Raw genomic sequence first — 288,358 nt, 5'->3', positions numbered from 1 at the left:
ATATATGATACCATAAGCTATACCCCATATTGGTAAGCTTCTATACCAGCAACTTTACCTGAAATTTCCTATTCCTAAAAAATTCTAAAGAATAGAATCTTAATGCTCCCCAGTGGCACGTAACCAGTCACTCTGTTTGGAATTAACTTAAATAGAGAAGGAGGGGAAGAGTCAGACTAAAGAGTAACTATAATTTTTTAGTCTAAGGTCAACCCCTCATAAATAGCATGAATAACATCTGCAAGCTTATTATTATGCAATGCAGTATATGTTGTGGTAAAAATGAGCTTAAAAACCGCATGTAAAATGGTAGATTTCAAGACATGGACACTGAAGGCCTTTCACGGCTTCCCAGGCATCAGGGAATGTTCATTGGGCAACATGGCCAGCTCCTCTAGCCAAATTTGGCTCCGTGGTGAGGGAAGGTGACCTCATTAATAAATAATGTAAATTACCTGACATAAGTGCCACCTAAAAGTTCAGGTGAGTTTTATACCAATATATATAATACTATGGAATAAATGAAGCCAGGTTAAAGGTAACTGGACATTTTTGGCCTCTTGCAGAAATGTTTTAACCAAATTGTATCCTATTTTACAATCAGCTTGTTAAAAGAAATAATTACGTGAAACTCCCCATTATAGCTGATACAGATATCTTTTAGGTGAAGTGCTTTTTATTGTATGAAAAGTGAAAGTGAAGTCACTGAATCATGTCCGACTCTTTGCGACCCCATGGACTATAGCCTACAGGCTCCTCTGTCCATGGGATTCTCCAGGCAAGCATACTGGAGTGGGTTGCCATTTCCTCCTCCAGGGGATCTTCCCGACCCAGGGATCGAAGCCCAGTCTCCCACATTGCAGGCAGATGCTTTACTATCTAAGCCACCAGGGAAGCCCTATGTTATAAGAGAAGAATACTTGTTCAGTACCCTGGTGTGGATTGAGGGGGTCCTGGTCCCCTTGTTAGCCCTAAGGACTGAAGGGTCACTGTCTCTGCACCCCACAATGGGCCAGGAGGAGGCTGACTTAGAGGCAGTAACCCACTGCATCTTACGAGGCTGTCTCTTAGGAGGACCCATAGGAGAAAATTTGTCCCAGAATTCAGTTCTTCCCTGGTTTTTTTTTTTTTTTTTTATATGAACAATGAAAATCTTACAGTATGCTGTTGTCATGGTTTCCAGACTTTGTTCCACAAGAGCATTACCTGAACAGCCAAGGTCTCTTTCCTTTTACAATCCAATTAGAATGTCTAAGGTGGGATCCAGGTAATCCGTAATCCCCGGTGGTTTCCCATGTTTGGGAACCCCTGAAATACCCAATGTAGTGCCCTCCAAGCTTTAGCTGTTTTGAAAGGTTAGAGTTAATGTGCATCTCACCTGTAGCAACTAAAGAAGACTGATCACACTCATTCATTATTTTATCGTCCATTTTTTGCTCTTCCTTGACTTCCTCAAATGTTTTTATGTTTTCTTATAATTTTAGATCATGTTTATTTTCAATAGTATTATTTAAGTAGAATTTATGTATGATTAAATAAATCCATTTTAAATGTACAATTCAGTACTTTTTTAAAGCAAATTTATAGTTGCGCAGTTATCCCCACAATCTCATTTTAAAATATTCCCATCACCCCAGGAAACTTCTTTGTGCTTATTTGCAGTCAGTCTTGCTCCCACCCGTAGCCCAGACAACCAGTGATCTGCTAGTTCTGTAGATTAGCCTTTTCTGCAAATATCATATGAGTAGAATTATACAGTATGTGGTCTCTTATGTCTGGCTTACTTTGCTTACAGTGTTTATGGAATTCAGCCATGGGGTAATTTATTCCTTTTTATTGCTAACTGGTATTCCATTGTATGGATATACTATTTCGTCCATCTGTTTGCCAGTTGATGGACATTTGAATTATTTTCACCTTGGAGCTATTATGTACGATACTGCTATGAACATTCACATATGAATCAGTCCAGACATATGTTTTCATTTATCTTGAGTGTAAACTTAGGAGTGAAAGTTAGGAGTGTGGGTCATTTGGTAAGTTTATACTTAGCTTTGTTTTTATCTTTTTTTATTGATGTATAGTTGATTTACAATGATGTGTTAATTTCTGCTGTACAACAAAGTGACTCAATTATATATATATATATATACATTCTTTTTTATATTCTTTTCCATTATGGCTTATCACAAGATATTGAATATATCAATAGTTTCCTATGCTGTATGGTAGGACCTTGTTATTTATCCATTCTGTATGTAATAGTTTATATTTAGCTTTTTAAGGAACTGGAGAACTGGTTTTCAAAGTAGCTATACTATTTTATATTCACAGCAGCAAACTATGAGAGTTTAGGTTTCTTCACATCCTCACAAACACTTGGTATAGTCAGTCTTTTTGAATATAGCCATCCTGGTAGATGTGTGGGCTTCCTAGGTGGCTCAGTGGTGAAGTATCCACTTGCCAAGCAGGAGATGCAGGTTTGATCCCTGGGTCAGGAAGATCCCTGGAGAAGGAAATGGCAACCCACCCCTGTTTTCTTGCCTGGGAAATCCCATGGACAGAGGAGCTTGGTGGACTATAGTCCATGGGGGTCACAAAGAGTTAGACATGACTTAGCTACTAAATAACAACAATAAAATAGGTATGTGGTATTATCTCAGTGTAGTTTTAATTTGTTGCTGCTGCTGCTGCTAAGTTGCATCAGTCATGTCTGACTCTGTGCGACCCCATAGACAGCAGCCCACCAGGCTCCCCCATCCCTGGGATTCTCCAGGCAAGAACACTGGAGTGGGTTGCCATTTCCTTCTCCAATGCATGAAGGTGAAAAGTGAAAGGGAAGTCGCTCAGTCGTGTCCAACTCTTTGCGACCCCATGGACTGCAGCCTACCAGCCTCCTCCACCCATGGGATTTTCCAGGCAAGAGTACTACTTGATATTAAATGTGTTCTTATGTTTATTAGCCATATGCTTTGTTTTCTTTGGTGAAGTACCTCTTTTTCTTTTCGGTTCGGTTCAGTTCAGTCGCTCAGTTGTGTCCAGCTCTGCAACCCCATGGACTGCAGCACACCAGGCCTCCCCTGTCCATCACCAGCTCCTGGAGTTTACTCAAACTCATGTCCATTGAGTCGGTGATGCCATCCAACCATCTCATCCTCTGTTGTCCCCTTCTCTTCCCGCCTTCAATCTTTCCCAGCATCAGGGTCTCTTCCAGGGAGTCAGTTCTTCACATCAGGTGGCCAAAGTATTGGAGTTTCAGCTTCAGCATCAGTCCTTCCAATGAATATTCAGGACTGATTTCCTTTAGGATGGACTGGTTGGATCTCCTTGCAGTCCAAGGGACTCTCAAGAGTCTTCTCCAACACCACAGGTCAAAAGCATCAATTCTTCAGTGCTCAGCTTTCTTTATAGTCCAACTCTCACATCCATACATGACTACTAGAAGAACCATAGCCTTGACTAGGTGGACATTTGTTGGCAAAGGGTTGCCCTTTGTTGGCAAATTGTTGACCTCTGCTTTTTAACATGCTGTCTAGGTTGGTCATAACTTTTCTTCCAAGGAGCAAGCGTCTTTTAATTTCATGGCTGCAGTCATTATCTGCAGTGATTTTGGAGCCCCCCAAATTAAAATCTGTCACTGTTTCCACTGTTTCCCCATCTATTTGCCATGAAATGATGGGACCTTTTGCCTAATTTTGAATCTGATGTTTGTCATCTTATTCAAGGAGCTCTTTATATATTCTGGCAACAAGTCTCTTATCAGATGTGTGATTTACAAATATTTTATCCCCAGCTGCAGTTTATCTCTTCCTTCTAAATGGTATCTTTTGAAGAGCAGAAGTTTTTATGAGTTCAAAATTTGATGATTTATAATTCCTTTTCTTTTATGGGTTGTGGTTTTGGCATCATATCTAAAAAATCTTTGCCAAACTCAAGGTTACAAAGATTATTTCCTTTTTTGTTGCAGAAGTTTTATAGCTTTAGCTCTAACATTTAGGTATGATTCATTTTCAGTTGATTTTTGTGTATGGTATATAGTAAGGATCTAAGTTGATTTTTTGACATGTGGACATCTGATTTTCCCACCACCATTTGCTAAAAAAACAACTATCTTTTCCCCATTTGAATTGCCTTGGACTTTCTAAAAAATCATCTAACTGAAGACTTATTAATAGATTTTATATTTTGTTCCATTGATCTTTATATCTGTTTTTCATACCAGTACCATGATGTTTTGATTACTGTAGCTTTATAGTAAATTTTGAAATTAGGTAGTTTAAGTTCTTTGTTCTTTATTTAGATCATCTGTAATTTCTCTTAGCAGTGTTTTTTAGTGTTTTTATGCTTCTTTGTAAAATATACTCTTAATTTTTCATTCTTTTTGATTCTATCATAGACTTCTTTTCTTAGTTTCATTTTCAAATTGTTCCTAGTATAAAGAACTAAAATTGATTTTTGCATATTGATTTTATATCCTCGGGATTCCCTGGTGGCTCAGACAGTAAAGTGTCTGCCCGTGATGCGGGAGACCCAGGTTCAATGCCTGGGTCAGGAAGATCCCCTGGAGAAGGAAATGGCAACCCACTCCAGTACTCTTGCCTAGAAAATTCCATGGATGGAGGAGCCTGGTGGGCTACAGTCCCTGGGATTGCAAAGAATCATACATGACTGAGCAACTTCACTTTACATCCTGTGACCTTACTCAAATGTGTTTATTAGTTTATTAACAAATTTTTCTGGTAGAATGTTTATGATTTCCTCCATATAGGACCAAGTCATCTATGAATAAAGACAATATATATCTTCCTTTCCAATATGCATGCCTTTCATTTCGTTTCTTGCCTGCTGCACTGGCTACAATGTTCTGTGCGATACTGAATAGGAGTAATGACAGCAACTCTAGATTCTGATTTTTTTTCCCTTCAGGGTTATTTTTACTGCTGCAATTTTTAAACATTCCTATTTTCATTTTAGTCTGGCTTCCTAGAGGTCACCCCTTTGCCTGCATAGTGTAATCGTCAGAGTTTGCACAGTCGTCCCAAGACACTAAGGCTCTGGGTGAATCTATGTGTAAGCTGAAGAATGTATTAAAAATTCTTGTAGTTTTCAAGTCCACCTCAATCTTTTATTTTCTCCTGGACTTTCCTGAGATTTCTGTCTGTTCCAGCACTTATACTCCCAGACAAGACAGATGTATGGGGATTCTTCTAGGCTCTCAGTGGCCTTCTCACTTCCAGGATCTCCCTATTAAAGATCTGACTAACCCACTGGTCTGCAGATCACCCCAAGTAAGATCCCAGCCTCTATTGAGAAGGGTCATGGGCTTTTATGGTCAGTGTCCCACTGCTGCTGCTGCTGCTTAGGTCGCTTCAGTTGTGTCCGACCCTGTGCGACCCTATAGATGGCAGCCCACCAGGCTCCTGCATCCCTGGGATTCTCCAGGCAAGAACACTGGAGTGGGTTGCCATTTCCTTCTCCAATGTATGAAAGTGAAAAGTGAAAGTGAAGTCGCTTAGTCGTGTCCGACTTGTAGAGACCCGATGGACTGCAGCCTACCAGGCTCCTCTGCCCATGGGGTTTTCCAGGCAAGAGTACTGGAGTGGGGTGCCATTGCCTTCTCCAAGTGTCCCGCTGGGTTTGCTTTATTTGCTTGGTAACACCCTTAGCCATGGGTTTTTCTCCTACTTCTTGTCAAGTCAGCCCTCTCTTTTCATAACCAGTTTCCATCCTGGAAGCTCCACCATGCTGCCGCTGACACAGATTGCCTGTTCTTACCTGTCGTTTAGCAGTGTGTCATGAATAAACACTTCTCAAGTTGTTGTTTGCCTTTGGTTGATTTCTGGAGTGCTGAAATGGTTGCACTTGACAATTTTGTCGACTTTCCTGGTTGTATTTAGGGAGAAGATTTGCCAGTCTCTTAGCTTGCCATCGCTGGAAGTCCTGCCTGAGTTTCTTTTTGTAAGCCGCAAACCCCTTTTGGAACAAGATGAAACATTAACTATGTAAATACAGAATCAGATAAAATAGGAAAGCGAGCAAGGGTAAAGGAAATATAAGATGGGAAAATAAATTCCTCATGGAGCAACTATGATTTTTAACTCTGGCAGTAGATTTTCCCAGTGCCTAGAAATGGAGATTTTCTTGATCTTTTGATAGAAATTCACTTCTATCCAAAAATACAAAAATTTTCATTGTCATTGAGATGTAAAATAAGTGGGAGAAAAAGGTATGTATCTGACCAAAAAAATAGAACAAGCTGAATCAAAATGCTACCCTGGGATCCTTTAGGTTTCATTTTATTTTGTTTTCTCCCAAAGGTCAGATCCCCAAACTTGTACAACTTTAGACTCTAGGAATACGTTACAAAATGTGCGGTGATAAAACCGCCAGATTGAAGGTTTCTTAAGTGCTACTGTCCAAAATCACTAGGCAAGCTTGTAACTAGTAATTCTTGTCAGAATATACACTCTCAGTGTGTGACTTTTATCTGCAGGTGGCAAAGCATATGTTTTAGCACCAAAAAATGTAAGGTGGCGGAGAGAGGATATTTAATGTGTTTTAACCTATTTTTATTTTTAATGTTTTCTCTCATAGCTGCTTAGTTCTGGTCAAAAGCAGGCTAACTAAAACATCTTCAGATCTTAAGAGCTATATTTAGATTAGGAAAAAAAAATGGTTCCAAATATAATGGTGTCATTTGTTTTTATTTAACAAATGAATCAAGGTTATTGGACCAGTATCTCTCATATAAGAAAAATACAGTGGTATTGTGTGCCTAAAATCCAGAGAAAGGGTTCTTCTCTCTAAATAGATTTTCCACTAAATTATAATTAACCCTTTAAATACTACAGTCAGTCTTGTTTTTATCCTTATTATAATAATCCATTTTCCTACTGTAGGAAATAACTACTAGGTATAGCTAGCAGTTATGTATAACAAACAAACATCAGTATTTTCTAACTAATGTGTTTCTTACTACATGAATCAAAGTTATCATTCTATGCATTAATCATAATTAAGACCTTAGCTAAAGGACAGGAGTTACAAACTCAAACCCCGACTAATGGGTGACGTTCAGGAATGCAAGCCCATTGTTGTCAGGTTCTTCTCATTTTCCCAAAGAAGCCAGAAGTCTGCATAGTTGTTTGAAATCTCTCTAATTTTAAGTGTTGCAGCTAATTTAAGGTTTTGAAACTGTTACATAGGTCCAGTAAAATAGCTACCATTCAGATCAGGCCCATAGGCAGCCACTTGACAACGTCTGGAAGGCAAGAATAGTTTGACCCTCTTCTGCGGATGGCCACTGCCTGATTTCCTGGCGTGCATCTCTTGCTCAGAAAAGAACGTGTCACGTGCTCCCCAAACGATTGTCTTCATTATTTTACTGTAGAATTCTGAGGTAATGTGTTTTAACAGAAAATGACCGAAACTGGCTTTGAAAAACCTTGATTCTGAGGTTAATAATATTTTGAAGCCCTTCCTTATCAACCAGGCCCTAGTCTAAGTACTTCAAATCTATTAACTCATCTAATTCTGGTTTTGGTTTTGCTTTAAAATTTTTTTTTAATATCAGTCATTTAACTTCTGTAGATTTGTTTCCTCAACTTGAAAAATTATAGGATTATATTTATGTATGACTAAACTAGAAAAGCTGTAAGAACTCTTTCAGCAGGAAAATTCTTTTATCTGGAGAATATGAGGGTTGGATTCAGTGACACAAAAATAAATTGGCAACCAAACTATGGTACCAATTTATTTGAGTGTATAGCACTTCTGTATAATTGAGTAAAATATACATAATCTTCAGTGCAGTCACATTGCTCTACAAGTATCATGCTAGAGTATTTTAGTTGAGAAAGAAATTTAATATCCATTCACCATGAGGTTGTAAAGACCTGCGCCCTATCTTGAAGGAGATTATCATCTCATTGAAGCAATGTGTCTTGCAACTAAAATTTAAATTAAAACAGAAAAACCTGGGTGAGAGGGGAGATTGCAGAAGGGTAGATAGATACATGTATATGTGTGACTGAGTGCCTTCACTATTCAGCTGAAGCTATCACAACATTGTTAATTTACCCCAATACAAAATAAAAAGTTTTAAAATAAATAAAGCAGAAAACAAGTACCCAGATGAGGGTTATACGCATCAAGGCTTTATTCCCAGGTTAACAGAATGGATGTATGGATATGTGTGTCATGTCTATGGAAAATGTGACTTGGAAAGGGGAAAGATTTGAATTGAAAGGTGCAGAGGACCATTTAACATGGAAAAATACCTCTAAGTCAGAAATCAGAATGTTATCATACCAAAAAAAAACAAAAAACAAAAAAACCAGAAGGCACATTGCCTCAGAGTGCATGTAGAATAATGACAAGTTTTACAGAAAAGTCAAGATAATTATAATGTACTTTCTAACTTACTTTTATGAGGGTGACTGACTATAAAGTATGTATTCCAATGCAACTCTTATGACATGGACAGAAAACAAATACTTGCAGTAGTAAAGTTGGTAAAAAAAAAAATCATTTTGTTTGCAGTTAACCCTCAAATGGTTCAGGGGGCAAAATGTATGTGCTAGCAAAGAAGCGCATATGACAAAGTGTTAATAGTTATTGAATCTAGGAGAAAAATATATGCATAATCATTGTGCTGTTACAACTCTTAAAGTTGAAATCTTTTTATAATAAATACTGGGAAGGAAGTAAAAGAGTAGAAAAAGAAAAAGTCCTCCAAATAACTTATAGATCAAAGAATAAATCTAGAAAATATTTAGAATTGAGCCGTAATGAAGCCATAAAAGTTTTTGGTATAGCTTGATTTCTAAACAAAAAAATGTATACCCTTAAATTATATTTTAAAAAAGAATAAATGCTAAAAATTAGTGAATTTTTAAATTAAAAAAGTAAATATAAAATTTTTAAAAATGTAAAAATTAAGTTGAATATAGTGACCATGGTGTAGGTATGTAATTAGGTGCTTAACGAATATTTGGTAAGTTTACTTCATTACAAATTTCCCAAATTTTACCGAGTGGATCTTGCCTTGTATCCTGTAGACAGGAAAAAAACAAAAACAAACCTCACTGCTTTTGCACATACAAGAAGGGTAAATATAAAGCAATAAATCCTTCATCTTTTGACAGTTAAATCCCTACTTTTGGTAAGATTTGTTCATTTATCTAAAGCAGAGTTGCTTAGCTTCCAGTGAATTTTGGGTAAAGTAAATTTGTCCCCCTCTTTGTCTTTGTCACGTTTTACTAGAATTATAAATATATACCTATGATAATATTCTTAACTATCCAGGTGACTGAATTATTTCCCACTTCAGTAAGGCTCAGCCTAATCAAACAGAAATTTTATGAGTTTTAAAAAAAAACTATGATAATATGCAATTTTTAATTTCATTAGGAATTTGTTTCACTAATATCTTTATCCACCAGAATTATAACAAAGTAAAAAAGAATTTTGACTACATTTTAAAAATTGAAGTAAAACATAACATTTTTTATTTTCACTATTATAACCAGTTTAAAGTGTACATTTCAATGACTTATAACACCTTCACAATTTTGTGCAACATCACTACTATCAAATTCCAGAATATTTTCATCACTCCAAAATAAGGAAACTTCTACCCATTAAACAGTTACTACCCATTCACTCTTCCTCCAAGCCCCTGACAGCCACTAATCTTCTTTGTGTCTTTATGAATTTGCCTATTCCTGACATTTCGTATAAATAGAATTATACAATATGTGGCTTCTTGTGTCTGGCTTATTTCATTTAGCCACAGGTTTTCAAGGTTCATGTTGTAGCATGTATCAGTTCTTCATTCTTTTCTATTGCTGAATAATTTTCTGTTGTATGACTATACACTACATTTTATTTATCCTATTAGTCAGTTAATGGACACTTAAGTGTTTTTTTTTTTTTTTCACTTTTTAACTGTTATGAATAGCACTGATATGAACATTTATGTACATGTTTTTCTTTGAATGCCTTATTCACTTTCTTGGTTATAAACCTAGGAGTCAGACTGCTGATTCACATAACTTCTTGTTCAGTTGCTAAATCGTGTCAGACTCTTTGCACCCCGTGGACTGCAACATTCCGGGCTTCCCTGTCCTTCACTATCTCCCAGAGTTTGCTCAAACTCATGTCCATAGAGTCAGTATTGCTATCTAACCATCTCATTCTTTGTCACCCCCTTCTCCTGCCCTGAATCTTTCCCAGAATCAAGGTGTTTTCCAGTGAGTCAGCTCTTTGCATCAGGCTGCCAAAGCATTAGAGCTTCAGCATCAGTCTTTCCAGTGAATATTCAGGGTGGATTTCCTTTAGGATTGACTGGTTTGATCTCCTGGATGTCCAAGGGACTCTCGAGAATCTTCTCCAGCATCACAATTAGAAACTATCAATCTTTTGACACTCAGTTTTCTTTATAGTCCAACTCTCACATCTGTACACTGTAGCTTTGACTATACGGACCTTTGTCGACAAAGTGATGTCTTTGCTTTTTATCACACTGTCTAGGTTTGTCATAGCTTTTCTTTCAAGGAGCAAACATCTTTTAATTTTGTGGCTACAGTCACTGTCCGCAGTGATTTTGGAGCCCAAGAAGATAAAATCTGCCACCATTTCCACTTTTTCCCCATAAGGTTTTAAGGCCAGATTGTTGACTCTCTCTCAACTGCAGAGTCTTAAGTCTCTGAGCTCAAGTCTCTCTGTTGTCATTACTAAGCATTTCTTTGCCAGCTTTGTTGAGTTTGCACTGAATAGCTTTTATTCTGTGCTCTCTGACCAGTGGTTGCTTAATTGAAGAATATGTGGATGAGGGGTTGCTAGAGTAAGAAGCCTTTGAAATACTGTTTTTCCAGTTTTTATCTTCAGTTAAAGAGGACAAATGCTTTACCCTACAATTTAGAGGCATGATATCTGGAAGTTTCAGACCCTAATCTGATGTGCCTTAAAATAGTATAAATTAGGGTGATGTCTTCCAAGTGCTCACTGACTGTTTTAAATTTTCTAGTGTGTCCCTGAAAAAAGATCAACAAATCTCCATTAGAATCCATGCCAAAATATTTCTCAACAACTGCTAGCCCTCTATATTTAAAATGTTTGCATTATTTAAATTTCTGAGAAGTTTGAGAATTTCTTAAGAAATTAAAATATTGGACCTTTTAAAATACTAAATGGTTTATATATATGCTTTGAGGTTTTGGCCTATGGTTAACTTCCCCCATGAAGCTGAAATATTTTGTACTTGGAGTTAAGCCAAATCTTCTGACTTGCATGCATTCAACTTATGGTGCATGCATCCAAGTCCTGGCATTTGAATGGTCTTTTTCCTTCATCTGAATACTTTCTAACTTGAAGAAAAAAATAACACTTTCCATTTAAAACTTGCCTCTCTCCTCTCTTTCCCTTCTTCACCCATGAGCAAATATCTCCATACTACATACCTGCAATGCTCTGAGAAGAGAGAACATCTTGATATTTTCCAACTCAGAGAGATTAATTTGAATACCCTCAGGTTGGGATATCCACGGCAGAGCTCCACTCCAGGGGGTTCCAAAAACCCTTTAAATTCTGTGTTGAATTGAAATTATAGGGAGAGAATGATAGCCTTTTATCATATTCTCAAAGTGGCATGTGGTCCCCCCAAAAGTGAAGATCTGGTGGTTTTCACAGTGATTCGGAGAGCAAAAGGGACGCACTTGCTGTGGTGCAGGGATGGTGTGTGACGGAGTCGTGAGCGTGTTTCACTCGGGCTTTCAACAGCAGTGTCGTAGTAATACCAACGCTTATTTTTGAGGATTAGATCAAGAGTTGATGCTTATGAAACTGAAGGTAGTTTCTAGGAATGGATTAAGGAGGGTCGGGATGTTAGGGCACTGACCACTTACAAAGGTGGAGTAGCAGAGGTAACAGCAAGTGGGAGAGAGTGCTCGAAATGTAGTGTCACCTTCTGCCTGGAGGCCCCTGGTCCTTGTATAGAGTATCTTCTCCAGCCATCAGAGTCTTTCTTTTGCCTGGTCAATTGTATCATTTATATCTTCGAAACAGCCCCGCCCTGCATCAGCCTCATGGCTTCCCAGGAAGCCAACCACCTGTGGTCTCACACAAATATCTAAACTAAAACTTTTTCAGTTTTCGTTCCTGCTCTTCAGTCTTTATAAGGAAATTCTAATTCTGTGAGCTTACTCACAGAAGTAAGAGTCTTAAGGAATTAAAAAATAGTACTAAAAAGCAGGAAGCTTTGTTAGCCTTTTTTTTTTTCTTACTGATGTGAGAGAAGAAGGGAGCCAAATGTGACGGCACAGGTGCCGTGAGCCGTTCCCTCTGTGTGTATCGTCCTGTTTACTCCTCATGGTCTCGTGGTTCATCTTTGCAGTGAGTGTTATGAGCTTTTTTACAGAACAAACCAAGGTTCGCGGGATGTTAACCCAGATCTTGTGGCTCTAAACCTCTGCATCCGCTAGACCTACCAGAGAGCAGCAGCAGCAGGCAGTTCTCGAAGGTGTGTGGTGGCAGTGACCCGGTGGAAGAGGGCCAGTGGGACTTGTTTTTGAACTGCATTGTTTTATATTTGCAAATGTAGTGTGTATGTGTTTACGGTAACTTGTTGTTGTTGCTCACTAGCTTCAGTCGAGTCCAGCTCTTTGTGACCCTATGGACTGTAGCCCGGGCTTCTCTGTCCATGGGATTTCCTAGACAAGAATACTGGAGTGGGTTGCCATTCCTTTCTCCAGGGGATCTGCCCAACCCAGGAATCGAATCCAGGTCTCCTGCATGGCAGGTAGATTCTTTACAGTCTGAACTGCCACAGCCCCAGGGTAGAGTAATTTGGGAGAAAGCTAACAGACTTCCTGAAGAAGCTGAAGTCCCTTGCACACTTGCAAGTTACTTATTGGTGCTTCCCCTGAAGGATTATGAGAGAGTGATTAGAGTAGAAGTGAAACAGGCAGCTTATGGGTAAGTTTTGATTTCCATTTTTTTGCTTAAACTATTGATGTTTTTCTTTATTCCAATGAAGGGTCACAAATAAAAATATAGAGAACGTATTACAATTTCAACATAGAAGATAGAGCAAACAAATAGAGAAAAAATACAGGGAAGAATAAATAATTGAATAGTGAAGAGGTTAAAATTAATTTGAAAATATTCTTGCACTCTGACAGGACTCTACAGTATAGTATGGTTGCTCATTCCTTTGTGCACACTCAGTCGGCCCGACTCTTTTATGACCCCATGGACTGTAGTCCACCAGGCTCTTCTGTTGATGGGATTCTCCAGGCAAGAATACTGGAGTGGGTTGCCATTTCCTTCTCCAGGGGATCTTCCCGACCCAGAGATCAAACTAGCATCTCTTTGCGTCTCCCGCGTTGGCAGGCAGATTCTTTACCACTGTACAATTGATAGGAGTCCGAATCCCCTCTGATACTTATATCCAGAAATCCAGAGCAGTAAAAGGAACATATTAAGAATGAAACTTCAGAGCAGCATGAGAGTCGAGAGAACCAAGTCCTTTCCCCATTTCAACTCTACCCAGCGCAACTCTGTTCCATTAGCATTTCTGGTGCCTGCCTGCCTTCATTCAGAAAACATTCCCTGAGTCCTCCTTTATGTCAGACACTTATTACGGATGCTAGGGATTTGGCAGTGAGAAGAATAAACAAAATTCCTGTTGCATAGAGCTTCAATTTCAAAAGAGAAAATAGATAATAAATAGACAAATTTTATATATATATAACATATAAATAGACTATATATATATATATATATAGGTTAAAGCAATGGGAGAGTGCCTTGTAAGAGTTCAGTTCAGTTCAGTCGCTCAGTTGTATCCGACTCTTTGCGACCCCATGAATCACAGCACGCCAGGCCTCCCTGTCTATTGCCAACTCCCAGAGTTCACCCAAACTCATGTGCATCGAGTCGGTGATGCGATCCAGCCGTCTCATCCTCTGTCGTCCCCTTCTCCTCCTGCCCCCAATCCCTCCCAGCATCAGAGTCTTTCCCAATGAGTCAACTCTTCACATGAGGTGGCCAAAGTATTGGAGTTTCAGCTCAGCACCAGTCCTTCCAATGAACACCCAGGACTGATCTCCTTCAGAATGGACTGGTTGGATCTCCTTGCAGTCCAGTGGACTCTCAAGAGTCTTCTCCAACACCACAGTTCAAAAGCATCAATTCTTCAGTGCTCAGCTTTCTTCACAGTCCAACTCTCACATCCATACATGATCACTGGAAGAAACCATAGCCTTGACTAGACCTTTGTTGGCAATGTAATATCTCTGCTTTTTAATATACTATCTAGGTTGGTCATAACATTGCTTCCAAGGAGTAAATGTCTTTTAATTTCATGGCTGCAGTCACCATCTGCAGTGATTTTGGAGCCCCCAAAAATAAAGTCTGACACTGTTTCCACTGTTTCCCCATCTATTTGCCATGAAGTGATGGGACCAGATGTCATGATCTTCGTTTTCTGAATGTTGAGATTTAAGCCAACTTTTTCACTCTCCTCTTTCACTTTCATCAAGAGGCTTTTTAGTTCCTCTTCACTTTCTGCCATAAGGGTGGTGTCATCTGCATATCTGAGGTTGTTGATATTTCTATCGGCAGTCTTGATTCCAGCTTGTGCTTCTTCTAGCCAGTAGTATGTTTTAAATAAGGTGATCAGCAAAGACCCTGGACAAGCTCCTTGGATTGTATTATCACTGGGGGCCTCAGCCCAGCCTCTTCATATATAAAATGGGAGCATTTTTGGATGATCACTAACAGCTTCAAAATTCTGTGCTTTCTTTAGGAGACGCATCTTTGGGTCACATAATCTTTTGTATGTGTAAGTCATGGTCTTTATTGTCCATTGATCTCAAAATGTACTGAGAATGTTCATTGATTTCCAAGGTTAATTCCATTCTACATTCAAGGAATTTAAGAGTTAAATGCCTTCCCAAAGATTTCCTAATGGTTAAAGAAGGATTAGAGCTCTCGATTTCTGCCATTTCAGTCTGAAAATTCTGCCTCACTGTGTGATATAGTAATAAGTGGAATTGAAACATCAGAGCAGTTCAAAGTACATTTAAGATGTGTAGGCTATGATAGACTAAAATATTTACAAATAAGGAATTGGATAAGTATATCCCACTGCCATCATTTATAGCAGGCATGAAGCCATGTGACATGCTTTAAACCAGTAAAATAGCAAGCCCCCTCCAAGAAAATCTATAATTTTAATCAAAAGTTTGTTTCAGTCATTGAAATTCTGTTATTACTGCTTACAAACATTAAAGTCAATCAAAATATCAGTAGCTTTGCAAGATCAATATTTTTAATATGTTTGCATTGAAGTACTGCAGATTTTTGGCTAATGGATCACACCCATATTGATTTCCATGGGAAATGTTAGTCTGATACTGAAATAATTAAAAAAACACACACAGGGATTATTGGTTTGGAATTTTGAAGGAGATAGAAGTATAAAAATTGGTTATTGACCAAATTGCTTGGGGTGAGTGAACCTTGGGCACTTGCAATAAACTTGTAGCACTCAGTCATTACTGAATACTACCTTAGTCCCTTAAACTGAAAATCAATCAATAACCTATTATAACAATGCAAATTGTGGTGAAATAACATACTAGACATGTAAGAGTCACATTTTATCAAGAGAGACACATAAGCGTGCATATAAGTATGTTGAAAATGTCTGCTGAAACATGGTGACTGATTTTGACTGATTCCTGCTGAAGATGGTTTGAGCAGCATTTTTTGAAGAGGGAAACTTCTGCAATATAACAGTAAGAGGAAGCATACAATTATTCTATGAACAATCATGAAAGTGCAAACACTACAGCATGTCAAATGACAGATTCTGTTATTTTGATTCAGAGCAAGATTACAATTGTTACTCTGTTCTCAAAGCATTGGAGTAATGTATGCAAGCATTAGATTGGATCCAGACACATTCCCCACAATATGAATCTAATGCGCATTACATTTCTCTTGCTTTGTGGCCTTTCATTAGGAGAGCTATGTTTTCCTCTAGAAACTTTACTCTGTTTTCATTTGGTTACCATTATAAATTTATGAACTCTTTATCTCTCAAAGGCAATCTAGTGTTCTAGAGAGACAAAATATTTTTTTTTTAATGCACAGTGTACGTTCAGACCAGTATAATAGTACTTAGAATAGTACTTAGTACAAGTTATACATTTTTGGGGTATATTTCTATTTACTTAATTTTTTTAGTTGTGTTATTTACATATTATGGAAACATGTATTTGCTTTGAAAGGAAAAGTGAAAGTAAAAGTCGCTCAGTCGTGTCTGACTCTTTGTGACCCCATGGACTATACAGTACTATATTCTCCAGGCCAGAATACTGGAGTGGGAAGCCTTTCCCTTCTCCAGGGGATCTCTCCAATCCAGGGATCAAACCCAGGTTTCCCACATTGCAGACCGATTCTTCACCAGCTGAGCCACAAGGGAAGCCCAAGAATACTGAAGTGGGTAGCCTATCCCTTCTCCAGCAGATCTTCCCGACCCAGGAATCGAACCAGGGCCTCCTGCATTGCAGGCAGATTCTTTACCAACTGAGCTACCAGGGAAGCATTGTGCATACCTGAAAATAACTGAGTTGAACAGCAACAATGTTTGCATGTGAGCTGTATAAATATTCATACTGCTGCTGCTGCTGCTAAGTCACTTCAGTCGTGTCCAACTCTGCGCGACCCCATAGACGGCAGCCCACCAGGCTCCCCCGTCCCTGGGATTCTCCAGGAAGAACACTGGAGTGGGTTGCTATTTCCTTCTCCAACACGTGAAAGTGAAAAGTGAAAGTGAAGTCGTTCAGTCGTGTCCGACCCTCAGCGACCCCATGGACTGCAGCCTACCAGTCTCCTCCGTCCATGGGATTTTCCAGGCAAGAGTACTGGAGTGGGGTGCCATTGCCTTCTCCGAAATATTCATACAGTTTTTACTAAATCACTCAATGACTTTCTGCTATAGATATTATTAGAAAAATATCCGTGGTCTTAAAAATGATAGGATTCTAATTCCCTTACCTGCCATTTCCACATTTTCATATAAAACAGCTCTTCCTGTGGTTTATGTCTTTCTAAGAACCCCAACTGGAATTTGTGTCACTTACCATTGTCAGAGAATGTTATTTCTTCAACAGATAGAATTTGTGCAATCCCAAGTTAGAATTTCCAGTTGTCTAACTAGTCAAGGAGCGGCGCATGATGAAAATGGGAAATCGTCAGCTCTTAGAATTCCAGCCAAGCGAATAAGCAGTTCTGCACGTCTCCACAGCCCACCCCACACCCACATGTGCCTTTGCTCTGCACTCACGGATGTTTTATCCAGGTCAGCAGTGCAGTTTCTACTCACGATGGTTATCTGAGTCTGACAGCTCTGGTAGCCTGGAAGAAGTCGCGTAATCTGTGATTTGGTCCAGAGCATCCCTGATGTTCTTGCCAACTCTAAGCAAGATCCAAGCCAACTTATATCTGTGAAGTTAGTATCTGAGAGCAGGACTGAGGCTCTCAAGGACAGATTTTTTTTAATGAATTTATGGACCTAGGACATTGAACAAAATCTGTTGCACTCAGGAGCACTCAAAAGAGGTGGTTCTGTATTTATTGAGAACTGTCAGAATACAGGGAAGAGAGGATTCCAAGGCTTGCTCGTGGTACAGACTTTTTATGTTATCGGCCCCATGAATACCAATGTCACAAACTCATACCACAGTCTGAGCAAAATTATTTGATTTTAATTCTTAGACAAAACCAACTCTCTGCACTCTAGATCATGCCAATAAAAACTCGTTCCAGAATCAAACTGTTCAGACAGTCCATACCAAGCCTCCCATATAAACAGCTAGAACACACTCAAAGATCTTTGTTCGTTAACAAATTATTACACAGGCATACTGCCCAGATTGTATGTAAGACAGTAGTTAAGACACAGACTCTGGAGCTATCCTGCTTGAGTACTTAGCCTGTCTCTGCCATTTTCTGTCCCTAATCCTGTGGGAAGTGGAAAGGAGCTGTATGTGAGACACTTATTAAAAAATATGAAGGCTCTGTGTGGCGCATGAGGTGAGATTTTCATTCAGTTCACTGTGTGTAGTTTTTAGCCACTTAAACAATGATGGTGTCATAAGTAAGGTTGTGTTAATACGAAAAAAAGTTTTAAATAAAAGATTTTAAAAGGATAAGTGGTTACTTGGATGGCTGCAGGAGACCAATGCATATACCAAAACAAGGTAATTCTCAAGTGTTCATCAAGGCAAGAAATATGCACAAAGTATCAAAACCCAAAGGGAAAAGCAAAGAGATCAGAGAACCAGTAATTAGGACAGATGAGACGGAGCCAGCTCATGGTATAAGATTCAAAGAGAGAATAAGTATAAAGATGAAGAAGAAAGAAATAAATGTGAAAATAGACAGGTTATCCTTTTTCTCAACGTGACAGGAAGAGCTAACCAAACTTGCTTTTTAAATGAGAAAAAGGAACATGAGAAGTGAGTTATCTGCATGGTAGGTGCATACTAGTATTTTTTATTCATTTTTTCCCCCACAAAAAAAATCTCTCCTTTCTCTCACCACTGCATTCCTCATATTGGTCTCTCTATGACCAGTAGTAAATTTAAATGATATCTACCATGAGTAACATATCTACAAATCATAACATCCCCACACATGCAACAGTAATTATTGAGCATTTACTATGTGCAGAATAGTCTACTTTTCATAAAATAAAGTAGGAAAGAGATAAAAATTTATAAATTGAGTAATTCAAGGAGAAAGGAATAAGGACCACAAGGCAAATATTGATTTAGGTCCTAGAGAAATATGGAAGAAGGTGTAATTCTATCTGATTATAAGAGCCAACAAGATATTTGGGGATTGAGGAAGGGAGGTCCATTAAACTGAAGCTGGAAAGATAGATAGGATTTGGAGATTCGTAAAAGGGAAAAAAGAATATTCGAGCTAAGATTATCAGCAAGAGCTAGAAAGTAGAGAGTATGTTGTATGAGCATTGAAAGTAGCAAGGAGGGAGTCTGGTAGATGGATCATGAATGTGAGCGGGGAATACAGGAAATAAAGTTATAAATTAGTTGGGAATGAGATGACAGAGCACATTAAATGATAGACTAAGGGGGGTTGCATTCTTTTCTTCAAACTTTTAGGAAGCAAAGGTGTTTTAAGTTTAATTAAAGAAGTGAACTACCAGAGCTATACTTCAGAAAGATTGCTCTAGCAGCTACAAGTAAAATATATTGAGAAGGAAAGTCCACAAGTAGGGAAAGTGCCGTTTAAAGGTCATTATGATGGTCCCTGCAAAAGGTCTAAACGCCAATGATGAGAGTGAAAATGAAGAGAGGGAAAGGGATCCAAGTACAGGACTAGAATCCATGTGACTGGGCCGTGAGAGTCATCTTGAGTTTTTTCTTCAAACGGGTCAATCAGCTATTCAGGGAAATCACTGACCAAAGAGGAGACAAGGAAGTTTTCGTGGAGGTTCAGGAAAGATTTCATATAGGAATGGCTTCAAGTCAAGATAATGCAGCGGTAGACTAAGGACAGCTTTGAGACACTGGGTGTTTGAGAGGTAGACAGAGAAGAAAGCATGGAAATTGAGACTTGAAGTGAAACTTCTTGCATTCAAACTTTATATGTTTTGTCTCAGGATTCAGATAAGCTTGCCCTCTTCTAAGATGACCAAGCCTTTAGGATTGATTCTGTAAAGGCAGTTATCCCAGAGCTGTAGCACAGAAGGGGTGACATAGGTTGAGAGATGGTTCAATGAGGGTAACCCAGTTTTGATGGGAGGGTGTATGGGATAGATACCAGACCGGGTCTTGACAGTTTCTTCTGATTGGGTACCACAGTGACTCCATTCCAACTATGTCCATTTATTAATAAGTGCTGCCCGTTGCAGTCAGTACATCACTACAAAATCAGAAGTGCATTCTGATATGTCCACACTTTTGACTCCATGTACCATTCCAATTTGTCTTTCTTAGGAGGTTAAGTATAATTTAGTCCGCTTGTTGTTTCCACAGTAGTTTTGTGTCTTTTTCCACTCAAGAAGTAAACACATCGAAGGTAGGCAGGCTTTTGAATAGCCTTCTCAAACATTTTTATGATGATTTGGAAATTTAGAGAAAAAAAAAAACATAAGGTCAGGAAAAAAGTAAAGCTGCTACATTGGTTTTGGGGAGGCATTGTTCTTTAATAGCCCAAATCACTTCCAAGTAACGCTTATAATGTCTTCAAAACATTGTGCAAAGCTCGGGGTTGTATCGGTTTTAGTGTTCTGGTGATCTGTTTCTGTGTAATAAATCATCTAAAAATGTTTGGCCTAAAACAACAACCTCTTATTATCTGTCATGGTACTGTGGATTGACTGAGCTCAGCTGGAAAGTTCTTGTCTGGGATCTCTCATATGGTTGGAGTCAGATTCTCATTGGAATTCCCCAAGCTGGACACCCAAAGTAGTTCATTCACAAGGCTGGCAGTTAATGCTAGCTCTTGGCTGGGGATTCAGCCAGGGCTATCTACCAGAGCAGTATGTATGACCTCTCCATGTATCTTGGGCTTCCTGGACCATGTGCTGGGTTCCAAGAGGGAGCATTCAAAGAGCAAGTACTCTAAGAGTCCCAGACAGTAGCTGCAAAACTTATGACCTAGCCTCAAGAGTCACACAGCATCCCTTTTATCATATTTTGTGTTCAAAGAGGCCAGCTCACCTTCAGGGAGAAGGGGCTGTACAAGAGCATTACATGGTTCGTGGTAGGGATGGATAAGGTGGAGAAGAGGAAGTACCTGTCTGGTGGAGCTAGCTGTTTCCTATGCACATTTAAACAACATAGCAGGACTACCAGGAGAAACAGACCAGTATCCAGTAGTTATGGTATTCCTGGACAGTATTTCTGCTGCTTGTGGAACTGATGGTCCTCGTTTACTCCCTTGCTTTTGGAGAACTTACCAGTGTTTCATTCTCTCCTGATCTCAGATTCTAGATCTCTTTTACTGGCTCCATTTCTTTAAGCATCCTCAGATCCTTTATCACTTAGACCTAACCATCTCCAAAGACGTCCCGACATGGTAACATGTGAAATATTTGTTGTATGGTATAATTTCTTCTCTCTCTGCCGCTGGTCCTTCCACTGGACTGAGCATAGGCCCAGAACCATTTTATCTTCAAGGTGTATCCAGCTAGCATTAATTTAAGTACTGTTTGCTTGCCACAGGAGACACAAAGAAGCATAAGTGAGTTTCTACTGTTAAGGGACAAACAAGCCAGAAGATGAAAAATGTCTGTATTAGTTAGATAAAGCTAAGCAGCTCTAACAATAAGACCGCAAATATATAAAGCAGATAGAAGTTTCTTTCTTTCACATATAACAGTCCCAGGTGGGCATTCCAGATGAGCAGACGGCTCCAACCCACACAGCCCGGTTCAGAGACCAGGTACTTTCTGTCCTGTTTCTTGACCGTGTCATCTGCATGGCCACATCTGGGTTGCAGGTTCATCAGCATTCTAGACCACAGGAAGGAGGAAATAAGAACACGGAGGAGTCATACCCAGTTCCTGAAGGCATTGGCCAGAAGTGACACAAATCAATTCCGCGCTTGTTGCATTGGAAAGTGAAGTGAAGTTGCTCAGTCACGTCCAACTCTTTGCGACCCCATGGGCTGCAGCCTACCATGTTCCTCTGTCCATGGAATTTTCCAGGCAAGAGTACTGGAGTGGGTTGCCATTTCCTTCTACAGAGGATCTTCCCAACCCAGGGATCAAACCTGGATCTCCTGCATTGTAGGCAGACGCTTTACCGTCTGAGCCACCAGGGAAATCCTTCATTTGGAAAGGATTCCCTGCATTGGAAAGGAAGGAGTCATGTGGCCACACCTGACAAGCAAAGCTGGAAAATGTACTGTTGGGTATCCACGTGCTTTGTTTCAGTTGCTTTAGCAAAGGTCTTCATGAGTGCTTCGCCGTCTCTACAACAGCATGTAAATAAATCATTAAAAGCAGTGTGATGTGTTTCACTGGAAAACCATGTGAAGGGCTCTGAATGCACAGCAGGAAGTCACGGGCTTAGCCTGACTGTTTAGGGAGGATTTTCACCAGAAGTAAAATATTAACTGTTCCCAGAAGTAATGACTAGAGAAAAATAGGGCATTCTGCAAAGAAAAATAAGATCTTATGCCCAAGTACGGAATATAGACTCACGTGAGCATTTCGAGGAATGGCAGAAATTTAGTATGGCTGAGCACAAGGGCCCCTGGGATGAGGCATTATGGTAAATAAAGTCTATAAGATAGAGGGGATTCTGCTAAGGAGTAGCTTAGACTTTTCCTCTAGAGATAGTGGGGACCCCTCAGAATTTTTTAAGTCTAGGACTAGCATGATCAGATTGATGGTGGTGACGTGAGGATAGACTGAACGAGAAGAGAATAAACGAGACCAGTGAGGAGTATATTCAGGGAGGTTATGATGAGAATTAAAGTGCTGATCATGGAGACAGGAGAGGAAGGAGTTCATTGCTAGGCAACAAAGACTACCACTTGCTACTTAAATGGGAAGGTTGTGAAAGAAAGATGAGTGCTTCCTGTGTGTCCAAGGTGGGTGATCAGTGACGTCATTAGCCAATGCAAGCCCGAGAGGGGAAGTTTCTTAGGGCAAGATTTTTCATCTGTTTTAGACACAAGTTTTTGCTGTCTACCAGCCATCTCCACTTCTGACCCATTTTTGCTGGCCATGATGATAAGGAAAAGAAGAGAGGAAAATTCAAAGGACTGAATTATGTGATCAGACATCTGGGAGAATACTGTACCTTAGCAGTATGAAAAAGCAATTTGATCTAGTTTAGTCTGTGACCGTGAGACTTCTAATGATTAGAAGCAATTGGACCCCTGTATTCAAGTCCAGAAAAAGTAAAAATAGGCAAAGAAACAAGAAGGTTTTTAGATTTTAGATAGAAGGACAAACTGGTTCGTTTTCTTTCCTTTACCTTGACACATTTTCTCATTTGACTCTGAGCCACACCCCGAGACCAGAAGTAAATCCTGGGTGTGTCCCAGGATTCTGCCTTTTTAACAAGCACTCCTGATTAGTACGCATGAACATTTGAGAACCACTGGCTTCAGCTTTTAGGACCTGCAGTTCTTTTTTCAGGACACTTGTGGGAGATAGTGTGATAAAGAAGATCAGGGTTTATGGATATTTTATGGTTGTTTTTTAAATTTTCAATCTGAAGAATACAGTGAAAGCAAAAGAATTACACGAAGAATGTACACAGTAAAAAGAGGAATTTAAGATTAACTCTTGTCTGAGTCTTCGTCCCTTCTTTTCTTCACCCAGTTAAAATAAATATTCACTATTCATCTTATCTTAATAAAAAGTGACTAAACTCTCTGCTACTGAAGTTCATGTTCATTTTTGTAAATTAAAAAAAAATTACTATAAACCTTAAATAACAATGCCACTCTATAGCCTGACAGCATCTTTCCACAGGGAAGCTCAAAACAAATTAGAAAACTTACCAGTACTATTTAATACAAAACATTTCTGATGAGAGATATGATGAATATAAAATCTAAAACGATTTAAGCCACTGACAAAATAAGTATCTCAGAGCCAGGCAACCTGACCCTTACTTTTGTTGTCCACTCACAATGAGGCAGTTCACAGAAATATAACTCTTTAGTTACTATTTACATAATTGTTACTGAGGTTTTAAGTTAGAAAGTATAGAAGTAATGATTCTCACTATGACACTTCCAATGTATAGCAACATTGCAAGAAGTATAAATGGTGCAAACTGGATTTAAGATAATGTTAAATATTATGAGAATTCTAACATTTACCTATTCCATAATCTATGTTCATTTGTTTTCAAATTTTACCTTATATGACTTGGTTGCTAAATAAGATTTTTTTAGTAGCAATGATACAAACCTCTGTGCTAGGCACTACCAGAAGTTCAAAAAGGAAATAGAAAAAACATCTATTCCCCGAAGGACTAGAGAGTGACTAGGACTTTATGACGACATCTCCAAGCAGCAGGTTCCAATAAGAGTAATTTGGTGACACTAACTTTCAGAGTCTTTTTTTTTTTTTCCTTCTATTTGTCTGAACCTTGCCTAGAAGTGTGCTGAGGGTAGACAGACTCACTTAAGTTTGCAGATACAGCTGCACTTCACTGATTCATTCCTCACTTAACACACAGTTTACTGAGCATGTGCTGCATGTTTGGAACCGGAGATGATGGCAAATGAGATTAATGAAGAAGATAATGTCGGTGTTATGATGATACTAGCAGCTAATGTATTGGGTGTTCCTCATGCACACTGTTTATGTGGGTTAGTCCTCACAATAACTGTATGAAGCAGATTCTATTACTGCTGCATTTCGCAGGTGAGGAATTAAGTTTGGAGAGGTCTCACAGCTATGAAATAGTGCAACCAAAATTCAAACACTACAAGTATGAATTCAGGGGCCAGATCTTTAACTAGCAGTCTATCAAATATATTCCTTTTCCTCATGGAGCATGTATTCTAGCAGTTCATTTATTTAACAAGTACTTACTGAGTATCTCTTATGTGCCAGGTATAGCCCTAGGCCCCAAGGTAGAGTGGTGAAGAGATCAACAGGATCATTGCTGTCATGATGTGTACCTTTCAAATCCTCTAATAATGGTTTTAAGAAGGAAGAAAGTATATACATACTAAAGTAACAGACATGACTAATCACATTTATCAGAATTACCAAACTATTGAATATAACGCAATGTATAAAGAAATAAATACTGTATATTCTGATATTCAGGAAGGGTGATGTTATTTATATACTTCGTTTATTTTCATCTGTGGTTAAAGATAATATACTTTACTTTTAAACAAAGCCCTTTTTTCTTAATCAAAACATTCAAAAACTATTTCTTTCAGTTGCTAAAAGAAGAGAATCTTTATATCTAAAAATAAGAACTTTTCAGAAGGTGGAAATTCACTAAGGCCTTGTGTCACCTGAAGTTAAATGTTATCCAAATTTCAGAATAATTTACAGTCGCAGTGATAAATGTTACTGGGCAACATTCATTTTTTTAATTGACAAGACTAAATTGATTATGAAGAATGTTAAAAAAAGTTATACTACAGTCTAAAATTAAGAGACTGTTAATTTTGCAGTTTCACTAAAGCAGTTTATTAATTATAATAGATAACCTTTTAAAATATTTGTTACTGGAACACCCTCCTTCTTATTTAAAATTTCTTCATTGGGATAGAGGTGTCTTTTGGAATTAAAACTCTTCTTTTATGTATAATGACCTGAAACTATTCAAGAATATTTAAGAAAATATTGAATATAGAGTTTCAATATTAAATACCTCAATTATATTATACATTTAGGATATGTCAACAGTCAAGGTTGAAAACTCTTGCCTGAGCAGTCACCATTTGACATTGGGGAAATGTGGTTAATGTAAACCACTATGTATTTAGTTTGTAAGTGAACATTTGAATGCTCGCATGTTCCATCGTATTCTACTCTTTGCAACCACATGGACTGCAGCCTGCCAGGCTTCTCTCTCCATGGGATTCTCCGGGCGAGAATACTGGAGTGGGTTGCCATTCCCTTCTCCAGGGGATCTTCCCAACCCAGGGATCGAACCCACATCTCCTACATTGGAAGGTGGATTAGGCTCCTGGTTTACGTGCTTCTCTTTCCTGTGGTTTTTACTTTGTCACCAACAGTCTCACCATTCCCCTCCCTTAAAATCATGCTAGGTATAAGAGAATGTACTGAACTGTGGCAGGCAAGAGCCTCTGCCTGACCCCAGGGAGCTTACACTGTGTTAGCCAAGAGAGGTCTGAGATCTGCACCGAAAAGAGAACTGCCACTAAAAGGGAAGAGCATAGAAAGCGGTTCAGGTAAGAAGGTCAGAAGTTGCGCAGTGTGTTCCTTTATTGAGACAACAGAGGCTGAATGATTTTTATCAGAGAAGTCATCAGTAATTTTATGAACCAGGAAAGCTATCTAGATAAAGGAAAGTAGTGGGATCCCAGACAGAAAGAGCTAGGTAAATTCAGTGACATTTTGGCTGGAGTCTGGAAATTTAAGGAAATTGTGAGAAATTAAGTGAAGAGGAATGTACAAGCAGCAGCTAAAGGAGCTGAGGGGTATGAACTTCAATTTATATGCCACAGAGAATCACTGAAAGATTATGAACAGAGAAATACAATGAAAGCAACATTTTAGGAGGATTAACTAGCCAGTGCGTGCGTAGGATGGGTTGAGTTGGGACTAGTGTTACTCAAACTATGCTTATTAGAATACTAATCCTGAGATATAGAGATAGTAACAAAAGCTCCTCTGGGGGGCATTTTTTTTTTTTAATGAAAAAAAGGAAACATTGCATATTAAATTTTCCTCTTGGAGTTACAATGAACATTTACACATTAAAGGCCTATGCCAAAGAAACCCATAATTTCACAAACGTATTTGCACATAAAAGGCTTTGTTCATTGCATATCTATTCATAAACATATCACTGTATTCCATTGAAATCACTTTCAATATTTAGAAATTTTGGTCTTATCAACTACTTACTTATTAAGAAGTCCATCAAAGAAATAAGAATAGAGGGGAAAAATTGAAATTCAAATTGTTTTAGAAAAGGACTTAGACATCATGTAGTTTAATCTTACTGATCAGAAACCAAATGGCACCTTGGACTTAATGACTTTCTAGTCAAATCAAGTACTGCCTTTAATGATACTTGTTTACCAGTCCTCTCTCCTTCACTCAACCATAAGATTAACCCCTGTCTTATCTTTGTAATATATACATCTGGCTCATAGTAGGTAGTGGGAAAATGTTTGCCGAGTTGAAAGTGATGCGAAAACTAGAGGATGTGACTTCTCTGTGATCATACTGATGGTGGTAGGATACATTGAAAACAAATGAATTCAGGAATTATGTATACAATTTTAGCTATGGGACTGATAAGCCTGAAGACAAAAGACCTGGTATATTCAAGATATGTCTACAACTAGCTAGAAGCATAATCTTGATCAAGTTATTCAACCTTTCTTGGCTTCTATGTGCTTCTATATCCGAACTCCAACGTATTAGATCTTCATCTTTACTATAAACAATCAGAAATTAACTGGATCTTGTGATCTTTTACATTGGAAATATATTCTTATAAGGGACCATGTTTAAATACAAAAGACTCTTTAAATAGTCTTTATATCTTTGATTCTATAATATTCCTGAACTTCACAACTTTCTTTCTCTATTTTCTTATTTTCCCCTTCTTTCCAGGTTTATCAAAAGATGATGGAATCTTTAAAAGCGTACCAATGTGTGTGCTTATGTAATATTAGGACTGAAAATTTTAAATCTTAAAATGTGAAAGCTCCAGTTGTCAGAAGATCATAAAGTCTTTACTTTTAAGGACTGTTAAAAATCACCTTCTGTGAGATCTCAGCTTTGGGATTTTTCTGACATTTCAAGACTTAAATTTGAAAGTGTAGAATCTCTATAAATACAGCATTACCACAAGCCCAAAAAAGTCAAGAAATGCAAAAGGTTAGATTCTTACTAACTCCTCTCCCACATTATGCTCTAAATTGAGTTTTGCATTTTAGAGTTAAATACGTAATCAGGAATACTTGATGTGGAATACAGTTTCAATTATGACATATTAAGCTTTTCTCTTTGGATTTTGGGGAATAAAATTGTGTATGTAAATCATACAAAAATCACATTTTTTGTATGTGCCCTTAAGGCTTTTTTATGTTTTCTTCACATAGTCCCCTCATTTACAACTTTATCTTGCTGTGGACTAACCATATGGGAAATCCACTATTTTAAACTTAAGCTATTTTTGTGGTGTTACTGCATAAGAAAATGCCTTTAGAGTAGAAAAATTATTATGTATATATTTTTTTTACCAGATTTAAACAAATAAAAATTAATTTTTTCTAGTGGTCATTTCTTGTATCAATTCAAAGTGTATAATATTTTATCCCTAATGTTCTCTAGAAAGTCTCCATTACCATGGCCAAGTAAAAATGGGAGATAATAAAATAGAAGTGCCATGAGACCTGGCCATTTTCAACGTGTTGAAGATTTAAAATTATGTGTAATTTACATGAGACATATAAATGAAAGGATAGACTTCAGTAGGATTTTTTTTGCTTTAAAAATAGGGTATTTCTCTCCTGCAGCAGCATCTCACATCTCATACATATGTGCATATTTAGTTTCAGTGTAGCATTCGGTCCCAAGAACACTAATTATAATTTTAAATTATCAATAATATATAGGCTTAAAGTACAGTAGATGTTAAATTTCATATCTCTTATAAGATTTCCTATCTAAAAGCAACTACTTTTTGCCTTTTTTTTTATTTCTTAAAAATTCGTGTGAACTTTATAGTCACTTGTATTTTTCCCGTTAAAAGTTAAAAGCACTCTGAGTGTGTAGTGTGCAAATATATTGCTTCTATGTCTAAGAAAGATATTATTGACGGTAATTATCAGCATATCAGAAGTGTAAGTGAAGAACCAACACATGGCCCTCAGTTCACATTGAACCACCTCAAAGTGTTTCTCTGAAGCCCCTACACAGTTCTCACAAAGTGGTATGCCCCTGATCTCTTGATACGCCCGGTCTATGGTTTACCAAGAAGCCTTGGCTATATTGCATTTAGATTTTTGCTTGCTTATTTGTTGTCTTTGTAGTAGCTGCTCCATCCACCTTGATTAAGGTCATTCCAGCAGAAGTCTGCCAAACAGGCATCCCCTAGGAGTCCTGCTATTGTCTCTGAAATCTCCACCCAGATTTTCACATTTTTCTTCTATCGAGAGGCTAATTATATTCTATAATTTCATTGTCTTTTATATTTAGTGTAGCACAGACAATCATGTTGAAACTTCTCAGGAAATAAAATATAATTTCTATAGCCGATTCAGCTTTGAGAACCATACAAACGTTAACACTTCTCTATAGGGTATCACTGTCTGGGTTTGGTGCCACATTAGAGCCATCCATATCAGCCAGCTTCCCAAAGAATATTCTGTTCTTTTTGCATAATGGGATTATTTCCGGAAATGACTCTCTTGGCCCAAGATATGCCACCCTCTCAAATCATATTTGGGTCCTTTAAGCACTTGCAGTGTGCTTTGCAATCGTTTTCATTCATTATCCACTCAGTTGTTCCATCATTACTCTGATACACATAGACATTCGGCTACACAGTGGGTATTAGGTAGAGGTAGAACTGAAAACCCCAGGACAGGGGGCAAGGCCCAGTGTGGTCTCTCCTTGGCCAAATTCCATTTTGGACAGCTCTCATTGTTTTTCTTCAATGTGTGAGGTTTAAGTGCTTATCTCTAAGCATAAGGCTCAATTGGTGGGAGTTTGTGTGAGGAGAACCATTTGCCCTTTCCTGAATTAAAAAAAAAAACAACTGAGCATCATTAACAATTTATTTTCCCTAGCAAACCACACTGTAAATGTGGTATAAAAAGTATTGGTTTTGACTGCACGGTTTTGCCCAGGCTAGTCCCTGATTTATGTCATGACCTCACAAAAGCCTCTCGTGCCCGCCTGGCCACAAAGCTTGATTATTTTGTAATTCGATCTTAGTGGGGATTCCAGCCGTGCTTCCCTGCTCGTGGGCAGCAGAATGTGGCAGCCTGCCTGCTCACTTGCCTGAGCTGCTATGATCAGATTATGCCTTCTCAGCGTTTCTTACACTGGCTGCCTGCATTGAAGTTCAGAGAAGCTTGAAGTCAGCCCACTTGAGTTTTACAGCCCTTAAGAGAAACAGAATAGGAGCTACTAGAGCGCTCATGGAATCTTGGCCTCACACGTGCCTACTGGTAAGAGAGTCAGAAAGTCACTCCACACTGATTATCCCTTGACTGTTGATAAAATTTTCATTTCATCATGCAATTTCCAGAAACCATGTCTCCAACTTTAGTGTTATTTTTAGGGCTGTCATTGGGGTTTTAACTTTCAGCATTTAAACATTCCCACAACATGTGAAGGATCTTCATAAAAGATAGAATACTTCGGCTTTTTTTTTTTGGGGAGGGGGGCTCTTTGTTGCTAATAACATACCATTACAGGGCATCATAATTAGCAAAGCACTCTTCTCTCTGTATTATTCTTTATGCCAAGTATTTACAGGATGATGATATTTGTCAACGTCTTTATAGAAAACATGACTGCATCCTGTTTAGGTTATGGAGGAGAACAGAGTGTCCAACCTGGCCCTGTGACATGACATGGAAAATTCAGAACCCATACTGCTTCCATTTCCTTCATCCAAAATGTTAATTGGGCACCAAGAATGTGTAGGCCCACCGTGACGCACCGGAGATACAGTGCTGAGCTGCATACAACAGCCCCTGCCCTCCTGAGTTGACAATTTCCAATTTGAAATTAAAGCTCTTACATAGTACATGCATTTAGAAGCTTTGAAAAAAATCATATATAGTAGTTCCAAATTTTGTAAAATATGAGCCAGAGAGACTGAATGTTGGAATGGACCTCAGAGAGAATCTCATAGAGCCTCCTTTCTCATTCAGTGCAAAAATCCCCTCCGTGGGGTTTGTGCATAGGAGTGAACAAAATACGCAATTCCTGTTTCATTGTTCAGAAATAAAGAGATCGTGATTGTGGGTTAAGATATAATCTACACTCCAACCAAAGCTCGATTAAAACAGTTTTGTTTTCTGACATTACCATTCATACGTTCGGCAGACCAGCAAGAAAGCTGGGAAAATGAAGCATAAACAATGTGGTGCCAGTTTGCTTTAAAATCCCTAATATATGTTTTGTAAACAAAGCTTATAAAACTTAGTACTCTACTAATTAAATAACAAGAAAGATTTTATGAATACATGAAAAGCCAGAATTTAAAATGCCTTCAGGGGAACAGGTGCTGTAATGACATCACTGTGGGTCACATAGCCACCCCCCCCCAACCCTTGATACTTACATTTGGTCATAATGGAAAGAAATTGATTCCAAATGTGTTTTCTTGACCTCCTTCTCCATTCATGTTAGTGCCTAACCTTAAATGATGTTTCTACAATCTCGGTTGTATTTACAGTAATTATATGCATAATGTAGCATATTATTGTCCGGACTTCCTGTTTAATCAGTACAGAGCTTCTTACAAGTGCAGCTGAAAAGGGCAAACAAAATTAAAGCTTTATATACCAAAACAAGTTTGATTTGCTAAGCTCCCAGCATTCCAAAGTACACAAATTTGTTCCACTAAGTTTTCCGATGGCTTGCAGATGGGCAATGATTAATCAGAGAGCTAACTGTGAAGTAGTTTGCAATTAAACTGGAAAGCTCTGAAGCATGCTAATTGAATCAGAAAATTAGAGACACTGAACAGTAATTGGCTATTTCTCATGCAGCAGGTGCCAGGCCACTCATCTGTGGAACAAGGTATTTAAGGCACATTAGCACTAGTAAAAATACTTCTTGATATGGAACAGTTAGATTTTCTGCTCATTTTCACCATGGATGTCAAAACATACAGCTGTGCTATCTGGTACTTGCAATTCGTGTTTGAAGAATTCAAGTTAGGTAAACATATGGGAAAGAAGTGCTGGGCATCCTCTAAGTGCACAAGAAACATTTTAGAAGTGAAACCGAAAATGAGGGGCTGAGGCTCTGTTTTTTCCAGCTCAATCACTTTTGCTTTCTTATCATACAGATTTAGAAGTTGAAATTTTCTGTGTAGTGTTAGTTTAAAGCAACAACGGTATAAATCTAGCACTGCTGTGAGCTTAGTAGATACATAAAGCCGATTCATATCATGTCTCAGCATGAGTTTATCTCTTCTAATTAGTACCGCCATTTTATAGAGTGCGCGCATGCTATGAAAGTTTGTTTGCCATGCCAACAGGGACCAGGACGGATAGTTTTTCTTTAGTGGAACGAACTGCCGTAGGATCGTGAACCCCTGTAACCTAACCAGTGGGTAACCAGGCCAGAAGGGGACTTAATAATTTCAATTGTAGATTTTTTTTAATAATAATTATTTTCAGATCATCAAGGGTGGGGCTTATGCTTATGTTTCCCATTACTTTAATTAGAGTTCAGTATTGTTATAAGAAAGTGAAAGTACGAAAGAAAATTAAAATGTACTAAATTATACTGTGTTGGGAAGCAGAATATTACAATATTCGCATGCTAATCTTATTACTTAGCAGATGACTGCAGAAAATAGTGAGTTTGAACCAAGAGACATAAATTATACATTATAAATTGTAAACAGTGCATAGGGGATATGTTATAACTGTGTCTCATTTAAATTGAGGCAGGGAGTTTTTTTTTACGAATAATGTTCCTTCATTAAGTTTTAAAGTCTCTTTTATAATGTTTTATTAAGAACATTTGGCAACATGTTACCAAAAAAAGGTTTTAAGTGGAACACACAGGTTTTCTAAAAGTATAGCACACTACAGACATAACCTTTATGTCCCTAAGCTATAGATTTTTTTTTTAGTTAAAGCAAAAGCTGCTGCTTTGGTAGGCCTCCTTCCCCACCCCCCATAAGCCATGTACATTTTGCATTCTTCAGTTTGGAAAGCAGTTCTGAAGCATTTACATGATCAATGTCTTTTGCTTGAGGGATAAAGTTTGCTCTTCCATGGACAAGTGAGAACATATTGATCATTTTATTCTATTTGCTATTTCTAAATTCAATATACCTCTTGAGTCGATAAGCGAGATCGAGAGCATATTCTTTTTTTGTGTGTGCCTGGTTGTAGCTTGTTCTCAAGATTCAAGATACATTTTTGATTAATCACGAATGCTCTGAGGTCATGGAGAGCAAATGTGTTTGTGGAGTGTCAGCTGATGCTGTCAGATAAATGTCTTAAGCTTAGCCAGGGTTCATGCCCCAGCTTTAGGCTGTGCCAAATGTCTCCCCTTGTTGAGGAAGATAACAGCTACACTAGAGGCGACTGAGCTGTTTGTTCACTGAAAGGGCTGACCTTGCCATATGGGGCTACAGTCAGGTGAAAGAAAGAGTGTAGATGTTTTAATTGAAACTTTACAAATGTAAACTTTTCATTTGATTCAGATGATCTTGGTATCCACTAATTTACATTCTGGGCCTCATATTTAGTCTGATTCTAACTCCATTTCTTCAGTGTTTCCGATCAGTCTCCCTGGGATGAAAAATTTCTCCAATATTGTTCTCATGTGTTCTGAGAGTATTTTGGCACCAGCAGTGGGTTATTAAAACACTGCAAAAGCATGAAAATGCTTATTAGGATAAAAGAGATCTATTTCTCTCTAGATATACATAGTAGAAATTCTTCTCTTCTTGCTTTGTAGGGTTGTTTATGGTTTGTTTTTGTGTTTTGTTTTGTTTTTGTTTTTGTTTTACCAAATTGGCAAAATAAAAATATGGTCTGGGTAGAGAGGTCACTTGTGTTAATGACCCTTGTCCATGTACCCTCTTATCTTCAGAGGACTCATTTAATCACGTTTACCCCCACTTACAGTAATTTGTCTTCCTTTACTAGACAGAGTCTATAAATAGGAATAATGACAAACCTAAACTAACACCTGGAGAATGCTTTGCTTTGTACCAAGGCTTTCGCTGTTTGAGACTAAAGGTGGTCTGATTCATCATATGGTGATGCGTAAATAAATGAACTCTCTGTGGGCCGTTTGTGGGCATTTGCTGCAGAATACCTTGCAAAAAAATAAATAAGTGCCTCTCTCCCATCTTATCCCAGTTTGTTCTTTTCTCTAAAGAAGCTGGTCTACTTTTCTTTCCTCTCAATAACTTCCTACTGCCATGGGTAACTCAGCAGTGCTAATTAGACAAAATAATGCTGCTAAAAAAAAAAAAGAAGAAGAAATAACACATCTGTCATGAACTCCCACCAGATCTTTTGGAAATGAGACATTTTAAATATTTTATGCTGAACACAAAATATCTTGAGGAAATAGTTTTCTATTCCGTATCCCAAAACAAAACCATCAGTGTGCTGCTTAAAAACATTCCACTTTATTTAAAATTTCCTCACACTTGAAATGTAGGTCCTACTGGCTGCACAGGAAATCCAGATTGTAAAGTAGAAGAAACTTAATGGAACTAGAATAAAATGAAAGATACAATTTTATTTTTGAAAACCTTGCCTTTATCCAGTGATACTAGAAAAATGTTCCATTTCAGTATCTAGAGACAACTGTGTTTCGTGTGTGTTTGTATAACTGAGTAAAATGAAGTTTGGTTTCCTTTGGGTTTTGCAATGGCTAAAATGACTGACAGACCATGTAGAAATGAAGGAGACTGAGATAACGTCTGTAGTCACACATTAAGCTTCTGATAGCGCGATTACATAAGCAACTTCCTTTCACTTTTCACTTTCATGCATTGGAGAAGGAAATGGCAACCCACTCCAGTGTTCTTGCCTGGAGAATCCCAGGGACGGGGAGCCTGGTGGGCTGCCATCTATGGGGTCGCACAGAGTCAGACACGACTGAAGCGACTTAGCAGCAGCAGCAGCAGCAGCAGCAGCAGCGTGATTACAACTGAAGCAACTTAGCACACACGCAGTGTGATTAAAAAAGGCAAATCTGAGTGTGATTTTCTATAGTTTTCTAAATTATTTAAAGATTAGTAGTAGCTAATGCCCAACCTCATACTTGCAAATCATAGTTCACACGTAAATAAGGAGATTTTTTTTTACATTCTCTTTTCTTCACATTTAAGCACAGTTTAGTTCTGGACTAAAGTTTGTAGTTATTAGTGTCTTTAAGTTTTCCTTAGCCACCATCCTTTTTCTGTCTTCTTTCCTTTATTAATAAATGCTTTATGTGTACTAGAACATCAGTGATGCAGGCCATATTTTTGTCACACCTTTTTCCAAAACTGCTGTGCAAATGTGGTTAACCCTTTAGGTCATATCGTTCTTAGGTCCGTCACTTTAAAAATACTGAACACAGTCTTGCCCAAGCCAGATCCTTCAAGAGATTTGGAACTGTTTTATTTTTCATATGTAAATATATTCATAATTTAGAACCAATAATTGATTATGAAGTAATACAATACTTCCTAAAGAGTTGGAGATAATTCTCAGCCCAACTCAGACCCACAGGGAATGGTACACCGCTCATCAGCAAGACTCACTCGCCTCTTCCTCAAAGCTACTGTCTCCTTAGACAGTACTTAGTACTGTGCCCACACACTTACCCATCCTTTCCACTGAAGTAAAAAAGCATTAGTGCATCTCTAACAGTTCTACTTTTCTTCACACTGCCTTCTACCTTGAGCCTTTTCTAAACTAGTTCTTTTCTTCCCATTTAAAGTTTGAATGATCATTTATTTTACTACCAATCAGTCTAAAAATAAAAGTCAGCTCATGAAAATGGTATTCTCCCTGAGCTTTGAGTCTCTTACTCAGTTTAACACCTTATTTGAAAAATTACTGGAAAATTCTGGAAAAAATAAGTTACAAATCCTTTTTTTTTCTACAAACCAAATTTTGCTTTTTTTTTAATAACGTCTAAAGACTGATGGTATTTTCAGTTTCTAGTTATAGCTGTAATTCCCACTTTTTACTAATCAGATTTGGGGGATGGTTTTAATTATACATAAAGGTCTTTAAGAAGTTCAATCTTCAGCTTTTATTATTTGCCATTTAGAAGAAACTCTCAAGTAACACAGTAATTCTACTTTAGCTTACTTTATCAGCCAAAATTACTTTTTTACACTTGGATTTTTGTCTTTATTCTTACTTCACATAGCAAAAACTGAATGTTGGGCTTTTGTCTCTCTATTACAATTCTTATATTCCAAACTTTTTAGTTGTTTAAAAAGCTAATAGTAAAATTGTTATTGACCATTATTTCCCAGTAACAATTGATATAACACTAATAATGACAGTATGAATCCATTTTGTTAGACTAATTTGGCTTCTTCAAGATTCTGGAGGATTTGAAATTACTAGTCCTATCAGAGAAAGTCTATGCAAAATGTCTTATTTTAAGGGTTTATAATGCTTCCCATACTAATGAGGAAAACAATTCATCATTTTCAAGTGTGTAATCAGTGTCAGTATTTTGTACATCACAGTGAAAGTCCTGAAACAGTGGCATTCTGGATGCTCCTGTGAGGAGCAAAAAGAAAATTTCTTTCCTCTTGTAAAGCACTTTTTCAAGAATTCAAATAAGAAAAAAATATATAGTACAGTTACTTTAAATAGCAGAGTCGTGAATGAAAGTAGTGTGGATCTTTTCAGCATTGTAAAGTACTCAATCACCGTTGCATTTTTTATATAAACAGAAGACTGGGTATAATTCTTGAGAAAATCTTGCCCTTTCTAAACTTATAATTTTTGCATATTTAGAAATGTACATGTTTATAATCTTCCATTATGCATTATACATAACTAAGTACAACAAATATGAAACTGTCTTTAAATTGTTTCTGCAGAAATATTCATTTTGTAGGAATTAAAACAGTCTGCTGGTTTTGGGTTTGTTTTTTTTTTAAATGACACTGAGAGCATTTCTAAGTGGAACTCACAAGTCTTGATCGTGATAAGTATATTTCCTTCACCTTCAGAAAAAGGCTCCTTAAATTACTTCAGCCTTGAAAATCCATAGATTTACTCTCCACAGACCAAGGAAACAGAAAGGAACAGAAAGAAGGCAAGTGATGCCAAAGCAGGTAGAACAAGGAGAAGATAAAGGCAAAGGCCAGACTGTTTGGGGACCTCTAAACCCAGAAACCACCCTTCTGTTTTGCTCTGAGGCCAGTGAGATGCCACTGGAGGACCTCAAATTACAGAGTGATGGTATCTGATCACAGAGAGAAGGTAGACTGGTTGGGAAGCAAAAATGTAAGGAGCTGGCCACTTAGGAAGCTATTGCAGTAGCCTGGGCAGGAGACGACAGTGGCTTAAACAATAGCAGCGGTGGAGATAGCAAGGAGCGACCAACATGTCTGAATCACTTAGATGTGGGAGGTGCCTGCAAGTGAAGGGACGAAGGGTGATTCTCCATTTCTGGCTTGAACATCTGGGTGAGGTCAGTTACTGAGCTGGGGAAGTCTGGGAGACGAAGAGATTTGGGAATGATAATTGCAAGTAAAATGTTGACATTTGACCATACTCTATTTTTTAATCTTTAAACATTTATTGAAGAAAACATTCTGGAGATCAGAGATGGGTTACAGGGCAAAAAAGAAAAATAGCAAATGCATGACATTAAAGGTTTTCTTTCATCAGCATAGGAGACTTCTAACTATAAGTGAACTAGAAGCTATTCAGCTAGACGGTGCGGATCTAACAGTGTTTGATGAATATTTAAAACTCACCACTGACTAACATTAACATTAGGGCTTCCCTGGTGGCTCAGAGGGTGAAGAGTCTGCCTGCAATGCGGGAGACCTGGGTTCGATCCCTGGGTTGGGAAGATCCCCTGGAGAAGGAAATGGCAACCCACTCCAGTACTTTTGCCTGGAAAATCCAATGGACAGAGAAGCCTGGTAGGCTACAGTCCATGGGGTTGCAGAGAATTGGACATGACTGAGGGACTTTCACTTCACTATTGACTAACATAGGCTATTCAGTTCAATTCATTTCAGTCACTCAGTTATGTCCGACTCTGCAACCCCATGGCCTGCAGCACACCAGGCCTCCCTGTCCATCACCAACTCCTGGAGTTTACTCAAACTTACGCCCATTGAGTCAGTGATGCCATCCAACCATCTCATCCTCTATCATCCCTTTCTCCTCCCACCTTCAATCTTTCCCAGCATCAGGGTGTTTTCCCAGCTCTTCATATCAGGTGGCCAAAGTATTGGAGTTTCAGCTTCAACATCAGACCTTCCAATGAATATTCAGGACTGATTTCCTTTAGGATGGACTGGTTGGATCTCCTTGCAGTCCAAGGGACTCTCGAGGCTTCTCCAACACCACAGTTCAAAAGCATCAATTCTTCAGCGCTCAGCTTTCTTTACAGTCTATAGGCTGTACCCATCCTCAAATTTAGCCGCTTCTCACTTGTGCAGATTTCATGCAAGTTGTTCACATCAGCTGTTTGCCACTGTGATGGAGACAGTTTTTCAGTAGCCCCAACATAACTATAAGCACATAACTTTAAAAGCAAGTTCTCATTCAAACTTACAGTTGCCAGGGGGGAAGATTGGTAGAAGGGATAGCTGGGGAATTGGGGATGGACATGTGCTGTATTTGAAACAGATAACCAGCATGGACCTACTCTATAGCACGTGGAACTCTGCTCGATGTTACGTGGCAGCCTGGATGAGAGAGTGTTTTAGGGGAGAATGGATACATGTATATGAACGGCTGAGTCCCATCACCGTTCACCTGAAACTGTCACAACATTCTTTGTTAATCGGTTATACCCTAATACAAAATAAAAAGTTCAAAAGTTTGTGATTACTAAAAATAGAGATATTTCAGAGATTAGAAAATAAAAAGCAAGTTCTCTTTCTCTGGATTTCTTTTTTAAAGAATTTTAATGACATTTTAGTAAGAAACCACAGCTTAATGTTACCTTACAAATTTAGGAATTCTGTTTTATGCAGTTTATTTTTTCCCCCAGTGGCTAGTAATCCTTTGCCAAAAGAGTAACCCAGTCAAACTTGGGGGAAAAAAGAGTCTCTTATACCTTTTGTCACTTAAGTATGAAGAAAAGATGTTCCCAGATGCTACCTAATTCTTCCCACTTCCGTGATAGCGGTTTTACCATTTTAGTGTTGTGGTACAAATGTTTGAAAACCATATCCTTCGACTGTTGAGCATCATAACCTTTTTAAAAGGTAACATTTGTATGTTTGGTGTATTGTTCATACACTTTGGCAGACTGGTTTGTTTTTATTTTCATTTTTTATGTGGTGGGGAATACAGCAGTAATAAGGAAAACCTAATTGGGAAGGGACAGATTTGGTATTTTACTTCAAACATACAAAGCGTTTACATAAAAAGGTTGTGATCACCATTTGCACCAGCATGGGTGGACCTAGAGACTGTCCTATCGAGTGAAATCAGACAGAGAAAGACAAGCGTCCCATGGTATTACTTACATGTAGCATCTTAAAAAATGGCACAAATGAACTTATATCCAAAGCAGAAAGAGTCATGGATGGAGAAAACATGGTTATGGGGGGAAAGGGGAGGGGAGGGAGAAATTGGGAGATTTGGATTGACATAGCACTATGTATAAAATGAAAAACTACCCAGGACCTACTATATAGCAGAGGGGACTCTGCTCAATATTGTAATGGCCTATATGGGAAAAGAATTTTAAAAAGTGGATATATGTATAACTGATCACTTTGCTGTATAGCCAAAACTAACACACCACTATAAATAAACTATACTTCAGTAAAAAAATTTTAAAAACATCAGCTTAGTTTAGATACTTAAATATTTAGAGAATATGTAAATATCTTATTTAGAGAATACCAGTGTTATCCAAAGTCATTTACTCAAACATTGCAAACATTTTTATGTAATTATCAGCTTGTTTTTGTGAACATCAAATTACAGGCCCATCCAGTTTCCCCCATGGCAGATTGACAGACCTGGTAGATGGAGTAGATGCGTTGTACACTGATGCTAGTGAAGCTATCCATTGTCTCATTCATGGCCTGATGATCTACAATAAGGAGGAAACACGATGAATGATGAGATTAAGAGAGAAGACTTTGATAAGAAGCGGGCCTTACCAAGTGTGATGATAGAGGAGAACAAAATACCGAGTGAGGTGAAGTTGGGAAATAGCCCCAGGTGTATAGACTTAGGTCCCCTGCTCCTAAAACTCAAAAAAAGAAAAAAAAAAAACACACACACACAGTTAAATAACATCTTACATGTATTGAATTAAGTGGATTCAAATTTTCATTTTCTTCTGTCTAGCTGTCTGTTGGTATTTGGGGAAGTTCTTGATTTTCTCCCCACCATGTTGCTTTTTAAAAGCCCTGTCAACCAAAATCCTATTTCCGTTCCTTTGTTATCCTTGTACAATGGGAACAGGCATCTGCTCTGCTTTTGAAGATTCTAGTCCTTTAAGCCCTACAAAGAAAATACCATTGACTCAACATAGTCTTAATATTTCTATATCATTTTTCAAATTAAGGTAACTTTATCTTATTAAAAAAAGAATAAATCCCCCCAAAATTAAACTAATTAAAAAAAAAACTAATATACAAAGAAATTAGTGTACAGTCATGAGTATCTAATGTAGTCTTTCTTTGTTCCTCCTTTACCATCTAAACTTTATCTCTTTGAGGTCATTGCATCTGGTCCCATCACTTCATGGGAAATAGATGGGGAAACAGTGGCTGACTTTATTTTTCTGGGCTCCAGAAACACTGCAGATGGTGATTGCAGCCATGAAATTAAAAGATGCTTACTCCTTAGAAGGAAAGTTATGACCAACCTATACAGCATATTAAAAAGCAGAGACATTACTTTGCCAACAAAGGTCCATCTAGTCAAGGCTATGGTTTTTCCAGTAGTCATGTATGGATGTGAGAGTTGGACTATAAAGAAAGCTGAGCGCCAAAGAATTGATGCTTTTGAACTGTGGTGTAGGAGAAGACTCTTGAGAGTCCCTTGGACTGCAAGGAGATCCAACCAGTACATCCTAAAGGAAATCAGTCCTGAATATTCACTGGAAGGACTGATGCTGAAGCTGAAACTCCAATACTTTGGCCACCTCACACAAAGAGCTGATTCATTTGAAAAGACCCTGATGCTGGGGAAAATTGAGGGCAGGAAGAGAAGGGGACGACAGAGGATGAGATGGTTGGATGGCATCACCAACTCGATAGACATGAGTTTGGGTGGACTCTGGGAGTTGGTAATGGACAGGCAGGCCTGGCGTGCTGCGGTTCATGGTGTCACAAAGAGTTGGACATGACTGAGTGACTGAACTGAACTGAACTGAGGTCATCAAAAGTGACATTTGAGTCTGTCGTAGCTCAGTTCAGTTCAGTTGCTCAGTCGTGTCCAACTCTTTGCAACCCCATGGACTGCAGCACACCAGGCTTCCCTGTCCATTATCAATTCCCAGAGCTTACTCAAACTCATGTCCATTGAGTCAGTGATGCCATCCAACCATCTCATCCTCTCCCTTCTCCTCCTGCCTTCAATCTTTCCCAGCATCAGAGTCTTTTCCAATAAGTCAGTTCTTGGCAGGTGGCCAAAGTATTGGAGTTTCAGCTTCAACATCAGTCCTTCCAGTGAATATTCAGGACTGATTTCCTTTAGGATGGACTGGTTGGATCTCCTTGCAGTCCAAGGGACTCTCAAGAGTCTTCTGGATACCATGATCTTAGTTTTTTGAATGTTGAGTTTTAAGCCAGCTTTTTCACTTTCCTCTTTCAGTTTCATCAAGAGGCTCTTTAGTTCCTCTTTGCTTTCTGCCAGAAGTGTGGTATCATCTGCATATCTGAGGTTACTGATATTTCTCCTGGCAATCTTAATTCCAGTTTGTGCTTCATCCAGCCCAGCATTTCACATGATGTACTTGCATTTAAGTTAAAGAAGCAGGGTGACAATATATAGTCTTGACGCACTCCTTTCCCAATTTGGAACCAGTCCGTTGTTCCATGACACTGTCATATCTTGTCATTATGAAACTCACCTCTGTATGCAAGTGTTTCATGAGTTTACTTATAAATTGACTCAATAAGTCAATGAATACCAATAACTAAATTATGGCTTTACTTTCAGAAATGTGTTGTTAAGAGTCCTAAGTTGTTAGCATCTCTCAAGAATATTTTTTTTTCTTTTTTGGTACCCTTTTACCAGCCTTTCCCTCTTTCCCCCACCATCCCCCAGCCCCTGGCAACTCAACGTTTGTTTTCTTTTTTGTTTTTAAGACTCAACATATAAGTGATACCTTGCAGTATTTGTCTTCCTCTGCCTGGTCTGTTTCACACAGCATAATGTCGTCCAGGTTCATCCATGTTGTCACAAATGACAGAGTTTCCTTCTCTTAAGGCTGAGTAGTATTTCATTGTGTGTGTATATCTGTGTTGATGGGCACCTAGGTGGTTCCTGCGCCTTGGCTATTGTGAGTAATGCTGCAGTGAACATTAAAGTAGAGATATCTCATCCGCACAGTGGTTTCCAGTTTTCCCAGCAGCATTACTGAAAAGATATTTCCCTTATTGTATATTCTTCACTCCTCTGCCAAAAATTAATTGACCATATATATACATGGGTTTATTTCTGGACTCTGTTGCACTGATCTATCTCTTTTTATGCCAACGCTGTACTATTTTGATTATTATATGTTTGTAATATATTTGAAGGGGCTTCCCAGATGGCGCTAGTGGTAATGCAGGTGATGTAAGAGACCTGAGTTTGATCCCTGGGTGTGGAATCTAGGAGGGCATAGCAACCCACTCCAGTATTCTTGCCTAGAGAATCCCATGAACAGAGGAGCCTGGCGGGCTACAGTCCATAGAGTCACAAAGGGTTGGACACGAGTGACGTGACTTAGCACGCACGTATCTAGCATCATATCATATGAAAATCAGGACAGTTTTGCTTCTTCCTTTCCAGGTTGGAGAGCTTTTGTTTCTTTTCTTTGCCCAATAGCTCTGAATGGGACTTCCAGTACTCTGTCGACTACAAGTGGCAAGAATGAAAACCCTTGTCTTGTTTCTGATCTTAGAAAAAAAAATTTCAACATTTCACCATTGAGTATGATGTTAGATGTGGGCTTGTCATATGTGTTTATTATGTTGGAATACATTCCATCTATACATAGTTTGTTGAGAGTTCTCAAAAGTATGCTGAATGACTTAACACTACCTGAGGCACTATAGGAGATTCTAGATATATAGAAATGGTAGGTATAATTCTTATCCATTACGAGCTTTCAGTTTAAGGAAAATTCTAACGTTTACTTCAAGAAGTACTAAACTGTCAGAAGGTAGGGAAATGAATAGGTTATCAAGAAGAGAGAGAGGGCAAAATAGAGCTTCAGCCTAAAGGGAGGAATACAGGAGAAGAGAGGAAAGGAAAGCAGTTGAAAGGGTTAAAAAACTAACTTTGCAAAAGATAAAGAGAAACAAGTAATGTCAAAAACCTATTCACTGCCAGTTTTATAGATACAGCTCATGACCATGAACTGATATAACAATGGAATAACTCTTTATGTTGGGTGTTGTCTCAGAGCATGGATTGCGATATGAAGTTTACAGACACATTTCTGGACTCTAAAAGGCTAAAAATTCAAAGTTTCCTTTTATGAAACACAAGTTATACCACATTTCTTGTATTTACAGCTCATGAATAAAGTTTATTTTAAAGATTTTTGGTCTGTTGTCCATTGATAATTCATGTACGTGGTTAGCAGCATTTACTGATGGTCTGCTGTATCTAACCGCCACACCATGACTGGAGCCTTAAGTTAAAAGCTCCTAAACTGACAGCTTTGAACCAAATTTGAAGAAAGTCAGGTATATGCATTGTTGAGTAGGAAGGTAAGCATTCCAGGAAACAGACGGAATATGGCAAGCACAGAACTGTAGAAGTGGTAACAAGGGAATAAAAATGAATTTTATTGATTTAGTTAGTACCTGTCATTTGTTAGAAGCTTACATAATCTTCTTTGGAATGGCCTATTAACACGGATTTAATGATAAATCTCCATTCCTCTATTAAATGAGCCAGAACAAGTAGTATTCAGTACATGTCCCTGTAAGAAAGGCTATAGCAACGTGGTGATAGTTTTATGAATTTCTACAAGCTGACCTAAGCACCAAGGGGTTTGGGTTAGAGAAAAATACACTGTCTGCATATTTTTTCCTTTACAAGTTTCATAGTATGAAATGTGTATCCAGTTTTTCATGAACAAGCTTTTTTTTAATCATCTTGACTGATTTATTTCTAATTATCAAAGCGGGCAATATGCCCTCCATATGTCATCCGTGTGAAATGACGGCGTGTACCCCGTATAAGATCTGGATGCAGAGGATCTATGAGTCTTACATTTATTCAGATGAAGACCGAAGTCTTTTAAGATACCCACCCGGGTATCTGGTGTAATCTTCTATCAGGATTGTATCTCTGTTGCGATTTGTATGACACTACCTGTTTGGAATAGGATAAAGACTCAATGGTGACTGTCAGCGCTGCTTTCAAACTAAATATTCATCTAGTCCTTTATGGCTACCATTTTTATCATGCATTCAGAACAGCTTCCCTTTGCTGATCTGCCATTTTCCTGCAAATCACTGTTTCCCTTGTATGATTTCTAGTGAGACAAGCTTAGACCTGGCTGCCTTTCTCTCAGTAATAGAGAAAAGAAATGTCTCTGGTGCCCATGCTGCAAAGAACGTTGATTCATGTGTAAATTCTCATTTGGCCTTTGTATGCTTGGCCTGTGGAGAGTACACAGGCAGATAAAGACTCTGCGGGTCAGGGCTCAGGACGGACAGGTTTCTCCCATGGCTACAGCTGTTGTCACAGATTATCAGACATGCTATGATCTCTTATCATTATTTATTTGCGGTTTTCCATGTAAAATAAATGCTAACACAGGAAATGCTTCTGTATACGATACCATGTACCTGTCCCGATTTTGTTCTGTCAGCTCATGTTTTAACTACTGAGGAGTGCTTTCTGTTTTCTTGAAGTTGGAATTGGTATCTTTCTGTTTCTGCCATCAGTGCTTCAGCTCCAGTGTATCTCTTTCACTTGATTCTACTAGTGTTGTTGTTTTTTCAAACTTGGTTGTTGTCCAGGTTTGTTGGGAACTGTAGATAATATCTCCATAACATACCCTATTAATCAAAGTAGATGTAAATTGCTGTGTGGGGTATGTATAGTGGCTTATAGACACTATGCAGAAATCAGATAGTTATATAAATCTATTTTATATAGCTGTTATCTGTGACTCAGTTGGTTTTTTTTTAAGTAAAATTACTTAACATGCACTCATTATTGTCCACATTACTAAAAGAGATAAGCATGTCAAGATAAGATTCATGTCAATGTATGCCAAAACCAATACAGTATTGTAAAGTTAAAAATTAAAAAAAAAAAGATAACAGGAAAAAAAAAAGAGATGAGCAAATCTGAATTTATAAGGTAAATCTCTGTATATATACTGTCCATTAAGGTAAATCTCTCTATATATACAGTCCATTAAGAAATGTATTAATAAATCCCACAATGATATAATGCCTTCAGTCTACTTTATTGTGAAGGTTTTATAATATGTGTCATAAGGGTATACCTGGCGTACCTATTTCTGCAACTTTTATTTATTTGTGTAATTCATATTATGTGTATATATTTTCACATTATGATCCATGTTACTTTTTTTAAAGCACGTTAGAAACCAAGAGAGTATAACACCTACCTTACTGGACTGATATTTATCAGAACGCTTGATTCATGAACCCTTCAGTAGTAGGCTTTCCTCTTATTATAGTAAAATTAAGTGTTTTAAATAATACAGTTAGTATTTTAAAATCTTCCTTCATTTCTTTCAAAACGATTTCTTCGCTGGTGAAAACATTCTGTCCAGAAACAAATTTCTTTCACTTGGGCAAAAAGGTATGATTTCCCAGTGCAACTTTTGATATTGCAGTGGGAAAACAACCCACTGTTTGTTTTGTATGTGTTCTTGTAATTAAGCACAATTTATTGTCCCCAAAGCCTGAACTTTCCCTCCCCGTCCGCTTCCCCCTGCTGAAGCTCCGCTGTGGTCTGGCAGGAGGCAGCCCTGGTCTGTTGTCACGAATGCCCTTGGACCAGTGTTTCCCTAACCAGCCCATCGCACAGCCTCCTTGGCATGGAGCAGGAGGGGAACGGGTGTGTATATATTCAACCTACTTCTTTTTTCCCCTGACTAATTAAAATCACTTTACTCATTTTCTCCTATTTTTTTTTTCTTATCTCCTCTTGGCTGAAGTAATTCACTGAGTTTAGCCTAACTGGAAAACGAAAAACAAGAGGAAACTTCTAGATTTCTTTTTGGGGACAGGCACCACTAGCTCAGCTACCTTGCATGCCTGTGTGCTAAGTCGCTTCAGTCATGTCCAACTCTTTGTGACCCCATGAATGTAGCTCACCGGACTCCTCTGTCCATGGGATTCTCCAGGCAAGAACACTGGAGTGGGTTGCCACGCCCTCTTCCAGGGCATCTTCCTGACCCAGCGATCGAACCTGGGTCTTCTGCATTACTGGCAGATTCTTTACCGCTGAGCCACCAGGGAAGCCCTCAGGTATCTTCCTCAGCCCTAAATAGTAACTGTGTCAAAAAGTTCCTATTTTGAGCCTGTGTAAACTGTTCAGTCCAGATAATCTAACCGTTCTATCACTTGATTGACTACGGTTGTCCATAGTATGGTTTCAACCAGGAGAGGGACTAGGGAAAGCCCAGCTGAGGAATACAGAGATTGGCTGACACAGTAAGAAGACAGCCGTGGGTGAGACTCGAAGGTGAAGTTGTCGAGAGCAGTCTTGCTTAATCCCGTCTCTCTACTCAGTGATGTACTGGGTGGCTGTCGGGGGCCGGGGGGTGGAAACAGTGATTATATTGGAGATTTTCCTCTCAGTGTTCCTATAACGCATGCAGAATTACGAGGAAGTCACATGCTTTTGTTTGCACAGTTGTATAATTGATGTCTACTAAGGACATTAGTTGGGATTCCCAGATGGTGCCGTGGTAAGAAGCATCTGCTTGCCAATGCAGGAGACAGAGGAGGCGCGGGTTCAATCCCTGGGTCGGGAAGATGTGCTGGAGGAGGAAATGACACCCCCCTCCAGTATTCTTGCCTGGAAAAATCCCATGGACAGAGGTGCCTGGTGAGCTACAGTGTATCAGGTCACAAAGAGTTGCAGATGTCTGAGCAGCCGAGCACTCATGCATTCAAGGACATTAGTTAGGTGTGTATAAATATATTTCATGTACATGGCATCCCGCATATAAATACAACACTTGAGTATAAGTATCAACAGTTGTGGCAATTTTCCTAAGAATATATCATATGCATCTGTGTTGAGAAAGGCATGCTATAATTATGACAATTAAAGACATTTAAAGGTAGCAAACAGATTTGTTTTTCTATATACTAATTTATTTACCCTGGTAGCTGAACTCAATACAGCATCTCCTTTTTAGTTTATCCATGAGGGGATATAGTGTGTTTCAATTTAAGCCCTTTTGTCTACAAGCAATAGAGACCCACTCAGCTCATTTGGATTGAATTTGTAGTTTGTCTCCTAAAGAAGATTTTTATAGGAAACTTCTAAGAACTGAACTCTATCTGAAAATTTAGTTTAAGCTATTTAGACTTTATAATGTTGCTGTAATATGAAATGAATCCAGCAAGTGTGATTGTGAGGGTAATCACTGTCTGTGATCGGAAAGTCATTGACAATTAATATTCCTGTGTGAAATAGCCACTCTTGCCCGTTGTCTCCCAGGAGACATTTTCCCTAGTCAAGTCTCATTTCTCTCTCTTAATTCTTCTGTTCACTATGTATTGACCAACTTCTTCCTCTTACTTGGGGCTTCCCTGGTGGCTCAGTGGTAAATAATCCCCCTACCAACGCAGGAGACCCAGGTTCGAGCCCTGGGTCAGGAAGATCCCCTGGAGAAGGAAATGGCAACCCACTCTTGTCTGCAGAGTCTCATGGACAAAGGTGCTTACTCTCCCCGCCCACTAAGAACCTTGGCAAATGCATGGTCTTTAGGTCTCTCTAGTTCTCACTCCAGCTGCAGTCCTCCAACAGTCTGTTTCTTCCATTTAAATTCTTCAGGAAAAAAAAAAATTTTTTTTTCATCTCTTTGCTTCAGATTAGAGATGATGGTCCTTTGAGTTGGCTGCATCAGTGTCCATCCCTGGCCCAACAAGGTGCAGACAGGAGGCACAGGGTCATGTGATAGAGAAGATGGCCCCTGCTGTCCCTGGAAACAGGTCTATAAGTAATGCAGTTTCACTAAAAGGGGTGGTTGATGAGCACATGTTATGATTGGCACCTCTGGTATATAAGCTTTCTTCAAATGGAACATCAAACTACTAACAAGGCCTATTGCTTAAATGTCGCTTCCTCGGGGAAGCCCCAGACTAGATTGCATACGCGCTCCTAGTATTTGCTCTCCTAATACTCTGCATTTAATCATTATCATACTAAAACTCAACCATCGTTATTGTAATTCTTTATTCAGTGCCTCTCCTCTCGCATAAACTCTAGTTTAGTGTGTGAAAACAGGGCCATATCTTTCTTGCTCACTGTTCTGTCTTGTACCTGCCCAGTTTCTGGCTCATAACAACACCCAAATGTATGTTGTTTGAGAAATAAGTGCCTCAAACCTATAGGAATCAAGTGTTTCAAATCAGAAATTAAGTCATCTTCCAAAAACCAGCTTTCCTTCCTTCCTTCCTAAATGTCCGCATTTCTGGCAGTGATGTTCTCAGTGTGTGTCACACAGATGCCGACTCACCCCCTCTTCATCCTTGCGTCGGTCATGTCGGCCGGCTCGCTCTTTCATCTGTCACTTCTGTGTTCCTGCTGCCTTAGTCCAGGTCTTCGTCACCTCCACCTAACTGGTTGTGTGGTTCCTAGAATCTCGCCCTTTATCATATCCTGCACAGCTTCCTAAAAAGCGGCTTTTCACACCTCTTTCTCTATGAAAAAAAAAAAAAAAAACAACTTTGTTGGCTCCCCTTGAATGTAAAGAATGAAATCCAAACTCTTTCAGTTCTTTGCTCTCTTGTTCCTGCTAAATCTCCACTTAGGCTTGCTCCTACCATCCTATATGAGCTGTTTCATGCTATCCAAAAGGTCTAACTCTGACCTCGGAATACCTTATTAGCATTTCTGTCCATTTTTTTGTTCTCTTAACCTCTTGTGTAACCCTCTTTCAAAACCCACTTCAATTTACCCTTTCTTCATGAAGCTTTCCCTCCTGCCCAGACCTCAGCAACCACTTCTTACTCTAAAGTTAGAGGACTTATGACCTCTGCCGTTCAGCTGGCCGTTAACATATGCCTCCTTATAATAACGTTTCTCTTTTTTGCATGTGCATAAATATTTTGCATGTGCATAACGTTTCTTTTTTTGCATGTGGATAGTGAAGAGGGTGAAATGCAGTCAGGCTTCCTTGGCTCAAATCCTGCCTCTGCAAGTTACTATCTGAGTAACTAAGCAAGTTAGTTAACCTCCATAAACTTTAGCTGTGTCATCTCTAAGATGGAGACAGTAACAGTGCCTCCAACATGAGGGAATTCAGTGTAGCAATGCATCTAAAGCATAATAAGTGCTCAATTGAATTTTCTATAAAATTATTTGCACATTATTGATTAATTGGCCGTTTTCTGATACCTGTCATGTGCTACACACTGTGCTAAATAGGCTCAGTATAAAGGGGTTAACCCCTTTATAAAGGGGTAAAACCTCTGCTCGCAAGGAAGTTGCCTCTGTTTTATCTCCCCAGGGACCAGAAGCCCCTTGCCGTCTCATTCATAAAATTCATACATATTTACTGAATATCTGCTATCTTCAGAAGCCCCATGCCAAGCTTTAGGAGTTAAGCGGAGGCATAATATAAAGTCCATGACCTTCAAGACCTTCACAACTAAAGCCCCTGCCATTGTACTTTGCACACAGTGAGAGCTTAGTAAGTGTTTATTGGCATCAGTGAGCATGGCAGTGATGATGAGGACTCCAGAGCACCACAATTTCTAGCCTCTCTTTAGAGCTGTTAACTTTATTTGGCTTCTTCATGTCTTCATTTTCCAGTGAATGAATGCCAGGAAGTCTTTTTCAATTTTTTTTTTCTCTCCAATCAAGACTTAGATAATGTCTGCTTCTTTTGGTAGCTAAATATCCCCCAAACTCAAGCTTCTTGCTTCAGTGAGAAGATATTATGGTATTGCCAATGGAAACCACTTCACATTTGGGCAACATCATGATGTCTAGGTGGCTCAGATTCAAGTTTCAGTAGAGATTCTGGTTCCTGCACATTTGCTGTCAAAAACCACTTTATAGGAGCCAAACTGTGGAATCCTTCCAAGTGTTAGGCACTATTAGAAGTACCATTAAAGTATTGCAGAGTTTCAAAAGATTATGAAATTCTGCTTTTTTAATATAAAATGTACTATGGTACTTCCATAAAATTTAATCAATCCCTTATTTCTGTCATGGGGCTAAAGGCAATTAATATCTCTTTTTTTTTTTAATTTCTGGCATCACAGTTTTAGAGACAACTCCAGTTGAAACTTCTAAAATAATTTTATACTGATTTATAGAACAGTGGATATATAGAACAATTCTGAGAATAAAACCTAAAGAAGACGTGATTATTTCTGTGTATGACTTGTAGCTTAGTCCCCTCCCCATACTCTGTCCCTCTCTATTTCCTTGGTCACCTTGCAGGAAATAAGACACATTGACTTTTAACAGTTAAAATAAAGGTTTGTATAAGTTCAGAAGCTGTTTTAATTTATCATGAAATTTTACTCTAGTCAAGTCTAAAAAGGAAATAGTAACTAACTATATCTTCCTCACTTGAAAAGCAAAAGCACACATCTGAATAGCCATCTGAAAAGATATTTACCTTGTAATAAATACCGAAGAAATCATCACATAGTATTTATTTGTAAACAAGCCATTATTTGTAAAGTTACTTGTTTGGTGTCTATTTCCATATTATACTGTATACTCCTAGAAGTCATTGAGCACATGTCTTGTTAACCATCACATCCTCACTCCTGGAAAAAAATGTTGGTTGAAGTTAAAATAAAATGAAATTACATGGATTCTTATCCAAGGAGCACTGACTAACATTATAGGCCACCTATTCCATGAAAATATTATACAGAAATACAGTTAGCATTTCCATTTTTTTTGCTTTATTGAGGTATAATTGACAAATCAAATGGTAAGATATTTAAGGTGTACAATGTGATGATTTAATTTAATATACATAGTGAAAGAATTCCTCCTACCTAGTTAATTAACATATCCATCACCATAAATATCTTTTTCCTCTTTCTTTATGAGAGTATTTGTTACACTCTCTTGGCAAATGTCAATTACACAACTCAGTGTTATCAGCTATTATAGTCACCATGTTATATTAATACATCCTACCTGTTCATCCTAAAAGTCTGTACCCTTTTACCAACCTCTCTCTATTTCTTCTATCCCCCAGCCCCTGGCAAGCGCTTTTCTTCTGTTTTTATGAGGTGACTCTTTTAGATTCCACATGTAAGTGATACCAGGCAGTATTTGTCTTTCCCTGTCTGGCTCATTTCAGTTAGCATACTGCCCTAAAGGTCCATCCATGTTGTCACAGATGGTAGGATCTCCTTCTCTCTCATGGCTGAAGTAGTATTCCAATATAGGTGCCACATCTCCTTCCTTCATTCATTGATGGGCACAGGTCAGTCCCATGTCTTGGTTATTGTGAACAGTGCTGCAGTGTTCACGGAAGCGCAGACGATCTTCAGTGCCCGGTTTCCTTTTCTGTGGCTATGTTTGGATTTTTAGGACTCTATGAAATGGCTGTTCTGACAGGTGTGGAGATGATATCTCATTGTGAGTTTGATTTGCATCTCCTTGATTATATTGAGTACCTTTTCGTGTATCTGTCTACTTTGGGGAAATGTCTATTATGTTCCTCTGCCCATTTTTAATTAGTTTTTTTTGGGGGGGGTTAGCTTTATGAGTTCTTTATGTATTTTAAATGTTAACCCTTTATGAGATATGTGACTTACTAACATTTTCTCCCATTTCGTAGGTTGCTTTTTCATTTTGTTGGTGGTTTCCTTTGCTGTGAAGATGCTTTTTAGTCTGATGGAGTTAGTCCCCCTTGTTGATTGCTTTTGCTACTTTCACTTCTGGTATCAATCCGGAACAATCACTGCCAAGACCAGTGTCAAGGAGCTTACCCCCTGTGTTTTCTTGCAGTTTTAGGTCTTACATTCAAGTGCTTAATCCATTTGAACTGATTTTTGTGTATGGTATAAAACAGAGGCTCAGTCTCATTCATTTCCTTGTGTCCGTTCAGTTTCCCAACCCATTTATTGAGGAGACTGTCCTTTCCCCATTGTATATTCTTGGCTCCTCTGTCAAAAAGAAATTTTTATTGTATATGCATGGATTTGTTTCTGGAGTCTCTCTTCTGCTGATTTATTTTCCCATTATTACGCTAATATCATACTCCTTTGATTTCTGTGTGTTTGCAAGATATTTCTGAATCAGGAAGTATGATGGCTCCAACTTTGTTCTTCTTTCTTAGGATTGCTTTGCCTATTCAGAGTCTTTTGTGGTTCTGTACACATCTTAGGATTGTTTGTTCTGTTTCTGTGAAAAGTGCCATTGAAATTTTGGTAGTGATTTCATTGAATTCATGGATTGCTCTGAGTGGTATGGACATTTTAGCAATATTAATTCTTCCAATCTATGAGCGCAGAATATCTTTCCATTTATTTGTGTATTCTTCAGTTTATTTCATCAGTGTCTACAGTTTTAAATGTATAAATCTTTTACCTTGTTGTTAAATTTACTGCTAAGTCTTTTATCCTTTTCTGATGAAATCATAAACGAGATTATTTTCTTAGTTTCTTTTTTTGATATTAACTTTTTTATTGATGATTAATCAAGGCCTATAAACAGGGAAAACAGACAAGAAATATAATACAATAAAAATAAAACTCTAAGGTAACATTAAATCATGGCTCAATGATGAGATTTCGATAGGAGATAACATTAATTTTTACCATGACTTACTGTAACTTTACTATAACCAAAGATGGAAAGATCTGGAAAATGGATAATTTAAATGTGCCCTAAACATATCTCTTAAATAGCATTTGTCTCAAACACAGTTTTGACAGGAGTTGAACGTTGGAGTATCCAAAGGTAAAACCAGTGATGGGAGCCTTAGGTGATCGTTTTTGTGTTCCTTACTAAAACAAATGCCAGACAAGCTAGAGTACAGTTGGTACTCTACTAGAAACAGGAAGAAACATAACTGAAAATTGGATAGAAAGTCATTCAACCTTCACAGAGAATAGACTGGAGTCTCATACTAGCCTAGTATAGATAATAGCCATTCATTTAATAAAACTCTGTGAAAAATGAGAGACATTGTTTTAAAGAAAATAGGACACATTATGTAGCAAATGTAATTACTATTGTTTTTAGCAGAAAACTCCCTACATTAGTTTGCTTTTCTAGAGGTGTAGTAGGAGTAGTCTCTCAGTTCAGTGGGGAAGTTTGTGATGCTCTCTCGTTTGCATTATAGGCAGAATTGATGTGTCTAAATATGACTTCTCATATAACATTGAAATTTCATGTTAATACCATTTATCATAAAGTACAGTTTGGAATAAGGCAAGTATGTCTTAGATTCCTTTCAAGGGGTCATTGGAACTGTAATCTCAAGGATAAACCCTGTGTCTTGTTTTTCTTTATACGCCCACTGCCCATGTGTCCAGTGTATACAAGGCACTTAGAAAATGTTTGGAGCTCTTTTAAGGTTATTATCCTTCAGCCTGTTTCTTCAAGACAACATTGTACTTAGGCTACAAGGTACTAAATTTTTTTTCAATTTAACATCTCTGTACTGTGAGGTAATCATCATTTTCATTTGTATTACATTATTTTCTATTGATTGCTGACAAAATATAAGACATGTCATGGAAAATCATGACACCTCTAGAAGATAAGCAGGAAAGCCCAAGGGAACTTACTCTCCAGCTTTCTTCGTAGATGTTCAGTAGCTCAATGCAACATTGATCTTGCCTACCATAACTATGTCCCCATCTTCCCACTTCTAGCACGTTCTTTCAGAGGACTGTAGCAGCCTCCCAACAAGTTCAGAAGGATACAAATTGGTTGGGAATTGGTACTATTAACTGTGATCTGAGAAAGGCCACAGTTGCTGTGGTATCAATATTCCATTTATCTTATCTCAGATCTACAGATATTGGAGAGTGTTAACTTACTCCTGTATCAAATTCTCAGTCTTCTCTCTGACATATGGAAGTCACACCTTTTACAGAAGCTCATCTTCCGTATCCGCAGTTCACACTTACTGAGGCATGACATACGCAAACAGTCAGCAGCTAACCCCTGGCTAGGAGAGGGGATAGTGTACAAAAATGAAAACATACCTGCATGGTCCCTGACCTTACATAGAGCCCTGCTAAACCTTACTGAAACACAGGACTCTCCCGAACTTAAAGATTTTTTTCTACCGTATAAGTGATTATACAGGGGCCTAAAGCTGCCTCCCTGAACGAATTTCAAAGAATCCGCTGTATAGTATTACAGATAGTTTTGGTCCTTCTTTCTGGGTGAGAAACAAAAGAAAAATGTGTAGAGTGTTCTGTTTGTGTTTGTTTCTATTTAAATGTGAAAATACGATGAAAATCAAAATAGTGAACAGTGTCTTATTTCTTGTTTTTACCGTACTTTTGCAAAATGAATGTGAATTGTACATGAGTCCTTAAAATTATTTCTGTGGAATAGAAATAGCTCTTTTTAGTGAGAACCCTGTTAATACAGAAGCTATAAAGTGGTATTGAATTCCATTTTTAACCAAATACACAGTGAAAATTATGTTTCTTATACTTTCAGAAGCTTTTAACAATCATATTTTTTATGATCATTTTACTGGAATGATTGGGTTACTGAGACTAACAGGCTTATCAGCAGGTTAGAAGCAAAACCTGCATTATCTTGTCATTTTTAGTATTTGGAACTTTGCATCTACATTTTTCAAAAAACATTTAAAGAATTTTTTATTTTTTTATTTTTTCATAATAGTATATTTCTTTCTCTGGAAAAGAAAACATTTGAAGTTAAGTACTTAGCTCAGAAAATAGCTGTATCTCATTTTTTAAAATTCACCATTACTGAATTCCCACTATTCAGAAGACTCTACCAGTCAGTCATTCACTCAGCAGATGTTCATTGCACTTCTGAGGTGTGCCGGACACTGTTCTAGGCACTGGGATGGATACAGCAGGACACACGGCAAAGCCTCTGCCTTGAAGAAGCTTGCGTTCTGCCTTGAAGGAGCTTGTGTATCACTCAAGGAAGATGGACAGTTAATGTAAAAGCCAAAAAACAAGCTAGTAAGTAAAGAAAAAACTAAGTATTATTTCAGATGTTGCTAAGTGTTGTGGTATACATTTAACAGGGTAGAAGATTGGGAGTGACTGGGCAGGAACTAAAGGAGCAGAGATGCTCCTTTAGCTAATTTTTTTTTCATGCTTCGAGCCTGCCCAGTCCTGCTGCTGCTACTGCCCTTCATTAACCTTTTTGGAAACAACACGTTCTCTTTGGGCGTGTGCGCATGCTAAGTCGTTTCAGTCATGTCCGGCTCTGCGGCCCTGTGGACTGTAGCACGGCAGGCTCCACTGTCCATGAGATTCTCCAGGCAAGAATACTGGGGTGGGTTGTCATGCCCTCCTCTAAGGGATCTTCCCGAGCCTGGGATTGAACCCACCTCTCTTATGTCTCCTGCATTGGCAAGAGGGTTCTTTGCCATTAGTGCCCACACTGGGACGCCCCATTCTCTTTGTACCACAAAGTAGTGTGACATCACTGACTGAGTCGTTTTCTCCAGAAGTGATGAAAACACACTCGTCCAACCACGTTTCCTGCACCTTCCCTCGTACGCTGGTAACTGGTTGAGAAAGATACTTCACACCTATACCCCCTCACTGCTTACACACTGTGGTTTTCCCTAAGGCGCAGAAGAAGAACCAGATGCTGGGCTGCAAAAAAAAAAAAAAGCTATCTCCAGTGTCCACTATAGATATCAAGTTGAGAATATTTGAAGAGGATACCAGATTTAAAGACTCAAACACTTAGAATGATTAGAGTCACTGAACATAGTAAGAAAAGTGAGGGAAACGGATTGGATATGAGGCAAAGCATTAAGTTTTCCATTGCTAATATATTCTAACTGTAAATCTGTCCTATAAATTGGCTCAAGCCAGTCTCCACTTATATATATACGTAGTCATTTATATGCAAATGATAATATAATTGAAAAGTAAGCTCTTAGAGGGAATGTATCTAGAGAGTAAAGAACACAAATATCTCATCTTATCTGAAACTGGCAGATAATATTTCTGTTTGGATCTTACTTTAAAATGTATAAAATGCTTTCACATATAACATCTCATAGAGCCATCAAGAACAATTCTGTGAAATAGGTATCGTGATTATCTGCATTTTATACATGAACAAACCGAGGCTCAGCAAGGTGATCCACACAGAATCGTAAAGCTAGAATGTTAGAATTAGACATTTCACCCAGGGGTTATATCTACAAGCCTGTTATGGTCTCCAGAACACTACAGTTACAAATAGATATTTTCAGGAGGAAGCAGACACAAAAGGAAGGAGTCAGCGAGAAGATAGGATTGAGTCTGAAGCTATGGCTCTCAGGTCAGTGAGAAAGTAATCAACGGTGTCTTTTAGCAACAGAAAACCAGAACAGAAAAAAATGGATCTCACGTTTTAGAACAGAAAAAATGGCTCTCACATTCAGTTAGAAAACTAATCAGTGATTTTTGAAAGGAAAGTTTCCAAACAGCAAAGTGATGGTGATAAAAGTTTTGCAGTTATCAAGGAGGGATTTGATTTAAAAAAAAAAAAAAATGGAGGGTTCTTATGCTGAGGGTGTGTTCAAGTAATTCTATGAGCAAACAGGTATTAAGAATCAATGTATAGCTAAGATAAGGAATAAAGTTCGGGAAGCATGAGCATGCCAAAAGGAATGAGGATAATGTAATAGAAACATAAAGACATCAAAGAGAGGAAAAATACATTTTCGTGTGATTGTCTCGCAACTAAGCATTCTAAAGTACAAAATGCATTTCTGTGATCTGTTGTGGAAGGAAGAATAGGCACAAAGAAAGGAAGATATTTCAAGCTGGAGTTATAGAAACCATAGCAAGTACTTCCTCAGCATTCTCCATTAGCGTGCGGTAGAATACTATGAAGAGGCATAGAGAGGACCACAGGCTGCATCACAGGGGAAGCTCTCCAGATTTTCTGTCTTACACAAAGCCCTTTCTAGGGTCACCAAAACTCTCTTCCAGTGGCCTCTGGGGAAGTAAATGCCAAGCAGCATTCAAGGTCATTACACAGAAAACTACTCAGAATCACCAATTTTCTTTTTTCCTCCCTGTGTTTGCTTTTTTTTTTTTTTTCTGAATACAACTAAATGATAAGCTCTTCAAGGACAAAGACCAAAGACTTAGCACAGTGTATATAGCATTATAGGAGCAACTCAATCCATGTTTACTAAACTGAACTGAATTATTTTAAAATGTAAAATCAGAGTCACTCATTGATCAGATACTCAGCATACTGACACTAAAGTCAGAAACACAAGTTTGAGTCCAGACACTGCCCGCTTGCCAGCTTTGTGACTTTGGGCAGTTCATAATATTACCTCTCTGGGCCTCAGTTTTCATTTCTGTGACTTAGGAATGTTGACTTCTCTATTACTAAGCTCACTAGATTGTTATAAGGACAGAATCTGATAATGCATATGAAGATAAAGCAGAAGTTATCAAGTGCTATACCAAAAAATGGCATTTTCCTATGGAACCAGTAGTGTCAAGATGCTCCTGTGGTTGACAGGTTTCTTCGTCAAATCTAAAGGCTGAGTTCAATAAAGGTAAGCAGGCTTATTATGAGCAGATGTTCTTAGAATCTTTCAGTTGCAAATAAACTTTGTGAAAGTATGAGAATGGGTGAGAATGAATGTCTTTTTAAGACCGAAAGAAAGACTTTTGGTCCCAGTGGGAGAGGGAAAGGATGGGAAGCCTTGAGAGAGTAGTGCTGGAATATGTATATTACCATGTGACAACTTAGAGGCATGGGGTAGGGAGGGAGGTTTAAGAGAGAGGGGACATGTATATGCCTGTGGTTGATGCATGTTGATGTATGGCAGAAACCATCACTATGCTGTATAGTAATTCTCCTCCAATTAAAAATTAAGAAAAAAAAAAGCATCCAGTTCATGTGAAGTGAAAGTCGCTCAGTCGTGTCCGACTCTTTGCGACCCCAAGGACTATACAGTCCATGAAATTCTCCAGGCCAGAATACCGGAGTGGGCAGCCTTTCCCTTCTCCAGGGGATTTTCCCAATCCAAGGATCGAACCCCGGTTTCCCACCTTGCGGGCAGATTCTCTACCACCTGAGCCACAAGGGAAGCCCAGTTCATGTGAGTCACATCAAAACACTCAGTAACAGTTGGTCTTATTTTTCAAGGAGCGTCATGTGCCGGGCACTGTCCTTGCATTTTATGTACATGTACCTAAGTTCCCATCACAGACTGCAGTGAATGTGTTGTTGTTACTTAGTCCCATTTTTACGGATTAAAAAAGAAAGAGGAATTAAAGAACCTGCTCAGGATTACAGCTGGCAAATAGCATTTTTACATTTAAGGAAACTAGCACTAAGATAAGTGACTTAAGCAATATTTGCTCTTTCTTTTATTCTCTTTTTTCACCCTGCTACAACTCTAGTTCATATCTATATTTCCTCAAAGTATTCCAAAGTGTGTTCTGTGAAATAAAATCCACGCAACTCTGCTCAGAGAAGCACATTGGTCAGATATGTTTGGGAGATGGTACACCCTGAAATCCTCCTTTTCTGTGTCACAGGGCACATTAATCCCTCAGAAAATCTGCTCTAAGGAGCCTTCCAAAACTGTTAACAGAACCTTAAATCAGCAGCCCTGTTGCTGTCCCGCAAAGTCAGAGGTTGACGGAACGAACTTTTAGAAAGGTTGAGTGTTGTTAATTAGTAAATGCAATAATCATAATGCTAGTTTGTACCAAAAGACGTGGAGCACCATCTTCACCATAAAACATGTAAAGTTGTAAACGCACAGTTGATCTGATAATTTTCCTAAATGAGTTCGACCAATTTCCTAAAGATTTTTCCATGTAATGTTTTCTTAACTTTGACCACAGTTGGGGCTATAACAAAAGATAACAGAAATTCAGATCATTTCTTCAAGTGAGAAACTATACCCTAGTAGACGGTTGGATTTATTCTGTGTTACTGAGAAGTATTACCTTGATTATTAAAAACAAGTATAAGTCAGTGATTTTAATCTAATGGAGTAAACATTTCAACTTGGAGGAAAAGACAATGACAGAACTATTTCTTCCTCTTCTAAAACCAAGAGGAGAATAAAGAATGTTAATTCATTTAGCTCTGTCAGACCAAGATCCTCAATTACTTGAGTCATTTAAAACTTCTTTTGAGTAAGAATAGCTTGGTACCCAAATTCATTTGAACGTCAAATACTTGTGGATCAACTCGAATAAAACATACTGTTTTGTCTCTTTTTCTCCTTGGAAAACATAATATGCATTGCCTGTTTTCATTACTTCGTTGTCGTGTATTTTGTTAAAGTGGCATAGAGTTTAAATTATTATTATATGCCCATTAGTTCTGCTGCCTTGGGATGTAATGGCTCATATTAGTAGTGTATGTAATGAAAAGGGTTGGTGAATTTTTACGGAACTGTCCTTTTGGGACTATAATTTTTAACATTCTCTGGAAGCTTTGCAGATGCTTTAATGATAAAGTGCTCTTACTCTGTCTTTATCATCGACAAGTTCATAAAGACCAGAACTGCTTCCTGCAAATGCTGAACCCAACACCCTGTTGATATGATAAGTTCCATGCGTAAAGAGTCACCAAGAATACATAATTAAAACGTTGCCATCCTAAGGCAGATAAGGTGATTCTGTAATCTTGTTAGCAGTAACACTTGACTGAGGTCTCTACAATTTATTAGATGTGTTTATCTATTTGAGGTAGTTACAAACACCATGTAATTATTATAGACATATTCTTGTCCTAAACTTTAAATCATTTAGGACTGTAGAAGAAGAACAAAACTGATATAGACTAATTAGCTCAGTTGCTAGTATGTGTTCAGTCGTGTCTGACTCTTTGTGACCCCATTTACTGTAGCCCACCACGCTCCTCTGTCCAGGGAATTTTTCAGGCAAGAATGCTAGAGTGCAGTGCCATTTCCTACTCCAGGGGGTCTTCCCAGCCCAGGGATCAAACCCATGTCTCTTGTGTCTCCTGCATTGGGATGCCCATTTTAATTTATATTTCCACAGATTTTTTTTTAACCTGTTCCAAATTTCATATGGGCTTCCCTTGTGGCTCAGATGATAAAGAATCTGCCTGCAATGCAAGAGACCTGGATTCAATCCCTGGGTCTGGACAATCCCTTGGAGAAGGGCATGGCTACCCACTCCAGTATTCTTGCCTGGAGAATTCCATGGACAGAGGAGCCTGGCAGGCTAAAGTCCATGGAATCACAAAGAATCAGACACGACTGAGGGACTAAAAAAAAAAAACCTCCTATAAATGGCATATAGGGCATCTGTTCTTTGGTGTTTGACCTTTTTCACCTAACATGTTCTTTTTGAGATTCCTCCACGTTGTCACATTTATCACTGGCTCTTTCTTTTTAATTACTAAGTATTCATTTTATGAATATTATCAAAACTTGTATATCCATTTATTTCACCTTAATTTTTATGAGGCATATTTTGATTGGAAGGTGAGTTCTGGGTTGGTGAGGGTGTCCTTTTCCCCTTGTTTTGTTTGTTTTTAATAATTATTTTATTGTCATCTAGCCCCATTGTTTCTGACGAGAAGGTGGCTGTCATCCGTATCATTGTTCAACTACATGTATCATGTCCCTTTTCCCCTGGCTACTGTCAGGTTTTTTCTTTGTCTTTGGGTTTTAGTGATCTTACTACGATGCGCCTAATGTGACATCCTTTGCATTCATCCTGTTCAGGATCTGCTGGACTTTGATACATAAGTTGGTGTTTTTACAAAATTTGGGGTTCATGGATATTACTTATTTTTGCTGCCCTATTCTCTCTTTTTTCTTCTCTGGGACTCCAATTACATATAAATTAAATGGTTTTATATTGTCTCACAAGTCACTTAAGCTATGTTCATATTTTTCCCCGTCTTTCTATTTTTTTTTTTTAGCTCTGTTGATTCCACTTGATCAGTTTTCAGGTTTCCTGGAGCTTTCTTCTGCTTCAATTAAGTATATCCAGTGACTTTTCCTTACAGCTATTATAATTTACAGTTCTAATTTTTCCACTTGGTCCTTTTTTAAGGTTTCAGTTTGTCTGCTAAAACACTGTTATCTTTCACTTAATTCGTCCATCTCTTTAAGTCCGTGTGTGTGTGTGTGTGTGTGCGCGCACATGGGTGTGTGTATGTGTGCACGCGTGTGCGCGTGCACTTAGTCCCTCAGTCATGTCTAACTCTTTGCAACCCCATGGACTGTAGCCCACCAGGGTCCTCTCCCCATGGGATTCTCTAGGCAAGAATACTGAAGCTGCCATTTCCTACTCCAGGGAATCTTCCCAACCCAGGGATCTGCGTTGGCAGGCAGATTCTTTACCGCTGTGCCACCTGGCTTCTTGGATGTATTTATAGTCTTAGTTTGCTGCTTCTGATGTCCAGATCATCTTTCTGTTTCTATTGTTTTCCTTTTTTCTCTTTCTTTGGTTCACATCTTGCTATTTCTTTGTGTACCTAGTAAGTTTTTATTACATGTTACATATTGTGGAAGATGAATTGTTGTCTCTTGGGATTCTGTCTTATTCTTTTGGCTTTTTTTGTAGTGGGCATGTAAATTATGTATGGATGGTGGATGACCCTGAACTTATACAGACTTGGTTTTGTACTTTGTTATGGTGAATTTTGCCCTTATTTTTAGAATGAACCCTTAGACATGGGACGTCACCTTTACTCCTAAGGAATAATCCTTCTGGGTTTCAATGGAAAAGCCCACAGTATTTATCCAGCCTCTATAATTTGATAGGATTCAAACTCTAAACTGTCTCTCCTGTGGTGGACAGCTGCTTAAATCTCTGCTCAGCTGTTTCAGCTTTCTGTCCATAGCCTTCTTCTGATTCCTTGGAGTCTTCTTCATGCAAACATTGTTCAAAATTCATCTAAAAACTTGAAAGGAATTTATACATATTTGGAACTTTCCCCCTCTGTGGTTGGCTACTTTTTTCAGGACTTTTCCTTCCTAGTTTCCAGCTGTTCTGGCATCCTAGAATTCCATCTTCTTGACACTTTGAGCCAATAATTACAGTCTTTTGCTTGGATTCTAGCCACCTGGCACTGTGTAGAAAGGAGAATTCTCTCAAGTTAAGAGCCACCCAGTGCAGATCCCTGCTTTGAAGGGTTTAATCTTCTCCAGTTTATACCTGCTTCTGGTTGCTTTCCAGAGCCATCAAATACTTTTATGTTATGTTTTGTCCAGAGTTGATTGTTGCTACCAGTGGAAGGGTTACCTGATGATCAGAACAAGAATTTTCAGTATAGTATTTTTAAATGTAATTGCATCAAACTGTGGTTAATTTATCTGTTATTAAAGTATTGCATTTTTGTAAACAAAAAAGTATGTTTTTCATAGGGAAAACAGCATCTGAAAAAATAGATTTCAGGTTATTTCTGAATGGTGAAATTATTAATGATTTTAATTTTTTTCCTTTTTCTTATCTGTGTTTTCTTCTTTTTCTCTCTAGCAACCATAGGTTGAACGTTATATTCTTTCTTTGTTGTCCTAAGCAAATTTTTTGTTTATGATGCCTGTTTATAATAATACTTGTGCTTCTTCAATGCATTTCATATTCTGACTTCACTAGGTTAACTGTCTGATAAAATCCTAGTAATATATCTATATGGTAAACAATACTCCTTCTGCTTTTAGGAATAGATAAATTGAGACAAATCAAAGTTAAACAGCTTATCCAGAATTTCATGCATATTGATAGACTAGTCAGAAATAGATTTAAAATTTTAAGTCCCTCAGTTCATCTGTGTAAACTATTTCTAAGCCATCAGCAACAATGTATGCAGTTAATTCTACATTCTCTAATGGGTATGGAAGAAAATTATCATAGTTAAATATAAGCCTCAAATATTTTAGAAACTTCACTTTTGTCACTGATTTCAATCGCCTCTTCATCAAATCTTTTACTGGAGCTTCCAGCAAGTTGAGAATTTGACTGATTTTAATTCTAATTCAGATTACCTTCCAAGGTCTAACAAGAAAATGACGGGAAGGCAGGCATTGAGATAGGAGTTTTCTTTCCTGGATTGCAAACTTCTTTTAAAAATACAACCAAATGAGTATCTGTTATTTACTGAGAGATACGTAAGCTTAAACTGGAATGTTCCAGTCATTTTCTTCTGTTTTACTAGTTACTGGTAGTTTACTAGAAATGTCATAGAACTTAGTGCTGAAATTCGTGTTGTCATTCTGAAGTTTCAACCTTGAAAGTGTCGGTCGCTCAGTTGTGTCCATCTCTTTGCCACTCGTGGACTGTAGTCTGCCAGGGTCCTTTGTCCATGGGATTCTCCAGGCCAGAACACTGGAGTGGGTTGCCATTTCCTCCTCCAGACGATCTTCCCCACCCAGAGATCAAGCCTGGGTCTCCCGCATTGCAGGCAAGCTTCTTTACCTTATAAAACTACCTTGTAAAAGATACAAAATAAAGTTATCTTGTAAACATCTACAAAAATGTATGAAAACAAGAATTAATAATTACTAAATCTTAATAGGTTTCCCTATGTGATCCTAGATTGAAATTTTTGTAATGTTTTATTTTTTTGGCCACGCCACACAGTACTGTGGGATCTTAGTTCCCTGACGAGGAGCAGAACCTGTGCCCCTGCATGGCAGGAGCAGAATCTGAAGCACTGGGCCACGAGGGAAGTCCCTGGATTGGATTTTGTATTAGAAAGTAAAAATGCCATAAGGATAGCTGGCAAAATCAGCATACAAACGGGAAGATAAAAGAGTATCGTACAAGTGTAAACTCACTGTAATTTACATAAGAGGATTTCTTCATTGTTAGGAAATATATTCTAAAGGGTATGACATTTGTAACCCACCCAGATAATTAAGAAAAAATAATGTGTATACACAAATATGAGTGTTCACAGAAGTGCACAGAGTAAAAGAGTAAAGGCTAAAGCAAGCATAACGGTTATTCTAAAGTTTGAGTATAAAATATTCTTTTGAAATATATAATATGCACTGTACCGTCGCTGAGGCAGTTTTCTGCTCTGTGTGCCATGAGAAAATAGCATCAAGCCCAGAGCTATGTCTCAGTTTCTTAAGAAACTCACTTTCTAATGAAATTCTTTTTTCAGGAACTGCTTCCTTCAACTATAATTTTAGTTTGTAAAAAATTCACTTTTCTAAATCAGGTATTTCCTCTCTGGTGATAAATCTTGAACTGCTATATTTTGGTCAAATGCAATTCTTAAATAAAGTGTGAAATATCATCAGTGATAAAGCACATGTAATGTTCTGACTTACATATATAAAACGTAAGTTTAAAATTCAGGCAAAGATTATTTCCAAAATTTCAAAACATGTTCTCTAATAATTGCATTAGATACTGCATGGCAGTGTCTTAGGCTTGCATCATCCCAGGCTCTCAGCATTTCCTCTATTTCACTTTTAAAGAGGAAGGAGAGCTTTACAGTTCCATATTTCACTGAGACCCATGCTGTCCCTCATCTTTTTGGCTGTTCTTTTGCGTCAGGAAGAGATGTGAGTTATATAAAATTGAAAATGTTGCTTTCTGTGTGAAAGTCTACAAAAAGCTTATTGTGCTGTGTTGGGGGAAAATAATTCTTCTTTTTAAAAATATTGGATCTAGAATGCTTACAAAGAAACCTGATGTTTAGGAAATGACCTATTGATTGGCTATCTAAAGTTCGTTTGGCTTATGGAAAATTGGTATCTTTCGTCAGCTGAGAACAAATACTGATCTTCCCACACTCAAGACACATTCAAGGTGCTGTTTTAACAAAAATAATGATAATAATAATATGGAAATGAAAAGGAAAATGCAGATTTTGTAGAAGTATCATGCTAACTTATGACAGTAATAGTCTTTTTCTGTATCCCATTAACTGTGTCCATATCAGATCACTGTGGCATGGGTCATTTTATTTGGGGACACGACTACTGTGCAAAACTTCTGTATTTAATGCCCATCTTAGGAAACATAACCAGGAAATGTTTATCTTACAGCAGGTTTTTATCTGGCTTTAAAAGATAAACTTAATGAGGGAATGAAGAGAGAAGGAAAAGCCTACAAAAACTAAATAGAAAAATGCATTTAATGTTTGTATTCTTTCTTGCCTGCAGTATACTGGTTACCGATCAGGAAGAAAAATGCTTTCCAGTTTGGGCAGTTTTTTTTGTTGTTGGACCATTCATGTGTTTAAATCTCATTCCCCTTTGATCAGTTCAGTTCAGTCGCTCAGTCATGTCTGACTCATTGCGACCCCACGGACTGCAGCACACCAGGCTTCCCTGTCCATCACCAACCCCCAGAGCTTGCTCAAACTCATGTCCATTGAGTCGGTGATGCCATCCAACCATCTCACCCTCTGTCATCCCCTTCTCCTCCCGCCTTCTATCTTTCCCAGCATCAGGGTCTTTTCCAGTGAGTCGGCTCTTCACATCAGGTAACCAGAGTATTGGAGTTTCAGCTTCAGCATTAGTCCTTCCAGTCAATATTAGGACTGATTTCCTTTAGGATAGACTGGTTTGATCTCCTTGCAATCCAAGGGACTCTCAAAGAGTCTTATCCAGTACCACAGTTCTAAAGTAGTTGTCTGAATAATATAATAATATAATTGTCTTCAAAAAATATGATTCTCCAAAGAATATATAGGTCATCCCTTCCTTTAGAAGTGTATAATTTTCTCTCTTGAGCACCTGACTGTCAGGTCACCTAAAATTCATTATGCTGATGTCCACCTAGTTTCACTTCTCCCAGGTTGCTCTTTAGTAGTGTGCCATAAGTCTGCATTAAGGATGTAGTTATTAAAAACAATTGTTCTGCACAACTGGTTTGCTTTTACCACCTCGATGCAGTGAATTATCATCAACTGTGTTGCCTTCTTTGTATTTGTCAATAGAAAGCTCAGTCAAATTTTCTACCATCATCTGGCAATTACACAGGCTTACATATTAGTCATCCTTATGACTTAATCTTACCCTGTCCCTGCCTCTATGCTATTTCTCTACTGGTTTTCACTTATTTCTCTTTTGTGCTACTATAATGTATATATAAGTCATCTTAAATGCTTTTTCAATGAAATGTATGAATAAATATTAAATAAGTAAAAGTAACTACTATACTTTTGCTTAATATAATATTATTAAAGTTTTCACTGTAGAGATACAATTTTAGCCCCATTTTTTATATTTTGTAAATATATTTTTTTCTAGTCAATGGGTTATAGCATTCTTTATTAGAGATTCCTGAAGTACTTTTGTCTTGATGATATGGGTCTTCCTTTATTTTTGTAGGAAAGTTTTTAACGACTCCTGATTCTACTAGTACTTGTACATTGTTGTGCCCCCAAACACTGAAATCTGACTAACTGAAGACGTCTTATTGTCAGTAACCAATGTCTTCATGTCTCACTGTACAGATTTATCCTCCACCGTAGTTAACCTTCTCAGTGGATTCACAAGCTTTCCCATCAATGTGACTTTTTAAATTTTCTCTGTGGAAGAGAAATAAGATAATAGATGCCATTCACATTCAGTGATGCCCAAAGGATACAGTTGAGATTCTTTGGGTGGTAATTCCCATCCATTGCCACTTTAACAAGATCCAAGTAATAATTGTAACTGATTTTAAAATATTTGGGGGGAAAAGAGACCTTTATGACTCTATAATTAACTTTAAAATGTTGCTTAAAAACAGGGTACAAAGCAAAGAGGTAGAAACAATATGTACTTGTCAAATTTTGTAACACATGTAAAATCTACTTTACATCCATTGCAATATCTCATACCCCAGGACTGCAACTGTTTACAAACCCAAAAGTAAATTTAATTCCAGAGAGGAAAATTTAATTTCTTGAGCAATAATGAAAGATTTCCCCCTGTAAGTCTTCTGGACAGTTGCAGAAAAGCCTATATGGACAGTCCAATTAGAATTTTGAAATGTCTTTTTAGGATAAAGTTTAGTACAGATGCAGTAAGGATTATAATTATAAATAATTTTCATAACCCTTCCTAATAATTATTTAGCTGTATCTATTTCTATTCGGTTTTTAATCATAACTCAGTCCTTAGTGGAACTTAAGGACTGATACTCTAAAATATTATCTGGCATTGAAGTAACCAGTCCTATCTAATATATGCCCACATCATTTTCTAAACTAGGAATAATAGAATTTACTGTGTTTACATGACATATTTGAGAATATATATTTCATTTAAAATCAATGCATTTTTATCTTAATGGGAGATATTATTCTATATGTATTGATGGTATTGTGTAAATAAGTTCAGGATCCTTTAAGGATTCTTCTCATGTAGAAGGCAGTTGGATTATGTGATTTTTATTGTTTAAGAAAAGGACATTCCGAGAAGAAATGCCTTAGGGGACAGAACTGAGAATAAAATTAAAGTAGTATCAGACAGGTGAGGCCAAATTCTAGACTTAAATTGAAAAGACATCCCAGTGTTAGGAGCATAAGTGATCCTCCAGAAGCTGTATGTCATAAGGTGACCAGGAACTTTCATGACCAGTAGTGAGCAACTAGATGACATTACGTGACAAAACCTTTTCTTTCTTTTAAAGTGCATCATCACAAAATCAATCAGAATAGACAATGTAATAATTTTATGCCAGATTTATATTATTCACAATAATTTGTTTCATGTGAGTTTTCATTTTCTCCATTAGTTAATGTTCTGAGTACATTTGGAGGCTATTTTGCTTATAGTTCACAGTTTCCTTAAGTTTATTACTAGAAGAAATGAAAGCTCTAAGAATTACAAAAGAAAAAGCTGAAATTATTCAGATATGATTGTTTATGTAGACAATTCAAAATCTACAGATAAATTTTTAGGATGACAAGGGTAATTTAGGAAATTTGCTAGATACAAAATAATTATAGAAAAACCAATTGCATTTCTATATACCAACAATAAGCAGTTTAAAGATCTGTTTATAGTAGCATCAAAAACATGTCATACTAAAAAAAAAACAAAGTTAAGGGACATAGCATGTTCATAAATTCACTCAACACAGTAAACTTGTCTTTTTTCTCCAGATTGATAACAGAAGTTTAAGGTAATTCTTATCAAAATCCCAGCAAGATTTTTTTGTAGATACAACCCTTTGAGGTTTCCAAGACGACCCTCACTTCTGACACCAACCACAAGTAGGCGTCACTAAGCCATCCTCAGGTCTCATCATTTGCCAGAGCACACACAGTGCTCACTGCAGGCTGTTATAAATCTAGTACAGCAGAGGGGTGTAGATTAAAATTAGCCAGGGAAAAGCACATAGGGCAGAGTCCAGGAAAGCTCCAAGGATGAATTTCCATTTGTCCTCTTCCAGTCGAGTCTTGGCTAGGGTTATCTTTTCCCAGCAACAGTGTGTAAGAATACACATAGAATAGTGCAGACTGGGGAAACTCACTTGAACCATGGTGTCCAGAGTTTTTATTGGGACTCAGCTCATATTGACATGGTTGGCCACCTGCATTGCTGACTTTAATCTCCAGATACTTCAGAGGTCCAGCTGAAACCTTTTGAGGCAAGGTCAAATAAATCATTACTGTAACAGTAGACATACATAACTTTATTCTAAAATTTACATAAAAGGGGAAAGGAACTAGAATACTCCTAACAACTTTGAAAAAGAAGAATAAAGTGGGGAGAATCAGACTCTCTGATTTTAATACATCACTGGCAAAGATACAAAGAAAACTAGATCGCTCACACGTTGCTGGAAGGACTGTAAAATTGTGTGATGACTGTGGAAAACAGCGAGGGAGTTTCTTGCAAAACAAAACATGCAAGTAATATACAGCCCAGCAGTTGTACTCTTGGGCATTTATCCCAGAGAAATGAAGATTATGTCACAGAAAAACTCATACATGAATATTTAGAGCAGCTTTATTTATAATAGCCAAAAAACTGAAAACAACCCAGATATCCTTTGAGATGGGAATGGTTAAACTGTGGTACATCCATATCATGGAACACTTCTCAGTAATAAAAAAGAACAAACTTGATTCATATAACAACCTGGATAAATCTCCAGGGAATTAAGCTGAATGATAAAAGCCAGTCCCATGAGATTATGTACTGCATGATTCTATTTATATAATATTCTTCAAATGACCAAATTCTAGAAATGAACAGATTAGTGGTTGCCAGAGGTAAAAATACACACAGAATAGTGCAGACTGGGGAAACTCACTTGAACCATGGTGTCCAGAGTTTTGGCTGGAAGGAAGGTGGATGTGGCTATAAAGTGAAACATGAGTGATCTTTGTGGTGATGGAAAGTTCTGTAGCTTAACTGTAGCATGTTAATATCCTAGTTGTCATATTAAACTATGGTTTTATAAGGTGTTCCTGTAACAGGAATCATAAACATTTGTGTTATTTCTTACAACTGCATATGAATCTATAATTATCTAAAAATAAAAAGTGTAATTATAAATGAATGAATCAAAAAAAATGAGGTGCAAATCCTCTGTGGAGAAACTGATAAACCTTCATTAAGAGACATTAAAGATGATCTAAATAAATCGCAAGATGTATCACAGTCACTGATTACAGGATTCAACATTGTAGGTATATCAGTTCTCCCTAAATTAGTGTATATAGGCTTACTACAGTTCCAAATCATTAAGTGACTGGGGCAGTCTATAATCTCTATCTTACCACCTTGTCTTTCCTTCACTTCCTCTTCCTATTGGCTGCACAGCAGAGGTCTGTGCTTTTGAGAGTCTGACAAAACAATGTAAAATGATGCTGTAGATACCAAGGTTCGTCTGATTCACGTATGTATTCAGAATACCACTAGCACTTTGCTCTGTAAAGTCACTAGTTTTAATTGCTGTGATCTTCCATATGCTTCCATTTCCTTTATTTCAAAATAAGACCCATCATCAAAATAGTGCAAAAACCATAGAAAACATCTATGAATTTATGTTTTATTATATCTTAATAGCATCAGGTTTCTGGTGAATTCTGTTCTAGACAGTTTTTTTTATACAACATATATCTATTAAGCCTCAGCTGTGATTTCTGGAATAAAAAGTTTTGAGGCATTACCCTCAAAGGATTTGGAGATAAAACAAGATATTTTCATACATGAAATGACTAGTTAAGCAAAGTAAGTATATGAGAATATAGTATATGCTATATATACTGAAACATGAAGAAAGGAAGTGGTTGGTGTGGGGTAAGGAATCAAGGAAATCTTATTAGAGGAAGTAAATATTGAACTGAATCTGAAAGTAATAAGACAGATCTTCTGAAAATGTTTTATTATAATGCATAGTCAATTTATAAATATTAACTATATTTAAGCAAAGTGTCGGTATAGCTATGGCCTGTCGCAGCTGCTCTGGACTTTCGATTTCTCACTTGTGAAATGGAGCTGTTAGATGAAATTTTATCTTGGGTTCTTTCCACGTCTTTACTATCTCATATTTGCTATGTTTCTGTCTGCATCTAAATTTGAACCAAGCCCACTACATCTTGGGAATGCAAGCTCTTGAACAGTTAAAGTTTGACTCTTTGCAAGTTCTCAGTTCTGAAACTGTCCTAAACGTCATTTGATGCTAGTAAATTGTATTTACTAGAGAAGGACAGCATTTTAGCTAAGTAGAACTACAAGATGCTCTATACTTATCAGCTAGTTACTAACGGGCTGTGGATCACCTGCACCTACCTCATCAGTTTGTTGGAGAAAGCAAGAAAAACACTCTACTCCTTCAGTTTTGGTTATAGAGTATCCAACCGCTATTACATTCCAATTTTAGAGGATTTTATTTCTAGACTCTAAAAGCTGGTATACACTTCAGTATAGGGTACATTGATCCATCTGTGTTGAAGATGAGTAAAGTTTGAGCACTACCTTCAAAAACTTCACCATGGTAATCAATCTCTTCTCTGACTGGAGTTCAGAATCACAGATGCCCAGACCCTGAGATTTTAAAAAGGTTTAAAAATTGTCAGTTGACCTGGGCCTGGGAGAATGGGGGATATTTATAGAAAAACAGTTGATGGATTAAACCCAGAAAAGACTCAATCCAGGGAATGGAGGGCTTTAAACCACATGGAGGAATTTCTACTTAATTTGAAAGATTATGAAGAAAATTAGATATGTTTGACAGACAAAGAGGTCTGTGACACAAAGGATACTTTAGAATTTTTCATCTGGTAGCAGGGTACAAGATAGAAGAGGGTGAAGGCAGTGAAGTTTAAGTTAGGAGGAAGTTTCTGGAGGCTAAATAAGAGGTCATTAAATCCAGACTGGTAACGGGAATGGAAAGGAAAAAAAAAGAGAGACTGGAAAAACTTTGGTGAGGTATAACTGTCAGGATTTGGTAACTGATTAAACCAGGAGTCAGCGAACAAGCAAAAACAAAATCAAAGGCGACTGAGAGGCTTGTCTGTTCATAGAAGCGAAGCAAGTGGGAAAGCCTGCCTGGAGAGGAAGTCCACAGTCACTTCTGGGCGGCCTGCAGAAATAGAACACGGTGAGAGCACATTCCCAGCCTTGTACCTTCCCACCACACACACCAGCCCGGAGGGTCAAGAACCCAGACGCATCAGCGGAGAAGAGCACAGTTGTTAGGAAAATGCTGTTTCTAATCCAGCTAGTGCTTTGAAATATTTTATTAGGCTGCCTTTCAACTCGTAACTGCATATGACTGTTGCCTACTACTGTAACTCACTTTACAGGAACCAGCAGTAGGTGTGTTTTATACTCTGAAGTATGCGGGAGGAGAATGATCTAGATGTGGGAGGAGTTGATAAGTACAATCAGGGAGGGTTAAATCCATCATTCCAGCTCCCCCATAATCCATTCAGTCTTTACCAAAAAAAAAAAAGGTACTCTTTTTAAGTACAAATTATATTTCTCCTTTGATGAAACTCTGCGGCTTGTACTTGGAATAAAATTAAACTAATTCCATTGTACTTGAAATAAAATCAAAACCTTGCACTGTGGCCTGTGAAGCTTCACATGGCTAGGAGGCTGCCCACCTCTCTGAATCGTCTTCCACTTTCCCCTCACCCTCCATGCTCCGGGCACGGACTCTTCAGTTCCTTGACTGTGACTTGCTCATCCCCTGCTCAGATCCACCGCCCCCCCTCCCCAGACCTGCATCTGGCTCCCTCTTTCCATTCTGGTCTCGGGTCAGAAGTCTTTTCCATCAAGTGTAAATGGATGACCACCTCTCCTCCTCTTTGTTCTCTTCACCTCCACCATTGTGTGTGTGTGTGTGTGTGTGTGTGTGTGTGTGTGTGTGTGTGTTTCCCCCACAGTGCTTCTGACTCTGAAATTATCAGGTTCATTGGTATACCTGGTCATCACTTGTCATCCCCACCAGCACATATGCTCCAAGAGCAGAGTCTTTGTATATCACTCACAGGACCCATGGAAAAAACTTCCCACAAAATATATCCTCTAGAATAGAATCCACAGTTGAGGGAAGAGGACCACAAAAGACTCAGATATTTGAACTAGTAAATGATATTCTTTTGCGTAGAAATAAAGTATTTTGCAGTCCATTCAATCTCTCCCTGCTTTCTCTCTTTCTCATTCTCTCTCTCCCTCCCCCTTACTTCCCTTCTCTTACTTTCTCTCCCTTTCTTCCTCCCTCTCTCTTACTTACATAGACACACACACACAAAGTCAGACTGGCAGCCATAAGCCGTGGGTAGCTAGCGAGGACCACAGAGAAGCTGGAAGAAAAGGGAAGCCTGACAAGATACCCAGAAAGCTGCACTAGCCCTCGTGATCAGAAGCAGGCCCAGAAAGCTCTTTGCTGCTTGTGTTGGAAATAATATGATCAAATACCTATGGAAACAGCTATTTCATGATTCTTTGCATTCCTTATTTAGAGCTCTGTGCTCGCTCGTACGATCCTCTGGTAAGTTCAGTTCATTTCAGTCATGTCCGACTCTTTGTGACCCCAAGGACTGCAGCATGCCAGGCCTCCCTGTTTATCACCAACTCGCAGAGTTTACCCAAACTCATGTCCATTTAATCAGTGATCCCATCCAACCATCTCACCCTCTATTGTCCCCTTCTCCTGGCTTCTGTCTTTCCCAGTATCAGGGTCTTTTCTAGTGAGTCAGTTCTTCGCGTCAGGTAGCCAAAGTATTGGAGTTTCAGCTTCAGCATCAGTCCTTCCAGTGAATATTCAGGACTGATTTCCTTTAGGATGGACTGGTTGGATCTACTTGCAGTCCAAGGGACTCTCAGGAGTCTTCAACACCACAGTTCAAAAGCATCAATTCTTCAGCACCCAACTTTCTTTATGGTTCAACTCTCACATCCATATGTGACTATTGGAAAACCCATAGCTTTGACTGGATGGGCCTTTGTCAGCAGAGTAATGTCTCTGCTTTTTAATATGCTGTCTAGGTTGGTCATAGCTTTTCTTCCAAGAAACAAGTGTCTTTTAATTTCATGGCTGCAATCACCATCTGCAGTGATTTTGGAGTCCAAGAAAATAAAGTCTCTCACAGTTTCTATTGTTTCCCCATCTATTTGCCATGAAGTGATGGGACCAGATGCCATAATCTTCGTTTTCTGAATGTTGAGTTTTAAGCCAGCTTTTTCACTCTCCTCTTTCACTTTCATCAAGAGGCTCTTCAGTTCCTTGTCACTTTCTGGCATAAGGGTGGTGTCATATGCATATTTGAGATTATTGATATTTCTCCCAGTAATCTTGATTCTAGCTTGTGCTTCATCCAGCTTGGCATTTCGCATAATGTATTTCTGCATACACATTAAATAAACAGGGTAACAATATACAGCCTTGACATACTCCTTTCTTGATTTGGAACCAGTCTGTTGTTCCTTGTTGGGTTCTAACTGTTGCTTCTTGACCTACATACAGATTTCTCAGGAAGCAGGTCAGGTGGTCTGGTATTCCCATCTCTTTCAGAATTTTCCACAGTTTGTTGTGATCTACACAGTAGATCACAGAGCTGGTAAAATTACTTTTGAAAATGACAAGGGGAACCTAGAAAAAGAGAACTTTTGCCCATACCTGGGCTCAGATTTGACAGGGAAACAGTATTCCTGGAGGCCAGGCCTTGTGCCAACACCAAGAGTAGCACATGAGACAAGAACGAAAACCAAAGAATGGATTTCCACACCACCTATCTGGGTTTGATGAGCAATTAAAGCAACTAAAATGTGTCCACTTTCTATTGGTTAGGAGAGTGGTACTAGAGAGTTCTGCCAGGCTTAGTGTTGGAGACCCATGGCTACTGCAGGCTCTCTACTCTGCCTGAGAAGTTTGCTTCCCAAAGTTGTCTCCTTGAATCTTAAGCTGCCCAGTGCCCAAACCACCACCCACTCCCCTTCCATAGATGAGATAGAAAAGATGCCGGAGGAAAGGACAGGCTTTCCCAGAAGCTGCAAATGACCCAGAAGTTTCTACCACTGATTTTTTTGCCTTTGTTTCAGCCTGTTATCCCTAGTCAAGCTTGAAGACTTGCCTTTAGGGTCTCAACACAATCTCAGCCTTAATGGGTTTGCAGCATTGTTAGCAATCGAAGACTTGCCTGTCTCTTCTTCCACCAGTAATTTAAGCAGGCCATGTGACACATTCAGTGAGCTGTGCTTGGCATTTTCCTCACACAGTCTCAGTGATCACCCCACTTTGTTTGCCCCCGCCCCCACTCCCACGTGACTGAGTCTCACACTTGTGCCTTCTAACTTGGAGAGTCACTATCAGGAGCCCTTCTGTGTTCAAATATTGGTAGATTTATTCTTTTAAATGATGTTCTCCTTGGAAGCTCTAGAATTCATTTTGCAATGAATTTTAGTAGTAATAGGTTTTCTTTCTTTTTAGAAGGCACATTATTTTTCCATGCTCTAGTATTTCTCTAATTCTTTATAGCTTTCTAAAAATAACCACTGGTGAGCTCATAAATTCATTAGTTAATCCCACTGGGACTCAATAATGCATATTACAGACCTCCTGATTTTTATATATTAGATTTTCTCAAGAATTCCCTTACCTGTTATTATCAACATAGCTATATTGACAGGGTCTTCATTACTTCCTAATTGCTCATATTTCTTTTTCTTGTTAAAGATCAATTTTTAAAATCAAGCCTTGTCAGTTTGAAAGTATCATAGATATGTTATCCTGTTAATGTGTTTCATATCTTTCTGGTTTTTTTCCTTTCCCCCTTTATCGTAAGAAGCATATAAAATTTATTCATTATCTTTTTCTTTAAAAACAAATTATTTTGCAGGGGAGGGGGATGTCAGGGAGAGGGTAGGGAAACATAGTTGTTTTTCCTCCTGAAATAAAGATATTAAAAAGGATATTTCATATTCAGAGGTGACTTTGCAAACAGTGATATTCCCTATTCTAAACCAGACCCTAAAATGTAAATTATGCATAAATTGTTGAAATTATTCCATGACCTTCTGGCTTCAGACCATGTAAAATAAGGTGACTAACAATAACTAGAATAGTGAATGGCTGCCCAAGAAATTCTTCTAAATTATCTTTTCAGTGAGACCTTACTCATACTGTCCATCATATTATAGTAGTAAACCTCGCCTCTGGAAAATCTGTGTGTGTGCACGAGTGTGTGCGTGTGTGCACGTGCATGCGCATGTGTGATGTCAGTTGAAGACTGATTATTTGCTTTCACAGAGAATTCTTCACTTTATTAAAAGATTCACTGAAGAAGTAGATAACCTGTTTCTTCCTTTAAAAATATTCTATGTACAGAAATTATATTTACATATAACTTTTTAAGACATCTACTGCATAAAATGAGGTACAGCTTCAGAGTAGTCTACATCTACCAAAGTAAACATCAGGATTTTGGCGGCTAACTCAGGAGCATATTTTGGCGTAGTTTTTGCCAAAAAAAAAAAAAAACCTTTAAGCACTAACATCAAGTGAAGAGGAGTCTGGACAAGGCAGATTTGCAAGAAACACTTGAATTAAAGTCATCATAGGAAGAAGTAAGGGGCATTAGACAAGGCAAAAGACAGCAATGTTTTCTTCTCTCATGCTATTCTTTGGGCATTCCACTGACAGTGCTATTTCCAGCTGTTTCTTGTTTAATTTCTAAATGCTGATACATAGCCTTCTTTCTCGGTTCCATTACAAGACACTGTAATGTGTGGTGTATGTGTAATGTATTTGTATGCATAAAAAGACACATATAGTCTTTTGGGAAAAGGTGACACATGTTAGCAATTTGATCTTCCTCATATGACTTAAATAGTCTCATCCTTTATACTTAAAGTTTCTAACCTTTTTGACCATTTGTGCTATCTCTACCTCCTTGAAATTTGCTATAGTTCATTTTTTAAACAATTGAGAGATAAAGAATATTCAGTGTAGTATTTTAATTGGAAGATCCCCTGTCTACTACCTTTTGGTTATTTCACAATGAATAATGTCACTGACAAACAGTATTTGTGGAAGAAACATTAAGTAAGAGAAGTAAAAGGCACTTTCTACCCTGTGTAAGGATAAAAGAGCTAGCTGTAGGCAGGGTTCAGGTTATAGTAAAATTAATCTCTAGTGTAATGAAAAAGAATTAACTTCATTTTTATTTAAGCTGACCCTTGATCATCTAAAAACACACTATTTTAACAAATATTTCATCGTGCTTTTAACTATCCTTAAATATAGAGATAACATAATTCACCTACTTACAAGATTGCTAAATTATTATATTTCCCTAGTTAACATGTGAAGGAAATGAAAAATAACCCATAATAATATGCATATCACTATTTAAAGGGCTCAAGAAAGCCTGCATGGGTCCTGTGCATCGGATCACCAGGAATTCTACATCTACAAATACAGGCCAGTTGCAAGAACTGTGAGCAGTGAGGCCAGTGATGAGATATTTCTCATATAGTAATCCATTCTTGGTAATATTCTGAACAACACAAAGCACAAAATTCCTTTACTTTTCCTTCACATGGTATCTGATTCCTGGAAAATTCTGTTATATTAAAAAATCATGCCAGAATACTTTGTTAAACAAATCTAAATTCTAAGCCCATAATCATAAACAGGTTTTTCAACTACATGAATAGCTGGTGTAATATTTGAAAACCATGTACAGTGCAGAACAATTCTTCTTGCTGTAATGCCCTGCTAACTGAAGGATGTCCATCTCCCTGGCCTTCTCCCAATAAATGCCAAAAGCTGCTCCCAATTGTCTTGACCTCCAAAAAATTTTCCTACAGATTTCCAAAATGCCCCAGAGGCCACTACCATGTCCATTAAGAACCACTGATTATGACTGAGCAAGGGCACTTTTTTGTAATAAAGAACTGAGATCCTGCACATTTATTTTGGTACTGAATTGATTTTATGGACTAGGAAATTGAATTTGCCCCAAAGGTAAGAGAAAGCCTGCCAGTCTAAAAGGATACCAAAATCAACCTGGGAAAACCCTTTATCTCCTCACTGTGGGAACAACTTAGGAAAATGGGGAGTTTGAAAAGGAAAAAGATGTTCACAGCCCCTAAAAAGAGGAGTTTTTGCTAAGGGTAAAGTTGTGGTAAAGCAAAGACCAGGCCTGACTCTAAAACCATGTTTATCTCCTTCAAGTAACATACATTAGTGCTGACTGGACTAGTTTCCATGTTACCTACACATCACTGCAGTTTATTAATAAATGGCTGCTTTTTTAGTTAGCATAAACTTTCCCCCTTTATTTGCTCTTATGAACAGATGATATAATGGCCTTGTGTTCCCATCCTGACAGAAGAAGTTCCCCTAAAGTGGTGTATTTTTTAATTACTAGAAAACTGCTGTCCGATGTTTCCATTCTGTTAGTATTGCTATGGGTGGATATTCATACTAATTTGTGAATATTTTGATTGACCTTTGGCCTTGAATTTTCAAAAATGGTCTCCAAACATGTTTTTGAAATGTGTATACACAGCCCCAGATGGACATGCAACTACCTAACTTCCAAATGATATTTTTAAATGATTAAAAACCTACTTTCAGTAATTTAGAAAAGAAAGCCATTTTTATATAAGATATTTATGTTACCACTCCTTAGTTCAGGGAGAATTCTCCCTCCCCCACTTCATTCTCCATAATTCAGTTTCTAACCCACCTTCCTTATTACTTTACTCCTAGCAATTTCCCTTCCTCTGACAGAGCACACATTCTCATTATTTATTCTCTTAAATTGCAAGGGTAAATATTGAGAGCTAGTGCAGGTCTTCAGTTATCTCAGGGACTTTGGTCTTTTCAGCCCAAGACTAATCAAGCAGAGAGTCATCATAAGCTAAAACTAAAAAGCCTTTTAGTGACTTTATCACCAGGGAAATTTGTTCATCCTTCAGAAAGACTGTCACCAGGAAAGAAAAAAAAATAAAGGAGTTAAAATTGCTTCAGACCATTGACTCTTTAGGTCCCTCTAGATTCATACATTGAATTGGTTTTCAAGAGGTGGGAGGAATTATGAGAGGAGTTCCCTAAGAAAGCTTACAAATTCATCATAGCCTTGATAACATTAGTAACTCTAAGTGTGATCACTATGGAGGAAATGCCAGATGAGCCTGGAAGCATGGGAAATGAAAAGGAAAAGAGACAATTAACACCTTTTTTTTTCCCTATTGTGTTTGGGGATGGGTGCTTCCATGTAGTATGCATCGGAGAATAGTCAATACAATTGACTTAAAAATGTTTTTTCATTATAATTGCTACTAATAATTATTATTGAAATGAAACTGGACTTACAAGACTCTACAAACAGGGTTGGTCGTTTCATAAACCGGCCCATAAACTGGGCCCCCTTCTAAACATACCCATGAAATATTATTTAAAGTACGTATGTCTGAGCTTATCTAGAACTGCTCACAAACTTCTTTTGTATTTGCAGAATATAGATGACTCCAAATTCAAAGGAAGTCGTTCAGACTGTTAGCTGAATAAATCAGTTTAAGTTATATACTGACAATAAATATTGGGAAGTTAAATATATTCTAAAGAACTTGAAATTTTACACACTTATTGATGCAGGCACGCATATATATAATTTTTTCCCCAAGAATTCTACTAAGACATCAAAATCCAGTCAGGCACTTTAGGATTTGCCAGGATAAACCTACACCTATCTTCTTTCTCCCCCTGACTAACATTGAATTTTGCCCAAAATGAGTAAGCAAATGGAAAGATGACCTCATTTTTCAATCTGAACCCAGCAGTGTTGGGGGATATTTCTCAAGGATATGACTTCAGTACTAGATCTTAGTTCCAAATGCAGGTTCATTAGGCCAATCTGTAGCGGACAGGAGGGTAGAGAGCATCCTTCTGAGGACACCTATTAAAAGAAGGACTCTCGAGGAAGGCTAGCTCCCACAGCTAAGTCACAGGCACAGAATATAGCTTCCTGCTCTCTGGTCGAGGCAGCCATAGCATCCTTATTGTTGTAACTCCCAGATTGTGATACTGTCACAAAACTGTTGCTAGGCAACAAATGTGGTTACCAGGACTCGGCGAATAGCTGAAGGGGAAAGCAAAGTGTTGCACCATTGTAGAGTAACCATAGCAATGACCTACTATTACAGACTAAAGAATTATCATTAACAATGTTAAAGTATCAGACAGAGGGCCCCGAATCCAGAGACTTCCAGGCAGTGTCCCTCTGCATAATTGAGTGATCTAGGAAGAGATTTCAACCGTTTCAAAGCTATTCACTCATTATTTCTAGGGGGACAGTCTTTGTTGCTGTCATTTTGTTTTTAATTTAAAAAGTGTTCCGTTTTTAAAGCTATTAGTAAAATGATGTGAGCTATCCCAAAGAGTCAAAAACAGGTTAACGGCCTCGTCTCTTCTAATGTCTACATCAGTGTTATTTTTATTTATTTTTTTGGTCTGTCTCAAACTGAAGATTTTATTTTAAAAAATTACATTAGCATGAAACTGAAGCCCACAGAAAAGAAGCTGTAGTAAAATAAAAGAGCTCCATAAACTAGACCACTTAACCTTCATTTGGTGAGTTGCATTCCTCCTGACAACATAGGGGGGCCTAGAGGCCGTTTTACCAGTGACTGCCTTGAAACACTGGAGGGTTTTGTTTAGCTTCTGTAAAACTGTCCCCTAAGATCTGTTAAAAAAAAAAAAAAAAAAAACGTAAACTGCTGGGACACTAAACTCGGACGTGTTTCCTTCTCTCGGGAAGCAAAGAACCGTGAGTGCTCCGCGGTGGGTGCGGCAGCGGCCGGGACGCCGAGCCGCGCCGGGGAGACCAATCCCCGCGCGCGCCGAGCCTGGGGGCGGTGGGTGGTTTTCCCCGGCGGGAGAGGGAGTGGCCCTTCCCCGCCCCGCGCCTCGATTGGCCCGCAGGGGGCTGAGGCCGCGCCTCGGGCGACCGCTGGGAGACTAACGGGCCGCGGCCGCGCATCAGGGTGGGGGGGGTGGACGTGCCGGGGGCCTCCGGCCCGCGACGGCGGAGTCCCGGGGTCGCGGGCCCGGGAGCCGCGGAGTCGGCCTGCGAGCCTCCCCCCGGGGCGGGGGGTGCCAGGTGAGCCCTCAGGTACAGGGGTGGTCCCCAGGGGTCGGCCCCAGGGGGTCGCAGGCCGCGGAGGGGCGGCGGGGGGGCGGTGCCGGGGAGGCCGCGGCCCCGGCGACCGACGATCGGCGGCCCCGTGTCCCCCCGCCCCTCCTCCCGCGCCGGCGGCGCGCGAGGCCACCGCGTAACCCCCCTACCCCTTCCCCTGTCTGCGTTTTTTCAGGCACCGACCGCCACGAGCTCACTTCCTGGAAGAGCTTCCCGTCTATTTTCAAATTCTTCACCGAAGCCTCCGAGGCCAAGAGCAGCTCCCCCAAGCCGGCTCTGACGCGGCGCTCGCACCGAATAAAGCACGAAGAGCTGTAAGAGGAGAGCGAGAGCGAGGACGCGGAGGGGGGCGGGGGGGCGAGGAAGCGCCCCCGGAGCCGGCGCCCCCGGAGGCGGCGTCCCCCGCCTCACCCCTCCGCACACAGACCGACACACACCCCCCGCCGGGCCCGGCGAGCCGACCCCAGCCCCTCATTAGATTGTTTTCCCCCTCGGGCCACAGGGCCGTGATATATATAGAGAGACACAGCTAAACGGCGTTCGGCATTATTTCTAGATGAGTGCAACTGTCAAAGCAATCCGGGTGCACCGGTCGCGCCGGCGCTTCCTGTGGGCCGAGCCCGCGGCTCCGCGCCGACCGAGGCTGACGGCGCCCTGCCCGGCGCGGCCCGCGCGCCCCAGACGGTCCCGACGGAGCCCGCGCTGGCGCTGCGGGACGAGCGGCGTCCGCGCGGTCCTACCGCCCGCCGTCTCCGCGCCGCTCCCACGGCCCCCGCCCCCCACCTCCGCCACACATACACTTTACCCAGAATCGTGTCCATTTTTCTCTCTCCGAACCCAAGCAAACTTTTTATTCTAGACTTAAAACTCCCATTTTCAATAGAATCTTCTTTTTTCTCTCTCCGAACCCAAGCAAACTTTTTATTCTAGACTTAAAAACTCCCATTTTCAATAGAATTTTCCCTAAGGACTTCTTAAGTCTTTTTTTTTGTTTTTTAAAGAAGTTATACAGTTCCCTATCCAAAACCAAACTCAAACCCCCAAAGCCAAGTTCAAATTCAGAACATGCATGCGGTGATGTACTGTGTAGTTTGGGGAGGGCAACTTGTGCGCTCCCTAACTATCCTATTTTTGAGGCCAGAAGTGCACACACACACACCCTAAAAAACAAAAGGATAAAGTACCGAATCCACGTTATGGCGGAAAATCCTTGCCAGTTGAATATGAGACTTTACACAGGTCTCTGATTGCAGAAGAGAGTGTTTAAACCAGTGCATAACGATGAGCAAATCGTTTAAGTATATGGGTGAAAGGTTTCATTTTCAGTGCAATTTCCAACTTCATCATTAGAATTTACTTTCTAAAATACACTGTGTATTGGGTAGCATTGTAATTTAGATAGCATAGTTAAGTCTTGTTTAAATCTTAATGTAGAGGAAGTTTGTTGTTAATCCTAACTGGATTATGTTCTGAGCTTTGGGGGTGGGGGGTTGTTAGGCCTTTTTAGGGAGATAATTTTTTTATCCTCATCAGGAAAATGAACTTGTGTGCTCTTCAACCTTTTCCTTCTGAAAGACTTAGTGGAGCTAAGATGATTCTTTTTAGTTTTCTGCTCCAACAGTATGAAAGACTTTTCTCCTCCCAACCTAATGGTATAATTCGTAGTAGTCCTGCTCTGTAAGGTTTTGCCCTACAGTTTCAACAGTTAAGTTTTTTAGTCCAGCTAAGATCTGGCCAACAACACTGTGAAGTATAAGGTAAAAAAAAAAAAAGTTAAGACTTTGCTGACTTTTAAATTCACATGTTAAATCTTAACATTATCAATTTTTTAATTGCTTGTAGAATTTAATTACCTAGAGAAGATTCTGTTTCAAATAAGTGAGGATCTGAATTTAATATTTTTCCATCCTTTTTTAAAGATATGCAACAATATGCCTGCCTTATTTGAGGACATGATAAAATGTACCCAAAATGACTTAGGACTGTCTGACTCCTCAGAAGAATAACTTAAAAAAAAACTCATTGTTTTTATATTATGAATCGATTTCAGCAAGTTTTAAAACTGATAGTATCTGTGTTTGGTACACAAGTGCTTTAATTAGTTCTCATAATTGTAACGATGCTAAGTTAAGGTGATCTTTCTTCAGTAGTCTTATATGAATATCTTTTGATGTTATTTTAGCAGAAACAACATAAGTGGAAAACTCAAAACATCATTTTATCCAAGTCCTTGAGATGTATAACTCCAACAATGTCAAACATGTTGGTCTGCAATCTTTTCTGTTTTGGAAGTAATGGTGAACTGTGTTAATTAATGGTACCTTCCACAGACAGGCTTTGAGAATTGATACGGATTGTATGTATTTTTCAAAGTGTTACAAATTGTGTGGTGTTTTCAGTATCTGAAAATGTTCACAGGGAACTAATTTTATCGTTTGTTTGTTTTTTTTAATCAGCACTTGTACAGTAGTCAGTTTGTGAAGCTTCTCCAACTGAATTAGAGCAAATACGCTCGGGTTATAAACCAAATTACTCCTATTCCTTCTCTTCAGTTTTCTCACCTCTCTCTTTAAAAACCTTTACTGGTAACTGGAGTAAATCACTGTTTAAATTGCCTTTGAAACTACTGTGTTGTTAAGCCTTATTTAACTATCTATAGAGAGCTATTTGCAAACTTAAGTTGTGTAAATACAGTTTCTACTTGTGGATCTAAGCTGTTGCCACCGGGAGAGAGCTAAGCAACCCACCCTAGACCTCCAGCTGATTATTGGTAAGATTCCTTGTAATGTGGAATTTTTTATAACCTGTTGATTATAGGTTTCTTAGTATGAATATAATACTATTATATTCACCTCAATTTTCCCAGAATAACAACAGTTAGTTGGTAGTAGCCCGGCTGCTTGAACGAGATAAGGGTTAACAAAGTTTCTGCTCTGATCTCCCATTCTGATTTCTTTAGACAAGTTTTCAGCAGAGTAGAGATTTAAAGTTTGGAAGTGGGCTTTTATCTTTCTTTTTTTAATTGTATAGTGAGTTCTTAGAGGAAGTGTAATGGGAAGCAAGGAGTTGCTGATAAATCTAAGGTTCAGAATAGTCCTGTTAAAACTTAAAAGCCAGATCCTGGCTTTGGAGCTTTCTAAAGGTACAGAACCATATAGCCATTAAAGGTTTTCATGGATATTTGAATGGGGAAGGAGGAGATGTACTTGTAATAATTGTTCTTTTCTCAAGTTTCTACCTTGTGCTTCAACTTGGATTACATTATTGTTTATACCAAAAGAAAACTAAAGCACAGGAGTTTCCTATATATGATATATTTCTGTTTACTATTTTAAAATAAAAAACAATTTTCCCAATATTCAGTGATGTGTTATTCTTGTTCAGAAGTTCATTTTGTCACACATAGAGGTCAATAAAAGCAGAAATTTAAAAAGAATGATGGGACAGCATTTATCAATATTTTAAACCTTATAGCTGCTTATTATTACTATTATTGCTGTAAAGTAATATCCTAATTTCAGTTGAGTCACTCTAGGTTGGAACTTTCACAAAGCTAATGTTTTTAAGACCTGAAATATCTCCTTAGCTACAAGGAAATTAGAACCTGTTGTTAAACTATCATTTTATAAAATATACTTTACTATATATGGTAAACAAATGTGTTTTCCAGAAGGAGTCTGCTGAGATTAAATTGCTCCCAAATCCCTATATAGATCCTGGATGTATTACCTCTAATCTAAAAATATCTTGTTTACATGTATTTCACAGCTTTTCCTTCTTTAAAACCTGTAACTCCTTTGAGGGAGTGTGGATAACAAAATAATGTTTCCTGTATTATCAGTGCTAATAAATTAGAATGTTTCATTTTTCTCTGGATTACCTGGGTGGGGGGGGGGGGTTCCAATCCAGACACGTGTGTCTCCCCTTGAAATCATAGATTGTAACTGTAAACTGACAGGTTCCTTACGGTGTCTAATCTTACTTCATTTCAGAAAGATTACTATTACAGAAAGTCTAAAATTTTCTCAAAAACTTTGCCTATGCCTCTATAGAGAAAAAATTAAAAGTCTTTACATAAATGTAAGATAGTATCATTTTTGAAATATGGGTGGCAAAAAAGGATAATAGTGGTGGTTATTTCATGATTACTTATTAGGAGGTATAATAATATAAAATAAAAGACTCCAGGAGGTACCCCCTTTCAAAAATTGAATACTTTCCTTCCTTCCTTGTATAGTGTGACTGAGTGGGAGTCTCTTGAATTGTTCATCTTCCTTTTATCTAATATTCTATTAATCTCCAAAAAGATCAGTTTGAGTCTGGGAAAGGGTTTTTAATCAACACTTCACAGAGCTTAAAGCTGCCCTACCTAAAGCGTCAGCTTTGTTAGGCGGTTTTAGATTTAGAGCACTGCAACTGTCACGCACTGTACTAAAAGTAAAGAGTGTACACCAAGTGGAAGATGTTGAAAAGAGGAAAATAGCACAAAGTCGATTAACAGAGATTCGAGAATAGAAGTAACCATCAAAGCATTCCAGCGTTTATCTCAAAATCTATGTAGGGTTAAAAAAAAAAGGCAACAATGATAGTTTTAAACCTCACACTTAGGAGGGATGAATGTTGATTTAATTGATTCATTTGGATCGATGTTTTTAAAGTTTCACACCACTGATCTTTCATGTAGTGATGTCTTTAGCAGTCAGTGGTCTGACATGAGCCTTCTCAGATTTCATCAGTGGAGCTCTCTGTGACATCTGAAATTATGCAACAGCCTGCGCAATGGTAACTCTGGAATTGGGAGACCTTGATGCCAAAGAGCATGGTTACATTCAAGAACTCTTGTTAATTCTTAGCACAAAGGTTTTAGAGGAGTAGTAATTATAAATGAACCTTAAAGGTTAAAGTCACCAAATATTATGTAGTGGGCTTTAATTGCTAGATAGGAGAAAATCGTCCTGAAAGTTTGACCATTAAGTGGATATCATGCAGTGACCAGCCTTTTCCCTTTGAATGGAAAAAAGCTTGAAAATGGAAATTTGACTTAATCCATGAGGCCTTCCAGGCAACTTTTCCCAGTCCTTTGCCTTGAGATTTGTTTAAAAAAAAAGAAAAAAACCTTTCACTATATTCTTTGTACTGTTGAGTTCTGTTTGAAACAGACATGAAACATGTTTCTAGAGAGAAATCTAGAGAGGCCCTGCGTTTTTCTTTCCAGATCATTCCACTTTTTCTTCCTTGGCTAATGCATCGGGCAATATGGGAGACTGTCATAGGTAAAATAATGTTGAACTGTACTTTGTAGCCAGCCTGCAGTACCAATACAAAGAATCTGAAATGAAAGACAACCAACACCCCCACGAATGATATGTCTCTTTTTAAAGTTTACAATTTGAATAATGAACTTGGATAGAAACTTGGCAGGAAAACAAACCATGGCACCATCACATCACCAACCATTTTCACTTTTCTGTCCAATTTCAGAGTGCATGTGTTTGTGAGTATTTCACTAGATCAGTGACAGCTCTTTATTTGCATAATTATATGCTCTGGTCTGAAGAGAAAACTAACCCCCAAATTTCATGGGTCACCAAACTGCAACAATCAATGTTTTATCACGTATGCTAAGCAAAATCTAAGAAGCTATATGAAGTTTCTTGGGGAGTTTTTACTCCTCAGAAAATTAAAGAGTTTTCCCCTCCTGAATAGATTCAAAATCTTTCCAAGTTCTTTGTAACTGAATTCTGTTTGAAGGCAAAACTAGAGATTAACATGTAGATCTGGATCTTAAACTGACTAGCGTTACTTCAAAGTGGCTTAAGAAGAGCAGCATTTTTGGAACACTAAACTTTTAAATTCTAAGTATTGCCCTTCATGCTATCAGGTAAAAATTATTGGTCAAATTATGATGAGCCAAATTGAAGTCCAAATTAACTGCAATTGAACATAAAGTTCATTTCCTTTTTTGAAATACTCAGGGTCTTTTTAAGACCTAACAGAAAAATATGTATATATGCATATATGTCTGTGTGTATGTGTACACACATACATGTACATATCCATCCATGGGGTATATATGGCCATTCCACCAGGACAGACAACATATACAGTATGTGTATGTCTCTTCAGTGCAAGTAACCTAGTAGGTATTCCATATATGTTGGTCACGAGGATTGTTTGTAAATTTACTTTCACTTAAATAAATTTTTCATGTTGAAATTCTGCAAGACATTGTAATAAACATTTTTGAATACCTCAAGTTCATTTGCATCTGTAAATTGTAAGTGTTTAAGGTTGACTTTATTTCATTAAAGAAGAGTTGATATAAACCATTGGTGTCTTTAGTTTATAGGCAATCAGCCAGACTTGAAATAAAATACAATACAGAGACACATGCAGAGAGTGACTATTTGTTATGGAGTTATTCAGAATCCTGGAAAATATGCTTTTACCTAGGCTTTTAAGGAGTATACTAGGTATATGATTTAATTCTATTGCAAAAGGACTAGGTCTATATTTCACTTAAAAGCATATAATACAATGCCTTTTTAAAAAGCGACCTGTTAGTAATAATAAATTAACAATTTCTTTATCATGTAATTTACTTTCATCAAGAAAAACATTAGAAAAAGAGAAACATTGAGCTAAAAATTCTAAGAATTGCATGGTTTTGAAGTATTTTATTCTCTGTCTTGGAAAGGGAGAAGTCTTTAGGTCAGGCATCTAAAATTTCCCAAAGTGTCCCATTATTTCAAGCAAAAAAGAAACCAGTCTCTCCTAAGTTCTTGATTAAAGTTGAAGTACAAGTGGAAAACTCTTCTTTTTTAGTGCAAAAACTTAAAACATCTGCTTATCAGGAGCACATCACATCTCACCTTGTTACTGTCTTTCCAAAATACTCTCTCTGCACCACCCTTCATCTACCTCCCCAGAAACTGCTGTTTGTCTTAGATTCCTCTGCTTGAAAATTCCTCAAAACTGAATCTGTAAAAACAAAGTTTAGCTTTTTTTGTCAGAATGAGCTGGTAAGCAAATGAGTTAACATTGCTGTCTGACTAAGCAGTAAAGACTGAAAAATAGAGAGTAGAACCCTTCTCGATTACCATTTAAAGATTTATAGGTTGGGGACCTATGTGCCTCTGAGATCAATTTGCATTTTATTTTTAATGTATAAACTTAGAAGGAAAATAATAGACAATATGTATACTTAATTACTTTTTTTTCCCTCCATGTGACCTTTGTGGGACCTTACGATGAGTTTCAGATAGGGGTCTCAGTTTTCTCTTCTGCCTAGGACACAGAAAAATCTGTTACTTCACACAGAATTCCACACATGGAACAATTGCCCCTATAGCTGAAAGGGCTAGCTTTCTCTTTTTATCATTTTCATTTCTTTTTGCTCAAGTACTACCTAATCCCATTGTGCCTGAAAAAGGTACCTGATTCAGTTCATCTTCATGTACCTCCAAAGAGTTTCCCAAAGGGTTGTTTTCTTCTTTGTTTTAACTATAATTACATGGCTTTTTTCCAATAAATGTGCCTACCTTCTCTGGGTACTGATAATCAGGATTTATCAACTGAAGAAATATTGATGGTTTGTTGTGGTGGTTTTGGTTTGGAGATTTGGGGGTTTGGGGGCCAGGGAGGGAGGGTGGGGGGCATTGCTTTTGCTTTTTTTTTTGCTTTGCCTCAGTAAATTACTTAATATCATCCCCTGGAATAGCCATCTCTAAAAATAACCCTAGCACAGAGTGTCACAATTTGGCTTTCATACAGTTTCAAAAGAAAACCATTAAAATTGCATTGATCTCACAAATATTGATCTCATGCTTGATATCAAATATCAAATGAGATGCTGTCAGTTGCTGCTGATCATTGTGTCAGCTGTTTGAATTCTTGTCCCTTCTTCATTGTCACATGGATTCAAGTTGCTAAGGCTAACATTTTTCATGTTAACACAATTAGCCATGTTTTTCACATTTCTGGTTTGACCAAACATAGTTAATATTCTACCTGAAATTTCATCACATAGTTTCACACACACACGTTACACACACAAACTTTTTGTAAAAAACATGTATTTTACACATATGTAAAACCTATATATGTTTTTTTCTCTCTTTCTTGAAGTGTGCTTTGCTTCCTAGATAAGCAATGTTTCTATTTAGTTCTTTATTCTAATTTTGAAATACTTTCTATTTGTATATTGCTTTCTTTCTGGACACCTGTCTTTTAAGAAATCTAATTTGTTTTAAGAGAATGCAGTTATTATAATACCATTTTGAAGCTTAAAGTGAAATCAGCCATTTCAGATTCACACACACACCCACAACGATACATAAACCACTTCTTTTATTCTTGCTAACAAAAAACATAACTGCAGTATTTGGCTAGCATGAAGTTTAGAGAATTATTTAAATATATGATATTTTTAAAAATAATTTCTCAGTAAGCTCATATTATCTAATGGGCTAAGTCATGCTGTTGTATTAATACATGGTATCAAACCTGAAAATAGCTAAGTGCCTTTGGATATGTTTAAAGTCTCAAATCACCCTTTCTTCTTTCCTCCTTCCTCTTTACTTTGTATGTCAGTAATTGATAATTACATTACTTTGAAAAATTGGAACACTTTAAGGAGGAAACCGTCTTGTAATGACCAGTTACCGCTGCTGACTCAGCTGTGCAGAGAAATAGGGTAGAACTCTCGTAGAGAGCTGTTTAAGTTATACATCATTATGCGTATTTTCCACATTCATAGGAAGAAAAAACAATCTCAACCGCTGAAGTTTTCGGTTTCTCCGTCTCTCTCTCTCTCTCTCTCTCTCTCTTTTTTTTTTTTTTTCCCACACCTGAGCTCGGTTTGGGTGCCGCAAAAAGAAGCGAAATGAAGCCGCGTTCTTCCCAGCACCATGGACAGCACCCAGCGCGCCCCCTTCCCGCTCCCCTCCGCCAGAACCCCGAAGTTCCAGCCCTCGCCTGATTCCTCTCTCCAACCACCCCCTCACCGTAGGAAACTGGCTCAAAATCTTACGATCTGAGCCCAAAGCGACAATGGGTTTTAAAAGTCTATACAGTTCGTGTGTGGAAAGGCTTGCTTGCTCCGTGCCCGGTGTTAGCTAGAGTGCCCCAGAGTTGACACACCATTTGCCTGCTCCCCGAATTTGCATCGACTGTATCACGAAAGCAGCGCCACTCTCAGTCGCTTGTGGTAGAAGTCTTAGCCGCAACTTTGACCAACTTTTCACCACCACCTCTAAGCTGGCCAGAGCTGTACCGGCTCACCGCTTTAAGAGCTCTGTACTATGAGCTTCATCCTCCCTGGGCTGGTGATCTCAGCCACGAGAGACCTGTGGTCCGAGAGCTGTACGTCCAGACCCACTGGGCCCTCGGTCGCACTGCTCTGTCCCGGGCTAGAGCCGTCTCCCCGGGGTGCGCCCAGGTGCTGGTTCATTACCGCCCGGTAGCAGGTGGCTCTGCAGCGGGCGCCCGGTCCGCGGCGTGCTAAAGAGCTTGCCAGAAACTTATCTGACAGCACTAAAGAGGGGCCGCGCCTGGCTCAGTACCCACCACGACCTCTTTTGTTACTTTCAGACCTCAACTCCAAGATCCAAATTTCCCCAGGTCTCCCTGTTTGGATCTCCGTTTTACCGTAGGGTTAAGCAAAGTACAATAAAGATCACTTTTCGCTGATGTCTTTTCATTGCGTCATCTCCCTAGCAACATATAAGTCAGCACGCTTAAGACTAGTTTTTAAAGATTTCCAACTGCACCTTTCTTTACTGAAACTTGCCTCACTTGTTGGACTTTGAGTGAAATCTCTTCCCTGCCTCCTGAACCCTGTTCTAATCATCTACTCTCTTGAATCGACTTTGAGGACAAAAGTATTCCATTCTGAGTAGGCAAGACAGCCAAAACCAAATTTCTATTAAAATATCGATTGTACAAAAACCGTTTCAAATCAGCTTGATCCAAACTTCATCAGAATGGGCCAGGAAAATGAAAAGGGGAAAGATTTCGGTATCTTACGGTAGGGGGTTTCTTTCCTCTAAAATAGCCTCGATAAACTGATTACAAAACTGCCTTTGTATAGTAACGTGAATTACAATACGTTTCAGGATAAAATGATCCTCTATTTGCCACAGTATTACAATGAAAATTTTCTGTGAATTCCTCAGTTTAGTGGTAAGTCAGCTTCAAAACTCTATTGTTCTCTCTCTTAAGACATACAAATATTAAATATTTCATAGGTTAACAATTTAGTCTGTTTTCTCACACAGCGCTGCTTGCACAAAATGTTTGCCCCCTTTTTGGTGTGCAAAGTCACTGCTGAGTTATCCCCAAAGATAATTTTTTTTCTCATAGTTTGGTCAATTTTGTGGTCTCAAGAGTCATTTTGTCCAAACTCTAAGACAAGTCCGTGCTGCAAGAGAAACTCAGCCACACTGGGAGCTGTTTTACACTAGCGGCATGACCCTGTGAAAACAGGCAAAGGCAGCGTGGCAGCTGAAGTGTGCAGGATAGCAAAGGGGACCTGTTGAATAATTGTGACTCAGAGATTCGAATATTCGTGACCAGGATCCACCTCCCCGTGGTGAAACTACAACTGAAATACCATGATAATGTTTGAATGTCTTTGGTTGGTATGTTTTCCCAGAGCTTATTCTCTGAATTGAGCTTCCATCCTTGGGTAAATTCATTCTTACATACCGAGGTTCGGTAGCAAGAAAGGGAATCAGGTGTGGAGGACATGGGGCTTTCCTCTGTTGGTTCGGGGGACTTGTGGAGATTTAGGGGAAGTACAGAGCAGTTACTGAACTCCTGGGTGCCTACAATTTGTTCCTTCAGTCTGGGTTTTTGGGAACTTCTTTCCTGACTGGAGATTTTTCCTTATGACCTGGGGACTGAGTGGCTAAGATTCCTAATTTATTAATCAGGAATTTCTTACTTTTAAAAAAAGTGTATCCTTGACACAGTTTCAGAATGACTTTTCTGGGTTAGTCTAAGTAAATCAGAAACTCCCAGACCTGGGTGGATATTTCAGGACCACCTTTGCCAGAGAAAAATGTGGTGAAAAGAAGTACAAGAAACCTCCTTTTAAGGAGACAAATCACAATCAAGACACTGAATGATAATGATTAGGTCCCCCTGAAAGGAGGTTCTCCAGTGTTGTTTGCTCACCGCCTGTATGTGTTCGATGAAACTTTAAACCATTTTACAGCATAGATGGCCACCCCCTTCCACCTCATTCCAAACTTTTTCTTTAATTCCAGTCCCACTCTTCTAGAGGATTGCTTCTGTCCTGTTTATTTGTTCTCCTTCAAAGTCATTTAAAATAAGTTTCCTGTCTCTTGCGCATTTGTCAACGTCAAATATACAATATTTAGTTAAAGGAAAGTGTGTGTTTCACAAGTTATAAAAGAACAGATTTCTTTGCTTGATTTCTTGGAAATCAGTAATCTCTTAAACACTTTCCAAGACCCCCTGGGGAGGAGAGCCATGTAAACAATAACTACCAAACTTCAACATGACAATATTAGTTAAAATCTGCAGGATGATCATTCAAATTCAGGTAGGTAATAGGGAGTGACTTCCTATCCTGAGATAAGAAGGGACCCAAGGTGTGTCTTCTGCAACTTGCCTAGGGAGCTAGCCATCTTGGAGAATCCAGAGGTAATTCTAAACTAGCTTACCTGGCATCTTAATAGCTAGGCTGGTCATCAAATGACTGAGCTGGGAGATGGTTGTATGACCACAGGAAGGTTGCAAAATACACTTAACCCATTAAAAAAACAAACAAACATGATTTCAGTCTTTCCTGACATAATTAAAGGTGTGGGTAACACTCTCTTATTTTGTCTCATGCTGTGAAAAAAAATCACCTGCACCTCTGATGAATAAAACTTTAAAGAAAGTTTCAAATAAATCCAACAGTTTAATTTCTGCTTTTTAAAGTTAGTGTGTATGTGAAGAAATAGAAAAGGCATTAAAGCAACTGAGTTACACATTAGCTATCTAGCAGTTTAACATTAGAGAAGAGAATACACCTAATTTTTCAACTTACCCAACTTTTAAAACTATATGTGTTCCTGGAAAGTAAAACCTGATTGGATTAAATTTGCCAGAGATTGTAAACTAAGCTCTCAAGAAGGTAATAAAATATATTAGCTCTTGAGTAAGTGGTTGGGAGGGATTTATAAGCATTAGAGGATCCGGTGATCCACTGGAAGCACAGTTTACTCAATTTTGAATTTTCCTGATCAACTTTCAACCCTGAGAAAACGAGAGCCATTTGCCTAACTTAATCTGGAACGTATGTTTGCACCAGTAGCAAGTTTTTTTTTGGTTTGTGGTTGGGGCTGATCAAGTTGTAAATTTTCCGCTTTAGGTTTTCAGTGCCTGCTAGTTTCAGCCTAACACCTAGAGAGAGGCTTTGCCGGGTTCTCCACCAAAGCAGCCATGGTTTGACAAAAGGTTTCCAAACCACCCAGCTCTGAGTGTTACCGATTTTCCTGAAGATGGGACATTTCTATACAAATTAGTTCTCTGAATCCAAAAGACAAGTAACCAGTTACATTCTCTTTTGTCAAAATGTTTGTAAAATACCTACATGGAGGGACCCCCCCCCCTCATTTGCCTTCCTCACCTGCAACCTTTTCTTTGAGGGACACACAGCGGTTTGAGAGCCGTGAGTGCTGTGAAAGTGACATCTTCATTCGACAAAACAATATCAGGTCCTTTGGGCTCATCTTAATTTTTTTTCCATCAGAAACAGAACTGTTGGTATTCCGTCTCTTTGTGCTTCCACACAAAGGGTTTTTTTAAAAAGTGTTTTGAATATCTGAGAAGAATCACCTCGTGATTAAAATAAATATACATTTAGAATCCACAAATCACCCTTCACAAGCTTTATGGTAGCTTTTATTACTAATATTGAAACACATTTCTTTATGGACCTGAAATTTAGTATTTGGTCTTTAAACAAATGATGATACTTTAAAATCAATGCATGGTATACCATAACGATAAATCAAAGCAGTAAGTTTCCTAAGACTAGCTTGACTCATCTTGAAATGGAAATAGGTATTAGTGGTGGGAGCGGGAGGTTAACTCTTGGTGGTAAACCTCAAAGGCTGTAACTAACTCTCTGGACCTGCTGATTTATCTTCTTCCTGAAAACCTCAATCAGATTACTGGAGGAAAAGTTACCCAAGTGCTTTTCAAAATGCATCAGAACTGGTAATTGAGCCATAAATGTGCCCTAAATTCAGGTGCAGAGTTGCACTAAATTTTATTATTATACAGATGAAGGTGGGCAGCTCCCATCTGGGTGCTACCTTAATCAAAAAGTGAACAAGGCTGACAGAAACAAGGGCAGTTAGAGCATTACCAGCTCTGTGCTAATCAAATGCCCACAACTAGTTGAGAACAACGGTGCTAAAAAGCTGCTTTAATTCTGAAATGCAAAGTCCTGAGATACCGAGCGCCATCTAGCAAGCAAAGTTAGAATCAAAGTCAAGCACAGAGCACAGAGCAGCTAGGGAATTGGGAGGTAAAGGGGGGCTTGAGAGGCACTCGCTGCGACTTAACCACTGGCCCTGTCTCACCTGAACCCAGCGCTACTCGCGGGGTTTCTGCTCTTCGCCTCACCAGCCAACTCACACAGACTTAACTACTGAGGTGAGACAGACCCTTTCTGCCTCAAGCTAAGGCTAAAGGACAGCTCCTCACAGGGTTGCTTATTGTCTTTAATTAGAACGAGCGGCCTTGCCGTTTCCACCATCCCACCTCTAAAACCAGCGCCGCAGCTAGCTAATTCTGTGCCTTCTTCTCCGGTTGGGGACAAAGATCAGTGCCTGAAAGGCTCACCTTGGGCTGACATGACTCTCGGGGCTTCAGCGCAGAGGAAAGCACATCGCTGGGAAACCCTAGCAGGATTTGAGAAGTCATTCTGAGTTTACAAGTCTGCCTAGACGTCTCCTGACAGGCGATTCGAGCCATCTCTGAGTGGCATGAGACACAGATTTCCTTAACAAGGCACGGCTGGTCATGGAAACTGGATGCTGCCTTCAAAATATAAATAATATAACTTTATTCTTCTCCAGGCAACCAGGTCTTTGATATCTCCTTTGGCTGAAGCAAAGTCCAAAGGTGGCCAGCAAGCTGCCAAATAGCCCTGTTAGTTTGTAGCTTGAGGGGTGAAAACAGCACTTTCCCCATCTTTAAGGGTTTGAATGATGTTACCTAATTATATGAATATTCTGTGGAACTGAGCTAACAAAACACAGCTTCTGAGATTTGTGATGTGAAGGAAATCAAGAAAAAAATCGCTGGTTTCTGGATAGGCAAAAATGCCTTATTTTTCCTTTAAACTAAGTCGGTCTGAATTCAGAAGACTAAGGGGTTCATCTCATGTCTGCTTTCTAAAGTATTTCTGTTGGTTCTTTCTGGAATTTCATTTACAGATTGGTGGTGAGGGAAATCCATGTACATACACGTTAGCCTTAAACTACTCCTAATTTCCTGCTACTGAATATTGTCTTTATAATAACTCATTGATTCAGAGAATACAGAAGGCAGAGCTTGGGTTTTCTATTGTTCTGTCCCCTGCCCCCACCCCACACATACAAATTTTCCCAGTGAAGTGTTTTGTAAAAAAAAAAAAAAAAAAAAAAAAAGCCCTAACCAACCAACCAAACAAAAACCTTAGGAAATGAATATTAAAATATTCCAAATGAGTTTTAAATGCTACCCCAATCTCAGGTTTGCGTCTCTGTGAAAAAAGGCATGGCATAGTAGATATGAAATAGCAATTCTTTATTTTCTGCTAATCTATTTACTGTGCAAAACCACCACATTGAGAATATAGATAAGAATATACTCAAAATGTTCATTAAAACATCTCCACAGGTTATAGTATTTACAGGAAAAGAAATCCTCTAAAATTATAACCCACTTAACAAACCTAAGCCAGTAAGGAGCTTAAGTGACAATTTACAAAGCATCTAAAACGTCTCTATGAAACCTCCTTGTCTTCTTATGCCTCAAAACACATGTAAAGATCTGAAGGTGGAAATTGTAGGTACAATTCACACTGCCTCCTCTTCCCCTTTTCCTCGCTGAAGTTCAGAGAAGTTCCCAGGCCAGTCTTGCCTCAGATCACAATAAAAATTTAACTTTTTTTTGGTTATTGGTGTCTAGTTAAATAGCACATTTCTCCCATCAAGGTCTTCTTAAACACGGAAGCTTCTCCTAGACAGGGTACCCAGCTGTTTAATTTAACATTGATTTATTGCTTTTAAAAGTAAATTTACACACATGCCAGCAGCGCTCCGTTTTGTTTCCCCAGACCCTGAGATTTATTTTCTACTTAGCGCTTGTCTGGCAAAACAATGTCCTTTAACTTTATTACACATTGATGAGGAAATCTGTCTTATTTTTGTTCAGATTTATTGCTGGGTTGTTTGTGGGGACTTCTGTGATCCAGAAAGGCCGAGATCCGAACATAAATAGAAAATTAAACAGAGTTGATCACAAAATAATAGTCAAAACCTAGAATATGGCCCAGCATATTCTGACCTGCTGGGGGGTGAAGTGGGGTGAAGGATGAAGCTCCCTCTGTGAGCCCAGTCACTCAAAAAGAAAAAAAAATTATTCTAATGGGCACATAGCATTTGAAAGTGGAGTAGCCAAATCTGTGTTCTATAAGGTCTCCAAGTTCTTGGTTAAAACATATTTGGAATTCGAGGGCAGGGAATGTGGTGTGTAGGCTCCCCACCCCACAGCCGCCTTACCTCCCTGCAGAACTCCCAATTATCACATGTTTGTGATGGCTGAGCCCAAGGGAATTAAGATGGACTTTGAAGCAGCTTTTACGGTACACTTCATCTACATTTGGGTTTTCTTTAGTTCTCATTAAAAGGGCCACTTTCTTCTTTTCATTGATATACTGTCTTTGTGTCCTTCATTTCACACTCTTTAAAAAAGTTCTCTCATCAGATCAAGTGCAAAAAGGAGGGATGACATAATAACCATCATAATCATGATAACAACAACAAACAACTGGAACTGTGGGTTTAAATCTTTTTTTTTTTTTAAAGAAGGTTTTTCTCCTCTCTAAGGCATGGTCCTTCAACAACACTTTAAAAAAAAAAAAAAAAAGCTGAGGTTGAGAATGGACATAATAAACGTGTTTTTAAGGTTAAGTTGGAAATCCAGACAGGCTGCAAAACTTGGCGTGTGTGTGATGATGAGCCTTACTTTTCCAGCCTGATTTCTCAGAGGCATCCAACACCTTGGAAGTGTTCTAATAAGGACACACTCTTTTCTAGGAAGAAGTAAACTCCTGATGGGTTTTGTTATTGGGATGAGGGGAAACTTTCTTACCCTCACATCTTTGAAGACCTTAGTCTGAGAGCTTGACCATTCCACTTTGGTCAGTGAATCCACAAGAACATGTTAAAATGTTTCAATAGTTTTTTTACAAACCCCAGAAGACTTTTTTTAAGCTAATGGATCTTTTTGTTTCTCCTCCTGAAACACAGTGAGACACGCTGGCACGCGCACTTCCTACCTTAAGAAAGAAAAAGGGAAAGACAAGGAAAAAGAGATCTCTGTCTTTAAGGAGAGAGAAGGGGTGGGAAGGAACTCTTAGAAACCTTGAAAATTCTCCCCTTCATTTTAGGAGCTTCTCCCCAACCCCTCTGGCCGTTCAGCTCTTTGAAAAGGAGTCCTGTCACTCAGAAAGGAGCTGTGCGTCCAAACCTCCTCCCCATCCACCCACCCAGCCGGCCCCCCTCAGCCTCGCCGCCTGGCCCCGGCCCACCCTGCGGCCCTCCCCGCGCGCGCACACGCGCACACACACACACGCACGCACACACACACACACACACACACACACACACACACACATACACACGAGTTTCTTCCAAGTGCTTTTTCAAGTAAGAGCTGGAGAGATGAGAGGTGCGGCTTCTCCAACGCGGAGCCAGACAAGTACTTCTCAGCCCGCGGAGCGCGGCCCGGCGCGCCTTGCACGTCCCGAAGCCCCTGGGCACCCCGGGCAAGCCGGCCCTCCCCGCGGCGCTCCGGCCGCTCAGGCGCCCGCGCCCCGCGCCCCACGGAGCCCTTTGTTCGGCCCGGGTACCCACGCGCGGCCGCCGCGGGAAGGATGCTCGGGGTGGGGTGGCGGAGGGTGACGCGGGGCCGGCCCCAGGCCGACGCCCCAGGCGCCGGGCAGATCAAGATTCCTGGCACTTTGGGGCCCGCGGACCGGGGCCACCCCCCATGTTTCAAACCCGAGCCACAAAGAAGGGGTGAGGGGCCCAGGGCGGGCGCGCTCTGCTCAGGGTGTAACCACTGTGCTGACTTCCCTCCTCCACCCCATTCCGCCCCACCAGTTTCTCTCTCTCTCTTTTTTTTTATCTTCTCTTACCCTCTGCCACGCTCATAGGCTCAGTGGGTGGGAGTGCGTGTGTGTGTAAATGTATGTGTGTGTGCAGTTAGGTGGAAATTTCATAAGAATATGCCCCGCACTTATAAAGTTGCCAGGATGGGGGAGTATGCTCCCGAGCAGTGGGAGAGTTTAAGCGACTTATTTGGGAGGAAATAGGGGGTCAGATTTGGTCTAAGTGGAACATCTGCAAAACATTCAAGCAGCTTATTCAACAAAGAATCTAGCCATTTATTGTAGAAATAATAAAAAGCCACTAATGATTATGGTTCCCACCCCTTCCCCCAAAAGGCCAAACCCTAATGAAATAATTCAAAGGTAGGCCTCATTTCCTAATAGTGGAATTAAACAACAACAAAAAAGAGCCCAACTAAACTTTCCAGCTCTGCCTTCTTAAGGGCCTGGGAACCTTGCTGAGAAATTAGGTAAATAAAAGGCGAGTTGGAATTTCTGTTGAGTTCAGGCTGCAGTGCCCGGACTTGCCGTAGTTCTGCCTTGATACACAATGACAAATTCCTCTTTAAATAATAAAATGTGAAAGACTCTTCAGGATGGGAAGATGTCTGGGGTTAAGTAGCTTTTTAAACCATCAGTTTTAAAATGCCTTGTGCAATGAATACACTACCTTTAAATCCGAAAACCATTATAAATATGCTATACATCTGGGTGCCAGTTTATCTCTCCATATTTCTTTTTAAAATGAGGAACGCATTCATAAAAAGCTACTTGGCACACTTTATTTTAGGAAAGCAGATGTTAATTTTTTCACGTATCATTTTATGACCAAGTACATGTGTAACGTTGGAAAGCATCCAGAACGCCTCTATTATTTGCTAAATGACTGTGAGTTGAGGCATATTATTCTCAGCCTAACCATGGTATAGGTTATATCCATAAAGTAAACATCTGTGATTTTTTTTCTTCTTCTTTAAAACAGGGGATGGGGTGGGTATATAGAGTTACTATAAACGAGGGAGAAAAAAAAAAAGAGTTCGACTAGGAAGCGCACACCTGCGTGGTAGCAAATAGGATATTTATATTGTTCGGGGCAAAACAAAGTCCACAGTCGGGCACTCGGGGATATTTACATGACAGGAGATAAAGTTGAAAGCCTTTCCCGGTGTGCCAAATGGGATTCTCCCTGTGGCCTTCTGCGTGGCAAGATAACAGGTACCGAGTGCTCCTGGCGGCGTCGGGCCTCCGCAGCCGCCTCCCTCCCCAGCCAGCCGGTCTGGGCCCAGCCCGAGTCGAGCCGGGCGCTCGGGCTCTAGGAATTCCCAGGCTCTGCGGCAATTTCCGCGGGTTCCCAGCCTAGAAATCTGCTCAGGAAGCGTCCTCATTTGCCCTGCGTCGCTCGAGGACGCCGGCGCCCGGGATCAGCCAGTGGCGTGATAATTAATGGAATACAATATTTATGGTCGGATGTATTGACTCGGAGGCAAGCGCGCCGTGTAGACAGTCCGTGGGGGTCTGACAAACAGGGGGGTGAGTGAACAAACATAATGACCGGAGTACTTATGTCTATCCGGTTGACTCACTTAAACCCGAGGTATGGAACATCATGATAAATATTAATATCCACCTAGGCAGTCCCGCCGTCCTCCTAAGCTCTCCCTTCCTGCGCGCTGCCCTTTACAAAAAGGCCAAAGAGGAGGTGTGTGTGTGTGTGTGTGTTTTTTTAACATAAAATGCTACAAAATATGAAAAATAGGTCACCAATAAAATTGGTCTCAGCATGGAGCGTAATTGCAACAAAGTGCCGCCGAGTAAAATCGAGGAGTGAGCTGGCTGGGGCGGCACAGTCGCGAACCATCTGGTGTGTATTAAAAGTGGTGCTGTAAATATTGCTGAGAGCTAATGCATTATCGGCTTCTATAAGTGCACAGGGCCTGTAAGTTTTCCATATGTTAGAATATGTAGATCGCGGTAGAGGAAAGAAAGGTATTCTACCAACCCCCGGCTTCGCAAGCATTGTTTTGCCCACTATTGGTGGGACTGGGGCCCCTCGAGTGTAGAAGACTCATTCCCATGCGGTCCTCTCTTCCTCCGGTTTGCTTTTTCTCTTTTTCTTTAGCTCTTTCTCCCAGCTCCCTCCTTCCATCCCCTCCTCCTCACTCCCTTCTCTCCAAGGGGATAGGACAGGCCTTGCTGACGTCACTTCACATCAGTAGAAGAGAGTAACTGTTTCAGAGAGAGAGGGAGGGAAAAAAAAATCATCTGTTTTTCATCAGTGCTCAAGTTTTGCCTTTTTAATAGAAATGAGCTGCTCAGGCTGAGTACTCCTGATTTGGAGCTTGTGGGGGGTGGTCCAAGAGATTGGGAGGTGTTCTTCATCTCAGGGGCTGAACCATCCTGGAAGCGGGTCTGAGGCCAGAATGAGCGCCAATTGATGAAACCAATTAAAAAAGAAGATGCAAAGATGATGTCTTCTAGAGTAGCTTTCACATCCACACCTCCTAGGCAAACTTTTGCCCAGGAGTGTGGAGGGCTTCTGGTTCCCTGACACCTCTGTTTAGAGTCCTGAAACTTCTTCCCTCCTCTCTGGTTCCTCTCTTCATAATTCCACCCCCCACATACCGAAACCGCCACACACAGCACAGCTAATAATTTTCCTGCTGTCACATTACTTTTCTAGGGAAAGCAGTGAGAGTCCCCCTTTTCCTGATGATACCCTGCTTTCAAGAATTTACCATAATTACCCCTTAATCTCCTCTGAGCTCCCCCCCCCCCATATTTCTCACTACAAGTTTTTACTCAAAGCCTGTGCAAAGAAATTTCCCTACATTGTCCCACAGATCGTTCTTTCCTTTCCCCCAGCTGTCCTCTTCACTCCATTCTCCCCACTCTATGTCATCTCTCCCTTCCCCTTCCTCTCCAGCTCTCCCTCTTGTGCACACACCTCCAGGAGTTTCAGTGTGGATAAACCTGCTGCTCATGACAATACAAGTTCAATCAGCAAATAAATAAAACTCTTACTTTTTTTTTTGGCTGCCGGCTGCATTCCCCCTCTGGCCGTGGCCTCCTTTAATTATAGGAGCTATATTTCTTCCCTGGGAGACATTCGAGGGGATTTTTTAGTAGGAAACTCGTTTCTGCTGAGTTACTTTGGAGCCAGGACCAGTGAGTGAGTGGCCGGTCCTCAGAGGCTTTGAGTGAAGTGCAGATTGAGACATATCGAGTTCCCTCTAAAAGGATCATTTCATGTGGGAGGTTGGACACAAAGTTTGCACTCGTGACTGGCATTCCAGTGAGAGACATGCATATTTTAAAACAACAAAGCATGCTGGAAAGAAGGCTTAGGGGAGGGGAAAAAAACTTGGAAAGAAGTTACTAAGTGACAAACATCTGTCAACATGGGATAATTTGTACACTATCTGCCTCCTTTGATGGTGGTTCAAGGCAGAGGATCTAGGAAAGCAAAGTGGATACATATTTATCCCTGTGAAATATGGTGAAAACACACTTTTCTCCCAAATAGGTGTAAGGTGATTAAAATTGCTTGAATGAATATTATTTTTAAATGTTTCTTAAAATAGTGGAGACCTCTAAAATTGCTTATTTCTGATAGTACAAAAACTAGATCTTATTTAATCTTGAAAGAAGTTCATTTAAACAACGAAGAGCAATAAAGTAATAAGCAGGGTATTTATTATAGAAAATAAAATGAATTTCATCATAACAACAACAACAACAAAAAACAAAAGCAAGCTGAAGAAAGAAGAGAAACAAAAAGCTCAAACAACCCCTGGTTGCTATAGTCTAGAAATCTTTTAACTACAAGTACCAGCTTTACATGTGTCTGTGACCCAAACATATAAACATCCACCTCTCTGTGTGTCAACAAGGAGAAAAGGCAAAATATTTTTCAGAGGATTTTCTGTCTCATTTAATCTTGGAGTTTCAACAAGCCTATTACAGCAAAAAAGTTTCCTTCTTGGGGATGAAAGTTTCTAAAAGCAGAGTAAAAGATCAGGCGAGATCCTAGGATCTTTTCTTTTCTTTTATTTTAATACCCAGAATCTCCAACAACCAAATGTAAGTTCAGGCTCCAGCTTCCACGGAGCAATCTTTTTCTCCTTCAGATCTGAAGACAAAAGGAGAGGAGGCCTGGTGGTGAGCGGGATATCTCTGTTAGTTGTCAGCGCAGGTCCATGGGTTAGGAATGCTAATGAGCCTCTTGGCCAGCTGAAGACTCGGTTCTCTCTCGCACACCCTCACGCTCACACACACTCAGGCTCATGCATGCCGACTGACAAGCACACAGAGGCTCGTGCACGACCCTGTCTCTCTCCTTTTTCCTCTGAGCCTAGAGATCGATCGCTGACCCCACTGTTGGGCCAACGCTTTATTTATCTGGCTGTGCAATGATATTATCAGCGTTAAACGTTATATACAGCAAATGTCTTCCTAAATCAACACAATAGGATAGCTTGCGGAGACCAGCCTGGTCTGTCTTAAAGAAATCCCTGGCTATCTCTCTTTCTCCCTCCTCTCGGTTACAGACACCCCTTTCTCCTTTCCACCTTCACTATTGGGGCTCTTTTATACCCTGGGCTTGGGGATTTGATCTCTTTCTCTCAGCTGGGTTGGAGGAGGCCTCAGCCGGCTAGGAGATGGATAGACACATTATCCACCCATCACTGTGATCTCCTTCAGGGGTTGCCTTGTCAGCTGGCTCCAACTGCCTGGATCCACTCTATTCCCATGATCCCGGATTGCTCAAAATTGGGGTAGAGGAGAAGGTGAGGTGTGGCCAACCGAGTGTGCAACCTTGCACCGTGTTAATTGTTTTCTTTCCTCTCAATTACATTCATAAACCTATTTTCTGCATTGCCTGTTATTTCTTTGTGCTTCAAAATTGAAACCACGTGCAGCCCTCTTCCCTCAGCACACACAATAAATGCGCTGCGTCCCCCCCCCCCAACACAACCCCACCCCGCACCTCCTCCCCCAGCCCATCACACAACTATTTACATCTTGGTTACTCACTCCGCGCTCCGGGGCCCCCGGAGAAGAAATTGGCCCCACGGGACTAGGTGAGACTTTGAGTAAAGCATCTCTCAAATCCGGGTCGTATCTCGTATCTCGGGTCCCCCACTCCGGAAGAGAGGCTCGTGAACTCCCCGGGCCGGCCTCCGCCCACCCCTGCCTCGCACAGGTGGTTGTGGCTGACTCTGGGGCGAGCTAGCGGGGAGGACATCCAGGCAGAAAGGCAGTTCTGTCGTCTCCGGGCGGGCCCACTCGCCGGCCGCTGGGGTCAGCGGTGGCGGCGAACGCGCCTTCCGCGACCCTGGTCCACGCAGACACCGGGTAGGAGCGGCCACTCCCCTGGGAGCCTTCCAGACCCAGGTCCTCCCAGGCAGAGGAGTCCCCCCCCCACCACCCCCTAAATAAATAAATAATCCAAAGGGGGGAGGGGGAGCTGGAAAATGGATTCGCTGACAAGGAGAGATAATAAATGAGGGGCGCTTTCAGATAGATATCTCAGACGTGAAATTGCGCCCAGCTGGTTGTGTAAGCAAACAAATAGTTTCATGTTAGGAACTCTCAACTTGGGGCTTGATGAATAGAACACGACAGAGGTAAATGGGTCTTTAACTCATTTAGGAATACAACTCTTTGGCTTTCCGAGCAAAAGGCCCAGTGACGCCACGGATCCGAGCAGGCCCTCTAACAAGAGTTTTATTAGTTCCCCACTTGGGTTTCCCCGCAATCCCCTCCCCAGCGCTCCTTCGTGGTTTCCCACTGCGGAGACGTTCAGGTGATGTGTTCTGAGACATCGAGAAGCTTACGAGGTGATGCTGCCGCTGCAAGAGATAGAAGGACTGCCTACCAGCGGAGGTGGAGAAGGAGGATTCAAAAAATAAATAAAAATCAACTTTTGCCTGTTTCAAGCAGACTAGCTCAGGTGGCCTTGGGTGCTGGGGTACTGCAGATCCTCCGCGCTCCTGGAGCAGAGGTGGCCCGCGGGGCTTCCAGGAGCGGACCGACCTCCTTTGCAGCCGCCAGAGACCCGTGAGCCTGAACCCCCACGAGGGGCAGAGTTCCAGAAGCCCTAGGTGGTCGGGGGGGGCCCATCCCCCATCCGAGGGCTTTCGGCCAGGCCTGGTCGCAGGTTGAGTTGTGCGTGTCGGGGCCAAAGGTCAGATTTTAACTCCCTTGGGCCGGTCCTTGTCCTTCCACGGTGGCTGAGGGCCGCAGCCCCGGGTCCCTAGAGATTCCTGGAGGAGAGCCAGCCCCAAGACAGTCTTTTTTTGATGTTTTCAGCAAAGCTGGGTGGCTAAAGTAGTTTAAACCGACTTCAAAGGCCCCTCAGATTCTCAATCACCCAGCAAGTGTTTGGGTTAGAAAAGGGAACGCTTGGCTTTTAGATGTCACAGGTAATTTCCAGAAGGAAGTCACCTTGTGTGGGCCGCTCTCCACCTGTTAAGATGGCTTTCCTCTGGCCCTGGGTGGGCGGGGTGGGGGGCTGTTGGTTCTACACTTCCCCACCCCCCAGTGACACCAGCGCCGCTCTCCGCGCATCCCCAGCGGCCGGTCTGACCTACACCTGCCCGCGGGCCTCACACCCGGGGCCCAGGGCTCCTCCTGGAGCCTTTTGCTCCAACGCGGCTCGCTGCTCAGGGGCCTCCAGGCGACCACCCAAGGCAGAGACGCCCCCGGTCCAGGCGGCTTTCTGCCCACTGGCTCCCAGGGCCTGAGGACGTCCAGGATCTAGAGCACGGCCACCCCGGACTTTCCTGGGCTTCTCCTCCTTGGGGCGACCGGCCCTTACCTCCCCCTCACCCCGCATCCCCTAACAACTCCCCGAAACCCCCGCCCCGCACCGGCCACGGGTCAGCTGGGCCAAGGAGCGTTTAGATGGCGGGGAGCAGAGACAAGGCTTCCTGATCGTCGGAAGCCTCAACCGGTGTCTCCGTCTCAGTTCCTAAACCTTCCCTTAGTGCGAGCAGATTCCTGCGGCTGGACTGCGGGCGCCCTGAGAGACAGAAGCCTCGACGGGCGGACAGCGCGGCCCCTGTCCGGCTCTGCGGGGGTAGCGGGGTGGGGGGGCGCCCACAGGGCCTCGGAGTCCCCAGGAGGTTCCATGTTTCTGGTTGAGATACAGAGACCTCTTAAGATGACTGTCTCCGTATGTCTAATGCAGGCGGGGACCACCCCAGCCACCCAGGAGACGGCAGATGGAAACCCCCTACCTGCAGCCCCCCAGGTGGGGCTGCCTGAGAACCAAACAGAGAGCATCTCTTCTACTTTGCGCCGAGCCTCCAGGTTCCTAGACCAAGGCTGTGAGGGACTCTGTGAGACCCCGGGAAGGCCAGCTCTCCTTCCTATGCTGTGCTGGTCCTCTGCCCACCCGCCCCCACCCAGTTTAGACCCAGGCTTATTTAGAAAGGTCACTGGGATCCTGTCGGCTGTAGGCAATGTCCCTGGCCCTGTCCAGCAAGAGCCAAGTTAGTATTGTCTCCCCCGGACCCCCTGGAACAAATGCTTCCTACACCAGGGCCTTGGTTTCCCGGACCAGTCCCACACTGGGTGCCTTGTACCTCCATATTGAAATTAATTGAAAAATATGTTTCTGACCTAGGAAAATGTTTATCTGTTTTCATCAGAGGGATCACACTGTAATGAATATATTTACATCTCATTTCAAGAAAGGCAGGGAAGATGGGTGAGAGTTTGGAGGCAACTCAGCTCCCCTCCCCCACCCCCAGCATTGCCCCCAGGAAGGCCCGGTGAGACTTCCTGGGAGGTGGTCTGCAGTTGAATGAGTTCTTCCCACACCCCTCCTGCCTTGGGTGCCCAGCCTGCAAAGGATTCAGCCTAGGCCCCCAAAACATTGTCCCTGGGTGTGGTGCAAAGGATGAGGCCCAGACCTGGGTGGGACCTGTAGGAAGGCAGGAGGGACCCAGTGGCCCCAGGGGAGCTTTCCACACCCACACACCTCATCAGTCTAGCTGTCCTAGGGCTCAGGCCCATCCCCGGGCAGACCTGCAGGGGCTTCTTCATAGAAAGTGGTGCCAGGCTGCACCACACCCGGAACATTAAAACTTTAGGTGGACTGGAGCCACCTGGAGACTTCTAGACAGCAAACTGAGAGCAAACTTTGCCACTGACTTCTCAAAGTATAGCTTTGGCCTCATCCATGGCTGTTTGGGGCTGGGGGAGAAGGTGAGGGGAGAAGCAAAGAGGTATTATTTTAAAAGACCTGGCTTTATTAATACATTAAGAAAAAGTTCCCTTGGCTATGTGTGTTCTTGCAGCGCCAACTCGGATCCTATAAAACATTCATGCTCTGAAAGCTGTTACAGAGAGCACCCTCCCTCGCACCCCCAAGCAGAGGCCTCAGGAGGAGGTTTCTGCCCTGAAAAGTCCACGAGGACTTCAATGAAGCTTCTCAAAAAAATCAGCAGCTCCAGTCCAGCTCCCAGACCCCCAGGTTCCAGGTCCACAAGTCTAAGTGCCACAGGGGGGGCCCTTCCAGATGTCCAACGGAGCTTGGAGGGCCCTCCAGGGAACCCCTGTCACAGGGTCTGGAGTGAAGGGCAAAGCATAGCCAGCTCTTTAGCAAAGCATAGGGGGAGCAAAGCCAGGGCTCACAGCTGAGACCCCAATTCTCTTTAGAGAAGGGCTAGGAAGAGGCTGAGCCTCTAGTCACAGCCAGGTGCAGAGGCATCTTTCTGTCCTGAAACCCCTATGTCCAGGGCTCCATGCCTCTCCAGCCAGGCATGTTCCCACCTGCAGAGGCTGAAGCTGGCGGCACAGACTCCACCCTACGGGGACCAGGTCTGTCCCAGCCTCCCGGCCAGCTGGGTGCTGGCTGCCCACCACCTACAAGGTCGCCAAGGCTGCTGCCCACACCTGCACCAAAGGGCGCTCTCCCTGCCCACTCTGTCCCACGCAGAGCCTGGCCTTCCACACTTACAATCCCCAAGCAGCTCCTTGGTTTTAGGAAATAAATCCAGCCAACTTGGTAATGAACCTTAAAGTTGCCTCCCTCTCCCCCCCATTCTAATAATAATTGGAGTGGAAATTAATTGGAGGGTTCTCTTGCACTGATGACATCTGTCAAGCAACCAGACACGTGGGTTTTGCTAAATTCTTTTTATTTTTTGTTTAAATTTTCACTTCGATTTTAATTCTTGAAGAACAGCCTTGACAACATATATCGCACTCATTATAAGAAGCAAAGGGTTATATCAAAAATTATTAGTATAGAATCACAGGAAATCTGGTTTGGAACCAGAAAAAAATACAAAACAGATATAGATACATAGACACAGGACAATTTTTTATAATTATTTGGAAAATGTTATTTTCCCCTAATTCTTGTTTCTTTTTTTTATGTGCATACGATGTTTAAATTTTACAAAAAAATGAAAATAAAGACTAGTATTTTACAAAATGAATAACAATGTCTGTGTGTGTGGTGTGTGTGTCTGTGTGTGTGTTTCTACAGAGGATTCCGTCCACTTTCATGGGTGTTGTTTTCTGTACAGAATATATCCACATCCGTCCACAATAAATCCTGGAAGGTCCATTAGTCTCCTTCTGTTTTAGTAAAATTTTCATGGTCCTCTCTTCCCAAATAGGTTTTCTTTTTCTCACCAGACACAAGGGTCTGCTTTCTTTCCTTTCCAACGTGTTCCCGGATCTGATACTAAAAAGAGTCTCTCTCTCTTTTTATTTTTCCTCCAGGTTTGCAGCTTCGGTTTGCCCGTCTGCGCGGTGGGCGGCTCCTGTCGCCACCCCCCCGGCCCTCCTCCCCGCCTGCCCGGCCCTGCCGCACCCTGCATCGGCCGCCTGGTGTCTCCGCCGCTTTGGAGTCCACGGCCCCCCGCCGGTGCTGGGAGTCTCTAGGGGCTGGGGGCAGGTGGGAAGCGCCCAAGGTCTAGGAGCACTGGATGGACATGTAAGGCCAGTTGAAGCTGCTCCCGGATAGTAACATGTCGCGGATGAGAGTTTCGATGGGGGTTTTACCTACCAAACGGACGAAGAAGAGTTGCTCGATGACCGAGGACGACACGGTGCGCAGCGAGGGCAGCCGCAGCAGCAGTTTGCCGAAGCGGCTGGGCTGGTTAGGGTACTGGCTCCTCACGTATTCCTCCAGCGCGCACTGCGACTTCTCTTGGAGGCTTTCGATGTGGGCCGCATCCGACAGGCCACAGGCATCTGCCCGCGCGGCCACAGCAAGGAGAGACCAGGGGAGGGGCACACGGTTAGGTCAGCCACCAGCAAGGTCACAAACAACACGCCATTCCTTTTTTTTTTTAATAAGAAGCAAAGGGGTAAAAAAAAAAAAAAAATTGGAGGAAAAAGAAAAATCCTCCCCGTGGCTTCCTACTCCTTCTTCCCTATTTCCTTCCCCTCAGCCCCCAAGACCAATAAAAATATAAATCAAACCCCCACCGAGCCTAGGGGAGCCGAAGAGAGGAGCGCACACTTGCAGACACACTCTCTCTAGTTCCTTTGTGTTTCCTCTTTCACCTTTGGGTTAAATAATGTACGATGCTGGAGCCATGTTTGCTATAGGGAGCAACCTGGCCTCCGCCTGCAGGGGAGCATCTTTTCCGCTGTGCTCATTAAAGGAAGGACTTCTGCCCCCTTTGCCCTGGATTTTGGGGGTGTCCAGGAGCCCTGAAGAAATAGGCAGCCTGGAGGAGGCTCTAAACCACTTCTTGGGAGTCCCTCTCTCAAACCCAAAGGACCCCAAGCAGGAGAACCTAGATTGTGTGGTGCACAGAAGACGCATGGGAGGGGGGTAAGGAATCGTAGGCTGGCAGTGCCTGCAATCAGATCAAGTCCAGGCTTTAGCAAGATAGGATTTGCGATCCCCTATCTATGCAAGCAAGAAGTCTGCAGCAAATCCTTAGTGAGGGTGAACACTTCTATCGGTGCCTTAGATCAAGTAATTGAAAACTGGTCACATCTCTGTAAGCTGTATAATAATCAGAAGGAATATGGCTTAGTTACTTCAGGCTGCAGAAAGGAGACAACTTCAGCGATCAGACACAAAGCTGGGCTGGGGGCAGCTGCTGCTGCTGCTTGAGAACTGGGCAGTGGGGGCTGAAGGAGGATTTGGGGAGACAGGCTTCCTGTCACAGGACTAAGAGAAAAATGCACTTATATGCAAGGAAACGTCTGAAAACTTGTGTGTTAATCTCATGTCAACCAGCGGCTCTTCTTGGTCTACTAAAACTATTTTGAGACAGCAGCTTATACTGTATCAACTAATCAGAGGCAAGCCAGTGGAGGGGAAGGTGGAATCAGAGGAAGCGAAGGCTTCTTCTCCTAGTTCAAACACCCATGTTGTTTCCTGTATTAATAATAAATATTAAAAAAAAACAAAAACAGGAAGATCACAGAGGAGCCCTTAGCCAGTCAGAAGGTTGACTAGAGATCAAAGGCGGAGTTTGCTAATATATAGATAGATCTGTGAAGAAATGCATGCATGGCGACGCCTGCCCCCCCACCAAAGGACACTGTCTAATTGTGAATGGGCAAGTGTAACCCAAAGATGACACAGAGAATGATTCAAAGCGGAACATGTGTCTGTTGAGTTTCTTGAGCTTTATGTCTCTATTTCAAGAACTGGGACTTACAAAGCATTCTAACACCTTCATCTACAAGGCTATGGCCTTGAGCAAAAATACAAATAAAACTAGTGATAATTCAAGAACTTCTGAGGCAGGTCTCCTTTGACCCCGGATCCAGATTGGGTTCCTCTCAGATGTCTAATGACTCCAGCCAGCCATTCGATTGCATCCACACTAGCCTGACTTGGGAAGTCAGGGAGATTTTATGGCTAGCAGGCTGTGGGCAGGAGCACTTTGGTGCTTCAGTGCTTGGAGAGGGGACCCTGAGGTCTGCCCTTAGCTCTGCAGGCTAACCTGATCCTGCTCTATGACCCCTGGGCAGACTCATATTTACATACATCTTGCTTTACAGGCTTTATCTGCCCCTTATGGCACAGGATCCCACTCAGCCTTAGAGAAAGCAGCATGCAAGGGACTCACTGGCACCCCAGCAGATTTTTCTTTTTTTTTTTTAAAGACCCACATGGCATCTCTTTGGATCTGTAAAATATGCATCTGATGTTTACACTTAAGGCCCCTAGCGTGCAAGGTCACTACCTGTCCCCCAGCTAGGCAACTCCAAGGGAGCTGGAAAGGCGTGCCTGGGCCCTGTGTTGGCTTCCTCGTCAGGGTTCTTTCCTGCTTTGAAGGTAGGATGCCTGTAACTGGGCCCCTGCTGCAAAGTGCCAGCCGGCCAGCACTGTGGCCTCCTCCAGGGCAGGAGCCCTAGACTGGGTTTGGCTTCCTACACTAGATATTAATTCCTACTCCAGATATTTCTGCCACAGGATTCCCCCAACTGTGGAGTGACAGTGTGAGCTCTCAGACCAAGTAGGTGGTTGAGGTAGCAAAACTAGGTGAGCAGGGGGTGAGATCGAGTATATATTTACACTCCATGAGTTATACCCCAGATAAGAAAAGGAGGCAGAACGTGCAAAATCCATGTCTCGCTTTTTATATGGGAGTGTCAATGTTGGAACCCTCGATATTTCTTCTACAGTGTATGGAAAAGAAATTATGTAAATAAATAACCATTACCGCTCAGGCCGTCCCGGCTTAGCCTTTGTGGTGCAGAGAATGTATTTCATGTTGTGCATTCAGAAGAGTTTAGTGTTCAGGAAATATAGATGTAATCAGCTGCCATAACTAGAAATCAAAGTTATTATTGTGCTGAAAATGGATTTATTGTATTTATGTTAACTAGATGGCTCCTTTCAGGGAAAGTCTCATTTATTTGAGAAAATATTTAGGTGTATGAATTAATGAATTTTTTTTTTTAAGTAAGTTCAGGTCATGACCTCGTCCTTGGATGCCGTCCAGAATATTAAGGATTAAACATACCATCCGGAGGCCAAATGTGAAAACCACCACAGGGAACCCCCGTGCCAGCTTCAAATACTTAGCCGGAGCAAACCTCGTTGGACAATATGTCTAAAACTGTCTTTTCCATCATTCAAAGTTTGCTTAAAAGTTGGATGACTTTGAGAAGGCTTCCCATGAATTCCCTTCTGGCTAGCAATCAAAACAAGTTTAGTCAAAAGTGGAAATGTGTTATATGGAGGAGGGGGGGGTGAATTACTACTGACAGCTCTATTTCCATTTTCAGATAGTCTTTCAATTTTCCCAACAAAATAATGTCATTGTTCACTTCTTGGCCTCCCCTGCACCTTGAAGACTTGGTTTAAGAAATGTCTTTGGGAAAACTTTCTTTTTTTAAAAAAAGGAAGACTTTTCACAGGGACATTTTAGGATGGAAAGTTGAAAGAAAAGCATGAATAATTCCACAATCTTCCCTGCAGCCTGCACGGTCCTCGCCTCTCTCTGGGAAAGGGCAGGAGATCAGAAAAGTCAAGGGGGTTCAAAGGACCTTAGGAGGGGACAAGGAAAAGGGAGGGAGACTTTGCTTGAGAAGACCTCTGTCCAGCTCCAAGTCACATTTCTGCTTCAAGACACCTCACTGGGTGAGATTTTAAAACCCCAGCTTCCCCGACACTGGCTTGCTTCCTGATTAATTTGGCTAAAGAGCTGGGTAGTAGAGAGCCAGCCAGGCTCTAGGCCTGCCAGAACTAAAGCAGCCGGGTCGCTACTTCCCAGGCTCTTTGTCACTTTTGAAAAACACGTTTCCATCAAGAAGACTTATTAAGATAAAACGCATTCACACACCGAGGAGGCGATTCAATAAATCTTCCATTTGTTTTAAGGTTCTCACTTTATCCTCTTGCAAAGAATAACTCCCTCTCCCACTAGCAGACCTGCATTTGCACTGAAAGTAAAAGGGGGGCAGTCCAAGTCCACGGCTCAGGCCACCCTGCATACAAATGAGATGCTCTTGTCTAAATAAATTATCTGCCGTTCAGATCGATATTAATACTACATTTGCTACATTACAATATTGTGCAAATTTAAGAGTCATTTTAATACAATGTAAATACGATTCTTCACGCATGAAAGCCAGGAAATATTGATAGATTATACCACTGCTTACTGTTCAGCAAGGCCTTGGGAGAGGGGTTTTGCCATCCCTCCTCAAGAATGGTTTTAATTTGGCCTTTGGAGGTCCTGGCTCTAGGATAGATTTATTAGGATGGTTTATTTGTTCTCTGAATGGAGGAATTAAAAACAATAGCGCCAATAATGGTGGTAAAAAACGGCAGCTAACTCTACTCACAGTGGGCAAGGCCAGAGACCCAGTCTGAGCAGCTCTGTTCCCCACCATCGTCCTTTCTGGCTTTGTTTATATTTCCCCCCATTACCTGCTGTCCTGGGTGTTTATATGTTTCCCTCTTGCAGGTTACAATAATAAAAGGGGGGCAGTGTTCTCAGAGGCTCAGACGAGAGCCTTCAAAGGCTACGCTAATGCACTTTCCTGGAAGTTAATTTGAACCATCTATCATAAGAGAAATTGTTAACATGCATGTTACCACTGCCTACATTTAATTTGATATTTTTAAGGCACCCTGTTAAATTTCCAACGTTCGGGCACTTTGCATGGGCTATGAGATTTATCTCCGGGCGGGAATCCTCGCATACTTGCCAGTTCTCCGGCATTGCTTTTGTTTTTTATCTTTCTTGTTTAGATCGAATCCATTTTTTACGACCCTCAATAACCTCAGCAACTGCAAACATGAATGGTTTCCGATAAGGGAAAATCAGGCAGCCATAAAGCGGGATTATTTATGATTTATTTGCGCGGATTCTCCTCTTGCCACCTCTCCGTGTGTGTGTGTCTCACTGTGTCGGGAAACTCAGCCAGGGATCGTGCCACGCAGAGGAGAAAGCCACATTCCCACGTTCCCTTCCTTTCCTCTCCTCCCCCAGAAACGCCGAGCTCCGGCACACACGCGCGCACACACACATCGCACACACATGCACACCGCACACACGCGCGCAGCCAGACGGATCCACGGCACCGCCTCCCCGTCACCCCCCCTCCACCGCCCGCCAACCCGGCCAGACACGCGCCCGCCGCCGCCGCCGTCCCGCGCGGGGCTCCAGGCCGCTGGACCGGGCCGGGCCGGGCCACCGAGCGGCCCGCAGCCGCACCGCCTCGTCTCCCGCACCGCCGCGCTCCCAAGATGGCAGCGGCGCCACCGGCCGCTTCCTTCGCGCGGGCACCGCAGGCTCCGGGCCCGGCCCGGCCTCCCGCGGACCGACGAGGGCCCTGGCCACCCCAGGAGCCGCGGCGCGGCGCGGGGCCGGCGGGCGGGCGCTCCCGGCGCCTGCCTGGCCCTCCCAGCGGCCGCAGCCTCACCTGACGTGAACAGCACGATGGCTTTGAGGCAGCTGTACTCGGCCGAGTCGACGTGCAGCGCCTTGAGCTTCTCCACCTGCTCCTGGAAGATGCGGATGTGGTCCATGAAGGCCACGACGCGGTCGGCGGACATGGGCGAGGCGTGCAGGCCGGCGGCGGCCAGCAGCGGCGCCACGTGCAGCGGCATGGAGCACTGGGCTGCGTTGAGGACGAACAGCTCGCTCCAGGTCAGGCGGAGCAGGGACACCTGGTCGGTGATCTGCAGGTCCGGGAAGAAGGGGATGTTGCGGGCCCACTCGACGGCGCTGAAGAGCAGGCGCGCGGCCAGCTCGCAGATGTTCTCGATGCCCATGATGTTGTTGGGCTGCATGCACTGGCTGCCGTAACGCGACGTGGGGTAGGGCTCCGCGCGCAGCAGCAGCGAGATGTAGCCGGACAGGTAGCAGTGGCCGTTGAGGGGGTCCCCGTTGGTGAGTGCGTACTGGCCTGGATTGGGTTGAGTGGGAGGCATTCTTCCTCGCTGAACCGCTGACAAAAAGAAAGAGAGAAAAGAGGCAATGTGCATCCAGGGGGCTTGCGAACAGCCCGGGCCGCCCCGCAGCGCACCGACACAATGCCGCGGCTCGTCCCCGCGGCCACCAGCGCCGAGCATCTTCCTTGGCGCTGGCCTTCACTCCCGGCCCACACCCAGAGGAAGACGGCGTAGGGGTGAAGCCCTCCAGCTCCGTGGCTCGGTCCGCCCGGCCATCTCGGGCGCTCTTGTCCACCCCAGACCCAGGCAGAACTAGGCCTGAGTTAAGGGCTTCCCCGACACAGCCCAGCCTGACCCAGAAAGCGCACCCCAACCCCTCGACCACCATAAGGTCACACACAGATTAATGACATCCCACTCACCCCTCCAGAAGGAACCCAATCAGGGTAAAACAAAAACCAAAACCTGGCGAAACCAGAGAAAAGGTTGTGGTTCTAGGCACATGCCTAGCTGCCTCTTCATTTGCAAGCAAGCAGGTTTTATTCAAAACATTTCCATATTCTCTAAAAATGCTATGGAATTATCCTTAAAATAGACAGAAGTTACATACCCTACTCACCACTTACAACTTTTGAATAGAAAACAAGTATCCTGCACCCCTCCCCTATACCCTCCTCCCCATCACCCCACACAAAGTTCTCACTGTTAAAAGCAACAGAAAATTGAAAAAAAAAAATCAAGAAAGAAGTTGAACTTACAGTAGCCAAACATTATTGAAAAAAGTGGAAAATATAATTAATGTCTGTCCTGTGAGGTGCCACAGCAACCTGCAGCCAGCTTTTGCCCAGTGAATGCACGAGCTTGCAACTGCAAAAACACTGGATTCATTAACCATCTGAATGCAGAACGTAAGCATGCTTTGAGTTCTTAAAGCTGACCAAAGTTTTTTTTTTTTTTATGTATATGTTTTACTTCAACAGTGCCAGCATTTTAAATTGCCATGTAAACAAAGACAACTTTAGGAAAAGTTAGGGCTACTGAACTCTCCCCCCCCCAACAAATTAATATAGATATGTCCATGTAGATGTAGCTTTCTTACTTCAGGTTGTACACTATTTTCTTAAGTTTGCACTGATTCTCACTTTAATGCAAACCTCAATGCAATTTAAACTCTTAAAACATAACTGGCTAGAATACTTTTTTCTAATTATAGTTTTGAACTTGGCAGTTATTTTTCAATTAAATGAGAGTACAATTCAAAGTTGTTTTTTTTTTTTTTCTTCAGATGCCTATAAAATCTCCCTGGAGCTAGAAATGAAGTCGTCATATTTGCCTGCTCCTTGAGATCTGAAGAAATTCAATTTCTTTTCTTGTGGCATATAAAATATAATTTTAAAGTCAATTACAAGAAGAAGTAATCTGCATTCTGCAAAATTGACTGGTTTGCTAATTTGACTATAAGACATCTTTAATGATTGTCAGGAGATAAACTTTAACTGTAAATGGCTAGATATATTTATAACAAAAGTGCTGCATTTCTTGCCACATGAACATGAAGCATATCTAAATACAACATCAAAAGTTGTGTTAAAAGAAACCAAAGCCATACAACACAGGGATTAAATGATGTCGAAGCTCATGCCAGCTGCAGTCTATGCATTATAGCCAAATCAGAAGGATCGGTAAATGCCGTTGTAAATTGTAATTTGTATGCAGTATTTAAACAGAGGGTGGAGTTTGATGAAGAAATAAAACGAGTATCATGCTTTAAAAAAAATGACACGACTATGAAAGCACGGTTCAGTCACAAACTTTCCTTTGAAAGTAGAGGGGTGAAAACAAGGCCACAGCTCTGGAGGAGGCGGCCCCAGCTCGGTGGAGAGGAGAGGGAACCAGTGAACAGGCCAGAAGCCCCCCCTCACCACCCCTTCCCTCCTAATTAGAACTACAAGTGCAATAAATCTCACTCCTCTTTTTCCAAGCTAAGCTTCCAAAAGGATGATGCAGTCAGGGATCTATGGTTCAGAATCCTCCAGTCTCCTCCAGCCCTCCCCCATCTTAAATAAAGGGCAATGAAGACGTGGAGAGGAAAGGGGAATGAAAAAGAACAAAAACACAAAAACCACAGAAACCGAATTTTCTGGGGGCAATAAGCAGCCCTCCCCCCAAGTTCATGCCAGCACAGCTCCAAGCATCTTCACGCACACGCGGGAAAGAGACACACACCGAGCACATCCAAGACAGAGGGAGGGGATTTTCCAGCACAGCTCACGATCCTAGGGGCACCGTCCCGAGCAGGCAGCGGGCGGGGTGGAGAAGCCGGGGAGACGGGCGCAGACCGGGAGGGGGAGACAGCGGCAGCGAGCTGGGGTGGGGGGTAGGGGGTGGGGTGGGGGAGACGCCGGGGGAGGAAGGCTACGGGGACCGGGGGGAGCTGGGACGGGCCGGGACCGCAGGAGCCCCAGCCCCAGACAGCAGCCACCCCCGCCAGAGAGGGAGAGAGAGAGAGAGGGCCGGGGAGGCGGGCGAAGCTCCGGGAGAAAAAGCACGGAAGAAATATTCACCTTCCCGCCTCATGCCCACTTTGAGGCACTTCTTGAGGCGGCAGTATTGGCACTGGTTGCGGTGGTGCTGGTCGATGGGACAGTTCCTGTTGGCACGGCATGTGTAAGTTAAGTTCCTGCGGACGCTCCTCTTGAAGAAACTTTTGCAGCCCTCGCAGGTGAATTGGCCGTAGTGCTTGCCGCTCGACTTGTCCCCGCACACCACGCACTCGATGTGCTGCTGGCTCTGGCCCGAGCCGGGCGGGCCCTGGCCCTTGTCCCCTGCCGTGCCGGGGGTGGCGGGCGCTCCGGGCTGGCCCGGGGTCTGCGGCGTGTGCGGCGCGCCCGAGCCCGCCTGCTGCTGCTGCTGCTCGCCGGCGCCGCCGCCGCCGCCGCGGGCCGCCTGCGCTGCGGGGTTGGGGCCGCCGGGGTTGCCCCCGGCCACGTCGTCCTGCGGATCTCGCCAGCTGCTAACTACCATTGCCATATCTTTGGGCCCGGGGAGCGCTGGGGGGAGCCGAGCTGCTCGCCGAGGGCCGCGGGGCGCGCGGGCGCGCTGGGAGGGGAAGGGGAAGGGGAAGGGGGGAGGGGGCGGGGGCGGGGGGCCCGCCCGGCGCCCCGGGGTCGCGGGAGCCGAGCCCGAGCTGGGCACCGGCTGCTGCCTCCGCCGCCGCCGCCGCCGCCGCCGCCGCCGCTACTGCCTCGGCCGCCCCGCTGCTGCTGCTGCGCGCCCGCCCGCCCTGCTGGCGTTTTGTTGTGGTTCCTGCTGTTTTCTTTCTCTCTTTTTGCAGCCCCCCCAGGCTCTCAGGCTCCCCCCCCAACACCCCTGCTCCCCTCGCCCGCTCCCCCCCGCGCTCCGATCTTGGGGGGGCCCGCTCTCCTTCCCCCCCTCCCCACCCCCCCCCAGCGAGCAAGCTCCCTTCTCTCGCTTTTTTCTTCTTCCCCCAAGTTGCAAAATCAGAAATGGCACAGGAGGCAGCCGGGAGCGGCGCGGGGCGCAGCGCCGGGGGCGGCGGGCATGGGCCACGGCGCGCGCACACACTCACCCTCCGCCTTGCCCGCACCCCGCGCACACACACACACACACACGCACACACACTCGCACACACACTCGCTCACCCGCGCCAGGCGCCCGCCCGCCCGCCGGCCGGCCGGCCGCTCGGGCTACGCGCTGCGCGCCCGCAGAGCAGACATAGAGGAAGCCGCCGAGGGCGGCGGCGGCGGCGAAGGAGGAGGTCGCGGCCGCAGGCGCCTCTGGAGCCGCTGTCTCAGCTGCAGCGGCGAGCGCCGCTGGAGAAGCCCGGGCCCGGGCCGGAGTCCGAGCTGGAGCCGGGGCCGCAGTCGGAGCGCGAGCCGGGGATCGGGGCTGCCCGCGCCACCGCCGCCGCCGCCGCCGCCGCCGCCGCTGTCCCGGCGGGAGCCCTCGCTGGGCTCGGGATTGAGGGGAGCGCGGTGAGCCCGAGCCGGGCGCGAGGCGAGGCGGCCGGCGGCGATCAGGGTGCGCTGGTGTCGGGCGGCCAGGTCCAGGGCCGGACGCAGCCAGCCATTCAGGAAGGCAGCGCTGGAGAGCGGGAGGCAGCCAGCGAGGAGGATCACACACTTTGCTCTTTTTGTTGTACCGGTGGCGCCGGGCTCTCGCTGCCTTCTTCTTTCGGGAGGTGACGGAGGGGGAGAAAAACACGAAATAATTCACGCCGGCGACGAATTCACAGCGGAACAGAAAAAATCAAAATCAGAAGAAAAAGAATTGCGCAAAAAAAAAAAAAAAGCGAGAGAGACATCCAAAGTAGGTCGAATAAATAATCCTCTTCTTTTCCTCTTTCTTGCTCCTTCTTCTGCTTCTTCTGCTATAACACACAGAGCTAGTTAAAAAAACCCTGGAGATCGCCCAAAAATGTTCTTTTTTTAGTATTTTAAATAAGTGCTCTTCAGCCGGGAACCAACACCCTCCCTCCAAAAAAAATCATATATGTATAAAATAACGATAAGAAGAATACGAAAGGGGTGCCTCCTCCTCCTCTCTCTCTCTCTCTCTCTTTTTTTAAGTTTAGCCCTCACTCTTCTGCAGGAATGGAGTAAAAGAGAGAAGGAGGAGGGAGAAAAAGGAGAAAAAGAAGAATACGGGGAAACAACTAATAGAATATGTAAGAAAAGAGAAAGGGGAGAGAGGAGAGAGAAAGAGAGATTGAGAGAGAGAGAGAGGCGGAGGAGAGAGAGAGAGAGGAGAGAGAGAGAGAGAGAAGAGAGAGAGACCCCAAAATTGAATGCGTTTAAACGGGAGGACTCGCAGAGCAGTGTTTCCGAAAGGGGGATCTGTGCGAATGTCTGTATATAGTGAACTTTGACACTACTATTGAAACTGACACGTTTCTATGGAGATCGCTGCCTTATATGGAGCTCGTGTCAAGGAGCCAAGAGAAGGGCTGCTGGCAACTGATAATCAAAGGCGACTGACTGGTCAGAGCCCTGAATCGGGGGGAGAGAAAATGGGAGGCTAAGGTTAGCCAAGCCTCCCGCACGCCATTGGTTGGAGAGCCCCTCCCCCCTCCTCTTTTTCTTTCTTTCTTTTTTTTTTTCTTTCCCCTCCCTCTCAGCTACCTACTGACGGGGATGGCGAGGGGAGGAGGAAAGAAAGTGGGGGGGGGGGTGTGCTTCTGACAAGCGCAATTTACATTGAGATCGCCCTGCGCTGCTATTTACTCTGAGACCTGATTAGTATGGGTCGTCTATGGTCACACACATACACACACACACACGCACACACACACATACACCAACACCAGAGGGGGAAGGGACGGCGAGGGGAAGAATGCCTTGCAATGGGTAAAAAAGGGAATCAGGCATTATTTTGTTTTCTTCTGAAAAGTTTTTAAATTTAGCTTTTATGAGCATGAAGACGATCATTGGAAATGTTAGGAAAATTTTAAATGGGAATTAAAACTCTTACCGTTCTAACGAGTCCTGAAAAATATTCTGGGTTTGTATTGTTTTGTTTTTTCACATACAAGCACAGCCCTAGAGTAGATTCTGCTCATTTTATATTCCTTTAAGAAACAAAGTAGGGACTTGCTGGGTTTCCCCCCCCCCCCCTTGATCCAACGTATATTTTGGTTTTAAAATGAAAGGTTCATTTATGACAAAAAGCACTCCTGGAATTCGCAGAAATTGCCCCCCAAATCAGTCCGAATCAATGGTTCCTCTTCATCCCAAAGGTGATGTTTAAAATAAACTCCCCCCCCCCGATTTTTCCTCCTTTTTTTCCTTCCCCTTTTTGATATCCTCAGGCTGTTTTAACCTCCAAAGAACGCTCCAATAATTGTTAATAAAAGAGTAGTAAGTTCTCATATTGCTGCGGGGGGTGGGGTGGGGGGCGGTCAGTGCGGGCCGAGTCCGAGTCCCAGGAAAAGGGGGAAAAGGGTGAGAGAGAAGGGATGTAGATGGGGAAGGGAGGTGGGGATGAGGAAGGTGGGGGGGGGGGCGAGAGAGGGAAGAAAGGACGGGGAGAGAGAGAGAGAGGTAGGGGAAGAGGGAGGGGGCAGAGAGAGGGAAAGAGAGGGGAGAGACCCCCGGTTCCCAAAGGCGATTGGTCGCCGGAGGAGGCCCGGGCGGGAGGAGCGGGTCCCGCCGCGAGGCCTGCAGGAATCGCTGGCTCCGGCTGCCACCTAGCGGACGGGAGCCGCGTCCCGGAGACGCGCGGTCGGGTCCCCTCCTCCTCCCCGCCTCCTCCTCCCGGCACGCAGCCCTGTGCCTTTTCTGCAAACCAAGACACAGCACTTTGAAAATTCTTTCAATGGATTTTTTTTTCCCTCCTCCTTCTTCCTTGAAAGATCGTACTGAGGGAAAATGATACTTCTATTAGTTACATATTCTCCAATCGCACACTCGCATCTTTCCCCCCCACCCCACCACCTCCTCGTTCTGCGATCGCTCCCCTAGGCAGGCTCAGGCGGGCGCGCAGCGGCGCCGAGTGACAAAGCCGCCGCCCGCAGCCGCCGGGGGGGTGCGGAGCTGCGCGCCTGCCCGCCGCCCCTCGACTCTGGAGAGCGTCAAAGTTGTCTCAGCTCCAGCACCCCCGAGCCTCAGGTGAAGGTGGGAGTAAAAAAAAAAGGCCACGCTGTTATTGCCGGAGGTAGGGTTTGTGTTTTTTAATACTCGTTCTCCCTTTAAATGTCATCAGGGACGGGGTTTGGGGGAAGCGCTGCGCCTTCGGGGTGCGTTTTGCGCTTCCCGGTCTCTCTCCAGTCCTACTGAGAGTCAGGAACCCGGCGACCGCTTAGTGTCGAGCGACGATGCGAAAGAGCAGAATAAAGGCTTTCCTGTGTCTTGCCCCCCCGCCCCGCAGCCCCTCCAGTTCGAATAATGAAGGGACACAGTCCATGCACTCTGCAAGCAGCCGCCCCATTGTACGCTTCAAGGGAGGCGACGGGGGGCCGGCGAGAGCTCCTTGCCCTTTCTCGTCTCCCCAAATAATCGCGCCGAAGTCTCCTGGTCAGTTAAAAGGTGAAACGAGAACACGATTAAAAGAACAAAAAAAAAAAAAAAAAAGGAAGGAAGGAAAGAGGAAAAAAAAAGAAGGAAAGAAGGAAGCAAAAGAATGAGTTTTCTCATATGAATTCTAAATGTTCCTACTCATAGAGTACAAAGGCAGGCAGTCGAGGGCAGAGGAAGCAGGCAGAGAGGGAGACCGGGAGAAGGAAAAGAGAACTTGGAAAGAGACGGAGCGAGTGCAAGAGGCAGCGCGAAGCGAGCGCCAGTGAACCGGAGGCTCCCCGCCCCTGGACGCCCCGCTCTCGGGCCCGGCCGCCCTCGGACCCAGGACCGGAAGTCTTGGGCGCCAGAAGCCAGAGCCGGCCCATCTCTGCCGCACCAGGCAAGTAAGGCGATGATTATCGTTTCTTTTGAACTCGGGGTGGTTGTTGCAACGCGGACAGGCCGGGAGGCAGCGATTGCTCGCACGGGTTCCGCAGGCCGGGGGGCGGGGGCGGTGCCCTCGGTCTAGCCAGCGGGGAGGGTCGAGAAGAACTTATCGCGGGGGGGCCTGCTCCGGAGCCGCCCTTCCCCCGGCCTCTGTCCAGCGGCGGCGTGGAGAACAGGGATCGCGGCCCGCGGGGCCGCCCCGGAACTGAGGATCGCGCCCCACCGAGCATCGGCCCAGATTCAAAACTGATTGCCCCCCCATCTCCATTTGCCACCCTCCTCCCCCACCGGCGGGAAGAGGCTGCGGAGCCTCTTGGAGGAGGGGGGGCGGACGGAGGGTCCACAGGTTGGGCAATCCGCGCCGCCGCCCCTCAACCCCCGTCCGCCCCAAACCCCCTTGGCGGGTGCCAAACCGGAGCCGCTGTGGAGTCGGCGCGTAGCCCGCGCCTTGCCCGGCTGCAGCCAGGCCCGGGTGAGCTCGGCTCCCGCTGCCCACCTGCGGACGCCGTTTGCAACGGGATCCCCCTAATGTAACGCGATCGATGGCTGACTGTTTGATGTGGGTGAGAGCGTCAGCGGATTAAAAGGGACCCCCAAGCCGCTCTCCCCAGCGGAGAACCCGCGGCGGCGGCGGCGGCGAGAGAGCCCGAGATCTGCAGCCAGCCCAGCAACCAGGGGACGGGGGCGGGGGCGGGGGCGGGGAGGGGTCACTTCCCCCAGGGGTGAGGACTGAGCCCGAGTGCATGAAAGGAAGAGCCGCAATTAAAACCGACCAGCGAGCTCTCGGCGCAGGGCAGGGGCGCGCGTTTGCGTCAGAGGGCGCGCGGGGCGGGCGCGAGGGGGCGGGAGGAGCCGACGCCGGGGGCCGCGCCCGAGGGCTGGGTGGGCGCGGGAAGGAGCCCGCGGAGCTGCCTTGGCCTTCCCTTGGCCGGGAGGGCTAGGGGCTAAGGCGGGGCTGGAGGACGAGCGGCGGCTCCCCGAGAGCCGTGGGGGCCCACACACCCTCTCTAAGGGGCTTCTTCCTGCCGGCCCCCCTACCCTGAGCTTCCAAACTTGGAAGAGGCCCGGGGGGATCCGGCGTGCCCCGGGGGTGCTGGGAAAGAAGTGGAGGCCTCGAGAGGCTTCAGGCGAAGCCTCCTGCTTCTCCGGAAGGAAGGGAGGGAGGGGTGCGCCCCCGCCGCCCCAGGCGCCCCCCCCCCCCCACGGCGGCCTCAGTTACGGAAAGGGGGTCGGGCGGCTGTTGGAGATGGTGCTCTGAGCCGTGGAAACTCTCGGGTTTTCAAAGGAGGGGGACAGATCCCGCTCCTGCAGGGCATATGAGAAGGGGCAAGAAGAAACCGCAGCTTTTCGAGAAGAGGCGCTTTCCCCTTCTTGGACTCTAGAAGTCCAAGACTTCTCTTTCTTGGTCTCCAGCCTAAGCGGCACTCCAGGCTCAGTTTCTCTTCGGGACCCTATGGTTCTCCTATCGCCTTTGCGCGTCCGCAGAGCGCCTCCACTCGGGCTCAACACCCCACCCCCAGCTCAGGTTCTAGGGAAGCTTAGGCTTTGTCTCTGCGAGGCTGTAGTTTGTTTCTAGTTTAATTTGGCACTCTGGTCCTTAGGCTGGATGCGCCCCACACTCAACCAGGAGATAATGGTATCTGTTGTTATTGGGGAGGGCACTTAAGAGAAAGTGATCATATTTTGCGGGAGCAGGTAGGTCCTCAAAGTGTGAAAAATCCACCCACGGGATTTTCAGGCATGCTCAGCTGCAAGGGCAGAAAAGCATTTGGAATTTGCGTCTTTCTTCCACTCAGCCTCTTTCCCAGATCTCTCTCCCACCGTTCTCCACCAAGGCCTTGTTTGGGGCGGTGGGGCGCGGGGAACCTCTAACTTGAGACTCAGCGTGTGGACTTGGCTCCTGGATCCAGACCCACTGTGGCCCTTGTCTCAGAACCCTCCTTGAGACTGCCAGCGTCGTGGCCATATATAGTCAGCCCTCTCCCAGGTCTCTGAGCCTGGACTCCCAGGCCTCCCTTCTAAAGCCATCCTCTGTCCTCCTAGACCTCATGGTCTAATTCAATGCACAGAGTCTCCGTGTGTCTCCCCAAGGGACATGAGAAGGTACTCTCCGTTTGGGGAGAGAAATCAGACTTATTATACCTCTTGTGGATTGCTAGCATCAGAGCTCAGCCTTACTCACTTTTTAAACACCTTCCACACAACACTTGCTCTCCTCTAGCGTGACAACTAATAAACAGTTGTGACCTGGTGGGAGAAGGAAAGACGCAGTGGCTTCACAGACAACATGACTTGCATTCCAGGCCCCAGAGTCCAGATCTATGCAGACTTTCTAGTTGATGAACAAGCCCCTTCCCCACTATCTTTCTTTCTACTAAGGCTGGAATCATTCTTTACTAATCCCGTGACCTCTTTGATATTGGTATTTTGCTTTCCCCAAACTCAGCGGATCATTTGTTTTGGTTTTTTGGTAAATCATACTGAAAAAAAAAAGTGCCCTTGTAAAAACGTTTTCTCAATCTAGTTCAAGAGCCCCTACAAATGACCAGATATGTGTAGAAAATTCTTTCCTGTATATGTTCCCTATCCCCTAAATCGTTACAAATGGTACTCTTCTGTTTTGAGAAACCATAGAACAGCAATAACCCTGTTTTATCAGGCCCATCTGGAGAAATGAACATGCCTGCAATTGTTGGGAGAAAGGTCAGTTCTTCTGATCTTACTGCAGACCTTTCTCAAAGAGCTGATTTTAAAGGTGCCGAATCAATTAGTCTCCCTTGGTATGAGATTAAGGCTGTGAAAAATGAAGTTGAAGAAGATGTATTTAAAATGATCTTGCATAGGTCTTTTGAAGAAAAGGGTGAAGAGAGGCATAGTAATGCCTGCCTAATGTTTTGTGATTGTTTTAAAAACAAAATCCCAAACAAACAAACAAACAAAAGCCTTGCCTATGTCAGAAACCACCCCCTCTTGCAAGACTGAACTCAGTCTGTATTGTGGCTGCCCAGCTGTAAAAAGGTCTGCCTTTGTCAATGTGAAAACAAGGGTGGAAAGGCCAAGTTGGGAGTCAGACTTCTGATGGACTGCCTGCTCTCAGCCTGCCTCTGTAGTTGAACCAGGGATCCAGCAGGCTTTTGCACTCACTAGCACACTGGTATGTCTGGGTACTACTTCTTGGTCACCTTTGGGCCCAGACAAAAGTGCTTTACCTTAAAAAGCAGTTTAGTTTTCTATCACAAACTGGCCAGTTAAAGCATGTGTTTTGGAAAAGAGAGATAAGGGAAGCACTTCCCGTTTTTTTTGCTTGGGCCCCCAGTTAAAGGGCCCAGGAGTAACCTCAGGAAAATGGCAGGAGAGCAAGTACTGACCTTTGGATGCAAATCAAGCCTTTTGTAGGAGGAAAAGTGACAACAGTTCCTAGCACGCCCCGCGCCAGTGAAACCAGGGACAAATATTTACTTTTTGTAAAAATCAAGCCTTAGCTATGTGAATGCATTTATGCAAAAATTAAGAACTGGAGACTTTGTGTTAGGAAATGTATGTATGTATTTTAAATGTCCGGCTTGAGTGAAGGATAACTGTGTGGCTCTTCTTCCTAGGGAAAATGACTTGGCTTTGGAAGAAAAGTTCAAGTTTGAAATAAGTTTGAAACTTGTTAGAGTACATTGGCAATACAATTAACTACACTCTGTAATACTTTCCCTTCATAGTTACCTGTCAGGGCACCTATTTTTTTTACTCCAGGATTAGCCCATCAGAAGTAGATCTAAGTTGGACAGTCACTGATTAAAAGCTGCTGGAATATGTTTAAATCTTCAATGCCACTTTCTTCACTGCCTATAAAGTAAACCAAAGTAGTGGAAAAGTATTGGCTCACAGAGCCAGCAGATCTGTCGGTAACTATGGTCATGCTGCAATCCTGTTTTACCCATCAGAAGTTTGATGTAAATAAAAACCTAATATTTCTCTCTAAACTGTCAGTGGAAAGATATGTTTATTACAGTGTCCTCCATTAGTGGGGGAGAGGGCCTTTAGGTAAAGTTCAAATGAAAAAGCAACGAGCATAGTACACCACTGATACAAACCACATGGAGCAGTAAATAATTATGCCCTGTTTTGCTGTGTGTATTTTATTTACCCACTTCAGAGGTGGATAATAAACCTAGCCCATCTGTGGGAGGAGTTAATAAAGTATTCCCAATGCGTGAGCTAACAAACTTGGTGATAGTTCTATGTTTTATTGTTAACCATTTGCGTGAAATCTTCTGAAGCTGAAGAGAGAAAGGACAGGGCTTTTGTGTTGGTTGATCCTTGGCTATTCTAGGGCTCAGGTTGGTGTGAAAGGGACGAGGAGGTCACTTGAAATCTCCTTTTATCTCCTCTTATTTTCTCTCTGGATCAGCAACTTTGAATAGACATCATCTAATCGCGCTTAATGGAAAGAAACTATGGGGAGCAATGAAAATGCCTTTACTCCAGAAGTGAATACATGTGTGTGGACAGCTAGCTGAGCTTGCATAGGACTACATCTCTGTACACATGTGCTTAGAGATTTTTGGGGGTGTAAGGATGTTTACTTAAATGTGTCCCATACATTCTGGATTTGGGTGGGATTTTTTTTTGCCCTTACACATAAGTATGCATACACACATTAGGATTCTCTACCAAGTCCAAGTGATAGTGTCAGCTGATTCTTTTTTCAGCTCCCCTGACCCTACTCTCTAGGATGTCATATTTAAGTCCTGAAAAAAAAAAGCAAGTAATTGAGAACAGGATGAACAGTCTTTTAGTGAAGACATCTAATTTCCTTTCCACTTTCAACTGGAAGCCACATTGACAGGAGAATTTCTCTTTAGAGGGTAGAGAGTGTATGACAGGTGGGAAGTGATGGGGTAAGATGAGACCATTACTTTCGATTTCTCCCCAGTAATTTTTTGTTTGATTTTTATTGGAATTAAATTGGCTAAAACAAAAATAACTGGAAAACAAGAGCCTGATAATAAGCAGTTTAAAAGTTTGCTTTTTTTTTTTGCTATAGATATTTCCAAATCTTTCAAGCTGAGTAACTGATTATAATTTGTTCTGAAATGAGAATTGTTATAGTAAGTCTCACATGTTGACTACAATACTATTTGAATTGTTTTCTTAGCCATTGTTACATGTCCTTCATAAAGGAGAAACAGTCTCAGGTTGTTAGGTATGAATGGCTATCAAGAAAAGGACATTTGATTTCTAGGGCTGAAGGCACTGGGCTTTACTTCCTAAGAAACCGTTCTGGCCCCCACCCCCCAAACCCATATTCTTCTAAGTAAAATTCGCATTGCTCTCAGAATGTAAATTCCTTTAAGGGAATACTCGGTTACCAGGGCTACAAGTTCCCATCTAGCCTGGCAGCCTCCCCGCCCCCTGCTCCAGACTGCAGAGACCCTTGGCTGTCACGGCTGGGACCTTGGGCCCCCTCCCCTAACTCCAGCCTAGCGGAGATCGCAGTTCCAAAGTTCGAGTTTGGGTGGGAGAGGATTAATCCCTCTTTAACTCCTCTTCCTCCCGCCCTGAGTTCTGAACCCCAACGGATCCGTTTCCCGGGGTTTCCTGGTGAATAGAAGCGTAGGAGCTGCCCTGTCCAATAAAGATTAAATTAAGTAGAAGAATCCCAGCCGCTGGATATTTGGGAGTTCCGGTGGGGCGTCAAACCGACGTTTAACACATTTTTTCCACTCACTGTGCACAAATCTTGGACCTGTTGGGCTTAACTTTAGAAAGGAAAGAAGAAAAAAGGTAAAGAAAGAAGGAAAGAGAGAAAGGAAAATAAAAAGAAAAAGCGAAGAAAGGAATTCATGTAAACCCACCAGCTTCAAGGGGACTTTGCACTCAGAGAGGCTGAAGGCAGAAGCAGGGCTTTCTAGTCTGCCTGACCTTTCTAGTCTTTTCTTTCACCAACTACTCTGAGAATTGAAAGAATTGAAAGATCCCTCTCCCCCGACCTGGAAGAGGGCTCGGGGTTTTGCTGTTTTGGAGTCTGAGTCTACTTTTATCCTTTAGGGACAGATAGGTGGCCCAGGGTCACAGCTTCGTGTGCAGCAGGAAAGGTGTGCCCGCAGAACGCAGTCACCTCCTCTATGCTGATTTTTTTTTTTTAAACACTCAGTTTTTGGTAGCACAAACTGAGAACTGAGCAGTTTCTTTCAGTTACTGCCCAGCAGGAGAAACAATGGCTTTCTCTGTCGGCGGCAGCGCTTAGTGCGCTGGACACTGACCTTGAAGCTGAGGCCCGGCCAGGCGCTTCCTCCCCTGGGAACCATCCTGACTCCCCCAAACATCGACCTCACTCCCACCTGCTCTTCTAGTCCCAGTGCGAAGTCTGGTGGGGGCAAAAGACAAGTCCCTTCGTAGCAATGGTTCGTCCGTGCATATACAACACTGAATAAATTAACCTCAAACCAGCTAGTTGGGGTGTAGTAGTTTAGCAGGACTAATTGCAGACAATGGAGCTGAAATGACTTTTCCAATTAGCTGCTGGTTGGAGTTTAGTTGGAGGAACTGTCAGCTCCAACGATGGGTAATTGCTTTATTGCTCACAAAACTATCATCTATTTAGAACATATGTGCTAATTACTCTGGATGGGCGTCGAAAAAGAGACCATAAATCTAATAGCACTTTAAAAAGTCTATGGTGCTTGTAAGCAACCCCAGTCCCTTGCACTTGTTTCTCCTGCCCAGGTTGGCGTGATGGATGGCTATCTTTCAGAAAGGCTAAGGTTTGGATTGGAGGCACCGACGGGAGGCCCTGGTCAAATCGCGTGCAGGAGAGCGAGCGGCCAGGGCCCGCTGTGCCGAGGCGATAAATCACTGTCATCAAAAGCAGTCCACTCTTTAGCCAGCACTTTTTTTTTTCATTTTCGCAAAAGATTACTTTAGAAATCTTTTAATTGGATTATGCTGGGAAATTAATCTCCTCTAGCCTTGGCTAAATTTATTGTGCCCACTATCGGGAGGAAGGCCCTGTAACTGCAGCGAGGGCCACTTCCCCTTGCTCCCCACCCCCTTTTCCTCCTCTCTCCAGGGTCTCCCAGCCGCGTGCGGCAGGACAGCCGTGTTCCAAGTCCCCAGGAGTGAGGAAGAGTGGAAAGGCACATCACGGCGGGCCGTCTCTAGTGCACCTCCTTTGTCCTAAACGCCACGTTTCCGTCCAGGATTCCCTAGCTCCAGCTCTAGCATCTCCATAGTACCGCGCCTTCCTCCACAAGGAGTCCTGGGGGCCCGCCACCAGGGAGGAAGGAGGCTGGAGTGGAGGAAAGAGGAAGTGGGGTGTGCCGGTGGAGGGCTGCCAGCCAAAGTCACTACTTTGCCCTCTTGCCACAACTCCGCTGTCCCCGTTTCGGGTCTCCGGCCCGGGAGCTGGGGCTTCGCTCACACTCTGCACTCTACTTTTCTGCGTAAAGACGCACGGCTAGCTCTTGACGTTTTTCCTGGCGTAACTCGGGAGACACTTCCCCTTGACGGCTCAGCGGTTGAGGTCCGAGGGCTAGGGCCCTACCCCTTTCCCCGCGGCTCCTGGAGCGCCAGCGCAATGTCGGGCGGGGACCTCCCTTCCAGCCCCTGGAAACCAGAGTCCTTAGCCTGGTTCAGCGCAGCTCCGGCGGCTGCGGAAGCTGCGGGTCTGGCCCGCCCGCCGCTTATCTCCGCGGGAGATGACAACATCTGCCCGAAACGGGATACCTACTTTTGCAGCTCAATTTAGCTCTTAATAGCAGCCCTCTGAGGTGTGGTTAATTGACGGGGGATGAAGGCATAATGACTGGACGGGGAGATGCCAATGAGCCTTTAATATACTTTTAAAAGAAACAACAACCACCCCCCAAACACCGGCGAGTCATTGCCCGCTGGGAGGATAAGACCCGGATCTGGAGGCAGTAAGAGCGACGCCAGTGCTGTTTGTATCTAGAGGCTCGCGGTGAGGGGTGAGTCCTGGCTCTCTGGGCTGGGGCACCCGGGAACCGCCAGGGCGCGCAGCTTCGGCTGGCAGGGTGTTGTCGCGTGGCCGCGGAGAGCGGAGCGTGGCGAGCACCCGGCAAGCTCGGGATGACAGGTGACCCGACCTAGCGGCGAGGAGGAGAGGCCTGGGAAATGGAGGACGCCGCCCCTCCCAGGGCGCGGCCCCTCGATCAGCCCTTACCCTGCGCGGGGCTGGGTGCTCACCGAGACGGGCGCCTTCGTCTGCCCTCCCTCCCCGGCTGCAGCTACCCCTGCATCCAGCTGAGAGCGAAATGGCCAAGTGGCGGTGCCACGCGGACACCTATGGTGTTCCCGGGCCTGAACAACCTCGGAGGAACCTCAGGACCAGGATAGAAAGATGCACGCGTCGGGTGTGTGTGTGTGTAGATCGCCGAGAGGCAGAATCAGAGTACAGCAGCCCCAGCACGTGGCCGGATTCTGCGGGGTCTGCCCAGAGCCGGGTGGCCGGCGGTTCTGGGATTCACCCGTGCGCACCTGGGTCCCGCCGCCCTTGCGCAACCACCCACTCAGACTTCTGCCAGCCACTCTCTCCAGGGCACCTTCCCTTCCCCTTCTCCCCATCCCCCTTCGCTCAGTTCTAGTTTAGTCTCCAGAGGGTCAGAGGAGAGTGTTACACTGCACAAGCCCCCAATTTAGGTTCACACACACACACGAGAAGGAGAACCATCGGGTCGTGTCTCTGTTGGCAAAGGGGACCCCCCCACCCTTCAGGTGTGGGGCGGCGGTGTTCCCAGCCGGTTTGGCGAGCATCCTGTTTCACACTTAGGGATAACCTTGAGGCTTCAGGTTTGAGCTCCCTCTGGAAGCGGAAGGAGAAATGACTCCAATCACCGTCCATATATATATATTTTTTATGGTACTGAGAGATCGCAGGTGTTTCAGCTGCTGCTATTATTTGTCGGACTTCCTCCCAGAGCAGACGTAACAGGAGTAAAGAGGCCCGGGGAAAGTTCCTTTCCCTGAACCGTCTCGAGGAGCGGGCGGGCGTTGTCAGAGGGCAAAGCCCTGAGGTAAAAGATTTGAAGAAGGGCAGTGAAGTGTCCTCGCTCGCCGAAGTGTGCCTGTCTCGGGGACGGGAGGTGCTTCTGTCTTTCCACCGTCACTGTCTAACCTCGTCTGCTGTGATTCTGCCTTCTGTGATGTCTAGGAATTCGGGACTCACGGTGGCCTAACCGTCGAGCCCCGCTGACCGCCACCCCTCCGCAGCCGCAGGCAGGGAGGACTGCCAGGCCGCGGTCTCCAAGGCCGTCGGGCGCCCCCAAGGCCGTCTGGCCCCCAAGCGCGTGCCTCAGGTACTCAGAGTCCCAGATCGAGGTCTGTGTCCTGGTAGGCAGGCGACTCCAGCTCAGGACCTCCTTGCACTGGGGTGAAGTGTGTGACTTGGCGGCAGGTCCCAAAGAGGCCTTCGGGGGCCCGCCGGCGGTTCTAGGGTGATGGCGGCGGCCCCTTCGTCCGCCGAGGCCCTCGGATCTAGCGTGGACCTCGGCGCTGCCGACGCCGGGCGCCGCCTCAGGGGAGGGAGGCCCTTGCCGGAAGCCCGCGCCGTCCCCACGGCCGTCTAGGGCCCTCGCTGCCCCTGTCTCCTCACATTCTTCACCCCCACATGGGGGTCCCCGGGGAACGAGTTCTGCGCTCTGCGCACCCGTTTTCCCTTCAGGCCCCCCCCTCGGATTCCTTCCCACCCATTTTCCCTTCAGGGCCCCCCTGGGGATCCTTCCCTCGAGGCCCGGGCTCTCGTGTAGGAGCTGGGCCCGGCGTGGGCGGTGGGGTGTGGAGGGGAAGGCCTTCCCGGAAGCGAGGCCCACATCCGGGCACAAAGGCCCGCTCGCGGGGTGGGGCGGTCGGGAGCTCGACGCGAGCCGGGGGCACTCCGCGCGGCCGAGGGGCCCGGGCCGTGCCGGGGTGGGCCGCGTCGGGCCCTCCTCCGAGCGCGGGAGCCGCGCCTTCGCGGGTGCCGAAGGCTCCCCCCTCGCCCCCGCTCCTGGGCGAGCCGGAGCGACCGAGGCCCCGGGCCCGCGCGGCGTGGAAGGTTCAGGAAGGAAGCCAGGCCCGACCCGGGGGTGGCGCACGGTCCCCCAACCCCGGGCGCGCGCCCTCGGTCGGTTCCGCGCCGCCAGCCTCTCCGAAATGAACCCGGAAGGAGGGAGCCGGCCTCCGCCCAGCCTTGTAAGGTTCTGAGGGAGACCTACCGTCGAGCGAGGCGCCTTGTGCGAGGCTAACTCCCTGCGCTTCTCGCTTCTCTCCTTTCTTGGGCCCGGAGCGCCCTGGTTGCTCGTCTCGGCCCGCTGGTCCTCTTTAGGTGTTGGGTGTAGTGACAAGGGGATAGGGAGCAAGGTCCTGGGGGGCAAGGCTGGGAGACCTCAAACCCCAGTTTCTAGTGTAAGGGGGAGCTTGATTTTAAGAAGTTGGACAGTCACTGGGAGTTTACGTTGTGGGCTTCGGTAGCGTGGAAAACATCCGTCTACAAGGCGGGAAACAGCACAGAGAAACTTGTGCGTAGTTAATTAAAAATGATTTTTTTGGAAGCCCCGTATCTGGGGAGTGTTCCCAGAGATTGTTTTATCATCTCTCAGTCTACAGAGTTGCTGTGTATCTCGCCTCTGGTACACTGAATAGGATCTTCCTTCAGACAGGGATGGAGAAACGGAAACACCACCACCCTGGAGCCGAACTTTCTGGACTGATGGGGGGCCGAGGGGGGTAGGGAAAGTCCAGATGTTGCACTAGAGGCGCTGCAAGTGTGAGCAGGTAATGCGGAGAAGAGTGACATTGTTAACAGAAAGCGTCTAATTAACAATGACTTCATTTGATTGGAAGGATGAAAAAGCCTTTTTAAATCAATCCAGATTCACTGGCCTAAAACTCAGCCAATTTATGAATATGGAGCCTGACTGGGGTCTGCTTTCTTTCAAAGATGTCATCTTAGGGGCAATAGCATAGGTGAAGTCATTTGGTTACACTGTGGAAACTTTTATAGTGCCTTCCTTGGGAATTTAATTCAGGGCTTCTTCATTTTATTAGGAACAGACCGACTCCATCAACTGTGCTCTCCCTGTTTGGAGGCAGGACTGCTTGAAGCAATTAGGTTCACCAATTAGCATAGTTTTACTGACCCCAGCAGCAGCACTGCTCCTTAGATTATCCATTTCTTCAAAGTCGGGGAAAAGCTGGAGCACAACTCGCTTCCCAGGTGTCCAGGTTGGGGAAAGAAGCCCACAAGCAGGGTAGCGGAGCAGTGCAAAAAGGTTTTTAATATTCCCCAAGTGTCTGTTTCAGCAACTTTGGTGGATTTCTTTCCTCCTCTCTGATTCTGGAGCCTATAGTATCTCCATCTTTTGACATAACCTGTAAAGCCTCTTTCTTTTGGTTGTATTTTTGGCAGAATTGTTTTTGAGAAAGTGAATTGTCTCCTTTCTTTTCTGTCTGCCTGCATGCTAATGATGTCCTGGACAATGTTAGGGGCCAAAAAAGAAACTGCTGAAGGGCTCCTTTAAACCCTGAGGTGAGGAGGTAAAGGCTCAGGTCATTGAGGGTGAGTGCATGTGTGTGCCTGCAGGCACCTCAAAACCTTCGAGGAGAGGCCGGAGGGTGGCTATGGGAGATAAGTCCTTGCTTTCCCTAATATTGAAGGTTTACCTGCAAGACTTTGTTGCAGTCTCTTCATTTTGACCTCAGCTAGCTGGTGGCCAACATTGTTAGTAAATATCTGGAGCCCAAATCAGTGTGAGAGAGAAGGGGCTTTGGTCTTGTCACCATCATGGGTATTGAAGGGATGACATTTACATAGCTATTGCCTCCCTCCTCCCTCTCTCCCTTCCCTCACCCACTCCCTTCCCTAAAATATATATTCCTCTGTTAGATTTCACTAGATTAAATTGCTGACAGTTCATCAGTAGCAGCAACAATGTAATACCTCTAACCTTATTAAATCAATAAATACTAGATCCTTGCATTGAATTAAAAATGCATCAGCCCGTCCAGGAATTGCAATCATATGGCCATGGACCTCAGAATCGAAGATGCCACTCAGAAATCGACTAGTTAGCATTTATTTAACTTTTTTTTTTCTGATTCATGATTAGGTTTTCTGAGTTTTAACATTTCAGGGACCATTGTGACAGGTTTGTTTCTGTTTTGTTTCTTGAAAATTCTTTTCTTTCATTAACTTCTCTCATTTAGCTGTGAAAAAGATGCATGCATTTAACAGTAGTAATACACTGTGACTTTATAGTTCTTGTCATTAGTTTTCATCTAGGGAATATACTTCACTCAGAATACATTGCTCTAGAATGACACACTCAGGTGCATAAATTTCTCCATAGGCATAAATAAATTTAGATACATATGTTTTTGTGTATATATAAACAAATACACTTAGTGTAAATGTATTGCTCTACATTGATTATAAGTTTATTTTTAACAAGAAACCATATTTATCTTTCATTTTCTAGTATAAGCCAGAGAGCTATTTATCATGATAAAGCAAGTTATTTATTTATAATCTGGTTGGCTTGTTGGACTTTATACCATAAGAAATGAAATTAAAGTTTTCATGCCTTTAGACTTAACGCAATACTTAGGAAGTTGTATATATCTTATACTTCAAATGTGGTTTACCAGGAATTGGTCAGTTAAGTTATAGATTAATAGGTGAATTTACAGTTAGTCCCTACCTACTGCAAACAGAGAATGTGTTTAACACCTAGAAATTTGATGAAAAAAGTAATATTACTCTATCCAGATATTTTTTCATACTGATTAATGATGCTAATTATTTTAAAACACCCATCCCTTATTGATGTCAGCCAGCATATATGGTACTGAATTCTGAAGATACAGTCATCAGGCCTTGGGTTCACCACACTGTGAAGGGAAAAAAAATCTTTATTTGATGAAATAGGCAATCAACTGAAATCTATCCTCTTTAAATAAACTGATTCCTCAGTATTTTCCCAGTGTTGGTGTAAGTTGTTGTCTGTGATGTCCCCCAGGGCTCTCTGCTCTGCTCTCTGATTTGGTATATAAAAGCAGCTCTGAATGATGGATTACTGTGTCATTGCAGCCTGCGAAGGATTAATTTGTTTCATTGATTTCTCTTTAGGCAGATTGCCAGAATTTGCTGCTTCCCACCTTTCCTCAAGACTTCTAGAAGTAATAGACAGTAATAGCCTAAGACAAATCAGCTCCTTCTTGTAAAAATAGAATCCTGAAACTAGGAATCCTACAAAAGCTTATGGCAAACTTTTGATTTGCATTTTGGGAGAGCAGTTAATAGGCTACTTAATATGCTTTAGAATTATTTTTAATTGAAAAATTTCCTTGATTTTGTGACTTAAAATACATCATTTTAATAGCTGTTAAGTAAGCGTTTGTAATGTTTGTTCCATAAAACTTTTCCTTAATTTGTGAGGAAAAAAAATGTTTAACTCAGGAAAAAATGCAATGTCTATGTGATTGACATACTTTTCTTTCTATGCTAGATTTTGGGATCGAACAACATGTCACCATAACTTTAAGTCCATTTACCTATAAATATTTATAAGAATATTTGACCCAAAGAATTTTTAGAAACCTTGGACAAGGACAGAGAGTATTAGAGCATGGAAATAGAATTGTTGAACTGTTTAAAGAAAAATACGTCATTTTCTGATTAAAAAGGTAGTATCTGCTCAGAGAATTTGAAAAAGTTAGAAATGACATTTTGTATGTTTTTCTAAGAGTTTTCCCCCCAAACATTTTATATATATACTGTAGTTATAGACATAAACTGTCCTGCTTTTCTTCAGTTGGTGTTATACAATGAAAATTTTCTTATATAATTAAAATTATTGTTAAAGTCATATCACTGTATGTTTTAACATATATGATTTAAGTAACCATTGGTCTACTATTAGTTACATTTCTAGTTTTCCATGATTAAAAATAAAATTATGAAGAATAGCATTTAAAATAAAACTATCATCCCTCTGGTTAATTTCGTTACAATATATCATTAGCAAAGAAAATACTTGCATTGAGAGTATAGGCTATTTTTAAAAAGTCTTGATAGGAACTGCCAAATCGTTTTTGGAAAGGTTCTTCCAGTTTATACTGGTACTGTTTAAAAAATGTTCTCTGTGGAGGCAGCATTTTAATTCATGTTACATTAGCAAAGAAAACAGAACAACACTTTTCCTTGTGTTCTGTAAGCAGTGGTAGCATTTTGCATATACTTAGTCTCTCAGAAGTATTTTCCCAACTGCAGATGTGAAATAGGCTGGTTATACAAATCTATTTGTTTCCCTTCTGTAGTGCTGAAAATTATATTGATTTAATGATCTCAAGTTGTACTTTTTATGCAATTAGTTGTGTAGTAAAAACTAATATTGTCATGTGCTAACGTCTTTTTTTCCTCTATTGTGCTATGGTAGTAGTCCATGCAATATCAGCAAGTTTATGCTTTTCCTGTGCTTTGCTGAAAGGAAAAAGGAACATCTGTTTCCATTATATATCTGCATCATAATGATAACAATTAAATGCTATTATAGTAGTGTACAGTAAATATATTTTGCTGAATGACCTATACTTTCTTGTTGGAAAATTTCAGAGATTTCAGAAGCACTTAGTTTTTACAGGTAGGTTCCATGTTGAGGTTTAGAAAGGCCTTAGCTTACTTTTGGTAAGCCATTTCAGTTCCTGTTTGTCTCATTAACAACAAATAAACAAAGAATCCTGATGATTAAACAGTAGACCCTCAGGTGAGACTCTTGAATCTGTTTCTCTTAGGCATATACAAATTATTGGGTATTTCACTCACTATTCTTAAATGGATTAATCAGTCTTCTAGTAATACAGTTTCTTTTATGTTTGGTGCCATTTGTGTATTTTTAATATTTTACTAAGCTGGAAATATAGCCTGTTTTACTCTTGTGTTCTTATATTAGGAGGCATAGTGATATTTACCTTTTAAACTCAACAGGAGAATGTTTAAAATAGTTTCCAGAGAAATTCCATTTATTTCATTCAGATTTTGGTTAAAGATGTTTTGGTGGTTACTTAAAACATTACTAGAAAACATTCTAGACAAAAAATGATGTATAAAGAGAAACAAGCATTTTTGTACTCTAAACTAATTTTGAGAAATAAAATGCTACCAGAACAACTGATGCTTTTCCTGATTCTATTCCCTTATATCTTGAAGAGATAATCACCATCATCCTGAATTTGGTAATTATCAACCTTTTTTGCCTTTTATTTACTTTTTTCACGTGGCCTAAAAATTTGACATAAGTTACTTGTCATTTTAAGTAAATTTTAAAAATTGGAGCTGCAATGCCTGTTAGAACCCTTCTTATCTAATTGCCTATGGCTGAGTATACTTCTCTGCTTTACTGTCCTCATCTGTGAAGTTGGAAATGGGTCTGTGTGATCTCTAATATTTTCCTAGGCATAATTTTTAAAAGTTTTTTGATTTCCTCTTGTTTTCCCCGTGAAACAAAATAAAACAATGAACAAGAGATGGAGGTCCAGAGAGGTTAAGTAACTTGCCCAAGACCATGCAGGTAAATCACAGAGCTGGGAATAAAACTCAGTTCTTTTCACTTCCATTCAAACTCTTTTCTTCGGTTCACATTGTCTGTCTGCTTTGGGTACAGGCTGGCGGACTGCTGCTCTAGCCTGTGATTAAAGACGATCCACAGGCTTGCATGATTTTGTGATTGTGCATGCTGGAAAGGTTTTTTTTTTTCTCTTAGAATATCTTTTCTGTGGGGAAAAACACTGAAGCCGTATCACCCTGAAAGCTACTTATAGAATGAGAGACTCTCTGCCCTGCAGTGCCCGTGATTCCCTTCTATATTTTCTGGACTTTCTGGGAAAGAATGACTTTGGATATAATGAGACTTTCAATAGGCTCCTTACCCTATCGTTAATTATCTGATTTTTGTCACGGGGTAACTGCACCAGGAAAATAGGGAGGGGCACACACAAGTGTTTGCATGCACTTGTATCTACATTGCAATATATTTTGGCAGTCAGGACCTTAACAAATTACTTCTTCCTTCTTTATGTTGCTTATGCTATGGTCAAATCACAAATGACTTTCTTTTTGAAAATGAGTTCATTTCATGTTTCTATTTAGCAGCCAACTTACCAGAGCACTAAAGTGAAAGTAGTGCGAATAGAATAATGTAGAAACATGTTTTTAAAATCTCTTTGGAGCAAAACCCCATTCTAAAAATGGCAACTTTGAATTACATGGATCTTCATTCTCTTTCAGGTTTTTACTCTAACAAATTTAATTCATTCTTCGTTAAGATGAGTAAGCTTGAGTCATAATATTCACACAGACAGTGCCATGCCTCTCCTATGAAAAAATAGCAGTGTAACTAGAAGTGAGTTCTGTGTCCTATTGTAAAACTGTCTTTCCCCAAATCTGTTGCTTCAAGACCAAAAAGTTGGCTTAATAAATTGTTTGCTTCCCTCTGTAAATACATACTTGGAAACTTGTAATAGTAGTTAATTCTTTTTAGGGCCAATGAAACTACTAATAGTAGCTTTGTCAATGCTATAAATATTCTCAAGGTGGTTGTATTTTAACAATAAGCCAGGTAACACATTTTTCTCTGAGTATTTTAGATTAATTAGCTTATGTGTTCAGCAGCTTGTAGGAAACTTCCCATAGTATGTTAGGTTGGGTAGGAGAGACCCAATGTGATCAGACACCAGCATTTAGTGCCTGTTTTATTTAGCCATTGCTTCATGTGATTATACTCACTGAATATGATTTCTTTAATTTCTGTAGCATTTTGGTTCAGAAAGAGAGCTGTGGTATGTGTGTATGAAGTGTTAGTTGCTCAGTTATATCTGACCCTTTGCGACGCCATGGACTGTAGCCTGCCAGGCTCCTCTGTCCATGGGATTCTCCAAGGAAGACTACTGGAGTGGGATGACATTCCCTTCTGCAAGGGATCTTCCCAACCCAGGGATTGAACCCAGGTCTCCTGCATTGCAGGCAGATTCTTTACCAGCTGAGCCACCAGGGAAGCTCCTGCTTATATGTGTGTGTATTTCAAAAGGCAGTTCTTATCTAATTGAAAGTTCTGGTGAACATCTATAGTCTGTAGTATAAAGAATTCTCTACACTGGTTAAATTCCCCATATTGCTCTAGCAGGTAGGTGAAACTCGAGAGAAAAGGTGTGGGTGAAGGAAACTAGCTCCTGACTAACCCATTTTCTCCTGACCACAGGATAAATCTGGATGGTGGTGGTGAGTAGACAGACTTTTAACCATCAAGCCAACAATGCTAATATCAGAAAGACCCCAGCAGACACAAGGATGTATAGTCTATGCATAGCCCACATTTACCACCTTACTTATAACAGCTTAGTAGACAGATGATGTGCTGCTTGCAAAAACATCAACCACATATAGTAAAAAGAGAATTTTCTTTTGGCCATATAGACTACCAGGATTATATTTAGGTCCTTTGATGTCTCCACTGATTCTCCTCTGTTCTTAATGACTTCACTCTATTTATTAAGATTTTTAAAAATTGAAGTATAGTTGATTTACAATGTCGTGTTAGTTTCTGGTGTCTAGAAAAGAAATACATATATATATACTTTCCCATTATGGGTTATAACAGGATGTTGAATATAGTTCCCTGTGCTATATAGTAGTATCATGTTTGTTTTATATTTAGTGGTTTATATCTGCTAATCCCAAAAGTGAAGTTGCACAGTCATGTCCGACTCTTTGCGACCCCGTGGACTGAGGCCACCAGGCTCCTCCGTCCATGGGATTTCCCAGGCAAAAATATAAGCTCCTAATTTATTCCTCCCCAACCCCTTTTCCCTTTGGTAACCATAAATTTGTTTTATATGTCTGTGGGTCTGTTTCTGTTTTGTAAATAAGTTCATTGTATCTTATTTTAGATTCCACATGTACATGATATCATGTGGCATTAACCACAAAAAAGAATGAAATAATATTTGCAGCAGTCTGGTAGCGAGTATCATACTAAGTGAAGTAAATCAGAAGGAGAAAGACTTCGGTTTAGGCCAAGTTAAGATTATTATAAAACCAGCATTGACTGTATAGCTTCTCTTGACACAGCCAATATACATTTTCCATCTGTGACCTTGGAATTTGTCTGTGGGTTACAGGGGGTAGAATTTTCTTCTACTAATATTAGAATTTGCACGTTGTAAAATTTTGTCCACAGCCTGTTTTGAATTCCCAGCTCTTTAGAATTTTCCTATTATTTGATTCTTAGAAGAGTTGTGTTACAGTTGTGCTTATTGTTCTTGAAGTATAGTTAACGTTTATTGAGTTCTTTTGCTTAAGCATGTGTAGTAGATAAAAGCATAGTCCCTGTCTTCAGGGGGATAATAATTGATACTGTCATAATTTAACATATTGCATTTTCTTAATATAATGAATTTGTGTGATTTTATATTATTAGGACATTAAAGGAAAAAGAAAATATGCTTAGTTTTCTGTTGCTCTTCTTTACCTTTTGAGAAGATTCTTAGAATTATAATTTGAGCTCAGCCAAAATGATATTTTATTATTTTTTATTATGCAAGTATGGCATTATAATGTGACATTTGTATACACTACAAAGTGATCACTACCATAAGTCTAGTTGACCCCTTCATCCATTTCACCCACCTCTTCTCGTTCACTTCTTCTCTGATAACCGCTAATCTGATTTCTATATTTATTAGCTTGTTTTTGTTTTATTTTGTTCTTTTTTTTTTTGATTGCACATGAGTGAAGTAGTATGATATTTGTCTTTCTCCATCTGACTTATTTCAGTTAGCATAATACTGTCAAGGACCACCCATGTTATTGCAAAGGGCTGGATTTCACTCTTTTTTGTGACTGATTAATTTTTCATTACATACAAGCATGCATCACATCTTTTTCATTCATTCATGTATCATTGGGCACTTTGATTTCTTCCATATCTTCGCTATTATAAATAAGCTGTAATGAGCATAAGGGTACATACATATTTTAGAAATAGTGTTTGCATGTTCTTTGGATAAATACCCAGAAGAGGAACAGCTGGGTCATATGATAGTTCTATTCTTAATTTTTTGAGGGATCTCCACTTTGTTTTAATACTGTGTTATTCTTTATTTTTTATTGAATTACAATAAAATTGTAATTTGAATTTACAGTTGAATTACAATATTGTGTTAATTACTGCTGTACAACACAGTGACTCAGTTATACATATATACACATTCTTTTTCATGTTCTTTTTGATTATGGTTTTCCACAGGATACTAAATATAGTTCCCTGCTCTATACAGTAGGACTTTGCTGTCTGTGCATTCTGTATATACCAGTTTGCATCTGCTAATCCCCAACTCCCAGTCTAACCCCCTCCCAGGCTCTCCCTTCACAGCCATCAAGTCTATTCTCTATATCCCTGATCCTATTTATGTTTCATAGATAGGCTCATATGTGTCACATTTTAGATTCTGCATATAAGTGATATCATCTGGTATTTGTCTTTCCCTTTTTTGCCTTATTTTACTTAGTATGTTAATCTCTAGTTGCATCCGTGTTGCTGCAAATGCCAGTGTTTCATTCTTTTTATATGGCTGAGTAGTACTACATTGCATATATGTGCCACGTCTTTATCCGTTCACCTGTTGAAGTACATTTAGGTTGTTCCTATGTTTTGGGTATTGTAAACAGTGCTAATGTAAACATAGGGATGCATGTAGCCTTTAGAATTACTGTTTTGTCTGGATATATGCCCAGGAGTGGAACTGCTGGATTGTATGGTAATTCTATTTTTAATTTTCTGAGAAACCTCCATACTGTTTTCCACAGTGGCTGTACCAACTTACATTCCCACCAACAGTGTAAGGGTTCTCTTTTCTCCACACCCTCTTTAGCATTTGTTATTTGTAGACTTTTTACTGGTGGCCATTCTGACTGGCATGAGGCATTACCTCATTGTAGTTTTGATTTGCATTTCTCTAATAACTAGTCATGTTGAGTATCTTTTCATGTGCCTGTTGGCCATCTGTATTTCTTCTTTAGAGAAGCATCTCTTTGGGTCTTCTGCACATTAAAAATTGTTTTTGTTGTTGTCAAGTTGTATGAACTGTTGTATATTTTGGAAATTAAGCCTTTGTTGGGTGCATCATTTACAAATTTTTTCTCCTGTTCTGTAGATTGTCTTTTCATTTTGTTTATGGTTCTTTTGCTGTGCAAAAGCTTGTGAGTTTGATTAGGTCCCATTCATTTATTTTTGTTTTTACTTCTATTGCCTGAGGACTCTGATCTAAGAAAGCATTTGTACAATTTATGTCAGAGAATGTTTTGCCTGTGTTTTCTTCTAGGAGTTTTATGGTGTCATGTCTTATGTTTAAGCCTTTAAGCCATTTTTCCAAAGCAATCCTGAAGGAAAAGAACTAAGTAGGAGGCCTGGCCATCACAGACAATACAGTATTATAAAGCTACAGTAATCAAAACAGCATGGCACAGAAACAGGCAAATGGATCGATGGAGCAGAATAGAGAGCTCAGAAATTAATCTGTGCACCTATGGTCAATTAATTTTTGACAAAGGAGGCAAGAATATACAATGGGAAAAAGACAGTTTCTTCAGCAAGTGGTGTTGGGCAGGTTGGCTAGCTGCATGTAAATGAAGTTAAAACATTCTCTCACCATACACAAAAATAAGCTAAGAAAAATACTATCTTAATATAGTATTTTGAATCAATAGAATATGGCATTAGCTAACTGTAAATAAGTTAAAAAATAAGATCTAAGAATTTCTTTATACTCTATTAAATATGCCAATCTGTCTAAATAAAATATAATTACATAATAATATTTTTTGAAAGGTGACCTCCATTTCCTTATTTGGCAAGAAGCAGATTCATTTTTTAAAGAAACTCAATTGCAAAGTCTATTTGAATTAACATTAGGACATATATTAAGTATGAAGGCAAAACATATTTTATAAATGTTTAGAAATATACATATGTTTGGTCTGGACCTCATGTTATCTCTAATATTATTAAATTTATTACAGCATTGAACATATTTTTATTTGTTGTTTTTCAGTCACTAAGTTGTGTCTGACTCTTGGCTACCCCGTGAACTGCAGCATGCCAGGCTTTCTTGTTCTCCACCATCTCCCTGAGTTTGCTCAAACTCATTTCTACTGAGTCAGTGATGCCATCCAACCATCTCATCCTCTGTCGCCCACTTCTCCTTTTGCCCTCAATCTTTCCCAGCATCAGGGTCTTTTCCCAGCATCATCACACTTTTATACTTCACCAAATTTTATTGAGTACTATAGAATAATTTACTATTTGGCCTTCTCACAAGGAGAAGTGTGTTGTTGGTACATTTTCTAACAAATTTGACCAATGTAGATCCTGCTGGCTCAGTGGTAAAGAATCTGTGTGCCAATGGAGGAGATGCAAATTCAATTCCTGGGTCAGAAAGATACCCCAGAGAAGGAAATGGCAACCCACTCAAGTATTCCTACCTGCGAAATCCCACAGACAGAGGAGCCTGGCGGACTGTAGTCCATGGGGTTGCAAAAGAATTGGACATGACTTAGCACCTAAACAACAACAACAACAGATGATAACTACTTTAGGTGAAAAGGTTAACAAAAAAATACCACCATTCTCTTCGTAGTAGTTTCAGTCTTTTTTAGACTTTTAATTATGTAGTCTCTGTTTTTTGCCATGCTACATGGCTTATAAGATCTTGGTTCTCCAACCAGGAATTGAACTTGGGCCATGGCAGTGAAAATGCCAAGTCTTGACCACTGGAATTCGAGGGAATTGTGTTTTATTTCTTTATATATAGAAGTGTAAGTGTCATTTAAGTATAAGTATTGAACACAGTGTCAAACTATTCCTTTGGGCTCCAAAATCACTGCAGATGGTGATTGCAGCCATGAAATTAAAAGACGCTTACTCCTTGAAAGTTATGACCAACCTAGATAGCATATTCAAAAGGAGAGACATTACTTTGCCAACAAAGGTCTATCTTAACAAGTCTGTGGTTTTTCCAGTGGTCATGTATGGATCGGACAAGGCAATGGCACCTCACTCCAGTACTCTTGCCTGGAAAATCCCATGGATGGAGGAGCCTGGTATTCTGCAGTCCATGGGGTCTTGAAGAGTCGGACACGACTGAGCGACTTCACTTTCACTTTTCATTTTTATGCATTGGAGAAGGAAATGGCAACCCACTCCATTGCTCTTGCCTGGAGAATCCCAGGGACAGGGGAACCTGGTGGGCTGCCGTCTGTGGGGTTGCACAGAGTTGGACACGACTGAAGTGACTTAGCAGCAGCATGTATGGATGTGAAAGTTGGACTGTGAAGAAAGCTGAGTGCTGAAGAATTGATGCTTTTGAACTGTGGTGTTGGAGAAGACTCTTGAGAGTCCCTTGGACTACAGGAGATCCAACCAGTCCATTCTAAAGGAGATCGGTCCTGGGTGTTCTTTGGAAGGAATGATGCTAAAACTGAAACTCCAATATTTTGGCCACCTCACGCAAAGAGTTGACTCATTGGAAAAGACTGAGGCTGGCAGGGATTGGAGGCAGGAGGAGAAGGGGACGACCAAGGATGAGATGGCTGGATGGAGTCACTGACTCGATGGACGTGAGTCTGAGTGAACTCCAGGAGTTGGTGACGGACAGGGAGGCCTGGCGTGCTGCGATTCATGGAGTCGCAGAGTCGGACACGACTGAGTGTCTGAACTGAACTGATTGCAGTGAGCAGTGGAGGTATAATTTGTATCTTTTGAAGAGTGTTTGCATGATATAACAAGATTCTCTTGAATTTTGGTAATCAGTTGAGTTTTGCATTATTTAAAAAAAGGCAAAAACACGTCAGTAATACCTGATAGAAAGTTATAATGGACAATGCCATACTATTAGAGTTAACCTGATGTCAGCCTAAGTTGTAAAGGTAGTTTGACTCTTTGCGTGTCTGACAGTTTGTGACCCCATGGACTGAACCCCGCCAGGCTCCTCTGTCCATGGGATTCTCCAGGCAAGACTATTGAAATGGGTTGCTATGTCCTCCTCCAGGGGATCTGCCCAATTCAGGGATCAAGCCCCGATCTCCTGCATTGCAGGCAGATTCTTTACCAGCTGAGCCACCAGGGAAACCCCATGGGATGATATCATCCTCCAATGTAATGCTATATGTATAAAGGTACTATATAGGATGAAGATTGAATCGTATCCCATTAGAATTTTTTGGCACCAGGTTGGTTTAGCTGCTAAATAGCACTTTTGCTATAAAGTTTAAAAATGAATAGGAAGAAATTATTTCAGATTTGCATTCTTTCTTCACAGTGTTTTCATCTTTAGTGACTTGCAAAGGAAAAAAATCATAGTTTCCCTTAGTGGATGTGCGGTTTTACTAGGGCTGCTGTAACAAAGCACCACAAATGAGGGTAGCTTCAGTTCAGTTCAGTTCAGTTCAGTCACTCAGTCGTGTCTGACTCTTGGTGACCCCATGAATCGCAGCATGCCAGGCCTCCTGTCCATCACCAACTCCCGGAGTTCACTCAGACTCATGTCCATCGAGTCAGTGATGCCATCCAGCCATCTCATCCTCGGTCGTCCCTTTCTCCTCCTGCCCCCAGTCCCTCCCAGCATCAGAGTCTTTTCCAATGAGTCAACTCTTCATGTGAGGTGGCCAAAGTATTGGAGTTTCAGCTTTAGCATCATTCCTTCCAAAGAAATCCCAGGGCTGATCTCCTTCAGAATGGACTGGTTGGATCTCCTTGCAGTCCAAGGGACTCTCAAGAGTCTTCGCCAACACCACAGTTCAAAAGCATCAGTTCTTCGGTGCTCAGCCTTCTTCACAGTCCAACTCTCACATCCATACATGACCACAGGAAAAACCATAGCCTTGACTAGACGAACCTTAGTCGGCAAAGTAATGTCTCTGCTTTTGAATATGCTATCTAGGTTGGTCATAACTTTCCTCCAAGGAGTAAGCGTCTTTTAATTCCATGGCTGCAGTCACCATCTGAAGTGATTTTGGAGCCCCCCAAAATGAAGTCTGACACTGTTTCCACTGTTTCCCCATCTATTTGGCATGAAGTGATGGGACCAGATGCCATGATCTTCGTTTTCTGAATGTTGAGCTTTAAGCCAACTTTTTCACTCTCCTTTTTCACTTTCATCAAGAGGCTTTTTAAAAAGTTCCTCTTCACTTTCTGCTATAAGGGTGGTGTCATCTGCATATCTGAGGTTATTGATATTTCTCCCGGGAATCTTGATTCCAGCAGTAACAGTAACTTCCTGTCTCTCAGTTCTGTAAGCTAGAAGACCAAGACTGCGATGCTGGCAGGGTTGGTTCCTCTGAGGGCCATGTGGGAGAGCATCCCTTCCGGGCCTCTCTCGCAGCTTGTGATGGTGTGCTGGCAGTCCTTGGTGTTCCCTGACTTGTAGATGCATGACCCTGAACCTGGCCTTCGTCTTTATGTGGTATCCTCCCCGTATGCATTATTGTCTCTGTGTTCAGATTTCCTCTATGTATAAGGACATCAGTCATATTGGATTAGCGTTCACCCTAATGACCTCATTTTAACCTGAAAAACCCTATTTCCAAATAAGGTTGCATTCGCAGGTACTGAGAGTTAGGATCTCAACATCTTGTAGGGGGCACAGTGCAACTCATAATAGTAAGCAATTTCTTCTGAGATAATAGATTTGAAAACTCTTTTGTAGTGGTTATATACATAAATTTTCAGTTTATTAAGTCATTGGTATAATTATATGCACATATGTCCATAAATGAGTCATGTCTGAATATTTGTTTTAGAATAGGACTGATTTTGCACTAGCATTGTTTTTTTTATTCACTAGTATTCTTGTAGAAAATTGTAGGAAGAAAAAAGTGAAAGTGAACTCGCTCAGTCGTGTCTGATTCTTTGTGACCCTGTGGACTATAGCGCACCAGGCTTCTCCGTCCATGGGATTCTCCAGGCAAGAACACTGCAGTGGGTTGCCATTTCCTTCTCCAGGGGATCTTCCCGACCCAGGGATTGAACCTAGGTCTCCTGCATTGCAGACAGGAGCCACCTCTAACCTCTGAGCCACCAGGGAAGCCCAAACTGGGGAACTATTCAAGAAGGGTTTCAATAAATAATGTGATTCGATGTCACAATGTGTGGGGCAGACAATGAGCTTTTGGTTATGCATGTATAATATCATAGCTGTTGGTTACAATGCTAAAGCCTTTGACTGTGTGGATCACAATAAACTGTGGAAAATTCTTAAAGAGATGGAAATACCAGATCACTTTACCTGTCTCCTGAGAAACCTATATGCAGGTCAAGAAGCAACAGTTAGAACCAGACATGGAACAATGGACTCATTCAAAATTAAGAAAGAAGTACATCAAGGCTGTATATTGTCATCCTGCTTATTTAACTTATATGCAGAGTTCAGCTCAGTTCACTCAGTCGTGTCCGACTCTTTGCGACTCCATGAATTGCAGCACTCCAGGCCTCCCTGTGCATCACCAACTCCTGGAGTTCACTCAGACTCATGTCCATCGAGTCAGTGATGCCATCCAACCATCTCATCCTCTGTTGTCCCCTTCTCCTCTTGCCCCCAATCCCTCCCAGCATCAGAGTCTTTTCCAATGAGTCAACTCTTCGCATGAGGTGGCCAAAGTACTGAGTTTCAGCTTTAGCATCATTCCTTCCAAAGAAATCCCAGGGCTGATCTTCAGAATGGACTGGTTGGATCTCCTTGTAGTCCAAGGGACTCTCAAGAGTCTTCTCCAACACCACAGTTCAAACGCATCAGTTCTTCGGCGCTCAGCCTTCTTCACAGTCCAACTCTCACATCCATACATGACCACAGGAAAAACCATAGCCTTGACTAGATGGACCTTAGTCGGCAAAGCAATATCTCTGCTTTTGAATATGCTATCTAGGTTGGTCATAACTTTCCTTCCAAGGAGTAAGCGTCTTTTAATTCCATGGCTGCAGTCACCATCTGCAGTGATTTTGGAGCCCAGAAAAATAGTCTGACACTGTTTCCACTGTTTCCCCATCTATCTGACATGAAGTGATGGGACCAGATGCCATGATCTTCGTTTTCTGAATGTTGAGCTTTAAGCCAACTTTTTCACTCTCCACTTTCACTTTCATCAAGAGGCTTTTTAGTTCCTCTTCACTTTCTGCCGTAAGGGTGGTGTCATCTGCATATCTGAGGTTACTGATATTTCTCCCAGCAATCTTGATTCCAGCTTGTATTTCTTCCAGTGCAGTATTTCTCATGATGTACTCTGCATATAAGTTAAATAAGCAGGGTGACAATATACAGCCTTGATGTATTCCTTTTCCTATTTGAAATCAGTCTGTTGTTCCATGTCCAGTTCTAACTGTTGCTTCCTGACCTGCATACAGATTTCTCAAGAGGCAGGTCAGGTGGTCTGGTATTCCCATCTCTCAGAATTTTCCACAGTTTATTGTGATCCACACAGTCAAAGGCTTTGGCATAGTCAATACAGCAGAAATAGATGTTTTTCTGGAACTCTTGCTTTTTCCATGATCCAAAATGCCAGGTTGGTTGAAGCACAAGCTGGAATCAAGATTGCTGGGAGAAATAGCAACAACCTTAGACAGGCAAATGATACCACTCTAATGACAGAAAGCAAAGAGGAGCTAAAGAGCCTCTTGATGAGGGTGAATGTGGAGAGTGACAAAGCTGGCTTAAAACTCAACATTCAAAAAATGAGATCATGGCATCCAGTCCTATCACTTCATGGCAAATAGATGGGGAAAAATTGGAAGCAATGACACATTTTATTTTCTTGGGCTCCAGGTCACTGTGGATGGTGACTGCAGCCATGAAATTAAAACATGCTTGCTCCTTGGAAGAAAAGCTGTGACAAACATAGACAGCATATTAAAAAGCAGAGATGTCATTTTGTTGACAAAGGTCCGTGTAGTCAAAGCTATAGTTTTTCCAGTAGTCATGTACAGGTGTGAGAGCTGGACCATAAAGGAGACTGAGCACCAAAGAAATGATGCTTTTGAACTGTGATGTTGGAGAAGACTCTTGAGAGTCCCTTGGACTGCAAGGAAATCAAACCAGTCAATCCTAAAGGAAATCAGTCCTGAATATTCATTGGAAGGACTGATTCTGAAGCCGAAGCTCTGATACTTTGACCACCTGATGCGAATGACTGACTCTTTAGAAAAGACCCTGATGCTGGCAAAGACTGATGGCAGGAGGAGAAGGGGACGACGGGATGAAATTGTTGGATGGCATCACTGACTCGATGGACATGAGTTTGAGCAAGCTCTGGGAATTGGTGATGGACAGGGAAGCCTGGTATGCTGCAGTCTATGAGCCTGGCATGCTGCAAAGAGTTAGACATGACTTAGCAACTGAACAACAATGAATGATGAGGTTAGGATTTAGATAGTCATTCAAGGTAAGAGGAAATTACAGGAGCAGAAAGGGAATGGGTTTATGTTACGATGTAGGCATGAGTATTTTATGTCTAGTGGGCTGTGGTTGTGAAGGGAGCCTTTGAAGTCAATTATGTTGTCAAGGAATCCTGGCACTGGCCATTTAGGGTTAATGCCAGTTGTAGCTTTTATGTTTCAAGAAATTGCCCTGACATTTATTTTTAATTCTAATGTGTGGGAAATTTTGAGCATATCAGTAACAAGAAGAAAAGTATAACCTGTAATCCCAGTACCCTGAGCTAGTCATTATATTTTGGAATCTTGATATAATTTCTTTGAAATTCCTGCTCTGCTGTTTGGTTGAGATTATATCACATAAGCAGTTTTCTGAAATAAATTAGAATCTGTGAAAGTGAAAGTGAAGTCGCTCAGTCATGTCCGACTCTTTGGGACCCCATGGATTGTAGCCTACCAGGCTCCTCTGTCCATGGGATTTTTCCAGGCAATAGTACTGGATTGGATTGCCATTTCCTTCTCCAGGGGATCTTCCTCACCCAGGGATCAAACCCAGGTCTCCCGCATTGTAGACAGACGCTTTACCATCTGAGCCACAAGAGAAGTCCGTAAATCTGTAGTAGTTTCTAAATGTATATCTAAATTTAAGATCCACTGGGTAGCAAACCCATGAACCATAGTTTTCATTAACCATTAAAGTCAAGTCATCTTTGTCTCGTGATTTGGTCCCATGCCTCTCTCGTCTTGTCTTCCCTCTGATCTTTCACACTGCTGCCAAGATCTTTTTTTTTTTTTTTAATTTTCTTTTTTTTTTTAATTTTTTTAATTTAATTTTAAAATCTTTAATTCTTACATGTGTTCCCAAACATGAACCCCCCTCCCACCTCCCTCCCCATAACATCTCTGAGAGTCATCCCCATGCACCAACCCCAAGCATGCTGTATCCTGCGTCAGACATAGACTGGCAATTCAATTCTTACATGATAGTATACATGATAGAATGCCAAGATCTTTTTAATGGTCATGTCATATTCTTGGCTTATCTCCTTTAGTTGGGACAGAGCTGTAGCCTTTTAGTACCATAAGGCATCTCTATAATCTTCTGTATGTCTTTTTTTCCCCTCATTTGCTACTTTTCCAAAAGCTTCTCAAAATTCTCAATATATTGTGTACTCTTTTGCATATCGATAATTTTTTACTCTTTTGCTTAGAATGCCCTTTCTCTGTTTATCCTTCTGTTCAGCAGCTACTTATTTGTTAGTACTCGTCTCACATGACATCTCCTCTCTAAAGCCTTTGTTCTAAGCCAGTTTTCCTCCCTTTTAGTATCTGTAGCACTTTCTATTAAACTTGTTATAAACTGATTTCAGTGTATTACAATGGCTATTTTCCTTCTTTATCTTTCTTACTAGACTGAGTTATTTAAAGGCAGGGATCATTTACACTAATATCCATGGAAGTTAACATGGTACCTAGTAGGTGTTTGAGCAAAACATTTGTTGAATTAATAAATCATTTTCTTTTCATCTCATACTGTCCTGCCAAGAATGATGGGTGTAGTTAGCATAAATGATGATTTTGTAGGTGACAGGTGGACAAGTAAGATGACTAGTTCAGTTCAATTTACCAAACATTAAGCATTTAAAAATTGGAAGGTGCTCTGCTAGGCATTGTGGAAATGGGAACCACAATGAAGAGGAAGTTTAGGAGTTTGCAGCCTAATTCTCAATTTTGATGAGTTGGTGAGAGAGGATAGTAAGGAAAATAATGAAGAGTTGATAAGGAGAATGACCTTTTAAAACAGAATTGTGACTGGAAACAGTTTAGTACCTTAGAATTAACAGTTTATTTGTTTACAGGTGACAGTAGACCTCCATCACAGGTTGTAGCAAATTTTCTCAACATTCCTATTGAAATTTCCTTATCTCCATTTGCAGGAGGAGCCCCAGAGCCTCATCCCTGTGGTAGCTAACTTGTTCTAGTATGATGCTGTGCTCTTCTACTTCGTCCTTCCTGTTCTAGCAGAGGACCTGGGTTGGAATTTAGCTGTTTATTATTGCAGGAACTATGTAGAAGTGGAAGTGGGGAATGTTTCAATAATACTGATACTGTGATTTCTTTGAGATTGTGTACTATGCCTTGTTATTTTTATACTTGATATGGAACCCCCAAATAGACTCAGAGGCTTCCCTGGTGGCTCGACATCTGCTTGCAATGCAGGAGACCTGGGTTTGATCCCTGGGTCGGGAAGACACCCTGGAGAAGGAACTGGCAACCCACTCTAGTATTCTTGCCTGGAGAATTCCATGGACAGAAGATCCTGGCGTGTTACAGTTCATGGGGTTGCACAGGGTCGGACATGACTGAGCGACTAACACTGCTCCTCATAGGTACTTAGCATCATGCTTTTGTTTAAATTGTATACAGCTGTTAGCTGCTGCTTACTCATTTTTTTCTTTTTTTTTTAATTAAATTTTTTAACTTTTAATTTTTTGGCTACTTTGGCCATACCACATGGCTTGTGGGATTTTAATTCCCTGACCAGGGAGCAAACCCATGACCCCTACATTGGAAGCACAAAGTCTTTACCATAGGACCTCTAGAGAAGTTCTGCTTCTTACTGATTTTTAGCAAATATTAATCTCTTACTTCCTTAAATAACAAAGAAGCCCATACATTAATTTTACTTCTACTGTAAAGTATGTCTTCAGCAATGTTTAGCTAGCTTCCTCAACTCTTATGAAGGAGATTCATCTGGCAACTGATTAAATTCTGTATCAGGAATATTTAATTACAAAACCTCTGTTCTGCATTAACATGAATGAACACTGAAGCTAGTAACGAAAGTACTTTTTCTTCATGAAAAGTAGAAGTATTTTTCAGGATTCTGGGAAATGTTGAAATAATTTTGGTTGTAGTCATACTGTTTTTAATGCTGTTGAGAATATTGCTAACATTAACAAAAATATTCTGTAATTTCCTCAGTTATTGCTACTGGTGATGAGGGATGTAAAGTTGGCATGCTTTCATGTTTTGAGCATTTTCATTATATACTTCAGGTTTTACATGTCAGATGCAATTTTTGTTTTAGTTAAGATGGCTGAGAACATTTTTACTTAGGGATAGAGGTCAGGCTGTGATTATTTGTATTTTTAGGTCAGTGATATATAGAATACAATTAATATATCAGAGTAAATGCATATGCAATTTTGTTTTTAAGTATTATACAGTATTTATATATTTTTGTGACTTCATTTTTAGTTCATCAAAACACACTGGTTGGGACCAAGGCATAGGTTTCATTTCTATATTGATAATTTTATTTTGTTACTTTCTGTGACTATTGGTAACACTTATCTTGCAGATACAAGCTATTATTCACCAGGGAGCTTTGGCAAGAGAATGGCTGTATCAGGAAGTCTATCTTCACTGTGGAAAATCAGCTTGAACCTCGTCTTTGTTGACGGTGAGTCAGTCTCATCTTCATACAGGAAAGATCATACTAGCATTATTTTATATTTTCAGTATTATTAAACAACTATTTGGTTTAAACTTTTTTTGTGAGACATTATTAGGATTTTGGGGGTGACAGAGGCTGAGATGGTTGAGTGATATAACCGACTCAAGGGACTCGAAAGTGAAAGTTGCTCAGTCATGTGGGACTCTTTGCGACTCCATAGACTGTACAGTCCATGGGATTCTCCAGGCCAGAATGCTGGAGTGAGTAGCCTTTCCCTTCTCCAGGGGATCTTCCCAACCCAGGGACTGAACCCAGGTCTCCTGCATCGCAGGCGGACTCTTTACCAGTTGAGCCACCAGGGAAGCCCCAGTGGGTTTGAGTTTGAGCAAACTCCTGGAGATGGTGAAGGACAGGGGAGCCTAGCATGCTGCAGTCCATGGAACTGCAGAACTGGGCATGACTGAGTGACTCCACAACATTAGAATGGTAAACCACAGTGCTTCACTACTTGTGTCTAAAGGATTGCGTAAAATTGGAAGTAATAATTTGCTATTCATGAATATACCTAATAACAGTAGTTGATTAGCTTCTTTCTCTCACCTCTGTTCTTATTTCTATATAACACATGCTAGCTGACTTATAATTCATGACTTTTATTTGAATAAATATGGGCAGAATAGAATCACCTGTATTACATGCTTATTTTAAAATATATTACTGATTTTAGGAAATTTCAGAATAATTGCAGTATAATTATAAAGATTCTTTTCCATTTTCAAATATATAGATTATGATTTTTCAGTGGGTACCTGATGTTAATGCTTGCTGCACATTTGCTATCTCAGAAACACAGTGAATGACTACATATATATGTTTAATATTATCACAAGAGTTAGTAGTGTATCTATTGTAGCAATCTGTAGTTCAGGTTAATATCATTTAATGCATATTTAATAATCATAACTTCATTTTACTATAGTAATTACATTTTTGACTTGACTCAAATTTACCTAACCTTGAATATATGTATAAGTAACTTGATACAGTTACCATGTTGCTTTGGCTCTCTATTCTAGTTATTTTCATTTGAGTCAGCTCTATTGTCAGACTGTCAATTTTCTTTTACAGTCTTGCTTTACTAGTATTCTACTTTTTTTGTTGCTTTATTGTTATTATCTTTTTTTTTTTTTCAGGTTATAAACAGATCCCAAGATCAGAGACTGTTAGGACTGATGCTCACCGAAGTCAGAAAAGACCTCCACTCTAGGGAGAAGATCCTTATACTACAGGTACATGTCATTATGTGATTATAACCAGTCTCATCATCTGTACTAAATCTTTTAGTAAGAGGCAATGAAATTCAAAAAAGGAATGACATGGCACTGTATTTGGAGAAAAGATTTGACTGTAGTTTTCCTTTTCCTGAAAGAGGCTCCCAATAGTCCTGTAGTGATTGGACTCACCCTTCCCATGCTCTGTAAGTAATTAATTATAACTTGATGCATTTTTCAAAATCTTTTTCCTTTAAAACATTGTTTTAGATGATTTTCTCATATTATTATTTTCACATTAAGCCTACATCAAATATTTTCAGTTGGACTAGACTTCGGAAATTTCTTTAATAACTATATGCAAATAAACCAAATTTTTTTAGTGTATAAATGAGTTTATCACAGCTAGAATAATTTCTATTCTTTCTGTAATAATAAGATACTATTTACTGAATAATTAATATTTGCTCAACCCTGTGCTAAGTGCTTTCTGTACTCATTGTATCTTCATAACAGTGTTGTGGGACAGGAATAATTATCCCAGGCTTATAGATAAGGCAACTAAGACTCAAAGAGGTTAATAATTTGTATAAAGTGAAGTGAAGTCACTCAGTCATGTCTGACTCTTTGTGACCCCATTGGACTGTAGCCTGTTGGGCTCCTCCATCCATGGGATTTTCCAGGCAAGAGTACTGGAGTGGGTTGCCATTTCCTTCTCCAGGGTATAAGATTGTCGCTAATCCAGGATTCCAACCCTGGACTCTCTGACCTCAGAGTTCCTGTTTATAAATGCTGCATTAAGCTGCATGAAGCTTTTATGTATGCAATTCGGGACTGGGGTGCTTTATTTTGAAACATAGTCTGGCTAGTTCATAGTGATTTTGTGCTACTGATTGAGGTACACCAAAATGTGTCTACGTTAAACACTTGCTTTCGTGACTTTACATGAACATAACGTTTGAAAGTCAATATATTATCTGTGTTGTGTGTGTATGCACATACATATATCACATGTATGACTTCTCTAAGTAGAATCTTGATATGCTTCCTTGGTAAACTTGATATATTTTTAGTGTTTGCCACACTCTTCAGAATTGCTGTTCAATTCACAAGTCTGCTAGAGTCTGAGACCCTTGTTTTGGGAGATTATTTACATATGAATATAAAATAAGTAGGACAAAATAGTGGTATTCGTTCTCCATCACCTACATAATAAAATGTAAAATGTTAATTTGACCATTGTGAAGGAAGCCAAATATATAAATTGTTTAGACATTATGAAAACCTATGGCCCTGTGATTTTTATGCTTAAAGTTCTTCAAAAGTTTCTATTGTTTATAAGACATGTATTTTGTTAGTGTACAAATAGAACTTGTGTTATTGATCTGTTACATACTACTTCAGGCTTACTTCAGGCTTACTTCTGGTGGCCTTCTTCCTCACCACCCAACTTCATATATTTTCTTTACATGTCAACTTCAGTTAAACTAAGTAGCTTGTGGTCACCCTATGGTAATTAGCTATTTGGCACTTCTTTATTAATATTCTCCTTCTTACCATTATGATCTTTTCTCCTTGCTTCCTGGCGAATAGTGACTTTTCATAAAGATTCAACTTTGTTACCTGTCTCAAGCTTTTTGTGACTACTGACCTCTGTCATTGTACCTTACATTCTTTGAGTCTTTCCAGTACATAGATCTATTCTAGAACCTTTATTTTATTTGTTTACCTGTATGAATCTTTCTAACTAGATTATGGGTCTCTCAAGGGTGAGTACAAAGGCCGTGTGTTTGATTCATTTTTACATCCCCCATTTTTAGCACAGTATCTGACACATAATGGGTGCTTAATAAGCATTTGTTGAATGAATAGTTAAACTCTGTAGGAAAGGGAAGATGATTCTTACCTAATGGTGATAAATTGAATTCCAAGGTAGAGTGCTGCTATACTTTTCAGGGACTATCCAGAATGAAAAACAGTATCTTGCCTGAGGTCTCACCATAATTGTCCTTGCTTCTTGGAGTCAGTATAGTGTATGCCTGGAATTTTGTTATCTTGAGCATTTATTATGGGAAATTAATCCACAAAATTTAAATAGTTGAAGTTTTCATAAGTATTAGATTTCAATAATGAGTACAATAGGTCTTGACTTAAGGACTTATTACTTATAAGGAGAGCCACGGGTAGTCTGGTGTTATAATCCGTCTAAATTTGGATAAAGACTTTTTTGCTTGAAAAGAATGAGCCTATTTGTTATCACATTTGTTATCACATTTAAAGTTCTATTTGCTTTACAACTGTGTAGTTCTTCTGTCATGCTATCCTCATAACATGCTAATAATAGCCAATATTATCAGAGTGACAAATTCTTACATAATTTAGTATTTTTACATTTTGAAAAACACTAATTTATCATATTACCCCTTTAGTGATATGCCAAGCTGTAAGTTGGTTTATATTTTTTATATTTGTAATTTAATAAGATTATACTAATAACTATAGATATATCTATCATATAATTCAATATGACTGTATATTATAATTAATATTATGTATATTTAGCAATAAATATATATTATTTAATAACAGATGTTAGAGATCAAAAGTTCTTAGGCCATCAGCTTATGTTATAGTTTTAACTGAGGAAATAGTATGCAATGACAATACTAAAGGAGGTTTAAGGCTTCTGATATTAACAAAATTCTGCTAAATGATTTTAGACTATATAGAAACAACTTGAGAAAGTATTCTGAACTACAATAAGCTATCCAGAAATAGCATTTTCACGAAATAACTTAAATTAAATAAGGTAACTGTTGAGGGAGTTGGAAGATAATGAAATTTTCTGTGCTAAAGCTATAATCACTAAGACTTTTAATTTTGTAGGGAGACATTAAATACTCTGGCCATTCAACTTGTATATTCTTTAGCCTATTTAATAGTCAAAAACTTCTAAGTAAATATGTGCAATTTAATTTGTGCTGCTGAGAAACAGCGATCAGAAATGGCAATAAAAGTCATATAATGAAATAAGAATACTAAAAAAAAAATCCAGGGATTTTACTGTGGCTCATTATTCATTCCATTTCTGGCAACCTTCATGATCACAAATCACTTGATTGACTAACTAGACATTCTCAAAGTGAATTATGAATCAGGTTCATTTTTCCTGGTTGATAGTTGGCACATGCTGTAATTCATACTTTGTGATATATCAAATTCTTGTAACAGTAATAAGGGATATAATCAACTCTTTACTTCAGGAAAACTAAATTGCCTTTTCAAAAAATGAAATGCGGTTGCTAACATTTTAACAACACAATGTAATTCCCGCTTCTGTATCCCAGGGTGGAAATCACAGTGATGACGTTATTTTTCAGATTAAAAAAAAAAATCTTTAGAATGATTTTCCATCAGGTATAAAACTTCTATTGATATCAGTCCCCCATAGGCTGCTTGGGCAGTTGCCTGAGCCTAGGTTGCAGAAAACAACAGTTACATTTCTTTCTTAGTATTTAAAAAATGCATGTTGGAGAAACTATATTTTTGTACAATTCCTTTGTAGGAAATGCATTTTCTCCTAAATACCTAATTCATAATGAAGCAATGATATTGCAGACTGTAAAATGTGAAGCATTTTAATGCTTATTAATAGGTCTCTTTTTGAGTAGGGAAAAGTGACCTGAATCTTGAATCTTTTCATTTGTAAAACCAAATAAAGGGGGTCAATTCTGCTTTCAAATGTATTCTGTTTTCTTTTGACTTAGAGTTCTTCATGCATAACTACACTGGCAATTGAATGGTGGAAAATTCCTGAAGTATAATTGCGTTTCCTTTGATTCTATCCACCCAAGCAATTGAAAAATAAAATGAATGCTTCATAATGTGATATATTCAAAATTTGAGAATTTTGCACAAAATTCAGTCATTGCCATAGTAAAAGTATGGTCCCTTCATTGAAAACTCTGAGGCTTGAGTATGTAGGGCCTCAATTGCTTAACAGTATTATTATGAGATTCTCTTACTAATAAAAATATTATATATGATGAAGTAATTCTTGCTTATAAAGGCAAAATCAGTTAATGGAAGCTTTGCACATAGAAGGGTCATGGAATTGTACTGTCATAATTTCTCTCTATGTAAATGCACAGTAATTAATATCTTAAGAGTTCCAATGCCTTTTAACTTTCTTTGCTTATTCTTTTATGAATAAGATTTATTTAAATTAGAACCAAAAATTGTTTTATTGCTCTTTCATGGCCTTTAAAAAAGTTTTACAAAAGTTTTTTTCTGAATAAAATCTTATGTTATATTAATTTATGTGAAAAGGTGGATAGTAAGTTATAATTACATATAATTTTATAAACATAGCTATCATCTTTTAGTTTTAATGTTGTGTTACTCTAGAATTGTCTGCAGTTCTTGAATTTATGCTTTAGTCACCTTGAAATTTAATTTTTGTCCCCTAACACCATTAATTATGTGCTTAGTAGTTAAAATTGCTATTAAACATCTTTTATGGGATTAAAATTTTATTCCTGATTAGGCAGTGAATTATATATTTAATCAATTATTCATTTAAAAATTATGACCAAAAGATTAATTCTCCAAAGATGTTTTTAACAATATAAACCATCCTAGTAGAATTGAAATTGCAGAATTAGTAATTAGAAATGAGAAGGCAAAGGATCAACTTATTAATTTTATTAGTAGAGAAACAAACTTTAAATCTTTTATGACTTTGGTAGATTTTGTGAAATGACCATAAACTAAAGTAAGGCCATAAAATACTGTCATTTTCCAGCCTGGCTCAGTGCTTTTTACCACTGTGACATAGCTGTACATTTGAAATCTAGAAACATTTATTGTATTTCTTTAGGTATACTGAGGTAAGCAATAGATGGTAAAATGGGCTTTTGTTGCCGTGACCTGGCTATAAGACTTAGGACTAGAAGAAGATTAGCATGGAAAGGAGGACACAAGAACATTTTTTAAAGTCACAGAAATGGAATTATTTTAATCATTTGTTTATGTTGACTAAGTAAAATAGATTTCTAGATTGTCTACATTTTGTGATATATAACCTGACTGCTTTTATTAATTGATTCACTTGAAAAATTTAGCATTAGTAGAGTGAGAGAGAATGGAAGTGGCTGTGAATTATGGGAAAAATGAAACAAAATACATAAGAATAAATTTCTGGTATTTACATTTCTAGATGAGTATTTAACAGGGTCAGAATGTTCAGTGTAAATAAAATATGCCAAAGGCTTTTGTTCCAGTTTACACTTTAACCCTTGACATTTAATCTCCAATTCTTTTATTACTAAATGTACATATAGGAAAATAAAGTTTGCATTTTTGTAACATGTTCCAAGTATCTCATATTACATAAATATATATTACATTTCTCAATATCAACATTACATTGGTGTACCTTTTCTAGTTTTGTACAATGAAAGTAGCAGTTTTTATCCTAATAATATAAAGTGAATCTTTAGCATCTGATGTATTAAAATATATGGCCCTTTTGAATATTTTTGGTTAAATCCTTCCTTGGCATAGATTTGATAAGCTCTTTATTTCTCTCATGTAGGTATATGCTAAGGAGTGGAGCTAAGGATTAATAGGTGTGGAGTACATATGTTCCCCATCCTGAATCCCCTCCCACCTCCCTTGGTGGGTTCATGTCAATGTATGGCAAAACCAGTACAATATTGTAAAGTAATTAGCCTCCAATTAAAATAAATAAATTAAAAAAACCCCAACCAATCAAACAAAAAGTAGGTGTGGAGTACACAATTATATGTTACTTTTTATTATATGAACACTAATAGGGTATTAGTGCATGTTGTATGATTTAAGTCTTATGCTATTAATGTTATGGATAATCTTTAAAAGAATTTTTAAAGAAATTCCTTTCTATTGGATTTAATGACATGGTTAAAAAATAGTACATGGTTTTGATACTGAGAAATCTCTATCTTATTATGCAAAAATGTTCAAGGGACTTGAATTTTGAAGATGATAGATGCTGGTTGGAATCAGTACTTAAGCATTGATATCAAAGAAGAATAGAAAAAACACATTTTGTTTTAGTTAAAACTGTAGGTCGAAAGCAACACACAATATTATTTTTGGTGTATTCTACTTTTGATGTTGACTTAGTACTTTAAAGCCTCAAACAAATCATTCAATTCAGTGGTGTATTAGTCAGGGCTCCCCAGGGAAACAGAACCTCTCTCTCTATATATATATAACATATACATATACACACATACATTTATGATTTATCTTAAGAAAGTGGCTCACTTGATTGAGGGGACCATCAAGCCTAAATTCTGTAGGGCAAGTTTGCAGAAGATAGGCAGAAGATAATGCTGCAGTCTGGGGGAAGAATTTCTTCTTGCCTGGGACCTACAATTTTTGCTCTTAAGGCCTTCAACTCATGGGATGAGGCTCACCCAAGTTACTGAGGATAATTTCTGTTACCTAAAGTCAGCTGATTGGAGATGGTAACAAGATTTACAGAATACCTTCATAGTAACACCTTAGTGTTTGATTAATTCAGTTCAGTTCAGTCGCTCAGTTGTGTCCAACTCTTTTTGATCCCATGGATTGCAGCACGCCAGGCTTCCCTGTCCATCACCAACTCCTGGAGCGTTGCTCAAACTCATGTCTGTTGAGTCGGTGATGCCATCCAACTATCTCATCCTCTATCATCCCCTTCTCCTCCTGTCTTCAATCTTTTCCAGCATCAGGGTCTTTTCTACTGAGTCAGTTCTTTGAATCAGGTGGCCAATGTATTGGAGTTTCAGCTTCAACATCAGTCCTTCCAACGAATATTCAGGACTGATTTCCTTTAGGATTGACTGGTTTGATCTCCTTGAAGTCCAAGGGACTCTCAAGAGTCTTCTCCAACACCACAGTTCAAAAACATCAATTCTTCGATGCTCAGCTTTTTTAATAGTCCAACTCTCGTATCCATACCTGACTACTGGAAAAACCACAGCTTTGACTAGACAGACCTTTGTTGGCAGGGTAATATCTCTGCTTTTTAATATGCTGTCTAGGTTGGTCATAGCTTTTCTTCCAAGGGGCAAGTGTCTTTTAATTTTACGGCTGCAGTCACCATCTGCAGTGATTTTGGAGACTCCAAAAATAAAATCTCTTACTGTTTCCATTGTTTCCCCATCTATAATTGAGTATTATAGCATAGCCAAGTTGACACATAAAATTAGCTGTCAGAGTTGGTCATTTAAAAAACCTGTTTATGTCACAAGTCACAGAAATGCATAGAGTCAAACTATCACTGCAAAATACATTAGACAACATTCTTGAAATGAAAACTATCAATTCCAGAGATAATAGCTGATACCCATTTTTTGATTAACAAATATCAAGGGCTCTGAATGTGTCTATACTGGGAAAGATGGCATGGAAAACCATGAATGGACTCTTACCTTATGTAGTTTACTGGTTAATGTTTATGCTTAGGAAAAAGGCAAAAAGTGGTTGTTAACCCAAAGATGAACCCACTTGACAAAAGCCCAGTTTTCCTTTGACTTGCCTTATGCAAATGTATATACACAAACCTTACGATTTGTGTACAATAGTCAACTTTCTCTTCATTTGTATTACTATTGTTCATATTTTAGTTCATTGGTACTGTGGAACTGACTATTCTTTAAGCACCATACACTTTGATCTATAAGTAGAAACTCCTCTCTGTATCAATTTACATTGCCCCTGTGTTTATGAGTAGGTGCTATAATAATAATAATAACTTTTTTTAAATTGAGAAATTATTATATGCTAGATACTTTATAAAACATCTCTCTAATTCCTTCATTCATACTTCTGTTTTAGAGATGAGGAAATTGATTTCAGAAAGGTTAAGTAACTTGCCAGGTTTGTACAGACTGTAGGTGATGAAAAATGTTGTTGTTATTCAGTTGCTAAGTTGTGTCTGACTCCTTGTGACCCCATGGACTGCAGCATGCTAGGCTCTCCTGTTCTTCAGTATCTCCCGGAGTTTGCTCAGATTCATGTCTATTGAGTCGGTGATTCCACCCAAACACCTTATCCTCTGTTGTCTCCCTTTTGTCTTTCCCAGCATCAGGGTCTTTTGCAGTGAATCAGCTCTTTGCATCAGGTGGCCAAAGTATTGGAGCTTCAGCTTCAGCATCAGTCCTTCCAATGAATATTTAGGGTTGATTCCCTTTAGGATTGACTGGTTTGATCTCTTTGCAGTCCAAGGGACTCTCAAGAGTCTTCTCCAGCACCACAATTCGAAAACATCAGTTCTTGGACACTCAGCTTTCTCTATGGTCCACCTTTAACATGTGTACATGACTACTGGAAAAAGCAAAGTGATGTCTCTGCTTTTTAATATGCTGTCTAGGTTGGCCATAGCTTTTCTCCCAAGGAGCAAGCGTCTTTTAATTTCATGGCTGCAGTCACTGTCCACAGTGATTTTGAAGCCTAAGAAAATAAAATCTGTCACTATTTCCACTTTTCCCCATGTATTTGCCATGAAGTGATGGGACAGGATGCAATGATCTCAGTTTTTTGAATGTTGAGTTTTAAGCCAGCTTTTTCACACTCCTCACTCACCCTCATCAAAAGGCTCTTTAGTCCCTCTTTGCTTTCTGCCTTCTGCCATTAGAGTGGTATCATCTGCATATCTCAAGTTGTTGATATTTCTCTCAGCAATCTTGAATCCACTTTCTGATTCATCCAGCCTGGAATGGAATATGTCTGAAACTCAGTTCTGTCTGAATATGCTGCTGCTAAGTCGCTTCAGTCGTGTCTGACTCTTTGCGACCCCATAGACGGCAGCCCACCAGGCTCTGCCGTCCCTGGGATTCTCCAGGCAAGAACACTGGAGTGGGTTGCCATTTCCTTCTCCATGCATGAAAGTGAAAAGTGAAAGTGAAGTCACTGAGTCGTGTCCAACTCTCAGCGACCCCATGGACTACAGCACACCAGGCTCCTTGGTCCATGGGATTTCCCAGGCAAGAGTACTGGAGTGGGGTGCCATTGCCTTCTGCTGTCTGAATATGAGGCCCATGTTTTTCTCCTATCGTACCCAATTTGTCTTTGTATGAAGCTTCTTAGGTTGGCTACTGGATCTCTTGGAACAGCCTATATAATTATATATTTCTCAGAATATAAGGCTCTCTGTTCATTTTCATTATACTTCAGGGCTAAATGAAAGTTTGTGTGTTCTATTGAATATACAATTTCTGGTAGGTAGGTGACTAAGTTGTGCTATTTCCCTCTTTGCCTTGGATGCCTACTGGCTCAAGTTTTAATACTGATACTACTTACTTTTAGTAATTTCCTCATGTGTGGTTGCTTGTTTAACCATGTTCTTGTTGCTGTTTAGTTGCTACGTTGTGTTCAACTTTTGTAACCCCATGGACTGTAGCCCACCGGGCTTCTCTGTCCATGGGATTTCCTATGCAAGAAAACTGGAGTGGGTTGCCATTTCCTTCTCCAGGGGATCTTTGACTCAGGGATTGAACCCACATCTCTTGTGTTGGCAGGCGAATTCTTTACCCCTGAATTTGTTCATGTAATTATTGAGCTTCCTTTGTCTTTAATTTTATATTAACCTGTTTTATAAAATGTTTTCAACTATAAATAAGCACAGTCTTTTTAAAAGGGAGGAAGGGATTATAGATAGATGAAAATGAATACAAAATCAGTTCAGTTCAGTCGCTCAGTAGTGTCCGACTCTTTGCGACCCCATGAATCGAAGCACGCCAGGCCTCCCCGTCCATCACCAACTCCTGGAGTTCACTCAGACTCACGTCCATCGAGTCCGTGATGCCATCCAGCCATCTCATCCTCTGTTGTCCCCTTCTCCTCCTGCCCCCAATCCCTTCCAGCATCAGAGTCTTTTCCAATGAGTCAACTCTTCGCATGAGGTGGCCAAAGTACTGGAGTTTCAGCTTCAGCATCATTCCTTCCAAAGAAATCCCACGGCTGATCTCCTTCAGAATGGACTGGTTGGATGTCCTTGCAGTCCAAGGGACTCGCAAGAGTTTTCTCCAACACCACAGTTCAAACGCATCAATTCTTCGGCGCTCAGCCTTCTTCACAGTCCAACTCTCACATCCATACATGACCACTGGAAAAACCATAGCCTTGACTAGACGGACCTTAGTCGGCAAAGTAATGTCTCTGCTTTTGAATATGCTATCTAGGTTGGTCATAACTTTTCTTCCAAGGAGTAAGCGTCTTTTAATTTCATGGTTGCAATCACCATCTGCAGTGATTTTGGAGCCTAGAAAAATAAAGTCTGACACTGTTTCCACTGTTTCCCCATCTATTTCTCATGAAGTAATGGGACCAGATGCCGTGATCTTTGTTTTCTGAATGTTGAGCTTTAAGCCAACTTTTTCACTCTCCTCTTTCACTTTCATCAAGAGGCTTTTTAGTTCCTCTTCACTTTCTGCCATAAGGGTGGTATCATCTGCATATCTGAGGTTATTGATATTTCTCCCGGCAATCTTGATTCCACTTGTGTTTCTTCCAGTCCAGCGTTTCTCATGAAAGTTATATACTCTGCATATAAGTTAAATAAGCAGAGTGACAATATACAGCCTTGACATACTCCTTTACCTATTTGGAACCAGTCTGTTGTTCCATGTCCAGTTCTCACTGTTGCTTCCTGACCTGCATACAGATTTCTCAAGAGGCAGGTCAGGTGGTCTGGTATTCCCATCTCTCTCAGAATTTTCCACAGTTTATTGTGATCCACACAGTCAAAGGCTTTGGCATAGGCAATAAAGCAGAAATAGATGTTTTTCTGGAACTCTCTTGCTTTTTCGATGATCCAGCGGATGTTGGCAATTTGATTTCTGCTTCCTCTGCCTTTTCTGAAACCAGCTTGAACATCAGGAATTTCACGGTTCACGTATTGCTGAAGCCTGGCTTGGAAATTTTGAGCATTACTTTACTAGCATGTGAGATGAGTGGAATTGTGCAGTAATTTGAGCATTCTTTAGCATTGCCCTTCTTTGTGATTGGAATGAAAACTGACCTTTTCCAGTCTAGTGGCCACTGCTGAGTTTTCCAAATGTGCTGGCATATTGAGTGCAGCACTTTCACAGCATCATCTTTCAGGATTTGAAATAGCTCAACTGGAATTCCATCACCTCTACTAGCTTTGTTCGTAGTGATGCTTTCTAAGGCCCACTTGACTTCACATTCCAGGATGTCTGGCTCTAGATGAGTGGTCACACCATCGTGATTATCTTGGTCGTGAAGATCTTTTTGTGCAGTTCTTCTGTGTATTCTTGCCACCTCTTCTGAATGTCTTCTGCTTCTGTTAGGTCTATACCATTTCTGTCCTTTATTGTGCCCATCTTTGCATGAAATGTTCCCTTGGTATCTCTATTTTTCTTGAAGAGATCTCTAGCCTTTTCCATTCTGTTCTTTTCCTCTATTTCTTTGCATTGATCACTGAGGAAGGCTTTCTTATCTCTTCTTGCTATTCTTTGGAACTCTGCATCCAGATGCTTATATCTTTCCTTTTCTCCTTTGCTTTTCACTTCTCTTCTTTTCACAGCTATTTGTAAGGCCTCCCCAGACAGCCATTTTGCTTTTTTGCACTTCTTTTCCATGGGGATGGTCTTGATTTGTCTCCTGTACAATGTCACGAACCTCATTCCATAGTTCATCAGGCACTCTATCTTATCAGATCTAGACCCTTAAATCTATTTCTCACTTCCACTGTATAATCATAAGGGATTTGATTTAGGTCATATCTGAATGGTCTAGCGGTTTTCCCTACTTTCTTCAATTTAAGTCTGAATTTGGTAATAAGGAGTTTGTGATCTGAGCCACAGTCAGCTCCCGGTCTTGTTTTTGTTGACTATATAGAGCTTCTCCATCTTTGGCTGCAAAGAATATAATCAATCTGATTTCGGTGTTGACCATCTGGTGATGTCCATGTGTAGAGTCTTCTCTTGTGTTGTTGGAAGAGGGTGTTTGCTATGACCTGTGCATTTTCTTGGCAGAACTCTATTAGTCTTTGCCCAGCTTCATTTCGCATTCCAAGGCCAAATTTGCCTATTACTCCAGCTGTTTCTTGACTTCCTACTTTTGCATTCCAGTCCCTTATAATGAAAAGGACATCTTTTTTGGGTGTTAGTTCTAAAAGGTCTTGTAGGTCTTCATAGAATTGTTCAACTTCAGCTTCTTTAGCATTACTGGTTGAGGCATAGGCTTGGATTACCGTGATATTGAATGGTTTGCCTTGGAGATGAACAGAGATCATTCTGTCATTTTTGAGATTGCATCCAAGTACTGCATTTTGGACTCTTTTGTTGACCATGATAGCTGCTCCATTTCTTCTGAGGGATTCCTGCCCGCAGTAGTAGATATGATGGTCATCTGAATTAAATTCACCCATTCCAGTCCATTTTAGTTCACTGATTCCTAGAATGTTGACGTTCACTCTTGCCATCTCTTGTTTGACCACTTCCAATTTGCCTTGATTCATGGACCTGACATTCCAGGTTCCTATGCAATATTGCTCTTTACAGCATCAGATCTTGCTTCTATCACCAGTCACATCCACAACAGGGTATTGTTTTTGCTTTGGCTCCATCCCTTCATTCTTTCTGGAGTTATTTCTCCACTGACTTCCAGTAGCATATTGGGCACCTGCGGACCTGGGGTGTTCCTCTTTCATTGTCCTATCATTTTGCCTTTTCATACTGTTCATGGGGTTCTCAAGGCAAGAATACTGAAGTGGTTTGCCATTCCCTTCTCCAGTGGACCACATTCTGTCAGACGTCTCCACCATGACCCGCCCGTCTTGGGTTGCCCTGCGGACATGGCTTAGTTTCATTGAATTAGACGAGGCTGTGGTCCTAGTGTGATTAGATTGACTAGATTTCTGTGAGTATGGTCTCAGTGTGTCTGCCCTCTGATGCCCTCTTGCAACACCTACCATCTTACTTGGGTTTCTCTTACCTTGGGTGTGGGGTATCTCTTCACGGCTGCTCTAGCAAAGCATAGCCACTGCTCATTACCTTGGATGATGGGTATCTCCTTACCGCTGCCCTTCCTGACCTTCAACATGGGATGGCTCCTCTAGGCCCTCCTGCGCCTGCGCAGCCACCAGTCCTTGGGTGTGGGGTTGCTCCTCCCGGCCGCCACCCCTGACCTCTGACACAGGGTAGCTCCTCTTGGCCGTTCCTGCGCCGTCACAGCCTGGCACTCTCGGCTGCTGCTCCTAACCTCGGACGTGGGGTAACTCCTCTTGGCCACCGCCCTTCGGGCGTGGGGTCCTCCTGGCTTTGCCCCTGACCTCAGACGTGGGGTAATTCCTCTTGGCCGCTCTTAGCACAGCCGCCTGCGCTTAGTGTGCCTGTTGCAGCCTGTTTATTATTCTGTAATCTGATTGCTTTTTTTCCACTGTTGTGTCTATGTACTTAAAATAGAACATAACACATAGTAGATGTTAGTGAATCAGTGGATTGAATTAATATACCTTCTATCAGACATCTAGTTGATTCTAAGGGTTTAAATTTGATCACATTCAATGCGTTTACTGATGTGGTAGGCTTTGGTGTCCTATTTTTCACTTTATATTTTACGTGTCTTTTCTGTTTTGCTCTCCGTTTTTGCTTTCTTTTGGTTTGATGTGATGATTAATTTAATGAGTCAGCTTGACCAGGCCACAGGGTGCCCAGATGTTTTATCAAACGTTCTGAATGAGATTAACATTTGAGTTGGTAGGTTGAGTAAAGTAGATTGCCCTCCTCAATATGGGTGTGTCTCATCCAATCTGTTAAAGATTTAAAGAGATCAAAAAGGGTGAGTAAGAAGGAACTCCTTCTGCATTATTGCCTTTGAGCTGGGACATTTGCTTTTTCCCCACAATCAGACTCAACCTGAAACATCTTCCTGTGTCCCAAACCTACTGGCTTTCAGACTAGAATCATATCATTGACTTTCCTGCTTCTTAGGCCTTTGGACTTGGACTGGAACTATACCATCAGCTCTCCTGTCTCCAGGTTGCTGACTGTAAATCTTGGGTCTTGTCAGCTTCCATAATTGCATTGGCCAGTTTCTTATAATAAGTATTTCTTTCTCTCTCTTGACACACACATGTAACACACATGACAAACCCTACTGGTTTGGGTTCTGTTTCTCTGGGTAACCTTGACTGTATTACAGAGTGCTGTCTTCTGTGCTTAGTCGCTCAGTTGTGTCCAACTCTTTGAGGCCCCATGGACTGCCAGGCTCCTCTGTCCATGAGATTCTCCAGGCAAGAATACTGGGTTGCAATGCCCTCCTCCAGGGGATCTTCCCAACCCAGGGATTGAACCCAAGTCTCCCATATTGCAGGCAGGTCACATTGCATCTCTCAGATTCGTTACCATCTGAGCCACCAGGGAAGCCCTACAATGGATAATTTTTTTAAATGATTTTATTTTCCCTCTAATAATTTAGAAGTTATACATTCTATTTCTATTCACTTATTGGTTACTCTGGAAGTTATAATAAACATAACTATCAGAGTCTCAAGTTATTATTGGAGAAGGCAGTGGCAACTCACTCCAGTACTCTTGCCTGGAAAATCCCATGGATGGAGGAGCCTGGTAGGCTGCAGTCCATGGGGTCACGAAGAGTCAGACACGACTGATCGACTTCACTTTGGCTTTTCACTTTCATTCATTGGAGAAGAAAATGGCAACCCACTCCAGTATTCTTGCCTGGAGAATCCCAGGGACGGTGGAGCCTGGTGGGCTACCGTCTATGGGGTCACACAGAGTCAGACATGACTGAAGCGACTTAGCAGCAGCGGCAGCAGCAACAAGTTATTATCATTACTTTTAGCTTCCTTCTCGATAATATAAAGACACTTTAACCCCAGTTCCCCCTCTCCTGAAAATTGTTGTTTAATGTTTATTTTTAACCCCATGAAACTTTATTATTACTAATTTTTATACTTGATATTTATGTACATATACTCACATATTTGTCACTTTATTTGTTGCTGGTTCTTTCTTGCATGTTAGCTCTTTTGTCTGGGAGCTCATTCCTGCTTGTTGTTGTGCGGTTGCCCAGTCATGTCTGACTCTTTGCGACCCCATGGACTGCAGCATGCCAGGCCTCCCTGTTCCTCACAATCTCCCAGAGTTTGCCCAAGTTCATGTTCATTGCCTCGATGATGCCATCCAGCCATCTCATCCTTTGATGCCCTCTTCTTCTTCTGCCCTCAAACTTTCCCAACATCAGGGATTTTTCCAGTGAGTCGTCAGTTTGCATCAGATGACCAAAATCCTGGAGCTTCAGCTTCGTCATCAGTCCTTCCAGTGAATATTCAGGGTTGATATCTCTTAAGGTTGACTGGTTTGATCTCCTTGCTGTCCAAGGGACTTTCAACAGTCTTCTCCAGCACCACAGTTCGAAGGCATCAGTTCTTTGGCGTTCTATCTTCTTTGCAGTCCCAGCTTCCACTGGGAAGACCATAGCCTTGACTATACATACCTTTTCAACATACTGTCTAGATCTGTCATTGCTTTCCTGCCAAGAAACAATTATCTTCTGATTTCATGGCTGCGGTCACCATCCATAGTGATTTTGGAGGCCAAATAGAGGAAATCTGTCACTGTTTCCACTTTTTCCTCTTTTATTTGCCATACGGTAATGGGGCTGGATGCCATGATCATAGTTTTTTCAATATTTAGTCTTAAGCCAGCTCTTTCACTCTCCTCCTTCACCCTCATCAAGAGAATCTTTAGTTTCTCTTCGCTTACTGCCATTAGAGTGGTATCGTCTGCATATCTGAGGTTGCTGATGTTTCTCCTGCCTAAGTTGATTCCAACTTGCATTTACAACTTGCATCCAGCCCATCATTTCTCATGATGTGCTTAGCGTATAGATTAAACAAACAGGGTGACAGCAGACAGCCTGGTAGAACTTTCTTGATCTTGAGCCAATCAGTTATTCCATACAGGGTTCTAACTGCTGCTTTTTGACCTGCATACAGGTTTCTCAGGAGACAGGTAAGATGGTCTGGTATTCCCATCTTTCTAAGAGCTTTCCACAGTTTGTCATGATCCACACAGTTAAAGGCTTTAGTGTAGTCGATGAAACAGAAATAGATGTTTTTCTGAAATTCTCTTGCTTTCTCTATAGTACAGTGAATGTTGGCAATTTGATCTCTGGTTCATCTTCCTTTTCTAAACCCAGGTTGGACATCTGAAAGTTCTTGGTTTGCATAATGCTGAAGCCTTGCATGCAAGCATTTAAGCATGACCTTACTAGCGTGGGAGATGAGGGTGATTGTCTGATGGTTAGCTTAGTCGCTCACTCCTGTTACCTGTAGTTTATTCTTTAGCAGTTCTTCTAGAGTATCTGCTGATTACAAACTCCAGTTTTATTGTTCTGAAGGCTCTGTGTGTGTGTGTGTGTGCTTAGTCACGCAGTCTTGTCTGACTCTTTGTGACCTCATGGACTTTTAGCCCACCAGGCCTCTCTGTCCAAGGGGATTCTCCAGGCAAGAATATTGGAGTGTGTTGCCATCCCTCCTCCGGGGGAGTCTTCCCAACTCAGGATCTCCCACATTGCAGGCAGATTATTTACCATCTGAGCCACCAGAGAAGCCCAAGAATACTGGAGTGGGCAGCCTCTCCCTTCTCCAGGGGATCTTCCTGACCCAGGAATTGAACTGGTGTCTCCTGCATTGAAGGCAGATTCTCTACCAGCTGAGTTATCAGGGAAGCCTGAAGAAGTCTCTGTTTTGTGTTAATTCTTTAAATATATTTCACTGGGAATAAAATTCAGGGATGGCAATTTTGTTTGTCATCGTGTATAAGATCTCAGTGTCTTGTTTTCTGGTTTTCACTGTTGTTTTTGTGACATGAATTATCAGTCTGATGTTCATATATGTATATATGTATGTATAGTCATATATGTTTATATACATATATGTATGTATATATAGCTTTGGAGTATATCATTTCAGCCATTGCAAGTATTTATTCAATGACTTTTTTTTTTAGTAAATTTAACAAATTGTGCAGCCTTCACCACTGATCAGATTTCAGGCACTTCTGTCACCTCTCTGTTCATTAATTGTTAATCTCCATTCCCTCTCCTTTTTCTTAAGTTTAAGTACAGTTGATTCACAATGTTGTATTCCAAGTGTACAGAGAGTGATCCAGTCATGTGTGTACATGTATATATTCTTTTTCAGATTCTTTTCTATTGTAGATTATTACCAGATATTGAGTACAATTTCCTATGCTATATTGTAGGTCCTTGTTATTTATCTATTTTGTATATAGTAGTGTGTATCAGTTAATATGACTTCCCTGGTGGCTCAGACGGTTAAGTGTCTGCCTACAATGTGGGAGACCCGGGTTCAATTCCTGGGTTGGGGAGATCTCCTGGAGAAGGAAATGGCAACCCACTCCAGTATCCCTGCCTGGAGAATCCCATGGATGGAGGAGCCTGATAGGCTACAGTCCATGGGGTCACAAAGAGTTGGACACGACTGAGTGACTTATCCCCCATGACTTTCCCCTTTGGTAACTTCTATCCATTCTTCTTACCCTGGACAATATTAATCTATTTTCTTTCTCTGTAGATTTTTCTTTCCTGGAAACTTCATATAAATCAAATCACACAATATGTGGTCTCTTGTGTTGGTATTCTTTGACTTAGAATAATACATATATATTTCCACACTGGAAGTCTTTGATGTGTAACTGTTCAGTGTACTCAGTAAGTATTCACTATCATCATTCACTTATGAAAATTATGAAAGCTTCTGAAATATTAGAATATGCTTAAGTATGAAAATAACTTCTATATATGATAATTTCATTAGGATGATTTATTGCACTTTCACTTGTGTAATGTTACTGTTACTGTTTAATATTAACATTTTAATGTATTTTCAATTTTTATTTCTATTAAAAAATTTTTATTTTATATTGGAGTTAATTAACAGTGCTGTATTAGTTTCAGGTGTTCAGCAAGGTGATTCAGTCATACATATACATATATTTACTCTTTTTAGAATTCTTTTTCCATTTAGCTTATTATAGAATATTGAGCAGAGTTCCCTGTGCTATACAGTAGGTCTTTGTTGGTTAACTATTTTACATATAGTAGCATGTACATACCAATCCCCAAATCCCAGTCTGTTCCTCCCCCACCCTTTTCCCCTAGAATAATATTTTTCAGGTTCGTATGTTGAAGCATGTGTTAGTAATTTGTTCTGTTTATTGATGAGTAGTGTTCCACTGTATGCGTATACTACATCATGTCTGCCCATTCATCAGTTGATGCACATTTAGTTTTTTATAGTTTTTGACTATGAATATGAATAATCCTGCTAAGAGGATCCATGTATGTCTTTGTATAAATACATATTTTCATTTCTCTTGGGTAGATACCTAGGTGTAAAATCGTTCAGTCATTTGGAAAATTTATTTTTAACTTTTAATGAGACTGCAAACTTTCCAAAGTAGTTGCATTGTTTCGTGTTCCCACCAGCAAAGTATGAGGACTCCTTTTTTCCACATCCTTGCCAACATTTGTTATTATCCTTTTTTAAAAAAAAGTTATTACAGTCATCCTGATGGATATGAAATTGCTTCTCATTGTGATTTTAATTTGCATTTTCCTAAACGAACACAGAATACCTTTTTGTGTGTTTATTAGCCACCCATATATCTTCTTTGGTGAAATGTTTTGTCAGAAATTTTACCCAATTTTTGATTGGGTTGTTTGTCTTGTATTCAAAGAGTTCTTGGCATATTTTGTACACAAATCCTTTATCATATATATGTTTACCAAATATTTTCTTCCAATCTGTTGCTTATCTTTTAATTTTCATAATAGTATCTTTTGAAGGGTAAAGGATTTGAATTTTGGTGAGGTTTAATTTACCAGATTTTAAAGAATGCACCATATTTTTGGTGTCATATTAAAGACATTTTTGCTTAACCTAAGGTATTGAAGATAATCACCTGTGTTTTCTTTTAAAAGTTTGTTTTGGCTCTAACATTTAAATCTGTGATTTATTTTGTATAGTGTGAAATAAAGGTGTAACTTTATCTTTTGGCATATGCATATACAGCTTTCTTAGTACTGGTAATTAAAAAGAGTATCTTTTCCTTCAGTGAATTTCCTTTGCACCTTTATTGAAAATAAGTTCTGTTCTAGTGATTTACATGTCTGTCCTTGTGCCAGTACTACATTGTGTTCACAACTACTGAAGTAGCTTTATATCAAGTTTTGAAATTGGGAAGCATATGTTGTCCAGCTTTGTCTTTTTCAAAATTGTTTTGGCGTTCTATATGAATTCTATATAAATTTTGTAATTCTATGTAATTTGCAATTCTAAACACATTTTAGGATCATCTTGCCAATATCTGCTAAAAGACTGCTGAAAATCTGGTAGCAATTGATATATGAATCAACCTGGGGAGAATTACTATTCTGAACATTATTGAACTCTCCACTCCATGAACCTGGTATCTGAGCTTCTTTTGAAGGTAATCTTTCTCTGTCCCTCCCTCTACTGTGCCCTGATGGCTTTTAAGGTCTTTCTCTTTCCTTTTGGTTTTAAACAGTTTCACGATAATGTGTTTTAAGTGTGGATTTCCTTTTATTTATACTGCTTGGGAACTTTTGGCTTCCTGTATACATGGATTGGGAGAAGGAAATGGCAACCCACTCCACTGTTCTTGCCTATAGAAAATCCTGTGGATGGAGCAGCCTGGTGGGCTGTTGTCTGTGGGGTTGCAGAGTCAGACACGATTGAAGCGACTTAGCGTGCATGCATGCATTGGAGAAGGAAATGGCAACCCACTCCAGTATTCTTGCCTAGAGAATCCTGTGGACAGAGGAGCCTGGTGGGCTGCTGTCTATGGGGTTGCAGAGCAGACACTTCAGAAATGACTTAGCAGCAGCAGCATACATGGATTGATGTTTTTCATCAGTTCTGGAAAATTCTGTTGCTCTCTTATCTCTTTTTAATTAAATATAAAATATCATCAATTTTAAGATGTAGCATTTATATACCAATAAAAGAAAAAGAATATACTACTAATGCCTTAATAATAGTTAATGAATTAATTGGTCATATTGACCCTAATCACTTAGAAATTTATGATTTTCTCAAATGATCTGGCAAACATTTCCTCAATTTCATTGCTTGATGTAGACTCAAACAATCTGGCAAACATTTCCTCAATTTCATTGCTTGATGTAGAGTCTCACGTGTATCTTTGTAAGAAAGCATACCACAATTTCATATACTTGTATCTTGTTTTCTTAGATTCTAACAACTAGTTAGTTGTTTCTTTGCAATGTGTTCAAGTCAGTTCAAAGTACTGTAACAAAATGCTATAAACTGGGTGGCTTAAACAACAGTTATCTCCTACAATTCTGAAGGTTGGGAAGTCTCATATCAAGGAGCTGGCATAGTCTGTGTCTGATGAAGACCCTCTTCCTGCTTTATAGATGGCCATCTTCTTGCTGTATTTTCCCATGGTGAGGAAGAAAGATTCTTTCTCTCATGTCTCTTCATATAAGGGCGCCAATTCCATTCATGAAAGCTCCCTGCTCAAGACCTGATTACCTCACAAATGTCCTACCTCTAAATACCATCAAATTGGGATTAGGACTTAAGCATATGAACTTCGGTGGAGCGGACACAAATATTTAGCCCATGTTATAAGAATATAAGGGTTTTCCTGATGGCTTAGACAGGAAAGAATCTGCCTGCAGTGTGGGAGACCTGGGTTTGATCCCCGGGTCGAGAAGATGCCCTGAAGAAGGAAATAGCTACCACTCCAGTATTCTTGCCCAGAGAATTCCATGGACAGAGGAGCATAAGAAAATAATCACCACTCATTTATGGTAATAATTTCAGTTATGAATATTTGTTTCACTAATGTCTGATTGAGAAATGCCTCTTGAGAAACCTGTATGCAGGTCAGGAAGCAACAGTCTGAACTGGACATGGAACAACAGACTGGTTCCAAATAGGAAAAGGAGTATGTCAAGGCTATATATTGTCACCCTGCTTATTTAACTTATATGCAGAGTACATCATGAGAAACGCTGGACTGGAAGAAACACAAGCTGGAATCAAGATTTCTGGGAGAAATATCAATAACCTCAGATATGCAGATGACACCACCCTTATGGCAGAAAGTGAAGAAGAACTAAAGAGCCTCTTGATGAAAGTGAATGAGGAGAGTGAAAAAGTTGGCTTAAAGCTCAACATTCAGAAAACAAAGATCATGGCATCTGGTCCCATCACTTCATGGCAAATAGATGTGGAAACAGTGGGTGACTTTATTTTTCTGGGCTCCAAAATCACTGCAGATGGTGATTTCAGCCATGAAATTAAAAGACGCTTACTCCTTGGAAGGAAAGTTATGACCAACTTAGACAGCATATTAAAAGGCAGAGATATTACTTTATTAACAAAGGTCCATCTAGTCAAGGCTATGGTTTTTCTAGTAGTCATGTATGGATGTGAGAGTTGGAGTATAAAGAAAGCTGAGCACAGAAGAATTGGTGCTTTTGAACTGTGTTGTTGGAGAAGACTCTTCAGTCCTAAAGGAAATCAGTCCTGAATATTCGTTGGAAGGACTGATGCTGAAGCTGAAGCTCTGACACTTTGATCACCTGATGTGAATGACTGACTCTTTAGAAAAGACCCTGATGCTGGGAAAGACTGAAGGCAGGAGGAGAAGGGGGCAATAGAGGATGAAGTGGTTGGATGGCATCACTGACTGGATGGACATGAGTTTGAGCAAGCTCTGGGAGTTGGTGATGGACAGGGAAGCCTGGTGTGCTGCAGTCCATGGGTCGCAAAGAGTTAGACCTGACTGAATGATTAAGCTGAACTGAATATTTGGATGCATGTATCTTTTTGAATTATGGTTTTCTCTGTATATATGCCCAAGAGTGGGATTGCTGGATTATAAGGTAGTTCTATTTTTAGTTTCTTAAGGAACCTCCATACTGTTCTCCATAGTGTCTATACCAATTTGCATTCTCACCATCAGTGAGAAGGGTTCCCTTTTCTCCACACCCTTTCCAGCATTTACTGTTCATAGATTTTTTGATGATGGCCATTCCTGGCAATGTGAAGTGATACCTTATTGTGGTTTTGATTTGCTTTTTTCTAATAACTAGTGATATTGAACATCTTTTCATGTGTTTCTTGCCCATGTCTATGTCTTCTTTGGAGAAATGTCTGTTTAGAACTTCTGACCATTTTTTTTTTTTTTGATTGGCTTGTTGACTGTTTTTTTTTTTTTTTTAAACTCTTTGTAACCCCATGGACTGTAGCCCCCCAGGCTTCTCTGTTCATGGGGATTCTCCAGGCAAGAATACGAAAGTGGATTGCCATGCCCTCTTCCAGGGGATCTTCCCAATTCAGTAATCAAACCCAGGTCTCCTGCGTTGCAGGCAGATTCTTTACTGTCTGAGCCACCAGGGACACCCAAGAATACTTGTGTGGATAGGCTATCCCTTCTCCAGGGGATTTTCCCAACCCATAAATTGAACTGGGGTTTCTTGCATCACAGGTGGATTCTTTAGCAGGTAAGCTACCTGAGAAGCCCAGTAATTAGTGATGAACATCTTTTCATGTGTTTTTTGGCCATCTGAATGTCTTCTTGGTAGAAATGTCTATTTAGAACTTCTGACCATTTTTTTTTTTTGATTGGGTTGTCAATTTTTTTTTTTTTTAATATTGACTGCATGAACTGTTTGTATATTTTGGAGATTAATCCCTTCTTGATCACTTTGTTTGAAATATTCCCATTCTGTGGGTTGTCTTTTTGGTTTGCTTATGGTTTCCTTTGCTGTGCAAAAGCTTTTAAGTTTAGTTAGGTTCCATTTGTTTATTTTTGTTTTTATTTTCATTACTTTAGGAGATGGATCAAAAAAGATCTTGCTTAGATTTATGTCAGAGAGTGTTCTGTTTTCCTCTAAGACTTTTATGGTATCTGGTGTTAAATTTAGGTCTTTAATCTATTTTGAGTTTTTTGTGTGTGTGTATGGTGTTAGGGTGTGTCCTACTTTCGCTGTTTCACTTGTAGCTGTCCAGTTTTCCCAGTACCACTACTGAAGAGACAATCTTTTCTCCACTGTATGTTCTTGCCTTCTTTGTCATAGATTAGTTGACCATAGATGGGTGGGTTTATTTCTGGGCTTTCTATCCTGTTCTGTTGATCTATATTTCTGTTTTTGTGCCAGAATCGTTCTGCTTTGATAACTGTAGCTTTGTAGTATAGCCTGAAGTCAGGGAGCCCAATTCCTCTATCTCTGTTTTTCTTTCTCAAGATTGCTTTTGCCACTGGGGGGCTTTTCTGTTTCCATACAAATTGTAAATTTTTTGTTCTAATTCTGTGAAAAATGCCATTGATAGTTTGATGGTATTGCATTGAACCTGTAGATTTATTTGGGTAGTACAGTGATTTTGACTATGTTGACTCTTCTAATCCAAGAACATGGTGTATCTTTTCATTTGTTTGTGTAATCTTTGATTTCTTCCATCTGTATTTTATAGTTTTCTGAGTACAAGTCTTTTGCCTCATCAGATAGGTTTGTTCCTAGGTATTTTGTTCTTTCGGTTGTGATGGCAAATGGGATTGTTTCCTTAATTTATCTTTTTGATCTTTTGTTGTTAGTGTATAAGAATGCAATAAATTTCTGTATATTAATTTTGTATTTTGCAACTCAGATTCACTGCTGAGCTCTAGTAGTTTTCTGGAGGCATCTTTAGGATTTTCTATGTATAGCATCATGTCTGTAAACAGTGACAGTTTTACTTCTTTTCCAATTTGTATTCCTTTTATTTCTTTCTCTCCTCTGGTTGCTATGGCTAGAATGTCCAAAACTATGTTGAATAAATGTGGTGAGAGTGGATATCCTTGTTTTGTTCCTGAGCCTAGAGGAAATGCTTTCAGTTTTTCACCATTGATCATGATGTTTGCTGTGACTTTGTCATTTATTGATTTTATTATGTTGAGGTAGGTCCTCTCTATTCCCACTTTCTGGAGGATATTTTTATCATAAATGGGTGTTGAATTTTGTCAAAAGGTTTTCAGTGTATTGAGATGATCATATATTTTTAATCTTCAATTTGTTAGTGTGGTGTATCACATTGGTTAATTTACGTATACTAAAGAATCCTTGCATCCCTGGGATGTCTCTCACTTAATCATGGCCTATGATCCTTTTAATGTGTTTTGGATTCAGTTTGCTAGTATTTTGTTGAGAATTTTTGTGTCATATTCAGCAATGATATTTGCCTATAATTTTCTTTTTTGTGATATCTTTGTCTGGTTTTGGTATTAGGGTGATAGTGGCCTTGTAGAATAAGCCTGGGAGTGTTCCTTACTCTGCAGTTTTTGGGAAGAGTTTCCGAAGGATAGATGTTAACTATACTCTAAACATTTAATAGAATTTGCCTTTGAAGCCATGTGGTCCTGGACTTTTATTTGTTGAAAAAATTTTAATCATAGTTCCAATTTCAGTACTCGTGGTTGGTCTATTTGTATTTTCTTCCTGGTTCAGTCTTAGGAAGTACTTTTCTAAAGATTTGTCCATTTCTTTTAGGTTGTCCATTATTGGCATATAGTTGCTTGTAGTAGGCTCTTATGATTCTTTATATTTCTGTGGTGTCTGTTGTAACTTCTTATTTTTAATTTCTAATTTCACAGATTTGAGTCTGCTCCCTTTTTTTCTTGATGGGTCTAGCTAAAGGTTTATCTATTCTGTTTATTTTCTCAAAGAATCAGCTTTTAGTTTCTTTGCTGTTGTTTTCTTCCTCTCTGTTTCATTTATTTCTGCTCTGATCTTTATGATTTCTTTCCTTCTACTAACTTAAAAATTTTATTTATTTATTTATTTTTGACTGTGCTGGGTCTTAGTTGTTACAGGGGCTTCTCTGTAGTCCAGGAGAGTGGGCTCTGCTCTTCTTTGTAGTACACAGGCTTCTCATTGCAGTGGCTTCTCTTAAGGAGCATGGGCTCTAGGGCACGCAGGCTTCAGTAGTTGCCATGCATGGGCTCAATAGTTTTGGTCCCTGGGCTCTAGAGTACAGTCTTGGTATTTGTGGTGCACAGGCTTAGTTACACCATGGCTGTGGGATCTTCCTGGACTCTGGATCGAACCCGTGTCTCCTGCATCGGCAGGTGGATTCTTTACCTCTGAGCCACCAGGGAAGCCCTAACTTTGGGTTTTGCTTGTTATTCTTTTTCTAGTTGCTTTAGGTATAAGATTAGGTTGTTTATTTGAGATATTTTTGCTTGTTTGTTTCCTGATGTAAGACTGTATTGCTATAAACTTTCCTCTTACAACTGCTTTTGCTGCTTTGGTAGGTTTTGGATCATGTTTTCATATTCATTTGTCTCTAGGTATGTTTTTAATTTCCTCCTTGATTTCTTTAGTATCCTTTGGTTCTTTAGTAACATATTGTCAGTTTAAGAATTTTTTACCTTAGTGAAAATGAACCAAGATAGAAGGTAAGACAGAGCCTGCAGGTTGGAGGGTCAGAGCATTGTTGAACCCCTATGAAGAGTTGGGGAAACCTGAGGCAAAACAAATGAAGTGAGAGGTATTATTGGAAGGCATTTTGAGGCATTTATTTCTAAATTGTTAAAGTGAGAAACTCATTTTCTTTTATTAAACCAGCCAATCATGTGTCATCAAAGCATTCATATACCTTCGTATACAGTGGAATAGTGACTTATCTTCCTTTATTGATGTTCCCAGGTTTTTCCCTCTAGAATCTCTTAATTCCAGTCACGTCACAAAAATTTTATTGTGTTTTTTCAGTGGATAAAAAATGTCCACTTGTGAATGTGTGTGTTTTAAATTATTTTGAAAGGAAAATTCTTTATCTCAATGCTCATTTCTAGGATATGTTCTTTAGTTGTCACTTCGTATCATAAATCTGTTAAAACTAATGTCTGTTTGCATTATAGAGTAAACACTAAGGTCTTCAAAGCTAATTTTAGTGCTGAAATGTCAGAGAAGCAAAGGAATTTTAGCAATCAGATAGGATTCCATAAGGACAACCCCTTGAGCCTGTTTGATAGAGCATCAGAGCTACAAAGAATGATGGGCTTTGTAATCAGTATCTGTGGAGTGAGCTGCAGCCCTTGAAATAAAGAGAAAGGGAATCCAGAAACATCTATAAGTCTGTGAAAGATCTTATCTTTTTTCCTTTTTAAACAGATGACACACACACTCATCATATTCTTGCTTGGTGGAAGAGGGCTTTCAATATAGATAACTTCCCATTTTTTTTTCTTGGCACATTTACCCCCTAGCTCCCAAAATACCATTCTTTCCTGTATGTAAAATTATTAACAACTATAATATATATTTTTGAAATATTCCAGTGATGATTTAAATATAAATATATCACATAGCAATTTAGTAAGTTAATTGGGAGCCCAGAGTACATTCATGGTCATGAGGCATATTTGAGAAGCTTTTTAGATTGCACATTATAGACTTGGCAAAAGAGTGTTTCATTGATTAATCCATATACGTCTTAAGATACTTTGTCATCAGCCTAATTTTCTTTAAAAATCTTTATTTCTTATTCATATTTATTCATTTAAAAAAAATTTTAGATTTTTTAATTTAAATTTTAAAGTTCTCCATTTATTTATTTTTACATTCTTTTCTTTTTCTTTTCTTTCTCTTTTCCCTCTTACATTTTTCTTTGCTTTTTTTGGAGGGGGTAGTGACTGCAACTATGCCACAGACTTGGCCAAAGAGAGTCACAGATGAGAAAAGTTCAGGCCTTATTCATTCGATTTCTAATAGGTCTCTGCCTACGGATGGCCTCATAGGACTCTTTACTCTAGTAGCATGTGGGCTGACTTTCCTTATTGTACTTCCTACTCTGCAGATGTCATATTCAGTCTTTCGGAAAAGATACTGCTTTCTAAAATTGCATACCATCCAACTTTTAGAGATATCTGTTTTAAAATCTATGATTACTGAAACAGTTGTTGGCTTCTAGACAAATCGAGAACCAAGAGCTGGGAGAGTACCTCTTGGGAAATGATCTTCCATGTAATATGCCTAGCCTAACCTTCACTGTCACTTTTCACTTTCATGCATTGGAGGAGGAAATGGCAACGCACTCCAGTGTTCTTGCCTGGAGAATCCCAGGGATGGGGGAGCCTGGTGGGCTGCCGTCTGTGGGGTCACACAGAGTTGGACATGACTGAAGCGACTTAGCAGCAGCAGCAGCAGCAGCAACCTTGCTAATAATCCAGGTGATGGTGAATCCCCTTAAAAATGTTCATGAGAGGAGGATTGGTAGAGGTTCTAAGTCAAACTCTTAGTACAGCTATTAGTACACTATTGATCCTCTGTTTGGTAGGATCATGGGAGTAACCTTTGGGTATAAGGCCCTTTTAGCTCTTTTTCCTCATTATTTGGATTAAGAATGTATTTATGAATACTCAGTAAGGAAAATGAAAATCTCACTATTAAGAATTACATGATTTTAAAATATGGAAATGAGATTTATTTTCACTAATATGTTTTACTATAATACTGCTTTCTTTTAATGTTAAATTGAGAAAACCTTTACTTTCTTGTTTTAAAATGTCATTCTTATTGGGTAGTCTTCATTCTACTTGCCATTGAGTGAATAATATCTTAGGAAAGATTTTAGTGTGGAATAAGGAGAGTAATTATAGTTGGAAAAATGTAACACATATTTCCCCTCCAGTACTCTTGCCTGGAGAATTCCACGGATGGAGGAGCCTGGTGGGCTGTGGTCCATGGGGTCGCAAAGAGCTGGACACGACTGAGCAGCTAACACACACACACACACACACACTCACACGACATAATATTAAAAGACCAGGATTGGCATCCTTATTCCATTATTTATTAGCCAAGTGACTTTGGAAAAGTCAGTTTACCTTTCTTACCTTTAGTTTCTTCATTTGCAAAATAGGAATGCTATTACTTCACAGGATTATTATAAGACTTAAATGAAATATTTGTGATGGTATTTTATAAAGTGTAAAGTGATATTTAAGTTTTTAATATTCTAAGTAATAATGTGTTATTTTACTTGTGTACTTGGTAAGTTATTTTCTAAAGACCATGGTTTTAGAGACAGTAAAGTCACGTTGCTTTAAGTTCAGATTCAAAATCTTCCTCTTGCTAGGAGTGTAGCCTGATCTCTCTTAGTCTCACTTTCCTCATCTATAAAATGAGAGTGATAATAGTATCTATCTCATAGGGTTGTTGTGAAGACTAAATTATCTAATCCATGTCAAAATCCTTCCAGCAGTGTTTGGCACATTAATACATGTTACCTATTATCATTATTATTCTTAGATTTTAAAAAAGAAACTCTTTTCCTAAGTAATAACCATACTTACCATTTTTCAAGTGGCCATTCTGTTGTGACATATCCAAGCAATTAACTCAGTTTTTCCTTAGTAGTAGATACATATGTGTGGAGAAGGCAATGGCACCCCACTCCAATACTCTTGCCTGGAAAATCCCATGGGCGGAGTAGCCTGGTAGGCTGCAGTCCATGGGGTTGCTAAGAGTCAGACACGACTGAGTGACGTTACTTTCACTTTTCACTTTCATGCATTGGAGAAGGAAATGGCAACCCACTCCAGTGTTCTTGCCTGGAGAATCCCAGGGACGGGGGAGCCTGGTGGGCTGCCATCTATGGGGCTGCACAGAGTCGGACTCAACTGAAGTGACTTAGCAGCAGCAGATACATATGTGAATACAGTGGTGCAGTTTTCTTCAGTTAAGAAAACTCATTAACTTTATTTCAAATGTTGGTATCCCTGATAAGTTGTATGCATATTTTGGCAAATGTAATTATATTTTGGATGTGTGTCTGTGTTTAGTCGCTCAGTCATGTCCAACTCTTGCGACTCTATGGATTGTAGCCTGCCAGGATCCTCTGTCCTTGGGATTTCCCAGGCAAGAGTACTGGAGTGGATTGCCATTTCCTTCTCTTGTATTTTGGGTATGGTAAGGAAATTCAGAAAATAACTCCTGAAAATAAATTCATTGAATAATAAAGGACCCTTTGAAATGTGATTACTCACTCTTTTATTCATTCTTGAAATCAATTTTCACTTAAAAAAGGAAATCTGGCTATATTTATACTCATAATTTGGGGGAATTAATTAATTATATAATCTATTTGAAATGATCAAAGAAGCAGCCTTGAAGAATTAGTTAAAACATGCTGGAGATAATGAAATTAATGAAGTAATTTCTTCAGGTAAATGCTTAATATAAAGTCTGACTAAAACAGAGGCTAGAGTTAAAACATACAAAAACACACACAGAGTTTTGAAAATATATGAATAACTTAAAGATTCTGTGATTTTTGTTGTGTGCTGATAAGTTGAGCAAGATCTAGGGCAGAATAATATTTGAGATCAACTTGTAACATTTAGGTTAGAATTTTATGCTTTTTCTGTTCTCTGCAGAAGGCATGGCTTATTCTCGTAGTTCATTTGTGACTGCTTTCACATTTTGTGTGTTAATACTTTGGTGAAGTATATAATATACAGGTGAATTAAATGTTTGAGGATTGCTGTACAGTTCTACACTCATTTCATCAGTCAGAACGTTGCAGTTTTGGCTTAATTGCAAAAAGAACCCAAGTCTCATGGTTTCTGTGACAACCTAAGGTCAAGTGACCTGGATATGTCCTGCCAAGCTGTTTCTGTGGAATAAATAGGCTGTTTGTATACAGCATGGCTAAGCATTCTCTGACAAGATTTCAAGTTCACAAAGTATGAGGCAACTGGGTAAAAGGTCAGAGGTTAAAGGTAGTAAGTCATTTTGGGCCTGTTCTTTTATGGACTCTTTGGCTGCCTTTCAGACTGAGGTCTTGGAAGTAGTTCACACGCAGGCCTTTTGCCAAAAGACTACTGAGAACTGGCTCAGGTAGGATTCTATTACAAAATTCTCTCTCTTTCACTGTCTCTTTCTGAATCTTGCCTTCTGAAATTTATAAAAATGCAAGGAATTTTTAAAAAGTAAGTATATAAGTGAGGCAACCAAGTAAATTCATGTTTTAAAAGTAAATCTAGAATGACTTTTTTTCTTGGGGACAAAGGTCCACGAACTGAATTTATTATAATAAATTCTTGGAAAATGAATTGCCAAATAACATTTTTGAAAAAAGAGAAGTATATAGAAATAACAAACAAGATTAAAAGTATTGGCAGAAAAACTTGGGGGAATTGTAGGCTTTTTTAAAGAGGCAATAAATATCTGTTCCACCTACGCCACCAGAGGCAGTCTTTAAACAGTCTAGTGAGATATTTTAACTAATGAGCTCTCCTACTATTATATGTTATGCTACTGAGTGTTAAGATTTGCTGTGTATTATGAAGAAAAAGGTATAATTAGGCTTCCTCAATATTTGTTTCCCTTTAGATTTATTGCTGTTGTTATTCTTGCTCAGAGTAGGAATTCATTCCAGGAACAGAAAAAACAAAGTGAATGTTAGATTTACCTTCTCTGACATTAAATCTTGGCTTTAAGAGCTTTCTTCAGCTTCTTGGCTATCATATTTGTCTACATTATTCGTTTCCTTCTGTTTGCACACTACTATAGATTTACAATTTTTATCTTGGTCAATTTTGGTATTCATTCTTCCTTGGATTTGAAATATGTTGTTAATGAAGATGTGGGGACTGAATGTTCTTAAGGTAGAAAAAGGTAGGGCAGGGGACAATGAAAAAATGGCAGAAGAACTATTCCCAAAGACAAAGTGCGAGCCACAGGTCATTTGAACTGTAAAACCACTCTTCTGTGGGACAGTAGCAGCTACAAAGAAATAACCCAGATAAAGGAAAAAATAAAAACATTTCATTGGGAAACTTAATGTAACTCCTAGTAGAAACCAAAGCACACAGTTTGGATCCTAACTAGGGATACCTTGGCTTTCATTATTTTATTGTACTGATGAGGATAGGCTTGGGAATGATGGGACTTTCCAGTGTGCTTCATAAGTCCAGTTTCTTTTTCCCCCTTGTATTACAGTCAAACAAACACATTTATCTCTTAGACAGAATTTTTCTGAGAATATCTTAACTCACAGGTAGTCTTCTTTTACTCTCTTCGGGAAAAAAAATTTCTCTGAAGTTCTGTAAGTCATTTGCCTTTTTCTTTACCTTGAATTCCTTAATATCAGGAACATGCTGCACTATAAGGTATTATATATGTTGATAAATAATTTTCTGTTTTTTATTAAATAAGAGGACAAATGACTTCCAACCAGACTGTGTTGGAAAAATTAGAAAATTACAACTTTTAAAAGAACTTATTTTTGAAAGTTTAAACAGATCTTTACTTCTTTTTCCCATGTAAAGGTTGTCAAAAAAAAACTTTAAAAATGTTTATTTACTCTTTTAAAAATATTAACTTAGAAAAGTAATCTTGGACAAGTCACTGAGTCTACCTGAATCAATTTTGTCATGGAGTCTAGAATTTGATCTTTAAGGTTTTCCCCAACTCCAAACTAAGTTGCATCTTACCAGATGTTTGTAGGATTGAGGAACTGACTTGCTAAATTTGTTATTTCTGTCATTTTTCTCAGTGAATAAAATGTTAAGGAGAAAGTGAATCAAGACCTTGAAGTACGAAAGATGCTGTGAATCCATTTAAAAAAGGCAATTACCATTGTATTCCCTTGTTTGCCTGCTTCCCTTTGACCCTTCTACTACTGTTGGAGCTAATAGTGTTGGTCCTGCTGCTGCTGCCTCTGATGAGAGGGAAAGACTAGGCTGGTAAGGCCAGCAAGTGGACTTCTCTAGGGCCTAAAGGAGAAGGCTAAGTGATCTCTAGTGGAACCAGAGATTCATATTTCTGGTACAGAACTCTCTAATAAGAGTCATGAATGAAATGACCACTTGAAAACCTCCAAATCAGGAAGGACTTTGATTCTAATTAAAAATACAAATATTAGATTTCTGACATTTCTTGATTATTATAAATAATGCTGCAAAGAACACAGGAGTGCTGATATTTCTTCAATATCTTTGTTTTAATTTCCTCTGGATATATTTCCAGAAGTGAGATTACTGGACCATATGGTAGTTCTACTTGAAAGTTTTTTGAGGGACTTTCATACTCTTTTCCATAGTGGTTGCACCAATTTACGTTTCCACCAATAGTGCACAGGGTTCCTCTTTCTCTACATCCTCGCCAACTCTTGTCTTTTTTATGATCAGTTCAGTTCAGTTCAGTCACTCAGTTGTGTCCAACTCTTTGCAACGCCATGGACTGCAGCATGCCAGGCCTCCCTGTCCATCACCAGCTCCCGGAGTTTACTCAAACTCATGTCCATTGAGTTTGTGATGCCATCCAACCATCTCATCCTCTGTCATCCTCTTCTTCTCCCACCTTCTATCTTTCCCAGCATCAGGGTCTTTTCAAATGAGTCAGTTCTTCACATCAGGTGGCCAAAGTATTGGAGTTTCAGCTTCAGCATCAGTCCTTCCAATGAATATTCATGACTGACTTCCTTTAGGATGTACTGGTTGGATCTCCTTGCAGTCCAGGGGACGCTCAAGAGTCTTCTCCAACACCACAGTTCAAAAGCATCAATTCTTTGGTGCTCAGCTTCCATTATAGTCCAACTTTCACATCTATACATGACTACTGGAAAAACCATAGCCTTGACTATACGAGGCCTTTGTTGGCAAAGTAATTCCTCTGCTTTTTAATATGCTGTCTAGGTTGGTCATGGCTTTTCTTCCAAGGAGCAAGCTTCTTTTAATTTCATGGTTGCAGTCACCATCTGCAGTAATTTTGGAGTCCAAGAAAATAAAGTCTCTCACTGTTTCCGTTATTTCTCCTTCTATTTGCCATGAAGATATGAGATCTGTGGAGAAGGCGATAGCACCCCACTCCAGTACTCTTGCCTGGAAAATCCCATGGACAGCGGAGCCTGGTATGCTGCAGTCCATGGGGTTGCTAACAGTTGGACACGACTGAACGACTTCCCTTTCACTTTTCACTTTCACACATTGGAGAAGGAAATGGCAACACACTCCAGTGTTCTTGCCTGGAGAATCCCAGGGACAGGGGAGCCTGGTGGGCTGCCATCTGTGGGGTCGCACAGAGTCGGACACAACTGAAGCGACTTAGCAGCAGCAGCAGCAGCAGCAGTAGCAGCATGGGACCCGATGTCGTGATCTTCGTTTTCTGAATGTTGAGTTTTAAGCCAACTCTTTCACTGTCTTCTTACACTTTCATCAAGAGACACTTTAGTTCTTCACTTTCTGCTACAAGGGTGGTGTCATCTATATACCTGAGATTATTGATATTTCTCCTGGCAATCTTGATTCCAGCTTGTGCTTCATCCAGCCTGGCATTTTGCATAATGTACTCTGCATATAAGTTAAATAAACAAGGTGACAATATACAGCCTTGACATACTCCTTTCCCAATTTGGAACCAGTCTGTTGTTCCATGTCCAGTTCTAACTGTTGCTTCTTGACTTGCATACAGATTTCTCAGGAGGTGGGTTAGGTGGTCTGGTATTCCCATCTCTTTAAGAATTTTCCATAGGTTGTTGTGATACACACAGTCAAAGGCTTTGGCATAGTCAATAAAGTAGAAGTAGATGTTTTTCTGGAACTTTCTTACTTTTTCGATGATCCAATGGATGTTGGCAATTTGATCTCTGGTTCTTCTGCCTTTTCTAAATCCAGCTTGAACATCTGAAAGTTTATGGTTCACGTACTGTTGAAGCCTGGCTTGAAGAAATTTAAGCATTACTTTGCTAGTGAGATGAGTGCAGTTGTGCAGTAGTTTGAACATTCTTTGGCATTACCTTTCTTTTTGATGATAGCTTTTCTAAATAGGTGTGAGGTGGTGTCCTGTGGTTTTAATTTGCATTTTCCTGATGATTAGAGATGTTGAGCGCCTTTTCATGTACCTTTTGGCTGTTGGTATGTTTTTGTAAAAATGTCTGTTCAGTTCCTGTGCCCACTTATAAATCAGATTTTTTGGCTATTGAGCTGTATGGATTGTTTATATATTTTGGATATTAATTCTTTATGATATGTATGATTTGCAACTATTTTTTTTTCTTTTCATTGGTTTCCTCTTCATTTTGTTCATAGTCTCCTTTGCTGAGCAGAAGCTTTTGAGTTTTATATAATCCTTTTTAAAAAATCTTTGCTACACCATGTGGCAGCCAGGATTTTATTTCCCCCTACCAGTGATCATGGGGTTGCAAAGAGTCGGACACGACTGAGTAACTGAACTGAACTGAACTGAACCAGCGATCAGACCTACGTGCCCTGCAATGGAAGCATGGGGTCTTAACAACTAGACCACCAGGAAAATACCCTCAATTGTTTATTTTTGCTTTTCTTGCCTTTGCTCTTATATTGATAGCTTATAGTGAACTGTGTCAGATTTGTGATCTCTGAAGGAGAAGATTTAGCTTCAGGACCAGGGACCAGGCCTGATCACTCAAGAGCTTTGGTGTAGCAGAATTTTATTAAAGTGAAAAAGGGACAGAGAAAGTTTCTGACATAGACATCAGAAGAGGGACAGAGAGTGCCCCCTGGCTAGTCTTAGCAAGGGAATTGTTTACTTTTTAAATTGGTTATTCAGTTCAGTTCAGTTGCTCAGTTGTGTCTGACTCTTTGCGACCCCATGAATTGCGGCACGCCAGGCCTCCTTGTCCATCACCAACTCCCAGAGTTCCCTCAGACTCACATCCATCGAGTCTGTGATGCCATCCAGCCGTATCATCCTCTGTCGTCCCCTTCTCCTCCTGCCCCCAACCCCTCCTGGCATCAGAGTCTTTTCCAATGAGTCAACTCTTCACATGAGGTGGCCAAAGTATTGGAGCTTCAGCTTTAGCATCATTCCTTCCAAAGAACACCCCGGGCTGATCTCCTTCAGAATGGACTGGTTGGATCTCCTTGCAGTCCAAGGGACTCTCAAGAGTCTTCTCCAACACCACAGTTCGAAAGGATCAATTCTTCGGTGCTCAGCCTTCTTCACAGTCCAACTCTCACATCCATACATGACCACAGGAAAAACCATAGCCTTGACTAGACAGACCTTAGTCAGCAAAATAATGTCTCTGGTTTTGTATATACTATCTAGGTTGGTCTTAACTTTTCTTCCAAGGAGTAAGCGTCTTTTAATTCCATGGCTGCAGTCACCATCTGCAGTGATTTTGGAGCCCCCCAAAATAAAGTCTGACTCTGTTTCCACTGTTTCCCCATCTATTTGCCATGAAGTGATGGGACTGGATGCCATGATCTTCGTTTTCTGAATGTTGAGTTTCAAGCCAACTTTTTCACTCTCCTCTTTCACTTTCATCAAGAGGCTTTTTAGTTCCTCTTCACTTTCTGCCATAAGGGTGGTGTCATCTGCATATCTGAGGTTATTTATATTTTTCCTGGAAATCTTGATTCCAGCTTGTGCTTCTTCCAGTCCACTGTTTCTCATGATGTACTCTGCATAGAAGTTAAATAAGCAGGGTGACAATATACAGCCTTGACGCACTCCTTTTCCTGTTTGGAACCAGTCTGTTGTTCCATGTCCAGTTCTAACTGTTGCTTCCTGACCTGCATTCAGATTTCTCAAGAGGCAGGTCAGGTGGTCTGGTATTCCCATCTCTCTCAGAATTTTCCACAGTTTATTGTGACCCACACAGTCAAAGGCTTTGGCATAGTCAATAAAGCAGAAATAGATGTTTTTCTGGAACTCTCTTTCTTTTCGATGATCCAGCGGATGTTGGCAATTTGATCTCTGGTTCCTCTGCCTTTTCTAAAACCAGCTTGAATAAATCAAAAGAATGTCTCAAGGTTGTAAAGATCTTAATAGACCCACTCCCACAATTTACATTTTAAGATAACAGGGTTAGAACTAACAATAGAAAGATCCTACTTAGACCCATTCTCATAATATACATTCTAAGATAACAGGATTAGTCAAAAGGTTAAGAAGGAGAAACTGTCCTCAAGCAGGATACATTGTTATATATAATCTTTACTAAAGAATGTAGAAAAAAAAGTTTGTCCTTTCCTCCTCTTTGAGAATTCTAGACTCTGTCTCCTCCTTGAGAGCCCCAGACAACTTTTACCTCCTCATAGACTCCGCATTTCTCATCAACCTGCCTAGGAATTGACTCTCAGTATCCAATCCAGAAATTCATTACCAAGACCTTATGTCAATGAGCTTCAGTCAGTTCAGTTGCTCAGTGTGCCTGACTCTTTGTGACCCCATGGACTGCAGCACGCCAGGCTTCTCTGTCCATCACCAACTCTTGGAGTTTACCCAAACTCATGTCCATTGAATTGGTGATGCCATCCAACCATCTCACCCTCTGTCGTCTCCTTCTCCTCCCGCCTTCAGTCTTTCCCAGCATCAGGGTCTTTTCAAATGAGTCAGCTCTTTGCATCAGGTGGCCAAAGTATTGGAGTTTCAGCTTCAACATCAGTCCTTCCAGTGAATATTCAGAACTGATTTCCTTTAGGATGTACTAGTTGGATCTCCTTGCAGTCCAAGGGATTCTCGAGTCTTCTCCAACACCACAGTTTGAAAGCATTAATTCTTCGGCGCGTCAGTGAGCTTACCGTCTGTGTTTTCTTCTAGGACTTTTGCAGTTTCAGGTCTTTGTTCAAATCTTTAATCCATTTTGAGTTGATTTTGTGTATGGTAGAAGACAGGGGTCCAGTTTCATTCTTTGCATGTACTTAATGCCCAAACCATACTGTTTTGATTACTATAGATATATTGTTAGAAACCAGGAAATGTGGCTTCTTCAGCCTTGTCCTTTTTTTCCCCTCAAGATTGCTTTGGTTACTTGAAGTCTTTTGTGGTTCCGTATGTATTTTAGTTGTTTTTTCTGTTTTTGTGAAAAATGCCATTGTTATTTTCATAGTGACTGCATTGAATCTGTAGATTGCTTTGAGTAGTGTTGACATTTTAATAATATTAATTTTCCAAGCCATGAACACTGAGATTCTTTCCATTTTTATGTCTTCTTCAGTTTCTTTCATCAGTGTCTCATAGTTTTCAGTGTATAAATCTTTCACATTCTTGGTTCAGTTTATTCTTAGGTATTTTAGTCTTTTGATGGAATTACAATTGGGATTATTTTCTTAATTTCTCTTTCTGATATAAAAAATGTACGGAAATACAGTTTATTTTTATGTTAATTTTTGTATCCTGCAACATTACTGAATTTATTGATTAGTTTGTGTGTAGTGTCTTGAGGATTTTCTGTATGTAATATGTCATCTACAAACAGAGACAGTTTTAATTCTTCCTTTCCAATTTGAATGTCTTTTTTTTTGTTCTAATTATTACCAGGTAGCTCTGGGTAGGATTTCCTGTACTGTGTTGAATAAAAGTGATGAAAGTGGGCATCCCTGTCTTGTTCCTGGACTTAGAGAAAAGCTTTCAATTTTTTTGTCACTGAGTATGATGTTAGCTTTGGCTTGTCATGGATGGCCTTTATTAGCTTGAGGTATGCACAGTTAATACCTAGTTTGTGAGAATTTTATCATTAATTGATGTTAAATTTTTCAGATGCTTTTTCTATATCTATTGAGATGATAATATAATTTTTATCCTTCATGTTGTTAATATTGTATATCATATTGATTGATTTGCAGACATTGAACCATTCTTGCATCCCTGGCATAAATCCCATTGAGTCATGGTTTATGATCCTTTTAATGTTTTGTTGGACTTGGTTTGCCAGTATTTTGTTGAGGATTTTTACAACTGTGTTCATCAGGGATATTGGCCTGTAATTTTCTTTTCTTGTAATGTCCTTGTCTGGTTTCAGTTACATGGTAGAGATGGCTTCATACAATGAGTTTGGAATTGTTCATTCCTCTTCTGTCTTTTTGAAGAGCTTGAGAAGGATTGGTATGAATTCCTTAAATGTTTGGTAGAATTCACAGTGAAGCTGTTCAGTCCTAGACTTTTTTTTTTTTTTTGGAGGCTTTGATTACTGATTTCTTGTCTGTTCAGATTTTCAGTTGTGATTCAGTCTTGGTAGGTTGTATGTTTCTATTCATCTAGGTGGTCTAATTTTTTGCCAGAGAATTCTATACAGTAGTCTCTTATGATCCTTTGTATTTGATATCAGTTGTAATATTTCCTCTTTCACCTATTATTTTATTTGTTTGACTCCTCTTTCTGTTTTCTTGGTAAATTTTAGCTAAAGGGTTATCTATTTTGCTTATCTTTTCAAAAAAACCAGCTCTTAGTTTCACTGATGTTTCCTTTTTTTATTGAAGTATAGTTGATTTACTTTATTGAAGTATAGTTGATGTTGTATTAGCTTCAGATGTACAGAAAGTGATTCAGTTATACAGATATATATTTATTTATTTTCACATTGGAGAAGGATATGGCAACCCACTCCAGGATTTCTTGCCTGGAGAATCCTATGGACAGAGGAGCCTGGTGGGTTATAGTCCATGGGGTTGCAAAGAGTTGGACTGAAGTGACTTAGCAGCTGTGCATTTTCACATTGTTTTCCATTATAGGTTTTTACAAGACACTGAAGATAGTTCCTTGTGCTGTACAGTAAGTCCTTGTTGCTTATCTAGTAGTTTGTATCTGTTAACCCCATGCTCCCAATTTATCCCTTCCCCTCACCCTTCCCCACTGGCAACTGTAAGTTTGTTTTCTTTGTCTGTGAGTCTATTTTGTATATAGATTTATTTGTATCATTTTTTTTAAGATTCTACATGTAAGGGATACTATATTTATCTTTCTCTAATATTTAATTCTTTTTGTGGCTAATATTCCATTGCACATTTATGCCATATTTTATTAAGCCAATCATCTATTGATGGGTACCTGGGTTATTTCCATGTCTTGGCTGTTATAAATAGTGTCTCTATGAATACTGGGATGCATGTATCTTTTTGAATTAGAGATTTAATCTTTTCTGTTTATATACCCAGGAGTGAGATAATTGCTGGACTATATGGTAGCTCTGTTTTGTTTTTTAAGAAAACTCCATATTGTTTTTCATAGTGGCTAGACCAATTTACAGATGGCCAAGAGGCACATGATAAGATGCTCAACATCACTATTAGAGAAATGTAAATCAGAACCACAGTAAGGTATCACCTAATACCAATGAGAACAGCTATCATCAAAAAGTCTACAGGTGAGTGCTGGAGAGGGTGTGGAGAAAAGGAAACACTTCCGCACTACTGGGGGGAATATAAATTGATCTGAGTGATGTTAAGCATCTTTTCATGTGCCTCTTGGCCATCTGTATGTCTTCTCTGGAGAAATGTTCACTTATCTTTTCTGTTGTCTCTTTAGTCTCTGTTTCATTCATTTCTGCTCTGATCTTTGTTATTTCCTTCCTTCTACTAACTGTTGACTTAGTTCTTCTTTTTTAGTTCCTTGAGGTATAAACTTAGGCTGATTATTTGGTCTGCTTGATCGTGCCCTATAAGTCCTTTAAGCTGTCATCACTCTTTTTCATTATTTTTTCTTTTGCTCCTCTGATTGGATGCATCCTACTGCCCTATTTTCAAGTTCACTGATCCTTTCTTCCATTTCATCTAGTCTGCTGTTGTACCCCTGTATTGAAATTTTCAGTTCAGTTATTGTATTTTTCAGCTCTGTGATTTCTATTTGGTATATTCTTGTGTTATCTCTTTGTTGAAATTCTCACTCAGTTCATGCACTGTCCTCCTGGCCTTGGTGAACATCTTTGTGATCATTATTTTGAACTCTATTAGGTAATCGGTTATCTCTGTTTCATTAATACCTCTCTGGAGTTTTATCCTCTTATTTAGTTTGGAATGTATTGCTGGTTCCTCAGAATTTTTTACTCTGTATGTTGATTCTGGTCTTAGGTAGAATAAACACCTTCCAGTGATGCAGTGGCCTCATATAGGAAGATAAACCTTACTGTTCTGCTGGCCCAAGTTCTTGGTTGTTGCTCAAACCTTTGTGATCATCCAACCTACTTTATTTGTTCTTAGTGCTTCCCAGTGTTTGAGGATGTGCTGATACCTGTTTTAATGTGGATATTTTCTTGTTTACCTGATATGAGTGGCACTCAGCTAGTTACTGGATTTTTTCAGAGGGGATTACTTTGGGTATAACTGACTTTGGTATACTTGTGGGAGAAGGTGAGTTCAGGAGTCTCCTATGTTGTCATTTAGACTAGAATTCAGAAATAAGTGTTAATAGAAAATTTAAAGGTTCTGGACATCATCTATATGATACATAACTGGTGTTTCATCCTGCTTCCAGCTCCAGCCAGATCAACTCCTCTGTAGCAAAGCTCAGAGTGTCAGCAGTTTTTGTTTTTCAGTGTCCATCAGTGGGACTCACCCACAATGGAATATATTCAGCTACAAAAAAGAAGGAAATCTTGCCGTTTGTGACAAAATGGACCTTAAAGGTATTCTGCTAAATGAAATAAGCCAGACAAAGATAAGTACTTTATAATATCACTTACACATGAAGTAAAACAAACAAACAAACTTCAAATTTATAGAAACAAACAGTAGAAAAGTGGTTACCAGGAACTGGAAGGTGAGGGAAATATGGAGAGGTTGATAAAAGGACACAAGATTTCACCTATGAAATATGTAATGCCTAAGATCTAATATAAACATAGTGGCTATAGTTGATAACCCTGTTAAAAATATATAGCTATTCCAGATATTGGAATTTGAATTTCAGACTGTCAGTTATGAATTCTATGACTTATTTTTGGACAAATAATTTAACATATTTGAATCACAATTTTTAATTTGTAAAATGAATATAAGGCTGATGTAAGAATATAGTAAGTCATTTTTTCAAAAAAGAATCTTGTGAACTATAAACTTATTACAGAGTTACCTACTGTTTTTCATAAGTATGAAAATTGTGACTGTTTGCACAAAATAACTTTACCCCTTTTTCTGCAACATAGCAATTTATTGTTTATGTTTTATACTAATAGATCTACATGAATAAAAGTGAGGTTTGTGTTTTAGTATAATATTAGTTCTAGGTTCAGAGCTAGGATTCCTGGTTCCTCAGTGTCTCCATAATATGAATTAATTTCTGTTATTGAAAATGAGGCACCATGTAATTAACAAATTCACCTATGACCACTTTGGCTTTGACTCCCCCAGGAAAGAGAAGTGGAGAATTGTAGATACTTTGAAATAAATAGACAATTAAGGAGAAAATGACGAATAAAAAATTTTGGGTACAATTCTGTCTCAAGATAACTGCCACATTTTTCACTATTTCTGTTATCTAAGTGTTACTGAGTCAGTGGTAAGTCCTGATCAGTTTTAACCTTTTTGATGTCTTTATCTTTCTTCAAGTCCTATGTATAGGGATTTGTCCCCTTTCAGTATCAGTTACCAGTAACTTTGTTGGTCTTATACCTTTAATATGGGACTGCTTCAGGAAAACTTTATTTCCTTATTTCTCCAGCACTAATAACAGCAGTTTTTCCAACTGTTATTTGCTCTATGTGAGATATAAATCATCCTTCAGTTCAGTCACTCAGTTGTGTCCGACTCTTTGTGACCCCATGAATTGCAGCATGCCAGGCCTCCCTGTCCATCACCAACTCCTGGAGTTCACCCAAATTCATGTGCATCGAGTCAGTGATGCCATCAGCCATCTCATACTCTGTCATCCCCTTCTCCTCCTGCCCCCAATCCCTCCCAGCATCAGGGTCTTTTCCAATGAGTCAACTCTTTGGATCAGGTGGCCAAAGTATTGGAGTTTCAGCTTCAGCATCAGTCCTTCCAATGAACACCCAGGACTGGTCTCCTTTAGGATGGACTGGTTGGATCTCCTTGCAGTCCAAGGGACTCTCAAGAGTCTTCTCCTACACCACAGTTCAAAAGCATCAATTCTTTGGTGCTCAGCTTTCTTTACGGCCCAACTCTCACATCCATACATGACCACTGGAAAAACCATAGCCTTGACTAGGTGGACCTTTGTAGGCAAAGTAATTTCTCTGCTTTTTAATATGCTGTCTAGGTTGTTCATAACTTTCCTTCATCATCCTTAGCACCATTAATTCAGGCTAGCCAGCATATGTTGAAGAAGACTACACGTGATGTACATACACATACATTACTACATACATTCGTACATGTAATTTTCTTCTTAATTCGTATTCTATTTTGAATTCTGCTAGCCAAAAATAAGAATTACCTTTCAAGCTGTTCATTTTTTATTAATGGCTGTATTTTTAAGAGGTGTAATTAGTTATATCTTCATTCTTTAAATTCACAAGTAAGCAAAATGTAGAATATTGCAAATTCATATAATTGAATCATTCCTCTCTGTTATTTAGAGAATTCAAAATATATAATATTTATAAGTATTATCACCTCCTGTGTTTATTGATGAAGTATTGTGAAAATAAGCATTTCCAAATGTTTATTTTGCAATTAAAATTTTTATTTTGATTAAAAGAAATATAAAAGTCATAATTTTTTTTTTTAGAGTAGGAATATGTAGAAGCTTTATTTTATCATGGGAAGGGAATACTTTGTTGTTTGGATGTTTCAGCTTTGACTATCATTTAATTTTGTTCATGTAAACAATTTCCTTTGTTTTAATGGATGATGAGAACTTATTTGGGTTCATTGGAGTGTCAATCACATCTGGTGCAAATTCACTTAAGATCAGGCTGTGTTACTCTTAAAAACATTCTTGAAATTAAGATTGAGAATCTGGTCCTTGATTAAATATTTTATAATTTAGATCAAGTTATTCTGCACTCAGCAGAACCTATATGTTTCTTCTGTTGAATGAAAAAGGAGAATATTAACACAGTATTTTTTGTTCGATCTTATTAAAATTTCAATGGTTAGTCTACTTGTCTAGGCATTTTTCGTTGGTTAATTGAGTATGTTAAATATGTGAAAATGACACTGTGGATTGACAGCTTTTCCAGGTAGATCTGGCATTCTTTCTTCAGAAAAAGGAGAATATGGAAACTAACAGAGTGGAGACTAACCAGATTATTTCCAACTTAAAAGATATAAAAGTAAACAACTAAAACTAAAAATTTTAACTTCTTTCCCTCCTTATAGATATATATGTGTTAGTCACTCAGTCATGTCTGACTCTTTGCAACCCCATGGACTGTAGCCTGCCAGGCTCCTCTGTTCATGGAATTCTCCAGGCAAGAATACTGGAGTGGGTAGCCATTCCCTTCTCCAGGGGATCTTTCTGACCCAGGGAGTGAACCCGGGTCTCCTGCATTGCAGGCAGATTTTTTACTGTCTGAGAGTGAAGATTAACCAAAACAAATTATTTCCAACTTAAAAGAGGCAAAAGAAATAAACAACTAAGACTAAAAATTTTAATTTCATTTTTCTCCTTGCATATATAGTTTTATACAGTTTTAAAGATTATTCCATTTACAGTTATTACAAAAATTGGCCATATTCCCTGTGTTGTACAATATATCCTTACAGACTATCTTAAAACCAGCAATTTGTATGTCTCACTCCCCCATATCTATATTGCTGGTAACCACTGATTTGTTCTCTATGAGTTTGGAAAAAATAAAATTTTAAACAATTTTACTTTTTGAGAATGTGGAAAATAATATAATAATATATATATGTAATTTGGTTTTTAAATAGGTAGACCACATTTTTCTTTTTGAAGTATGTGGTTTACATAGAGTTTAGTAGGATCTATTTATTACTATAAATAATGACAAATGTGAATTTGTTTCTTAAAAACCCTATGAATCTTAACACTGAGACTTTATAGTAATGCTCAATTTGTCTTTTTATAAATAGGATTTTAGAAACCTTAGCTAGAAGAAATGTCAATTTGTACTTAGTCATCACTGATGAGTAATATTCTAGAATTTTTTCTCTTAGTTTAGACTTTTTAAATGTTATTTTAATTTTTCAGACGCATTATATTTAAGTGTTACATTGAACAAAATATGTAGCAGCAGTTATTGATTGTAGAATCATTCTCTATAAAAGATTGCACATTTCTTTTAATTAAGGTGGATATCTTCCTTTATGTCAAACATTAAGAATCATCGGACAATGACAACAGACCCGGGGCTCTAACATGCTTGTCATAATAGAAAGCATTGTTTTATAGGCTATTCTTTTGGAAAATTTAATATACATTTATGTATACATCCATATTCTTTAATGGGGATAACATATAGCCTAACAAGTAAGTTATTACTGAAATATGCAGTGTAGAAATGGAAGTTAAGGGTTCTCTCAGCATCATAAAGTGTGGCAGTTTTTGAGTACGTTATTATTTCTACACATATGTGAATATTAGTATGGGTATATACCTTTATGCTTTCTATTTTAGTGACTTCTACTAAATTTATCGTATAAATTTACTTTACTTAAGTGGCACCCCACTCCAGTACTCTTGCCTGGAAAACCCCTGGACAGAGGAGCCTGGAAGGCTGCTGTCCATGGGGTCGCTGAGGGTTGGACACGACTGAGCGACTTCTCTTTTACTTTTCACTTTCCTGCATTGGAGAAGGAAATGGCAACCCACTCCAGTACTCTTGCCTAGAGAATCCCAAGGACGGGGGAGCCTGGTGGGCTGCTGTCTCTGGGGTCGCACAGAGTCGGACATGACTGAAGTGACTTAGCAGCAGTTACTTAAATACATATATGGAAATTTAGTCAAAAAGAGAAATTAAAATATTCTCCTCAATAAATGTAAGTTGGGAGTGAATGTGAGATGTAAATCTTCTTTGCCTGTCAGTCTCATTTTTTTTTTTTTTTAATGTGAGCTGGGATGAGTGTGGTTCTAGAGTTTCAGTTCAGTTCAGTCGCTCAGTCGTGTCTGACCCTTTGTGACCCCATGAATTGCAGCACGCCAGGCCTCCCTGTCCATCACCAACTCCTGGAGTTCACTCAGACTCAACGCCCATTGAGTCAGTGATGCCATCCAGTCATCTCATCCTCTGTCGTCCCCTTCTCCTCTTGCCCCCAATCCCTCCCAGCATCAGGGTCTTTTCCAATGAGTCAACTCTTCGCATGAGGTGGCCAAAGTATTGGAGTTTCAGCTTCAGCATCAGTCCTTCCAATGAACACCCAGGACTGGTCTCCTTTAGGATGGACTGGTTGGATCTCCTTGCAGTCCAAGGGACTCTCAAGAGTCTTCTCCAACACCACAGTTCAAAAGCATCAAGTCTTTGGCGCTCAGCTTTCTTCACAGTCCAACTCTCACATCCATACATGACCACTGGAAAAACCATAGCCTTGACTAGGTGGACCTTTGTAGGCAAAGTAATGTCTCTGCTTTTTAACATGCTATCAGGTTGGTCATAACTTTCCTTCGAAGGAGTAAGCATCTTTTAATTTCATGGCTGCAATCACCATCTGCAGTGATTTTGGAGTACCCCCAAAATAAAGTCTGACACTGTTTCCACTGTTTCCCCATCTATTTCCCCACCAGATATGTATATATTTGTAATGTAACATGAAATGCAAGCTAACTAATTCTTCTGGTACTCAATCAAAGAAAAAAAACTGACTACGAGAGAAAGTGTGTCCATCTTCAGTGTGCCATTGACCATATGCAAATTTTCCTTATATGCTGACTTTAGATCCTAATCCCTGAGAGAGAAGTCACTTAGCTAGTGATTTTTTGGTTTAATTTAAAATGTTAATAGTCTACTAGACTATTTTAATCTACTTTAAATATAATTTAATAGACTTTTGCACCAGTCTCTGTCATGATTATTTCTCACATACATGTTATAGGGAGCCCACAGGAACACAATGCTGTGGGTTAAATGATTAGTTCTGAGATCTTGAAGCCCAGACCAGTTTCTTTACTGTTACCACCCTACCTTTGTGTATGGATGTTTTGCTTTTATTTTTATACAGCATCCAAAGTACTTTCACCATGCATGTCATTTAACCTTGCCTGTCATGTAATTGTTATTAAATTTTTGAGGAGTAAATGAAAAACTGTTGCATGGAGTCATGGTTCCCACTTTCAAGATGAAGAAACAAGTACAGGTGAAGACAAATGTATTACCTTGGAATGATAAGATCTGGTTCATATTCCATTTTTGAAATTATATGGATTAGGATTTGGAAAAAACTCTTTCGAGTCTCTGTTTTTTCACCTGTAAAATGGGGTTTTGAGGATAACTGGGAGGGTTGAATGAAATTACTTATGTGAAAATGTTTTAAACTGTAAAGTTCCATACAAATACAAAGTCAGGATTACAGTATTCTACTGCACTGAAAGTAAAGTTGCGTCCAACTCCCTGGATTATACGGTCCATGGAATTCTCCAGGCCAGATTACTGGAGTGAGTACCCTTTTCCTTCTCCAGGGGATCTTCCCAACCCGGGGATTGAACCCAGGTTTTCTGCATTGCAGGCTGATTCTTTACCAGCTGAGCCACAGGGGAAGCCCAAGAATACTGGAGTGGGTAGCCTTTCCCTTCTCCAGGGGATCTTCCTAACCCAGGAATCAAACCGGGGTCTTCTGCATTGCAAGTGGATTCTTTACCAACTGAGCTATCAGGGAAGCTTATTCTACTGCACTACTACTTGTAAATCCATCATTTTAATTATATGTTTGAAAAGACCAGCTCAGTGCTCTTTCTACTGTTCGCACACAGCTTCAGGTCTGGAGATACTCGGTCTACTTACTACTAGGTCTGTTTCATGTTACTAATATTTATCATAAATTAAGTTTTGCAAAACTCTTGTTCAAACTTCAAAGGTCATTTTATGCCTATAATATATTATAGAAGTCCTTTGAATGAATGTTTCTTTTCTTCTCCCCTCCAACCGCAGTTCAAACTTACTCACATTTGTAAACTATGAAGAGTTATGTAATAGGTTGTCCACACAGTTTCATTCTTCCTGCTTTAACTCAGTCTTTCCCAGAATAAGAGAGAAAATTCTTGGTGACTAGTTTGTTTATTTCATTCCTGTCTTCTGAAAAGACAGGAATGAAAATAAACAAACTTAAAATAAACTTAAAATTATAACTAATCAGTTACAAATAAACTTAATTATAACTAATCAGTTATGACATTTAAGTTTTGTAGTGTGAGTATATGAAAATAAATTATCCAATTATTATTACCCAGTAACATTCTAAATCTATAAAAGATATTTCATATTTCTTAAATTTGTTTCATCTCATCCTGAGATATTTTGAGGATATTGTGCAATTGCATAGCTTTTTTTCTTTGCCTTAAATATCCAATTTATTGTACTTTGAAGCAATGAAATTGTAGTCTGAAACCTACTGTAAGTAAATAAGCTAACAAAAACTAAACTACCAAGAAGTTCCCTTAGGGTTTATTGGCCCGAGTTTGATTCATGGTTGGGGAGCTGAGATCCTGCAAGCTGCGTTGTGTGACTAAGTAAATAAATAAAATAAAAAGACTCAATTTAAAAAATTAAACCATTACAGAAGAAAATGTGAAATGGAAATATGTAGTTGAATAAATAAGGATTGTAGAGGACTAACAAGAGATATCATCAGTGTGTTTCTTACTTGGTAGTTGTTTTCTTTTAGGAAAAATCTTATCAGCTGGAGAGGGTTACTCTTTTCTTTGAAGCTAGCTCTGGTTTCTCTGAAATCAGATTTTGTATTCCCAAGGCTCCACTCTGCAATGCCAGCACAAACATACATTAACAGCTGTACAACACTTTAAAATAAAGGAGTGGAAAGAAGGTATCAAGCAATTGCTTACTGTGCTTTAGAACCTTTAAAAGTTTTCAAAAAGCTTCTGGAGTTTTAGGGAGGGGGAAAATAAGAGTAAAAAGATTTCATGAAGAGCATATATCAAATAATAATGTAAATTAATTGAAAAGACTACTCTATCAGCGAGAGATTCAGGAAAATACTCCCATTATATTTTACAAACAATGTACATGATGGTTTGTGTTAGCTGTGTAATTGAGTAAATCTGCTACATGGTTTCTTTTTGTAGTTTGGTAGATACGTGCTGTTCTTGTGAATCTTTTATTAACTAGTGCATTGTGTAGTGAAAGAAATGCAATAACTCTAAATAAAAAGTGAGATCTCTTGTTTTGATGTGAAGTACTCAGATTATTCTGTTCTAGTTTCTTAACTTCACAGAGGTATCCTCCTAGTTTAATTTTAGTATTGCTGCCTTGCATTTCAAGTATCTCTAACTTTATGTTATTATTTGTGGTGGCAGTATATTTACATGTAATGCGTATAAACTTTGTGCATACCAAAATACTGCAGTAGGCATACTAAGAGGTAGTGCCTTTTGAGGAGAAAGTGTCATTCATTTTTTCATTCCTTTGTGTGCTGTTTGTGTCAGGTACAAGTTAATTGCCCAGGTTCTAGTATTAGACTACACTAATTATGAAAACTTGGTCATCAATTTGTTCATGGCGTAATTATTAGTTTCATACTATGTGCCTTTTCTACAGATTCTAGAAATCACTGGATATAGATATTAATAAGGATGCATTGTTTTCAGTTTATTACCTTACATTTAAATATAAAGAGACAAAATTGATATACAAAAGAGATAAAAATGATATATTTCTTGGATATATAGCTGCGCTTTGAGGGAAGTCTTCCAAAATTATCTCCATTCAATCACCTATATATTGAGGACCAGTTTATATATAGGAGATGGATAGATTTTCTAAAAGTGAAAGAAAACTATTTTGTTAATAGCACCCATTGATTAACACATATTTATTGATCATTTGCTCTCAGTCAGATATTGTGCTAGATGCTGAGAATAAATTATACTTACTTATAATCCAGTGGAAGAGATCGACATTAGTCAAATAACTTTAGAGTTAAATTTTGAATTAATTCCTAAGGAGAGGTATGTGGGATCTTATGAGAAAATACAACATTTGAGAGAAATATGAAAATAATAGGTACCTATTTGAATGATAAAAATGATGAAAGAGTTAGGAAACTACCCTTAGTAATTGATAACAATTATTACATGTGTCTTATATATCCCAGAGTTCTAGTGATAAGAGTTTTGATAAAATTATGGGTGGGAGTAATTTTCCATTGCCTAAGTGAACTTAAACAATTTTAATGTAATAAAGAACTATATAAAATAGATGATTAAAATGATGTTAAGTGTAAAATCTGGACCATTATAGAAAACCCCATGGTTTTATTTTATATGCTTGGAATTGGTGTAATAAATTCATATGTTAAATTATTATTTTTTTACACATCGCTTTCTTACACAGTGTTTCTTTGCCTTGAAATGCAGGAAAATATAGCAACTTGGAAACTATGAAGATAGCCAAAATATAATTCCTTTTCTTAAGATTTTAATGGAAACATTAAAATTTATATCATTTTTCATTGCTGTTTTTAACTTTTTTGAAACTTAACTTTATAAAGGAAAGCCATTAGCTTCACTTTAAATTTGTCAGTTTTGCTTTGTTACATGAACTATTCATAATGTTGTTTAAATTGCATTTACTCTAAGAAATTTAAAAAATTAACAATGACTTTTAGTTTCATAAAATATTTCTGTTTATTTTCACAATCAAAGTATAAATTTAAAATTCCTTAAAATTGGCTGTGTTGCATTTTTTAGTTCTAGTTGTTGTTCAGTCACAGTTGTGTCCAACTCTTTGTGACCCCACAGACTTTATCACGCCAAGCTCCTGTCTTCCACTGTCTCCCAGAGTTTGCTCAGATTCATGTCCATTGAGTCAGTAATACTATCTATCTCATCCTCTGCCACTCCCTTCTTTTTTTGCCTTCAATCTTTCCCAGTATCAGGGTCTTTTCCAATGAGTCGGCTCTTCACATCAGGCAAAGTATTGGAACTTCAGCTTCAGTAACAGTCCTTCCAGTGAATATTCAGGGCTGATTTCCTTGAAATGACTGGTTTGATTGCCAGTCACTCCTAAAGGAAAGTTCTAGTTACACTGTTATATAATGTCAAATCTGCCTCCCTAAGTTTTTAATTCAATCTATCAGAAATAATTGCCCCTACTAAAATATTTCTCTTGCTTAAACGGAAAAAAAGGGATATAACAATGTTTAACTTCTTACTAGTTACTGAATGGTAGGTAATTTACAAATAATCTCAAATTTATATACTATTAGCATTTCCTCTGTTTGCAGGGAAACTGGCCAGACTTTATGACAGCATAGAACCTCTCATTTCATTACGCAAGCTCCTTGAATGAATTTCATTTTTTAATGATGCTGGAGGAAAAATCCCTTGGTGGGTTGGAAGCTGAGAGAAGAAAAACATATGCCTTTGGATTGTATATTTTAATTATGAGGATAGTGCCATTTATGTTCATTCCACCCCCACCCCTTTTGGCTATTTTCAATTTAGATTTATCAAAAAGTAGCAATTTGCTGCATTTATAGTTTTTGGTATAGAATATTCAGTACTGGGTGTTACTAGAAATACCAAGCGGAAATATTTTCTTCTCTCTTCTCTCTCGGTCCTTGGATTTCAAACAAATGTTCCTTTAAGTAGTCTTGAATTCAACATTCAGCCGTGTTATTTTGGCTTTGAATATACAGTAGAACATGAAAGAAAAGTTGAGTGTTTCAAAGTAAACTGTATATACTCAAATTCACTGTAATCTTATCTATAAACTCCTAGTTTATCATGGTCTCCATGAGGGTCAACTGTTGCAGTTAGGATTAATGAACATAAAGTGCTCTTCTCCTCTTTGTGTAGAGGACATGCTCTTCCCTATTTCTCAATCCTTGCACTCTCCAAGCTTGAATTTTCCTTTATGCTAAAAAACAATAGTACTTAGGTACAGTAAGAATACTGCCCTTCCCCTCATCATGGTTGAGAAGTGAATCACAGAAGACATTTGTTAAGTTCTATACATATCTTATGAAAGGTGATAAAAGTCAGAAATGTCTCAGTAATTTTGCCACAAACCCAAAAGCAAGAGATTATTACTACCGTTTCCTGCTGTTTGTAGCATTATTCAAAATAATTTAACCCCAGAACCTCACAACTTAATGATAGTCATGCAGGTTAAACTTCTCCAGTCTGGACATTTCTTTCACAGAGTTAGATATAGCACAGAGGGACCCAATTCTTTCACATTCTCTGAATGCATAATGACATGGGGAAAGCACTGAATGAATTGAGATCTCTGGTTAATGTAAAATAAAGCAAAATGAAGCAAAATGTGCTTTGGAACTAGGCATAAGTTTTATACTTTTATGAGTTGAAGAGAATTCATATGAGCAAAGACGTAGCTTATGTAAAGAATCACATTTTCTGTTGAGGATATGCGATAAATGTGATTTTCTGTTGAGGAAAAGAAAAGCAACCACCCAACAGAAAAGCTTCAGGCTTTAAAAAGTGAGTTTTTCTTCCCCAAATACATAGCCCAACAATAGCAAAAAACAAACAACTCAGTGAAAAAAATGGGCATAAAGTTTACATAAACACTTCTCCAAAGGGAACATACAGATGGCCAATAGGCACATGAAAAGGCGCTCAGTGTCACTAATTACTTGAGAAATGCAAATCAAAACTACAGTGAGGTACCACTTCATGCCAGTTAGAATGGCTGTCTTCAAAAAGTGTACAAATAACAAACACTGGAGAGGGTGTGGTGAAAAGAGAACCCTTCTACATTGTTGGTGGGAATGTAAATTGGTATAGCCACTATGGAAAACAGTATGGAGGTTCCTCAGAAAACTAAAAATAGAATTACCATATCATCCAGCAGTCTCATTCTTTGGAATATATCTGGACAAAATTATAATTCAAAAAGATACATGTACCCTTATGTTAATAGAAGCACTATTCACAATAGCCAAAGACATGGAACCAGCCTAAATGCCTTTCAACAGATAAATGGATAAAGATGCGGTACGTATATACAATGGAATATTACCCAATCATTAAAAAGAGCAAAATAATGCCATTTGCAGCACCACTGCATCCAGCAACATGGATGCAATTAGAGACCATCATACTAAGTGAAGTAAGTCAGTAAGGGAAAGACAAATACCACATGATATCACTTATATGTGGAATCTAAAATATGACCTATCTAAAAATGAATCTGTCTATGAAACCAGAACAGAATCAGGGATATAGAGAATAGACTTGTGGTTACCAAGAGGGAGAGGGATGGTAGAGGGTTGGATTGGGATTGGGTATATATAGAATGGATAAGTGACAAGGTCCAACTATATTGCACAGGGAATGTATTCAATATCCTAGGATAAACCACAATGGAAAATAATATAAAAAAGGATATATATATATACACATATACGTATATAAAACTTGCTTTGCTATGCAGCAAAATTAACACAATTTTTAAAATCAACTATACCTCAATAAAAATAAAGAAAAATGAGGTTTTTTTGAAAACCATGGATCATTAACTAGCTAATCATGGATTTACTTTTTTTTTCTGTTTGATGGACAATAGGAGGTAGAATCAGACAGCGATAAGGTAATGTGGATTTCAGGTGTGCAGATATTTTGACACTTTGATACAAAGGAATGATTATTCTAAATTACATATTAAGTATGTATTTGAAAGAAGAAAGAAAACTCAAAATTTATAATCTTAAAAAAAATTGACAGTGATTTCAGTCTCCTAGTTCATCCTGTACAAATGAGGAAACTTAGGTAAATAGAACACAGAATGCAAATGTAAACCAGTACTAGAAAGTTAATATAAACTACCTTGACCACCCTTGGTCCAATGCTATTTTCAGTGTTTTATTCAATATATTTATAATAGTTCTAATATATCAATAAGATAAATACTTGATTTTCTCCATTTTATTGCATTTAGAATTTAAAATAACATGTTTTTGAAATATATTTGTTGGCCTTTGAAAACTAACGGTAAAAATCATGTAAGTTAGGAGCTATACTAACATCAATTCAGTTCAGTTGCTCAGTCGTGTCCGACTCTTTGCAACCCCATGAATCGCAGCACGCCAGGCCTCCCTGTCCATCGTCAACTCCTGGAGTCCACCCAAACCCATGTCCATCGAATCGATGATGCCACCCAACCATCTCATCCTCTGTCGTCCCCTTCTCCTGCCCTCAATCTTTCCCAGCATCAGGGTCTTTTCCAATGAGTCAGCTCTTTGCATGAGGTGGCCAAAGTATTGGAGTTTCAGCTTCAACATCAGTCCTTCCAATGAACACCCAGGACTGATCTCCTTTAGGATGGACTGGTTGGATCTCCTTGCAGTCCAAGGGACTCTCAAGAGTCTTATCCAACACCACAGTTCAAAAGCATCAATTCTTCAGCATTCAGCTTTCTTTATAGTCCAACTCTCACATCCATACATGACCACTGGAAAAACCATAGGCTTGACTAGATGGACCTTTGTTGACAAAGGTCTGCTTTTGAATATGCTGTCTAGGTTGGTCATAACTTTCCTTCCAAAGAGTAAGCGTCTTTTAATTTCATGGCTGAAATCACCATCCGCAGTGATTTTGGGGACCCCCAAAATAAAGTCAGCCACTGTTTCCACATCTGTTTGCCTTGAAGTGATGGGACTGGATGCCATGATCTTTGTTTTCTGAATGTTGAGCTTTAAGCCAACTTTTTCACTCTCCTCTTTCACTTTCATCAGGAGGCTTTTTAGTTCTTCACTTTCTGCCATCAGGGTGGTGTCATCTGCTTAATTGAGGTTATTGATATTTCTCCCGGCAATCTTGATTCCAGCTTGTACTTCTTCCAGCCCAGCATTTCTCATGATGTACTCTGCATATAAGTTAAATAAGCAGGGTAACAATATACAGCCCTGACGTACTCCTTTTCCTATTTGGAACCAGTCTGTTGTTCCATGTCCAGTTCTAACTGTTGCTTCCTGACCTGTATACAGGTTTACTAACATATTATGTCACAAGTTTGTTCTGTACTCTGCTTTTTTCAGTGTTACATATATTCACTGAGACTAACATGTGAAAGTGGAAGTCACTCAGTCGTGCCTGACTCTTTGAGACCCTATGGACTCTATAGGCCAGAATACTGGAGTGGGTAGCCTTTAACTTTTCCAGGGGATCTTCCTGACCCAGGAATAGAGCTGAAGTCTCCTGCATTGCAGGCAGATTCTTTACCAACTGAGCTATCAGGGAATATATGATGGTTGATCTCCTGTGTTTTTAGCTCTCTAGATATGATAAAGATTTAAATATTGTTTGCTTTCAAAAAGTTATTTAAAAATAAAATTAATATATATTTAAAAAAACTAAAAAGAAACTTTTAAACTAGGAAATATTAGAAAAATTAAATTAGGACATATTTCATGCAAAAAATACACTTATCAGACTAACAGATATTAGCATTTTGACATATTTATTGTATATATTTTTGTTGTTTTAAGAAATAAAAGGTCACAGAGATTGCAGAATCCCTTCACATCCCGTTTTAGCCTACTTCACTTCTCCAGCACTATCCTGAAGTAGGTGTGTATTCTTTTTCTAAGATTTTATATTTCTATGTATGTATGTACCTATAAATGATGTATACCTGCTCTGCCAATATGGTGGCCAACAGCCATTTAAATTAGAATTAAAATACAATGAAATACATTAAATTCCTCAGGATCACTAGCCATATTACAAATGTTCAGTAGTCACACGTGGCTTAGGGTATTGTGTTAGTGCAGATACAGAACAGTTTGATCATGGCAGAAGGTTCTGATATATACCATTGCTTTCACGTTCTTAAACTTCATACAAATGATATGACACTATTCATTTTCTGGAACTTGTTTCACTCAGTCTAATGTTTTTGAGATTTATCTATAATGACACACTGGTTTATGGGCATTTAGACTATTTCCACCTTAACCTGCAGTGAGCCCTTTTATGCTTGTTTCTTTACACATGTGTGTATGTTTCTTTAGGGCATGCATTTATTGGTTGTAATCATTATCAACTTTATGTGATGTTGCCAACTCAATCCCTAAAGTAGCTATACCAATTTATACCTCAACCAGTATAAAGATTTTCTTGCATACTTGCTGATTTTTTAATTTATTAGACTGTAGTGTCAAATGTTATTTTAATTTACATTTTTCCTAATATTAATATTTTGAATGAGCAACATTTCATATGTTTATTGGCTAATTGGATTTCGTTTTCTGTGAATTTTGTGTTTATATTCCTTTTTAAAAAATGTTTTTTTCTTTTTGATTTAGAAGTTCTTTATAATAATTTATTTTTGGTTATATCTATTATAAAATATCTCATTTTATGGCTTATCTTTTTACTTTGTTAGTGATGTTTTGATGTATAGAAGTTTTACAATTTATTGTGTAACTTTTTTTAGCCTTCCCTTTAATACTTGTACTTTTTTGGCTCGTGTTTAAGTAGGCTTTTCCTGTTTTGATGGCATATGGCTAATTTCCTCCTTTTTCCTCTAATAGTGTTATAATTTTGCCTTCTAGATTTAGCTTTTTTAAACCCACCTGGGATCTATTTTATGAGACAGTGATCTAGTTTTTCCCCCATTTGTATAAATTAATTTCTCAGCATCATTTAAAAAGTAATTTCTCCTTTCCTCAGTGACTTGTCTTGCTAACTTTTTCATCTTCCAAATTGCCATCAGTGGGTGGATCTGTTTCTGGGTACTCTGTTTTGTGTGGTTAGGTTTGTTCATCTCTGTGCCAGTATCATGCCATCTAAATAACAAAGCTTTTTAATATGACAGTGGATGGTGGGTAAAACTTGTTGATCTTCAGAATTGTGCTATTTTCAGTCTGTACTCTCATGTGTGAATTCATGGGGTTATTTTGTCAAGATCTGTTAACACCGTTCATGAGATTTCTACTGGAATTGAATTTACAGAGTAATTTAGTGAGAATAGACATTTTATGAAACTGAGTCTTTCCATCCACCAACACGGCATATCTTTCCATTCATCTATGTTTCTTTTTATGCCTGACAATAAAGTTTTATGATTTCCTTTATAGAGGTCTTACTCAGATTTTGTAAGATATTTTCTTAAGTACATTATGATTTTGTTTCTATTGTGAATGAGATCTTTAATTATAGTTCTACTTGATTGTTCTTTGTGTACAGGAATGCTGTTAATTTTTTGTATATTGAACTTGTATCCAGTAACCTGTTGAACTGTATTATTAGTCTTGACAATTTTTAGATTCTCTTGGCTCTTCTGTATAATTATATTATCTGCAAATAATAACTGTTTAAGAAATCTTTAATAGGCTTTCTTATATAAGGTTGAATAAAGCAAACATTTTCATCATGTTTCTGACTTCAAATACAAATTTTACTATTAATATTAGATTAAGGAGATTTCTTTGTATTGTTAGCTTGCTAAGAGGTTCTCAACAAAAGGTAATATAGGCATGCTGATTTTTTTCCTGTTGATCCTGCTGATCTTTTAAAAAGATCATATGATTTTTTATTAATATGTTGATGTGACAATTATATTAATAGGTTTAAAAATTTATTTATTTGTAATTGAAGGATTATGGCTTTACAGTATTATGTTGGTTTCTACCAGATATCAACATGAATCAGCCATAGGTTTACCCATGTTATAAATAGATTTGTAAGTGTTGGTCTTTCCTTGAGTTCCTGGAATAAACTTGATCATGATAACCTAAATGGGCTTGCTTTTGCTGACTCCAAAAATCCCGAATCTGCTGTTTGATCCTCAAGACAATGCCATCCTGCTCTGGGCTCAGATTCTTGGGTCGGGAAGATCTTTTGGAAAAGGAAATGGCAACCCATTCCAGTATTCTTGCCTGGAGAATTCCATGAACAGAGGAGCCTGGTGGGCTACAGTCCATGGGGTCGCACAGAGTCGGACACAACTGAGCTACTTTCACTCACTCATACTCACATGTAGCTGATGTACAGACACATAGTCTGCATTATTAAATTGATTAAATTTGCTAATACTTTATGTAGAATTTAAAAAATCTGGGTTAGTAAATGAGTCTAGCCTATAGTTTTTTCTTTTACAGTTTTGTGTCTGACTCTTTGCAAGCCCATGGACTATATAGCCCATCAGGCTCCTCTGTCTGTGGGATTCTCCAGGCAAGAATACTGGAGTGGGTTGCCATTCCCTTCTCCAGGGAATGTTATACTAGCCTTATAAAATGAGCTGAATAGCTTTTTCTAATTTTCTGTTCCCTAAAATGTCTTGTTTAAAATAAGTGTTACCTGTTTCTTTAAGATTTGATAGTACTTTCTATAAATAGCCTTGGGTTGATGCTTTCTTGTGGATAGATATTTGACTGCTGATTTAATATTTTGATATTCATGAATATATTAAGGTTTTTGATTTTCTTCTTGTGTCAAATTTAGGTTGCTTATATAGGCTATTCCAAAAGTCTTACTGTAATTTTAAATTTGAATAACTTCAAGAGTATAAATGCCTCAGACTTGTACAATTACTTGGAAGTTTATTTAAATGTATTGTAAGTTATATGGTGTTTTAATCATGAATAAACTTATTTTTCCAGCCAGAGTTTTTAATCTTTAATCACAGGAACTGAAATAAAACATTAAAATTAAACATTTATTATTAAATTTCTTTACAGTTTTCCTCTTTTTTTCTTATACCATTTATTTGTTGATGAATTCAGTTTATTAATCTGTTAAGTTTCCCACTGTGTTGGGGCTTCCAAAGACCACTCCTAGGTTCAGTGACTCACTAGGAGGACTCAGGGGTTCCGCATACAGTTGTATTCATGGATATTTATTATAGCAAAAGGATACAAAGTAATACCAGTAAAGGGAAAAGACAGATGGAGTGCAGAGTGTGGAGGAAACCAGGTACAAGTTTCTACGAGTCTTCTAGTAGAGTGCCACAGGATGTGCTTAATTTTAACCCTCAGGAAAGAATAGTGACAACACGCATGAAATACTTTAAAAGAAGAGCTCATTAGAGATTCAGTACCAGGGTTTTTATTGGAGGTTGACTATGTAGGTATCCTCTCCCTGGCATGTACCAAAATTTAAGACTCTGAGAAGGAGAGCAGGTGTTCACCATAAACCACATTGTACAAATAGTTTAAGCACATCGAACACTCTTACCAGTTTTGGGAATGGTGGGAGCCCTACTGAAATCTGAGCTCCCAGGCACCAGCTAAGATCCAACCTTGCAAACAGGTTTTTCTAAGGATAGGATTTTGGGGCCTGCTTTGTTAACTTTTTTCTGCACACCTACATTCAGGATTTTGATGACTGTATCCTCAGTTCAGTTCAGTTCAGTCACTCAATCATGTCTGACTCTTTGCGACCCTGTGAATCATAGCATGCCAGGCCTCCCTGTCCATCACTAACTCCCGGAGTTCACTCAAGCTCATGTGCATCGCATTAGTGATGCCATCCAACCATCTCATCCTCTGTCGTCCCGTTCTCCTCCTGCCCCCAATCCCTCCCATCATCAGGGTCTTTTCCTGTGAGTCAACTCTTTGAATGAGGTGGCCAAAGTACTGGAGTTTCAGCTTCAGCATCAGTCCTTCTGAAGAACACCCAGTACTGATCTCCTTTAGAATGGACTGGTTGGATCTTCTTGTAGTCCAAGGGACTCTCAGGAGTCTTCTCCAACACCACGTTTCAAAAGCATCAATTCTTTGGGGCTCAGCTTTCTTCAGAGTCCAACTGTCACATCCATACATGACCACTGGAAAAACCATAGCCTTGACTAGACGCACACAAGAGAAGACTCTACACATGGGCATCACCAGATGATCAATACCGAAATCAGATGGATTATAGTCTTTCCAGCCAAAGATGGAGAAGCTCTATACAGTCAGCAAAAATAAGACTGGGAGCTGACTGTGGCTGAGATCATGAACTCCTTATTGCCAAATTCAGACTTAAGTTGAAGAAAGTAGGGAAAACCGCTAGACCATTCAGGTATGACCTAAATCAAGTCCCTTATGATTATACAGTGGAAGTGAGAAATAGGTTTAAGGGCCTAGATCTGATAGACAGAGTGCCTGATGAACTATGGAATGAGGTTCATGACATTGTACAGGAGACAGGGATCAAGACCATCCCCATGGAAAAGAAATGCAAAAAAGCAAAATGGCTGTCTGAGGAGGCCTTACAAATAGTTGTGAAAAGAAGAGAAGCAAAAACCAAAGGAGAAAATGAAGGATATAAGCATCTGAATGCAGAGTTCCAAAGAAAATCAAGGAGAGATAAAGCCTTCCTCAGCGATCAGTGCAAAGAAATAGAGGGAAAGAACAGAATGGGAAAGACTAGAGATCTCTTCAAGAAAATTAGAGATACCAAGGGAACATTTCATGCAAAGATGGGCTCAATAAAGGACAGAAATGATATGGACCTAACAGAAGCAGAAGATACTAAGAAGAGGTGGCAAGAATACATAGAAGAACTGTACAAAAAAGAGCTTCATGACCCAGATAGGCACGATGGTGTGATCACTCACCTAGAGCCAGACTGCATCCTAGGTGTTGTTAAATATGTTATTCTGTCTCCTGTTTCTGTTAAACAGTAGTTAGATGTAAAGACTTAACTCAGGCTTGATTTTTTTTTTTTCTGGCAAGAGTAATTTCGTAGGTGGTGATATGTACTTTCTGTTGCATCATACAAGGAGGCATGTAACATCTGGTTGCTCTTTTGCTGGTGCATTGGTAAGGTTAGATTGATGAGAAGTTTCAGCTATTGTCAGTCTGATCCATACCTTATACAATTCCCATTCCTCACCTCCCACCTACTGTTTGTCTAATGATTTTAGCACCCATTGATGCATCTGATTATGCCATTAAGAGCTGCAAAATCTAACTTTCCTTTTTATTTATTAGCTGAACAATTTCTATAAAGAACTTGTCCTCATCAACTATTCAGTTACTTTCAGGTATAGTTAATGAAGAAAAGATAGTAAAAATAATGCAGGATTCATTCCTTTTACTTAACTGATTTTCATAATAATAGATTGGTTCGCTCATGTCCTCCATTCTCCAAAAGGTGATGGAAGTTTTCATTTAAAAAAATTTTTGTGAGCACATGGATTTTCAACATATTTAGTATTTCAGTACTTTTAAATATTATCTTTTTCCTAAAATTGTTCTATCTTTTGCTGTCTTTTCAAGTTAGCTATTGAGTCCCTTTGCAAAGCCTTTGACTGTGTGGATCACAATAAACTGTGGAAAATTCTGAAAGAGATGGGAATACCAGACCACCTGACCTGCCTCTTGAGAAACCTGTATGCAGGTCAGGAAGTAACAGTTAGAACTGGACATGGAACAACAGACTGGTTCCAAATGGAGTATGTCAAGGCTGTATATTGTCACCCTGCTTATTTAACTTCTATGCAGAGTACATAATGAGAAACGCTGGACTGGAAGAGGCACAAGCTGAAATCAAGATTTCTGGGAGAAATATCAGTAACCTCAGATATGCAGATGATACCACCCTTATGGCAGAAAGTGAAGAAGAACTAAAGAGCCTCTTGATGAAAGTGAAAGAGGAGAGTGAAAAAGTTGGCTTAAAGCTCAACATTCAGAAAACTAAAATCATGGCATCTGGTCCCATCACTTCATGTCAGATAGATGGGGAAACAGTGGAAACAGTGTCAGACTTTATTTTCTTGGGCTTCAAAATCACTGCAGATGGTGACTGCAGCCGTGAAATTAAAAGACGCTTACTCCTTGGAAAGACGCTTACTCCTTGACCAACCTAGATAGCATATTAAAAAGCAGAGACATTATTTGTCAACAAAGGTCCATCTCGTCAAGGCTGTGGTCTTTCCAGTAGTCATGTATGGATGTGAGAGTTGGAGTATAAAGAAAGCTGAGTGCAGAAGAATTGATGATTTTGAACTGTGGTGTTGGAGAAGACTCTTTCTTTTTTTTTTGGAGAAGACTCTTGAGAGTCCCTGAGACTGCAAGGAGATCCATCCAGTCCATCCTAAAGGAGATCAGTCCTGGGTGTTCATTGGGAGGACTGATGCTGAAGCTGAAACTCCAATATTTTGGCCACCTGATGCGAAGAGCTGACTCATTTGAAAAGACCCTGATGTTGGGAAAGATTGAAGGCAGGAGGAAAAGGGGACGACAGAGGATGAGATGGTTAGATGGCATCACCGACTCAATGGAGATGAGTTTGGGTAAACTCTGGGAGTTGGTGATGGACAGGGAGGCCTGGAGTGCTGCAGTTCATGGGATCACAAAGAGTCAGACACGACTGAGCAACTGAACTGAACTGAATGGGCTTCCTTGATGGGTCAGTGGTAAAGAATCTGCCTGTAATGCAGGAAACACAGGTTCAATTCCTGGGCAGGAAAGATCCCTTGGAGAAGGAAATGGAAACCCACTCCAGTATTCCTGCCTGGGAAATCCCATGGACAGAGGAGCATGGTGGGCCATAGTCCATGGAGTCACAAGAGTCAGACATGACCCAGCAACTAAACCACCACCACCATTGAGCCCTTTTACATAATATCATTAACCTTCACTTATCTTACTGTTTTCTGGTATAGTAAGATATTTCAGGTTCATCTTGTGTGTTTCCTACCCTAGATCTGATATCAGCTGTTCTAAGCGAACTTAGTTCTTTTGGTGCAAAATGGTATTTGGAGATCGCAGTTTGGATGATGGGGTGCTTGGTGTTCTGGATTTGTCATTTTATCTAGGCCTTTTTAATGTAATATGAAGAGCTAGGCAAGGTGAATATTTTTTAGAGAAAAATGTCTCATGAATTTATCCTGATATTTCTGCTCAAATTTGAGATTACAGGGTTTTTACTTAGCTTCTTTTATTTTTGTGTGTTGACTCATATGCTGAAAACTGTTTTTTGTGATATTAATATAATTATTTGCTCTATGTTAATCAGTATAATAAGACCAATGCCATTTCTAAGAATATGGTTACTGAAATAGTTTAAAATTTCTTTTTAGTTCTTTTGGTCTTTGTTGTATCCTATTATAGCAACTCACTTCAGTGTTCTTGCCTGGGATATCCCATGGACAGAGGAGCCTGATGGGCTATGGTCCATGACACGACTTAGCAACTAAACCACATTAAGGATTTACAATCAAATTACTTGGGTTTGAAACCACTTGAAATAATTGCTCTCTGTGTTTTTGAGCCTCATCAACTCGATACCTAGATTAGTTTGTTTCATTTTACTTGTATATTTTAGGAATCACTTTTAAAAATTCTTGATTCAATTTTGGTTTATAATTAGATGTTATATGTTTAGATAGTTTCAAAGTCAAAGATAGAAAATAAGATAAATTTGGAGAAGTCTAGCTTCTATTCTTCTCCTTTCCACTCTTTTTTTTTCCTTTTCCACAGGCAAATAATTTAATCACCTGCGATCCCCCCTTTTTTATTAAAGAAAATAGAACCAAATGTGTGTTCTTTCTTAGATAAACATATACATACTCTTCACATGTTCAGAGCCCAGCTTTTAAAAAATTTAATAATATTCTTGGCTGTCATACCATAATAGTATAGTATGTAAAAATTCTTATTAGGCTCTGTTTTTTTAATTTGGCATGGGATTGCCATACCATGCATGTAATGCAAATTTGAACCCCAAATCTATCTTGAGGTTTTGTTCTCTCATAGGAAATTTTTTTCTTATTTTGAGCTTTTGGCAGAGAGTCAGCTTCCTTGCTGCTTTCCAAGCTTGTGAGTAGAGATTATATTTTTGTTTTTAATACCCCTTTTTATGGAGTGAGCAATCTCTTATTTTCTGAATTTTTTACTCAAGTATCTTAGCTCTTTTCAATGTTCCTACTTGTGTGGGCCCCAATCTGTGTATTTTATCCTCCCTACACAAGGACCTGAAAGCCTTAGCTCCCGGCTCTTAGGTCCTATTTCTGCTCTGTACTTCTTAAATTATCATGCTGTCAGCTTATATTCTTGTCACTCTGGCTTTGAGTTCTCTTTGTTTCTGGTGCCTGGATATTTCTAAACTATGTATTTTTTGTTTGCTTGTTTGTATTTCTTCCAGACCTTCTTTGTGTTTGGAACAGGAGTAATTCACATTTCATCTTGCCAGAAGTAGATCAGCAACAGTTATTTTCTGTCACCCATGTCTATCATCGCTTTCCTGTACTTCGCTGGCTGAAGGAACATACACGCTCAACATGTGAAACAATTTTATAAACTCTCTTATAACTAAAATTATGACATTTCCTACCAAGCGTTCTCTTTCTTTCACTTGAAAGTATTGATGTTCTGTTGTGGTTATTTTAAGGTGTTTTTAATATGTTCTCTTCCTTTTTCTCTTCTCTGCCTTGCTTATTTTCCTCTTTCTTTTAGTCAAAGAAAAATTTATGTAAGGAACCTAGGTCAACTAGTCTTACTGCTTCTTTCAAAATACCAAGAAATAAAGTCATAGGGCTTTTAGACAACAGCATTATAGTGAATATAATTTATTTTTAGTAAAATAGAAAACAATTGCCTAAGTATAATTTGTGGACTCTAGTACAGATTATTGGTTTACGGTATTTTTTGAGTGTTTGAAAAATCTTTATCTAATGACATTTATTTCTGTTTTTATGTCTTTTACTTGTATTACCTTCTACTTGTGTCTTCCTGTTGCTTTCTTTTACACGTCTCATTAAAACTGTATCTAGTGTTAGCATGTCACATAGAAGATCTTTTGTATTTAATACATTTGAACTGGATTTTTTACAGTATGGTTTTTCAAGTTAAAATATAGAGGCAGTATGAATAAGCATTAAATAGTTTAGAAGTGTAAAGTCATAGTTAAATCTTCAGATTCCTCAAAGAAATCTGTAGCTTTCAGAATAATTCTCCTTTGAGGATGAGATGTTTATTAGAATTTTGAGCAGAGGTAAGAACTTTGCCACCTGGATTTCCCAGGTGATGCTAGTGGTAAAGAACTTGCCTGCAAATGCAGAAGACGTAAGAGACGCTGTTTTGATCCCTGGGTTGGGAAGATCCCCTGGAGTAGAAAATGGCAACCCACTCCAGTATTCTTGGTTGGAAAATCCCATGGACAGAGGAACCTGGTGGGCTACAGTCCATGGGATTGCAAAGAGTCAAACATGACTGAAGTGAAAGAGCACAAAAATTTTGCAAAAGAATGATAAAAGTCGTTTCAAACATTTTCCAGTTTCTTTTCCATTGAAAGAATTTTTAAAAATTCAATTAAAATTAACATACAATATTATATTAGTTTAAGGTGAACAGAATAGTGATTTGATACTTTTGTACATCATGAAATGATCACTGCAATAAGGCCAGTTATCAGCAGTGACCATAAAAAGTTGTTATAGTATTATTGGGTAGATTCCCTATGTGTACATTGCATCCTTATGACATTTATTTCATAGCTGAAAGCTTGTATCTAATCTCTTTCAATTTGTTTTCTGTGTTTATGAGTATATTTCTGTTGTGTTTGTTTATTTGTTTTGTTTTTCAGATTCCACATATAAGTGGTTATCTGTTTTGGTATCAGGGTGATGCTATTCTTATAAATTGAGTTTGGAAGCATTTTTCCCTGTGCAATTTTTTGGAATAATTTGAGGAAGACAGGTGTTAACTCTTCTTTAGATGTTTGGTAGAATTCGTCTGTGAAGCTATTTGGACCTCGACTTCTGTATTTTTCGGATTTTTTGGTTATTAATTCAATTTTGTAGGACTTCCCAAGTGGTGCTGGTAGTAAAAAATCCACCTGTCAGTGCAGGAGAGGTAAGAGATGCAGGCTTGATCCCTGAGTCTGGATGACCCCTGGAGGAGGAAATGGCACCCCACTCCAGCATTCTTGCTGGGAGAATTTCATGGACAGAGGAGCCTGGTGGGCTGCAGTTCATGGGGTTGCAAAGAGTTGGACACGATTGAGGATCAGTTTTGTTAACAGTAATCAGCCTATTCAGATTTTCTATTTACCCATGATTCAGTTTTGAAAGATTATATCTTTCTAGGAATTTTCCCATATCTTCTAGGTTATCTAATTTCTTGGCATATAATCTCTTTTGATCTTGTATTTATGTGATTTCAGGTGCAAATTCTCCTCTTTCACTTCTGATTTTATTTATTTGGCTTTTTTTTTTTTTCCTGATGCATCTGGCTAAAGGTTTGTCAATTTTGTTTGCCTTCCCAAAGAACCAACTATTACTTTCATTGATATTTTCTATTGATTTTTTTAGTTTTTGTTTCTACTCTGTTCTTTATAATTTTCTTCCTTCTACTAACTTTGGGCTTTGTTGTTTTTCTAGTTCCTTTAAATGTACATTTAGATGGTTTACTTCAGATTTTTCTTGTTTCCTGAGCTAAAGCTATATGTGAACTTGCGTGTTAGAAGAGCATTTGCGGCATCCCACAGGTTTGGACTGTTGTGTTTCCATTTTCATTTGTCTCATGGTATTTTTTGTTCTTTTAAGCTCCTCTTCGATTTGTTTGTCGAAACTGGTCGTTTACTATCACGTTACTCAGTCTTCCTGCGCTTGTGTTCTTTTTTTCCAGTTTTCTTCCCGAGATTAATTTCTAGTTTCATTCTGTATGGTCAGAGAAGGTGCTTGATATGGTTTCAGTCTTCGTCAGTTTATTGAGACTTATGTTTTGGCCTAACATGTGATCTATCCCAGAGAAAGTTCCATGTGCACTTGAATAGAATGTACATCTGCTGCTTTTGGATGGAATGGGGATAGTAAAGCTCCCTAGTATTATAGTATTGCTGTGTATTTCTCCCTTTATTTCTGTTTACATTTGCTTTACATATTTAGGTGCTCCTATGTTGGAGTGCCGTAACTGTTTTCAAATGTTTATATCTTTCTGTTGGACTGAATTCTTAATCATTGTGTAATATCTTCCCTTCTCTTTTGTTACAGTCTTTGTTTCAAAGTTTATTTTGCCTGATATGAGTATGGATACCTAGCTTTCCTTTGTTCCCATTTGCATAGAATAACTTTTCCACCCTTTCTGTAGACTTTTAGTCTACGTCTGTTTTTATATTTGAGGTGAGTCTCTTGCAGGCAGCATAAAGATGACTCTTGTTTTTTATCCATTCAACTACCCTGTGTCTTTTGATTAGGGCATTTAGTCCATTTATAGTTAATTATTGATAAGGATGTACTTATTGCCATTTTGTTAACTGTTTTCTGATTTTTTTAACAGTTCTTCTCTGTTCCTGTCTTTTTCTCTCTTCTTCCCTTGTGGTTCAGTGGATTTCTTTAATGGTTTGTTTGTATTCCTTTCTCTTTATTTTTTGTATATCTATTGTTGATTTTTGGTTTGTGTTTACCAGGTTGTTCATATATACTGACCTGTATAAATATCCATCTGTTTTCAGTTGATAGTCACTTATGTTCAAAGACATTCTAAAAGTCCTACATTTTTTAACCACTCCACCCCATTCTATGTTTCTGATACCAAGTTTTACATCTTTTAAAAAATTTTGTGTATCCCTTAACTGCTACGACATTGTACCATAGTTGATGGTACTACCTTCCTCTTTTGTCCTTTTTTTGCTAGCTTTTTAAATGGCAGATCAACTTGTCTTTGCTATATATTTGCCTTTACCAGTGAGATTTTTTTTTCATATATTCTTATTTATACTTATAGCCTTTTCTGCTTAAAGATGACCCTTTATCATTTTCTGTAAGTCCAAGTTAGTGGTGTTGAACTCCTTTAGTTTTTGTTTGTCTGGGAAACTCTTTATTTCTCTTTCAATTTTAAATGATAAACTTGCCAGATGGAATATTCTACGTTATAAGTTTTTTCCTGTCAGCAATTTAAGTATATCCTGCCATTCCCTTCTGGCCTGTAAAGTTTCTGCTGAAAAATCATCTGGTAGTCTTCCCTTGTGTGTGATTAGTTATTTTTCTCTTGCTGCCTTTTAGATTCTCTCTTTAACTTTTGCCATTTTAATTGTGCGTCTTGGTGTGGGTCTCTTTAGGTTCATCTTGTTTGGGACTCTGTGCTTTCTATGAGTAGATATCTGTATCCTTCCCTGGGTTAGGGAGGTTTTCAGCCATTATGGCTTCAGGCAAGTTTTTTTTTTTTTTTGTCTCTTTCTTTTTTCTCCTTCTAAGACACTTATAATGCAAATATCCACATACTTGATGTTATCTCAGAGGTAGGTCCCTTAAACTGTCCTCATTTAAAAAAATTTCTTTTTGCTGTTCTGCTTGGGTGATTTCCACTCCTCTGTCTTCCAGATTATTCTTTCTTTTGTGTCGTCTAATCTGCTGTTTATTCCCTCTAGTGTATTTTTTATTTCAATTATTGTATTCTTTAGTTCTGACTGATTCTTCCTTATATTGTCTAAGTTTTTGTTGAAATTCTCTTCTCCTGAATTCAGTGAAAGTGAGTGAAGTCACTCAGTTGTGTCCGACTCTGCGACCCCATGGACACCATGGCTCCTCTGTCCATGGGATTTTCTAGGCAAAAGTACTGGAGTGGGTTGCCATTTCCTTCTCCAGGGAACTTCCCGACTCAGGGATCGAACCCACGTCTCCCACATTGTAGACAGATGCTTTATTGTCTGAGCCACCAGGGAAATCAATGGACATCCTTATAACAGTTTCTTTGACTTCTTTATCAGGTAAATTACTTATCTCCATTTCTTTAGCATTTTTCCCCCATCAGGTTTTATTTGTTATTTTGTTTGAAACAAACAAACAAAAGTTTGTTTGAAACTTTGTTTCTCTGAATTAGGTGAAACAGCTTCTCCTGGTCTTGAAGGAGTGGCCCTGTCTGGCAGTGCCCCCAGTTTAGAGTAGACTAGAACCTGATGGCTTTGGCAAGCTTGCTGGAGCGAGTGGCCAAGGGCAGGCCCTGGGGAGCACTGCCTCTGAAGCTGATTTGCTATGGCAGCTGGGGCTGGAGCAGGCTTCAGTTCAGTTCAGTTCAGTCGCTCAGTCGTGTCCGACTCTTTGCGACCCCATGAATCACAGCAGGCTTAGGTTGGGGTTATTCCTTGGGGAGTGCTGTGCCGAAGATCATATTGGTAGGGCAGTTGGGTCTGAAGTATACCCTGGCTGGGGGCAGTTTCTAGGCCAAAGGTTTCTTGGTGCAGCTGGAGCCTGGATCAGGTGTGGGCACAAGAGTCTTAGGGAGACTAAATGATGGCTCTCACTGATCCTTTGATCTCAGAGAAAGCTCCAGCAGTTCTCTTTCCATTCTGCAGAAGCTCTAGGATTAGTCAATGAATTTCTTCCTGTGCACTCTGGGTGCCCTTTAAAACTGCTATTTTTTTTTTCACTGTCTCCCAGGGTGTATGATTCTACGCTTAGGGCCCTAAGTAATTACCCTCCCTTCTGCAAATTGCTGTGTCAGGAATGGGGTTCCCATGGATTCTGTGTTTCTGTCTTTCCTGCTCATTTCTATGTGGTCCTTCTATGTGCAGAGGTTGTTCAGTCAGCCTATAGTCTTTTCCAAGAGGAATTGCTCTATATGTGGGTATGGATTTGATGGTCCATGGGAGGTGAACTTAGGGTCTTCCTTAAACATCATCTTGTACCTCTTCAATCTCATTTTTGAGTTTCTTAAGTGATAAAAATAATAGTAATTTTTTTGCTACTTATTTTTGTTAGCTTTTATCTTATGTTACATACAACATTTTAACCCAAGAGAAAAACAGTGGAAGAAATACAATTAAATCTTCCTTTAGACTACTTAAAGTGACTCTGTAACCAGAAAGGGTTAATTTTGAATTTACACTGGATTTGCTTCTGTGACTTTAACCCTTTTTGTTATTATAAGCATACATATGGCCTAAGGGTGATAACCTGACCCCACCCATCTGTGAAGGACTGTGACATTCTTGAGTCCTTTGTGTGGCAAATAAAGCCCAGGGCCCCAGAAATTCACATTTGGGGAGGTAGAAATCACATAAAGATGTGACATCTTTGTTTGTTGATATGGCAGGAGATATTCCATTTTACACCACCCATGAAATGACTGTAAGGAAGTAAAACAGACACATCCCCCTCTCTGAGGCTTGCCATTCTAGGAGATAATTTTGCAGAAATTAAATAGTCTTTTTACTTTGTTTCCTCATTTCCCCCCATTTCCAATCCTTAAAAGAATCTGACATCTAGGCCCTGACAAGATGGTTATTTTGAGGCACTAGCTTGCCATCTTCTTGGTCAGTGGGCTTCCTTTCTAGTCCCAACACTTCATCTGGGATTCATTGATTTATCTTGCGGTGAGCAGAATAAGCTTGCACTCAGTAACAACTCTAATGTACCCTAAAAGATATTAATACTATTAATACTATGGTTTTCTTTTGTGTTATAAGGCTTATTTTTAAAGAAAGTTTGAAGCATCATACTTCAGTTATTTTTTAAAAGAATACTTAGAAAATCCAGTGTAATGCTATTTAAACTTGTGTGGTGATCAGCAAAGTTAAAAATGAAATGTTTTCTAATTGACCCTTAATTGAGGTCATAGAGGTTTACTGATGTCAGTAAATGTCTAACTGACATTTACTGGCATATTTATGAAGACATGAAGAATGTGAGAAACTTGGTGAGAATCTTAATATTGACTTTTTTCATACTTCAGGCTATGACATTCACCGTCATTTTCTTTATATATTCATCTGTGTCATCCGTGTCATCGATGTCATCTGTGTCAAAGTTATATCAACTTTTATGAATATGTATTACATTAATTTTACTTGAAATTAGTATATACATTGAAAAACAAATTTAGGTGGAGACAATAAAACACGTTAATTAATAAGAGAAAATGGAGTTCAATAAAGTAACAACCCAAGGTTCTGTAGTTGTCACTGTTCCACAGTGATGTGGAGTTAAGAGAAAAAAACTAAATGTTTCGTCTGATTGCATATGGAAAAGCCAGTCTTTTATCCACATGTTTAAAACAGGAGCATGTCTTTTTTCAGAAACTGTAAACCAACTAGTTGAAAGATTGACAGCTGAGTGAAGAGAACACAGCCTTATATTTGGTTTCAGGTAGCTGGAGTTGTAATCACAGTTCTGGTGATGAGGGGAATGGAAAGGTTTGCCTTTCACACGGCAACTTTAACAAACATAGCATAATATCTCCAATGCTATCCTAGTAATTTCCTGCTTTTCGGTCTTCTTCATGCACATTCTACACATTGCATTAATAGAAACTATATCAGAAAACTGGGCTTTGAGCTATTTGACATTTATCACAGTCTACAGGAATGACTAGATAAAGCAGCTACTAATCACTGAAGCAGTGTAGAAGAATTATATCTTTAAAAAGATAATAAATGTATTACAAAAATTTAAGTGCTACATCTTAGAAGTCTCATCATTTAGGCAGAGTATTCAGAGTCATTGAGTTTCTTCTCATGTAGTTTTCTTTGTATGTAAGTTGCCTTATTGAGAATTGGCACCATTTAATGCAGGTATGTGTATCCATGGTAAAAAGGAAGCTAACTATAGCAAACACTTAGTAACCTTTGTACCTGCATATAAGGTATCTTTCTTTTGCTGGTAAGGAAGAGACAGTCATCTTTTTTTCATGTACCCATATATTTTGACTCCTTTAGAGGGATCAGAATTAGTTGAAAAGTTGTTATTCTTTGAGATACCAAAGATGAATATTCAATTAACAAGAACAACAAGAGAAAAGTAACAAAAAAATCATTATATGTAAATTAAGACTGCCTGGGATCAAGTATTTAAATGGCAAAGCTAGAAAGACATTAAAAACACCTTATGTTTTTTTTGTTTTCAACCCATGAACAAATAAATGTAGAAAACATGTTTATCTGTTTAGCAGGGCAAACAGTTTCCATAATGCATATATTGAAAGAGAATGCCTATTTCAGAATACTCAAGGAGATAAAGTAAAAAGAGAAGGGAATAATAGTAGAATTACTTGAATAAAAGCAGTTTTGACTTGTACTACATTGATTGATTTTCAGAAGTTCAACCTCGATGGAATTCCTGACTTAAATCCCATTTGGTGATGGTGTATAATTTTCTTTAATATGCTTTTAGATTTGGTTTGCTAGTGTTTTGTTGAGGAATTTTGTGTGTTTATTCATAAGACATGTTTATCTGTGGTTTTCTTATGATATCTTTGGTATTAGTTATTATTATCTTTGGTATTACTGACCTCATAAAATGTGCTAGCTTTGTCAGTGTTTTGGAAGAGTTTGAGAAGGAATCATGTTAATTCTTCTTTAAATATTTGATAGAACCCACCACTGAAGTCATATGGTCCTGACTTTTCTTTTTGGGGAGATTTTTATTAACTGATCCAGTCTCTTCTCTTGTTATAAGTCTGTTAAGGTTTTCTACTCTTGGGACTTCCCTGGTGGTCCAGCGGTTAAGACTCTGCACTCCCAATGCAGCAGGCATGGGGTCCATCCCTGATCAGGGAGCTAAGATCCTGTAGCCACATGGTGAGGAAAAAAAGATTTCCTTCTCTTTTGATAACTTGCATTTTCCAAGGAATTTGTCCATTTCATCTAGATTGACTAACATGTTGGTATAAGTCTATTCATAGTATTTTCTTATAATCCTTTTGATTTCTGTGAGGTCAGAGGTAGTTATTTGCATCTTCCTTTTTTCTTAATCTTGTTAAAGGTTTGTAATTTTTGTTGATTTTTTTTTTTTTTTTCAAAGAAACAAGCTTTGGTTTCATTGATTCTCTCTGTTGCTTTTTTGGATACTCTATTTTGTTTCTCTCTGCTGTAATCCCTATTATTTCTTTCTTTCTAATGGCTTTGTGTTTAGTTTCTGCTTCTTTTCTGGTTCCTTAGAGTGTGAAGTTGGGTTGTTTATTTGAAATCTTTTTTTTAGTGTAGGTGTTTATAGCTACAAACTTCCCTTGGAGCAGTGATTGTGCTGTATCCTTTAAGTTTTTGGTGTATTGTGTTTTTTATATCAAAGTATTTTCTAATTTCCTTGGTATTCTTTCCCTGATCTTATATTGCTTAAGAATGTTATTTAGAGTTTTCCAGTTTTTCTTTTGTTATTGATATCTAGGTTTGTTCCCTTGTGGTTGATTCCATTGTAATCACTCATTGTATGATTTTGGGTATTTTGAAGTTTGAGAATTCTTGTATGACCTAACATATGGTCTATTCTGGAGAATGTTCTATATGCAGGTGAGAAGAATATATGTTTTGCCATTGTTAGGTGGCATGTTCTATGTTGGTCTGTCAGATGTAGTTGATTTATAATGTTATTCAAGTCTTTTATTAGTGATTTTCTGTCTACACGTCCTCTGCATTATTGAAAGTGGGCTTTTGAAGTTTCCAACTATTATTGGAGACTATTTCTTCCTTCAGTTATGTCACTGCTTGCTTCATACATTTTGAGGCTGTATTGTTTGATATATATATATATAATTGTTATATCTTCTTAGTGCATTGATCCTTCACTGTAAAATGTCTTTCTTTGTCTCTTGCAACAGTTTTGTATGTAAAATCAGTTTTGTCTGATATTAATAAAGGTAGCCAGATTTCCTTTTGGTTACTGTTTATAAAAATGAATTTTGTCTGATATAGGTAGCCAGACTTCCTTTTGGTTGCTGTTTGCATGGAGTTTCTTTTTCCATCCCTTGACTGTTAACCTATCTGTGTCTTTGGGTCTCAAATGCATCTCTTAAAAGCTGCATATAGCTGTATTATGTTTTTTAAAAAAATATTCTGCCAATATCTGTCTTTTAATTGACAAGCTTAACTCATTCACCTTTAAAGTAATTACTGACAATGAAGGATTTATATATGCAGTTTTGCTATTTGTTTTTTGTATTATTTTTTGTTATTCCTCAGCTTCTCTAATACTGACTTATTCTGTGTTTGATTGATTTTTTTCCTGTATATCATTTCCCTTTCCATTTCTTTTTACATGTATTTTTAGGTATTAGTGGTTACCATGGGAATTACAGTTAACATCCTAAATTTATAAAACTCTAGTTTGAATTGATGCCAAGTTAGCTTCAGTAGCATACGTTGACTCTACTCCTAACTGGCTCCATCTTCCCCTTTATGTTCTTACTGTCATAGATTGTGTCTTTATGCATTGTGTGTCCATTAATATAGATTTATGATTATTGTTTTATACATTTGTTGATTAAATGAAATAGGAAATAAAAAAGAGAAGTTACATAGCAAAAATATAGCATTATTAGGTTTTATATTTATCTGTGTAGTTACCTTTCTCATTGTTCTTTATCTCTTTGTGTAGCTTTAAGTTACTGTCTAGTATCCTTTTATTTCAACCTGAAGGACTTCCTTTAGCATTTCTCATAGAGCAGATAACTAGTAATGAATTCCCTTATCTTCCATTTAGCTAAGAATGTCATAATTTCTTCTTTATATTTGAAGGGTTGTTTTGCTGAATGCAGAATTCCTGGTTGACATGTTTTTCCTTTCAATCTTTAAATATATTGTTCTACTGCCATTTAGTCTCCATGATTTTTGATGGGAAATACACTGTTAATCTTTTAGAGAAGCCATTTGAGCAGCCACTGATGTGATCAATCGCTTTTCTCCTGCTGCTTTCAAGTTTCTCTCCATCTTTGTCTTTTAGCAGTTTGAGAATAATATATCATGATGTGGATTTCTTTGAGTTTGTCCTGCTTGGAGTTTGTTGAGGTTCTTGTGCTCAGTCGCTTCAGTCGTGTCTGACTCTTTGCAACCCCATGCCCTGTAGCCTGCCCGTCTCCTCTGTCCGTGGGATTCTCCTGCAAGGATACTGGAGTGGGTTGCCATTCTCTTATCCAGTTGAGGTTCTTGGATGTATATATTTATGTATTTCATAGAGTTTAGGAAGTTTTTGGATAGTATTGCCAATATTTTTTTCTGCCTTTTTTCCTTGCTTTTCTCCTTCTGGGACTCTCATAATATATATATTGATATGTTTGATGGTATATCCCCTAAGTCTCTGAAGCCTTGTTTATTTTTCCTGTTTTTCTTTCTACTCCTCACACTGGGCAGTTGACTCCTTCTTGAATCTGTTGTTGAATGTGTCTTGTGAATATTTAAATTTTACCTGTAATACTTTTCAATTACCAAATTTCTACTTTGAGTTTTAAAAATAATTTAGTTTCTTTTACTTCTTTGTCTATGATTTTCTTTAGCTCTTTTAGCATATTTAAAGCAGTAACTGTCAAGTCTCAGTCTTGTAAGTTAATGCCTGGACTTCCTCAGGATGGTTTCCATCAATTTCTTTCTCACTTTTTATGTCCTGTGAATGAGTGACGCTTTCCTACTACTTCTTTGTGTGCTTTGTAATTATCTTGTTGTGATCTGGACATTTTGAACATTGTAATTCTGAAAATCTGGTTCTCCTACACCAAAGACTATTATTATATGATGAAGTCTGCAGTTGTTCATTTGTTTAGTGACTTTTCTACTTTTTTTTTTTTTAAAGCTTATATTCCTTGTCTTGTGTGGTCACTGAAGTCTATGTTCTGTTATCTCTGTGGTCAGCTAGTGACTTGACAGAAATTTCCTTAAATGTCTGGATACAATAAGAGTTAAAAAAAAAGTAAAAGGAATTCTGTCTGTTTAAATTCCATGGTGCCAGGGAAGCAGTTCAAACCATTAAGCTTGAATTAATAGCCAGCCTCTGTGCTGGCCACTTAGCGACCCGCCAGGTCACAAAACACAGAACTCTGGTTATTTGAAGGAGAAGATCTTGCCTTGGTGCCAAAAGATTGAATCAGGAGTGGAGGATTATTGCTGCTTATGCATGATGTTGCAGTTCATGAAAATTGGCTGGCTGCTTTGTTTGTCAAGCACTTCCCTGGATGCTCCATGTGTTCAATTAGACCCCAGAGTTCTAAATTCTAGCAATTCTTGCAGCTCAATAGTTGTTTTGGTGAAGGGGCTGACTCTAGAGCTTTGTACTCTGTGATCTTCCATAATATCACTCCCTTCCATGGTCATTCTTAAAAGTGTTCCAGTTTGAGCAATACATTTTATTGTCACCCATTGGTAATTAAACGACAGGAGCAAGGGAAAAGATGAAAACAAGTTCATACAGAGAAAATAAGCCATGAGAATCATCAATAAATATCACTTGCTCAAAAAGTATAAACTGTCAAATGAATGCTACAGAGTTTTCCTAGTATCAGTTCCATATAGCTCCTCCCTTTAAAGAAATTTTTATTCTAGCCTAGCATCAATACTGTGAATGAAAGCCTTTGTTGGAAGCCTTGACAGATGACATTGATTTCCATTGTGAATTTAGATGTGGAGTATTGTCACTATAACATGTGAACTGAGATGTAGAGTCTGTGGGGCAGCCTTATCTCTTGCTGCTGACATGGGTGCCATATTGTCTGTCTTTCTACTTGCTCCCCTTTCTCAAATCTGTGGGTGAGTCATGAACAACTGCTTCATGGCTGTGTGAGGCCTTGTGTTGTGGAGGCCTGTTGCAGACAATGCTCTTTAATTGGGCAGAAAAGGTGCTGCCTTGGCTTCTCTCCCATTTCAGGATGCTGGGAACATGATGTCACTGCAGCCTTTCTAGTCTATACCAGCTTGAGGAGCAGGATGCTAGGACTGAAAATCAAACCAGAGGCTTGGTATGTGGTGATAAGTGGCATTGCTTTTGGACTTTCAAATCTGGTTATAATGTAAGGAGGTACTTTTTTGAACATGGGTTAATATGTACTTACTTATTCTGAAAATTCGCTAGACTTCAGCTGCTGAATCCCACAAATGGTGATGCTCATCAAAGTTTTTGGTAACTACTCAGAAGAGAATAATAGAGTATATTAGGAAAAAATATTTTCAATAAGAGATCTTGGGTTGACTGGCAGGCTGACTGTCTCTCCAGCTCTTATACACATACTTAGTGCTATAGGTATTAGCAAACTTAATTTTTAATAATGTAAGTAAATAAAAATGGAAATGACTTGTTTCCCTTCTTTTTGATCTGTACTAAACATGCATAACTAATTTTGGTAAACTTGGGTGAAATAGTTTGCTGTGGTTGAATTTTAAATGCTAAAAAAAGAGGGTTATAAAAAAATGCCTATCAAAATATTAGCTATATCATGTGAAAGGACTGAACATAGTATCTTGATAGTATAAAAAATTTCTTTAAAAATATTTTATTATACTTAAAATATCTAAATTATAATTATCTATTAAGAAACAAATAGTTTTAATCTTTTCCATAGTTCTCTATGTGATGTTAATACAGTGTTCATTTATATTGATGCTTGAGTTTAATATTACTTTCTCTAGTATTAACAGTGCCAATACCATAGCTTTGGTAATGCACATTTGAATATTTAATTATGTTTCTATAAACAGTTTCTCTAATGCTACATTTTCAGTGAATATGATGGGCCTTCTGTTAGTTCTGGCATTTGAGCGATCTTGCTTTCTATTTTTCTGTTACATATACAATGTGAAGTATTCCCACCTGAGATTTCCCTGAAGTTTCACTTGGGAAACAGAACCTAATTTGAAAGATGTTTTCTGTTGTATGTTGCTCAGATCAAGCTTTGCATTGAATCAAGCCAAATGATGAAAACAGTCCAGCCTTCTTTCCAGCAGAATGCAATTACCTCTAAGGCCTATAGTAAAAGACCAACTAATTGAGAACACTTGTCTTTGTTTTCAGTTAGCCAAGATTCTTACTAAGAGTGTCCATTTTTTAAATTCAAAAAGGTGGGTTTACTTTTAATGAACTAAGAGTTGGGAGATCTTAAAATTAAAGCATGTGCAGGTTATCCTCTTCCTCAAGGGGACATACACTACTCTTGTGCTCGTGTGAAGTAATAATGAGATACCATAAGCAAACAGTAGATGATTCATGTCAGATGGCTCTTCAATAACGTTAGGGGGGAAAAAAGCAGCTGATGTATGGGATATTGAAGGCAGATTAAGTTGTTAATGTATATTAGTATATTCTTAATTTCCTTTTAATTGAAAAAGACATATTGACTTTAATTAGAACCATTTCACAGGAACTGTCAATTAGCACATGTCAAACTAGTTAATTCAGAACAGAATTCTTTTAATTAGGGTCTGCTTTCCTTTAACTATGGGGCCAATGAAATCAGCCTTTCCTTATCTAGATTTTAAATGTCTCTAAGACATATAATACAAATGTAGACTCTTATCTATTATTAGAAGCCCATATGGATAACATTAAAATGATGATGCTGGCATTGTTCATGCAGCACAAATCAGAGTCCCTTTATGACTGTTAGAAAAAAAAATGGCTTTGAACAAAGACTATTTTAAATACCAGATTTATCCTACTTTAAAGAGACTACAAAATTTATGACATGCATGTTCACATTTAAAGTATTATTTAATACGTCTGCTCAAATAAATGGGCCTATTCAAACGTTTTGTGTGTTCTGTCAGCCGAAGACACATAAAACATTGTCAAGCCATACAGCAACATTTTTCCCTTAAATGAACTGTAATCAAAAAGGGAAAACAGACTGAATGAATTTTTTTTGCATGACATAAAAATAGCATTGTTAACTTTCATTGCATCCAGAGATTTAATACCAATAGTTGATGCAGTGACTAAACCACTGGTAGTGAGCTAATGTGATCTTAGTAATCAGACAGTGTAAAATCCGCAACTTGACTCTTGCTTAATGTAATGATGTGGAATTATAGCATTTTAGTTACAGTTGGCATGAGGATTGGCACATAGAATAAGCTTGGTGGGGCAGGGCTGTGTGGGGTTCACCTACAGAATAGGCATGCTTATAATTTTAAAAGAAGATTTTAAATTATATGTAAAGAGAGAGTTAATAGGAGATCCAGCTTACTTTATCATGTGAGGTTTAGTCACTGTTTTACTCAGTTATAGCAAGCAAGGGTTACAGAAATTAATAAAAAGTATATTAATAAGTTAAATTTGAGATTCTAAAAATAATTATCTAGTAAAATATTATGTGTAACCTCAACTTGTTCATCTTATTGTAGGTACATTTAACTTCATAACAGTAGTGTACCTTTCTAAAGTATGCTATACTGTAACTATATCAGTGATTACATTTGTGAAACTGAATTAAATGAAGAATTGTAGTAATTTTCTAATATTGATCGACACAGGCAAAAGAACAAGGGCAATAAACAAATGAAAAAATGCTACCAAAAAACTCCATTCTTTTTCTTCCAGAGCTGATCGTTCTCTTCTGAACTGTTTCTAGAGCTACCTTACCTCTCTGTGTTTGACAGTGACAAACCCTCTATTTGACAGTGACAGCCTGCATTCAGCATGTCCATATTTTGTTTAGATCTGTAGCTTTTAACTTTTTGGTGTCACTTGAATCTCTGATGAAAGATATTAATCCTCTTCCCAGAAAAATTCACATACTCATACATGCACTAAAATATTCAGGATGGGAAATCTTAACTTCTTAAAAAACAATCTGGCAAAACTTGCTAAAGGATGTAACCTCAGTTTGATATAACTAACGACTTGTAGTTTTGCAGAGCCTATACTTGGTTCTGGGAATATAACAATGAGTAAGATAAAACCTTAGCATCTGACTCACTGTGACAAGTTATTAGCACATTTTCAGAAATTACTGTATGATTCTTATTTTAACCGCTTTTACTCTCTGAACTGTTTAAAGTTTTATCTGTATTTACAAATCTTGTACAAGTATTCAATCTGAAGAACAATTTTACATAAAAATTGTTTGACAAAAGGACTTCCTTGGTGGCTTAGTGGTAAAGAATCCGCCTGCCAGTGCAGGGGACACAGGTTTGATCCTTGATCTGGGAAGATCTCACATGCTATAGAGCAATGAAGCCCACTCCCCACAGCCACTGAGCCTGTGCTCCAGAGGCTGGGAGCCACACTCCTGAAGCCTGTGCACCCCAGGGCCCATGCTCGGCAAGAGAAGCCACCACAATGAGAAGCTGAAGCACTGCAACTAGAGAGTAGACCTACTTGCCACAACGAGAGAAAAGCCCAGGCAGGAACGAAGACCCAGCACAGCCATAAATAAATACAATTATTTTAAAAATTGCCTGAAAAATATAATTACTAGATCATTAGTGGAAGTTAATTTTATGGCTTTAACTCAACAGATTTTATTGATCCTTTTAATCTTATTTATAATTCTATTTTGTTTAATAATCATAGATAATACTAATATCCTAATTTGGACCCACCTTTTAGCTCTGTTTATTCATTTAATTATTTACAAAGAAGACATAAAGCATACTAATATCATTTTTATAAGTTAGTCTCATTTAAGCTTAAACCGTTGGTAATGATTTTGGGTGGTGGTGCTAGTTAATTTCTTGAGTATCCATGATAGGTTGGCTGAGCAAGGTCTGTGCTGTGTGTGCTAAGTTGCTTCAGTCATGTCCAGCTGTTTGTGACCCTGTGGACCATAGCCCACCAGGCTCCTCTGTCTATGGGATTCTCCAGGCAAGAATACTGGAGTGGGTCGCCATGCCTTCCTCCAGGGGATCTTCCCAACCCAGGGATTGAACCTGCATCTCTTATGTCTCCTGCATTGGCAGGTGGGTTCTTTGTCACTAGCACCACCTGGAAAGCCCAAGATAGGTCTACTTTCCAGGAATATCAACACACCCAGTCTTAATTCCTTTCTATCTTAAAAGGGGTATATTTTGGGTCTTTAAGAGTGTGCTATAGCATTATTAAATAAATATATAAAAATATAGATAGATCTAAATATTTTCTTATATATATTTATAGATATATACATAAACACATAAATATATAAATGTATAAATAAATATATAAATATACATATGCTTAAGTATACTTATGTTCAGTTCAGTTCAGTCGCTCGGTTGTGTCCGACTCTTTGCGACCCCATGAATCGTGGCACGCCAGGCCTCCCTGTCCATCACCAACTCCCGGAGTTAACTCAGACTCATGTCCACCGAGTTGGTGATGCCACCCAGCCATCTCATCCTCTGTCGTCCCCTTCTCCTCCTGCCCCCAACCCCTCCCAGCATCAGAGTCTTTTCCAATGAGTCAACTCTTTGCATGAGATGGTCAAAGTACTGGAGTTTCAGCTTTAGCATCATTCCTTCCAAAGAAATCCCAGGGCTGATCTCCTTCAGAATGGACTGGTTGGATCTCCTTGCAGTCCAAGGGACTCTCAAGAGTCTTCTCCAACACCACAGTTCAAAAGCGTCAATTCTTTGGCACTCAGCTTTCTTCACAGTCCAGCTCTCACATCCATACATGACCACTGGAAAAGCCATAGCTTTAACTAGACAGACGTTTGTTGGCAAAGTAATGTCTCTGCTTTTCAGTATGCTATCTAGGTTGGTCATAACTTTCCTTCCAAGGAGTAAGCGTCTTATAATTTCAATGCTTGCAGTCACCATCTGCAGTGATTTTGGAGCCCCCCAAAATAAAGTCTGACACTGTTTCTACTGTTTCCCCATCTATTTCCCATGAAGTGATGGGACCAGATGCCATGATCTTCGTTTTCTGAATGTTGAGCTTTAAGCCAACTTTTTCACTCTCCTCTTTCACTTTCATCATTTACTATGTTATTTTAGTCCAAATTTGCTCGTTGATTATCTGTAGCAATTTAAATTCCTTTGTCTATTTTAGCTTTTGAAAAACTGACTCTCAGTGTTTTGCCAGCAACAATTCTGACCTTAGGAAGTTTATAGAACCCATGGGCCTTAACTTAGTTTAATTATCTTAATGGTATAGTGGTAGAGGTTTTATATATTGTGAAAAATTGGCAAAAACTATTCACATCATGTGTTTGTGAATCAAAACCATAGCCTTTTAACTCTGACTTTGTTAGCAGAATTTTAACAAATTATTTAAATTATTAAAAGCTATGATTTTTAATAGTTTTATCCAAACAGGAATATTCTAGAAGTCCCTAGAATGCTTCATTTAAAGGAAAGTAGCATTGAGGTTAAAATTTTTAGTGGTTACATTTTAAGAGTTAAAATAGAAACTTTCTCAATTACTTTATCTCCTTTCTAGATCCTTAATCAAGTTGTATTGATTTTATTAGGAGCTACATGCATCATTGTGTGTGGGATTTATGTTTCCTCTGTAATATACAATCCCTTCTCCGTTTCTACCTAATGATAAACAGTCGTCTGGCATAAATTAATTATATATTATAATATTTATTTATCTGTGGCTGTGTCAGGTCTTACTTGTGGCACACGGGCTCCAGAGTGCATGGGCTTGGTGGTTGCAGCATGTAGGCTTGGCTACCCTGAGGCCTGTGGGATCTTAGTTCCCCAAGCAGGAATAGAACCCATGTCCCCTGCCTTAGAAGATAGATTCTTAACCACTGGACCACCAGGGAAGCCCCTATTGCATTATAATTTAATAAATTAAATTTTTTGTAACTTGAGTGTTTTCATATAGCTTTTGGAAAGTGATAGATATTTGTTTCTATTTTTGTTTTTATCATCCAATCTCAATTAGTTCGGTTCAATACTGTATTTATTGAACACCTATAATTTCCAGACACAGTTAATGTTAGGCATTATCTTATTGAATATTACTTGAAGCATTTATTTGCTTTTCTCTTGGTTGTGTGGAGTCTGTTTATTATTAATGTTCAGTGAATTAGCTATTGGCTGTTTAAAAATTATTTACTTATTGTTTTACAATTGAAATATTTTCAAGGCCATTACCTTATGCAGGATGAATAATCCCATCATTACAGTTTAACTGTTTGCTTCACTGATATTTTTAGAAGGTTCTGCATATGGAAAAGCTTGTTCAAATTCTAGTATCACTATTTACTAGCTTTGTGTACTTAGATAAGTTACCTAACCTCTCTGAGCCTCAGTTCCCTCCTCTGAAAAATAATAATACCTACATTACAGTATTGTAAGGATTAAAAGAAATCTGTAAAGTGTTGAAATATGTAAAGCTTTGGTTTTTCCAATGGTTTTGTACAGATGTGAGAGTTGAATCATAAAGAAGGATGAAAGTGAAAGTCACTCAGTGGTGTCTGACTCTTTGCAACCCCATGGACTGTAGCCCACCAAGCTCCTCTGTCCATGGAATTCTCCAGGCCAGAATACTGGAGTGGGTAGACATTCCCTTCTCCAGGGTTTCTTCCCGACCCAGGGGGATCGAACCCAGGTCTCCTGCATTGCAGGCTAATTCTTTTTTTTTTTTAATCCAGAAAATGTGTAATTAGAGATTGTATGATATACATGTTGAAAATCCAAAATAATCTACAAATAAATTATAAAGTTATTAAGAAATATTGTTAGAGTTGCCAAAATGCATTGAATTCTAATTGAAAAACAATAAATACTTTACAAATGACATTTAAAATAGTATGAAAAATAATCATATCCAGATTAATTTAAAAATATATGTAAGAACTTTAAAAATATATATCTTATTATTTTTAAAATTAATTTAAATTTATTTATTTTAATTGGAGGCTGGTTACTTCACAATATTTTATTGGTTCTGCCACACATCAGCATGAATCCACCACAGGCATGCACGTGTTCCCCATCCTGAACCTCCCTCCCACATCCCTCCCCGTACCATCCCTCCGGGTCATCCCAGCACCAGCCTCAAGCATCCTGTATTGAACCTGGACTGGCGATTCGTTTCTTATAGGATATTATACAAGTTTCCATGCTGTTTCCCCAAATCATCCCACCCTCTCCCTCTCCCACAGAGTCCAAAAGTGCAGGCTGATTCTTCACTGTCTGAACCACCAGGGAAGCGTGAGTGCCGAAGAATTGATGCTTCTAAATTGTGGTGCTGGAGAAGACTCTTGAGAGTCCCTTGTACAGTAAAGAGATGAAATCAGTCAATCCTAAAGAAAATCAGTCCTGAATATTCATTGGAAGAGCTGCTGTAGAAGCGCCATTACTTTGGCTATCTGATTTGAAGAGCTAACTCACTGGAAAAGAACCTGATGCTGGGAAGGATTGAAGGCAAAAGGAGAAAGAGCAGCAGAGGATGAGATGATTAGATAGCATCACCAATTCAGTGCACATGAATTTGAGCAAACTCCGGGAGATTGTGGAGGACAGAGGAGCCTGGCGGGCTATAGTCTGTGAGGTCTCAAAGAATCAGACATAAATTAGCAACTGAACACCAACAACAACAGAAAAGCATTTAACATCATGTCTGTTAACATATTGGAGAAGGCGCTGGCACCCCACTCCAGTACTCTTGCCTGGAGAATCCCAGGGATGGGGGAGCCTGGTGGGCTGCCATCTATGGGGTTGCACAGAGTTGGACACGACAGTGACTTAGCAGCAGCAGCAGTTAACATACTCAGTAAATATTTGTTCCTATCCCATGCAAGTTTGTTGCACTAACTGTCTTTACTGGGAAAAACAGCTATCTGTTAAATAAATTCACCCTCAGATGGAAATACAAATTGTTAACATGAGTGCTCTACTAATTTGATTACTGATGGATATTAGCAATGTTCCTGGTGCTTGAGGAAAAGCTAGCTGATGACAGTCATCTACTTTTGACCAGCCGTCTTTTCTTCTCTGTGCTTGTGAAATGTTCTATGACTGTCTGAAATGGCTTCTAACAAAACCCCTTAGTTTATAATAGTTCAGTATAGGATATTAAAATATTCTTGAATAGCACTATTAGCTCCTGAAAATACAAAAGAGGTATATAAAAATAGCCTATAATGATGCCAACCACAGGTAATTGCTATAAATATTTTGGTATGGTTTATGTATGTGTGCTGAGAATTTTAAGTCATAACATTTTATTCATAATTGTGATTTAAATGGCTGTATGGTATTTATTTTAAATCTAAGCTTTGTTTTGAGCTTTGCATTTTTTTGTCCTGCTCTAGTAAGTCATGTTGGAATACACATCTTTATATATATATAAACTTTATTTCTGATTATTTCTTTAGGTTAATTCTTAGGAATAGAGTTACTGGTCAAAGAGAAGAAACAGTAATATTTTATAAATGTTATCCCAAATTGCTTTCTAGAAAGGTATCAGTTTATACCCTCATGAACCCCAAGTGTGACATTCTGACAGAAGAGAGTTACTTTTTTGAATATACAGTTTGGCTGGTAGTTAAGACAGTTGATTTGTATATAGTTTTTTGCTAATTGATTCTTGTGTAATTGATTCAATCTGGCACTTATTTAGGAAGAGGCCAAATAACATTCTAATGACCAATGGGATCTTGCCTGAGATTTTTAAAAAAGATGGCTTTTAGTTTAAAAGTAATGATTAAAGTAATATTTGTTAAGTGGTAACTGGTATGCCAGTGTGCCATAGTCATATCTTGATTTTTTTGTATGTATTATGAGGTCTCTTCAGGGCTAAATGCTATAGTGATTTTTAGAGGAAAATGAGATTCTTCTAATGTGCAATTAAAATATTTGCATTATTGGCAGTATACATTATAGAGAAACTTGAGGGTAAAAATCAGCTCATTTTATTTTGTAGTAAAATAAAAAATAGGAAAAATGTGCTAACATGATAATATCTAATGAGGGAAATGTTCTGTGCAGATGTCTGTTTTTCTATTAATCCCTAAAATGACTATATACTTTTATTTATATGAGTAACATCAGATACAAACATGTTGCTAGGAATATCTGTCTACTTAAAAAAAGATAAACACAACATGAGTTTAGAATTTTAATACTGTTTTAAAGGTGATTTAAACCATTGGATAATGTAAGATTTGAGATTTCAACAAAGATCTAATATCTATGTATGCCACTTCTGAGAGTTATTTAGATATTTTTCTCTTGTTTAACTGCATTTAGTACAGCTTCTAACACAGAGAAGTAAGAACTGAGTCCTGTATGATGTATCATTTATGGGGCCCTGGGAAAAATAATTTTACTTGGTTATTTTTGAAGCCTCCTTCTAGGTGCACTGGCAGCCAATTTTATTATATATATCTTTATATATATATTATATCTTTATTATAGTATGTAGATAACAAGGTCATATGCTTTTCAGCTAACACAAAGGGCATACGAAAAGAAAAGAACTATTTTTGTTTTGCTTTTGTCATTAGTGTTAGTTGCTCTGTTGTGTCTGACTCTCTGTGACCCCCATGGACTGTAGCCCGCCAGGCTCCTCTGTCCTTGGAATTTCCAGGCAAGAATACTGGGGTGGGTAGCCATTCCCTTCTCCAAGGGATCTTCCTGACCCAGGGCTCGAACCTGCTTCTCCTGAACTGGCAGGCGGGTTCTTTACTGTCTGAACCACCAGGGAAGGAGTTTTCACATTGTCTTTGTACATTGGACACCTTTTCATGTTTATTATACTATGCTAATAGCAGTGTCACATTTCATTAACACCAAGTTAGTGGAAATGAAAAGCAGAATGTTTTGTTGCTCTTATTATTGTTTCAGATTTTTGTCCTGTAAATACTTAGCTTTTATGATAATGAATTATTTCAGAAGGGGGATGCCTTAGGGAGATATGTTCTGTTTTAAGCCAGAGTAGGCTGCTAACCTAAATTTGGACCTTTCCCTTCCAAAGTTAATATATTTTGTGATACTAATACGGATAAATACAAATAGTTGTTGTATTTTGCACTCTTGAATGTCACTGAAGGCACAGCTTTATTGAGGAGTGGGAAGAGATATACATGTACAAATGATCACCCTTTTGCATTGAAATTGGCATTCTTCAGTCCTGGAACTAAGCAAAACAAATAATAAAGTCACACTGCTAGCTATACATACTTTACACTAACTTCACACTAACCCTATTGGACTTGATAGTGTGGGCTTGAGTGTACAATGACAGAGACAGGGAGTGTGGGTGTGGAGAGTTGGAGAGATGAAACAGGGATATGTGTAGAGGAGATTAATACTCTAGGCTTTTGATTTTTAATTTGTATAGTTAACTTTTTTCTCTCTCAAGTCTTGAATATAGAGTTGTAATTGTAATTAATTTAAGCGTAGTTACCAAAATAATGGAATAAATCATTTAAGACAGGGTATCTTGTTGTTGAATATATTGATTAGCTTTAAGTAGGTTATCATGTTAGTTTATAAATCTTAATGCCTTGTCACTTGTAAATATGCTTGATATTAAAAACATTTCTCCTCGCTTTGATTTTTCTTTGGTATCTAAAATTAATGGGCAAAACATGAACTTCATTATGAATTCCTCCTAAATTTTTTTTTTTTTTTTTACAGTTTACTTTCTCAAGACTCCTTTTGGATTACAGAGATCATGTTCTTCCTGTAGACTCCTGTGGAGGAATTTAAAATGAGTAAGTTGATGTTCTGGGGTATTCTATTTGGAGAGGTATTTGACTGAAATTAATATATGTTATTATGTTGGCTGTTGCTAATGTGTTAGAAATGATCCTTCAAAGAGTCAAGTTGAACACCGAGCCCAGTGTCATTTGATGAGAGCTGAAAAGAGGCACATGTACACAATCATTTATGAGTCTGATGAGACTGCTTGTCAGTTTTCATTTATTTTAACTTGAATCAGCACCGGGGTCAACTTAATAAAACAAGGTAATGCTAGGCCTTGGATTTTAGCAAACATACTTTAGTGGATGTGTCATGAGTTTTTAAAAGCAATTTGAGGATAGAAGTCAAATATGTTGAGTGTGTTGTACAGCACAGTGCCGATAGCTAAAAATATGATAGTGTGTACTTTAAAATGTTAAAGATACATCTCATGTTTTTCACTTTCACTTTCTTTACGTGCTCTTACAACAGCACAAAAGCACAAAAGAATACAAGGAAATTTTTGGAGATTCTAGATAGGTTTGTAGTACCTTAATTGTGGTGATGTGTGCACATATGTCCAAACTCATCAAAATATATACATTAAATATATGCAGTTATATATATGTCAGTTATACCTCAGTAAAATTAAAAATGATGATTATGTTTTAAAGATATGTTCTGGAGAAGGAAGAGAAGAAAATTAAACAGATGAATTCCCAAAGCATTCAGGATTCTTGATGTAGGAGGTGAAAGGGATTGGCTTCATGTTTCTTTTTTTCAGTCTGTTGCATTGATGCTGAGTACCTGATACTGATCATCAATATACTGATCATCAGTACTGATACTGATGTTGATGCTGATGTTGGTGTTCTTAGCATCTAAAGAATATCAAATATACTCTTAAGAGTTTCTCATTAGAGATCTTTTCTTTTACTCAGGCCACTGATTCACAAGAAAAAACTCTGTGAAGGCAATATACAAGTGAAAAACAATTTATGACTGAGGAAGCAAAAGAGGAGGAGGAAGAGAGGTGGCAAAAGTGGGCGCACAAGGGCTTCCCAGGTAGCGCTAGGGGCAGGGAACACACCTGCCAGTGCAGGAGATATAAGAGACACGGGTTCGGTGCCTGGGTCAGGGAGACCCCTGGAGGAGGGCGTGGCAACCCACTCCAGTATTCTTGCCTGGAGAATCCCATGGACGGAGGAGCCTGGAAGGCTACAGTCCATGGGATCACGAAGAGTTGGACATGGCTGAAGCGACTTAGCATGCAATATTGCTAGAGGAAACGTGAGAGGAAGGAAAATGACAGGGAGTGAATGGGATTATAAAAAGAGATTTTTCTCCATTTTGCTCAGGCTTTCCATCTGTGAGTATTCTAGATTCACATGGCCATCATTACTATTACTGGTCTTCTCATTCCACTGTCAGTTGCATTTGCTGAAAGCTTTCCTTGAATAGTCAAATCCTTTACATAGTTAATTCAGTAGATTCCCTGTCAGTGATAATTCACTGTTGCCAGGCAGTGTTCTAGGCTCTGGGGATAAAATAGTTACTGAGATGAAATCTTGGTCCTCATCACACATATATATATTACAACAGATGAGTAAATACACATTTGATTTACTGTGGGAAAAAAAGCAGATAAAATGAGTAGAGAATAACATAGTATCCTACTTTAGAAAAGGCAGTCAAGGAAGTTTTCTCTGTGGAGGCGATACTTGAACAGAAATCTAAAGTTCAGAAACAAACCATATGAGTTTCCCATATCGGAAATGTAGCTGAGTTTCCGAAACCAGTTACATATCGGAAGTGTGTAGCTGGAAGTGGAATGACTCAAGTGCAGAGGCTTATGTTTGATATCTTCAGGAGTTAGTAAGAAGCACAGTAGGTAGAGGAGGAGAGTGGTAGGAAATGAGGTTAAGAGTTAGGCAGAGCCACAGTACAGCCTGATCGGGACCACAGTGAAGCCCTTGGACTTTATTCTAAGTGTGATGGCAAGTCATTACTCTTAGTGGATGGAGAGCAGGGAAAGAATGTGGACTCACTTCCCTTGAGGAGTATTTTTTCAAATGAAAGTAGAGATGCAAGGTATCAGGAGAATTCTTAGGTGCGTATCCAGTTGCATTTATTAATATAAACACTTCAGTTGGAATGGGAAGCAGTTGTTCAGGGATAGCCTCCACTGGATAACACTACTTCAGTTCTGTTTTACCTTTGGAAGAATGCTACAGTGCTGTAAGGTACTGTTTTCCTAGAAAGATTTTATTAATTAGTACTTCCAGAGACCAGTGGAAATGAAGTCAGTGGTGGGTGAACGGGGAGCCTAACTAATATCCTGCCTTCCTATCTTTTTCATTAAGCCTAGTATATAGAAGTGCAAGTAATATACTTAAGCTTATCAGTTTGTTACAAAGGGTTAGATTTTGCTTGTTATTTTGTATAGCCATTCCTGTCAGACTTTTCCCAGCCACATCCATTCACTATTGAAGATAGATGAAAGAGCCATTAGACGAGCCATTATCTTTGTGAGATTGAATGCACTGCACTTAATTACAAAGTTTTGAGTATATTAAAGCCAGGAAAGCTTTATTAATGGTTTATTAATGGTCTGCAAGGTGATAATATTATTTTAGAAGTTTTAGTGAAATTTATTGTAAGTAGGAGTCAGCAGACTGTTTCTGTAAAAGGCCAGATAGTAAATATTTTGGGTTTTGTGGGCCATATGGTCTCTGTTTTAACTCTTGTCGTTACTTTGCACAACTTTGTCATTGTAGTTCAGATGTAGTCATAGACAAAACATAAACTAATGATTGTGATTGTAGCCCAATAAAACTTTATTTATAAAACAGGGGTGGACAGGTTTGGCCTGCTCAGTTCAGTTCAGTCGCTCAGTCGTGTCCGACTCTTTGCGACCCCATGAATCGCAGCACGCCAGGCCTCCCTGTCCATCACCAAATCCCGGAGTTCACTCAGACTCACGTCCATCAAGTCAGTGATGCCATCTCATCCTCTGTCGTCCCCTTTTCCTCCTGCCCCCAATCCCTCCCAGCATCAGAGTCTTTCCCAACGAGTCAACACTTCGCATGAGGTGGCCAAAGTACTGGAGTTTCAGCTTTAGCATCATTGCTTCCAAAGAAATCCCAGGGCTGATCTCCTTCAGAATGGACTGGTTGGATCTCCTTGCAGTCCAAGGGACTCTCAAGAGTCTTCTCCAACACCACAGTTCAAACGCATCAATTCTTCAGCGCTCAGCCTAACTCATGCTATAAAGAATCTTGTGAAAATTATGACTGCCATTTATTGAGCATGAACAGAGTAGTGGGTAATGTTATGGATACATTGTATTGTTATTTAATTAATCCTCACCACAAAAAGGAAGCTGAGGCTCAGAAGTTTTAAAATTATTACTCCAAGTTCATACAGCAAATTGCAGGGTCATTACTAGAACCCAGATTTATCTGTGAGTGTGATGATAGTCTTTGTTTTTCTTTCTAAAAATATTCATTTATTTATTTATTTGGCTGCATGAGTCTTGGCTACTGCATGTGGGATCTTTCACTGTGGTGCACAGACAGACTCTTTAGCTGTGGCCTGTGGGCTCAGTAGTTGTGGCACCTGGGCTTGATATACTTATTCTTTGTATGAAGGAAAATGGTCTGTGAGTTTAAGAACTTTGCTTTCAATAATCTAAAAGAACCAGGTCATTAAAATATAAGGTTGTGCTACAATAATCTTACTGAAAATCATTTATAACTGATAATTCAGCTATTGGCCAAAGAAAACTCTGAAAATTTAAATTAGGGTAACCAGTTAGTGATTACCAGGACACCAGTGTCTCTCTAAGCTATTCACACTGCTGGGATCATAGGCGTTCTTAAAACCTACTGTGCTATACCAATTGCCTTAAAGATCTCTCTTTTTTGTTATTTGAGGGGCTACATTGGCTGCTCTGGGTAAAGTCTTGGAAGAAAGCTTAGCAGCATTTTAAATTTCTCTTCTCAAAATTCAAACCAGGGGCCAAAAATACCTCTTGGAAAGGCTAGTAAGCAGATGTGAGGCTCTTTCATCCTAAAGTGTTGGATGAAGTAATTGTCCAGTTAAACTGTCATCTTAGCTTCACCATCTTTGTGCTCCTGGCCTGGAAGCAGACTTGAGTTACATATAGATTACATCAAAATCTGCCTTACATGAATAAATCCTTGGGAAAAAATACATTTTCTCTTTTTCTCATGAAAGCGTCTAATGGCTCTGTAACTTCAAACCTCGGAGTGGGAGGGTACTGAAATTAGGAAAGCTTTAGTGATTTGTCATGTCAGTATGTGTGTATGTGTGTTTGAGTATGTGTTAGAAGATAAGAAAAACTCTGCAACCAAAATCCCTTTCCTTCGGTTTCTTTCCCTTCAAGATTACAATTTCCTTTCTGATTTTTGAAAGTGTGATCTGATTATATGTTTAAAGTAAATAATTATTTATTGGGTACCCACTATATGTCAGGCATGATGATATAGCATAGAGGGTATAGATAATGAGTTAAACACACTGTCTTCAAGGAGATTACCAGAGATTAATACTGAGTATTATGGCTCGGTGTTAAAGATTCTGTCTGCCAACCAAATGTGGGGTTTGATCCCTGGTTCAGGAAGATCCCCTGGAGAAAGAAATGGCACCCGACTCTAATATTCTTGCCTGGGAAATCCCATGGACAGAGGAGCCTGGCAGGCTACAGTCCATGGGGGTCTCAAAGAGTCAGACACGACTTATTGACTAAATAGCAACAAGAAAAAATTAAATGCTAAAACATGAGTAAGCACATAGAAAAGACATGTAACCGTACTTTGGGAGTCAGAGAAGATTTCCTGAAAGAAAATCTGAGCTAAGTCATGAAAAAAAGGAGCTAGGCCAAACGAGAAGCAGGATAATCTTATTTGAATTTTCCCCAGTTCAGTCAACATGATATATCTGAATTAAGCATGCTTAAAATATCATTTAAAAGGAAAAAAAAGTAAAGAGACCTGTTTTTTTGAATGCCCTGAACCAAAAGAAAAGATAGATTTGACACCAATCACCTCTTCTAAGTCTAGTAACAGGAAGGGCATGTTTGCTTATAGCCTGAGCATTCTCTTCATCAGAATAAGTGTGGCTGGCAAAAAAATAAAAATGGCCCTTCTTGACTGTGTTGGACCCCCTTTTCATTACCAGTTCTAACAGAGGAGAGTCTTAGAGTTCAGCTATGCTCATGAATGAGGAAGAGAGAAGTTTTGATGAATTAACTAAGGTCTACCCCACCCAACTTACATTTTGCTCCACAGTTTTTAATGTTAGAAGTGGGCTAATCTTTTTTTCTGTTTTCCTTCCCCCCTCCTCCCAGTAATATAATCACAAATAGAATTCCAAGAAACATTCGACATAAGTTCTGACCTTAAAATACTTTGTAATTTTGACAAGTTTGGGCTTTATCCTGAGGGCAATAAAATGAGATAACCAGATCGTTACAGCAGCAACGTGAAGAATGGGTGAAGTAGGGCAACACTAGGGACACTGACACAAATTAGGCATGTAGGTGAGAATGGGTAATGATGTGAACCAGGGTGAAGGCAGGGGAAATAGAAATTTAGATGGTAGAATAATTCAGACATGGTGATGCTCTGGATATGGTGAATGATGGGCAAGAGTCAAGATTGATGGGTTTCTGACTTGGGCAGTGGAGTAGATAGAGGTGCTTGTCTGAAGACTGAGGACACAAAGGAACGAGGAGCAGTAAGCAGCTCTTAAGCGGTTGCAGCTGCTAGGCTGGCTCACCACACTTCTGTAGATTCCTGTAAGAAGGAAACAATGAACCCAGTCAGATAGATTTAGACAGTTTATCGCTCATAGCAAAGTGGTCAGTATGATCTGCATGTTCACGTTGGTTCCCCAAGTCCTGTAGTACAGAATGAGGCTCAGGGTGATGCCATGCCCTCAGACGCAGGTGGATCTGTGTCCTCCCAGGCTTGCAAGAGCCTACGAGCAAAACTGGCCAACCTTGTCTCAGAGGATGACATTGTCTTTATTATCCTTGTCAGGGAACAGTATGCCCTCTAACCTGGAGAGATAAACCATTTCTACTCTGAGACACACAGAAATACCATAGAGAATTGACTCCTAACAGCAAGATAATGATTTCGGTTTTGACATAATGAATTTGAAATGCCCATTATATCTAAATCAAGGTATTCAGTAGACAGTTAACTGTTTATAAGAATATTCAGTATAGTACTCATAGAAGTGAGGTAATAAAAAATAAAATCTATGAACTTTAGCTATGTAAAAACAATACTATTGATAGTAATTTTAAAGACAGTTACAGCAGGTGGTTACCAAGTTACCTAATTAAACACTATGATATCATTAAATGTGTAGATTTATTATTGTATTCATTACAGACTGAGTTCACATAGACTTAGTCTTCTGTTGCTTGTGGGATTTGATTATCTGCTAATAACCTCAGAACCTTAGAAAGTAGTATAGTTGCAGGATATTTATGATACACTGTAGAGCTGGCCTCTGACCGTGCCTTTTGTCCGCTTTAGTCTAAACAAGTCCTCTCCAATAGAAATAAAATATAAGCGAGACTTCCCTGGTGGTCCCGTGGTTAAGAATCTGCCTTCAGTACAGGGGACATGGGTTCGATTTCTGCTTGGGGAGCTAAAATCCCACATGCTGCTAGGCAGCAAAGCCTGCACACTGTGACAAAGACTCAGGACAGTCAGAAATTGAAATAAAATAAAATGTGAGCCATGTATGCAATTTAAATTTTTTAGTAGCCACATTAAAAAAGTAAAAAGAAGTAGATGAATTTAATATTTTATTTAACCCAATATGTCAAATGTTATTTCAACATATAAGCAACATAAAATTATTAGTGAGATATTTTACATTTTTTTCATACTAAGTCTTTGAAATCTAATGTGTATCTTACACTGATGTGTGTCTCAGTTTGGACTAGATATATTATAGAGTGCTCAACAGACATGTGTACCGGCTACCATATTGGACAGCTCAGGTCTAGGCCTCAAGAACAAGAAGCTGTATTTCATCATATGTGATGAATATAGTTCTTCTTTGTGTGTTAGAAGACTAAATACTATGCTGTGCCTTTTATCTTAGATAATTGAGTACTATAGGATAACTAACATTATAATGAAAAAGCAAATGGCCACTGAATTTATATGATATATATATATATATTTTTTTTTTAGATTGTGAGTTTCACTTAAAATCAGTTCTTGCAGTGCTTAAAAATAGTTATCTTTGTAAGTGATTTAGGTCTTTAGATGTATCATTGGTAAATCATTCAAGGATTTTACTAGATGGACTAGGTAGCCAGGAGGTTTAAAGTATAGTTTGGGGTACATGACTTACTCTTCAAAAATCAGTTATATGTTAGAATTTATTCTATCCTATTATGTTATGTAATGAGGCATCTCATCATTTTGTGGCCTGTAAGCATTTACTTATTTACCACGTTGAAAAATGTATTGATTCCTTTATACAGAAGCATCTTGAAAACCTAAAAAATGTCTGTTATATAACTTAATGAAAAACAGATGTTGAGGGCAAAGGAAAGCTGTCTATATGCCTTCAGTATAGGAGCTAGAAATAATATACTTTGGAAAGTCTGAAGTATGTTAGTAGTTTTGGAAAAAGACTAGGTAAGTAGCTTGACAAACTTAAGATCTTCTAAGAACCTGATGATGCATAGTAATGACTTACTGAGCTTGCCTTGGAAAAGTGCTGTTAAGTCATGGACCTTGCTGTGTATTTTAGCAAGGACACTTTTAACTCTGATCTGTGAAATGCAATCACATTAAGTTGTATATTGAAGCAACACGCTCAGGGAAAAGTGAGTTTTTCTTCTGAATGTGAATGAAAGCACCTGATTACTTGTAAAGACTTGGATATCTCTTTGATGGTGATTATTATCTGTGATTCTTTGTTGAGGGTTTTTTGCTTGTTTTTTAAAGACTGACTTGGGATAATCAAATATTAAATGTTACATAGTTTAAAACATATTCTTTTAGAGAGCAGTTCTGTAAGGCAAATAGTTCTACATTCTAGTTTATTGATACTTTTATTTATGAGTAAACAGTTTTAAAAATTAGACTGAGTCATACCAAAATGATATAGATGTGGATATGCTGTGTAATAAGGAAGTGAACTGAATAAGTGGATCAATAAGGAATCTTCGGCTCTGCTCTCAGAAGCAGCAGAGTAGGTAGCATCTGTTTTGTTTCAATGACCCAGAAGGACTATGCGTATACCAGTAAACACTTTAGAAAGTTTGTCTGTGGTAAAATAAACCAGTGAGGGTTAAGATCATGTTTCTGACATAACCATTGACGGGTTAAACCGATTGTTATTTTATATCTTGCTTTGGAACGGAGCTTTGGGAATGAAGGGGTTACCATCAACAGTTTTCAAAGGGTGTTTTAAAAAGTTTGAGAACCTTTGTTCTGTTGTAATAAAAGTGGTCAGTGGAGGCCTCCCCGAGAAAGGGATGTTTGAGCTATGGCTTAAAGGAGACGTGGGAACAGCTACAGAGCTGCCTGGGGAGGAAGCTTCCAGGCCAAGGATGCAAGGGATGCCAGGCCCTTAATGCAGGAGCATGCCTGGCAGGTTGAGGGATGGCGTGGTGGCCAGTACAGCCACAGAAACAAAAGGATTACCATCATTTATTCTCCGTCTTCTCTGTATTCTAGATACTTTTTATACAAACCTGACTTGAAATAAGGAAAATTGGAGGAAACAGTATTATAGCAGAAAAAATGGGTTTCAAAATTTTAAAAGCATCGTTTGGAAACAAATCCCCAAATAAAAATAAAAGTGATGTTAAAGCTCACAAAATAATAGGGACGTGTCAAAAGGCCTCAGTAGTCAGATCAGAGGGACTCCCGCTGGCCAAATCTGAGAGAATTCAGCTTCAAAATAATGAGATTGAGTGTGTGCTAAGTTGCTTCAGTCACATCTGTCTCTGTGCCACCATGGACTGTAGCCTGCCTGACTTCTCTGTCCATGGGATTTCCCAGGCAAGAATGCTGTAGTGGGCAGCCATTTCCTACTCTGGAGGATCTTCCTGATCCAGGGATGGGACCCTCATCTCCTGCAGCTTCCACATTGCAGGCAGATTCTTTACCAGTGAGCCACTGGGGAAGCCCAATGAGATTAATAAATGCTAAAAACATCCATGAGTTCATACTTACAGTAAACAAGAGAATAAATAAGGGGATAGGATACCATATAAATAAATGTAGCAGGAATGATAGTGTTAGGAAATCACCATTTTGCAACCATTTTAACCACCAGGCAAGGGTCATCAATGGATGCTAAAACCAGTGAGTGAGAAGTGGATGAGGGCTAAGATATTTACAAAGTTTTAAAAATATCTTTCCATGAATTGTTCTTTAATTACTAAGTAAAACATATTTTACAGTGGAGTAACCTTGTAGATACTACTTTAACTATAAGTAAGTAAGCAAAGTCAGTATCACCAATAACTGGACAAACCACATTATATGCTTCCTGATGTGATACACTGAAAAGAACAGAATATCATTTATATAATGTTTCTGCCAAAAGTGTATAACCTAAATCTAATTATGAGAAACTAGACAACCGAAACTGAAGGTTCCTTTTACAAAGAAAATTGTTTGTACTATTTATAAGTGTCAGTATTACAAAAGGCAAAGAAAGGCTGATTTTGGACCAGAAAAAAAATTGCTGTAAAAGGAATTTTGGAGGCAGTTGAAAATTTTAAGTAAATTGTATAGATTAGGTAACAGCATTGTGTCAGTATTAAATTTCCTGATTTTTATTATCATACTGTAATAATATAAGTGAATATCTTTGTTCCTGTGAAATCTACCTGGAAGTATTTAGAGGTAATGGAACAACGTTTTGTAACTTTCAAACAGCTCAGAAAATAAAAGATGTATACTTTGTAAAGAAAGAAAGAAGAGGAGAAGAGAAGAGGGAAAGGGTAGGAAACAATGATAAAGCAGTTGTGGCAAAATGTTAAAGTCTGGGTTAAGCACATACAATAGTTCTTTGTACTGTGCTTGTAATTTTCCTGTATATTTAAAATTATTTCAAAAAAAAAGTTGTAAACAAGAAGTGACGGTGTTCTGGATGAATTAGTTCTTGAACACCTTCTGTATGATATTGCTCCTTCGTTAATTTTCTTCTAAAAAGAACGTCTGAGGCACCCCTGAATACAATCTGAAATCACTGCTCTTAAAATGATCATTCCTTCCAGCTATGAAAACAGAGAAAGTAGAAAGTTTTACATATAATAATGATATTACATATGCAAGAGGATAACTGATATTTTGCTAGCTCTGCACTGGAGAAGGAAATGGCACCCCACTCCAGTGTCCTTGCCCGGAGAATCCCAGGGACGGGGGAGCCTGGTGGGCTGCCATCTGTGGGGTAGCACAGAGTCGGACATGACTGAAGCAACTTAGCAGCAGCAGCAGCAGCAGCAGCAAGAAGCTATTTGCAGAGATTGTTGGTAATTATTGATGGACAGGTTTTTAAAAAAAGAGCATATGGAAAAAAGTTAGGCAGTAGAGCAAAGTCTATATTTGGCCCAAGGGTTCAAGGCAGAGACTACTTGTAGGTAGTTAGGAAGAAGATTTTTAAGCTAGCTACGATAAAATTTAGTTTCTTTAAGGTTTAAATTTACAATTGAAATGAGGTTTAGGAAGGCTCAGAGCATGTAAATTCTAGTTTATGTTTATGATTGTGGTAATGTGGCTGCTATCACTAAAGTGAACTTTGTAAATTTGAGGACAGATGATGAAAAAAAGATTCAGGATAGATATGAGAGCAATCAAAGGAGCAGTGTGAAAAGTATCATAACTGAGGCCACATTAGCTGTGGTACTGAGTTAGTACCAGTTAGTCCTTCTTGGAATCAATATCCATAATGTCAGAGAAAAGCCCTACCTGAGCTTGGTATTTCCTTGTAAAGTTAACAACATAATCCCTATAGTAGATAGTACTTTAGAGAGAACAGAATTTGAATGTCTAGAAAACATTGTGAAGCCACTGAAATTATGGAATTGTTATAAGATGCGAGCAGCAAATGAATCCTTTTAGTTTGGCTGCAAGGGAATTCTAGTTTTCTTAATGGAAAAAGAAAACCAACAAAGGAGAACAAAATAACGTATCTACTTTTCACCTATTTGTGAGCTAACTACTAAAACCTTGTAAGAGATGAGGAATGGCAAAAGAGGGAAAATTAGTGTATAAGATACGAAAGAACATTGTTTTTAGACCTGCCACAATATATTGAAACTATCAGGGGGTAGTTTTGGCATAGAAAGCAGACAAAGAAAAAATGAAAATAAACTTTGTTAAAAGTTGTAGCTGTTCCCTTCTCCACGGGATCTTCCCAACCCAGGGATCAACCCAGGTCTCCTGCATTGCAGGTAGATTATTTACCAGCTGAGCCACAAGGGAAGCTCAAGAATACTGGAGTGGGTAGCCTATCCCTTCTCCAGCGGATCTTCCTGACCCGAGAATTGGACCAAGGTCTCCTGCAATGCAGGCAGATTCTTTACCAACTGAGCTATCAGGGAAGCCCCTCAAATTATGCATACATCAAAGTGAAGAAGAGCAGTAACGCTTACAATATACTGATGCTTATATATACAGAACCTGTAGTTTCTTGGCAATTAGGAAAATAATAAAATGAAAGATGGCTCCTTATGGATAAAGGTGATACGTGAAGTGAAAGTTGCTCAGTCATGTCTGAGTCTTTGCGACTCCATGGACTGTACAGTCCATGGAATTCTCCAGGCCAGAATACTGGAGTGGGTAGCCTTTTCCTTTTCCAGGGGATCTCCCCAACCCAGGTCTCCTGCATTGTGGGCGGACTCTTTATCAGCTGAGCCACAAGGGAAGCACAGTTGGTATAAATTGGTATAAAATGAATTTTTCTTAGATTTTCGGAAAATACAAACTTAAAAAGGGATGTTAAATGGAAAATGATCTGCACTTTTAATCTTTATGGGCATGATATTAAAATAAACAGAACTAACCCAAAGAGGAAAGCATGTTAACAAAAGGAACTGTGGCTGTTGACAGTGTATAGATGGGGTGCTTTATGGAGCTTTGCCATAGAACCACCAATGCAATGGTTCTATACAATACAGTATAGTGGTGGTTGGAATAAAGGAGTAGAAGAATGGGTAATTTAATGACCACTTATAATAGGTTGTTACACTCTAAGATATGATACAAGCAACCAAATCCAGCACTCCAGGGCACAAGATGATTGGCTAAAGGAGTTGGGAAGATGTTGTCCTAGTTGGTGGACCTTTGCTTGGCTGTTCAGGGAACCTTTTTCTCCAGATATATCTGCTGCTATCTGTAGAACTCAAACATGGAAGATTCAGTGGTTTGCTGGTGTCTAGAACATCTTGTATTTTAATGATCATAATAAATGCTTAAAGAATATAGATATGTTGGTGTTTCTGTGGAATTAATGACTACATATGTCTTCTGATTGGTGTTTTCATTTTAATCATCATTTAAGTGATTTCCCAGTCACAGATTTTATTTAAAAGCTTGACTATATGTAACATCTGACATTTTCGTTATTATAATGGACTAGGTTTTAAACACTGGGACTACAGTTCTACCCAGTGAAAAGCACAGGTGTTCTAACAAGCAATAATAGCAAATAAGATGTGGTGTTTTTATTTTGTGAAACAGTATGGACGTGTATAGTACACACAAGGATCTAGAATATCAGGCTCTTTCAACGGCAATCAATTTTAGTAGAATTTACTTGATTTAACATCTTCCTTTTAGGTTGGAATATGTTTTTTTAAAGAGGATCAGACAAATGACTCATTCTGGGAACAAAGACTTTTGAAAGCTGACAGCTTACTGACAGTTATGATGAGCATTTTATTTCAGACTTATAAAACATATTAATCATGCTTGTTCACAGTATGGTGGTCCAAAGAGGGTTACATTATTTTTGAGAGATACTTCAAGTAACTGAAGAGCCGGCGACACATCTTCCACGAGTACAAAGCTGCAGTTTTCTTCTTTCCTTCTAAATGAGTAAATACTTTTCTCAGGTTTAAAGAAGGAAGAGTACTGCAGGAATCTGTTTATTATCAGGCTATTTGCAAAAGACCTCTGCACCATTCATTGAACCTTGAAAAACACTCGAAAATATGGGTTGCATTTGCAAACTTCAGTGTATGACATGGAAAGCTGGCAAGCTGCCTGGCTTCTACTTAAAGAATTGTCATTCTGGGAAAAATAAATTTCTCTAACTAGACAAAAGTCAATGTTTTCATGTTTTACTGCAATCAAACTGATAGAGCTGACAATTTAATGTCTCAACACTTAAAATATCTGTGGATAATCAGTTACCTCAATCAATCATAAACACAAATCCTTCTATTTTTGAAGCTTGTGTGTCTGTGACTAAGATATAAGACAGTTGGGTGAGCCCCTTCCCCGACAACACCTCATCATCTACCCCCCACCCCCCGCCAGCCTCCTAATATTCCTGATTTGTCTTTAGCTATGCAGATATTTATACACATTTTGCATCTGGAAATAACTTTTAACAACTCAAATGTGATCAAATTTAGAAACTTTTATTTCACTGTCCTGTTTTATTTAATTTTTATGGCTAGTTTGTAGACTGTATGCCTGTCAGAAAAATGTGGAAGTGTGCTGGCACTCCCGCTGAAGACATCATTATGAGTGGGAAAATGCTCAAGGCTTTTTCAAAGTGGGTGCTGAAACATACATTTCCTTTCTCTGACTCCAGGGGATGCTGGTAGCTACCCCAAACAGACAGGTATTTTGGGGTCAAATGGTGTAGTGCCAGGCCCTTAGGATTTCCTGGCAAGCACACTGAACAGCTCACTTCTAGAAACTAATCATGATGATGACAAGGATAAAGCAAGGGAGGCAGTGACAACAGCATAAAAAGCCGCCTGAGGAGCTGGATTCCAGGTAGCTCTAGATTTGGCGGAGCTGACAGTTCAGTTCTCTAGGCTTTGGTATTGATAATGACGGGAAACTTCAGATGGTTTTAGAAGTCTGTTTCTATTAAGCTATTCTGTGGTGTTTCTGCAACTTGAGAACAAGTTTACTGGGGCACACCATTTTTCTTTCAACATGGTAAGAATTCATGTGATGGTGTTACATTCCTCACAGATAATTACTCTGAGCATGCAATAAGCCAACTTCTTTAAAGTATTCTTTTCCATATTTTTCATGTATAGTGTATATGTGGGTATATGTATATATAGGCAAACACATTCACCACCACTGCCTCCTTTTTGTTTCTTTGATTACTTAGGGCTTTGCAATCAAACTAAGCAGAGTTTTAGGACCCTTGGGGCAGCATCTTTTAGTTCCACGTCAGGCAGCGTTGCAAAACAATCAATCTCGCTCTTGCACTCACTTGGCGGAAGTGCCACGACACGGATTGTGCAGTGCTTTGCTCTTGCCATGAAGCCTGGGTGACAAAAGTTTTTACAAGAAGCTGACTGTATTTGAGGTTATGAATATGCAATGATTCTCATTAGTATTGAAGCACCAGAGCAGGGGCTGACATCCCCCGCCACTTTGAGTTGCTGCAGAATCAGCTAATGAATTGTCTTGCTTTTTCACGCGCACAGTCTGCTCTTATGGCTTCTAAGTTCCAAGGGGAGTTGCCCAGTTTGAGTAGACCATTGACTGCAGAAATTAATTGTCAGGAACTGCTCGTGATTTTATGAAATAATATTTAAAGAGTGCTTAGATTGTCAAAACAGAAACTTTGTATGATAGTATTATAAATAGGAAGATTTAGAAAGCTCCATGAGAATGTATGTATGTTCGTATATACACAACTGTATATAGATATGCTTCCATCCTAGATTACTGTACAGTAAATACATCTAAATATAGATGAAATCAAGTAATAGAAATCTGACGTTTTGCTGATTTGTCTATTATCCTCCCATACAGAACAAACAGAGATGATAGAAAATTCCCCAAATGAATAGGGTTGAAACACAAAGCTATTCCATCAACTCTTTACCATATTCTTTCTTTCTTTTTTATTCCTGGGTCTCTGCCAAACATTTTGCAGCTCATACACATACCATCTTTCATGAATATGTTACTGATAAGGATACATTTCTAGCCACTGATTAAGATATCTGAGCTGATTTGCAGTGTGTAAGGAAATGCAGAAGTGCTCAGACATCATCTAGAATGGTCCCTTTTCAATAGGATAAATTAAATGTGTTTTTCTACGCTCCTCCTCCCTTCAAATTTCCTTTCAACTAAGAGGAAACTTCTGTGGCTTGCTGCAGATTGTAAAGAATGGATTCAATTGAAGTGGATAATATATGCTAAAAGGTAAGGGGATATGTTACAAACTGTGCAAGTAAGGTAATGAACAAAGGGTAAGTTTTTATATTAAAGAGCTTGCTCTACGTTCATGTAATGAAAAGGCATCCCTTGCACCGAAACAGGTAAGTGTTATTTTTGTAGAGCTTTGAGGAGAGTGTTATTACAATTGTCGTATATATTCAACCCCTTACTGGAAATAAGAACAAAACTAAAACCCAGGAACATAAACATGTAAGAATACTAAGTATGAGCATAGCTTAAAATAAATGCAGTCTGACAGAAGTGGCTCAAGTATTGTATATCAAACACTTGTCACATCTGCTGGCCTTAGTGCCTTCACATGACTAAGAACAAATCAGTGGTAAAATTTCAAGAAAGATGAAACCAGTCTATGCCTTTGCAAATACCATCAGTCCTTCCACAGAGCTGTGAAATTATTTGTTCATGTAATCTTGGCTTCCTATTTAATGGACATAACACACCAAAGCCACCAAGGGCAATCTTTTTCTTCTTATTTTTTTTTAATTTGAAGATTTTATTTTCTTTCTAATTTTCCAACTTTTTTTTTCTATTCCCAATGTATTTTATTTTATTTTTAATTTTTTTTTTACTTTATTTTACTTTACAATACTATATTGGTTTTGCCAGACATTGACATGAATCTGCCACGGGTGTACATGAGTTCCCAAACATGAACCCCCCTCCCACCCCATATCATCTCTCTGGATCATCCCTGTGCACCAGCCCCAAGCATCCTGTATCCTGCATCGAACATAGCCTGGCGATTCGTTTCTTACATTCTTATTTTTTTAAATTGAACACAGAGAAGACCAATCATATCTGATCATGTAACAAGCTACTAAATTATTTAATTTTATTCCTAAATTTGCATTCTGATTGTATTTTACTGTCAGTATAGGATTTATTTTTTAATTTTTATTTTAATTGGAGGCTAATTACTTTACAATATTGTAGTGGTTTTTGCCATACATCAACATGAATCAGCCATGGGTGTACAGGTGTTCCCCATCCTGAACTCCCCTCCTACCTCCCTCCCCATCCCATCCCTCAGGGTCATCCCAGTGCACCAGCCCTGAGCACCCTGTCTCATGCATCAAACCTGGACTGGTGATCTGTTTCACATATGATAATATACATGTTTCAATGCTATTCTCTCAAATCATCCCACCCTCACCTTCTCCCACAGAGTCCAAAAGACTGTTCTGTACATCTGTGTCTCTTTTCCTGTCTCGTATATAAGGTCATTGTTACCATCTTTCTAAATCCCATATATATGTATTAGAATACTGTATTGGTGTTTGTCTTTCTGACTTACTTCACTCTGTATAATAGTCTCCAGTTTCATCCACCTCATTAGAACTGATTCAAATGTATTCTTTTTAATGGCTGAGTAATACTCCATTGTGTATATGTACCACAGCTTTCTTATCCACTCATCTGCTGATGGACATCTGGGTTGCTTCCATGTCCTGGCTATTGTAAACAGTGCTGCGATGAACATTGGGGTACACATGTCTCTTTCAGTTCTGGTTTCCTCGGTGTGTATGCCCAGCAGTGGGATGGCTGGGTCATATGGCAGTTCTATTTGCAATTTTTTAAGGAATCTCCACACTTTTCTCCATAGTGGTTGTACTAGTTTGCATTCCCACCAACAGTGTAAGAGGATTCCCTTTTCTCCATACGCTCTTCAGCATTTATTGTTTGTAGACTTTTGGATAGCAGGCATTCTGACCGGCGTGAGATGGTACCTCATTGTGGTCTTGATTTGCATTTCTCTGATAATGAGTGATGTTGAGCATCTTTTCATGTGTTTGTTAGCCATCTGTATGTCTTCTTTGGAGAAATGTCTGTTTAGTTCTTTGGCCCATTTTTTGATTGGGTCATTTATTTTTCTGGAATTGTGCTGCAGGAGTTGCTTGTATATTTTTGAGATTAATCCTTTGTCAGTTGCTTCATTTGCTGTTATTTTCTCCCATTCTGAAGGCTGTATAGGATTCAAAAAACTCACAGTTTTAAGGTGCCTGTGTGTGTGTGTGTTTTGTTAGTCGCTCAGTCATGTCCAGCTCCTTGTGACCCCATGGACTGTAGCTTGCCAGGCTCCTCTTTCCGTGGAGTTTTCCAGGCAGAAATACTGGAGTGGGTTGCCATTCCCCTCCCCAGGGGATTTTTGTGACCCAGGGATTGAACCCATTTTCTTCTGCATTTCAGACAGATTCTTTAACGACTGAGCCACCAGGGAAGCCCCTTTAAGGTGCCTATGTAATCAGAAATAAAGTACCTTTACAATCACTCACAAGAGTTTTCTGATTTCTCTATGCTATTTTCCTAGGTATCCAAACATTTGAAAAGGTCTACTTGGTTATGTGGAAATTAAGTATTCAACTCATGTGGAACACATTCAGATTTTAAAATATGAAAGTGGGAAAAGTTTAGCTGAAACATTTATATTTAAACATGAAATGTTCAAATTTAATGGAAATATTAACCGATATCTGTTTCTATGACTATGAGAATCATAGTATAAGTGAAAATAGTTCTAATTGTATAGTTTTATAAAACTACGGAGGTTTTACTTTGGCTTGTAATTAGCATATGCATTCCAGACTTTATGATGGCCATGAAAACATTATTTATGGAAGGTTTATTCAAATATAATTTGGTGCTTATTGCTTTTACCAGATATTGAAGTCTGATGAAATAAAATGCGAGGAACTTGTGCTTCTGAATCCTTTTGTTGGTTGTTGTTTTAGTTCCTAAGTCATGTCCTACTCTTACCGCGACCACATAGACTGTAGCCCACCAAGCTCTGCTGTGCGTGGAATTTCCCAGGTAAGAATACTGGAGTGGTTTCCTGTTTGCTTCTCCAGGGGATCCTCCTGATCCTGCATCACCTGCATTGGCAGGCAGATTCTTACCACTGAGCCACTAGGGAAGCCCTTCTGAGTCCTTACTGACAATCATGTATCACACCTCCTTTTCTGTACGCAACTATAATACAACAGCAGACAAAACAATATATTATGTTGTTTCTATTCATATTATGCTAAGCTGTCCTGCTACATATCTGTAGTAGAATTTGGACCTTGCAAGGAAATGGCTAATATACATATGGATTTAGGCAATTATCTGATTCCTTTTTCTAACTCTATAACCATATATATCCATGATTAATATTCTGACATGGTGTTGTGCAGTGGACCAAGAACTGGAGTATCCTAAGGCAGACCAAGCATCAGAGACAACACGATTTCTCTCTCTCTCTCTTTCTGTCTGTGTCTCACACACACTCACCTCACAGGGGAAGGGATGAGAGAAGAGTTGAGCCTTTGATGAGCTTACCTAAAATTTTGCCAGTAGAAGTTACTTTACTTTGAATACATATGTTCAAAGCTACATCTCCCTATCAGCCATAACATTTATTGAGGACAGTCTGGGTGCTGGGAGTGGGGAGAGATAGATTAGGAGAATCCTGGGGATCAGGAAGTTTACAGTGAAACTGGGGTGAAAGATAGCAGGAGGATATTGGGGATTCATTTATGGAGCTTGATATCAACAAATATAGATCGATCTAGTGCACATTTAGTGCCAGAGTGTTTCAGGGCTGCCATTGCATTGTGAGAACAGCCTCAGCAGGGACTGCTGTAGAGACTTCTCACAGGAGACAAGTTCCTATTTGGATTTTGGAAGTTTCAAGATTCTATTAAAATGTATTAAATTTGGCTTAACTTTGGAATAGGACTTCAGTGTGTATAAATTCACTTTATATTGATTTCAGTGGTCATATTTTCTTTTGAAGTCATATAGTTTGAAGTTCAGAATCGTATTTATAATGTGCTTTTTTTTTTTTTCCCACTTAAGCATTATTTCTTTAAGTGGCCTTCCCTGATAGCTCATTTGATGAAGAATCCACCTGCAATGCTGGAGACCCCAGTTCGATTCATGGGTTAGGAAGATCTGCTGGAGAAGGGATAAGGCTACCCACTCTTAGGCTTCCCTGGTGGCTCAGCTGGTAAAGAATCAGCTTGCAATGCGGGAGACCTGGGCTTGATCCCTGGGTTGGGAAGATCTCCTGGAGAGGGGCTATCCACTCTTATGGAAGGGCTATACGCATGGACTGTGTAGTCCATGGGGTTGCAAAGAGTCGGACACAACTGAGGGACTTTCACTTTCCCTTTTTCCTTAAGTAGGGAGGAAAAAAAACCTTGTTTACCACAACCACCCTTTCCCCAACATCCTCCTGCTATCTTTCACCCTCGTTTCACTGTGAACTTCCCGATCCCCAGGATTCTCCTAATCTACCTCTCCCTACTCTCAGCAACCAGAATGTCCTTAATAAATGTAAAAGGAAAAAAGTGAAAGTGGCTCAGTTGTGTCTGAGCCCCCCATGTTTGCGACCCCATGCCTATGGGATTCTCTAGCCCAGAACACTGGAGTGGGTAGCCTTTCTCTTTTCCAGGGGATCTTCCCAACCCAGGGATTGAACCCAGGTCTCCCACACTGCAGGCACATTCTTTACCAGCTGAGCCACAAGAGAAGCCCCAGTGGTTTGTGAGTGGGAGCCCTCACAAAGGAAAAAAGTGAGGGAATTAAAACTATTAGCGCAATATCATTTTAAACAACTCTGTTTCATGACCCAGATATCATGATAGTGTGATCACTCACCTAGAGCCAGACGTCCTGGAATGTGAAGTCAAGTGGGCCTTAGAAAGCATCACTATGAACAAAGCTAGTGGAGGTGATGGAATTCCAGTTGAGCTCTTTCATATCCTGAAAGATGATGCTGTGAAAGTGCTGCACTCAATATGCCAGGAAATTTGGAAAACTCAGCAGTGGCCACAGGACTGGAAAAGGTCAGTTTTCATTCCAAACCCAAAGAAAGGCAATGCCAAAGAATGCTCAAACTACCGCACAATTGCACTCATCTCACACGCTAGTGAAGTAATGCTCAAAATTCTCCAAGCCAGGCTTCAGCAATATGTGAACCGTGAACTCCCTGATGTTCAAGCTGGTTTTAGAAAAGGCAGAGGAACCAGAGATCAAATTGCCAACATCTTTTGGATCATCAAAAAAGCAAGAGAGTTCCAGAAAAACATCTCTTTCTGCTTTATTGACTATGCCAAAGCCTCGAACTGTGTGGATCACAATAAACTGTGGAAATTCTAAAAGAGATGGGAATACCAGACCACCTGACCTGCCTCTTGAGAAACCTATATGCAGGTCAGGAAGCAACAGTTAGACCTGGACATGGAACAAGAGACTGGTTCCAAATAGGAAAAGGAGTACGTCAAGGCTGTATATTGTCACCCTGCTTATTTTACTTATATGCTGAGTACATCTTGAGAAACACTAGGCTGGAAGAAGCACAAGCTGGAATCAATATTGCTGGGAGAAATATCAATAACCTCAGATATGCAGATGACACCACCCTTATGGCAGAAAATGAAGAGGAACTAAAAAGCCTCTTGATGAAAGTGAAAGAGGAGAATGAAAAAATTGGCTTAAAGCTCAACATTCAGAAAACGAAGATCATGGCATCTGGTCCCATCACTTCATGGGAAATAGATGGGGAAACAGTGGAAACATTGTCAGACTTTATTTTTGGGGGCTCCAAAGTCACTACAGATGGTGATTGCAGCCATGAAATTAAAAGATGCTTACTCCTTGGAAGGAAAGTTATGACCAACCTAGATTGCATATTCAAAAGCAGAGATATTGCTTTGCCAACAAAGGTCTGTCTAGTCAAGGCTATGGTTTTTCCAGTGGTCATGTATGGATGTGAGAGTTGAACTATAAAGAAAGCTGAGCGCTGAAGAATTGATGCTTTTGAACTGTGGTGTTGGAGAAGACTCTTGAGAGTCCTTGGACTGCAAGGAGAGTCAACCAGTCCATTCTAAAGGAGACCAGTCCTGGGGTGTTCATTGGAAGGACTGATACTGAGGCTGAAACTCCAATACTTTGGCCACCTCATGTGAAGAGTTGCCTCATTGGAAAAGACCCTGATGCTGGGAGGGATTGAGGGCAGGAGGATAAGAGGGTGACAGAGGATGAAATGGCTGGATGGCATCACCGACTCGATGCACATGAGTTTGGGTGAACTCCAGGAGTTGGTGATGGACAGGGAGGCCTGGCAGACACGACTGAGTGACTGAACTGAACTGAACTGAACTGATTCTTCCTTAACTCTCTCCCCAGTCATCTTGCCTAAGCATATATGTAAATGCTGACTCCATATTGATGCCCGGCAAAATATACAGAGTCATAAGTTCTATATCACCAGATGTAATCACTATATATTCTGGGAACTTTTATCCCTTCATGTGGTCCCTAAAAACTGATGTAATTATGTAATTACTAGCCGCAGGTCTGGCTCTCAGTTAAATTGTGAAGTTTTTACTATTACCCCTTCCTTTATTTCCACACTGTTCTTCTTCTTACCTCTCCCCACCCTCCACCAGCCACTTTTCTCAGGTGTTAATTATAAAGGCTTGAGTTTACAACATCCTAGGTCCTTCGCTTTCCTAATAGGAAACTCTGCATTTTGATATGTGTTGGGTTATGGCAAGGCACTGGGTCTTCTATGCTTGGAACCCTGAGACCATATTGTGAATGAGGCCAGCCTATACTGCTGGGAGATATGTAGCCACCTGCAGGAGAGCAGAGGCTCTGTCTAATTGTCGGCTAACCCCTAGACCTGTGAGTGAGAGCATCTTGGATCATCCTAGCTACCAGCTGATCCACCATTGACTCTCGACTCTGTCCATAGTCTTAGGGAAATCTGTTGTCATCCTGGATAGGATAACCCAACTGAGTTGCACAATTAGGAACTAAATAAAGTGTTTAGCCACTAGATTTGGGGTGTTTGTTACTAGCTAAGCTAATCCACAAAAGATCTGAGTAAAATGCAGGGAATGTAGGAAGAAGTAACTGAAGATGATGTATAACATTTGTGATATCATGGTAAGAAATTCAGACCTACTTTGTAGGACCAGTCTTCCCAAACTTCATTGACTAGTGTACCATTTTTATCTTTTAAAAAATATCTGCATACTCCCTGAGTTAGATTTTTATTTAAATTGTCCAATTTTTATACCAAAAACTTACTTTAAAAGTAAGCTTAATAATTCCTACTTTTCTAAGCCTATTAAAATATATAAATATAAAAAAGCTGGTCTAAAAAATCAAATTTTTGGTATCAAAAAATCATCATCTTGTATATTTTGAGTGCCACATTCTAGAATTTGCTGCTATAATCAGTAGGAATCAGGATCACAAGGCAAAGAATCTGGAGTATGGAGAGGCTGCTGGCAAGGAGAAGTGAGGAGGCTACGCTACCATGGCGGTCCAGATGGAATATGGTGTGTGATTGACAGACTAAGATGTATTCCTGAGGAAGAAGAGGAAATGTCTGGAAACAGATTTGTTGTATGTGGGGTGGGAATGGGGAGTATGAAGTATCCACTGAGTAGATACTAATAAGAAAGGGAAGAAAAGAAAAAAAAAAGGTGATAGATCTGATGTACTTACTGAGTTTGAATTAATATGTCATTTGACAATAGAGGCTTACTTTTTTTTTTTTTTGGCACCACATGGTTTGCAGGATCTTAGTTCCCCAACCAGGGATTGAACCTGGGTCACTACACCGAAAGTGTTGAGTCCTAGTGACTGAACCAGCAGAGAATTCCCTTAAAGTGTTACTTTTGAAGTCACCAGCATATAGGTGACAATATTATCAAGAGGAATTGTTTAGTACAGAGATTTTCAGCTTGTATTTGTTTTTCTCACCCCCAAAATTTTATGGCATACGATTTACTCCCGCTAGAAACAGTGATTCAAATAGGTGATGATTCTCAAATGGGGGTAGAAAGTACTGTTTCACTTGAAAAATAATGCCTCCATATGATTCTGATACACTGCCCTCCACTCCTTGATTTAGAGTGAGCAATGAGGACAGCGCTGTGGAAGAGGAATCAGGAGAAAGGGACAGAGTGGGCTAAGAAGTCAGCTCCCTAAGAGGGAGAGAACTTTCACATATGTGAAGGGACCTAAAGACAAAGGGCCGTGGTACTGAATTCTGTAAAGAAGTTCAGCAACATGATTCTTTAAGTAAAACTGGTTTATCACAGTATATAGTACTGGGCATAAAATAAGAGCACAGTTAAATATTTAGGTGAATGACTTATGTAGAACTCTCTTGTGCTTGAAACACTTCACAGGCCTTAAATATCCAAGGCAGACAGACTGTGTAATAATTGTACTGCTTTGGGCTCCAAAATCAATGTAGGGGTTTTAAAATTCTGTTTCTCTGTCCACAATCAGTGACTTAGAAATATGCTCACTAGGGCACCATGGTCCTGATCCCAGCGCAAAGCGATGTTTGAGGCTATTTGCCAGAACTAGTGTCAGTTGGCACTTGCTATGTATGGCCACCCCACAGGTGAGCCTCCTAACCTCTATCAGCGATGGCCCCCAGGAGTAAATTATTTGTCTTAACGATGATCTGGGTTGATGGAATGAATTGACTTGCCTGGCAGACCAGGAATGCCATCAGCCTATCTGTATCACATCACAGGTAGGTTTTACATTCATAAGAGCAGCTCCTTTTATCACTGCTGTTGTGCTTTAAAAACAACATACATTTCTATCAGAGCAGGACAGCAGAGTTTGCTCAGACCACGGTTTGGTGCCTACGTGGGATGCTCAGAGCACGCTCAGCAGCACACACCGGCTTGACATCTGGCATCCATGCCTCCCGTGAGATCAGCTTCCCTCTGGCTGTGCCCTGAAAGCTTCCCCACTGGGCCCCTTCTGTCCCACAGTGTAAACACATCATAGGAAACGAACACGTACAGATTCAACTTCTCCGGAAGGAACGGAGAACCCTCTCCCAGCTGGAAACCCGCGGTGTTTCAGTGTCCAGGGAGTCTGACCAGCCTTTAGGGTAGAGGCTGTTGTCTGTGGCACCTTAGTCCCTTTCTCCTCTGAGCTTCCCACATGCTTCCTATAGCCTTGTTCTAAGTCATCCAGCTGAGGAAAATTGCTTCAGGACATTTAAATTCTGAAATAAGGCTTGCTTGTCTTTGACTGTAGATTCATTAGTGCCAATGGATTTAGTTATTTACAGTTGTAAATTTGGCACTGTTGTGTTTTTTTTTTTTTTTTTTACTGAGGTAGGGGACTCTCTAAAAGAATTGAAGCAATATAAAGTTAAACCTGTAAATAATTATTCACTTCGACTTGTTTTAATATGAAGATAAAAATATTAAAACCGTTAAAGAAAATAGTTATATAACGAGGAAGTTAAGACCCCAAAGTAGAAGTAAGAGGGAAAAAACCTTTCCACATTCCCCTTACCATCTTCCCAATTCCATTTTTCACTCCAGTCTAATGAATGCATTTTACATAAAATTCTCACACTTCCTTTGCTGTCTTCCTACCACTGCAAATATCAGCACAGCCCCTCTTTCACATCCACTTCAAGGAAAGAGACTTGAAAGACTCTCCCCCACGGTTTTGTCTGAAGTGGCTGCCATCCTGCCGCACATACACAGGACCCAGTTGCTGGGCTGGGGGAATCCCAGAGGCGGGTGGAGGGAGCGAGCTAGACCAACCGACTGATCGCTTAGCCGAGTGAGTCAGGCAGGCCTGTGTGAAAGGATGTAGGTGAGCCAGAAACTAATGGGAAAAATAGGGGGTCGTCACTCATTTTGATGTGGGGGAAATCTGAAAGGTCCTTTTGCGTGCCAGGGTATTTGAATATTTGGCAAACAGCTGGCTGGGCTCTGGGAGAGGGCCTCTTCATTCGCCTCGTCAGATGTTCAAAGATAAAATAAGGCAGCCAGCACGCCGGCACATAGCTCATAGCCTTGCAGTCGGATGTGAATGTAGATTTTAATTGTGATATCAATGTCATGGTGGCACATGCTTTGAGAAAGTACTCACAGAGAATAATTGAAAGATTCAGTGTGAAGCTTCTGAAAGTCATAATTTAAAGTTCCAGAAGCCTCCATATTACTCTCACCATTAAAATTTAAAATGACAGCGGCCCAATTATGTATGGTTATTTTCTTAAATAAAACCGTATTTCTACTCCGAGTGAAAGATTCATTGCTGCCCACTAATCTCTGTCAGGAGAGTCAATCCCAGTTGCGTCCAGCGTCAGCAGCTAAGATGGCCTGCTTTATCCTGGAGACAATGAAGCAACCGGGGGCAGCAGAGCTGGAAGGCCGATGGAGGAGCCGGACTTGCAGGAGGCTGATTTGCATGATAATCACCATCATGGATCCTCTCTGGTGCCAGCCTCCACACTTAACCAAATGCCAGTATAACTTTAGTAGCAGCCAAGAAGCCCAACCAAGGGCCGTAGCCCCCACTTTAGAAAACCAAACCTGAATGACGTCAAAAACTGCTAGTTAAGAGGTGGCAACTGGTTGTAAAACTAAACCACGTTGACGACTGGAGTCTTGGAACAGAACTTAAAAACCTGATAAAGAATATAATTTGGGGGACTGTTGAAAGATACAGAGCTTTCTGTCTTTTATTTTAAACTCACAGAAAACTGTTTACCGGAGGAACCTGTTTGCTAGAAGGACTTCTACGGCCATGGAAACCAAGGCATGAAAACAGACCAGTGGAAATAACAGAAACTTTTCCAGTGCAGAAACTTGAGTCTTGTTCAGTTAAAAATATGGGGCCAGACTTTTAGACTAGGAATCTTTCCAGCAGTTTCTTTGGTCTGTTTGATTTTACTTTATACTGCACTGTGATTTGGGGAATATGGTGTAATAGTAGCCAGAATTGCAATGAAAAACTGCACAGGGCCAGTCAAGCTTAAACCATTGTTATTTATCAAAACCTTTATTCTTTAGTGTTCCCAGGGACAGAGGAGCATGTGAATTACTAATATTATGATGCATGATGTTGAATGATATAGAGTATATATACATCAATAGTAATCTAAGCAATGTCTTATAAATAATAGAACACATAATTTCTCAAAAGTTTCACAGTGTGATAAAACATTTATAAGTAGGTCTTGGTTCTTCTGAGTTTTGTCATGACTTTAGTACAGCCAGTCCTGTGGCAGTTTGCAAGTTTAATTCTTTCAACTGGCTTTAGCCCGAGAATCTGTCCACCTTTTTATAAAACTAATCCTGTGAGATGAACTCAGTTTTCTTCCTTCTGCTCTGCCTCAGATCACCATGAGTTTTACTCTTTCTCCCCTTTTATTTGTGTCTCAGTAATGGGATTCAATGGACATGGGTTTGGGTGGACTCCGGCAGTTGGTGATGGACAGGGAGGCCTGGCATGCTGCAGTTCATGGAGTCGCAAAGAGTCGGACACGACTGAGCGGCTGGACTGAACTGAAGAGGTGTCCACCTTCCCTGTGTAAATGGTCCCGTCACTGTCCGTGCTTAGATTCTTGGTATAAATTATATGGACTCTTCAACTTTCCACATTTGACATCTTGTTAGCCTCGTCCTTAATAACTCTTTCTTAAGTTCCCTACTGTTTCCTTTCTTTCAATCCTTCCCGACTTGTCTACTTTCTTCCTTCTGTCTTCTCACCATTTACACTTTAACCTCTTGCAAAGTAGATTGAGCCATCCCCAATACTACTCTCTCAGACAGAGATTATATTCTTTTTTGGCAGACCACCTTTCTCACTCTGCTCTAGAGGAAGCGCAACTTCCCTAATTAGTAAATTTGGAGTAAGTAAGTGGGCCAGCTCAGCTTCCTGCCACCCTCCTTCTAGCTGTAGAAGGGCCTGTCCACTGAGAGCCACGTTCTCCCGAACCCCGCCCCAGCACTGGCTTGGCTTGTGGTGATGGCCCAGTTTTGTAGTTTAGACAACTAGGCTTGGTTTGGCTGTCACCCTAAGCTACTTCCTTCACCCTGGTCTCAATCAGTAATACAGGTTGTATTCAAGCCTCTCATCTAAAATTTTGTGCTACTTCTGAACTTGTTTGGAATGCAGGAGAGGAAGGGTATCTCAGTTTTGGGGAATTGCTTAGAAATCTAAATAAATACAATAATGTGTGCAAGTGAAAAGTTAAAAGTCATCCTTTCCTGATCTCACTTTCCAGAGATTTGGTCCCTCCCTCTCTCTTTCTTTCCCCACTTTGTAAGGACACAGCAAAAAAGGTGGCTGTCTATAAGTGAGAAAGCAGTTCCTCACCAAGAATCAGATCTGCTCGTACTTTGATCTTGGACTTCCCAGTCTCCAGAACTATGAGAAATAAATGTTGTTTCTGTCACCCAGGTCATGGTATTTTGCTACAGCAGCCTGAGCTGACTTACTTTTCCTGATGTTTCTATGCATGTACAAATGTGTGTATATGTAAGTATGTAAAATAAATGTTTTTACTTAAATATCACATAAAAAATACATAGCTATATATTTACATTTCTCTAAAACAGATCTTTTTGTTTCATACATCTCCATATTCTCCATATATATATTTATTTATATACATACACAGTTGTATTTCCCGTCGTAACACACTATATGTTTTATTCTGCACCTTCCTCTTTTCCCTGAACACCCTTTCATGTCAGTAGAGACCTATCTTATTATTTTTAATGGTTGCATAGCAGTCTATGGCTTGAATGGTCCTTAAGAAATCATTCTTCAACTGTTGGCCATTTAGCTCATTTCACATTTTTGCAATTACAAGCAATGCTGTAGTGAAAATGGTAGGGTTTTACATTTGTATCCAAAATCACTGCAGATGGTGACTGCAGCCGTGAAATTAAAAGACGCTTACTCCTTGGAAGAAAAGTTATGACCAACCTAGATAGCATATTCAAAAGCAGAGACATTACTTTGCCGACTAAGGTCCGTCTAGTCAAGGCTATGGTTTTTCCAGCAGTCATGTATGGATGTGAGAGTTGGACTGTGAAGAAGGCTGAGCGCCAAAGAATTGATGCGTTTGAACTGTGGTGTTGGAGAAGACTCTTGAGAGTCCCTTGGACTGCAAGGAGATCCAACCAGTCCATTCTGAAGGAGATCAGCCCTGGGATTTCTTTGGAAGGAATGATGCTAAAGCTGAAACTCCAGTACTTTGGCCACCTCATGTGAAGAGTTGACTCATTGGAAAAGACTCTGATGCTGGGAGGGATTGGGGGCAGGAGGAGAAGGGGACGACAGAGGATGAGATGGCTGGATGGCATCACTGACTTGATGGACATGAGTCTGAGTGAACTCCGGGAGTTGGTGATGGACAGGGAGGCCTGGCGTGCTGCGATTCATGGGGTCGCAAAGAGTCAGACATGACTGAGCGACTGAACTGAACTGAACTGAAACGTGTTAGTATTTCTGTAGGAAAGATTGCTGGAAGTGGACTTGCTATATATCTCATAACATCTAATTGATTGATAACAATCAGAGACTCATAGGGCTTCCCTGGTGGCTCAGACAGTAAACAATCTGGCTGCAATGTGGGAGACCCAGGTTCAGTCCCTGGTAGGGCAGATCCCCTGGAGAAAGGACTGGCAACAACCCACTCCAGTATTCTTGCCTGGAGAATTCCATGGACAGAGGAGCCTTGCAGGCTACAGTCTGTGGGGTTGCAAAGAGTTGGATACGACTGAGCGATTACCACTAAACAGACTCATAAGTTGGGAAGAATTCTGGGAGAACTCAGAGTTCATCTCACACTGCCAGGAAGGATATTTTTTTTTCACTGTGACTTTGAAAAGTTCAGAGAATGAGAAGCAATGCTCTTTATCACGAATGCCTTATAATCACTTGAAATCGACTGTGAAAGAAAAAGTAATAGTTATGATGCTCTGGCTGAGTGAGTTAGAAGTGAAAGACTGACTCCTCAGGTTTAAATACTTTGGTGAGCCTGGTCTGCATGCCAGTCAAGCATCACAAGATACAGGATTATCAGAGTTATGTCAGTTGCAGATAGTTGGATCAATTAACATTCATATAGTAGGGTAGTTAGTGTCTTGTAACAGGAAGTTACTTTACTCAGTTTCTGAGACTGCTGGTCTATCCCTTAAGATGGCTCTCAGCCGACCCACTGTCTCTAAGCCTTGCCTCTATCCCTAGGAAGCAGGTGACCTATTGAGAGTCTAGTCAGACTACAACATGAACTTAAATCTGGTTCAACAGTGCATCATGCCTGAATGAATAGTTGGGCTGCCCTTCATTTTTGTCTCAAGGCTGTTTCCCTTGCAGAGAGGCACGTGGCAGCTTCTTTACAAGCTGATTTAAAGAAAAGAAAAAAACGTGATGTAATATGACAGAGTTTTGGGATCCTTATCATTTTAGGTAGCTCCCATGATGCAGGTAGGATTTGTTTAAAATCTTTACAACACTGTGATGACCTCTGTGGCAAAACTCTGTGTATTATGAACTTGGCTCCCAGAGTGGACATGTGCTTGACTGTCACAGCTTGTACATTGTTGCCACTCAGGGTGCACATGGAAGCGTGTCTTCATTAGAGACAAGCGCAGCGTGAGAGGTAAAGACGACCATGTTAAACAGCCAGGAATTTTCACCTAATTGCACATTTGTACAACACTGCAAAAAGGATCAGGCAGCCTGGCTATGTTAGACATTTCACTGCTCACCAAAGAGATTTGAAATGGACTTTTAATTATTATTGCTGATTTGCTATGGTTATATTCCTTAATATGGACATCTGATTAGGATTAATTTTCTTTAATTGATGGATAGAGCGCTTACACTTGTAAGGTTCCATTTGTTGATACATATTGGCATATGTACTGTATTGTGGTATTGGCATATGCTATGTATTGTGACTTTTTGCTGGACTACAAATTACAGGCACCTTATCTGTTTTAGTTTTGAGGTCATTTTCCTTCCTTCACTTTTGTGTGGTTTTTCAGATTTGTTCATGGAGATAGAGCAGGGCTAAGTGACTATTAAACTCTTTCCTATATGCAGTAAAACTCATTAACATGGACCTCACTAAATTTGGAATTTATGATAATAAGGGCTTGAGTTAAAGTTTACTTTTGGATTGTCTCTGAACTAAAGCTTTGCTGAGCTAATAGTGTACATATAATCCCAGGGGGATGGCACTCCTACTTTCAAAAGCAGCCTTTCCTAGCATGCTAGAGAAGAAGCTTTGCAGAAGAGGCAATAAGGTAGTGTGGAGATGGCCTAGTACAGAGATTGTGCCACATACTAGCTGTGTGACCTTGAACTTACTTAGCTTCTCTGAGTATCTTTTCCCTCATCTATAAAATGGAGACAGTTATCTAATTTGTGGGGTTGCTGTGAGGGTTAGATTTAATGTAAAGTGCCTGGTGTCCGGTATGTGCTTCATAAGTGGCAGATAATTATTACCAATCTAAAATAATTAGTGAGCTAATTTCACATACTTCTCATTTTTTTAAGTAATGCAGGGTTCCTTGGCACTAAGGCAGAGTTTGTTAACCTAATCTGAGATATTGCTTTATTATTCTAATTGATTAAAGGAAAACCCCAGCAGATTGGTGTGGTGGTAAAGAACATGAGCTTTGGAGCCAGGCAAACTGAGGTGTGAAAGTAATTCTATCACTCATTAGCTATGTGGCCTTAGGCAAGTTACTTAATATCTCTCAGGTTTTGTTTTCTAATTTGTAAAAATGGGATGGTAATGCCTGCTCCAGGACTTTCATAAGGACTTGGTGAGACAATGCTTATAAAGTGTTCAGCCAGTGATTTTCATGTAGTAAACTCTCAAATACCAGCTGATATTGCTATTATCAGCTAAGATTGCTATTATCACGATTTTTTGGACAGTAGTCCTTATGTAGACTTTTCATTTATTCAGACTTATCTTTTTCAGTTCACTTAATTAATGAACTTCATTCGAGACAATCTCCATTCTAGATGAAAATTTCAAGTATGTAAGTAAAAAAAAAGTTATGGAGAAGGAAAGTTGCTAATTATGTGGGGTGAAAGCAAAAAATAATATTTTAAAAGTGGGGGCATAAGGTCTCAAGTTAGATTTAAATTATGTCATAGTCACTTTTGTGCATAATCTTCGCATTCTTTGTAAAAGATATTTTATATTAGAACTAAAACTTTACATAGACGTAGTAGAAAGTGTGGACTGGTGATCAGCTATCATTCATTGGTGAGAGAAGCAGTATGTCCTTGTTCAACTTTGTTTCCATCTTCTTTCTTTTCCTTTATGTTTCATAGGCTATGTGGATGAGAAATGTAAGCAGTATAATGTCCTGCAAGGAGACTCTAATCTATCCTCCCCTTAATGACAGGCTTACACAGTTTGTCAGAATCCATCATCTCAACAGATCAGACTGAATTACTTCAATGACTGGCAAACAGTACCACTTGTGGCGAAATGCAAGCAGCTAAGGGTGTGTGTGTGTGTGTATGTGTATTAAGTGCTCTTCAATAGGAGAAATGTATTTTACTGAAAACTCTATCCATGCTATTTTTGTAGAGGCAAGCAGTGTTCATCTTCCTTGGGGAAAATAAAAGGATTATTTTTTTGGAGATTCTGAATGGTTACAATACAAAGTCACAGCCTTGAATGAGTTTTAAAAATCAGGTATTTTTGTGCATCACATGTATGCACAGTGGAACCTTGTAATAAAAGCTGGAGGGGATAGAACCAATAATACTCTTGGGGCTACATGCCTTTCACTTTCCAGGGCTGCTCAGTTTAAGCAGATACTTTTAGATAAGGAAAGTCAGTTCATTAAATTGACAACCAATGGTTTAACATATAAAAATTTTCACAATAATAAATTCACAAGTCAGAAAGAAAATCTTTTGTCAGACCACGTTTTCTAAGTTTGGGCCAGAAAATGCGATTGCTCTAATGTACTCCCTGTTGATTAATTGCATTATTTCAGATATTTACTAGAAGTACCTAATGGTTGGTTGTTAAGGTATGGCATTATTTGTCTAGATAGCAAGAGGAACAGTAGTAATAACTAATTTTTATTGAATGATTGCTGTATACAGACACTGCTAGAAGCTGGGGATATAGCAGGAAGCAAAAAAAAAAAAAAGACACAGCCTTATGTTGTTAACAGAAACCTATGAAGTATGTATAGATAAATAAGTTCATGCCATGCTGTGCTCAGTCATGTCCTGACTCTTTGCGACCCAATGGACTGTAGCCCACCAGGTTCCTCTGTCCATGGGGATTCTCTAGGCAAGAATACTGGAGTGGGTTGCCATGCCCTCCTCCAGGGGATCTTCCCAACCCAGGGATCCAACCAGGGTCTCCTGCATTGCAGGCGGATTCTTTACCAGCTGAGCTACCAGGGAAGCTCAAACAAGTTAACAGAGTGTATATAATTTGTCCAAAGGTGGATAGCTAGTAAGTGGCAGAGCTTGAATTACGGTGCTGTCTTTGTTGCAGCGGTCTAACCTGTGCTCCACTATGCAGTGACTTAAACAAGCTGGAAGGAGCTCCTTGACACAGTAGGGGAGCCATTTCAGCCATATCAGCTGTGGACTGCTTATGCATAGGCTGTTGAATAAGGCAGAAGTAAAACTTCTCTCTTACTATTATGCTGTCCCTCGGCGTGAGCCTCATTCATATGTCTGAAGTTTGCTTTAAAGGCGTTCCTTAGATGTTGCACCCCTAACTTCTACTCATATCCTACTAGCCATACCTAACTGCCAAGAAGGCTTGAAAATATAATCTTTATGGTCACGTACATCTGAAAACTCAGAGGTTCTATTAATAAAGGGAAAAAGGGGAGAATGGATATTACAGGACAAATTGACAATCTCTGTATCATATGATAATTGAGAGCATTGTTTCAGACTTGGACAAGTGACCAATGATCTCATGACTTTGCATCCATTTTCCATTTCTTTCCAAGTAGTATATCAAGGTGGTATGTGCATATATATATATATATATATATATATATATGAGTATATATGTATATAATGTGCATGATATATTTAAATGTTCAAAATACATGAGATATCATGAATATTACATGATTCTACATGATTCTAGTCATCATCTGTAAGTATTAATTCAAAATTTCACAATAGAACAAGGCCACTTGCTTTAATTTTTGGCAGAAAGCCTTGCAAAACCCTCAGAATTTGTCTTGCCTGCATTCTTACTCTCACAAAGATCCCACACACAGAGATCTATGTTGTAAGATGTGTACATGTAGAGAAATGGCTTTATAGAAATAAAATTACCTTAAGCTTTTGAGTGAGGCAGGTGTTTCATACATAAATCATAAACAACTGTGACCCAGAACTTCAAGGTTTCAAAATTCCTGGTATCTTCTGATAAAGTTTAGATATTTACTGTAGAAAAATCAATTAATGAATATTTATTCAGTATATACTGTGTTTAGCAGTTATGTGAGATGGACCTACAGACTTTAATCTGGGTATCTCCTGGGGCTACAGGTAGTGGGAGGAGATCACAGTAGGTTAGGCCTTCAGTACATACACAGATCTTACTTGTTAGCTGGGTGCTGCCCTACCACCTGCCGTCACCTCTCTCCCAAAACTACTGCAGTTTCTGATGCGCGCAGCTATCCATGTGGAGCTGCCTGGAAATATTGTGTCTTGCACACAGGATAGTCCTCATTGGTCCCTTTCTCCTAGTGGCTAGATGAGGCAGAAGGAAAAAAAGAAAGGGACAGTTTAAGTTCAGTTCAGTTCAGTTGCTCAGTTGTGTCCGACTCTTTGCGACCCCATGAATCTCAGCACACCAGGTCTCCTTGTCCATCACCAACTCCCGGAGTTCACTCAGACTCACGTCCATCGAGTCAGTGATGCCATCCAGCCATCTCATCCTCAGTCGTCCCCTTCTCCTCCTGCCCCCAATCCCTCCCAGCAAAAGAGTTTTTCCAATGAGTCAACTCTTCACATGAGGTGGCCAAAGTACTGGAGTTTCAGCTTCAGCATCATTCCTCCCAAAGAAATCCCAGGGCTGATCTCCTTCAGAATGGACTGGTTGGATCTCCTTGCAGTTAAGGGACTCTCAAGAGTCTTCTCCAACACCACAGTTCAAAAGCATCAATTCTTCGGCCCTCAGCCTTCTTCACAGTCCAACTCTCACATCCATACATGACCACAAGAAAAACCATAGCCTTGAATAGACAGACCTTTGACTAGACGGCAAAGTAATATCTCTGCTTTTGAATATGCTATCTAGGTTGGTCATAACTTTTCTTCCAAGGCGTAAGCGTCTTTTAATTTCACAGCTGCAGTCACCATCTGCAGTGATTTTGGAGCCCCCCAAAATAAAATCTGACACTGTTTCCACTGTTTCCCCATCTATTTCCCATGAAGTGATGGGACCGGATGCCATGATCTTCGTTTTCTGAATGTTGAGCTTTAAGCCACCTTTTTCACTCTCCTCTTTCACTTTCATCAAGAGGCTTTTTAGTTCCTCTTCACTTTCTGCCATAAGGGTGGTGTCATCTGCATATCTGAGGTGATTGATATTTCTTCCGGCAGTCTTGATTCCAGCTTGTACTTCTCATGATATACTCTGTGTATAAGTTAAATAAGCAGGGTGACAACATATAGCCTTGACATACTCTTTTTCCTATTTGGAACCAGTCTGTTGTTCCATGTCCAGTTCTCACTGTTGCTTTCTGACTTGCATATAGGTTTCTCAAGAGGCAGGTTAGGTGGTCTGGTATTCCCATCTCTTTCAGAATTTTCCACAGTTTATTGTGATCCACACAGTCAAAGGCTTTGGCGTAGTCAATAAAGCAGAAATAGATGTTTTTTCTGGAACTCTCTTGCTTTTTCCATGATCCAGCGGATGTTGGCAATTTGATCTCTGGTTCTTCTGCCTTTTCTATAACCAGCTTAATAATAATTAGAACTGGTCTAGGTGTTATCTAGGTGGGTGGAGGTGGTAGTTGGCTGAAGTGACCTGTTTTGCCTCACCGGCCACATGGAAGTAGAGAGAAGCAGTCCAGAGTCCTAGAAGGTAACTGCAAAGAAACCACAGAAGCCTGCAGGTTAGAACTTTGTGTTCTTCTCAATATAGCAAAAGCTCCACCCCCTTTTAAGTTTAGTTGAATCCAGTAACTTGATTCGGTTACCTTGTCTCTTTCCCTCCTTGGCTGTGGGGCTGGGAAGTGGACTAGGGGTAAAGGAGATGAAAGTAGAGCTTTGCTCTCCTGTTAGAAGGTCACCGTCAAGTACTTTGGAGGCTCCATCACAACTCTTAAGACACGGCCTTTATCCCAGTTCTCAAAGACTAACATTCTGGGAAGCTAATGTATATGAAACATGTAGTGAAAACCAAGCACTTAAACTGTGTGATATTGATCATTCCAGAGGAATCCAGATAAGGGATAGGTCAATGTGGATTTATTTCTTGGGGAAGGCTTCTTAGATCATGTCACTAGTGAGAGGATGAAAGGAGCTAATTAGGAAGGAAGAAAAGAAGGGGCGAACAAAGACTCAGAATGAGCTTAGAGGTCAGTAGACTTGTATGTCTGAACCACAGACTTCATGTTGGAGACTAGGAAATGAAGTGAAATAGGAAAGTGGAATACTTCAAAAATCAGGCAGGGGTAATCATGTAAGGTTTTTTTCCCTTTCTTTTTTAAAACTGTCAACCTCATTTTTAATGGAATGAAGTGAGGATAAATTGGTAAGTGATGAATGATGAATGAATAAAAGATGAATATTGTAAAGACATTTTAGTGTTAGAATTTGTGTAGGCTAGGAAAAGGGGGTTCCTATGCAGGACCCCAGTAACACAGGTTGCCGGAAAGCAGGAGGAAGTGAAGACGAGGTGTGTGAGGGTCTGCGAGCCTGGCTTCATTAGGGTTAGCTAGCATATCAGTCCTCAGAGACCAGGAGGATGTGATGGTCTTGGGATGGTTTCAGGGAAGATGCTGGATCTGAGGAAAGCCAATTCAGCAGGAGATTTGGGCAACTAGAGGGTAGATAGCAGGTGAGATAACAGAGTCAGGAATGGTGGTATCATGGCAGTGGGCAGTCTATTCACAGCTGAACCCCGGCCAGCACCGGGAGTCCTGCAGTAGAATCTGGGGAAAGTTGTATCAGGGTCTCCATCAAGTAGATTTTGGGTTCTGGGAAAGGCACAAGGCCTTGTCGGAAATGGGAAAGCTAGTGCAGAAGCAGTTCAGAAGATTGGGCCGGTGTGTCTGGGGTTGGTAGGGAGACCAAAGGAAAAATGATGGTTAAGCCGTTTAGCGTGAACTCAGTGCAATTCAGCACATTTGTGGCCACGGAGGACTGAGTTGCTTCTCTTTTGCCTACCTGTTGATGGACTGAAGGTCATAGCTATGCTAAACCTCTTTTTTTTTTTTTTAACTTTTTATTTTGTATTAGGGTATAGCTGATTAACAATGTTGTGAGAGTTTCAGGTGAACACCGAAGGGACTCAGCCATGCATACACATGTATCCATTCTCCTCCAAACTCCCCTCCCATCCAGGCTGCCACATGACATTGAGCAGCAGTCCCTGGGCTGTAAAGTAGGTCTTTATGGGTCACCCATTTCAAATGTTACGCTAAACCTCCTAGGTGGAGATTCCAGGGCCCCAACTCAGGGGTCTTGGGATGAATGGCTGAAGAGGAGGCCCAGTGGAAGTAGCATCACTTAGAAGGAGTTGAGACATCAGCAGAGGAGACAGAGGCACAGCCAGGAGGCTGTCATAGTCCAGGCAGAGGAGAATAGGCCTATCAAAGCAGGGGGATTTTAGTAGCAATTCAGAAGAAAAGGGGTCTGCAAAAGACATTTCAGATTAAGAAGTAACAGGCTTCAGTGACAAGTTTGATGTAATAGAGAAGGGAGGACCTGAAGTGACTCTTGGTGGGTTTTAAATGCTCATGTAGTATGACATTTTTGTGCATGAGCTGAAGTGTGTTTTAAACACATGTGCAATTACTTTTGGCCAATTTTTAGAAACCCAAATAAATAAATTAGTTAACAAATTGCATGTGTTAAGGCTAAGCTTACTTGCGTGTTGGTTGACTTTCTATCGCACTGCAGTGGGACATCTCAGAGAGACAGTCACGCTTGAGCATGTAAATGAGTAAACATTTCTTGCAAAGATGTCTTTCTTTTCGGGTGTAAGATTGTGCTACTCATATACGTGCATAGATATGACTGAAAAGCCTAAGGCGGGACCTGCCTGCATCCTCCCAGGCTGTTCTCACGGGCCCTCTGCCGTAGAGCTGACCTTGACGTGTGCGTGCGTCCTGCTTCTATGCACCTGGTTAGTTCAGAGCTTTGCTGAAGAAAGTGTGTTCCTGCCTGCCCACACTGCTTCACAACGGGCTTCTCTTTGTATAACTGTTGTGTCCCCGCCAGACACTTTGGTGCTTCTTGTGGGACACAGGTGGGAACACATTGTTCACGGAGAGGTAGGGCTCTGAACCTCAGGAGAGGTTTTATTGCCATTTATCAAAGCAAAGAAAAACACACAGAATCTTTACCTGGGTAGGGAACCTTTGTTTTCAAAATGCACAAACATGTGGTATTTCTGATTTTATTAGGCTTGGATCTGCACCTGGGGGTGGCATGGATTTCAAAGTCATTATTTAAGGTAAGGAAATAAAACTTTAAGCAACATTATCACCCTGAAAGATCCTGGCTGTGTTTTTGAAATGTTGAGCTAAGTAATTTTAGCAATCAGCAGAAGACCAACCATTGTACTTCTGAAAAGTTGTTCTTTGAAAGGCTTAGATTAATAATTTGTTTCCATTTTGTTCACAGGTGTGCCGTCTGTAGGGTGGAGGTGGACCGAAGACCTGCCTCACCGGATACTGGCTTCAAATCACCGTTCATATTTTCTTGTTGGGAAGACAACTGTTGGAGAGTCTTCTTGTTATCATCAGCAAAAAATGGAAACAGATCAAGACATTAAAAATGCCACAGTGGCCAGCAGTTAATGATGCCAGAGTAATGCAAGCTTTGGCAAAGGAATTTTTCAAGACCGTGTGCTTCTCCAGCCAGGAATCAGGAAAGGCTGAACTATCCTTTTCGTCTCAGCTGTTTCTTAAATCAATGCAACCCCTCCAAATTAAAGTGAATTGAGACATTCATTGCCTTTTCAACTTAATTGAGTGCTTACTATGTGTGAATCACTGTACAGAATAGGGGAGGGAAAATGAGGGAGGCAAATAAGGTGTGGTCCCTACCTTGAATGTATTTACAATTAGTTTCAAGAGACAGTTGTTTGGGGGGGGGGGGTTGTTTCTGCTCCTAAGTGTGTCCCTAAAATAGGAAGCAATATTGGAGTGGGTAGCCTTTCCCTTCTCCAGGGGATCTTCCCAACCCAGGTCTCCCACATTGCAGGCGGATTCTTTACCAGCTGAGCCACAAGGGAAGCCCTAAATTTCTTTAATACAAGACAAAACTCTTAATGTGGGTAACTCAGGGCATCTTAATTCCATTTTTTTGGTCTTCTGATAGTTAGGACCCAATTTATTGATTTAATATACATTCAGTAGGCTTTAGAAGTATTAATACATTATAGTTGGAGTAAATTTGAATAAATCCTTCCCCTCTTAGGTGTAGACTGTATATTGGAGAAATATATTGTGTTCATACATTTCTTGGGGAGCTGGGAGGTGAATTATACCTGTTGTCTCTATAGGCCTCTGCCTCCCATGCCCTCAGGGCCTGCCATTCTGAGTGAGTTATTAGCACAGAGAAGGGAAAGGTTTGGCTTAAACTTGTGGGTGCTGCTCATGGACCCAAGACAGGGCAAGGAATGTGCAAAACAGACCCAAGCAAAGGCTCTGTGTAAGAATTTGGCCATTTCAGTATTCATTGCGTTGTTGTCTGTATTCCATGAGTTGGATGACTATATAATTTTTCCAAAATGTTATTTCTGATCTGGGAATAAGTCATGATTTTTCCAGTGTTAAGATGCTGATATGACTGTAGACACAAATAGTGTCTGTGACACATTTTAGTATTTATGAGCCAACAATAGACATGTCTTTGTCTTGAGTAATATCCACATCTGAATTGAAAATGTGCCAGCTTTTTTTTCTTTAACATCATCAACAGACTTCTTAATTAAGCTGCCAATACGTGCCATCAATAGCATTGTGTGCTGTGTGTCAAATGAATTGTGTAAGTGCTGTTTCTCTCTTATTTAATAAACAGTGTTGTTACCTATAAAATGGATTTAAAGTGTTCTTTTAATGGAGCATTATATCAGTCCCTAAAAAATTTGATGAAAATTCTCAAATCATTCTTTTTTATTTAATTTCTGAACACTGTTATTCGGCTCCTGAGTAAGGAACAAACCTAATCTGACCAATGACTTTAATACAGTGTATTGTCATACCCGTAAACTCCTGATGGTGATATTGGATATTTGATGTGTCACTTTTAGTTTGTGTAAACTAACTTCCAGGAAGTCTGAGTTGTGAACTTGTATGGTACTAGACTGTAGATGTTTATTTACTGTTCTGAGAGATCTAGAGGGACCACCTGTGTATTCCTTGTGCCTAGGACAGTGCCTGGTACATAGATACATGTTCAAGGCATATAAAAGCTTTTTTTCACCTATGAGTTGGAAAGCTGTGTAAAGGACAGAGGGGTCTTGCTAACAGAGTATGCACCTCTGTTGGTTTGTAGTTTACAGTCAGTATACTTAGAATGAGTCCAAATCAGCTGGATACTTTGTTTATCGTCCAGTCCATTGGTCTCTTAACTGGTGGCTAGGGTTCACCAGTCCAGCCCTGTCATTGGTACCAACCTCCTCTCTGCGTCCCCTGACCCTTGCCCCCCTCTGCACTGGGGGCATGGGGGTGGGGGTGGGCAGGGCTGTTTTGCTTCTCCTCTGGCTTGTCCACCAGTGGGAGAGCAATCACTCTGTTCACTGGGTCCTCGTGGTGTGCCAGGGGCTGAGCTCGGTGCTTTCACGTATCCTCTTACTCAGTTATCTCATTTAAACCACACAAGGACCACTTGAAGTGGACATTATCCATTGCAGAGAGACATGCATCTTAAGTCATGAGATCTAAATCCAGATCTCTTAGACTGCAGAGCCTGAACTATTAACCCCTACTCTCTGCTGCATCCCAGGGGAAACTCCCGCTGTCTGGGCGTAGGGGAGGGGGTCACTTCAGATCTGGTTATAGTCCTAGATTCACTGCATTCAGTATTCCTCAACAGCAAACTGTCTAACAGATAAAACCCAGCAAATCACAGTTGTTTAGAGAATGGGGGAGGGCAGAGCAACTGGCAGAAAGCGAAGTTGGAAACAAACCAATTTGAGTCAAACCTTTAGCCTTTACCTCATAATCCTTTTTCCTTGGTAAACTTTCTTTTCTTGTTTTTTTTTTTTTTTTCTTTTTTTTAAACGTAGCCTGACACCATGTGATAAATCAAAGCCTGAGTTAATTGACCCAGAATTGATCCCCATATGTCTTTTGGGGGAGCATGTTTTAAGTCTGGTTGTTGATGCTGAGAAATAATTGCCACCCTAGAAAGGTAATTACATATGCCATTGTTTATACACATAATAGGCTCTGAATGCATGTTCTGCGCAGAGGGGAAGAGAACCCAGCTTGCACATTAGGGGTGTGCGCTCTGTATTGTGTCAGAATGCCACAAATAGCATTTGAACTGCTGCCGATTACTGTTGATTTCCCTGATGTGTGTGTGTGTGTGTGTGTGTCCGTCTGTCTGTGAGTGTGTGTGTGTGTGTGTGTGAGAGAGAGAAGGAGAGTTCAGGAGTGAGGAAGGGGACTGTTGGTGGAAGGCTGTTGGTTGAGCTGAAATGGCAGTGATTTGCTTTTCCTTAATTTTTTACTTTACCGCAACATCTTCTGGATCTGATTCATTTACCTTGGTCTGCTTAAAAGGACTTTTCTTCCTGCTTGGCATATGCTTATTAATGAGTTCTCATATTTCTTTTCATCAAGGGCTGTTTACTTTGTGGAAATACAAAGTGAGAGTCTTTCCCCACAACATCCTCCTAAATGCCCTGGTTTTGACCACCACTTTAAGTACACCAAGCGGTCAGCTAAAATAGTAGCCAGTGCCTTTCCTCTCACTGTGCTTTCTGGTAAAACATAAATGGGACTTAAACCACAAATGACCAATTAAAGCACTTCATGCCTTTCCCTTTAGCTATGAGATGGTAGTTATCCGAAGTAAATACAACAAACAGGCTATTTTGTGGTATCTAAGCCTAGGAGTATATATATATGTGTGTGTGTGTGTGTGTATATATATATATATATATATATATTTTTTTTTTTAAATCAAAGCCTGAAAAAGCGAAATGTCATGCCTTTTTGTAGTGCTGCACAATGAAAGAAATACATATGTATTCCAATATGGACCTGGGCATTATTTGAAGCTGAAGCTTCATCCTGGGCCATTCTCTGCCAGAGTGTCCAGCAAATTGCATGACCTGCTTGTTAGGGCTTGACAACAGTGTTTGTGCCTCACAAAGGCCTCCGCAGCACTGGGCAGCAGTGGAATGTCAGAATGAGCACACTTCACACACAGATGTGCAACCATAATAGCCCGTAAGGAGATGCATGTGGCAGGGAGCGCAGGGTGGGGGCGGGTGGTGGAGGGGTGTGCGGTGTGAGTATGTGGGTGGGGAGCCGGGGGAGGGGGAGGCCAACAGTTAGCAGTAGGGACGTGGCCCCACTGACCACATTTAATCAGCCCTCTGTAAACAACCCAACGTTTTCATTGTTCTCTAAAAACTAATAAAGAGAAACAAGCACTTTTCATTCATCTTGAAGTAATTTTCTGTCAGGTTGGAGCCCCTTGTGGCCTCCAGCTTGTGCAATGCTAGCTGTGTGATACAACAACTATTGCAATTTATTTTACAAACTCTGGTCATTCACATGTCAGTTAGTGTTCACCAAGCCGGCATCTGAAATTGTGCAGTTAACGAGTTTTACAACATTTCTATCAAGAGAAACTGTTTAGCATAACTGACTCTTAAGGAGTTATTATACCTCTAAAAATCCATTTTAAGGGGCATTATTTAAATAAAATAGAAAAACGGTTCACTGCCTTTTAAAGGGGCTACAAAAAAAGTCCATCAGCTCCAGTGCAGTAATCCTCAGCTTAAAGCACTCTTGAGAGCACTTCTGGGAATTGTCAGCATAATGAAATGTTTTGTGAAATGTCCAGATAGATTCCTCTACTCAACAATTTTACAGCACCATATTTATTTTCCTTCCAGTTTTTAAAGAAGTAAATTACTTTTTGAGAGGATGACTCTATGTTGTATAGATTAACTGAGCACATTATTACCCAGGTTGTAGCAAAAGAGATGGTTCCGTTTGCAGTGTCATCTATGTGCATCTTCAGACAGGGGCAAAGACAGAGAAAAGCGGCTTTCCCCCCTTTAGTGCTTTTAGCTACAATAGAGCTAATAGAGTTTTGCATTTTCCCCATGCCACATTTTTTTCAGACTTTTAAACAACTTTGGTATGCGGTGGCATCTGTAATTGCATTCTTTAAACTTTACAAAATAAGACTTTTCTTATTCTAAATGAATGCAGAAAAACCCATACCCATGGACACTGGCATGTGTATAATGATACATATCATTTTAATCTGGCCCACTTCAATAGGAGATGCTTGAACATTTTGCTTAAACGATAGAGTCCTCACATTCACTAAGACGGCCAATGACCCCAAACCAATTAATAGCTAGAGTCCATAATGGAGCACTAGATGGCTTAGCAGCAAGTTTATTTAGTGTATTATATTACCTACTGGGAGTAGGAGCCACCACTTGTAATGTCAATGGCTTAATAGTTCCTTCTAGGATGACCAAGACCAGGAGAAAAATTATGTTCTGCTGTAACAAGAGATATTTCATATCCTCAGGAGGTGTAACTATAACATGGCACATTTTCATTTTGCCACAAACGGTCCCGTAATTCCTTAGACTGATGTTTGCGCACACAACTTTAATTTTCTGAGGGAGATGGGCAGGTGTTCTTTGCCTGTTAGCTGTATCTGCTCATAAGAAGCATACTAACATCCATGAACCAAATACAATTTGACATAATTTATGCCTTTATTACCTCCTACAGAATGATATTATTTCATGCTGGCACATTAATGTTTCCAGCATGCTAGTTTTATTTCTGGAAATTTTACCTTCTGAAGTTCAAATATTGAGGCATGAGTTTAAAATTTTTCTCAGTGCCTTAGATTTGGGGAAAATGCAACTTACTGAAAATGCAACTTAAGAAAAATTTTTTTTGATATTTGGTGGCACTGCACAGATGATGTTCCATTAGTGGGCAAAAATCATATCTGAAAACTCTCACCTTTTCTTGGCCAAATAGCTTCTTTTTATTCTGTTTCCATTTTTGCAAACAGTATTTCATCAGCTTTGCTGCTGTTATTCCCTTAGTGGGCTGCCGTCTATGGGGTCGCACAGAGTCGGACACGACTGAAGCGGCTTAGCAGCAGCAGCAGCAGCATTCCCCTAGTGGTGGGCACTAGGGGAACAAGTAGGAGTTGTTGATCAAAAAATGTTTAAGAGTTGGCGGATACATGTTGATATATGGCAAAACCAATACAATATTATAAAGTAATTAAACTCCAATTAAAGTAAATTTATATTTAAAAATAAAATGTTTAAGTGATTGCAACTTGAATCCATTTGGTGAAGTACTGAGATGTGTCTTAATCTTCAGAATCAGGGCAGAGGGAGTGTGTAAACTTCTCACTGCTGCCATCACACATTGTCACAAATAAAACAGCACACGTTTATTATCTCGCAGTTCAATAGGTCAGCGGTCTCCCTGGGCTAAAATCACTTGCTGACAGAGCTGCATTCCTTCTGGAGTCTCTAGAGGGGACTCTCTGTCTTTGCCTTTCCTAGCTTCCAGAGACAGCCTGCCTTCCTTGGCTTGTGGCCTCTTCCTCCGTTTTTTTAAGACTAGCAATGCTGAGTCAAATTCTCATGTCGCACCTGTCCGATCGCATTCCATTGTCACATCTCTCTCTCTCTCACCGCAGCCAGAAAAATGTCCTCTCTCTTCCTTTGAGGACTCATTTGATTAGATTGGACCCCCCCCCCCGCCCCCGCCCTGGGTAATGTAGGATGGATGCTCTTCCCACCTCAAGACCCATACCCTGGGTGGCATCTGCAACATCTCTTCTGCCACACAGGTATCATAGTCACAGGTTCTGGAGAAAAGGACCTAGAAATTCTTGAAGAGGGAGCAGGGCAGTAGTCTGCTTACCACTTGAAGTTTCGGAATTCTTTCTCATATTAATATTTGAAAGGTTAATAGCAATCACCAGCCTAGTAGCCTCTAAGCAATAAAAATCATGCACAAAAATAAAGTTTTTGAGTATGCATTTCAATATATACACATTTCCTTCTAAACTATAATATTATCTATATTAATAGTGTATATACTAGTAGTAAATCTTCCACTTCTTTTTAATATATATATATATAGATAAATAAAAGCAGATCCTCTAATGGTTTCTTTGTACTCCAGTGCATCAATTTGTGTGCCCCTTACACATAACACTTAATTTTGGAAAAGAAAGGAAAAGGGTGAAGTTTTGATTAGCTTGTAAAAATGTAGTTCTTGACTCTTTCAGACATGTAAGTCTTCAATGTAAGGAAGAGACAGCAGAGACCTTTATGGGAGCCTCTAATGGTGTTTCAAAGTGAGAAAAAAAGTTATTTGCTTTACTTATGTGCCCAAAACTGTCCTGAAAGTTAAGAGATGCACATTATAGAATTATGAGACAAATGCCATCTTATGAAAGACTAGGAAGAGGTTGTTTACCAGAAATCTCCAAAACATGAGTTAGTCACTTGTTTAGAATAAGGCCAGATCTCATCAGAAGAGCTAGTCATGTCAGTGCACTTGAGAATCTCAAGAAACCAATCGTTCAATGACTGCTCTGGACACCCATGCTGCTAAGCTGCTAAGTCGCTTCAGTCGTGTCCGACTCTGTGTGACCCCATAGCAAGGTCTGTATGAAACTGGGCTGGGGAAAAAGGTGATTCTGTTAAGTTCACTTTAAGTCATATTTTCAACTTTGAAAAACATCTCTATTACACCAGCCACATTTGATTTCCATGGCACTTAGGTTTATTTCAGCATAGGAAAACCAGATATTGTAACACACGCCAACGATTTAAGTCCCGTTGTGTTATTTTCTGAGATGTTTTCAGAACAGTCAGCCTAGAAAACGGGATATGGCTAAGACATGCTGACACACCTCTGAAATAAAAAAGAGCTTCTGCTGGCGAAAGAAAGCAGGTTGCCACAAAAATGTACATCAATTAGGAAACAAGTCAACGAGTGTTTGCCGAGTGCCATAAGTGTCCCGGAGGCAGTCTGGGCAGTATATTTTTATTTGACTTGCCCCAGGCCACTTCCATTCTCTTCCTGAAAGATGGACAGGTAGTCTCCTTAAATCCTTTGCTGTTGGTTTCTGTCAGTGGTCTCAAAGTGTAACTGCTAACGTATCAGTGATTACTGTACAAAGAAGTTAACCATTACAGCTGAATTTCCCCACTGAAACCCAATCCAGGGATTAGCAACAATAGGGAATCTGTTTTATTTGCATTTAATTTGTACCTTCACACTATTATCTCCAATGTTTTAGTTTCAGGAAATGTGGTCTCAGGCTATTATAACCACATTCCATGCTGCTGTTGCACTGTTATTTGATCTCTATGGTTGGAAATGACTTACTGAAAAAATAAAGCCAGCATACTTTATTTTAATTATACCAGTGCAGTGTCTAAATAAAAAATGTACTTTATATTTAATGTGGAGCACAGATTAACAGTTTTATGGGACATAAAATCTATCTATATCATTTTCTATTTACACATCAGTTATATATCTTTCTCTCAGCAAAACAAATGCCTATGGTGTGAAAACGAGAAAGGCAAGCATCGAAGTTACAATCACATGGGCAGTAAATAACATCTTAATTGGTCTGGAATGCCGGAGTTTGATTTTTTTTTTTTTTCCGCCTGGCTTTTATTTATTGATCTCTATAGCTTATTTATCTTCCCAGTGATTTGTACAAGTCTATCTTCTTTCCTCAATAAACCAATCTATGGTGGCTTTATGTTGAAAATCCCATCTGGGGAAATAGTCTAGTGAGGGAAGTACACTTGCTCCTGGAAAAGCCATTATTTAAAAGCTTTTGTAGAGGTAAGGGTAACGGCTCAGTTTTTACACTTTGTCTTCTGAGAAAAAGAAGGAAAGAAGAAGTGCAGCTATTACAAAGTTGCCACCCAATATATGTTTGGACAATTCTTTTTACTCTCCACTTGTTTGGCAGCACTGGGGAAACAAAGAAAGATTTCGTGTACATGGGGACACGTCTTCTAAATTTTCCTCTGCATGATTTAGATCCTAGTGAGGGTAGCAAACAGGAGTGGATTGTGTATGTCTCATACATCACATGTAAACCCTGGATTTTCTTCTGTATGCATTTCTACAGCTCTGTTCCTAATACCTTTTTTTAAAATAGCACTTTAGGATAAACTACACTTCAAATGACACATTATGCTCCATAGTGCAGTTGAGAACTGGCAAATGTAACCCTTCTCAGGAAAGCTGGCTGGCAAAAACTCCACCGCTTTTCCTAGCGTATAGATATCCGAAGCTGAAGCTAACCCTGGAAAATTTAGTGATTTTTTTTCCCCCTCCTAAATCAGTGATTCCCTTGTTCATCAAATCAGCACTTCCAGCATTCGTAGTGATTCTGTTTGGTTGTCTTGATCTCACAGAATATTAGAAGAGTGCTCTGAAAGATTTCCTCTGTCGATAGCTGAGGGAAAAACAAGTTTACAGATGGCAATGCTATACTTATGCTAGGCAAGTGATGCTTTGCGAAGTGATTCTATAAACATATTCCAAAGAGGAGACTCTGATATCCCATCATCACCCTAATATAACCTTAAGTGCCTTTAAATGAGCTAATGAAAATGTGGGGCAGGTCTTTTAGAGAATGCATTTGCATTTGCCATAATTAGTGGCAGGCAGATCTCACTACATCCAGGGGGAATCTCCAGACAACTGCTTGGGCGACTATTAGTGCTTAATTTCTGAATGTCAAACCCTGCACATCTTAATTTCTAGAGAATAAGCTCAATTGAACTTGCTCCCCAGTTATGCAAAAACTGCTCAGATAAAACCAAGTGGACACCAATGTAATGAATGTGGTTATTAAATTGTTTCAATTGAAAGAACCCTATTCTTACACCATCATAATGGGAACAATTTATCCCCACTGATCGGCCTGTCTCTCTCTTTCTCTCTCTCTCTTTTTCTGAGCTCTCTTTGATCTTGAAGCATATTGCGGTGGTGTGTCCTATTGAAAAGCGAAACTGGGGCAATTTTAATGCTTTTGTACCTTACCAGTGCTCTATTTTTTCGCTGTTTAAAAATAGCTGTTAATTATAAGTGCAGTTTAAATGTCTCAAGTGACCCAGAAATGCAGGTTGGAATGAGACAGATTGTGTGTCTCATATGAAACAGATGTATTTTCACAGAGCATTCTGAATTCAGTCTTCCCTCCGTATCCTCCTCTTGAGTTATTTCAGTCAGGTATTGAGTTGGTCTAGTACTGTGCTACGCAATCCCACACATTTGAACAGGGTGAAAGAAAAGCGGATCTCTTTTTTGTGCATGTGTGTGTGTGCCACAAAGAAAAGCCTCTTTGGTAAATCAGTCCCTCCTCTGTGAGTGAATATGTGAGGCTGGTGTTAGGTCAGGGGACAAGGGCCACTTTCCTGGCCAGGAAGACCACATGACTTTCTACAGCTCTCCTCCAACTGTCTCTTGGGTCATGGGCTTTGCATTTAAAGAACACTGCAGGAGCGATAAACAGGACCTCAACTGAGGTCCTTCTTCAGCTTGATTCGATAGTATGATTCAAGTGTATGTCGCTAAGTCATGTCTGACTATTTGCAACCCCATAGATTGTAGCCCACCAGGCTTCTCTGTCCATGGGATTCTCCAGGCAAGAATACTGGAGTCGGTATCCATTGCCTTCTCCAGGGGGTCTTCCTGACCCAGGGATCGAACCCAGGTCTCCTGCATTGCAGGCAGAATCTTTACTCTCTGAGCCACCAGGGAAGCCCCAGTTCAAAAGTGCCTGACGACAAATTAATCTCCTGCTAGACTGCAAGATCTCTGATTCTTCACTGGTTTCAGAAACTTGTGTTTTTAGTTCCTTGCTAACTTGTAACCATCCTGGAGATG

The 288,358-nt window shown here is 39.8% G+C and overlaps 2 protein-coding genes and 1 long non-coding RNA gene across 8 annotated transcripts in view; 2 read left to right on the top strand and 1 right to left on the bottom strand.

The window, feature by feature from the left end:
- ARB2A (ARB2 cotranscriptional regulator A) overlaps positions 1 to 81,096 on the top strand; it is a 404,738-nt gene extending 323,642 nt beyond the window's left edge. Inside the window, exon 11 of the mRNA XM_068980929.1 lies at positions 80,921 to 81,096. Coding sequence (XP_068837030.1) covers positions 80,921 to 81,063 — 143 coding nt within the window. The 3' untranslated portion in view covers positions 81,064 to 81,096. The remainder of the gene's footprint in view (positions 1 to 80,920) is intronic.
- Positions 81,097 to 107,359: 26,263 nt separating this feature from the next.
- Positions 107,360 to 117,020, bottom strand: NR2F1 (nuclear receptor subfamily 2 group F member 1). 6 transcript variants are annotated; one of them, XM_068980213.1, is made up of 4 exons: positions 116,905 to 117,020; positions 116,555 to 116,778; positions 113,519 to 114,046; positions 107,360 to 108,364 (listed from the first exon to the last, which is right to left on the bottom strand). In XM_068980213.1, exons 1-4 carry the CDS (start codon positions 117,018 to 117,020, stop codon positions 108,084 to 108,086), a joined length of 1,149 nt encoding a protein of 382 aa, XP_068836314.1. In that variant the 3' UTR covers positions 107,360 to 108,083. The 6 variants fall into 6 exon arrangements, with proteins under 6 accessions (XP_068836314.1, XP_068836312.1, XP_068836313.1 ...); XM_068980211.1 differs by having other exon boundaries at positions 116,555 to 116,900; positions 116,937 to 117,020; XM_068980212.1 differs by having other exon boundaries at positions 116,555 to 116,858; positions 116,937 to 117,020.
- Positions 117,021 to 153,581: 36,561 nt separating this feature from the next.
- Positions 153,582 to 277,995, top strand: LOC138085211 (uncharacterized). The gene is made up of 3 exons (XR_011145362.1): positions 153,582 to 153,660; positions 239,695 to 239,771; positions 277,869 to 277,995. It is a non-coding gene; the product is annotated as an uncharacterized lncRNA (long non-coding RNA).
- The last annotated feature ends 10,363 nt before the right edge of the window (positions 277,996 to 288,358 follow it).

The sequence above is a fragment of the Capricornis sumatraensis genome, chromosome 9 (assembly GCF_032405125.1).
Source record: "Capricornis sumatraensis isolate serow.1 chromosome 9, serow.2, whole genome shotgun sequence".
NCBI lineage: Eukaryota > Metazoa > Chordata > Mammalia > Artiodactyla > Bovidae > Capricornis > Capricornis sumatraensis.
The sequence above is the reverse complement of the archived record's forward strand: the minus strand, read 5'-3'. Positions and strand labels throughout refer to the sequence as shown.

What these genes read in the sequence shown, in the direction of transcription:
- NR2F1 (XM_068980210.1), bottom strand. Translation starts at nt 117,020, where the DNA reads ATGGCAATGGTAGTTAGCAGCTGGCGAGATCCGCAGGACGACGTGGCC. An exon ending in AGTGGGCATGAGGCGGGAAG is followed by an intron (nt 114,047 to 116,554) that starts GTGAATATTTCT and finishes TCTTTTTGTCAG; the next exon opens with CGGTTCAGCGAGGAAGAATG. An exon ending in CATCGTGCTGTTCACGTCAG is followed by an intron (nt 108,365 to 113,518) that starts GTGAGGCTGCGG and finishes CCGCGCGGGCAG; the next exon opens with ATGCCTGTGGCCTGTCGGAT.